This window comes from Phymastichus coffea, unplaced genomic scaffold (genome assembly GCF_024137745.1).
Source record: "Phymastichus coffea isolate CEN01 unplaced genomic scaffold, Cenicafe_Pcof_1.1 PCOF00034, whole genome shotgun sequence".
Lineage (NCBI taxonomy): Eukaryota > Metazoa > Arthropoda > Insecta > Hymenoptera > Eulophidae > Phymastichus > Phymastichus coffea.
Window position 1 is genome coordinate 3077910 of NW_026706845.1, and position 288358 is coordinate 3366267.

The following is a 288358-nucleotide window of genomic DNA, read 5'->3' on the forward strand; positions in this document are numbered from 1 at the left end:
TCTGCCAATATTTTCCCTTCCTCTTCTTTTGCTTTTCTTATTTCCTCTCTGTATTCTCTCTTTGCTTCTAAATATTTGCTTCTGTCTCCTTCCCCCTTTCTTACCTTATTTAACTCTGCCATCACCCTATCCCTTTTTGCCTTACATTCTTTTCTCCACCAGCTTTTTTTTTATCCTTTTTTTTTCCTTAACTTCTTTTTTACAACTACGTTCTTCACTCTATTTTTTATATCTTTCCATTTATCTGTTCCCTCTATTGCGTCTATCCATCTCTGATACTCCCTTATACGTTCTTCATTCGAGTCGTCTATCATTCTTTATTCCTCTTCTTTTCTTTCTTCCGCTATTTTGTCTCCCAATTCCACCTCTATTGGTAAGTGGTCCGACTTTACCCTCTCCTTTATTTAAACCTTTTTTATCGCCTCATCACCTTCCTCGTTACCTACTACATAGTCTATCGTTGACATTCCTCTCGCTCCTATATATGTTATTTCTCCTTCTTCATCTCCTTCTTTTCTCCCATTCGTTATCACTAAGCCCATTTCTCCTAGCCATTTTATCGTTTCTTCTCCCTCTACGTTTAACACTTTATCCTTGGCCTTAATTTCTTCTAGTTTTTCTTCTGTCTCCCATTCCCTTCCTTCGGTTCCTGTTCTTGCGTTGAAGTCTCCTCCTATAATTATTGTTTTTCCTCTGTTCTCTTCTATCTCTTCACTTAGGTATACATAGTTTTCCTTCTTCTCATGTTGCATATACACCGATGCTATCATGTATTCCTTCCTTCCGATCTTTATTTCTCCTACTATTACCTCACTTGTCCTTTCTTTCTTCCATTCAACCTTATTCATCCCTTTCCTCTCTCTTACCGCCATTATTCCTCCCTCTATTTCTCTCCCTCTTCTTCCTTCTCTTCTTGAATCTCTCCACTCTATACTGTACCCTTTCAGTTGTTTCTCCACACCAGTTCTTGCCACTTGCCTCTTCACCCAGGTTTCCGTTAGCCCGATTATGTCGAATTCCCTAACATATTCCCAGTCATCTTCCTCCATGCTCCTCACCCCCGCCACGTTCCAGAATAGTATTTTTACTGGGTTCCTCCCCCCTCTCTCCCTTCTCTTCTCTCTTTCTCCTTTATCCCTATTGCTTTCGAAGCCCTTCCACCCCTTTTCCTACCATTTTTCCCTCTCTCTCGCTCCACCACCATTCTTCTTCCTCTGATTTCACCCCGTTATGCCACATCTTTACCTCTTTACCTTTACTTCTTATTTCTTTCGCTTTCCTTCTTACTTCCTCTCTTATCCTTCTCTGCTTCCACGTCCAGTCCTGATCTATGTATATCTTTTTCTGTGCCAAATTGTTTTTCTTCTTCATAATTCCTTCTTTTTGTTCCCATGACGCGCATCTAATTTGCCACATGTTTTTCTTCTTTCTCTCCGCTCATCTCTCTCCGTTGTTCCTCCTATTCTTCTCAGATTCACTATCTCTCCTTTCATTTCTAGTACCTCCCTTAACCAGACCTCTGCCTCACCCTTCTTTTCCCATCTTAACTCCCCCTCTAGGTCTGTCACTATTATATTGTTTATCCTACTTTCTCTATCCATTTTTTCTCTCATATGCTCTAATTCTTCCTTATTGCCTACTTCTGTACCTCTTTGCTTCTTATTTCCTCCTTCTATGCTTTCTTTTAGTTTCACGCATTCCTCTTCCAACTGGTCCATCTTCTCTCCCCATTTTTCCTGCAGTTTCTTTTCTCTACGTTCTGCTTTTTCTCTTTCTTCTTTCATCTCTTTCTTTTTTTCTTCTCTCTCTCTCTCTTGTTCTTTCCTAACTTTTCCTATTTCCTTCTCCCACCTTTCTTCTCTTCTTTTCCCCTCTGCCTCCATTCTTTCCATTTTTCCCATTATTTCTTTAAACATTTCTGTCCATTCTTTCCTTTCCTCCTCCCATTTTTTTTGTTAATAAAGACATTAATTTTGAATAAAAAAAATATTGGGAACGACTACTAAAAAATTCGAAACTCCAAGGCTCTGTAAAGCTTGAAAATCGTAAATAAAATGAAGCGGAATTGGGGGTGCCTCATAATTTTGAGTAGCTTGTCTAACTACATTAAAATATTTTTCTTTTTATGTGGTAAATCCATTCGTCCATTTTTTTACTATAACATCTATGTCAATTCTGTGATTTTTTTTGTACGAGTAGACATAGATCTTACTATATAAATGCTTAAAATATTTACCAAGGATGACTCTTTAATAGATTTATTCACCTTTTTCTTTAAAAATTAGCAATAAATTTTTTTAATAATACGCATAATCCCATAATAAATTTTACAATTGTTTCATTTCAGTTTTTTCATAAAATATGGATAATTTTGATGCAACTGACCAATGTTGCAATTGCTCCAAAAAAAATCTAAGTAAGACAGCTACACAATTAAAAATTATTAATTTAGAAAGTGAAGTTGAAGCTGTTCTTCAACAATTAAATATAGATAATTTCAGTGTTGGATCTAAACTTTGTGATAAATGTAGAAGACTTGTTTTTTTTGGTACAAAAAAATCTAAAGTTGATGAGCAACCATCAAGTAGTGATCAAAGTCAGCCAACGAGTTCTCAGGAAGTACCTAGCTCACAGAGTTCGGGTAAAATTAAATAATCCTAAAGACATAAAACCTACTATAGAGCTACCGCTTAAAAGAACTTTTGCCTCTCATAGCGTGTGTTGTGTCTGTAAAGATACAAATAAATTGATTCTTGTGCCATTGAATGCAAGATTACAATGTTTCAATGAATTGAAAAGTTTTATTCCAGATGGCAATCGTGTTTGTTCAAAACATTTAATCAAAAAACGATTTTTTCAAGATGAATTAAAATTAATACAAGTATACTGTAACACAAATTTTTTAACTGCAGATGAAATATGTATATTTTTGTATGAAATATCAGACTTAACGTCGCAAACATTCTTAGATAAAATTAAATCATCAGAGCTTAGCGAGAAACAATTATTTTCTTTTACAAGTCTCTCTGATAATTAATTACAAGAGTTGAGTAAATTGTTAGTTTCCATGAGATCATCACATTCTAGGGACGTTACACAAGCTTTGGTCATATTTTTATTCAAACTACGGACTGGATCATCGAATAATTTTATTTCGTCTATTTTTGGAATAGATAATGAAATAAAAGTCTCAGGTTTTTGCGAATCGGTAATTAATTCATTTGAAAAATACATCTTACCCATATTCTTTGGAGTAAAAAGTATCTCAAGGGAAGAATTAATTCGTGATCATACTTCTATTTTTCTGAAAAAACTTTTTAGTTTAACGAACGTGCTTGCTTTGGTATTTGACGGTACTTATTTACGTCATCAAAAAAGTAAAAATAATGACTATCAACGGAAATCATATTCAGGTCATAAAGAATATCCTTTGATTAAGCCATTTACTATTTGCACCACAAACGGGTTCGTCGTAGATATTCCTGGTCCGTTCTTAGCTACGGAAAACGATGCAAGTATTATGAAAAAAGTGATGGAAGATCCGAATGGTGTAAGAACTATCATGAAAGAAGGTGATGTTTGTATTGTGGATAGAGGTTTTAGGGATGTGGTACCTTATTTAGAAAGTCTTGGATATAGGGTTCTTATGTCCGCCTTGAAAGGGAAAAGGCCCAACTTGACAACATCTGAATCAAATGAATCTCGTTATATTACAAAATTGAGATGGGTAGTAGAGGCCGTTCACGGTATTCTCGGGAAAAAATATAAACTTCTCCACCAGCAGTTGGATAACACGCTTCTACCAAAAGCTGGCGCATATTGTAGAATCGCTTATTTTCTCAACAACCATTTTGGAAAGCGTTTGAACAGCGATAAAGATGAAGATGGATTGCAAGACATAATTATTGAAAGAATGCTGAAATGTAATCAAGATGAAAATACTTTGGCATCAGAAGTTGCGACAGCCAGATGGTCTACACGATCTACTACTATTACTAAACTAACGTCAAATGAAATAACTGACTTCCCGGAGATGACTGAACGGGATCTTAAGATTTTTTTTCAGGTACCTATCAAATAGGTCAAGCCGTCTGTTATTTGGCTGAATTAATGGATGATAATCAAAATATCAATTTGGAGTATGTTAAGTTGAAACCAAATATTATTAAAGTATTAGTAAGATCCAGGCATATAAATAGTAAGACCTATAAGTGCTACGTTGAATACAAGCCTAATTCAATCGGCTATAGCGGTATTCTACGACACGCATGCGACTGTGCGAACGGATTACGAACTGTAGGCTCTTGCTCACCTACCGCAGCAGTTATATACTATCTCAGTAATGCTAGATATCAATCGAAAATTATTAGACCAGCAAAAATTCTTTCTGATTTGTTTTACTCCATAGATATTGATCCAGTTATAAATGAAGATAGTGATGAAGATTAAGAATAATATTGTAATTAAAATTGATAATGTTAAAGTTCTTGTAAATTTTAATTGATATAGATTTATCACATTTACATTGACAATACATTTCATGAACAAATTGAATGCACATATTTATATTTTTTATAAACATTATTCTAATTTCTACTATAATTATACACTTACTTACTCAAGGATATTATTTCATTATAATAATTAATAATTTCAAAATGATACGGAGTTTTTCTGTACTTGAAGTTGGTTGAATAGGCTCTTTGCAGTTCCAGGGAAGTAATATTTGACTTTATGAATTTTTAGGAGTTGGAAAATTTTTCTAAACTACTTTTTGGTATTCTTGCATACAGAAAAAGAGTCCTGGAGTATTTTTAGGTGTTTTAGTACCTAGTGAAGTATCTAATTTTGAGGTTATGTGCTAAAAACATGGGAAAAACGCGGAAAATAACGGTTTTTTCAGTTTTTGAGCATGTTCTGGTCAAAATATGATAATTTGAAGAAATGCATTCGAAATTACCGGAAAAAATACATAAAAAATGATTATGTAAATGTTAGCCAATGTTTACCTTCATAACCTAAAAAATCATTGAAATTTCAATAATTTTTTCCAACTTCGATTTTTATCCAATAAATCTGAAAAAAATCGGGCTATTTTGTAGTAAAAAATTTAATATCCATAAATTTTTTCAGAATGTTTGGAGCAAACAGTAAAGCAGGAGAAATTATTTTCACAAAAACCCGTTTTTTACGATTGTGGCACTCTATTGCCACCTAGGGGTCTGAAAATTTAGGTGAGAGAGCCTCCAAATATGCTCTTTCGAATGACTGATCCCCGATAACAATTCATTCTTAGGCAATTTTAATATTGTTAACCCGCTGTAGCCTTTGTCCCGTTGTCGGATTTTGCTACCTGCGGTTTGCCGCAAATACTAATAAATCGACGAAAACATGCTAAGAAGCCTTCAGTAGACAAGTCGGAAGCTACCGCAATGTGAACGGCTTTTGAAGCCATGCACACAAAAACACAACCATAAGCCTTGGTGAAACTGCGATTGCAGTTTTTCTTTTGTTTAATTAGAATTGGGCCAAAAAAATCGACTCCGGTTTGACTAAACGCAAACCCGGAAGCTACTCTAGATTCAGGTAAATCGACCATTTTCGCGTGTGAAAATTTCGGCCTTTCTCGAATATACGGCACGCATCGATATATGACGTGTCTAACCTGATTTCTTCCGTTGAGGATCCAAAATCTATTACGCACGGCGTAGAGTGTGGATTGAATTCCACCATGAAGAATTTTATGGTGAGCGTCGCGAATTATGAGATCGGAAACGGAATGATTACTCGGAAGCAATATCGGATGTCTTTGATTAAAAAGAAGATCCGACCATTTCAGGCGACCGCCTTATCTAATCAAACCGTCGTCGTCCAGAAAAGGATTAAGTTAGTCGAACTTAGTTCGACTTCTGCTCGCGCACCTAACAATCCTAGAACCCTGAGTCTGAGTAGATTTAAGAAGTTTGATTTCGAAACTAAAACTCTCGCGTTGGATCAAAAGAAGAATGAGACGTTCCACGTGACCTATTTCGATAGGAGAGAGGTAACGTACAACTTTTCCCGACCTAACCACCCCCAGGCTGTCGATCGGTGGCTCTTTCGCTTTCCAACGAAGGATATACGCAATCGACCTGACGAGGCAACCGTAATCGGAAAAACGGGCATAAATATCGCTCCCAGACAGAGTGGTAACTAGAACCATTCCTTCCTTCAAACCATGCAAGTCCTTTGGAGGGGCGTTCGAAGTCCGGGGCCAGCAGTCATCAGGCAGAGTCAACCAATGAGGGCCCGATTTCCAAAAGGTGTTGTTTAAAAGTTCTTTTGGCAGCTGTCCTCGTAACAGCGCATCTGCTGGATTGTCCTTTCAGCGGATGTGTCTCCATTCGACCTCGTCGTCCAGTTTTTGGATGTCAGCTACCCTATTGGACTCGTATGTTCGCAACATGTGAGAAGCCTTCTTCAACCAGTAGAGAACGATCATCGAGTCTGTCCAGAATATCACTCGTTTATTAGGAGAATATAGCTGAGCCTTGGATTCGTTGTACAGTAGTTTTAAGAGGGCAGCACCGGCCAAAAAATGGGGCATCGTGTGGTGTTTGAAAGAAGCAACCTTAGATTTACTGCAGGCTAATCTTACAGCGACATTTCCTGATAAATGGACGGAACAAATGAATAAACATGCACCGTATCCGTACAGCGATGCGTCGCAGAAACCGTGCATTTCAGTGGAGATTGGATCTACGCATCGTAAGTGTCTCGGTATTGCGGTTTTTTTCTAATTGAAGGAGTTGCGCAGCTAACGCAATCCATTTGGTGTGGATATCTTGAGGGAGTGTTCGTCCCACGTGAGTTTCGCTCTCCAGCATTTTTGTATTAGGGTCTTAGCGCTCAAGATGAGGGGACCTAACAAACCTAAAGGATCGAAAATCCTTGCTATCTGTGACAGAAGTTTCCTCTTTGTGGAAACGGATTGAGGATCATGACAATTCGCTGTGTACGTGAAAATGTCGAGTTGGGAGTCCCAAACGATTCCGAGCGTTTTCTTAAGACGATTCCCTTCAATCCCACAATCTAAATCGAAGATTTTCTTGTCGATGTTCTTTAATGCAAATGGATGATTGGATGTCCATTTTTGGATAACAAACCTATCAAGACTTAAGAGTTCTATCATCTCGTCGCGGATCGCGAGGATGTCTTCCAAGGTGTCTGCACCCGATAGAAAGTCATCCACGTAAAAATCACGACGGAGAAGTAGTGAAGTCTGGGGAAAGTTCGCTCTCTCGTCCATGGCTAGCTGAAATAGTGTTCGAATCGCTAGAAAGGGAGCGCATTTTATCCCAAACACTTTGAAGTTGATGAGAAAAGTTCGAACCTTACCTTCGTAATACCACAGAATCTTCTGAAACTTTCTGTCGTCTGGATGGACCCAGACCTGTCGATACATTTTTTCTATGTCCTCGGTTATGACGAAAGAATGCGTGCGAAACCGCAAGATTTGCTGTAAAAGGGTGTCCTGAATGATGGACCCGGTCAATAGGATATCATTTAATGAAATACCGGTCGATGTTTTCGCAGACGCTTCGAACACTACCCTACATTTAGTCGTTTCGCTCGATTCCTTTACAACTGCGTGATGGGGCAAATAATACCCATTCTCAACGTCGTCCTCGCACAGTGTCATGTGATCTAAATCCAGATATCCTTGACTTTCCCTTTTATACTCGGCCTGGAAGGCAGGTTTGGCGCTAAACTTTCTCTCTAACGCCCTGAGTCGCTGCAACGCTCGATGTTTACATGAGCCTATTTCGAAAGTTTCCGGTCGAAAAGGTAAACGGGCAGTGTAACGGCCTGAACTATTACGAGTGGTGGTCTTCACGTAGTATTCCTTGCAGATCACGTCGTCTCGAGCCTTGACAGGTCGATAGTCAAGATCCTCGACGGCCATGAATCGTTCCAGGAGCTGGTCCAATTTCACAACGTTGCACGAGACGGTGCTAGGAGTCTCTGTGGGCATTGAATCTCCAGCCGTTACCCAGCCGAACGATATCTTTTGGAGCGTGATCTGTGATTTCTCGTTACCCAACTTGATCTGACCTATCGCGAGGGACGACATCATAGAACCTGAAGCTAATAAGACGTCGATGGGCCTAGGCACGTGAAATTGGGGGTCTGCTAGTTTTAGGCTTTTTGGAATGTCAAATTGTTCTCGAGGAAACGCCTCATTGGGTACTCTATCAGCGATTTTGGGTACTATCAGAAAATTCAATTGGTGTTTCAAGTTGTTATACGTTGAATGGAAAGTGGCCTCGGTAAACCTTTCCGCAATCGTGCTCGCGTTGCCATCTGCTGCATTGATTAGTCGATCAACGAAGCATTGATTAGTCGGTAGCTGTAAACGGGTGAGAAACCTTTGAGTCATTAGGTTGACGTTGGAACAAGAATCTAATAGCGCGCGTGCCATGAAACTGTTTCCTTGACTTGTGAGGAATCGTAGGACTACTGTGGTCATGAGCTGCGAGTCCGGTAGACACGTGTTCGAAGCGTAAGTCTGACGCGAAGTCGGTCATAACCAAGCAATTCCGGGTGACGTAGTCTTTCGCGGGCTGATGGGGTTCCGCTTTGGATGGTTTGAATGAAGAAGCGTGTGATGGTCCCTTTGGCATTTCTTGCATCTTTTTTCGCTGGAGCAAGGAGGGGGGTAAGCGCCAAGGCAGTTTTTGCAGAGTTTATTTGTCTTCACAATGTCCCACATCTCTCCGATTCTAAGAGCGTTGAAAGCGGGACATTTGTATAGTTGATGGGATTGACCGCATTTGACGCAGGCGGTAGTCGGAGTGTTGGCGGTTGTTGCGAGTGTCCGCGCGCCTATTTTTAGGATTTTACGCTGGGGAAAGTTGTCACTGTCTCTTGTCCTCTTTTTTGTTAAACATGGGTTTTGAGACATATTATTCACTTGGCGGAGTTTGAAAATGGTGTCTTGTACGTAATCGTATAATTCGTCGAGTTTGGGAATGTAATTACTCGACAAACTGTCTAACCAACGCGACGCTGCACTCTGGGGTAAGTCTCAAGGAGACGAATAATGAATTCGTCGCCAACGGTCACCTCGAGTGATTTTAATATAGTAACGTGTTGACGAGCCAAATACATGAGATCTGCGAGAAGCTCCGGCTTTGCTTCCTTCATCTTCGGTAGATAGAATAGGAAATCAATGTGGTCGTTTACCACGATGCGCCTTTGATCGTAGGCGTCGCACAATGCTTCGCAGGCTAGGGGGCAATTTTTCTCGCTGGGCGGGAACTCCCTAATTACGACTGTGGCTAAACCTTCGACTGCACCTTCCAATTAAGTGTGCTTGGTGTACCCGTCGTATTGTGGGTGATCGTGTACGAGCGCTTGGAAGCTATTCTTCCACGTGGTCCAATTTTCATGTCGGCCGTTAAATTTCGGAATCTGAATAGGCGCGAATTTTGCTACGCGTGTCTCGAAGACCATAGACTAAGCGCCGTGTAAGATGGTTGAGCTTGCTAGAGGAGCGTGGGACACGTTCTTTAATTTTTGGACTTTACTAGCGAGGTCGTAATAAGTTGTTTCGAGATCGCTATACGCGACCGCATGGGGGTTATCTGGTTGAATTGAAAGTAATTCTTCGTAATTATACACATATTCGTTGTATATAGTCTGCGCCGATTTTAAACGCAACTCGGCGTTCGTTAAATCTGGATTTTCGCCTTGTAGGTAGTCGCTGAGAGACTTTAACGTTCTTTCGAACGAGTTGCTTTTTTGCACGATGCGCGCGACGCGTTTCTCGATCTCGTCTCCCATTTCTCTGTTTTTCAGCACTAATTTTGAAATGGATGATCAATTGGAGCTAAATTCTAGATTTAATTCGGACCGAATTGCTAAATATAAATAGAGGCTTATTTACAATCAGTTAATTTGGCCGTATTTCACCTAGCCTTATGAAGTGATAGTGCTAATATCAATAATCAATCCGGCTATTATTTATAAGTGGATGTGCAAAGAATGGACTTATCTTGCATATATCGGTGACGATATCCTGGCAATCGTGAGGTCCCCCTGGTCGGAAGCGATGGCAAAGCTCTTCAAGTGATAGCGCTGTAGGTCACGTGTCACTATGCTGCCGCGCCTTCGATGACCTTTTTGGCGCGAAGAAAGGCGATAAGGTGATAAGGTGTCATGTTGCAACCAGTCCGTGTGCGCTCTCTTCTAAGCGCCTTTGTCTTTTGTATGACACACACACACGCACACGTGTCGCGCACTATCCCCGCGACGTCACTTTCTTTTCCGAGAAACAAGAGGTAGAATTTTATACCTCACAGGAGGCACCATGAATTATCGTGGCTACTTTGGGGTTGACACCAAAGAGCCTTGTTTGAATTTTTGATTTCGCAAATTTATCTTGAGAAAATCTTCTTATCGGAATGCGTTGTGTTCTTGTAGTCCCAAACGAAGGTTCCTAGATTACTGTTTTTCTCCGTCACTGGTTGTGGGAATCATGCTCGTAATAAATTAATTTCCGTATTTTAGGGAATAAGCCGATCAACGGCATAAAACCCTTTTATTTACGGAATTCGAATGGTGCAAGTATGCACGCCGTTCGCAGAAGACGGCTGGTCGCGAAAGAGCTCTGCACGCGGGACGAAGTAGTCGACTACTGCCGACTCGGCCGGAAGAGAGCAATGTGCCTGGTGATAGCGGCGAGGCAGCGCCGTTCAGTGCTGCCACCGCGCTACGTATTGCGGGTCCTAGCACCCATTGCGCACACTCACACAACATTCAAATATGGCGCGCAAAGGCGCAATTGACAAACGAATCCGCAGTAATTGCATAAAAAAAATGTAGTGACGCTACAATACTGGTGCTGGACCATCTCTACTGAAATGGTCTAAGAAACCAGACGAAGCATATCTGAATATATTGAATATTCTAGAGTTGCGAGGTATTACACAAAACAGTATAGTAACATTATGAAAAATAAATATTATAATAAAAGATTTAGAATTCGTATTTCATATGGTACCCGATGATTTACCTATTGAAGAAGACGGACTAATCGGCAGTGAATGTTTGCGTAAATTCAACGCTAAAATAGATTATAAAAACAATATTTTAAAAATCGCTGATAAAGTATTTTGTATATCCACAAACAATGCAACTGCTGATAATCAATATACAACATCGCAAGATGATAATAGTTATTAAAAATCAATAACAAACTGTAAAACTTACGCTGGAGTAATCAGAAATCAAGTAAAAATTCGTAGCAATTTAGACATATTTGCGAGAAGAAGTCTCATTAATAAAGAAAGCAATGAAGAATCAAAGATTGATCTTGAGCCAGATAAAAACTATGTCAATAAAATTAGACAGAGTGGTTACAAAGACAATCGTTCAAATAAAATTGGAATAAAATTGCAAAAATTCGAAATCTGTAAATTGCCACACAAAAAATCTGAGAATAGTAATTCCGTAATTGGACTGGAAAAAGCTAGCGAAGTGAAAAATGAGTGAACCTGAAATCTGTACATCCGAAATTAGAAATAAATCAAAGTACGTACTCAGTTTGTAATTTAGCATTAGCTAACAAAGAATGCGGGAGTGCACTCCCAAGTTCCGCGAAAGATAATTCATGATTTATTCAGAACAATATAATAAGTAGGGCTAAGCAAAGCCATAATAACGCTCCATAAAAATTTTGTCGATGATAAAATTCACCCCACGAATTTCTCAATGACAGAAAATAAATTGAGTATACAGGCACATCATAAGTCGAAAATTAGAGAGAGTAGTAGCAACGATCGCATAAGTGTAGATTGTTACGATAATACTGACGAAATTACCCTATTGGAAAGGATTAAGAAAGGTATTAACGTATTAAATAATACGAATTCATACACAAGTAATAACCCATATTCCGTGAGCTACTTTTTATCAGTAATTAATTCTGCAACCACTCTGCTCGAAACATTGGACGAAATCAGAGATAAAGAATACATTAAAGAATGATTACAGGGAGTGGCACAAATAACCGAAAAATATAAAACTATAAGCCACCTTCAAAGGTCCAATAAATAACGAATGGTTTAACAACTTTTGGTCGCCGTAAAGTTTCTATTGAAGGGGAAGACACGAATGCCTCCTACTATCGACGAACACGTGCGGATAGCCAAAATAAGTATGAATCAGAATACGGAAGATAGGGCATCAAAAATAATCGGCATATCACAACTGGATCATTTGAGTTGAAATGAAAAGGAACATATAGTTTATATAATAAATAAATTCAACGACAGATATCACTTACCTGGAGATAAATTAGGATATACTAATCTACTCCAACACGAAATTCCATTAACGTCAAAATATCAATTCGCATAAGACCTTTCAGACAACCCCCGGAGTTAAGAAAATAAATTGATGCTCAAGTTTTAAATATGCTCGACCAAGGTATAATTGAAAGGTCTTTTAGTCCTTACTCGTCTCCAATATTTTGCGTAGACAAGAAAAGGAACGCTGAAGGCGTAATCAAGAAAAGATCAGTAATAGACTTACGTGCAGTAAATACACTGATTCCGGATTACCATTTTCCAGTGCCGAATGTAGACGATATGTTAGATGCGTTAGGAGGATCCACAATATACTTGGTCATTGACCTTTATTCAGGATATCATCAATGCCTAGTTAGAAAAGAGGATAGGCAGGTGACAGCATTTCAATGCTACCAAGACCTTTTTCAGTTTAGAAGGTCGCCTTTTGAACTGAAAACAAGCGCGCTCGTCTTTCTATTATTAATCCACCTTTTAACGACAGAAATGAAAGGAGTAGTAACCTTCTTCTATGATATTTGCGTACATAGTAAGACTATGGAGGAACATTGTGAGAGTATTATGGAATTAATGGAACGTCTAAGAAAAGCGAATTTAGTATTAAATCCGGAAAAATGCGAGTATTTTAAATCAGAGGTAGTATACTTAAGTTATGTAATCTCGAAAGAACGGTTTACTACCTCACAACGATAAAATTTTAGCGGTCCAACAATTTCCTACGCTGAGAAATCCAAGGAATATTAAACAATATATCAGCCTGTGTAGCTACTACAGACGATTCATTGACAAATTTTCTGACATCGCGCAACCTTTAAACAAACTGTTAAGAAAAGATCAGCAGTTTATATGGGAAGAAGAGCAGCAGAAATCCTTCGAACTGTTAAAACCCAAATTGTGTGAGCCACCTGTATTGTTCACCCGAACTTCGAAAAACCATTTAGTTTAACAACAGATGATAGTGGATACTGTGTAGAATGCGTTTCATTTAAAAAACAGGATGAGGACGACTTTGATAAGCCAGTAGCTTATGCATCTGTTAAATGACGCAGAAAGACGTTAAAGCACTTTCGAGAAAGAAATGTTAGCAATGGTTTTCGGAATTCTTAAATTTCGATCGTACTTATATGCAAAAAAATTTACCGTTATTACTGATCATAAACTTCTAGTTGGATAAAGATCGCACAAAGATCCTAACTCATGAGTAACTAGAATAAGACTGAAGGTGGCAGAGTTTCAATATGAAATTAAATATAAAGCAGGAGCTACCAATATAAGCGCAGATGTTTTCTCTCGTACCTCAAAAGAATTAAATACATTAGATCCGCAACTAATTGCAGAACCAGTCATTGCAATAAAAGGATTAGAAGCAAATGATGATAAAGTACCGGAACTGGAAGGGATGATCACACGATCGCGCACTGGATGAAAACCTAGAAAATTTAGAAAATTAAAAATTAGGATACCCTATACTAATAAAAGTTGGAAAAAGATATCATTTAGTGATGCCGCTAAGGTGCGAACAACGAGAAAGCACCGAGGATATAATTATTATGTTAAAAGCATTACTCATGAATTTAAGAAACATCATTGATGAAAACAAGATAGTCACTTTTAGCTTAGCCAAAAGTGAAAGTATAGAGAACGTATTATTCAGTAAAATTATTAACTGTACACGAGATAAACTTGGGAAACTAGATGTCAAGGTCATAGTATGCTCCGGGCAGGTAAAACATCCCCTACCTAACGAGAAAGCGGAGATTATACAAGAAGCACATTGTTCAGCAGTCGGGGGACACGCGGGAGTTAATAAGACATTTAATCGTATTCGACACAAATCAAACTGGGAACATCTTAAAGAAGACGTACTTAGTTTTATACAACGATGTGCTGACTGTCAAACAAAAAAATTAGTACGTGAAAAAACTAAACAGAAGATGGTCGTCACAGATTCTCCGCCAGTACCATTTTTCAAAACAGCAATGGACATTGTAGGACCGATGCCAACGACCAAACTAAATAATCGTTACTGTTTAACATTTCAGTGCATGTTTATAGGTTTCACTATAGGTATTCCAATACCTGATCAAACGGCTATTACTATAGCAGATGCTTTTATTAAACGTGTGGTCTGTGTATTCGGAGCACCAAACGGCTTGCTTACCGATTGCGGGCAAAATTTTTCGTCAAAATTAATGAAAAGAGTTGCAAAAAGATTTCATATTAAACAATTCCGCAGAAGCGCTTTTCATCCCGAATCCAATGGAATAAAAGAAAGACAACACTCCTCATTAAACGAATATTTAAAAGTTTTTAAAAATAAGTTTGAAGATTGGGATTAATTTGTAGAAATGGCAGTGTTCAATTATAACACTAGTAGACATGAGGCTACGCATTATACTCCATATGAACTCATGTTTGTAAGAGTTGCAAGAGGACCATCAGCAACTCGACCAGAATCGGAAGATCTTGTGTCTACTTATGCCGATTATATGTCACAACTAATCAACCGTTTGAATGCTTTGCACCAAATTGCTCGTGAAAAAATTACATTTGCAAAGATTAAGTCAAATATTATTACGACAAAAAAATCAATCCGAGAAAAATTAAGGTAAACGATTATGTTTGGCTTTTAAGTGGCTCCGAACCTGAAAAATTCGATGACCAATACTCTGGTCCATATCTGGTATCGGAAGTATGGCCCAATGGAAATATAAGAATTGAGATCGGCAAAAACCGTAGCAAAATTGTACATACAAACCGTTTACGCATATCGCATATAAGACCAACCGAATAATCGTTTCGCAAAATTTAATAGACAATCGCGCCGATTGTATGTTCTGATTAAGATCTATTAAGGAATATCTTAAATTTACTGTTTACAAATGATGAGTCTTCTAATTTGCGTACTGCTCTTGGAACCGGTAGAGCGCGACGGAAGATCTATGTTTATGACACCTCGCACTCACATATTGAAAATTTTCCGTACAGAAATAGCCTGTGATGAGACAGTACCAGTAATGTTTAAGGTAGGAAGTGGATGGTTTAAGATGTTACCACGACCGACCTATTTTGGCAACGGACCAGGAGTTTTAAAACCTCAGATAAAACAAACATGGAAATATCTAGCATCCATTAACATAACTAACAGCGGAATTTATATAATTCTAAAATAGCGACAATTCATACTCCCGTGCAGACAGATTTGGAAATATATATTATTAACACGTTATGTATGGTTTGCGGCGGAAGCACGCAGCATTTTGACTTGCAAATAATTTGTTTTATATATTTTAGATTCTCCAATTTAACTTGTAACCAGAATGCTACAGCAATTTGAAAAAAAAATGGATAAACTTGATGGTATGTTATATAGTTGTATGTAAAATATAAATTTTAAAATAGTACTCTCTCTCTTTCTCTCTCTCTCTCTATATATATATATATACACTGCCCGTCAATCATATTTGCCATGCTTACCTCAAAATTAGGCAAACTTGAAAGTTTTGTATCTCGGTCGGAAATCATCGTATCACAAAAAACCGCAGGGCATTTTAAAGGTAATTGCAAAAGCTTCCATTTAAGATGTGCAGAGACTTAAAAATGAAAATATGTGTTTTTTACAGTAAAGAAACTGATTAAAAAAATTTCAATTTTTTTAATCTCGACTTAAATCAATGCCAATTTAGAACCAGGCGATGGAGGGCTAATCGACCTGATGGGTTCGGAGGGTAATGTCTTTTCCCTTTATAATGAGCTCCCGCGGGGTTCTATCCGATGTTTTTTAACCGAGTTATGGCGTTTTTTGTAAAAAGCAACCTGTTTTTCCAATTCTCAATTACTTCGACTTGCGTACATTTTGGAAAAATATGCCAAAGAAAAAAAAGTTTCATTTTGTGTCCAAGAATGCGAAAATAAAGTCGAAATAAAGAAATAGAGAAAAAATTTTTTTTCGGTTTTTTAGCGCATTAAAAAAATAAAGGAATTTAACTTTTTTTTTACGCTTAGTTTTAAAATGTCTAGGGACGTAGTAAATCACAAAATGAGTAGTATAAATAAATTCTTTTTTATTTTTATTATTTTTTCAAATTACATTTAACAGAAAATATTAATTATTATATATATAAACAATTGATTATTCAATTATTAGAAATACATAAATAAAATTGTACAAATCAACGGGATCATACATATTGCGACAAACGTTGAATATTAAACATATTATTCAATAATTTTTTTAGTATTATGTATCATTAAACTCTTATAATAGTAATAATAATCACAATGACTTTATTTGTCTGAAACTCTTAGGTTTGAAAAACAGAACGTAATAGATATATACATTATTATAAAAATATTCATCAACACAAACGTCTTTGCTTCAAAAAAGAAAACATAATTTTAAACCAATTTTTCGTTGAAATGTCGGCCTTTAGCCTTTATTACAGCCTTACACAATCGCGACATTCTAAGTATCAGCTTATCTAACGTTGTTGACTTAATATTTTGCCACTCCGTTTGTAAAACATTCCAAAGTTCAGTTTTCGACGTAGGTCGAACTTTTCTCACTGCTCTATCAAGCTCTTCCCAGAGCAGCTTAATGGGATTGAGATCAGGTGATTGGGGGGGCCAGGTCATTACTTCTAATTTCTTCTTTTTTTCTAAACTATTTAAATAATTTGTACAAAGTTTAGATTTATGCTTGGGATCATTGTCTTGTTGAAATATAAATTTAGACTTAAGTAAACGTTTACCAGATGGTAGAACATTTTTTTACAAAATTTTTTTATAATCTTCTTTTTTCATTTTCCCATCGACTTTTACGAGACTACCAACTTTTGATCCGGTAAAACACCCCCACACCATCACCAAACATCCACCGTGTTTTACAGTTGGCACAATACAGTCATTGGAAAATCGTTCACCTGGTCTTCTTTTCACAAACACCTTTCTTTTTGATGCAAAAATTTCAAATTTGGATTCATCTGACCATAGAACTTTTTTGAAGTCGTTTATTGACCAATTTTTATGCTCTTTTGCCCACTTAAGTCTTTTCATTTTATTTATCGGCCTCAAGAATGGCTTTTTCACAGTACTTCGACCATGTAAATTTGCTTTTATCAGTCTTCTTCGAACCGTAGGCTCACCTACCGGATTTCTCAAAGATTTATTTACTTCCGCAGTAATGTCTGCTACTGTTAATCTTCTATTGCGTAAACTAGTATTTACAATGAATTTCTCTTCTGCCAGAGATGTCTTCTTTCGAGTTTTACCTCGTTTATTTTTTACACTATTTGTGTCACAAAATTTTTTAACATTATAATCAACTGTACACCGACTAATTTTTAGCGATTTAGCAATAGCGTTATTACTCATATTTTCTTTATGAAGAGCGATAATTCGATAACGAGTAAACACCGATAAGTTTTTCTTTTTTGCCATAATGTTCTCTGTATAATCGGTGACTATTTAGATCGACGGCTAAATATGTACATACTAAAACCAAAAATTGTATGCGCCAGTAAATAATTGGTGACAGAGGAATGGATAAACATTGTAGCAGACCTGCATATACATAGGTAAGAATAAGAAGACAAGTTTGAAGCGTTTAAGAATTTTTTGTAAACAAAAATGGTGAATACACTATCACTATGTACGTACACTTTGCATTAATACTACAATTTAATCTACTTTTATATAACTCTCACATAATACTTCATGTGTTATTTATTCTCTAATAACAATTTTGTTTATGTATTTCTAATAATTGAATAATCAATTGTTTATTTCTATAATAATTAATATTTTCTGTTAAATATAATTTGAAAAAATAATAAAAATAAAAAAGAATTTATTTATACTACTCATTTTGTGATTTACTACGTCCCTAGACATTTTAAAACTAAGCGTAAAAAGAAAGTTAAATTCCTTTATTTTTTAATGCGCTAAAAAACCGAAAAAAAATTTTTTCTCTATTTCTTTATTTTGACTTTATTTTCGCATTCTTGGACACAAAATGAAACTTTTTTTTCTTTGGCATATTTTTCCAAAATGTACGCAAGTCGAAGTAATTGAGAATTGGAAAAACAGGTTGCTTTTTACAAAAAACGCCATAACTCGGTTAAAAAACATCGGATAGAACCCCGCGGGAGCTCATTATAAAGGGAAAAGACATTACCCTCCGAACCCATCAGGTCGATTAGCCCTCCATCGCCTGGTTCTAAATTGGCATTGATTTAAGTCGAGGTTAAAAAAATTTTAATTTTTTTAATCATTTTAATATATATATATATATATATATACAGGGTGGACCATTTTAAGTGGACCAGTAGGTTTTCTCGGAAACTATGAGAGATAGCGAAATATTTTTCAGACTAAACTTGCTCAATTTCGAGGGGTCAAAATCTCATGACCTTATCTTTTACCTTGGAGATCATGTTCAAGGTCATTTAAAGGTCAACTTTGTTATCTTAAATGGGAACCCCTATTTTTGACCCTAGATTCGGAATGAGCGGGAATTTCCACCCAATTTTTTGTTCAGGCGTCATATGTGCGGTCTATTTTACCCTATTTATTCAAGGTCATAAATGAAGAAGATAAGTGATTAGAGTATTTTAGCTTTATTATTTATTTATCAAAATACATTTATTTACCAAATTAGTCAATTGTTACAGTAAGTGTTCAAAAACATTTCCATCTCCTTGAATGCATAATTCGATTCTCCGATGAAAATTATCTACTGTCCTCAGTATTACATCCTGCGGTATGCTCTGACATGTGATCCTGATCCTGTCCATCACGTCTTCTCGGGTCGTTGGTTGTTCCTGAAAAGAGAAGAATAAAGAAAAAAGAAAAGTTGAGGTTAAGAGAGATAATCAGGAAGCGGGAAAGGCAGGTAGAGAGGAGGGGCGATAAGAAGTAAAGGAGGAGACAGAAAAGGTAAGACAGGGAATAAAGGTGGGATCACAAGTAGAATTAGAGAGTCGAATTAAGATGTACGGGATAGTGATGGAAAGATTTGTGACAACAAAAAAATTAAGAGATAAAGGTGGAAGGATGGATAAGAAAGGCCCAGAGGAGGAAAAGAAGAAAAGAGTAAAGGTGGTGAGGGGGAGAGAGAGCGGAGAGGGGCTGAGGGAGAATAATAGAGGAGAAATGAGAGAGGCAAAGAGATGCAAGAGTGAAAGCGAGGGAAGCGAGACGGAAGGGGAGGGGGGAGAAGGATTGGACAACACGATAAGAGAAGTGGGAAAAAGTAGTGGTGCAGAAGATATAATGAAAAGATACGGGCAGACATAAGGGCTTTAAGAGAGGCATGGGAGGATGAGAGGAAAGAATGGACAGAAATGTTTAAAGAAATAATGGGAAAAATGGAAAGAATGGAGGCAGAGGGGAAAAGAAGAGAAGAAAGATGGGATAAAGAAATAGGAAAAGTTAGGAGAGAACAAGAGAGAGAGAGAAGAAAGAAAGAAAGAGACGAAAGAAGAAAGATAAAAAGCAGAACGTAGAGAAAAGAAACTGCAGGAAAAATGGGGAGAGAGGATGAACCAGTTGGAAGAGGAGTGCGTGAAACTAAAAGAAAGTATAGAAGGAGGAAACAAGAAGCAAAGAGGAACAGAAGTAGGCAATAAGGAAGAATTAGAGTATATCAGAGAAAAAATGGATAGAGAAAGTAGGATAAACAATATAATAGTGACAGACTTAGGAGGGTGAGTTAAGATGGGAAAAGAGGAGAGAGGCAGAGGACTGATTAAGAAAAGAACTAAAAATGAAAGGAGAGATAGTGAATCTGAGAAGAATAAGAGGGACAGCGGGGATGGATGATCGGAGAGAAAGAGGAAAAAATATGTGGCAAATTAGATGCGCTTCATGGGAACAAAAAGAAGGAATTATGAAGAAGAAAAAGATATACATAGATCTATGGGACAGAAAAAGATATACATAGATCAGGACTGGACGTGGAAGCACAGAAAGATAAGAGAGGAAGTCAGAAGGAAAGCGAGAGAAATAAAAAGTAAAGATAAAGAGGTAAAGATGTGGCATAACGGGGTGGAGTCAGAGGAAGAAGAATGGTGGTGGAGCGAGAAAGAGGGAAAAATGGTAGGAAAAAAGGCAGAAGGGTTTCGAAAACAATAGGGATAAAAGAGAGAGAGAGGAGGGAAGGGAGAGAGAGGGAAAAAAGGCAATAGATACTATTCTGGAACGTGGCGGGGATGAGGAGCATGGAGGAAGATGACTGGGAATATGTTAGGGAATTCGACATAATAAGGCTAACGGAAACCTGGGTGAAGAGGCAAGGGGCAAGAACTGGTGTGGAGAAACAACTGAAAGGGTACAACATAGAGTGGAGAGACTCAAGAAGGGAAGGAAAAAGTGGGAGAGAAATAGGGGGAGGATATGAGTAAGGTTGAATGGAAGAAAGAAAGGACAAGTGAGGTAATAGTAGGAGAAATAAAGACCGGAGGGAGGAAATACATGATAGCATCGGTGTATATGCAACATGCGAAGAAGGAAAACTATGAATACCTAAACAAAAAGATAGAGGAGAACAGAGGAAAAACAATAATTATAGGAGGAGACTTACACGTAAGAACAGGAAATGAAGGGAGAGAATGGGAGACAGAAGAAAAACTAGAAGAAATAAAGGCCAAGGATAAAGTGTTAAACGCAGAGGGAGAAGAAATGATAAAATGGCTATGAGAAAGGGGCTTAGTGATAACGAATGGGAGAAAAGAAGGAGATGAAGAGGGAGAAATAACATATATAGAAGCGAGAGGAATGTCAACGATAGACTATGTAGTAGGTAACTAGGAAGGTGATGAGGCAATAGAAAGGGTTTAAATGAAAGAGAGGGTAAAGTCGGACCACTTACCAATAGAGGTGGAATTGGGAGACAAAATAGCGGAAGAAAGAAAAGAAGAGGATGAAAGAATGATAGACGACTGGAGCGAATAAGGTATAAGGAAGTATCAGAGATGGATAGACGCAATAGAGGGAACAGAAAAATGGAAAGCGATAAAAAATAGAGTGAAGAACGTAGTTGTAAAAAAGAAGATAAGAAAAAAAAAGGATCGAAAGAAAGCTGGTGGAGAAAAGAATGTAAGATAAAAAGGGCTAGGGTAATGGCAGAGTTAAATAAAGTAAGAAAAGGGGAAGGAGACAGAGGCAAATACCTAGAAGCAAAGAGAGAATACAGAGAGGAAATAAGAAAAGTAAAAGAAGATGAGGGGAAAAGAGTGGCAGAAGAAATAAGAAAAGATAAGACGAGAAGAAAATTCTGGGATAAAGTGAATGGCAATAGGAAGAAAAGAATTGAGTTAGATGAAAATATAGGAAAAGAAGAATGGGTAAAGCACTTCAAGGAACAACTGGGAGAGAAAGAAAAGGTAGAAAGCAAAGGGGAAGAAATGAAGACAGCGAAGGAGAGGAAGGTGAAGAAATTAAAGAAAGAAAAGTAAAAGAGGTAATAAGAAAAATGAAAAAGAAAAAGGCGACAGGAGAAGATGGTATAGTAAATGAAGTGTGGATGGAAGGCACGGAAGGCTTGATAAAAGATATGACAAAATGCTTAAACGGAATATGGAACGGAGAAAGATATCCGGAAGAATGGAGGAAGGGAATAATAGTACTAATATGTAAGAAAGGGAGGAAAGAAGAAGTAGAAAACTATAGAGGAATAACGCTGATGGACACGGGATATAAAATATATGCGGAAATACTGAGGAAAAAGCTGGAAAGAGAACTAGAAGCTAAAGAAACGCTAAGCAATACGCAGATGGGATTTAGGAAGAAAAGAGGAACAATGGACGCAATATATATATTAAAAACAACAATAGGGAAGGAGATAAGGGAAAAAGGAGGAAAAAAGTTTGTATTCTTTGCCGACATGAAGGCCGCTTTTGACAAGATAAAGAGGAAGAAAATATGGGAAACAATGAAAGAGAAAGGGATAAATAGAAAAATTAGGAAAAGAATAGATGAAATATACAAGAAAACAGGAAGTAAGGTAAAACTTGGAGGAGAAATAATTGGGGAGTTGGAGACTTACAAAGGCGTAAGGCAAGGGTGCCTTGAGCACCACGCTATTTAATCTTGCCTTCACCGACCTGGAAGTGAAGATCAAGCAGGTGCAGGAAGGAGGGGTTGTGATAGGAAGGAAAAAAATATTGACAGTAGGATATGCAGATGATATAGTGATGATGGCAAAGAGTGAAAGTGGAATGAAAGCAATGCTGAAAAAATTAAAAAGATACCTGGAAGAAAGGGGATTAGATTTAAATGTAGGAAAAGCAAAGATGATGAAATGCAGGAGAGGAGTAGGAAGGGGGAAGGAAGAAGAATTCGAATGGGAAGATGAGAAGATAGAGATGGTGAAAGAGTACAACTACTTAGGATATGTGATAAGCAGAAATAACGGAAACAAAAAGCAGATAAAGAAGGTAGAAGGGAAAATAAATATGGGACTCGGAAAGTTATGGGGGCTAGGAGAAAAGCTATTTAGAGAAAACTGGGAGCTAAGGATGAACCTGTTCGATGCTCTGGCGAAAAGCGTGATTATGTATGGAGCAGAAATCTGGGGATGGAAGAGATATGATGAAATAGAAAGACTACAACTAAAATACATAAAGTGGGTTTTAGGATTAGATAGAAACACGCCAAGTTACCTAATACGATGGGAAACAGGAAGACAAGAAATGAAAGAAACAGCATTAGAAAGAGCAATGAAGTATGAAAACAAAATAAGAGAAGAAAGAGATGGCTCAATAAAAAAAGAAGAATAGAGAGAATTACAGAAAAGGGAAAGAAATGAAAAAGATAAAAAGGGTACGAAGGAGGAGAGAGAGGAAAGGCTAGAAAAAAGTAAAATATATAGAGAGAGGGAAGAGGGAGATGAAATGAGGAAAGAGTTTTGGGAAGAAATAAGAGATGAGCTAAAGAAAAAAGAAGGAAAAGAACTAGAAGAAAAATTAGAAAAGTAAAGATACATAAACGAGTGGAAAGAACTGAAAGAAGAAATGGAAAGGTATAGGTTAAAGGAAATTCAAGGAGAGGGAAGAATAAAAGGCCTACAAATAAGTGAAAGGTTTAGGTTAGGTAATGAAACGAGAGGAAGCAAGTATTGGGAAAAAGAAGAAAATAAGAGATGCAGAATGTGTATGAAAGAGGGAGAAAATTGAAAACACATAGTAGAAAAATGTGAAAAAAGCAGAAAGGAAGGGGAAGAATGGGAAAAAATAATAATAGGAAGCAAAGAAAAGATAGCGTGGATTATGGAGATAAAATGGAAAAGAAGAAGAAACGAAGAGAAGAAAGAAAAAGAAAAACAAGAGAACGAGACTGCAAGACCCTAAGGAGAGACGGAAACAGAAGACAGAGAAGCAAGACTCGCAGAAACATCTACATACACACACCTACGCACTCATACACACAAAACACGCACACACGCGCAAACATAAACATACACATGCACACACACACATAAAACACAAGTACGAGCAACTGCACAAGCGAGAGGAAGCAGGTATTGGATGATGGAGCAAAATGGAAAAGAAGAAGAATCGAAGAAGAGAAAGAAAAAGGTAAATTAGAAGACAAATTATAAGATACTAATGAAAAATAAGTGAGGTTGAGGAAAGGAAAGGCAGAGGGAGCAATTGGAAATAAGAAAAAGGTGTCAAAGCCGTAATAAGGAGAAAGATAGATGAAATGATTAGCAAGAATGAGAGCAAAAGCAAAGGAAAGGCAAAGGTGAAAAGGCAAAAGAAAGTAACAAAGGAAAAAGTTGAATAGAAAATATGCAAGAAAGAGAAAAACAGAAGAGCGGAAAAGGCATATCTTGGAAAGTGAGAGAGAGGAAGCGAAGATTAATCAACAGAAAAATGGGACGAAAAGCTGAACAAACAGAAACAGAAGACGGGAACGCAAGAGTTGCAGACACACCTACATACGTACACATATAAACAAAACACAAACACACACACACACACACACACACACACAAACACACACACACAAACACACACACACACACACACACACACACACACACACACACACACACACACACACAAAACACATACATTATCAATTACACAAACTGGATACGAGACACAATTGTAATATAAGAAATGAAAACCAAATGTAACATATAAGTTGTAAATAAATAAACTAACTATATTTTAGATTCTCCAATTTCACTTGTAACTAGAATGCTACAGCAATTTGAAAAAAAATTGGATAAACTTGATGGTATGTTATATAGTGGTATGTAAAATATAAATTCTAAAATAGTACTCTCTCTCTTTCTCTCTCTCTCTCTCTATATATATATACAAGGTGTCTCAGACCACCCGTCCACCCCCCAAAGTGTGCTGAAAAATTTTTTTTTTTCAAAATTGATAACGCAATTATATATAAATCGAGTACGCTCTATCGATTGGACGTAAAATCAACTTCCGGTTCCAACTGGAAATGGCCTATTCAGATCGGAAGTGCATGAAAATCCATTTTTTTAAATGGAACATGCATACTTTTTTTTCAGATTCAGTTTCTACGGTAAAAAATACGAAAATTTCATAAGAAGAAATTTTTAAAAAAAATTGATCTTTGACCTATAATTGACGTCTGAAGTCTGTAATCCACCAATTCGTACTCAAGCTGCGAATATGCACGTTTTAACAATGGAATAGGATAATGTGGCTCCTCTAAGAGGTTTTCGGGGTCGCTGAGTCCGAATCCAAGGTGAGTTTGATCTTATCAGGTCATTTTGAGATCAATTCAAGGTCATTTAGAGGTAAAGTAAAAAAAAATATTAGATTTATCAAGAATGAAGTACTTTTAAAATTTTAGCCTTAATAATACAAAAATATGAATCTCGTCGTTTTTTCATTTATTCTTATTATTATTAATCTATGTATTTACATAGCGTACTTTTATGAAATTAGGGGAAATGAAATTCCAAAACAAATTAGTTTAGCGAGATAAAAATCTTTATTCTCAAAACATAATAGATTTCGTTGCAGTAGCAACATTTTTTTATAATATCATAAATAATGATAATTTGTTTTATTAGAACCTAACATAATGAAAATTGTTATAACATAATTAGATTTTATCTTGTATTGTTCTGTAAATAAAATTTTTTTATGAATAACGCTGAAATAACTGTGCGAAAATAGACGGTGAAGATTTGACAATAACTTTAATGCTCAAAATGCGCTCCGCCTTGAAAAATACATGCTTGAACTCTTCTTTGGAAATTATCAACAGCTCTTCTAATTTCTGCTGCCTGCAGCGACCGAATTGCATCCGTGATTCTGCCAATCATATTGGCTCTCGTTGTCGGACGTTCTTGGTAAACTATGTCTTTTACTCTTACCCACAAATAGTAATCCAGGACAGTCAGATCTGGGGATCGAGGTGGATAATTGACAGGACCAAACCTTCCAATCCACCTATTGGGGAACATACGATTCAAATTATTTCGGCAGATATGTGCCGTATGTGCAGGACATGCATCTTGCTGAAACCACTTGTCACGCCGTAACTGCAGCAGGAGGTTTTCCAAGAGAATAGGTAACTCATTTTCAATGAGATTCACGTATCTGAATCGATTTAGATTCTCATTAAAAAAAATTGGACCTACTATTTGGTTATCAATAATTCCGCACCTTACATTAACTTTCCAAACCCGCTGGTGATCTATAGTTCTCAATCAGTGGGGATTTTGTGGTGACCAATAACGACAATTCCACGTATTAACTTCTGCATCACTCTTGAAGGTACATTCATCCGAAAATAGAACAGATCTGTGAAACTCATCTCTTTGGCGGATTGACCAGTTGCAAAACTCAAGTCGTTGGCGAATATCATTGTCGTCCAGATCCAAATCGGTTCAGATACGTGAATCTCATTGAAAATGAGTTACCTGTTCTCTTGGAAATCCTCCCGCTGCAATTACGGCGTGACATGTGGTTTCAGCAAGATGCATGTCCTGCACATACGGCACATATCAGCCGAAATAGTTTGAATCGTATGTTCCCCAATAGGTGGATTGGAAGGTTTGGTCCCGTCAATTATCCACCTCGATCCCCAGATCTGACTATCCTGGATTACTATTTGTGGGGAAGAGTAAAAGACATAGTTTACCAAGAACGTCCAACAACGAGAGCCAATATGATTGGCAGAATCACGAATGCAATACGGTCGCTGCAGGCAGCAGAAATTAGAAGAGCTGTTGATAATTTTCAAAGAAGAGTTCAAGCATGTATTTTTCAAGGCGGAGCGCATTTTGAGCATTAAAGTTTTCGTCAAATCTTCACCGTCTATTTTCGCACAGTTATTTCAGCGTTATTCATAAAAAAATTTTATTTACAGAACAATAGAAGATAAAATCTAATTATGTTATAAAAATTTTCATTATGTTAGGTTCTAATAAAACAAATTATCATTATTTATGATATTATAAACAAATGTTGCTACTGCAACGAAATCTATTATGTTTTAAGAATAAAGATTTTTATCTCGCTAAACTAATTTGTTTTGGAATTTCATTTCCCCTAATTTCATAAAAGTACGCTATGTAAATACATAGATTAATAATAATAAGAATAAATGAAAAAACGACGAGATTCATATTTTTGTAATATTAAGGCTAAAATTTTAAAAGTACTTCATTCTTGATAAATCTAATATTTTTTTTTGTTTTACCTCTAAATGACCTTGAATTGACCTCAAAATGACCTGATAAAATCAAACTCACCTTAGATTCGGACTCAGCGACCCCGAAAACCTCTTAGAGGAGCCACATTATCCTATTCCATTGTTACACCGTGCATATTCGCAGCTTGAGTACGAACTGGTGGATTACAGACTTCAGACGTCAATTAGAGGTCAAATATAAACTTTTTTCAAAAAATTTTTCTTATGAAATTTTCGTATTTTTTACCGTAGAATTTGAATCTGAAAAAAAAGTATGCATGTTCCATTTAAAAAAATGGATTTTCATGCACTTCCGGTCTGAATAAGCCATTTCCGGTTGGAACCGGAAGTTGATTTTACGTCCAATCGATAGAGCGTACTCGATTTATATATAATTGCGTTATCAATTTTTGAAAAAAAAAAAATTTTCGGCACACTTTGGGGGTGGACGGGTGGTCTGATACACCCTGTATATTATAACGGGGTTTTAGCTAACTCGTCGTTATAATCGAGAGGATAAAATGATTGACAGCTCGGCTTTACCAGTTACGAATGCCACGAGGCTAGTACGTTGGTGCACGTGTGGCCAAGCCCTTCAACTAGCCACAATGTCAAGCAGCCTCGTGGCCCGCGTAGAGCGTCGCAGGTAGCAGTGGCTGAAAAGCGCGAAAAGTAGCGACGAGCGCAGAGAATTCGCTAAGGATAGGGAATGAGAGTCGGGTGCGAAGTCAGAGAAGCCCAGAGGATAAAAAGGGTAGAAATAATTTATATAAAGCATCCAAGGGAAAGCATACAGAGCAGTAAGTCGGCAAAGAGAGAGAGAAGCGGCAAGCCAGCAAGAGAGAGCTAGACGAGTCGGTACTTACAATGCGATGGCAATGGCCAGGCCCTCTGTACAATAAATATTCGCTCGCCGAACGGCGTTCCCGGACGCCGGATGCAGTGGTGAAGAAGCGCGGGACTGCCTAGCACTAGGCTCCAGCACACGCACACCACTCTGTCAAATCGCCGCACCACTGTACGCACTCGCAAACAATCCCAGGCAAAGCCAGGCCGAAAGTCCAAGCACTCCAGTAAAGAGAACGAAGTCGAGGAATGCTAAACCGCGGCAGCTGCCCAAGCAGAAAAAAAAGGAAAAAGCCTTTGCTTCAATGCGCGTCCAGACACGTGTCGCCCGTGTTACGTTTGCCAGTCAATTGCCACGGGAGGCGTCCCCACTCTTTCATGCACGTACTCATTTCATACACGCATACACGCGGACGCGACTCTCCCTGCTTGTAGGCTCGTTAGTAGACATGCCGGGCTCTCTCTCTTACCTTACACTTCGACGTTGTCGGCTGCTGCAGGCCGCTGTACAATATAATAATATAATTCAAATATAGTATAAGTATATAAATTGTGTACATGCATGTGTGGGAAGAGAGAGACATAACGAATGAATTAAATTTGTTATAATATATATATTTGTTATATATATATAACAAATTCTCATGACCTTATCTTTGACCTTGGAGATCATGTTCAAGGACATTTGAAGGTCAACTTTTTATCTTAAATGGGAACCCCTATTTTTACCCAGAATTCAGAAAGAGCGGGAAATTCTTCGTTCAGATGATGTAACATATGTGGGGTACGATAACCACCCGAGGTCATGTGAACGTCAATTTATTTTTTTTCTTAATTTGTCCACCCGAATGATCGGGTAAGTGTAATGTTAAGTGAAAAATATTTTAGACAAAAGTAACTCAACTTCGACGGGTCCACATTCCTGTGACCTTACCTTTAACCTTAGAGGTTATGTTCAAGGATATTTGAAGGTCAACTTTGTTTTCTTAAATTGGAACTCCTATTTTTACCCTGGATTCAGAAAGAGCGGGAAATTCTACCCAATTTTTTGTTCAGGCGTCATGTGTGCGGTCTATTTTGCCCTATTTATTCAAGGTTATAAATGAAGAAGATAAGTGATTAGAGTTTTTTAGCTTTGTTATTTATTTACCAAAATAACGTTTATTACATTTATTTACCAAATTAGTCAATTGTTACAGTAAGTGTTCAAAAACATTTCCATCTCCTTGAATGCATAATTCGATTCTCCGATGAAAATTATCTACTGTCCTCAGTATTACATCCTGCGGTATGCTCTGACATGCGATCCTGATCCTGTCCATCACGTCTTCTTGGGTCGTTGGTTGTTCTTGATAAACGACATTCTTCAAGTATCTCCATAAGTAAAAGTCAAGACACGTCAAATCAGGAGATCGTGGTGGCCATGCAACTGGTCCACCACGACCGATCCATCTACCGTTGAACCTGATGTCCAGGTAAGCTCTAATATTTCTGTGGAAATGCGCAGAAGCTCCATCTAACTACATTCACATTCTCAGTCTTATTTGGAGGTCTACTTCTCCCAGTAGTCCATCTAGTTCATTTTGTAAAAATTGAGAAAAATTTGCTCCATTGACATTTCCCTAAAAAAAATAAGGTCCAATCACATGTCCATTGATAATGCCATACCACACGTTGATGCTCCAACGATTCTGATGATCTACTTGTCGCTGCCAATGAGGATTTTCAGCTGACCAGCAATGACAGTTGTGCCTGTTGAGCTCCCCATTATTTTTGAATGTAGCTTCGTAAGAGAACATGACATTATGGAAAAAAGCCCTGTTGTTTTGAATCATTTCTTTTGCCCAACGACAAAACTCCAGTCGCCTTTCCTTGTCATCTGTGTGATGGCTTGAGTAAAAGTCGAAGTTGAGCAACTGTTGTCTAAAATATTTTTCGCTTACCCAGTTATTCGGGTGGAAAAATTAAGAACAAAAATAAATTGACCTTGACATGACCTTGGGTGGTGATTCGGACCCTACATATGTTACATCATCTGAATATAGAATTTCCCGCTCTTTCTGAATCCGGAGTCAAAAATAGGGGGTTCCCATTTATGAAAATAAAATTGAACTTCAAACGACCTTGAACATGACTTCCAAGGTCAAAGGTAAGGTCATGAGAATTTGACCCCCTCGAAATTGAGTAACTTTTGTCTGAAAAATATTTCGCCATCTCTCATAGTTTCCGAGAAAACCTACTGGTCCACTTAAAATAGCCCACCCTGTACGTATATGTATGTATGTACTCGGCGAGAAATATTTTTTTTTCAATTTCCTTAAACATTTGTATTATTTTCAGCGTGCACAACTCAAATCGTTCTAGAAATGTGTATGAACGAAGTAGGTACTTCAGCATATAGCCAATCATCAGATGAGGAATGGTCAGAGGTGAAGAACCATCTGGAAGAGTTCTTCACTAAATTATAAGATCTCCAATCGTTCCAGGAATTTAATGAGAGATTGAAAGGGGAAGAAGGCAAAAATTTCAGAGTAAAAATCGTAAGAACATTCACTTAATTGTTCGTAAATTGCTGTGAGTCGAGATATTGTATGAAATATAACGTTCATAAAATACTTCTTTCTTCAGAGAAAATTTTTAGCAGAAAAATTTTTCTCCGTAGATTGGCAGCTTTCGGTAAGAATCGCTTGAAATAGCATTATGCCACTTACCATACAGCAAATGTATAGTGGCCAAGGGCAAAAATGAAAAAAATCTTTCCGTAAAACAATGATCTACGAACTCATCGAAGGTACCTTTATACACACACACACACCCACACACATACGCGTGTATGACTTGTCCTAATTCTGAAATAATTATCAATTTGTAGGAAAGATTTTGGATTCCTAAAATAAGAAAGGTGATAAAACCCATCCAAACTCTTTGGAAGTTAAAAAATACATGAGATCGTACTTGAAAATGGCAAAAGCAAGAGCCGGTGGTTGTAAGTATTGGTTATATATATATATTTAACATGTGATACAATATTTAATGATTTGTTTTTCTTTCTAGATCCTAGAAAGAAGAAAGAGCTTTCTATGGTGGACGATTTAGCAGCTGCCTTACTGGACATTAATCCAACACTTCCAAGAGAAGCTCAAACAAGAACATGTAAGAACTAATTGAAACAGCTTATTATTTATCAACTTAAATTGATGTTTTTCTTTTCAGATACAATTTAGTCCGAGAGGAGTAACGGAAGTAGCGATACTTACGAAGCAAACGCAGGCAATAAAAGTATGAATAATGCAACAATTATACCTGTATTAAATATATTAAATAAAAAAAAATATATTGGCCATGCAACAATCAATGCTAACATGTTGCAAATTTTTTAGGCTATCGTGAGCAAGAAACGCCAATGTTTAATTTGGAGAATAAAAAAAATGTTGACAATGGCTTGAGCAGAACGTTTGAAGCCAACGAAGACGACAGTGACAATTATGACATTTAAAAGGATAAATAAGTATTTATTATATTTATAATAATTAAGAATGATAATTTATAATAATATATAACTTTTGTGCAAAATAAAATGTAATTATAACAATTTAAGTAAATTATTTATAATGTAACGGGGGGGAATCCTTGCAAAAATGGGAAATTTATTTATAAGCAAACTCCCACGATGCAGAGCAAACCGCCGCTCCGTTAATCACGTATGTAAGTACGTGTATTCGCTTTAACGTCAGATGATTTCTCTTTGTTGTCTTCTATCAAACGGAGTTGAACTCACCTTAAGTCACATGTATCGTGACACTCGATGAGTTTGAAGTGTGAGCGACTTTACTCCTTCTCCGCTTAATCCCCTAGGCGTAATAGGATTAACACCTAAGCCTATTTCAATTTCTTAAACTATTAGGAAAATCATATGACGAAATCGGCGAATAAGTTAATAAAGTTTATTCATAAAAAATCTATACAGTCTTTGTCGGGCTGAAAGACTGACGCACGCGAATAGGATTTACAATTAAATAATTTTCCGGTGAGAAAGAGAGAGAGAGAAGATTCGAATATTGGCGCGATCTAACGCTCGGCGCGAATACAGAATTATCAACGCTAACGCGGCTGAGAAAAATAATAAATATATTTTGACATGCGATAATAAAGGGAGGTGCACCTACCCTGCGGTGCAATTACGGTGATCAGCCGTAATTGTTGATGTCAGCAAAATATCAACTGCCTCCGGTCCTAGGTTATCAGCTGTGCTGCCTCGTACCACCTATCAGCTGCAAATCTGCTGCTACCAAAACGCTGCAATCTGTAGGTCTCGTTGTTGCACTCACGCGCGTAATTATTATGGACCAGTAATTATTAGTCGGCGAGAAAAAACAGTGCAAATAACTTCGGCGATATCTACTTGTCACAACAGCTGAGACGTAACTGCTAATTTGAAAGATCGCGCGCCCCCTCTCTCTCTCAATACTTAGAACTAACGCGCGAAATTCAGAATCGCGAACGGTGCGATTAATTGAATCGACTACCGTTGCAATAACAAATAATCCTGTCAATAATAAATTTTACTGAAAACTCGTGGTAAAACCGTTTGAGAAACATTTTAATAACGTTGAATAATTTTTATCAGTCTGATTTTTTACCAAAAAAAATTAGTTCCAAAACGTTTAGAAAACATTTTTCAAACGTTCGGCAATTTCAGTTAACCCGAAAGCTTATTAAATTTTATTATCCAATCGTTTTGAAAACGTTTTACCAACGTTTGAGAGTAGAAATTTTTACTATTTAAACGTTTGCAAAACGTTTCACAAAAGTTTTTATTTTATTATATACTATTTGGTACAGATAACTTGCGGACATATCCGACGTTTTCAAAACGTATTAATAACGTTTTGTTAACCAAAATCTTGAAATGTTTAAAGGTTTAAGGAAAATGTTTTCAGAACGTTTTAAAAACGTTTTTGTGTTATTCTGGATAGCAACGAAGTAACTAAGCCATCCTTTGCATAATCAAAAAATAAAATATACGTATTTTTTCTTTTGACCCGAAAAATCAAATCTTGTATCTTGTCAACTTGAAGCAAGCACCAACACAGACTACTATTTTATACCGACATTACAAAATTATATTTTATTATGCTCTGTCGCATTCAACACTATTATACATATTCCCCGGTTATGCGAACTTAGAACGGACCATCATATTTATTTAGGGGCTAAGAAAATACTAAAAACAGAAAATTTTGTGATTCCGAAAGTATTACTGTCACCAACAAACGAAATAATAATGAAAAACTCAAATGTTATGAAAATAAGTAATAGTCAGAACAAGTACGAACAACCGGACCATGTAAAACTATTGCACGCGTATTTAGCGCTAGGAGTTACCATAATAATCGTCATAGCATTCATAATAGTAGTCAGTTGCATACTTTGCGCATATAGAATATGCAGTAACAACAGTTATAAGCTCAAAAATATATCGATGCAAAAGTTAAATCAGCCCTTAAACTCTCAAATAAGAATGATCTGCAAATCTACACAAACGTTACTTCATGGAAAATATTCCATGCTGCCAACTGACTACGATACTCCTCACTCTCCACCCATAACCGTACAAATAATCCTACTCCTAGAATCCGAAAGAAAAGAAATTCCATCTACACTCTCCACTTTCTAAATTTAAGAAATAAAGATCGGACAAATATACCTCCTGTCAGATATCATCTATTAGCACAATGAAACGTACCGGTGCTATCGCACTCGGCCCACCACACAAACGGGCCAAAAGGACCTGGTCGCCGGAAGAAATCCGAGTCGTCCGGACATCAATATCCAGTACGGGCGATAGGCTAACGCTGCGATGGAAAAACCGGGAGGCACAAATCCCTATGGAACATCCCGAAATCCCACAGTTCGACAACGAGGAAGGCTGGAGTCACCATCAGCTGATAGATTACATATTCAGGGAAGCCCACGACGGCGACTTGCACCTACGGTTTCTGTTCAAAGAAACCTACGGCGGCAAGGGCTTCGGGCGAGCCCCGCACCATCCATGCAGCCTCTGCGGACAAGATACAGCGCACTGACGAGAATGTTTCAACTATCGGACACGCATAACAGCTGTTGAATCCCAACAAAAAAAAAACAAAAAAATATATATATGTAATAATAACACACAAAAAACACAAAAACACATATACACACACATATCTTAATACATATCTATATAATAATAACACACACAAAAAATATATAAAATAATAATAACACAAAAAAAAAATATATATATATATTGTATATATATATGGGTGATTCCAATACTTTTTTAACTTTAGCTGAAGTTGGGGGTTGATTTTTTCTAGGGTAGGGTATGATAAATGAGGCCTTTTGCCGCCCGCAGAATTTTTTTTAAGGCCTTATATATGTATATATATTTTTTCAAAGGGTCAAAAAAATGCCTTTTTTGGCCTATTTTTGAAAAATCATAGCTCCGCAAATTTTTAATTTTTTTTTACGTGCGATATCTTGCTGGATCCCTCTACTCTTGTTCTTTAAAAAAAATAGTCCAATATCAAATATACATATATACACTTTGTTCCCATGAGGTATCGAAGTGGATATGAGGCCGATTTCATGGTCATCTTTGAAGCCATATATCTTTGTCAATTTTTGAACGGAGTTTTCGGGATTCTCTTCTTCTTTTTAAGAGCTTTAATTTGAATCCCGAAAACTCCGTTCAAAAATTGACAAAGTTATATGGCTTCAAAGATGACCATGAAATCGGCCTCATATCCACTTCGATACCTCATGGGAACAAAGTGTATATATGTATATTTGATATTGGACTATTTTTTTTAAAGAACAAGAGTAGACGGATCCAGCAAGATATCGCACGTAAAAAAAAATTAAAAATTTGCGGAGCTATGATTTTTCAAAAATAGGCCAAAAAAGGCATTTTTTTGACCCTTTGAAAAAATATATAAACATATATAAGGCCTTAAAAAAAATTCTGCGGGCGGCAAAAGGCCTCATTTATCATACCCTACTCTAGAAAAAATCGCCGCCACGATCGGCTAACCCCCAACTTCAGCTAAAGTTAAAAAAGTATTGGAATCACACACACACACACATATATATATATATATATATATATATATATATATATATATATATATATATATATACAGTGCCGCTCACGCACTTTTACCCCCCCACGGGCAAAATCAGTCTAACTTCAAATTTTTATATTTCTGGTAGAAATTAACGTACAGAGACGCGCGTGGGTGCGTTTGAAAGGTCTTTCGGAGAGCTTTCAAATGATATGACTTACGGTTGCCATCGATTGTTTTTTTTAATTTTGCAACAATTATGCAAAATTGAAAATTCTGAAATTTTTTTATTATTTTTGACAATTAGCCAATTTTGGAAAAAAAATCGTACGAAAATTTGAAGTACACCATTTTTTAGCTATTACCAAGCCCTATCTGAATCACTCATCAAAAATTTATTTTCGTCAAATATGACGCGCGCACGGGCATTTTTTCCTGGAAGTGACAGTTTTTTTCAACATTTTTTATCTCCATCAAATTGTAACAATCGAAAAAAATTTATAGGAGAAAAAATGTTTGTTGTTTCACGTAGAATACTGCAATAATTTTTTTTTTGGTTTTTCGAAAAATTTTTTTTTTCGGTTTAAATTATTTTTCAAGGTTGAAAAAAAAAAGATTTTTTTTTTGATGTAATTTACGATACTTGTTATGTAGTATTATTGAATGGGTGGAAAAAAATTTTTTTTTGTGGTTTCTCATCTTTTTAGCGTACCGACTGTGAGAAAAAAAAATTGAAAAAAACCGAAAAAAAAAATTTTTCGAAAAACCAAAAAAAAAATTATTGCAGTATTCTACGTGAAAAAACAAACATTTTTTCTCCTATAAATTTTTTTCGATTGTTACAATTTGACGGAGATAAAAAATGTTGAAAAAAACTGTCACTTCCAGGAAAAAATGCCCGTGCGCGCGTCATATTTGACGAAAATAAATTTTTGATGAGTGATTCAGATAGGGCTTGGTAATAGCTAAAAAATGGTGTACTTCAAATTTTCGTACTATTTTTTTTCCAAAATTGGCTAATTGTCAAAAATAATAAAAAAATTTCAGAATTTTCAATTTTGCATAATTGTTGCAAAATTTAAAAAAACAATCGATGGCAACCGTGAGTCATATCATTTGAAAGCTCTCCGAAAGACCTTTCAAACGCACCCACGCGCGTCTCTGTACGTTAATTTCTACCAGAGATATAAAACTTTGAAGTTAGACTGATTTTGCCCGTGGGGGGGTAAAAGTGCGTAAGCGGCACTGTACATATAATAACACACAAAAGAAAACAAGAAAAAAAAACAAAATCTATTATACACTTACGGATCAGTAGCGTTCGGAGAGCGCTAGTCCTTTGCTTTACTAGCAAAGGACTCCGAGGGGTGGGCATGTCACGTCGATACTAAAATACGCACGTGACGGGCTATGATAACTGATCATGTATCGGTAATTTAACTTCCTATTATGCCAGTTGTCAACCTTCCCGGGAAGATTTGTAAATCTATCTAGTGAGATATATTAGACTAAGCGTGTTCTGCATATTAATCCCACGAATTTTATGTACCGCATATTAATTTAGCAAAAGAAAGCAAGGAACAAGTCAGCCTATGGTATAAAAAGGCTGGATCGGATCAGTAATCGTTCAATAATTCAGTACTACATTTTTATAGTAGTATAGATCAGTAGTATAGTAGTATAGTAGTATATATTATTATATTGCAGTGTATAATTTTGAATCTTTGTTACCCGGTCACTCAGAGCTAGAATGGTACTCTGCAAAACATTGTAAGCTTGTCTTTTTCAAATAATAAATCATAATCAAGTGCAAAAACCTGAGAAACTTTCACAAAATCTCCTATAAGCCTGGTCCGCTCCAGGTAAGAAACTTAGTTATCTACCTGCACGCTCAACCGAACCATCGTTATCCCTTTAATCAACCTCTGCTTATCTCCCGACTAAGACCCAACCTTTACCTATGCGACAGTATTTTAAACGCCGTCTCATCTAACCGTAACAAAAACGACGCTCTAATTGGTCGAAATTGTTAATTTTTTTGTTGGAATTTTGGATCGAAGTGAATTAATTAAACACTAGTTTTAGGTTAAAATAGAAAATACAAAGTTTATTTTAAAAGTCCATTACAATAGTTATACTCTAATGATGTTCTAATAATAATGATAATAGTAATCCTCTAAATATTGCGAGAGCTCTAACATCAAAGGCGCTCACTGTTGGAATGCCGCGCTAGTTTCTGCGGCAGTTGAACTCAGCGAAGGTGGCGTGGTATGTGTGCGCGCACATGTGCACAAGAAGCTTAACACTTCCTCCCTTGTGTGCATATGCGCGCAATCACGAGCAGTTTAGTTAGACCCGTTGGTTTCCGCGTCTGTAAATAATTAAAAAAAAAATTATCTCGAGCATATTCAATGGTTAAATATATTATCTCTAAGAGCTCTAAAAGAATCAAAAGGAAGAGGCTTTGTAAATATATCTGCTAAGTTTTCTTTAGATGGTACCCAAATCAATTTAACTTTTCTTTCAGTTACGCACTGCTTAATATAATCTCCATGTACTTTAGGTAACTTATTTTAATTCCTGTTTTCTCTCTATTCTCTAAGTTAATAATAATTTCATCAATAGAATCATCAAAGTTCTTTAATTTATGATTTCCTTCCTTTTGTGTACAGCTGATTGAGGATTTTTTATCGCATCTTATAATTATAGGATACATAGTTATTCCTAACATGTCTCTAAGCTTTATCTAATGAAATCATTTCCTGACAAGCTTCGCTCATTGCGTAATATTCCGCATGACAGGTCGAGAGGTTGATTACACTTTGTTTGTGACATCTCCACATAATGGAGTCTCCGAATAATCGAGCAACCATTCCACTTGTCGAGGATGAGTCTGCATTGTCTCTAAAGCTTGCATCTGTAAATATTTCTAAGTTTTCAGTAACACCTCTATGTTAGTCCTAGATCAGAACTTCCTCTAAGATATCTCATGATCCTTTTTACATCGATCCAATCTTCTATAGTGGGGTTCGATTGTTTTCTGGCTAATAAATTTACAGCAAATGCAATGTCTGGTCTTGTGACATTAGCAAGATACATTAAGCTACCTATAGCTTCTCTATAAGGAACCTCTGGTTTTCCAAGTTTTTCCGCTTTCTCTATATTCTTATCATTTCTGACTTTGACTTGTCTAGTTATCATAGGTGTATTTTGTGGTTTACTTTCATCCATTTTAAATCTCTCTAGTATCTTTTCTGTATATTTGCTTTGGCTCAGCATTATTTCTTTAGCTTTTCTATCTCTAGTGATTTGAATACTTAAATATTCTTTAGGTTCTTCTAATTCTTTCATTTTAAACACTAAGCTTAAGTGTCTTTTGATTTCATTAATCTTATCAGAGTTATTTCCAGCTAGAAGTATATCATCTACATATAGAATAAGCAAAATCATTATGCCATTCTTTCTGTATGTAAATAAACAGGGCTCATTTATATCTCTTTGTAAGCCTAATTTTTCTACTTCTGTTGAGAACCTCTGATTCCATTTCTTAGGACTTATCTTCAATCCATATATAGCCTTATGTAGTTTACAAACTTTATTTTTTTTCGCGTGTTTATTTACTATTACTCCATCAGGTATTTCTATATATATTTCTTCCTCTAGTTCGCCGTTTAGGAATGCAGTTTTCACATCCAACTGACAGACTTCAAGATCTAATTTATTGATTATAGCAAATGCAGCTCAGATTATAGAAAGTCTAGATACAGGTGCATAAGTTTCTCTAAGTTCGTACTCATTAGTAACTTTAAATCCTTTAACTACTAATCTAGCTTTGAAGGTTATTTTTCCATCTGAATCAATTTTTCTTTTGAGTACCCACCTGCTATCTATTATGTTGGCTTTATTGCCTTTCTGAGTTACCGTAGGTCTATCTACTATACTCCATACGTTGTTTTCGTGCATGGACTCTAATTCATCGTTTATTGCTTTAGTCCAGCTCATTTTATCTTCAGTTTCCATAGCTTCTCTATAATTGGTTGGGTCAGAGTTTAGGGTAGTCATTAAACAAAAACCTTTTTCATCTTCTCCCAAAACTTCAATTTCGTTACATCAGGTCAAGAACGTGAAACTATTATCTACCAAGTTAGCCTTTCCTTCAGCCATCGCTTTATAATCTCGTTTTATTTTACTAACGCGCTTAGGTTATACTCTAGATTGGTTCTCTGTTTCTTTATTATTTTCTGATTTTCTTTTACTAATTTTAATTTTCTTAGTATTGTTTTCTGTAGGCTCTAATTTAGTTAATTTATCTGGTTTTTCAGAACTATCTGTATCGAATACATCTATAGTTGTCTCTAGTGTATCATTCTGGAATTCTTCGGAAGTAGAACTCGAATATTTATCATATTCTTTAGTTATTTCGTCATTTTTATCAATGTTTTTGTAAGTTAGCTTTCCTCTAAATTTTACGTGTTTACTCAGAATTAATTTTCCGGATTGAGGGTGCCATAGTATATATCCATTGCTGGTTTGTCCTACTAAGATTCCCTTTATGGCCTTTTCCGATAATTTGGTTTCAGACAATAGTTTCTTTGCATAAGCTATGCATCCAAAGCGTTTTATCTTTTCTAAATGGCTTTTCTTGTTAGGGGATATTATATTTAAAGGAGTTTTGTACTCTATGGACGAATTTGGAGTTCTGTTATACACATCTACAGCTACTTCCAGGGCTAAGTTCCATAACGATTTTGGTAATCCAAAATCTATCATTAGAGATCTTAGTTTTTCTAATATTGTTCTGTTGAATCTTTCAGCTATACCATTATGAGGTGTGTGTGTATGGATTAGAGAAATTTGAATCTAAATTTTCTTGTTTCATAACTTCTAAAAATTCTCCTCCTGTAAATTCTCTGGCGTTATCTGCTCTTACATAGCAAGCTCTAAGATTCTTCCCAATTAAGTTTCTCATGGTATTTAAATAGTTTTCTAAACAATCTCCTGCTTCGGATTTGTTGACAATAGCATATGTTTTGGCAAATTTCGAGAAGTCATCCACAAAGACTATTATGTATCTTTTCCTACCAGGATAAGTAATTGTTTTGAAGGGACCTATTATATTAGTACGAGTTAGTTGAAGTGAATGGTCGGCTCTAGTTCTAACTTCTTGAAATGATTGTTTGTTCATTTTGGACATTATACAAACTTCGCAGTTTTTGATGTTTTCATTGAATTTGACATTGCTAAGTTCTTTATTTGTCTTTTGTAACTTTATTAAATAGTTATATGATGGGTGTCCCAATCTTACATGCCACAGCATCCCTTCATCTAACTCCTCTGAGTATGTTTTCTCGAGTTCGAATGATGTAAATAAATCATCCATTGGTTTTTCGTTTTTAAGGTCATCTAGTGAGTAGTTTTCAAAGTCTCTGTATTGGCTAAGTATAGGTATAGTTTCATTCGTAATAATCCCCCTCCCAATCTCTCAGTCTATATTTTTACTGTTTTCTATCTCTATATTTTGTGAGTCTTTTGAAAAATCTTCTAATATTATTAATCGTGCTCTACAAGAATATTTATTGTATGTTTGTTTGTCCGGGTTCTCGATTCTGTTCTTTACTTCTAATTGTATTAGCCAGTTTGGTTTCTTATAGTACCCGGTTAGAAATATAGATCCATCATTTTTATCAAATATTTTTAAGTTTTTGTCATCTAAATATATACTAAATCCGGCGTCGACAAATTTCCTAAGGGACATTAGGTTTTCGGATATATCAGGGGCAGCTAGAACGTTAGATAGTCTAATGGTATGACCTTCTTTATTTAAACTTTTAAGGTACAGATTTCCTTTTCCATCTATCTCAATATCAGCCGATTTATTTTTGTTCGCACTCTTAATATAAGTTCCTGAGTTTCTCTTAAAATTTCGCAAGATGAACGCTTTATTTGTAATATGTTCCGTCGCTCCGGAATCTAACAAGAAGGTTATCTTATTGTTTACTTTATCAATGTTATTCTTACCTTCAGTATGTGCGACTGCAGCGTTCGCCAGTTTCTGTTTCTTTTTGTCTCCGCTTGGGTAATAAGTTCTGCTTGCGCCCCGTTTACCTACGCTACCATTGTTACGACCTCTAGAGTTTCGATTTTTGTTATCTCTATTGTTTTCGCAATAACCTTTGCCTCTTTTGTTATTACCATTACCTCTATTGAAATTTCCCCTGTTACCTCTATATGTACCTTTTTCTTTAGATTCTTTCAGCTCTCTATTATTATTTTTATTGGCAACGTACCCTCCACCTCGGTGGGATCCATCTCCACGAGGGCAGGTTCTGCCCGTGTGGTGCGCGAAATCTCTGCAGATATAGCAGAACCAAAACCTATACTGGATCAGCGGGCAAGAGTCCGAGATGTGATCAACATTGTGTCGATCACATCTGAAGAACTTGCCCCCATCGCTGGGACCAGTACCGGCTGCGGCCGCAGCGTCAGTTCTCGCGACATTGGCAGAGGCTCCCTCCGAGATGCCAGAGCTCCTTAAGTCAGCTTCCAGCTGTCGAATGAAATTTTTCATCTCTTCTATATTCATTTCTCTGCCTTTTGTTTATTTAGTGATTATTTCCATTTCTCTAATTGGGGGGTACGTGTCTTTCACAGCTTTCATAAAGGCAGATGTTTTCTCCGCGTCAGTGAGAGGAATAGCTGTATCACGGAGTTCATACTCTCTAATAATGGAGTCAAATTTATCCAAGAATATTGAGACTTTATCTTGCTTATTGATCTTAATGCTGTACAGCTCTTCCCTCACTTTAGCATCATCTGTGTTTGCCTCTATTCTTCTGTGCCCTCCAATCTTTGCTAATATTTCTTTGGGATCATTAATATTGAGAATTATCTTGTGACAGTTCTCATCTAGATGATTGATTATAATATCTCTAACCAGTCTATTTCTTTTATCAATTTCATTAATATTAAAAATTCTTTTAGGTCTAGCGTTTGAATCTATCACATCTAATAATTCTATTGCTGATAGTTCTGAGTTTAACCGATCTAACCATACATTCACATTAGCTTTTGATGTGAGGATATAATCCCTTTTGAAGGATGCTTTAGACGTAGAATTAGTGCTCTCTATTGTTTTAGCTAGTGCACCAAAGGTTTGATTTAATTGACTGCTAATGTCGCTGGTAAGATTATTTCGGTTAACCTCAGTATATGTAATATCAGGGTTCATTTCGTTTTCTCTAGCAGTTATATCAGGGGCTCTAGTGTTATTGGAGGTTATGTTGGTTTCAGGGTCTAAAATTCTGTCGATGGAGAATGGATGATTCCCACCGTTTTAAAGTGGCGAAGAGGTTATCACGCTAATGTTAGTGTTTGCATTTTTATAGTTCGACCCTACTTCGAGTCTTCTTATCTCGAGTCGCATTGACTTGAGAGAAGCATCCAGGATTGTCCTGGCTTGTTTTATTGCCTCATTAATTTGGGGCCACGCTTTGGCCTGAAGCTCCGCCACTTTCTCCGCAGACTCCATTATCTGTTCGAGGCGGGTGGTGTAAGGGGTGTTCAGGTCTTCCCTGGGTGGTGCGTTCATTGCACCAGTTCTCTGGGGAGGCCTGAGGGGCACTATTGTTACGTCCTGAGACGTAAATATTTCTTCATTTTGATTTCATCAGCAATCGATTAAAAACGAAATAATATATAAACGACGAACGGCATTTTTACGAAATACAAATTGAGCGAAATTAAAAGATAAGTAGTCCAAAAATTTGGGGCGCCCGACATTTTGATTTTTTGATTACTCAACACATTAATACGGGCTGAAGAGTCAATATAAAAACAGAGACTCGACTTTTCGGCAGCGGATTCGCGACGCGCGACTACTCAATAGCATTAAAATTTGTTAAAGTTCTTACGAGCTGATTCGCGAAGCGCGACGGCCGAATAACGTACAATTTACCTATTGTTATTTTTTTGAGAAATCATTTCTGTCTTTGAATAAATAAATAATTACTTGAATCGAGTGTTCGTGCATCATTACCGATCGACCTCATATATACTTCATCGAGATAGAGCTAAGCAGCCAATTTAACTCGAAATAATAACCCAGGTAAGTTCTTGTCACTATAATAATTTCTAATAAATGATCATACATATTCTAAAACTACACGTCACGGCTACGTAGTCGCGACATAACAATATAAGCTGGTTTTGAATGTTTGTTAAAAACAGTGTAAAATGGATGAACCTTTTAAAAGCATGAAGCTTTTGTTGTTAGTATTTATATAAAATGCAATTATTATGATTCTAAGTCTATATTTAAATTATACAGAAAAATTACAAAAGAAGAAGAATTACCATCACAATAGATAATAATACAATTCAACATGCGAGGGTTTCTTGCCCTTGCAATGTTGGCAGCCGTGTGTCGATCGGTGCCTGAAGGCACGACGAATTCGGGGCCCCGGTCGTCCGTAGCGGTATCGGGTGCGGATGACGCGACACTGGATATTATGGTGTCGCTGGCCATAGTTGAAGGTGCTAAGGAACAATATCTCCATATAAACATTCGGTGCTTAACTCTGATTTGTTAAAGAAAAACTCTGATTAATCGCGGATCCGCACTCTATTTCTCCATGATTGTTCGATAGCTGTTCTAAAACTCTAAGCATATAGTATTTGTTAATTTTTATATACCTCTATCATTCGCCCCTGATTCTTGATCGACGACACGGTCCCTCTCCATTGCCGCCCCCATCTCCCGATTAGCCTCGCTGTTCATCTAAAATAGAATGACCGAATGTTTCGTCTAATTGTTTGTAAAAAGCTGGCTATCAATAGGTTTCTTGCTTATATCTGTCAGGTACATCCAACAGATACAGTCCGAAAGCCGACAATTAGTTATCTGATCGGCTGATACTACTCCCGTGATCCCTCCTTTTCTAGTGGCCATACATGACCCAAATTACTGGGGAGAGGCGAGCGCTCAAGTTTGCAACATCAAACCAATCATCCAACCACCAACTGTCAAAGTCGCGAGAGGTGTTGACTGTACTTAGCGCAACAACCTGGACTTTATCAGGAGATATTAAAAAGTATATATGTATAATTTTTAGTTTAGACTCTAGGTATCTCTAAAAAATATATCGTTCTGCTAAAAGATTCAACTAGATTCATAATTATAATTATATGTACATATATGTTTATATTATTATTATATATATTAATGTTATGTTTAGAAGTATAGATATTGAGTTTATATATATTTCATTATTTAGTATCCCTTTTATTTTAATTGTAATGCATGTATGTCATACGTGCAGGCAGTCCTATACTGGGTCACTACTTTGTGTCTGACAAGTCGCTCCAGAATTGTAAGTCTTAGGTTGTGTCACAATTACCGTTGTAAACACACATTAGTAGTGCGCGCTCTCTATATTTTCTCCTTCCCTTTCTCTAACGTTTCGTTGCGCGCGCACTCTCTCTCTTTCTATTTGGCGCGTGCGCGGAATGGTATATTTGTCGCGTTCTTTCTTGTTCGCTCACGTTTAGCCGGGTGTCATGGCGTCGAATCCTTTGTTCAACTGTCACACATGACATCGACATTTGATTCACCTATAATTCGCGAAATATGTTGTGTCACTCACGAAATGCATCTAATTTTCATTTTTCTAATCTTATTTAATTGACGTATAATTTTATTCACTTTCTCTATCACTTTATTTCTTAAAAACGAACGCGACAGAAAAACCGCATTTTTCTGTTTATTCTCTAATTATTTTTATTTGTTCTGTAACGCTGACTCACTGTTACTATCTCTATCTCTATCGCGATTCCGGCAGCTTATATTCTCTTTTTCGTTGCAGTGTGAATTCTATTTTACTATTGTTTCTCTACTTTGTTTTGTTTGTAGAGCTTCCAGCTACTATACAAAGGAGAATGTTTCGTTATGTTCTTTGTCGTGAACTCATGTAGCTTAAGCGAATGATTTTCTTTATTTTGTAACACTTTAATAATTTAATTGACATACCTCTATAAGTTTTATTTGTTGCGCAGCGGAAGCGTTGCAGGGCCGATAAGCTGTTGGAATTTTGGATCGAAGTGAATTAATTATTAGTTTTAGGTTAAAATAGAAAATACAAAGTTATTTTATTTTAAAAGTCTATTACAATAGTTATACTCTAATGATGTTCTAATAATAATGATAATAGTAATCCTCTAATTATTGCGAGAGCTCTAACACCAAAGGCGCTCACTGTTGGAATGCCGCGCTAGTTTCCGCGGCAGTTGAACTCAGCGAAGGTGGCGTGGTATGCGTGCGCGCAAGAAGTTTAACATTTTTAAATTAATTTTCTTGGAAAATACCAAAGATAAAAATTTTTAGAAAACGGACTAATTCGGAAATTTTTTTTTTGTAGACCATTTTCTAGAACTATAGTATTTTTGAATCGCTCTGTATATGTATACACGACCTAGATTATTACACACACGCTTAAAGAGTAATTCGCTATAACTGAATGTTAATCAAGTTATTTCAAGTTTTTTATAACGATTATTTTATTTTTTCCATATTTTATATGAGGAAAAATAATTTGAATCGTGAACAATTTAAAAAAATTTATTTATTTAAAAACTATTCATTTTTTACAGACTTATATGGTTTAACTGAAGTTTGTACGTAACTTTTCGTCTTGCACAATTTTTGTTGTTCGTACACGAATGGAGCAAATTATTTTAAATACATAGAGCAACTGAGGAAAATTATTTCATTTAAAAACTATTTTTGTTTTTAAGTTTTGATCATTTTCCTGGGTTGATCTGGGAGTGGTGTTTTGACCATAATGTCAAAATGCTCTTGTAAACAGCCTAATATACTTTTCAATTTTCGTAAGGTTGATATATAGATGTTATTGTATATGACAGCCTTTAATTGAAAGAAAATTTGTATTTATATTACAATATTAAAAGATAAATTAATAGGTGTGTATTAATATAATTAATATAGTATAGTTACTATTCACTACAAGTTTACTTAGATGTGAAAGATATAGGTGGAACATAATGTTCATAGTAAACGTTCCTCGTAATTATTAATGTATTTTCTTACTAATGACAATTGTGAAATGAAATATTTAATATTTTTTTGTAACTATTTCATGAAAATATTTCAAATATTTTTATATCCATACATCTCTATAGAAAATGTTAATTTAATGATACACACATAATAATTTGACAGGAAAATCTCTATAAAGTAATTCTTTTAAAACAATACACTCAGCTTTCCTCAATACACTGACTGTTAACAGAAATAGATTTTACTTTTTGAAATAGATTAAATTTCCTTAAACGTCTTATTTTTTATAAACTATAAAAAGATAAACACTATGTTCAACATACAATAGAACTGATACATTAAAATTCTATTCTATCAATTAGATAAAATCTATTAAATTCATAGATCAATTGTTATGAACCTTGTTTAATATATAGCGATCAACATAGTGAATTCAATATTAAATTCAATTTACATGTAGCAAACACAAAATCAAGTTCATGGTCATTTAATTTTTAAAAGAAAAATTGTAAATACTTATATAGGTAGACTTACAATTTTATCAACCCTCCATCTAGAATTTTGTTGTAATTTGGATATGCTATAGCTTATTGAAAAATAAAAGATACGTGTTTTTTTTATTTATTGGTGGAAAAAGCTTTCTAAGGGCTAAAAACCACCCTCAAAAAACCATAAATATTGATAGAAAACTGTTCTAAGGGGTGATTTTTGAAGGTGATTTTCATCCCTTAGAAAGCTTTTTCTACCAATAAAAAAAACATGTGTCTTTTATTTTTCAATAAACTATAACATATCCAAATTACAGCAAAATCCAAGGCACAGGGGTGGGAATGTTCCCTTGTTATCACATAATCATCATAGTAATTTTATCGAGATATAAATTTTCATGTTTTCTATATTTAATATATTTTATAGTATATTCTAAAATAACATAATCAATAAATAATGTAATTGTCAATTAAAGTTGTAATTTTCATTATATAATATAACATACACACACAGTTTCAGACTGCCTTCAAACTAAAAGAGGTTTACCAGTTGTATCTAACTGTTTACCTTTTTGTACATAAATTTTAATTTTTTTATTCGATTTTGACATAGTTTAAAAATGATGACATCTTTTAATATTTTAAATTAATACATTTAAATATCCTCAATAAAGATAATAATGAAGGTTTTTAGTTAGATTTAACTGCATATGGAGTAATAGAGAGATGATAATTGAAATTGTGGCATGGATTTCAGAAATAAAACAAAACCATAGAGTTAAACTGGAATGGACCAGTGACGATGAATTTATAATTCTTTTTTTAATAATTCACTAATAAACTTCATTTTAACAAAAATATTAGACTATCTAGCCCTTTGTTTAATTTTGACTCACATTCAGCGTATCATGATAATTATTATTAGAACTTAACTAACAAAAATTGTATGAATTTCATGATAACTTTATTTGATACTTCATATGGAATTCATCTAAACTTATATGAAAATTTATTAATAATATATATGAAATCAGTATTTATAAATAATATATATGAATTTCATTTATTTGAATTATATATAAAATTTTGTAGCCATTTAAAATTTCAAGAATTATATTATGTACACCCAACGTGGATTGAATCGCAACCCCCCTAGTTAGGTTGGTATGAGAATTCCGTCGTTGCATCGGAACGAAGAAACCGCGGGAAAATTCAAAAATGAAAATTCGTTTTAAGATACGATAAAAAGCTAAAACGTTACTAATTTGTTTTTAGGTTTAAAATTAATTGTTTGCCGAACAATGAATTTAGATGAATGATTATTTGATTTTAGGTTTTAATTATATAATTTAAGAACGAGCGTTATACTATGACCGATCTGAAAACCACCGTTACGGATTGAAAGTAGCAGTCAAAATCAAAGCTCGAATAGCAGACCTGAAAAAGCCTGTTTACACGTGTATATGTCTATTTTAAATGTTTCTTCCGAGTTTCTTATGCTTTTACCTGCTTTTGCTTCAGCAAGGATTTATCGTTATGCTGGCATTTAGATAAGTTATTAGTTATTTATTTATTTACTATCTACAATAGAAAATAAAAACATGTTACTTTGTGAATGTTCTTTTTTTTGCAGGATTTTTTATTTCAGCAGGATGAAGTGAAATAGAAATGTTGGTGATGATGATGGCGATGAAGATCAATTGCAATAAATATGTGCAAATTAAAGGACTGATAATCAGGCGAATGAGAATGTGCTTTTTTTAAGATTTTTTTCCAACAAGTAAAAAATAAAACTAAAACTGTGTTAATTGGTGAATGTAAGGATTGTAAAGTGAGTGTTTGATTAAACCAAGAAGGTGTCCCAAGTGCAAAGTTATCATGGCTTACAAGTTTACAATGTGTGGAGTGAAATGAGCAAAGATCATTTATCTCAGACAGTTATTTACAGGCAAATCAAGAATCAATGTCAACCAAAGAATCGATTATTCTTCTACAATGATTGTCAGTATAAGGGTATACGTCAACGATAACCATTAGTTCACTTAACGAGTTGTCATATATCAAATCTTCTATTTATCGAGTACAAGTGCGGTTGTACCACAACTGGTTTTAAGTTGCTCGAGACTAAGATGATTGACAAAATCCTTTCCTCACTTATGAAGTACAACCACACTTGTACTCAATAAATAGAAGGTTTGATATATGACAACTGATCAAGTGAACTAATGGTTATCGTTGACGTATACCCATATCATACCCATACCCATATCATCCATGCTACGCGATTCAATTCACGTTGGGTGTACGTCCAATGGCAATTCTTGTAGATAAGAAACACGGAATTTTAAGAACCAAGTGTTTTTCTTGTCAGCTACGACCAACGCTAAAGTAATTTATGCCATTAGTGGTATTTCTCAGCGCCTACATACTCTGTCGGAAATAGTTTATGCATAAAATTATAATAAATAGAAATCGTCAATTATATATATATATATATATATATATATATATATATTATATATATATATAATATAATTCTACGCAAATCTTTTGTTTGTTTTTCTCACTAATTTGTTTTACATATTGCAATCGAACGCGATAATTCGTCATACACCTAAGTAATCTTATTTATTTCTTCCATTTATTTTAAATTACACTCAGCATCTAAAACTTAATTTAGCGCGTGAAGCTTTATTATTATTATTAAAATAATTTTATTTGGGTATTTAGATGGCGACTAGTGTAGGCGGTTTTGACGAATTATCGATTTTTAAAGAAAGCGTAGAACAACGAATTGCGGACTGGATTAAAAAGCTATCGAGCGACGAACTCGATAAAGTTTTACGAAAATTAGAACTGATCGATAAATTTTATAATGCTGGAAAGAAGGGAAATAGTGATAGATGGAAAATCACTTAATTTTAATTATATTCAGCAACGTTTCGTCAGCACATTTGCTGACTTCTTCAGGCTTTATTAATAGAAAACAACAAATTATCAACAATAGAGTTTGCAAAAGTAATTTTAATAGTATAAAATTATATGTACATGTGTATACATGATTTCTCTTGTAGTCAAATTATTATTGGCTAAAACGAATAGATCGTAGCACAGTCAAGTTACAATAAAATGAGAAATCAAGTATTTCAACCCATATATATACCCTTCATCTATTATACCTTCCTCATCGATCTTAATAAAGGCCTATAGATGTGACTAAGATGTTGTATATCTTCTTTTCTATTTAACGTGTTTTTATGTAAGCCAATGTGTAACACTTCGGATATTCTTCGTTTCTTATAATTCTTTTCACAATCCAATATCTTAACTTTTTTTCCAGTCAAATTCATGTGAGAACGTTCTTCTATGTGTAGCTACTACTGTATCTGAATCAATGTTTTTTTTGTGTTCATTTAATCTAATTTTTAAGGAACGCTTACTGCCACCTATGTAGACCGCTGAATATTGATTGCAGTTAAAACTGTAGACAATACCAGTGTTGTCTAATAAATCAGACTTGTCTTTTCCTAAACGGATAAACTCTTGTAATTGTTTTTGTAATAAAGGGATAAGCATAATATTGTTTTTTTAACACAGATGAACATTTTTTGAAGATGTTGCAATTATTAGGAATAGCGACTGTAGGTAATTTTTGATTTTCTAATTTTTTAGAATTATTCTTCCCTTTTTTGTATTTATTGATACATTTTTGTATATGTTTTTGATAAATAAAGATGGATAATTATTCTTTTTCAGGATATTAGTAATTATTTTTAAATTGTTGGTATGAAATTTTGTGTCAGCAAGTGAATACACTCGGTCAACTAAATTTGAAACTATATTAACTTTTTGATGAATTGTGTGTTCTGAGTTAAAATTCAAAATTCTGCCAGTTTGTGTTGTTTTCCTAAACCAGTCAAATTCTAATTTATTATTATTTCTGATCAATTTTAAGTCAAGAAATGGAATAAAATTATTCATTTCAATTTTAAACGTAAATTGTAGTCTATTATGATAAGAATTGAACATCTCTTATTAGACAACACTGGTATTGTCTACAGTTTTAACCGTAAACAATGTTTAGCGGTCTATATAGGTGAAAGTAAGCGTTCCTTAAAAATTAGATTAAATGAATACAATAAAACATTAATTCAGATACAGTAGTAGCTACACATAGAAGAACGTTCTCACACGAATTTGGCTGAAAAAAAGCTAAGATATTGGATTATGAAAAGAATTATAAGAAACGAAGAATATCCGAAATGTTACACATTGGCTTACATAAAAACACGTTAAATAGAAAAGAGGATATACAATATCTTAGTCACATCTATAAGCCTTTATTAACCCATTAATACCCAAGCCGAATTTGGTAGAGATAGCCTTGAAATAACTATTGAGTTCATGTTATAGCTCAAAAATAATTTACAGATATTTTTTCTTTTTGCATTTCCCATTGTTTATAAAAAGTTATTTAAACAAATTGACAAAAGTTTTAGTTTTTTGAAAAACTATTTACGGCAATCTGTTCTACGGGAAAAACCAAGGCGAAAACCTCTGTAGCGTTTTTTTGTCAGACTCGATTTTGTTGGTGTAATTTCGTTATAAACAATTTGAAACTGAGAAGTGATGCTGACCTCATTGTATCCCAAGCCGAATCTAGTCGAGATAGCCTTGAAATAACTATTGGGTTCATGTTATAGCTCAAAAATAATTTACACGTGTTTTTTCTTTTTGCATTTCCAATTGTTTATAAAAAGTTATTTAAACAAATTGACAAAAGTTTTAGTTTTTTGAAAAACTATTTACGGAAATCGGTTCTACGGGAAAAACTAAGGCGAAAACCTCTGTAGCGTTTTTTTTGTCAGACTCGATTTTGTTGGTGTAATTTCGTTATAAACAATTTGAAACTGAGAAGTGATGCAGACCTCATTGTATCCCAAGCCGAATCTAGTAGAGATAGCCTTGAAATAACTATTGGGTTCATGTTATAACTCAAAAATAATTTACACGTGTTTTTTCTTTTTGGATTTCCAATTGTTTATAAAAAGTTATTTAAACAAATTGACAAAAGTTTTAGTTTTTTGAAAAACTATTTACGGCAATCGATTCTACGGGAAAAACCAAGGCGAAAACCTCTGTAAGATTTTCTTGTCAGACTCGATTTTGTTGGTGTATATTCGTTATAAACAATTTGAAACTGAGAAGTGATGCTGACAAAAACCTCTCTAACATTATTTTTTTCAACCCAACGGTTTTTGTTAATCATTATGGGTAAAAGAACTACTTTCTTCAAAACAGATCCTTAAAAACAATTACGAATGATTTTCTCTGTGAGTTTTGCAAAAATAAATATCACAATTTGAACAACAATATTCAGTAAATACTGAACAATTTTCGTTTTCACACTTTCTACGTTTCCTAACCTTTATCTGATGTTCCTCTGTCGGAGTTTTAACTTTTTTCTGTCGTTTGGGTCGATGAGTATTTTCGAGTTTTTGAATATAATATTCACAAACTTCCTCCACAATATCTTTTGAACCTTTCTTCTCATCTGGATGGAGTTTATTGTAAATAACAGTAACATTAGCGAATGAAGCTTGTATGTCTCATGAAGAGACACCACGTCCATTTTTTGCTTCGGATTGTAGGCATAAATGCATTACAATGCTGGTCGTGTAAGTCTACTCCACCCATGTGCCTATTATACATTGAGAAAGCTTGAGTAAAGAGAATTTTTTGCTTAGTTTTATTATGCCATCTTTTTATTTCAACTTTCTGTTCATCTTCGTATTTAGTTGAGAGAACTGATACGGGTTTTGAGTCCATCACCGTTATGTAATTCAGTTTTGAATTGGCTTCATGAATTGAGATAGTGGTTCCTCTATCAGCTTTCTTTGATATATCGATTTTTGCTTTGACGCGATTTTGACGAACAGTTCCTGTAGCCGATAATCCAATATTTCTTAAGTGAATCATGAGATCTGGAGTTGTAAAGAAGTTATCAAAAAACAAATGATATTTTGCCAGATTTTCATTTTTAACAGTCTCCAGGAACCTTTGAAGTAATTTGATAACCACTCTCGATCCCAAACAAATAGAAGCTAAAGGATTTTTCATTCAGTACCAAACTTGCCCGTATATATATCTAAATCATATATGTATCCATCTGAAGAACATAGTGCCCATAGCTTTATCCCAAATCTTATAGGTTTGTTCTTAATGCATTGCTTGATGCTGAATCTTCCAAAATATTTGACCATAACTTCGTCAATTGACAAATTATCATCAAAAAATCCATATCTCATACAATTTTCCCTAAATAATTTAAATAAATATTAGACTTTTCAGACTTTATCTTTTTCATCTTTATCTTGAAGTTTATAAAACCTAACGTTTTTTTTTATTTTTACAAATTTTTCCCTTGGCATAAGTTCTTTTATTATTGGACACTGCAAAAGTCGTTTGTTGGACCAATAGTCAGACTGCTTTTTCCTAGAATTGACTATAGTAATCATAATGATCACGGTGAATCAGTCTAAATCATCATTGGTCAATTCAAAGTGGTTTTCGGAAGTAGCTTCTATAATAAAGTTTTTCATTGATTGAGAAAAAAAGAGTTCAAACAATTCCAAAGAACTTTTTGAGTAAAATGATGAAAGAGATGAAAGATCATAGTCATCATCTGGAAGATCGTCATAATTCAAAGCATTATCACGCCAATCATACTTTTGATTCGGTTCTAGTAACTTCTGGTCACTAGTATAAGAACTCTTTATATGTTCATACGATCCTGTAAGAAGCGGCCAAAGTGAAGTATGTATATTCTTCTTCTTCATTACTTGAACCTTCATCTGAGCTCTCATGCTCTGTTGGAAGAAATGCAATATCAACATGATGGTCACCATCGATATCATCACCGTCAACCATTTCATTCAAATCAGCAATTCTTCGCCTCGTCATGGTATTACAGTTTTATATTGAAGTATATAAAAAGAACAAAATTAGTAATTTATTCAATATAATAGAATGGTCTTCTATTTCACTGAGTAACTAGCTATCGTCGAAATAGTATATGATACCGAACTATTTACTCGATTTACATTTGAAATGAAGATAGGAATGAAAATTAGAAAGAATTATAAAATTATAAGGGATTTCTACTGATGGTGTGATTATTTCAGTACAACCGTAGAAAATCTTTTTCAAGTTATTTTTAGTTCACATTCGGTTCGTAAAATTCAAATGATGGAAACTGCTTTATGATTTCTAATTACAATTGTATGATAAAAGGCTAAAGAGGTTTTCGCCTTGGTTTTTCCCGTAGAATCGATTGCCGTAAATAGTTTTTCAAAAAACTAAAACTTTTGTCAATTTCTTTAAATAACTTTTTATAAACAATTGGAAATGCAAAAAGAAAAAACACGTGTAAATTACTTTTGAGCTATAACATGAACTCAATAGTTATTTCAAGCCTATCTCTACCAGATTCGGCTTGGGCATTAATGGATTAAGATCGATGAGGAAGGGATAATAGATGAATAGTATATATATGGGTTGAAATACTTGATTTCTCACTTTATTGTAACTTGACTGTGCTACGATCTATTCGTTTTAGCCTATAATTTGACTACAAGAGAAATCAGGTATACACATGTACATATAATTATATACTATTAAAATTACTTTTGCAAACTCTATTGTTGATAATTTGTTGTTTTTCTATTAATAAAGCCTGAAGAGGTCAGCAAATATGCTGACAAAACGTTGCTGAATATAATTAAAATTAAGTGATTTTCCATCTATCACTATTTCCTTTCTTTCCATTATTACAAAATTTATCATTTAAAAAATCATAAGGTAATCAAGACAGTATGTTACGATTAGAACTGATCGTTGAAGGTTGTATGAGCGCGCGAATAGATTATATAAGCGACTTCAAGACGATTACACCGCAGCTAACTTTGTAGTAACCGCGAACCCGGAAATTCGACGAAACAATAAACAGACGGAACGACTTATGCGAAACACTAATTCGTTCGAATATTTTATCGGCGGAGCTACGCGATGACTTTATTTCTGCGTTGGCAACAGATATTACAAATGATGCAGAAATTAATGCAGAAGGCGATACTTCAAGATTTTTAGCTAGTTCACCTAGCTTTGCGCAGAATGCAGCAGATATGTCGCTTACAACGCTTGCGGATACATCACTTATTGCATCGTAATACGAACCAGTGCATACGCAACTAGCGCAACACAACGATCTTCCAACGTTAACGACCGCTACGACACATACCCTCAATAGTTTTTCATTACCGCCGATCCCTAGTTTTACACCCGCGCACCATTACAACGTAAATATAACGCATACAAGCGCAACCTTAGTTACCTCTGCCGCTCCGACGTATACGGCAACAACGTTGCGGATAAGCGTTCAACAGTTTTCAGAGGCAATAAGATTATCAACAGATAATTCATCGAATAAATTAAAACGGTGCGTGCTACCGAACGGCACAATACAGCTCGTACCAGAAGCAACAGCCGTCGAGCTCAGGAGAGCTATATTGTCAGAACACAAATTGATAACGAAAAACACAGATTTAAGAAATTATATTGCAACGATTTCATCGGAAAATGACCGACTTACTCGAAATATTAACGAGTGAAAATGTGTTAATGAGGACTTGCAAAGATCGATGTAAAACGTGGTAGCTAATGCTCAAAAACAAACAGCAGAAGCTCAACGTAAGCTCAATGCGACGCATACTGCTAAAACTGTACAATTTCAAAACACGTATGATTTAATTGAAGACGATAACGACTTTGACTTATCGTGTACGCGATCGCAAAAAGCAATTTGAATCCTCACTCGTGTCTTTTCCACTCTACAACTAGACCGACAATAACTTCTGAGAAGCAATCGGCTCCATTTACGCTACTACGATCTGCGCCAGCAACCCCCACAAGCTCCGGCTGGAGAAGGGGGTAGCGATCTCGTCATTGCGGTGTGCGCATGATGCGCCAACCCTTGCACCGGTTCCTGACCCAGCATTAAGCTCAGTCTAGGAAAGGAGGATCCCTGCGAGTGCAACCTTTGTTCCGCCGTCGTTGGCTGAGGGTGCTGCGCCAAGACTGACAGCGCAAACCGGTGCGCCCTTCAGGCATAACGGAACGAGCTTGCAGCCTGATATGCGTAATTATTTTGATGCTTCTCGTCCTAGCTTTTCTAGCAAACATCTAGGAAAGACTATTAGAGAATGGAAAATTCAATTCTCGGGCGAATCCTTTATGAGCATGGATCATTTATGATCTCGTCTTTATTTAAGAAACCGGCCCTTCTCTAGTATAGGATGGTCAGCTCGACTTGGAGAACCTATGCGGAATTTAAGGAAGCAGCGTTAGGATCATATAGTAATTCGCGTAAGTTTAAGAAAAACTTGTCAGTGGAGGGGCAAGTTTAAGAGAAACTTGTCACCCAGGGCGCAGATGAATCAATATGCGACTATCAGCTCTCAATACCATTTTTAGTCGTTTCGAAACGCCCTGGAGTACGCGCGACCAGGTGATCTTAGCCATTGGTAATATGCTGCCTATATTCAAGAAAAGGCTGAAGAAGGATCAGGATACCTTTACCACGCTACAGCAGTTGCTTGAAAAGGCCCTGGAAGTCGAATCCTATGAGTCTGACGAGCAGTGGAAGTCTCCATCTACTTTAGAGTAGAGTATGCTACCCGAAGCTGCCTACAGGCCTAAAACTAAGGCTGTGAAGCCCAGGATGGCGATAGCATCAGTGACAGAAAGGCCTATTCCCACCGATGAAGCTGCATTAGAGAAAGCCTTCCAGAATTTCTCGAACAAGAAATGGAAGGACTTGACAGCCGTCAAAGTTAAGAATTTGCCCCCCGCTGAAGGTGGCAGAGGCCAGACGACCCTGTCGGCGCAAGATGCAGCTAGCGGCGGCGACTCAAGAGCAGTCTCGCGAACCTCGCGCTGGTCTAACAATAATAGAGGCCACAGAGGCAAGCCGAAGAGAGGCCGAGGAGCAAATAGCGCCCGGGTGATTACTCCGAAGTCCGACAAGAATAAGGACAACGAGCCTGGCCCGGATGTAGGCAAAGTCCTATGTTGGTCTGGTTACACCAGGACCCACTGCCCCGAATTCTCCAAGACTACTAAGTCGGAAAACGAGTTGGGCAGCATGTAAAGGAGGTCCCTACGACACAGCCCTTAAACCACGGGACTTTGGAGACGATTAGCGCTGTGGGAGTTGTGCATGCAGCGCCGAGCGTGAGAATTAACTCGATGCTAGCTACGAGCCACTCAAACGCCGCGCTTAGTCATGACGATGGAGGTATCGCATCAAGCGCTCTCGTCGAAAAGCACCCGCGTTAGTGATAGAACGTACATGTCAGCTCCTTCTCGTTCAAAGCTTTATATGATACGGGAGCATCACGAACCGTTCTTGGCCCCATCGGAGTAGAGATAGCGGCAGCCTGCAACTTAAGGGTGTCACCTAACTCTGGCCCAGGAGTAAGAGCAGTCGATGATCACTATGTTAAGTTGCCCTTTGAAATAGGAGAAATTAGGCACGATGTGGATGCGCTCATTCTGAAGGATGCAGATACTGGTTGCACCTTAGGCGGTGACTATATACGAGCTTTTTCAGCAAATCTTGACGTGAAAGCTAACACGTTGAAAGTCGAAGGTAGTACGGACATCATTCCGGTTATACTCTCTTCAATGCGAACGAAGATAATGATGTCATTCGCCTCGCTTGGTATCCAGGAGGTTACCGATAGTGAACGCCAGGAATTAGAGCTGCTTATGCATACTCTCCTACCGGAATCGGAGGAGAAGACGCTAAGCTACACAGATTGGATCCAACATGACATCGACGTTGGTGATGCTCGCCCCGTCAAACAGAAATATTATCTAGTCTCACCTAAAGTTAAGTTGGAAATGCACGAGCAGGTACATAAGATGTTTCGCATGGGAGTAATCCGCAGATCCACCATCGAATGGTCGAGTCCAGTCGTGATGATTCGAAAATCAGATGACTCGTATCGCTTTTGCATCGATTTTCGGAAAGTGAATGCGTTTACGCGTATTTGCGCTTATCCATTACCGTATATGGATGTCATTTTGCGCAAAATTCAGCACGCCCGCTACTTTAGCGCGCTATATCTGTCTGGCGCCTCTTGGCAGGTTCCTCTTACGGAGAGTCATCCCGATTACCGCATTCACTGTACCGGGAATGGGTTTATTTGAATTCATTCGGATGCCTTTTGGACTTGCAGTTGCTCCCGCTACATTTCAGATGCTGATAGTCACACCCGAAATGGAGCCTTTCGCCTTAGCGTATCTGGACGACTTGATCATTGCCACAGGAACCTTCGGCGACCATGTCAAGTGGCTCAAGTTCGTCCTTAGACGCATTAGCGAAGCATACCTGACAGTGAATCGCCTCAAATCTCGCATCTGTATGCCAGAGGTGCGCTACTTAGGCGTCTTGGTTAATCAGGATGGGATCCGTCCGGATCCAGATAAAGTGAGGTTAAAGTGAGATGAGATTCAAGAATTGGTTGAATACCCGGCGTCAGCAATTCTCAAGCAGTTGCGTAGATGTCTAGTCATGGCCTCATGGTACCGAAAGTTCGTTGGAGACTTTGCTTCTATAGTGGCTCCACTTACTACCCTTACTCGTAAAGATGCGAAGTACGAGTGGGGCGAAGAGCAACAGGCTGCTTTTGAGCAAATAAAGGCTCTACTGGCCACTGCTTCAGTCTTGGCTAGGCCGGACTTTAACGCCCCGTTTACTGTCGAGTGCGATGCGAGCGACACTGGCTAGCATCCTGCTCCAACGCGTGGAAGGCGAAGACCGAGTGCTGTGTTATGCGAGCATTTTAACTTCTGCTGAACGTCGGCTTTCGGTGACCGAGTGAGAGTACTTAGCCGTTATATGGTCTGTGGAAAAATTCCGACCATACATAGAAGGCTACCACTTCACAGTAGTCACTGACCATCATAGTCTAGTGTGACTGAAAAATCTGCAATATCCCAACGGGAAGCTAGATCTTTGGTTTCGCAAATGTAAACTTTCGCAATCCTATGACTTTGACATCGTGCATAGGAAAGGCAAGGACAACGTCGTACCCGGCGCGCTTTCGCGCATGTTTGAAACTGAAGAGGATCAGGCTGCAGCCATAGCCGCATTGAGCGTAGACAAGGATATTAAAAATCCTTGGTACCTCCGCAAGATTCGACAAGTGCTAGACGACCCACGAGCTCACTTCTACTGGAAAGTAGTGTGATATCGCCTATATATTTATCGACCTAATCCCGTAGTCGACGATTTTCTTGGATGCGACGAGGATGCATGGAAGCTCGTCGTGCCACGCGAGCAGCGTGCCCGGATTTTGTCTGAATACCATGAAGAGCCGTCAGCAAGCCATCGAGGTCGTTACAAGATGCATGAGCGTGCTGCTCTCCGCTACTACTAGCCCATGATTTATAAAGATGTCGCCCACTATATACACCATTGTCAAGTCTGCCAGCAGGTCAAAGTTGAGCAGAAAGTCCCTACCGGATTAATGGGCAAGCGAATCGTATCGCGTCCATAGGAAATTGTGTCCGGAGATACTATGGGTCCGTTCCCGAAGTCGACCCAGGGATACGAGCACCTACTCATATTCCTGGACTTGTTCACTCGATGGATCGAGTGTATACCTGTTTGTAAAAACCATTAAGCGCGCGCTGAACAAGCGGATATTTCTACGCTTCGGGGTACCGGACGTGTTTTAGTCCGACAATGACACGCCTTTCAAAAATCGGTTAGTGGAGGACTTCCTTGACGCACAGGTAGTTAAATCCGGCAACCAAAACGATGATCGCCGCGTTTATCGAGGAACGGCATACTACTTGGGATGTGCATGTAGCCAAGTTTACGAAAAGTAACCCAGCCTTCCTCAACTATGGACGCAATCCCAAGCCACCTGATTCAGCGCGTCGAGGTGAAGAACGTGCTGTTACTGATCAACTCGAGTCTGACGCACTTGACGAGTGGCGTTGTCGTATGCAAAAGCTCGAGAAATTTAGAGCTAAAGCACACCAAAACTCCCAAGCCGTACAAGCAAGGCAAGAGAACTATTATAACGCGAAGCACCGTGATATTCGTTATAATGTCGGAGATAAGGTCTGGGTTCGAAATCGCGTGCTTTCCTCTACAGCACAAGCTGTCGCAGTTAAATTAAGCCCGAAATATGCTGGACCCTTCCTTGTAACTTCGCGCCTGGATGTCAACACATACCAACTCCAAAGTGAAGATGGAGTTGATATGGGTAAAGCCGCCGTATGCGATCTCAAACTTTGCTACGCCGAGGAACAGTTTCTCGATGAAGCAGAAGACGATGATTTTCTTACTAAGGATGAGATTCATGATGCAACGGCTCTTGAGCACGACACTGAACTTGCGATTTCCCATGACCGTGCTTCGAGCCCTGCCGACGCTAGTAAAACACACGCGACAACAGCACCGAAAAGACAAGGCCGACCGGGCGACTCCAATAAAGACGTGTCAGCGATAGTTCTCATGTCGCCGCGACGTTTGCGCTCCAAAAGGTAACACTGCGGGCGTGACTAACATCTACCACCGCCTGTATTTTCCTTTATTTTAGTTTGGTTCGCTTGTTTTGCTTTTTCACTTTCGCATGCTTGCTTGACGCTTCATACACATATTTATCCTTGTTTGGATCATCTAACATCTTATATTTTCTTCAGCAGCATTGTGGCCATGAGCCCCAAGTAGTCAATCCTCCTGTGGGAGGAGGACCTTGAGATTGTCTAGTCTTTTGTAGCTGGATTATTGAATGCTCTCGGGCCCTAGTCACTATTGAATACCGGAGTGACGCTCGAAGATACCTTCGAGCTGACCGATTGAGCACCAAGAAGCCAATCGACCAGCTGGCCCGCATCCGCGAGATACTGCAGACCCAACCGGAAGGTCCAGAGGAAGAGTCCAAGAGTCCTCCCGCTGGAGGCGAAAGCCCGAGCACCTCGACGTGCCCGCATAGCGGTTGCCGCCGAAGAGGACCCGGCTTATGCCAGCGTCCTTGAATTTGCTGAACGCCACGGAGGACGCGCATGGACCCTAGCCGATGACTTTATAGACCAGATCCAGGACGCGATTGACCTCAGGAAAGTACTTGAGGCGGCCACAATCCAATGGTAGCAAGAAAGAGAGCAGCACCGTGAGGCAGAAAGGAAGAGGCAGGAGGTGGAGAAAGAAAGAGCTGCTAAAAAAGGAGCTTTTGGACTTAACGACAAACGCTTCCGTAATAGATAAAAATGATGATAAAATATATCATACTCCTGAATGTAATTCTCTAAATAAGTATTTGTCGATATTGGAAAATAATTAGATAAAATCATTAGATATAACTTATGGCGTACGCTAATTTCAAAATTAATTGGTGGTTGTCAATAAAATAAGTTTTGCAGATAATAAAATTATTATAGGCAATGATAACTATGATTAAAGCAGTGGGTTAGTAAAATTGTTATACAAGAAAAAGTATAATTCTTTTATGGTAAAGCAAAATGACATAAGCTAATATGGTCGAATTACCAAAATGTACGTTATCATGCGAGTAAAAAATGTTATGACATTATATCCATTAATAATTACATTAAAAAATTCATCGAGAAGTGGTAAAGGATTTTCTTTATCGTAACTATATAAAATAGCATGACTTAACAATCATACTAATTATATTTATTGGAATGATCGTAATGAGCTTATAGAATAGCTTAGATTATTACTTGCAGAAACATCAGCTGGTAATCAAAGTCATGAAAATGAATTTCAATCTATAATTGAGAAGCTCCTAAAAGCTGAAGTAATATATCAATAACGAAATTTTTAGCTCATTATTATCATGAGTATCGATGTTTTTGGATGTCAGCTTATTAGTACTGATGCCACTCGTGGTCTACCTGTTATAAGATTTAAATTGACAAGTGATGGTCATTTTGATCTAGAAAATAAGACAATTTGTGTGATTGCTGATGCTGCCGACTTTCAAGACGCTGTTAGTGTTAAACTTTTGCGAAAAGTTGTTAGTAAGGAGTTGGAAAAAATTTCCATCATTATTAATGTTCAGAAGCGAAAAATATATGTAATAAGTTCGACTAATAAATTAATATAAACTGATATTGAATAAGAATTAACAAGTATCAGCAATAGTATTTCAGCATCACGTTTAAAAATGGATGCCATTGAACAAGAGCTTTTGAATTTGAAAAAATAAAGAACTAGTATAAACAAGTTGCAATTGAGCATCATAAGCCAGTTTGTCGTAATTATCCATGAAGATCATTTGACATGCGTGATATAGATATAACATGGCAAATTGATCTTGTTCAAACGATACCGTATGAAAAAGAGAATAAAAATTATAAGTACATTTTGTGTTCTATTGCTTTTCTAAGTACGCTTGATGTGTTGCAGTTAAGCAGAAAACTGGTAAAGACATTGCAAAGGTTATGTAATCAATACTTGTGAAAGGATAAGTGCCAAAGAAGATTTGTCTTGACAGAGGTCGTGCATTTTAACCAAAAAGGAGACTAGCATAAACAGATCTAGGCGTCACTTATTTATAAGAGCCAGATTACACACTATATATAGACCAGGGGTTCTTAAACTGTGGTACATTACAATTTTTTTGTGGTATAATTTTTATATTATAGTATTAATTTTTATAGCGAAATATTTTTATGGTGGTACATATATTTTTGTTACAAATTTTTCAAGATTTGGAAACTCCTGCTATAGACAAAAGAAAAAGAAAATAAATAAGACCAAATAGTTACAAAATTTTTATACAAACTAAACGATGGAAACATTTAGAAATACTAACAAACAAAAATTGGCAAAAATATCATTTGCATACAAAATTAAGACAAAATTGCGACTAAATAGCAAAAAGATCAATATTTTTTATTAGAAAAATTGAAAAAGAAAATTAGTATTTACAAAATGAATGCAGAGCTATATGCCAATTTCAGTTATTTTACGTACCTGAATACACAATGTACATTAGCAAAATAGTCTTAGAGCAATCAAACGAAATATTTTATGCATATGACTGTAACGAATGACTAAATAATTTTTATATGATGCGTAGTATCAACGGATATCAAAACCATAAAATATGTTTATTTCCGCGCGCTCTTTATTATTGGCACTAGTCATTTTGACTGATTTCAGTATGAATAGCACCGAATTATTTTTCTTAAAAAGGAATTAAAAAATAATTATTTATAAAATTTATTACTATCAAAAACGTGGAAAAGTCATTGTATTAGATCCAGTAAAAGTATATTTGTAATATGTAAATTTTTAGTGAAAAAATTAAAACCAGCCATTTTCAAACTAGCCTAATAAATTTAGTCTTAAAATACTTTTGACATACCTTATAAACAAACTACAAGCGTCTTTCAAAAATGCATCAACTTTCATATGTTGAATGTCGATTACAATACTAATTTTTAATCGGTTTTTAAATGCGTTATCTAAATTAATCCATTACACACGATTTTTTTGTTACAACCTAAACTATTTTCACGAACTTTATAATTCTCTAATTTTAAATCAATATGTTCAATTTTTCCAATGGTACTGAGCAATTGTTTTTTGTGACATACCGAGTGATGACTGTCTCAAAACTTTTTTCAAAGTTTGCAAAGAAAAAATACACTGTTTTTTCCATTGATCTACAATTTGTTCGTCACATATATTTTTAGAAATAATAAGATTTGTAGCTTCTTTTAATGTACTGAAATATTAAACATAATTTTGTGAAATTTCCATTTTTACTCTTGTAATAATCAATCAGGAATAAATTGACATCCGTATCTTACACACACATATACACACGCGCGTGCGCGCACGCACAAATACATAATACTCACACACACATACGTTGATCATCTTCAGAATCTTCTTCTGACTCAGTTAAAGGATACCATATTGTAAGCTCTGCATCAGACAACATTTCTTCTTCAGACTCTTCAGATTCATCTAAACTTGAATATACTATAAAGAATGTTCCATGTTTTTCACAGTATATCTTTGACGATAATTACGATATGCTCTATTAATTAATTAATAATCATTTCTAAGCATTCCTTTATTTAATTGGGCTTCTTCTATTTCGATAATCAACTCTGCTAAAAGTCTTTCGATGTTATAATACCTGAGATCTTATTATTGAGATGTCTTGTAAATTAGATTAAAAAATACGGAAATAGACTAGTTTAGTGTTTTTGTGACCAAGTAATGTTTTTTGAGGATTTGACAAAATGTTTTAGATACGTTTAAAGCTGTAGTTATCATATATATATATATTGCAACGATCGCCGAGAATCGTTTTGACTCGCGTAGGTTACTGAGCGGCTGAGCGTAACAGCCGCGATCGGTTTGAGAGAGAGAGGGCGCGTAGGGGCAATGACCGGGAGGGGAGAGTTTGCTAGCCAGTATGACTGTGACATTCAGTCCGGTTGCATCACAGATTTCTACGAGTGAGAAACAACAGCGCATGTGACATTCTTGAGCGAGATCCAGGAGGTGAAGTGCAGCGATAGCGAGTGTGGAGCACGAGCGCGAGCACTGGGTAACGTGCGCGACCTCGACAGCTACGAGAGAAACCCCGGCAGCGTCAACAGCCGCGGCGGGAGATCAGGCGCAGAGGCAGCCCACAGACAGCCTTTTTAGACGGGTACGGTTGGCCACCGTATCCCCAACGACTCCGCGGTAGGTGCACAGTACTGCTTATTGTTATTAGCGTGCGATCCCGCACAGCGCGTGCGGCGAATTATAAAAAGCGTGCGAGCGATTAGTTCCGCGGAATCGCGATTTTCACACTCTCTCTCCCCGTTCGTATTGTCATTCGGAAGTGCGTGCGAAAGTCTCTCGGCTAATCCCCCTCTTGTATTAACTTTGAGTAAATAAAGCGGTCAGTGATTTTTACGGAACGATCGTATTGTTTTGTCTTCCCTTTGTCCGAGAACCGTGTTATTGTTTATGTTCAATTCGAACGCGCCGGTAGCAAGGCACGGATCGCGTAGGCAACTTAAGAAGCGGCTCGCCAACCGAGTTACCAGCAGCGGCTGACGGAGCGCTGCTAAGCAAGCGCGCCAGCGCCTCCAAGCGGAGAGATCGAGAACCCAACTTCGATCGGTAAAGGAACTCTGCGCAGGCGCACTCTCGGACAAGGTGAGTTAATGTGCTTATAGCACATAGATAACAAGGCGTCGTTTGACCATACAAATAGGTATATTTAAGCGGGATCGAAGGTTAAACGGCAGCCTGTTACAATATATATATCAGAATTGAGCCGTTTGGCGAATTCATCTATTTTGATAGATAGAATATATAATGTCATAGATAAATCAAAGATGATCCAAGTGTTACTGAAAATTGATTGATTTTCCTATCTATGATTTTTCAAGTGATTTATAATCATATATGTAATAGTTATTATATCATAAATAGGCAGTTTGAGGAATTTGTACTCTCAAAAAATTCAAGCTCTTATTAATTTGCGTTGCGCCCAAAAGTGTTAGTTGAAATAATTGTTCCTTATATGCTCAAATGTCTCTTAAATAATGATTGAAGTTTTAAGTGAGTCCTCATTTTATCACTTGAAATTAAAATCTAATTAGGCTAATGAAACCTAGCATTCAAATTTGTTCTGCTCATATGATCATTTATAATTTATTATGTATATTTTTTAAATATTCTAAACGCGTTTTACCAAGAAAATTTACGTGTGATATGTTAGTTACAACAAGCATTTGTTAATGGCAATAATCTTTATTGTTATATCCGAAGCTCATCAAGAAACATCTACGACCATTCTTAACATTTACTTAAATAGATCTATATATATATACCTCAAGGTAAGGAGCAAAAAAATTAATAATGCGCACGCGCAATAATTTTATTTCGTTTCTGCCATTTCTTACTTAAACTACACGTTTATGCTATATTCTATCAGTTTTAATAAACATATTTTTTTAGCAATGAATACTTTAAAAGAAAATGAAAAGTAATATTAATCACGTGACAATATTTTAAAAATTTGATGGAATGCGTAAGTGATGTATATAGATAAAAAATGTGAGGAGTATTTCCCGAGGATTAACGTTGAGTTGAGCTGACAAAGATAATAGTTAGTCAAGAGCCCACTTCAGTCAGATTTATAGAGCTTCTGAAAATTGCCACCACATATCTTACTGTTATTATAATGGCGCTTCTATCAATTTCGCAATACTAGATAGACCAGCTATGTATGTGCGATAGAGCTCTAGTTAATTTCTATAATATGTGTTCGTTCGTTTATATCAAAGTAGTGATTTTGTAAGGTGGGTTAGTTTTCGTCAATAAAATTTCATCTATAAAAGGGTTTACCTGAAATAAAAAAAAATAGTGTTTTCTCTGATGCATTTCCTGAAAAATTCGTCGTTGTATAACTTGAGATACACCCTGATATGGAGTTAAATTCTAGTCACGAGGTGGATGGTAAAATGTTTTCCCGCCTAGTCGAATCTATGCATTTACATTTGCAATCTTTAAAACTTTGAAATTAACGATATCTTTCAGGTGAAATGACTGACGATGATAATTCAATACTTGAAGAATCCGACTCGTTTTTTTTTGAAGACACGACTGAAATTGATAAGACAGAAATTGCAAAAATTAATCAAAGTAAACCAAACAGTCATAATATAAATTCCCCTATTAGTACGCCTGAACAGCTAGATTATTCTAATTTAGATAATCAATCTTCATATAAAAAAAATAATATCAAAAAGCTTGCTCCTCACAGTGATTCAGAATCAGTCACATTTGGTTCAGAATATGTACCACATGAATCTGAAGAATCAGCAGAATCATCTGATGAAAGCATAAGTGTAAAAAATAATCAAAGTAAATCAAACAACCGTAAAATAAATTCTCTTATTAGTACAGCTGAAAAGCTAGATAATTCTAATTTAAATAATAAATCTTTGTATGAGAAAAATCATATTAAAAATCTTGCTTCTCACAGTGATTCAGAGTCAATAACGTCTGGTTAAGAATACTATATGTACCACATGAATCTGAGGAATCAGCAGATCATCTGATGAAAGCATAAGTGTGAAAAATAATCAAAGTCAATCAAACAATTGTAAAACAAATTCTCTTATTAGTACACCTGAAAAGCTAGATGATTCTAATTTAAATAATCAATCTTTGTATGAGAAACATCGTATTGGAAAGCTTGCTCGTCACAGTGATTTAGAATCATTAGATGAAAGTATATATGAACTAGAACATAAATCTACAAAAAATTCTGATACAAGTTACTCAGATGTAGAATTAGAAGGGCTCAATGTTTCATTTAACGTTTCAAGAAAATCATCAGATAAGAGAGAACAAATTGAAAATACTAGTGGTGTTAATAATAGCACATTCAATAAATCTTCAGATGTGAGTGGACTTAGTATTTTAGATAACTCATTAGTTAATATCAATTTAAATTCAGTTGGAACTGCATTACGTAACAAAGCCACTGAAACAGTTGTAACAAGTTCTGATGGATGTAAAAAAAATTGTTGCTATTTTTGTATAAAGAAAAGAATTAAAAACAAGGATCCTAATAAAAAAATTCTGTATACGAAATTGCCTAATCATTATGAAAAGATTCATGGAAAAGAAAAATTAGTTAAAAAACTAAAAAACTAAAGAAGAAGATTGTTCCAGGAAAAAGAAATTGTACTGCTGCTTTAAAAAGAAAACTTATTTTTAACCAATTGAAAATAAAAGCTAATCATATAAATAATTTGAATGCAACTGATGGAAGTCAATATGTTTTACGTCGAAGACCTAAAATACCAGGTAAAACTATTTCATCTTATTTGCCTTGTTACAATTGCACTCAATCATTTTCATTGACATCTTTACGTAAACACGTAAGATAGTGCACTAAATTATCATTCATAAAAAAGCATGTAATTCAAGCTAGAGGTAGAGTAGCAAATGGCGAATATCACGAAATAGCCAATGAAGTTGCTATAAATATTATTTCTAAAATGCGCGAGTCTGACGCTCTGCAGCAAATTAGGTATGACGAGGCGGTTTCCGTATGGTTAAATGGAGAGTCGTCAAAGTATGAAACAACTCCTCATAATCATAAGCGAGTTAGAGCAGATTTGAGTCGTATTGGAACATTATTGATGGAGATGAAAAAGCTTTGTTACATTATATATACTAGATACTTGTTTGATTAGATTAAACATTGCGTTGGCAGTAGCTGGAGATTCCATAAATTTTGTGTCCAGATTTGGTTTATCCATAATCTTGACAGCCTTTATAAAGTCCTCATACATATCTTCATGTAAAATATCTTTGACCTCCTTGACATCTTCATTAACCCATTAACGACCAAGACGATCGATTTTAGACTAACTTTTCGTAGCTGAATTTCAGGTACTCAACGAAGTAATAACTGGGTCCGACATATCAATCTTTATGTATTTTTGTCTGCTGAATCAGAATCTGGGCTCGAAATTCGAAAATTTCTATTGCAAAAAAAGATATGGCGATTTTTTTGCAAAAAAATCTGAAAAAAAATCGCATTTTCAAACTTTATGATTTTTTTTCAGGCAGAAATCGCATGAATTCATGGTGAAATCATTAACCATCGGTGCATAAATTTGTTGAAGTTTAACGATAAATTTTTACATATACGTATTTTTCGCCAAAATGGCGGCCAAAATGCAAAAAATTGCATAAAATCGCATTTTTTGTTCATTATTTTTTTTCTCGAAAACTAAAGAATTAAACAAAAATTGTCTAAGAATAAAAATGTCTTAGAATTGATCAAGGAATACTCTCAAATTTTTTCAGATTTTTTTGAGACAATTTTTTATTTTTTGAAAAATGCTAAAACCTAATTTTTAAAAAATGTCTGCAAAAAATCTGAAAAAATTTGAGAGTATTTTTGGATCAATTCTAAGACATTTTTATTCTTAGACAATTTTTGTTTAATCCTTTAGTTTTCGAGAAAAAAAATAATGAACTGCAACGGTAGTCGATTCAATTAATCGAACCGTTCGCGATTCTGATTTACGCGCGTTAGTTCTAAATATTGAGAGAGAGAGGGGGCGCGCGATCTTTTAAATTAGCAGTTACATCTCAGCTGTTACGTGTGTAGTACCGCCAAAATAGTTTCGCACAGTGTTACAACTATTTGCCAATAAAAAAGTTTACTGGGATTTTGGATACTTGTGCAAGGGTGAGCGAGGAAGCAGCAACAGTAACAGCATCACAGAGGTAGCAGCAAAAGTGACAGCTATTAAAACAGCAGATTAGCGATCGAGGCAGCACAGCTGATTTGGATCGGAGTAGCACCTTTAATTTGCTTCTACAATTACGGCTGATCACCGTAATTGCACCGCAGGGTAGGTGCACCTCCCTTAATTATCGCGTGACAAAATACATTTATTATTTTATTCAACCGCGTTAGCGTTGATAATTTTGTATTCGCGCCGAGCGTTAGATCGCGCCAATTTTCGTATCTTCTCTCTCTCTCTTTCTCACCGAAAGTTATTCGATTGTAAATCCCATTCGCGTGCGTCAGTCTTTCGGCCCGACAAAGACTGTAGTAATTTTTATTAATAAAATCTATTAAAATTATTCGCCGATTTCGTCATATGATTTTTCCTAGTAGTTTAAACAATTAGAAAAAGCCTAGGTTTTAATCCTATTATAGCTAGGGGATTAAGTGGATTTGGAGTAAAGTCGCTTACACTTGAAACTCATCGTGTGTCACAAGGCACGTGACTTAAGGTGAGTTCAACTCTGCTTGATTGAAGACAACTAAGTTAAGTCAGCCGACGTTAAGGCGAATACACATATTAACATACGTGTTAACGGAGCGGAGGTTTGCTCTGCATCGTGGGAGTTTGCTCTTAAATAAATTTCTCATTTTGCAGGTTTATCCCCCCGTTACAGAACAAAAAATACGATTTTTTGCAATTTTTACATTTTGACCGCCATTTTGTCGATAAATTCAGATATGTAACAAATATCTATATTGACTCTACAGTGATTTTTTACTCTTTGCATAACCCAGAGACAACGGCGTGGACGTGGTAAAAAAATGTCTTCTTCGGGGTGCTTTTTTACCGTCAGTCCTCTTGCCTCTCACTAGTCGGGGTGCTTTTTTACCGTGAGTCTCCTTGCCTCTCACTAGTCGGGGTGCTTTTTTATCGTGAGTCCCCTTGCCTCTCACAAGCACCTATATTTTAGTGCCTTTTTTTCATACACGAACTGCAAAAATATAATTGGCAATCACTACATAAAAGGTATGTTCTTACAGGACAATTAGAACAACTTTTTTGCTTGCTTTCTCTGATCGTTTGATGTTTACTTTGCTTTATTTTACCATCATAAATATAACTTTTAGCTATCGATATAGCGAAGTCTTTTGTTCCAACTTTATTTTCATTATTCTTAGCAGCATTGAATATAACCAGAGATTAGTAGGGAGATTGCCAGTCCTTATGGCCGGGAGTGTGCTGTCGAGTTAGCATTGATCAGAGCGCCCCGTCACGGTCAACCAACTGAACTATACACAAATTTTTGAGCCGTCCAGAGAATGTGTGTATGAGTAGTGGGGCGATCTGGGCGGAGCAACGGCGTGAATCGTACATGCTCGCTTGGAAGCAATTTTGACTTTCCGCATCCGCGAGATCACTGGCAGACGGTCCTGTTTCAATCGTTTGAGATTCTTATTTTAAGGCGAATGAGACGTTTTTCATTATATAGTTAAGGAAATAACAACAAACTAAGCTCTGATAATGAACCTAAGCCCCGATGTTTTTTTATGAACATATGTAACTTCCAATCTGTTACAGCCTATTGCATCGATAGTCATGGTAACTAAAGCTCATGCCGCTTTATGTTTGCTTTCCCAGGTTCAAATATCGCTTGCCTCAAAATTTTTTTTCAATTTTTGAGTAATATACTCTTACAACATACATAATATTTTTTCTCTGCATTAAAAAGATATGTAGTTCGATTATATTTATTGATAAACTTTGATAATAAAAAAATACTTTAAGTTATGAAATAATACAAATTTCCATGTAATTGAGGGACTGGTTGCAATAAGGGGTGTAGCGCGTGACCTTTCCAAATTGTGACTCATAATGATCGATTTTCAAAATTCCAAAAACTGAGTTAAAAAAAAAATACTATCATATTTGTCGTGAAAAATGCCAACTTTTTTGCATTTATCATTTTGTTGTACAATGTCAAGTTTCGGAGAAAAAAATTAAAAACAGCAAAATTTCAAAATTATTTTTCAATTTTTTTTTCAAATAAATCGCTCTATTTTCGTCAAATATCATCCGAATTCTCTGATTCTTGTTTTAAACAACGTGTAATTATCTAGGGTATGCGATAAATCTATGAAAAAGTCAATATGGAATAATAGTAATTGTTTATTTAATTATAAGTAAACAATATCCGGTTATACGGTTTTAATACGTTCACCGACGAAAAGTATGCGGGGAAGTTTGAGTCTAGAATAACTTCCAGCGAGACATTTGTTCGTTAACAATTAACGAAGATTTCTACAAAGTTTCAGATCGATTCGATAAATAATCTCTATAATAGAGCAGTTTTACCGAAGCCGCGCGCTCCCAGCAGAAGCTGCGCCGAGCCGACGAAAAATAGTAGCGGCGGGCCACTCGCTGCATACACAGCATATAGTCTTGTAATGATCAATGCTTTGTGATAAAAGAACGATATCCTAATAACATTCAACGTCGAGGTCAATGAAAGATTTATAGTTATTCAAATTGAGAATAAGGCAATTTTAATAGAACATATTTGTATTGTGTATTTGACGTACAATGTAAACCATTTGCTACGAGCAAACTACACGCTTATAAAACTTTTCGGATTTCACAAAATATTTTTTCATTTTCAATATATACTCATAAGACTAAATATTTAAAAAAATAAACTTCGCATCATCACAGAATATTGTGTTTTCAGTGCAAATTCACAGCATATACTAAACGTTAATCAAGCTACAGACTTCATATCATTTTCTCATAAATTCTCATAAATTTTTTCTTATTTCCTCTTTGGCTTCTTTATCGCCGTTGCAGCTTTTTTGACATGTTTTGTTTTTTAAGAGTTTTTGGGTTAAAAAGAATAAAGCGGGAAAAGTAATTTGATTTGTAGTACGAAGTTCAAATTTTGAAATTGAGAGGTTTGCATTGTACGTTAAATACACAATAAAAATATGTTCTATTAAAATTGCCTTATTCTCAATTTGAGTAACTATCAATTTTTCAATGACCTTGACGTTGAATGTTATTAGGATATCGTTCTTTTATCACGAAGCATTGATCATTAAAAGCCTATATGTTGTGTGTATGCAGCGAGACGCCCGCTGCTACTCTTTTTCGTCGGCTCGGCGCGGCTATTGCTGGGAACGCGCGGTTTCGGTAAAACTGCTCTATTATAGAGACTATTTATCGAATCGATCTGAAACTTTATAGAAATCTTCCTTAATAATTAACGAACAAATGTCTCGCTGGACGTTATTCGAGATTCAAACTTCCCCGCATACTTTTTGTCGTTGAACGTATTAAAACCGTATGACACTGTACTGTATTACCCAATATCATACAATTAAAGAAATTCATATAGTTAAAACAAAGGTAATTTCCCGCTCAGATATCGATCGATAGATAAATTGTTTTTTATCGAACAAAAAGGTTTTCGAACTTTGAAAAATGCGCTATACGAGTACAATCACTCAAAAAAATTCATTCAAATTGAAAGCACAGAAAAATGAAAAACATTTCGAATACATGGCAGCTCTTTTATTAAGCTTATATTTTCTCATTTTTCTATTTTCTCATCCGGAAAAATGATTTTATTGCAATACAACATTAAGAATTCTACTAAAGTATCAAGTGAACGCAGATGAAGAGTGTCCGAGCAAAAATGCGGGATTAATATCATCAATGTCATCATGTTTTCATTTATTAATACATAATTATGAGTGAAATTGTCAATGTCTTTAAATTCTCTTTAAAAAGAGCTTTGATTCAGTATGCAATTGATAATTTCAAAATCAGGTTAAGTAGTTTATTAGTTTATACTCATACAAATTCTACGAGGTTTTTCAGATAATGTAGTAAATCATTCGATAAACAAACTATTTAAAATATTCGTAGGAAGAGGTCGAATAATGAGACGACCTTATTGATCTGACGAGGGCAAAGTTTTTCAGGTGGAAGAAAAATAAGCAAATAATTCTTTTTGCGTCGTTTCGTCGGCTAGGTTTCGCCGATCTTTTCAAGCTTTATTATAAAAGACATACGTTTTCTAGCCTACATTTGAACATTATTTCTAAAAAGATATTTACATTCCAACTAGTTATACAACGAAATTTCTGCTTAAGACCTCAACAAACAATTATAATTAACAAATATACAACAATCACCACGCTCAAATGTTATTGATACAAAACTTAATCATGGAAACAAACAATCAAACAAACAACGCTCATATTGCAAACAGAATGTGAACAATAGAAATTATCAAATTGGTTTATTAAATTTTTATGACCAAATGAAAATGAATAATATCTAACTAACGTGTAATGCAAAATAACTGTCTACCTATTTTTTACATTTTTTAATTTATTATTTTTTGAAACCAAAGTATTGTCTACCATATGCCAAATACCGTGATTATAGTCACTTGTTTTTCGATAAATTTTAACTAATAATATCCTGTCTAAAGCAAACAATCTGTGTTCGTAACATTTATTATTTTTATCAAACCACTCTGGAAACTTTTGATTCGTGTGTTTTACTATGATTTCATTTAAAGTGAATCGTAGTTTTCTTTGATGTTGCATACTTTCATAATGATTTTGAAAAACGTGTAATTGCCTACAAACTATTTTGGCAAAGTATTCGCTAGTTCTTTTCAAATAGCTTATTACAGGAAGTGTTGGATCTGAATGAGGATATTCTCTTTTTTCTAAATATATCTCAAAATCACTTAGTTCTTCTGTCATTTTTTTTGACATAATTGTCTCGCAACTTGAACACTTGAATTTTTTGCAAACCGCTTGATACGCATAACCAGCTAAAAAGGCAATTGCATTCTTTTCCTGTAAGTTTTTCTGTTCGAAATCTGGCGTTGTTGTAGAATCAATTGGTACAAATGATGGCATCGTATTAGCATACTCCATAAGTTCATTAATTTCTTCAGAACCAGCTAAGTCATATTCAGGCTGCATGATATCATCAATATCATTGTTTACGTTATCAGGAGATACGTTTTGAGGCTTTTCATTTGTACCAGTCGATTTTGTCAAACTTGTATCTAGAGAATTTCCACTCGAACCTACCAAGGAGTGAGTCTCATCTAAAGTGACATTACCTAATTTACTTGTTCCGATAGCATCGGTTGAAAAAATGTGTCTGTAACACAAACGGTACGCGTGACAAGAAGGATTGTTACAAAAACCACATCTTCCTCGTAGCTCCGAGTTCGTATGCTCTACGCTATCCTGATTGCAAAGTCCCGTCGTTAAAGCAATCTCTGATCCTAATTCATTAATCAAATCATGATAAAGCATAACTAAAGCCCTGACTGTTTGCGGTAATCCTTTAAAACAAGGTGGCCTCTGATGATTCAGAACAATTGTTTCACCTTTGTTATTTTTAGTAATAACTCTTGTATACCACTGCTCGGACCAAACAATAAATTCATTCATACGATCAAGAATCTCTGAATTGTTTTTTGATAGTGGGCGCTTCTGTCTATCCTGAGTACGTAAAGAATAAGAATTGCAAGCATCAATGATAGCATCTAGTTTTTCAATAAATTCAACAGAAGCTGGTGCAGTATCAGAAACCAACCCATGAGGATCTTGAGATGCCGTGTGAACGGCAGCAGCCACTCGACGGCTCAAAAGTTGCATCGCTAATTTCACATTCATAACTTCGAAATTGTTCGGGGAAAAATGCTTCTGATATAAGTGACCTAATACTTGTGACGTAGGATTTTGAGAGTCAAGTTTCCAAGTGTAAAGAATGTCCATAAAGTTCATAATAATATTTTCAGCAACATAAATGTATTTGTGGGATCTCAATTGCGCAAGTAATCGTTTAATCAAATGAGGCCAATCAAACACTGCATAAATTTTTTTATGATCATGTTCAAAAAAAGGTTTTTCAACACTTACACGCAATAGATTCCAAAATAGTTTTTGATTATTTAGACCTTGATCACAAACAATTAATTTCACATTTGCTCCTATCTTAAATAGCGCAGTTAAGGTTTCTTTCACAATATCCTCAAGTTCTTGGGGGGTCGCACCGTTTTCGTTGAAGCCGTAAGACAATAGTTGCCGCCAAGGATTTTTCGCATTTATACTATCTACCATAAATAATAAAGCATGCTTAGCTATTGTATCTTTTCTACGATTTTCACCCATATCGGTAAACCCCTCGATTAAATCTTGAGCTTTTGAATATTCTAGGCCGGCTTTTATGCTCATCTCATCGAATTTTAAAGCGCACACGCGTTCCTCCGGTGGCAATGACATTAACTTTTTTTGAAGTATTTCTAAAACTAACTTGTTCAATCCCGGCAAAATATTATATAGAGCAACCCATCTTCTAAGGGTTGATTCCCCAGCTAATCGCACTTTCAAATCACGTAATCGGCTATAACAAGAGGCAGAATGGTAATAAATTATTTTACATAGATTTTTTTCCTCTTGATTATACTCGGTTTTTTCAGGTTTGAATTGCATTTTAACGAGAGTAGCAGCAGCTTTAGAAAAACCTTTACCTTGTATAAGATCGTCAATAGTCTTAACTTGTCTTGAACGTAGTACCTTAATTCTCTTATTTGTACGGCCAATTATTTGCTGTAAACATTTAACTTTTTTCTGATACAAGGCTTTATCGCTTTCCAAAACTTTGACTCTGTCCCTAAGCTTAACAATTGTCTGTCGGCATTTGATAAGCAGATCTTTACTTTTTGAATTTCCAGAAGTTATACTAGGTTCACTTGTTTTTTTCTCTACGCTTTTAACGATACTACTATTGGAATTTGCAGTTTCTGTTGATCTGCTGTCTCTTTCAAAGCTCAAATACCGTTCATCAATCTCAACTTCTGCAATATCAAAAAAAATCTGTTTACCGGAAGGATAAGTTGCATCAGTCGCTCGCTTTTTAACTCTCGGCAAGTCTTCTGCTAGTGAATTTTCGCTACAATCCGCACAACTGAGTTCTATCAAATTACCTAGCACTCTTTCTTCACTGGATTTGGCGACAGTTTCTTGAATGTCGAAAGCTTCTTGTAATTGTGCTTGTCGTTCTAATACTCGTTGTTGTTGTTGTTGTTGTTGTTGTTGTTGTTGTGATTGTTCTACACCTGAAGCATCCAAGCCATTACAAGAGTCAACAGGCAAACCTTCAACGCAAGAAACAACGGGCGCATCGATGTTCATCGATGTGACATCAGATTCACCAACTGCTGTTGCTGCTGTGACATTGGCGACTGAAGTCGCCGTTACTTCTTGCTGCTGGTTTTGAGTTTGCACGTGTGTTGGCTCAGCTTCTTCTTGTTGCTGCTGTTCTATCTGATGTCGTCTTTGATGTCGTCGCATGTAATCTTCGTAAACGACTTTAGCTTCAGGTGCTTGCCAATGAATTGGAGTGACTTCGGACTTCAGATATACTTCTCCCTTAGTATTCTTGGCAAAATCTTTCCGATGGAAATGACCAAGGCATAGCTTTGCTGACTTTTTCGAATTTGCTGTCCAGTGGCTGATTCTGTTGCCTATCATCATAAATTCGAATAATTGCTATCTATTTTTTTTTAATTGAACAGTAGTTTTAATTTTTCTTAAAGGGGCAGCGTTTGAGTCAGTCTTTCAAAATTTACAAACGCGTTTTTTTTTTCAGTTTCTTAAATTTGGTCTATTCTATTATTTTCAATGTTATATGATAATTTTATAATATGTTATTTCATATTTAAAGACAAGTTCTTCTATCTCGGAAAATTTACAATGATATTGATATACTCAAAACTACATGAAGTGAGTGTCACCCTCAGTTGTATATGTTCAAAAAATCGACTCATAAGACAACTTGTTGATCTGATGAAGGCAAAGTTTTTCAAAGCGGAAGAAAAACATGCAAAAAATTATTTTTTGCGACGTTTCGTCGGCTACATACAATGTTACTATATATTTTTTTATCAAAATTTGTTACAAAGTACTAAAAATTATAATATATATTTACCAATAGAATGTGTCGGAAAAACGAAAAAACCGTTACATTTTAGTACGTAGAGGAGAGATACTGCTTTTAAGGGAGCAGTCCTCTCGGTGTAGTGTCAAAATGTCGAATGCGCCAGGTAATGGAAAATTACGAGGGTCTGTGCGTGGGCGCAACGGAGAGAGATACCAGAGGAGATATAAAACTTTCATAGTAGATAGTAATGTAATAATAAAACAGTATGCTGATCAGCAACCAAATAGTATGAATTTTTGTACTTTATGAGCGGTAACCGTAATCGAACTGTTTTTGCTTCCAGTACGAGAGCATAGAAGGGGGGGGGGGCAGATAACAAGCGTATTTAAGGAAAATATATATTCGGCGGTCATTCAGGGAATTCATTAAAGAAAGTTTTGTAAATGAGACTTACATTTTTAACATCTTTCCTTTTGTTCAAATGGTTTTCTATAGAGACTGTATGTAGCATTTCTGAAAATTTGCGCTTTGTATAATTTGGTTCTTTATCTACAATAGTGATGCTTTTGAAATCAAACTTTCGTGTACTATTTTTGTGTTCTTTAATAACCGGTTCGCGGTCTGTAAACTTCTCATGTTCACTCATTCTAATTCCAACGGGTCTTTTCAATTGACCGACGTAATTACATTGTTTATTTTCACACGAAATCTCATAGACAGTGCCAGCTATATCGTTTTTTGCTAGCGGGTCTTCACCTATCTAATTATATTTTTAAATTCATGCTTCACTAATGGAATTGTTCTGATATAATGTTGTTTTAAAAAACCCGTAATTTTGTTGAAGAATTTTCGATTATTCGGCAAAGCTACAGTAAAAATATGATCGTCGTATCTTTTAAGTGTTCGTTTATTTTTTACATATCTAATTTTTCGTAACCTAGTTTTAATACATTTATCTATAAAACCGGGTGGATAGTTATTCAGTAGTTGATTTTTTACTTTTCTTATGTTGACGCGGGTAAATTTTTTTTGCGAAAGTAGGGTAGCTCTATCTATGAAATCATAAATATGTAGCAACATTGTATGTCTTTTTTCCAATAAAAGCTTGAAAAGATCAGCAGATCAGCCGATGAAACGTCGCAAAAAAGAATCTTTGCATGTTTTTCTTCCACCTTGAAAAAATTTGCCCTCATTAGATCAACAAGTCGTCTTATGAGTCGATTTTTTCAACATTTACAATGATATTTTTCAAAATTGCAACTGAAACTCTATTATACAATGAGTAAAATTTCGAGCAAAGTTCTAATCAATATGTTTTATAGTTATCGAAAAAATTAAATTACCATACAACAATAAGTCATCCTCGTTTTGCTTCTTTGAAAAGAAAGCTTCGTTTTCGTGAAATTTGTCATACTTTTTTTGCGGGACTCCAGCGGAGGTGACCTAACTGGGAAAAAGTGAAACATCACGGACGAACCGTCACGAATGAACCGCCACGAAAATGCGTGTTTTAATACCTTGTGTGTGCCTGCAGCCGCGAGCTTGCGGTCATGAGTATAGATCTCCCCCCACTATTTCCTCAACAAGCCTCTCTCTCTCTCTCTCTTTCTGTAGCGTAATAGGTCAAACGCAGTGTGTTTTAATACGCACGGTCGGATTAGATGTAGACGAGACAGTGAATTGTTGAATTGGTAAATAACTAAATAAATTAGGTAAATTACATTTAAACTATTGCTTAACTATTGCAAGCACAATAATATTCCTAATTTTTCTTCCTCGAAATTATACAATAAAATTCATTTTTCATCATAAACGTGGAATTATTTACTATCGTTGTAAATTACCAAGATTTACAATAAAATCATGATATTGGGTAGTCATAATTGATAAATTTTAGTAAACTTTGAAAAAAAAATCATATTTATTTGATTCGTGCTTTATCGATTCGGACTTTGCAGTCTGTATATTATATGTCTTTATATAATATACCTTGTCATCTTTGTCTGGTAATTTGAATTTTCTGTGTATTTAGGCATTTTTTGTCGATTACTTAACTCGGTTCTTGCACATTGACACCAGTCATGAGGGGTAACAAGCAGAGAATACATTACATAAAAAAACTAATTTCATAGCAAATAAAAAAAAGACACCATTTTTTTACGCTTTTTAAGGAAGTACTCCGCAAGTTTAGTTGGCAGCACGTTTTTATGATAACTTGAGTAGTTTTGAATCAAATTGACTTTGGTAACTTTTTCAAACTATAAATCAGATTCATTGTACAGATCATTAGGTTGATCATTACAGCTGAAATATCGTAAATAAAATGTATATATCAAATATAGGATATCTCGACGAAAACATGCACATCTTTTTATTGAATTAGAATTGGCTGTCGCCCAAGATATGAGTTTGAAGCTTTTAGTAACAACTTCAAAACAAACCCTTACATTTTTCACTGGATAAAAAAAAGGAATCTCGTCAGACCTTACAGTCGTAACTATTAACCAAAATAAAATTTTGTATTGCACAAGGGACTATTTCAATCTTATAACAGTACCATAAAAGAGGGCCTTCACGCGATTAATCTAATTCTGCTTATTCATATTTGTCGCATTTACCAGTCAAACGTAAAACCGCACTAAGCAAAAAAGCATGCAATATGACAATTTCATAAAACCATACCCAATTTCATGTAATTCGTCATCAAAATTTGAAAATTTGATCAATATTTATGAAAGATAAATGAAACTGCCAATGGATTAGCAGAGCTTTCTTATTTGCAAAGAAGATTTTTTCAATGGGAATGTCAGATAAACAAAGCTGATACATTTAGATTAGATCGCAGTATTTTTGCAACAGTACAAGCACCTCAATTTCAAGCAAAAAAAAAAAAAACAAAAAAAAAAACCAGGACACCCAGCAATTTGACGCGCAGAGTCTGAATATGTTTTAAATTAATCGTGTTATTTTTATGGCTCGTCGTTAAATAAGAACTATAAAAAACGTTGTCACAAGAAAACATGCACTGTGTACGTATAAAATTGAGAGTGCGCGTAGTTTGAGTAATTGAAAAATGCTGTTGAATAAATGTCTTCATTTCATAGAATCAGTTATTATTTATAATAAAAATTCAACTTTACAACCTAGAGAATTTTCTAAATTTCCTTAGCTTCAAAATGGAATATTTATTACATTTTAATGCTTATACCAGATTTTCGTAAGTACTACATTGATAGAGATTACAAACCTTTCATTTAAAAAATAAATTGTCAACAGTCATTCATAAACAATGGAGCTACGGATCGCCAAAGTTGATGGTCTATTATTTAACGAAATATATGAGCGGCGAAAAAAAAACCATGACCACTATAGGAAGACGGAGTCGAGAGTGCTATTTAGTACGGAGGACCGCTACAACTCACAATCAGTCAAGAAACAAAACGTGGATCAGTCTCGCGCAACGGCGGAGTGCGGGAATCTATCGATACGTCATCTCTGCTCGAAAAATGTCGCGCGTCTTCAAAATCAACGGCGCGACTACTATCTCGCTTTTATCGGAAACTATTTATAATAAAATCTGCGCGCGGAGATTGTATATATACATATATATTTATATATATGTATATAATTTCATAAAAGTCGACAATTTAATTTTTTTTACAACTTTGAATGTTGATAATTTTTTAAATATATATATATATATATATATATATATATATATATATATATATATATATATATATATATATATATATATATATATCTGTGTGTGTGTGTGTGTGTGTGTGTGTGTGTGTGTGTGTGTGTGTGTGTGTGTGTGTAGTTCAAAGTTGGAAAAAAAGTTAAATTGTCGACTTATTTTATGGAATTACAACTTTTACAATACACATTTCGCAACAAAATTTCTAGAACCTTTTCGCTGAAAATGAGCCATATTTACATAAAAAATAATCATTCTGACACGAAACAACCACATTCTATTAATTTATTTAAACAATTTGCACCAACTTTATCGAAAATGACGTAGTACCTTCGAATTCAGCTGCTCAACAGATATAAAAATCATGTATTGCTTTTCGGCGACATATCAATACAGATACGAAAATCTAACCCGTTCCTTGCATTCACATAGACGGAAGCTTCGTAATTCGATGCGCGAGTCAGAGCCCATTGCGCGCGTAAGACATTTTGGGTGACGAGGGACGATCGCTTCTACACATGTGCATTAACGCACATCTTGAACGATGCATTGACTACGCAAACCGATGTTTTTTTCACTTATGCACGCTATCGAGTATATCAATTATAATGCATTGCACAATACCTGAATTAGTAGTCCATTCTTCTTGGCGCTGAGCGTCTTCTGGAAATCGACGCATTTTATGCCCTTTGTGTGGTCCATTATTGCAGTTGATGTATTGACATCTATCGTAAACACTATACTTGTGCCTATCCCCCATTGTAGTCGAATTTACTGCGAAACAAGTACAAAAAAAGAGCAGAAACTTATACGAGTAAGAGTTCAGGAAACGAAAGAATCAACGAAAGTATGTTAAAAAAACCATGCCGTATCATTATTCGCGTAGCAAATTTTCAACGCCGAAAAAAAAGAAAGAAATATCGAAATTAAACTTTCGTGAATTTATTACATATTATTATTATAAGTTGTATTCAAAGAAAGTGAAAACCGCGAGCAAAATCGAAGAAAAAGAAACCGAAAGAATGCTGACCACGTAACCTATAATAACAATACTCCCTTTTTCCGATGTATGTACAGATGTCTTGAAGCTTCGATGATACCAGCAACGTTGAAATTATGACTTGTAAACTCACCACTTATCAATAAAGAAATCACAAAACAATAACACTGTATGCAGATAGCTGAATCGCATCAAAGCTCTGCCGTATACACGGTCTGATATGGTAGCACTGATGGCGCGAGCCGGCACTGTCTCGCGAGCTCGCGACAATTAAAACAAACGACACTCTAGAAGTGAAGCAAAGGCGTCAAGTGGCGGGAACGCACACACATATTCATCCTTATTTCTTGGAAAAGCGCCGACAATTTTTTTTCACGTAGTTTGAACTAGTGTATATATCAATAACGTTCCTATTATCAATCATACATGTTTTATTATTTTAATATTTTAAATTGCATAAAATACAGTCGTTGCGTTCAAACAAACTGACGTCTTTTATTTTGAGTAAAAAAAATGAAGCTAACATTGAACTAAATCCAAGAAAAAAAGTACATTTTTCCAAAATCTTCTATTTCTTGAAGATATGTTTGACAGACAATAGTTTTCGGTTGTTTATACTTTTCTTATTTGCGGATAATATTGATGTAAAATACTCACAAACATAGGACACATGGGAGAAGGTAATCTCCCATTACAGTTTGTGCGCGTGTTTATAATAAACATATCTTTTTTTTCTACATAATCACGAGAATGATAATACAAATTCAAGCTCTCTGCTGTGCTCGTATTCGTATATAAAAAAGTCGGCGAAATGTACGGAACAAAATTAACTTATTTAAAGCCAAAAATCGCAAAAAAAATTATTTCTACCGCGGCTTCCGGGCCGTTTCCTTTTCTTTTTTAAAATATATTATCATGAATAATGCTCATGAACATCAAGAAAGTTCGCGGGAGCTACTTTTTTTCGTCACTGTTACGTAATTCTGAACTGTTTTTTTTTCCACTGAAAATCGGCAATAAGTGTTTACTGGAAACACCTTTCAGGTGGTTTCTGGAATACAATCAATAATACCATCGTATTCTGTGTAAGAAAATACATCGAAAATATGTATCGTAATACTGACAATAATTTTTAGCAGCCCTCTAAAAATGCAGGAAATAAACTGCTTTTTTACGACGATCGCCTGGACTGATTACACACATGCGACATTCGTACTTCTTTCAAGTTCAAGTGCAATCGAGCATCATTTTCCATGATGCGACATGTGTTTTCGATGTATTTTTTCCTGTGAAATACGATGGTGCCATTGTTTTTACTGTGCGAACCGTCTTAAGGGCGGTATAAGCGATACAATTTATAGTTTATTTTCACTAAAAAATCAGTTGATTAAATATTATGTAAAAGTGACGGAAAAATTAATTCCTCCGAAGTTTTCTAATGTTCACGAATATTCACTGTCACTACATACCTTGAAAAAGAAGAGGAAAACGGTCTGAAAGCAGTAGTGCAAAATATTTTTTTTCGCGATTCTATGTTTTATAAAAAGTGCATTTTGTTCGTGGGTTTTGACCCATAATTCCATTATACATTGCCAGAGATGGGCATTTGATGATGTTTTTTTATCTTTTTTCCAACCGAAGAATGTCATGTAACACACTACTGCTGCAGCTTATGTACGTTACGTAGAATCACGCGTTGATTTTTCAAATTTATTGTTATTCGCTTGTTTGTAGAATTAGTTGTTAAGGTTTTCTTATAAATTGTATAACTTCATCATTGTTTATCGCGAGAACAGCAACGTAAGATAATAAAGAAATGCAGACTGTGTAAAAAATAATAATAAAATAGGAGTCATGTGAAAGTAACAAAAAATATTCGTTCAAATTCAGTTACAAAGTACCTTCTGATGCTTTTTTCTAATGATAAGTTATTTTAATTTGATAGTATGTATAGTTGATGCTCGACTCTTCGTTTGCACGGGTTATGAGTGTGTCTTTGTAATAATCGGCAAACGCCAAAAAAGCGAACGTACTAATTTGTTTTTCTCTATCGTTGAGGCAAAATAGCTCATTCAAAATGTGACTAACAGAGATATCAAATCTTTTCGTACGAATATTGAAGCAGAAGTAGTTATTATGCGATTCTTTCAATAGCCACAAATATTAATAATGAGAGATCAATCAACAGCGCCCTAAAATTATTTTTACTGCCGTTTCTATTAAGTGAAAACAAATGATATATGCGTGGGGTGAACGAGATTTCATAAAAATAAAAACATAATTTGCATAATTTGACACGGGCTGCTGAAGCGATAAACAAGATAATTTTTTTATGATAAAATAAGAAACCGACGTCGTAACGAATAAAAAACGTGTTCTTTCCCCTAAGCGACAAAAAACACACCAGATATATTCTAGCAGCTCAAACGTATTTGGAGATTTCATCAATTAACAATACGTCGTGTACTCATATTAGGTCAGAAAAAACGTGCATGAAAAAAAAAAACAAAAATGAATCAATAAAAACATAATACGGAAAGCTTCATGATCAAAGTTCACGCTCACATATAACTTTTACTGGTTTTGTATCTCGAATTATCGATTATTTTTTCATCGTTCATTCATTTATTATGCAAAATGAATAAACCACTCTTCATTGAAAATTGTAAACATATGGTTCATACAACTACAAAAAACGTCAAATTATGGCGCGCGCATGACATGCTTCACAATATAGGTCTTTTTTTTAACAGTGGAAAAAAGCGAAAAATATTCAATTTTCAAGAAACAGTAAACGACCAATATGGGATTGAAAAAAATCATAATATTTTGAACCCTTGATAAAAATGGTATGCAAATTAGTAGAATGATTATGAAAACAGTCATGTGGTTAGCCGAAACCGTTGAATTTATGGATTTTTATAGGAAGTTAATAAATCATCACGTAAAATAAAAAGTACCAGAAGGTAAGAATGTGATACATAAATATCAGGACAGAATAATAAAAAAAACCTATTTTTGGGGTCCTTCATTTCTTTCAGTTACAGTTTTCTGATTTTTTCAAATAATTTTTTGTATATTTAGCCACGCAGAATGATCATTAACATTAGAAAAAATGTCTGAAAGTCTTTTTTTACGTTCTTTAAAATTATTGACGATGGAATTTTCTCTTCGGTATAAATAGGCATTAAATTTTTGTTTCTACCTGTTTTTATGTAGTTCCTAGTACCAATAGTACTGTCGTACTCTACCTTAAAAAAATATATCCGAAACATGTATCACACTATCAAAATATTTTTTTTATAAGCCATGAAAAATGCAGTAAATAAATTGCTTTCGCACATGAATCCTCCGACCTAATAATGCAGCGTTTTCAACATAGCATCAATCTCAATAATGCGACACATGCTTTCGATATATTTTTTAAGTAGAATACTAACACTACATCGTCCAGAAGCAAAGTGAAGAAAAATGATTTCAAATTCGAAACCCATGAAAGTATTTTCTTCAATTTTCTCATGTTTCAGATAATTTCGAACAGCCAAACATAAATTCGACTTAAGCACATCATCCTCTATTGTTTTCTTCTATCGCCATGACGTTATGATTGAAACCAAAATTTTTCAACTATTTATTGTTTGCAGTGAAGAAGCTTTCGCGATCTATAAAAAAAAATCATAGAGCGATTTTGGCAACAGATAAATATTGAGGGGGTTTATAAAATGAACCTACGTCAAGTAAACCATCGATTCATTTTTATAAATTTATAATAGGGACGAGGGCGTTCGACGATTTTCGCGCATCGCTTTATAGTAGTAATAAAAAATTTTAAAAATGTTTATTTAAATTAAAAAAAAAGGTGTGAGTGGCCATTGCACTCATGATAGGAGCTAGCTCTATACCCTCCCTGGCGTCAGTTTATTAGGTTTGCGGAAAAATTGGTAGGAGTGAGAGTGAGAGAGAGAGAAAGAGAGAGAGAGGAAGAGAGAGCACACTCGATTCGAGAGCCAAGCAGAGCCAAGTGCGCGCGAGACAAAAGCAAATAATAATTGCCAATACATATTCACAATGAAATCATTTTACTTACAATTAATATGCTACTTCAATTTCAATTTCTACATCAAGTATGTACAGATATACCCATAACATAAAATAAAACGTTATATACACTTTAATATGAAATTACTTGTCGGTTTCGTGGATAGAAGCATTATTTTGTATGAGAGTAACAATCGGTTTGTAATGAATAAAAGGCAATGACTCATCATTAGTAAAATGCACATTGAAATCCCCTGTAATAATCATTGGAATTTCATGATAATTTTTTTTAATAACTTTGAACCACCTTCTGTGTACGGCAAAAGTACATGATGTATGAAGTCCGTAATATGTGTAATGGATTTTCCCGATGAAATGTAAACCGATTTTAAATTTAGAAATAGTCACAGATAGAAATACAAGTACAACTCGATATAGTACAACTATAGATGCCGTTTTTTCACGATTCATTGAAAATTTGAGTACTGACATTTATGTATTGCATTTCAGTTATCGCAAACCGATTGTTACTCTCATACAAAATAATGCTTCTATCCACGAAAGCGACAAGTAATTTCATATTAAAGTGTATATAACATTTACTTTATATGTCTATGGTTGCTTTGAGGAAAGAGAAGGGGAGCGCGCGAGAGAGGGAAAGTCTATTTTTAACTCATTCAGTTTCACTCCAGTAAATTCTCGTAGTAGGCGGATGCATATAGTATGTATATAAGATATTCTGCTGCCACCTGCGGCGGCAGCCTACCGAGTAGACAGGAGCTAGCTCCAAACAATTATCTAAACATCTTCTGCAATTCTCAAAGTAATATTGTTGTCTTATTTTAGTACGGTTTTTATGTAAATTTATTGACTCTACAAAAATCGAATACTATATATATTATACTATCTGATTTAACTTTAACTTTGGTTTGAAAAATATAGGTACATTGATTTCCAAGCATATAACTTTCTGGGAAAAAATCGCATGAAAATAAGACGTATATGGCTACGAAGCCTAAGGTTTTGCGCGTCTATAGGTTCATTAGCGGTCGTCGAGAGTAATTAGCAAAGTGACAACGATGGAAAGGAAAATAAACACGGATTTTCGAGATATTTTTTGGACGAGCAACTTCGCACATCTGGTGTTTCATCGAAAACGTTTTGAAAACCAGGAAAAAACATTCAGCTTGTAGCTTAATGCCTTCCTGATACAATTGCAGTGCATTATTTTGAAAAAGTTCATTATTTTATTTGTAAAGAAATGACAGTCTACGTAAAACAATTATCTGATTAATGGCTTGTCCGAGTATAACGTACAGGCTAGATGCAAATATAGACAAATATATTTGTTAAATATTAAAACGGCAGAGTAATATAATTAAGAGTAAATATCAATAGAAGCCGAAAATGTTCTATGTTTTAAGTTATACACTTGGAAAGTAATGTGCCTATCTTTTTCAAACCGAAGTATATAAGTTAAATTAGATAGTATAATATATAGTATTCGATGTTTGTAGAGTTGATTTTAGATAAAAACAGTACTAACAATAAGATAAGGAAATAATACTACTTTGAGGATTGCAGAAAATGTTTTGATAATGTTTTTTTTGTCTTAAATAAATATTTGAGCATTTTTTAATACTACATAAAGCGATATGCGAAAATCCCTATTATAAACTGTTCTCATCCCTATTATAAATTTATAAAAATGAATCGATGGTTTGGTTGACGTAGGTTCATTTCACAAACAGCATATCTGTTGCCAGAATCGCTCTATGATTTTTTCTAAGTTCGCTAAGAAAAAAAAGTTTTTGATAAAGCAAAAAAATTTTCAATAAATGTTTTACATTTAAGGAGGCTATGAAAAACGATCAGCTATTATTGAAAAAATACCATCTGCTACTTATTTTATTACAAATACAATTTACACAAACTACAAAAATGTTCTCTCTTTCAGTAAATAGTTCTGTGTAGCCAGTAAAATTGTTTGAATTTTTTATATAAAACTGTATTTATAATATAAGCATGAAGTGAATCCGTTACATCAATGAATATAGACGCTTAGTTGGTCATATCAACGCACTGCATGATATAATGTTGAAGGATGCACGTATTCATAAAAAAGCACGGAAAGGTCAGTTAAATATTCAGGTTTCTTGATTTATGACATGCTTACGTTGAACTAAATTTGAATCATTTCGTAATTAGACGTTTATTTTATTTTTTCTTTATTTTAAAATTTTATTAATGCATCGATCATAGAGCCAGAGAAATCATTAATAGTAGATAAAAAGTAGCCTATCAAAAAGTAAGTTGTTACATATTATTAGTCATAATTCACTAGCTTCGAGGCATTCCATTATTTGTAATTTAAAAGTATTTATTTAGCTAAGATTCACATTTACATTGATCACAATAGTGACGCTCTGATGAATAAATTGTCGAATTTTGAATTTTCTCAAAGAGAAAAAGTATCTAAACTGTAATATAATTAATTTCAATTTAAAAAAAATTGAAAAAAAAAAGTTGAGGCAAGTGAGATTTGAACCCGGCATGGAAAAAACAAAATTACATAGTGCGAGCGTCAACTAACATGGCTATCGACGCATCGGAATATAATTGATTGAAAGTTACTTATGTTCATGAAAAAGTACCGGGGCTTAACCCAAGTATTTAAGCGTAAGTTTTAGTTGTTTACTTATCTATCATGTGTAAAGCAACCAAAGCAGCTATTTTTCTTCAATCGTGATTGAAAACAAATGTAAAAAATAAAACGAAATATCTCATCGATTGCCCCTTCGCTCGCTTACACGCATGTATCTGCATGTATGCTTCGGTTTCTACCAGCTTCTTTTGTCGAGCTCCTCCTACCTTCACTCTTCTATACGCCACGTTGCCCCCTCCACATGCAGTATATAAAATTTATGTATTGTTCGGCCGCTGACCACGCCGCGGCGCTTTTCAGCTTTCAGCTCGACTATTTAACGTAGGACTGGCAATCTCCCTACTAATCTCTGATATAACAACAGAATTTGTAATGGCAACCTGGATGAGCCTGATGAAGACTACCCAAGTCCATTTCTTTAACCGAATACTAGGCAATAAATTATTACAGTGTCCATCATGAACATCGACCCCACCCATGTACTAATTGTAAAGGTGAAACGCTTGTGGGATTGGTATCTCAATTTTTGCCTTTTCGTTCGAACTATATCTCCTTAGTGGTTCTAATGGAGTGACCCCTGCTGATGTTGATAATATTGACACTAATTTTGAATCCATTACAGTAATATAGTTGATCCCACTGTTTTTTTCATGTTTTACTGCATATGTACCACGTGGAGATTTTTTATTGACGACATTTTTTCATTGATACGATTTTCTCTAACAGTTCTAGTGCATCTCAATTGTAATTTTTTCAAATGTATAACAATATCTAAAATTGTAAAAAAGTTGTCAAAATATACGTGGTACAGGGGAATTTTTCCAGGAGCTGTCATTTCGAAAAAAGGTTTCAATAAATTCATAATTACACGAGAACCCAATGCACATTTCGCTAATTTTTCTCCTACTACAGAATTTTTTCCGCAGTATAAATAGAAATTTAATAAATATCCATCAGCAGTGCAAAGACCCCAAAATTTAAGTCCAAATCGCGTAGGTTTTCCGCGTATGAATTGCTTCAATGACGTTTTAGCATATGATTTGGTCATCATTTTATCTATTGACAGAGCAGTTCTCCAGAAACCAAACTTCAGAATATTTCTTTGAAAAATTTTCATCAATTCACGAACACGCCACGCCTTATCGTTTGGATTGTTATCTTTAGCCTTCGAGTACTTCAATTTTAATTTTATATTTTCAAACTTAGATCGTGACATTGCGGAAGAAATTATTTGACAAGACAAGAAAGGGTCTGTCGACCAATAATCTCGCTAACTTTTTCTTTTATTGAAAGAAGTGATTATAATAATTCCAATGAATGTATTCAACTCAGCCAACGATAAATTTAAACCATTTTCTTTGCATGCATCGATAATATACTCCTTCATTTCAATTGAAAAAAAACATCAAAGAGTTCCCTTGGCTCACTCTTTCGTATATTATTTTTTGCACTTTCTGTCAATAAAATTTTATCGGTACATTTATCGGAATATGTCCTTTCACCAATTACCCAATCAAATACATGTTCATTTTCTAGCTTCGCTTGATCTTCTTGATAATTTTTTGAAACTTTCTGGTAAATAATTCTCGGTAATTTTGCGTCAGAATAATTTTCAGAATCAAAATCAGAGTCACCTGATGAACCGGAATCATCTGCATTTGGTATCAAAACCGTTTCATCATCCTCTGAGGTTTCAACCTCAGAATCAGAAGAAACAGATTGTCTCGTACGCTTTTTTGACATTATTATGAATGTTATTGTGACGAACTATTCAATTGAAGTATTTTACTTGTACTATGGATAATAACTTTTTTTGCCCAATATGACAAATCGTATCTGAGGACTACAATGAATACATAACAAATATTGAAATTTCGAATGTACATTGACGAAAAAACATTTCAAGATGGTTGACTAATTTTACTAACACATAAAAGCAGACCAATTCGAAACGTTATTATCTAATGCCAGCAACAAGTGTCCACCATTGGAAAATGCATGTAATCAAGTTCAACAATGTTTTTCTTAAAAACTAAAGGCTTACATGAAAATTGCCTAAGAATAAAAATGTCTTAGAATTGATCAAAGAATACTCTCAAATTTTTTCAGATTTTTTGCAGACGTTTTTCAAAAAATAAAATATTATCTCAAAAAAATCTGAAAAAATTTGAGAGTATTCCTTGATCAATTCTAAGACATTTTTATTCTTAGACAATTTTTGTTTAATCCTTTAGTTTTCGAGAAAAAAAATAATGAACATAAAATGCGATTTTATGCAATTTTTTGCATTTTGGTCGCCATTTTGGCGAAAAATACATATATGTAAAAATTTATCGTTAAACTTCAACAAATTTGTGCACCGATGGTTGATAATTTCACCATGAATTCATGCGATTTCTGCCTGAAAAAAAATCATAAAGTTTGAAAATGCGATTTTTTTTCAGATATTTTTGCAAAAAAATCGCCATATCTTTTTTTGCAATAGAAATTTTCGAATTTCGAGCCCAGATTCTGATTCAGCAGACAAAAATACATAAAGATTGATATGTCGGACCCAGTTATTACTTCGTTAAGTACCTGAAATTCAGCTACGAAAAGTTAGTCTAAAATCGACCGTCTTGGTTGTTAATGGGTTAATGAAGATGTCAAGGAGGTCAAAGATATTTTACATGAAGATATGTATGAGGACTTTATAAAGGCTGTCAAGATTATGGATAAACCAAATCTGGACACAAAATTTATGGAATCTCCAGCTACTGCCAACGCAATGTTTAATCTAATCAAACAAGTATCTAGTATATATAATGTAACAAAGTGTTCTAATAATAATGCAAAAAGAAATGAAATAAAAAATTTCGAAAAAAAATTATGCAGATTATGGCACATAAGTATAGGCAATACGATTGCTGAAACGCAAGCACGGGCACGTAGACAGTAATTTATTGAATTATTCAAAAACGAGGACACAGTGAAACTTAATACTTGTCTGAAACAAGAAATGAGTGATGCATACTTAAATTTAAAACAAAAGTATTCAGACACTAGCTATGAGAAACTAAGAAATGCAATTTTATGTTTTGTACAATCTACAAATGCAAGACGACCTGGAGAAGTAGAAAGAATTGAATTGAAAGACTATAAGATGACGTCGACAGACGAAAATAATTGTGTAATGCTATTGCGAGGAAAGAGAGGAAGAACCGTTCCTTTGGTTTTTAATTACACCATAAAAAAATACTTTGAACTTCTTGTATCGTGTAGGTCTCAAGCAAAAATTTCAGATAAAAATCCATATCTATTTTCAAATATTCATGATGTATCGGATAAACATTTTTCTTTTGTATCAGCTTGTATAGTTATGAAAAAGTATGCTGAAACATGCAATGCGGAAAACCCTAAAACCCTTAGAGGAACGAGAATACGAATGAGAGTTGCTACAGACGGCATGGAAAGAAATATAAATGAAAATGAAGTTCAGAAATTATCAGAATATTTGGGACATACTCCTGCTATCTACAAGCAGAATTATCGACAAAGAGTTTTCAACAGAGATGTTGCTATTTCTAAAACTGTCAGAAAGGCTCAAGGACTAAATGATGACACATTTGTAGATGCAGATAATATAAATATTTATATCGAAGATGTACATATTAATGATGGAAATCTAGAAAATAACAGTAATCAAGAAGTAGAAATAAATCAAAGCTTTAACTGTATTACTCCAGTGCAAAAGAAAAAACTAAAAGAAATATCAACAGATCCTGTTTCAAAGCCAATTATTTTAGAACGTCCTCAGAGACTGTCATGGACAAACTCATCAATTAAAGTATTGTTATCAGAGTTTCCAAATGCACTACATAACAGATATCCTGTTCCAGATGCAGCAGCTATTAAAAACTTTTTACGTAAAACCAATGACCCCACCTTAAAATTGAGGACAGAGCCTCAGGTGAGATCCTGGATACATATCCAGAGAAAAAAAACAACAGTAACACTGAGGTATCCCAAAGAAATAACATACCAAGCTTTGTTTATTCTAGTTTTAAAAACTACATTGATGCTCAAAAAATCCCTTCATTTGAAAAATGTATTAAATTCATAGCTACTTCTCCATCTAAATCTAATTTAACAGTAAAAGGTATCCAAGATTGGATAAAGTCTGCCATAAAAAGAAATTCTATTTGATAGTATTTGCAATTTATTAAATTGTAGATAATATTTGCTTTTTTTTAGGTTTAGGTATGTTGAGATTTAAGTTACTAATATTTTTAATGAGCTGTTAGTTCTTCAAATGATTTATGAGAGATCATATTTATAAAATCATATTTATAAAATAGCTATAAATATTATAGTGCTTTTAGTTTATGTATTTTATAACATATAATCAAGTGAATTCTAATTAAAAAACAAATTTAAGTTCAATTCTTGATACAATTCTTGTTATTCGACAGAAAAATGACTTAAGTAATTTATTTAAAATATAAAACTTATTGATCACCACAGAATTATTTATTGAGTTATTATATCAGCTATAAATATTATATTGCTTTTACTTTATGTATTTTATAACAAATGCAAGCGAATTAAGTTTAATTCTTGATACAATTCTTGTTAATCGACAGAAAAATGATCAAAATAATTTATTTAAAATATAAAACTCATTGATTACCACACAAATTATTTATTGAGTTATTATATCAGCTATAAATATTATATTGTTTTTACTTTATGTATTTTATAACATATGCAAGTGAATTAAGTTTAATTCTTCATACAACTCTTGTCAATCGACAGAAAAATGATCAAAATAATTTATTTAAAATATAAAACTCATTGATTACCACACAAATTATTTATTAAGTTATTATATTAGCTGTAAAAATTATATTGCTTCTACTTTATGTATTAGATACAGAATAATATGATTTAAAGTTTATCATCATTAAGAAATCAAAAATACATATAATATGTATGGATAAAAGAGATAATAAAGTAATAATATATTTATATATCAAGAAAATTACTGCTTTATTGGAAATACACTGTAATGAGTTGACATTGTAAAACTTATTGAACATTATTGTAGAATATGCATTGCATATATTATTAATGTAAAAAATTGGATTGTAGAATTATTTATCTATTTGTAAATCAATAAACCTTTCAATAAACTCAACTGCTTCAATTTTTGTCACTAATAAAATAATACCTTTGTATGCATGTGAGAAGTAAGCAACAAATGCATGTGCGCTTAAGATATACCAATGGACTTAATAAGTTCAGCACCTACCATTTCTTTTATTTAATAAATAAGAAATAAATGAGACAGCAAGATTGTTCTTTGTATGAAAATGGAAAATGATGATATTTGTTTGTTCGTTTATAAGTAACGTCTTATAAAAATTATTTATGGGCAGAGCCTCATTATTCAAAGTTGATTCCGTAGAAATAATTCAACAGATAATTGAAAAGAAATTTTTATTTATAGATTAATTTTTCGTATTTGATTAAGACAGTTTCCACAATAATATCACGTTTGTATTTTCAATAATAAAATTACATCCACTACCATGTATAATGCACATACTCACTACTGTGATAAAAAGTGCCTCAAAAATCAAAATTACCACAACGCTGTATATTATGTTACTCACATGTTAGGTATATTTTTAATGACTATATATTAGTGATGTTTGAAATCGGGCAACCCGGAGGCCGATGCTCGTCGACTCCGGGTCCGTGGTCTCGCTCCTGCCTCGCTCCGGCGTTCCCGGACGGCACGAGCGATAGCCGCTGACTCTCATAGCGGCCAACGGCTCGCCCCTGCGGACTTACGGGCGACGCATGGTGCGCCTCGACCTGGGCATGCCCCGGGCGTACTCTTAGCCCTTTATCATCGCCGATGTGCCTCAGGCCATACTAGGGACCGACTTTTTGGCGCACTCGGGGCTGGTGGTCGATCTGCAACACCGACGGTTGATCGATCGGACCACCTGCTGCTCCACGACGGCGCGGGCGCGTCGCACCGCGATCCACGGAATCGCGCTCATTGCCGACTCCACAGACAGCACCGATCGGCGCCGTTTCGACCAGCTGCTCGCCGATTTTGCGGACCTGTCCGAGCCCAGTGGCCGAGGCGCCACCTTGCACGGCGCGGAAGTGGCCCATCACATTCATGTGACGGGACCACCTGTGCACGAGCGCCCGCGCCGTCTCGCCGGCGATCGATTCACCGCAGCCAGAGCAGCGTTTGACCGCCTCCTTCAGTTGGGTGTCGTGCGCCCATCGTCCAGCCAGTGAGCCAGCCCGCTGCATGTCGTGCCCAGGCCCAACGGAGGCTGCCGGGTGACTGGCGACTACCGGCGGCTCAATGCCGTCACGTTACCCGACCGCTACCCGCTCCCGGTCATCGAGGACCTGCTGGAGGACACGCGCGGCTGCTCGATTTTTTCGGTCGTCGACCTACAGGAGGCCTACTACCAGGTGCCCATGGCATCGGAGGACGTGGCGAAAACAGCGGTGGTCACGCCCTTCGGGCTCTTCGAGTTCATGCGGATGCCGTTGGGACTACGTAACACATCCCAAACGTTCCAGCGCTATCTGGATAGCTTCTTGCGTGACCTGCCGTTCGTCCGCAATTACCTCGACGACATACTGGTCAAGTCCTCTTCGCCGGAGCAGCATCTGCTGCATCTGCGCGCCCTTCTGGAACGCCTTCGGGAGGCTGGTCTCGCGATCAAGCTCCCTAAATGCCAAATCGCTCAGCGGCGCGTCACCGTCCTCGGCTACGACGTCTCGGAGGAAAGTTTCCGGCCGCCCGCTCGGAGGATTGCGGCGATTATGGACTTCCCGCGGCCCAATACGGTGCGCGGCCTGCGGCGCTTCCACGGCATGGTGAACTTCTACCGGCGCTGTTTGCCCCATGCCGCGGAGGTTCAAGCGCCGCTCAACGAGATGCTGAAGGGCCGGACGCGGAGGAATTGTCAGCCGCTCCCGTGGTCGGCGCGGTCCGACGCGGCGTTTCGGGCGGTTCGCGAGAGTCTGGCCGAAGCTGTGGGAGCCTCCTTTGTTGACCCGACAGCACCGTTGGCCCTGGCCACCGACGCATCCGACTTGGCCGTGGCGGCCGCCCTGCAGCAGCAGATCGACGGTGTCTGGCGGCCCGTGGGTTTCCACTCACGGAAACTCTCGCCGACAGAACAGCGCTACAGCACCTACGATCGGGAGCTCCTCGCGGTCTACGAGGCCATCCGCCATTTCCGTCGCATCTTGGAGGGGCGCGCGTTCACGGTGTTGACCGACCATCGACCGCTGGACTACGCGGCTCACCAGCCGTCGGATAAGGCCTCACCAAGGCAGCAACGGCACCTGGATTTCATCCTTCAGCACAACGTGGAGTTCCGGCATATCAAGGGCACCGATAACATTGTCGCTGACGCTCTCTCCAGGACCGACAATTCCGCAGTCGCTGGAACACCGCCGGTCCACGTAGCGGCACTGCCCTGCGCCACTGTGAGCATGCCGGCTCCGCTGGGGTCGGCGACATCAGCGAGGCTCAGTCGGCCGACGGGGAGCTTCCGAAGCTTCTGGAGGTCGGCGCCATGGATCTCCACCACTACAACCTGGACGGACATCAAGTGGCCTGCGGCATCGCCAACCGAGTCGTGCGGCCCTATCTGCCACAACCACTGCGACAAGCGGCGTTCGACGCAGTTCATGGCCCAGCACATCCCAGCATACGCGCGACCATCCGCGCCGTCACGGAGCGATACGTCTGGCCAGGCGTACGCAAGGACGTTGGACGCTGGGCGCGAGGCTGTGAGGCGGGTCAGCGAGCTAAGGTTCACCGCTACAACCGTGCCGCGTTGGCACGTTTCCAGGAGCCGGACAGCCGGTTCGAGCACCTGCATGTCGACATAGTGATAATGCCGCAGGTCGGAGTCTGGCGCTACTGCTTGACCATATTGGACCGCTTCACCAGGTGGCCGGTGGCGGTACCTTTGGCCGACATAAGGGCCTCCACGGTGGCGAGGGCGCTCTTCGACCACTGGATCGCTGACCGGGGCTGTCCGCTCACCATCACGTCCGACCAGGGCACTCAATTCGAGTCGGCCCTCTTCGCGGCACTGGCGCGACTCATCGAGGCGCAGAGGGTGCGAACCACGCCGTACCATCCCCAGGCGAATGGCATGGCCGAGCGTTTCCACAGGCCGCTAAAAGCGGCACTGATGTGCCACGCGCGGACGCCCTGGCCTGAGAGCTTACCGCTGGTGCTCCTCGGCCTGCGGAACCTCTTCAAGGAGGATCTGCAGGCCTCCCCGGCTGAAATGGTCTACGGCACATCTCTGCGCATACCCGGGGAGTTCTTCGTTGCCTCTAGTCTCCCTGCAGATCCCGTCTCGTTCGTGTCCAAGCTCCGAGGCCTCATGGGAGCCATCAGACCGATACCAGCGGCGGACCATTCAGCGCGTCGGCCTTTCTACTTAAAGGACCTGGCCACCTGCACGCATGTCTTTCGGCGGGTGGAAACCGTCCGGAAACCGCTCGAGCAGCCGTACTCTGGCCCTCACGAAGACGTCAGGCGAGTCAGCGAGAAGGTGTACGTCATTCGGGTTGACGGCCACGATAAATCGGTCACGACGAACGCCTTGAAACCGGCTTATCTCGCCTCGTCTGACCGCGACGAGGCGAGATAAGCCTCCTGCGACCACCTGGAGTGGCGGCTCACGAGCCACCTGCGACCGCAACGCCGTCTGCACCGACGTCCCTGCCTTCGACACCGGAGCCGGTCGGGGGCGAGCTTTCGCCTTCGGCGGTTCCATCGCCATCATCCGTTCCAGCCGTGCGTCCACCGCTCGCGAACCGAGCGACGGGCGCGGAGCGCACAGGCCCTGCGATGCGGAGGAGGAGGCACGTGCCCAGCATCCTGCGACGAGCTGTATCGAGCCATTCACCCCCTGCGAACGCCTCTGGGGGGGGGGGGAGTGGCTGTGGCGGTTGGTGCGCAACCAGTGCCGCCATCACCTGGGCACGACCGGAGGCTACATCAACGCCTGCGCTATGGGTTACAGGCTTAGGGAGCCAGGTTTAGGGGGGAGAACAGGATTGGCGCGAAGAGCGAGGCGGCTCAAGTCATGTTGATGCTGCTAATCCCGCTAAGCCGATCAGCACCCCTAAGCGGCCTAAGCGGCCTAAGCCTTTTCTCGCCGACCAGAGCGACGAGAGGCAGTGGCGTTCAACCGTCGCGCTGCTAGTATATAAGGGCGACGTGCCCTGCAGCGAACAAGTAGTAGGAGTGGTACCGTCGGGCTGGCCGTGCGTGCTGTTCCCTGGCCATCGCTTTGTTCAGCAAGACCCTTGCTTGCGCCGGGTGCGGCGTGCACTTCATCTGCGACACCTTTGTCACTGGCCGTTCGAGCCAGCCATTTGTACTCTTCTGCGAGGAATAAAGCACTGTCTACATCGTAATTCTCTCTCACTCTCTCATCGTCCCCTGGCGCCTGCGAGTGCGGCCACACTCCTTAAGCTTGGCCAAAAGTATATATAGTACTATTAGGTTTATCTTAAATGATGCATATTTATTTTATTAAAAATATGCATATTAAGTTTTAATTATTTATATTCATATTAACTGTTAATTAATATAAACCTAATTTATATTTATTTAAATTTAATAAATTGTTATAATTTATTATTAAAATTATAATTATATATTTATAATTATTAAAATTAGCATAAAATAATTAATATAAGCAGAACAAAATAATAATTATTATTGAAGTGTGCTAATTTAAGTAGTTGTAGGGGTTCCAAAAAATGAAACTTGGCTAGCATATTTGTATCAGCAATAACTTTGATACAAATCACTTTTTGTTACATAATGTATGAGTGATAACAAACGCCAACAATATAATCCCATGAATATATAGCCTAGCGAGTAATCGGATATTATCCGATTAATTTCAATGGTTACATTTAGATCTAGATAAATAATGTTATTGCATCCATTACAAATGATAAATTACAGTAAATATTAAATAAATACATTAATTATTTAACCGATTAATTTTATCATTATCGAATACTGTTACAAACTTCAAACGCATAAAACTCATAAACGAATTCTATTTATCAATTATAGAGACCACATTTATGAAAATATTTGCAAAACACTAGGAAAAAGTAGAACTATTGAATCGATTGTAAGATTTGTATACGCAATTACCGAAACTCAAAAACTTGAGAAATGAAATATTCTGATAATCAAATGCAATCGACTCTAACGCGGTTTCAACAAAAAAAATAGTTTAAAGATTGATATGCAATTAAAGTTTGAAAATTTGATGTTTTCCGAGGAGTTGCAGAACAAAAGGAAAAAACTCTGAAGACTTAACGATACAACAAAAAAAGAAAACTAGAAATAATATCAATTTCGATTTTATTCCGACAGCCCCATTCCGACAGAATATAAAATGCATCGATGTGAATGAAAATATGTTTGCCGGATTTGGGCGAAACGACGATTTCTACCAATTACCAATATACACAGTAGAATACGTTGTTATCAAAATCATACTATCGGCATTGTGAGTGCTAAGCAGCATCAGTCATTCAAACGCGACTTATTCCGACAGTAGTGTGTATCGTTACAGGAATAGGGGGCCATAAAAATTTCCTTTATTTGAGGTTTATGATTTCATGTTCAAATGTCGTCTCTGCATGTTAAGCTCGAAATAACGTTACTCTATCAAAAGAGAATAATATCGACAGTAGTATTGTGGTTAGGGGAGTGGGAGGTCATGACAAACTGGAAGCTTTACTGTATTTATTATGAGTCTCAAGCAGCATCATTCTTTCAAACGAGACCAATTCCGAAAGTAGTGTGTATCGTTACAGGATTGAAATACCGACGATTTCCACACTTTACTGTTCATTCTTTGAGGTACAAAATGCGTCTCTGCAATCTTAACCATAAACAATATTATGCTTTCAAAGCATACAAATATACAAAGTAGTATACGTTATTATAAAATTCGTGGTTATGATAAACTGGAAGACATACAATCAGCATTGTAAGTGCTAAGCAGAATCTATCATTCAAACGAGACCAATTCCGACAGTATTATGTATGGTTACCGGATTAGGGGGACACGACATTTTCGTTTATCTATGGTTTATGATTTACCGTTCAAATATCGTCTCTACATTATAAGCTCGTAATAACGTTACTATATCAAACGCGACAAATTCCGACAGTAGTGTGTATCGTTACAGGAATAAGGGGACACCAAAATTTCCTTTATTTGAGGTTTATGAATTGTAATGCGGTACATTACAAGGCCTTTCCTGTGTGCTACATTATTTGCAACACCTCGGAAAGGCCATCCCCGTCCCTTGCCGCCCCGTAACCGGTTAAATAAAATAAAGATAAATGCACTCTATATAAAACAATTACCCCTTTTTATGTCCGAACAACCACGCCGGAGATATGGGCAAAACAAACTCGTCAAACGCGATCCGACGGACACTCAAAGAGCAGACAGAAAAAAGGAGCGCACCACGGAAAAAGAGAGCGCACGCACACACTCACTCACACACACTCCCGACCACGTGTTGCTGACCGCCGAAAGAAAAATGGAAAACTTGACTGGGAAATGCAACGGAAATGCATGTTGATGACACATGCAGATCCGTTACACTCCCAGACACCAACACTAACACTCACGAGGCACTGACACTCCTGGGGCGAGCAGAAAATCGCCGATGAAGTGGCAGCCGGCAATCAGCTGTGTCGGGCTGCCGAACACCATCGGCGATATCCTGAGCGCCACACACAAGAATAACAGCAACCACACACACAAGCACCCGGGAGAACATCACTGAACCGACACGAGAGCGCCCCAGGAGGCGCTCCAACAACCGACACAAGGACACGAGACGTACGCGCTAGAAACTGAGCGGCCATCTTGAAGCGCCGAGATAGACTGAGAGCGAGCGAGCGAGACAGACGATACGAAATGATAGATAGAATAATATGCAAATGCGAAGGTGAGGGCGCTACAAATGAAACGACGTATATTATATACGTATTTATGACACATTAAAATTTAAATTATAATTGGAAAAGAATGAGCGGGGAATAAATACCGAATTGTAAAATTCGCACGCGACCGACACCTCTATTATGATAGCGAGCGACAACTACCCCCTTTAGGTTTAAATAATAATTTAACTGACCGAATTCGAACCTCTGACAAAATTCGCTAGTGACGTTACGACCAATGAGCAAATTAGAATAAAATTTGATTTCCGTCCGGATAGATAAATAGATAAGAGTAGGGGTAGATCTTTTCCAACAACTAATGATAGCTACCTTAGTGGGGGGTGAGAGAGGGTAAATAACGACGAAAGTAGGAGAGTTAAGGAGGGCGCTGTATCCTTCTAATTTACATACGGACCAATAATAAAATATTCGGAGGGCGCTACCGATATCCGAATTAGCATACCAACCAATAATAACATTTCTTCTCGGAAAGAGGAGAAGAAAAGCGATCTTTGACCGCGAGAAGCCGATTCTCGTCCATTTTGCCACTGGATCTCTAGATAGAAGGAGCCTCTATCAGCTAATCTCGCTGCAGAATTACTAGCGCTAGACGCCTTCCATTTTCTTTTGCCAATTTTGTTCGCCAAAACCGCAAGGAAAGATTGTAAGTAGGCAAAGTGCTATTCACTTTTATTTAATCGGGGAGTGCGGGAATAAATCTCTCAGTGCTGTAGGTCGTCGCGACGCGTGGATCCGTCGACGCCGGTGCCTATCGAATCGCGCTGACCTGTCCGCCATTCCGTAGATCTAAAGTGAGTGTTAGGTTTTACGAAAGAAAGATTGTGATTTAGGATTCGCGCTGACCTTTCGTTAACTATTTATTACGAACGTAGGTTTAACCGAATAAAATTATCTTGATTATTTAGTTGTGTTGATCTTCCCGCCATTTAGCAAACCGGACGTGAGCGTTAGGATTAACCAATGAAAATTGTGATTTAGGATATTCGCGCTGACCTTTCGCTGACAAATTGCCGCGAACGTAGAATTAGCCAAATAAACTCACCCTGCCTATTTAATCGTGCTGACCTTTCCGCCATTTCCTAGATCTAACGTACGTGTTAGTTTTATACGAATTAGAAGCAGTGGTTGAATTATTTGCGCTGACCTTTCGCTGACAAGTTATTACAAGAGTAGGATTAGCCGAATAGGATTACCGTGCTGACCTTTCCGCCATTTCATAAACCGAGCGTGAGCGGTAAGATCAGACAAAGGAAATTCGCGATTGAGTTATTTGCGCTGACCCTCCCTCCATCTTTGTTCATCGAAGACCGACCGGAAAATTATTAACATTTCGATTAATTTGTATCCTTACTAATTTATGATTATTCAGAATTTTACCGACCATATTCACTCCGATCTTTTATGTATGAATTATTAATACGTCAATAAAGTGATTAATTATTTATATACGATTTACTGTGTTATCCTACCTCTATTGCATGCTAGTGATTTTCAGCCGCGAGCGGTTACATACGGGTACCACTAATTCGCTGTATTTTCGGGTCACTCGATAGGTAACATACGCGCGAATTCTAACGTCCTCACGACCTGAATTAAGGAGCCATCACCTGAGCTGCCGGCATACCATAATTAAGGAGGAAAAATTGGAAACGAGAGTTGGACACCAAGGCCTGAAGTGAGGATACCACGCGTATCCCCCGTGCGCCCACCCTGCGCAGTCGCCGTTAAGCAGACCGGGATAGGCGACAACCCTACCGGCCTTACCCCCGACGATCGCCGTAATTAGCCGACGGTCTGGCGCCCTAAATAATCGGGGGTAGAGCCAAACAGGCCTTGTGGCGGAAGAAACTCGGAGCGCGGTTAAAACCCCCGAAATTCCCTGCCACAGATTTCCTGTTCAAATATCATCTCTGCATGTTAAGCTCGAAATAGCGTTACTCTATCAAAAGAGAATAATATCGACAGTAGTATTATGGTTACGGTAGTTGGAGGTCATGACAAACTGGAAGCTTTACTGTATTTCTTATGAGTCCCAAGCAGCATCATTCTTTCAAACGAGACCAATTCCAAAAGTAGTTTGTATCGTTACAGGATTGAAATACGGACGATTTCCACACTTTACTGATCATTCTTTGAGGTACAAAATGCGTCTCTGCAATCTTAGCCATAAACAATATTATGCTTTCAAAGCATACAAATATACAAAGTAGTATACGTTATTATAAAATTCGTGGTTATGATAGACTGGAAGACATACTATCAGCATTGTGAGTGCTAAGCAGAATCTATCATTCAAACGAGACCAATTCCGACAGTATTATGTATGGTTACCGGATTAGGGGGACACGACATTTTCGTTTATCTATGGTTTATGATTTCCTGTTCAAATATCGTCTCTGCATGTTAAGCTCGAAATAACGTTACTCTATCAAAAGAGAATAATATCGATAGTAGTATTGTGATTAGGGGAGTGGGAGATCATGACAAACTGGAAGCTTTACTGTATTTATTATGAGTCCCAAGCAGCATCATTCTTTCAAACGAGACAAATTCCGAAAGTAGTGTGTATGGTTATCGGATTTGGGGGACACGACGATTTCTATCTTTTACTCTTTTTACTTTGCAAATTTTTACAGTTGTATATATTGTTATCAAGTATGTGGACATGACAATCTAGATGATATAGTGTCTGCATTATGAGTTAAGCATCCACTTACTTTCACGCGAGACGAATTTCGAGTGTAGTATTTATGTTTACCTGATTTGAGATCACCATGGATTTCATATTCTATTGTTTATATTTTGTCGGTCAGAGGCCAGTTCAGAAGTCTAAGCTGTAAACAGCATCATCCATTTTAAATGAGACTAATTCCGACAGAAGTATGGATTGGTATCTGATTTGGGGGACATCACGATTTTCATGGGTGATTTTTTATATTTTGATATTCAAAGACTGTCTCTTACTGTTGAGCAGCTCAATCCTACGACGTAATTTTTATATTTTTCGGTTTAACTTCTGTATGTAAAAACTGAGGATCATGCAATTGTTCTACAAATTTTCGTATTTGCTATATACCCATTCACCGCACGATGATTCACCATGATGAATATCATTATGCATAGTCAAATATATTATTCAAGTGATTTGTTATCTATTTTTTAAGACCAAATTTTCTCTTTATATTTCCACATCTAATTCTAAGATTTTTGCGTTAGAAGTTATCAATTTATTGTTCAAAAATAATAAATTATCAGAACTATCCAACCTTAATATTTTACTGAACATGCTCACCGTGTTTCCTTCATTTCAATCACGAATGTGCATGTGCATGCGCTATCTTGCCAGTGACCAGGTCTCAGATAATCGGACAACGAACTCTCTATCTTTACTTCAAAAGTTCATTAATTGTTTATTTGACTATGATTAGATTTATAAAAAGAAGGTATTTTTATCTATGAAGGGTTTAATATTCCAATCTAAAAAAGTATTAATCAAAATTAATTGGAGACGCCTAGTTGGTGGAAGAAGACAGAATAGAATAATAAATTTGAATGGTGATAATATGTATAGAAGTTCACATTCGAGGAGATCTACAATCTGTTCCCGAAACGAAAATCATTCTAAAAGATTGCGTTTACGCTTACGTCAAGTGCATGCGCGAATATTTCAGAGGGATGTGCTGTGCGCTCATGTCAGTGTTTGTTTCACTATTTTTGATCTACCAGCCTTCGTTCGTAATTCTTTAATTTTTTTCTTCAAATTTCGTTAAAATCAAATATTACTGTGATTCTTCTATGAGCATCTCTAATTCTAATGATTCCTGAGCTGTTGTTCTATTTTAAAAATACAATATATAAACAAAAGAAATTATAAATAAATACGTAAAAATAATGAATTTTAATACAAATTCCCGTACAAATAAGTCTTTCGGGCGAAGCGATGTTCCCGGAGAGGTGTTCAACCGTTGTGAAGCAGCAGTCTTGCACGACAGGTAACGATGAGCCTCTCCGGGAGACTCGAACAAACAAAGATCACTCAAGATCGCACAGCGATTGTAATTCTGCGCACCGCGGAGCACCAAATTATCAGGAGTCCACGACACTAGGACTATCATGCGTGTACTGGAGCTGATTCTTAAGGAGCGGAAAGAAAGAGAAGAGAACTCACACTGTGTCAGTTGCTCCAGCTGCCACACCTTTCCTTCCAATGGGCTCGGGCGTCGGAGGTGATGGAGCAAACACCGACGGTTGTGCTGCAAAAGCTGGGGACATTCCGGTTCACCAAATCACCAACTAACGAAACCTAAACAATAATTCCTGCAGCAATCCGCAGCACACATCGAATTCACACCAAAGTCCTCCGTGCTGCTACTAACGGTATCACCTCGAGCCGAATCATCACGTACAATCACCCGAATCACCGTTCCTGATCCTTCGCTCTCTTATATATTCTCTCTCCTTCCCTCCCGTTCGCCTTTTCGTCTCCACGGCCTGCCGGAAGCTATGCAGCTCTAATCTCTTAAGCTGTTAATCCGCCACCTTAAATTATATAAACCGAGCATTAGTAATGCGCTAACGCAATTACATCATTTCCTAGCTTAACGACAGTGTACGCAGATAGCGAGAGGCCAGGAAAAACAAAAAAATCACTACTAAATAGGGAACCACTCCAACCCTCCGCCTCCGATTTTCCTGCAATTAAGATATGTTATAGTTCGTCAAAAAATAAAATAAATACGCGTATTTTTTTTATCGGCGGAAAAAGCTATCTAAGGGATGAAACCCACCCCCAAAAAACAGCCTCAAAAGCAGTTCTATAGCAATATCTTTAGTTGTAATGAATATTTTTTTATGAAACAAAAAAACACAAGATACTTATAAAAAAGTAACAGACACACATCAATTTGGTCCCTGGGGGTTGCAACCCCTACGTTGTATAGAGGAAAAACTGTATTTTTAAGTGTATTTTTACTTTACAAAACCAAAAAATCATGTTAAAAAAATTTACATATAATATTCTAGTAGAAAATGATAAAACAAAATTGATGTATTGTGGGGTTTTCCTATTATCTATTATTTCGAGGGTGAACTACCCTTTAATGTTATTAATACAATATAAGCAGTTGTTAATCGCAGATTATGCTGATTATTTCATGTTCTATGACGCTCAAAAAAGCCAAACACATGTACACGTATACTTTTGTTCTGCCGAATAAAATATTTAGAGGGTGAAAGCTACTCCCGAAAGTTACCCCTCAACAACATTTTATAGCGAAATTTTCGTATTTTATCCACAGTTTTCGACGAAACAAACTCTAAAAAACTTTTTTAAAAAATTTTAACTAAATATATGGATTTCGTCTACAGGGGTTGCAACCCAACCCAACACCCTAAGTCGCCTGAAAGAAAAGCTATGTTTTCAAATATTTTCTTGCAAAATTTTTTCAGAAGAAATGAAGTTTATGAAATTTCGTTTAAAGTCTAACACAAAAGTACGAGGGTCGTATGAAAAGTCCGTGCAAAAATAAAAACTGCTTGATTTTTTTTAATAAATCTTTTATATTTTTCAACATAGTTTCCTTTTAGGCTTATACACTACATCCAACTACGCTCTAGTTTTGTTAGTCCCTTCCAAATAATAGGATTTGTCCAAGTCTGTATAATAGGCATTCGTTTCTGCAATCACTTCCTTGTTTGAATAAAATCTTTTCCCCGCCAGCCATTTTTTCATATTAGGGAACAATAGTAGTCCGACGGAGCCAAATCTGGAGAATAGGGGGGATGTGAAACGAGTTGGAACCCTATTTCCATCAGTTTTGCGGCCACAACTGCTGAGGCGTGAGCTGGCGTATTGTCGTGGTGGAAGAGGACTTTTTTGTGGGCCAATCGTGGACGTTTCTCTAGCAACTCTGTTTTCAAACGATCCAATAACAATGAATAATATTTGCCTGTAATGCTTTTACCCTTTTCCAGATAGTCGATGAAGATTATTCCTTGCGAATCCCAAAAGACAGTCGCCCTAACCTTCCTGGCCGAAGGAATTGTCATCGCCTTTTTTGGAGCAGATTCCCCCTTGGTAACCCATTGTTTAGACTATTCTTTGGTCTCAGTAGTGTAGTGACGTATCCATGTTTCATCTACAGTGATGAAACGACGCTTAAAGTCTTGCGGATTTTGCTGCAACAGCTGCCAACCATTCTTGCAACACTTCGCACGATCTCGTTTTTGGTCAATCGTGAGCAATCGTGGCACCCATCTAGCGGATAGCTTTTTCATGTCCAAATGTTGGTGCAAAATATTATGTACCCGTTCGCTCGAGATGCCTACAGTACTAGCAATGTTACGCACCTTCATTCTTTTGTCAGCCATCACCATATTATGGATTTTATCAATGATTTCTGAAGTGGTAACCTCAACAGGGCGTATAGAACGTTCAGCGTCTTTTGTGCTCATATGGCCACTCCGAAAATTTTAAAACCACTTATAAACCATTCTAATCGAAGGTGCACAATAACCATAATGTTTATCAAGCTTCTGTTTAATCTTCTGAGGCGTTTTGCCTTTGAAAAAGTAATATTTAATCAATAAACGAAATTCTTTTTCGTCCATTTTTTTACAACCACTCGATTTCTTTGATTGAAACGAATGTAAAACGCAAAGTAATTGACCGATCTAGCTGAAACTTGGTGTGTGCTCTTCCAAGATATGTACTAACTAAAAATAGCCTTGATACGCACTAGTAGCGCCATGTCTCTGACTTTGCACGGACTTTTCAAACGACCCTCGTATACAGTATCCATCACCAAGGACCGCTACCCCTTCATTGGAGAGTGAACAGAGCATTCATTTGTTACCCTGATCCCCTACCACCCCGAACCCAATTTCCTTAAACCTCGAGCTAGTTACCCTGCCACGCTATAACCCGTAACTCCTACACCCCAATTTCATCAACCCTCGAGCTGGTTACCCTGCCACGCTGTAACCCCAAATTCTTAGCACCAATTTCCTTAACCCTTGAGCTGGTTACCCTGCCACGCTCCAACCCCGAATTCCTACACACGAATTTCATCAATCCTCGAGCTGATTACCCTGCCACGCTCTAACCCCGAACTGCTACACCCCAATTTCATCAACCCTCGAGCTGGTTACCCTGCCACGCTGTAACCCCAAACTCTTAACCCCAATTTCCTTAACCCTCGAGCTGGTTACCCTGCCACGCTCTAACCACAAACTCCTACATCCGAATTTCATCAACCCTCGAGCTGGTTACCCTACCCTTTTCCAATTTTCTAGTCCGAAACCCGGTTCTCTGTTATTCATAATACCAATTTCGACATATTTATAATATCTCTGAAGAAAAGGACATAGGCGAAATGATTGTAGAAGTTAACGTTAAATTTATTTTATGTTATATTTACGTTATATTAATTCGTTCATTTCATCTGATATTGAGGTTACATTTTTTTAATATAAAAATCAACCCTCGAGCTGGTTACCCTGCCACGCTGTAACACCGAACTCCTACACCCCTATTTCTTCAATCCTCGAGCTGGTTACCCTGCCACGCTGTAACCCCGAACTCCTGCATTCCAATTTTCTGAAATCCGGAACCCAGCTCCCTGTCTTTCATAATCCCGATTTCGAAATATTTATAGTATCTTCAAATAAAAGGACACATGCACATTTTTTTTAGAAGATAACGTTTAATTAATTACGTATATTTATGTATAGGTAGGAAATAGCAAATGCAACTACGAAATCATGGAAATTTTTGAAGTTCGAAATACCTATGAGGAATTTCATTCTTAAATCATGATGTTCAACAAATATTACTACTATCCCTGAGGAAATTCGATTATTATGTTATTACGAAAAAATTCTTTAGACAAACTGATTTTACCATACTAATAGGTATTTGTACGTATTTGGCGAGGCGGTTTTAGCCAATATAAAAATGCTTACATGAGATAATGTTACTCTTATTTTCCACGTTAAACACACTCGAGTATGTGCATGGCAAAATAAAATCAAACTGTGGCATGACGTGGAAACCACAATCAACGAATGCGGTTCATGTAGTTCAAATAGCAAGATTGGAAATGCAACTGTTTTTTTCCTTGATAGAAACCACAATCAACGAATGCGGTTCATGTGGTTCAAATAGCAAGATTGGAACTGCAACTGTTTTTTTCCTTGATAGAAATCGCAATCCTTGACATATATGATAAGCCAAGATCTAACAGTGGAGGAACCTCGGGCTCCTTGATTTGATATCGGTTTGTGTGGTGCCAACTTCAAAACATGTTTTGTTCACTTACAGTATATACAAGCATATTCGATCAGCATACTTCAGTAAATTAGTAATAGAACTTTGCTTTACATCTACGTTTTTGAATATCAAAATTGTGTTAGAATGGCAACTGAAATTCACAACGTCATTCAAAAATTACTGAAAACATTCCTCATAAGTGCGGTTGTAGAGAGCATACCTATATTAAACGATGCAGAGAAGCAGCTACACGATTATGTTGAAGATATATTAAGAAAAAGCATTGCAACGAATTCAGGTATTGAACGTGATACAAGTGAGAACTTATATTATTGCGAGCAAGTGCATCAGGAAAGCTGTCGAGTGAATTACTTCAAACATGGTTGCAACATGTATTTTTTCCTAACTATGCGAAAACAACAGTTTTATTACTAGACTCATGGAAAGTGTGAACGAACTGTAAGAGAAGTGACAACAGCAGATACAAATTTTCGATTGATGACAATTCCTAAGGGTATGACAGGTAAAATTCAACCACTGGATGTATTCGGTTTTCGATTTTGGAAAAACTTTGTAAGAAAAATATCTGATGCCATTATTTTATTCGGATCAGATATCACTTTACATGAGAGGAATAATATTATAAAATTACAGTCTATCACACATAATCAGTTATCTTTACCTAGATTCAAAAGCGTATTTAAATATGCTTGGTACAAAAGTGGGTACTTGGCTAAAAAACCTAATTCGTTCGACAATCCTGTCGAATATTGCTTCGAAATTTTAGAACAGCCTATCTGCGAGATTTGTGAGAAAATAGCAATTATAAAATGTGCATGGTGCAAGAAACTAATATGTCTACAGCATTTATTTATAGAGTATCATTATTGTTCACAATATGTACAGTGATAATGAGCGCGGATCGTCTTTTTATATTCAAAAAATGTAATCTCAATATCAGATGAAATAACAAATTAATATAACGTAAATATAACATAAAAATAAAATAAATTTAACGTTATCTTCTACAATTATTTCGCCTGTGACCTTTTCTTCAGAGATGTAAAATATGTTGTCAAATATGTATGTCAAATATGTTAAAATTGGGATTATGAATAACAGAGAACCGGGTTTCGGACTAGAAAATTGGAAAGGGCAGGGTAACCAGCTTGAGGGTAGATAAAATTGGGGTGTAAGAGTTACGGGTTATAGCGTGACAGGGTAACTAGCTCGAGGTTTAAGGAAATTGGGTTCGGGGTTGTAGGGGATCAGGGTAACAAATGAATGCTCTGTTCACTCTCCAATGAAGGGGTAGCAGCCCCTGGTGACGGATACTGTATACTTTTGTGTTAGATTTTAAACGGAATTTCATAAACTTTATTTCTTTTGAAAAAATTTTGCAAGAAAATATTTGAAAACATAGATTTTCTTTCAGGCGATTTAGCGGGTTGGGTTGGGTTGCAACCCCTGTAGACGAAATCCATATATTTAGCTGGAATTTTTTAAAAGAGTTTTTTAGAGTTTTTTTCGTCGAAAACTGTGCATAAAATACGATAATTTCGCTATAAAATGGTGTTGAGTGGTAACTTCCGGGGGTAGCTTTCACCCTCTAAATATTTTATTCGGCAGAACAAAAGTATACATGTGTTTGGCTTCTTTGAGCGTCGTGGAACATGAAATAACCATCATAATCTGCGATTAACAACTGCTTATATTGTATTAATATCATTAACCTTTAGACGGCCGGAAAATCAATATTTTGACGCAACAAAAAAACTTCTTCAATCTTCATTTTTAGACTAAAATATCCGTAACCTTAATAGAATTTTCACTTTTTACAACCATTTAAGATAAATTTACCCCTTTACACTCCTTTTCATATACCCGACATCCCTTTAAACTATCATTTTTACTTTGCACAAGCGGTTCTTTCTTTTTTTGATCTGACCATAATTGCAACGAAATATACTTTCAAAATAGTTTTTGTTACTACAATCGAATACAATTTAATATAAATTTATCCCTTCCCACCCCTTTCAACCCTTCTTTACCCTTATTTACCCGTTCTATGCCTTGTACTAGCATTTGTATTGTTTTTTTTTCAAAAAAATGCGTTTGCAAATATCTAAAATTATCAATGTAATATATTTTATTATTTTGATAAAAATTTTAGTTACTGAATTTGCTTCCTTTACTTCGATTCCCCCCCCCCTCTTTCGCTCTCATATTTATAATGCTTTCATGTTAGGTTTTTTTGGAAAAATATGTTGCTTTGTTTGCATATGGCTTATGAATAGATTTATTTTCATAAAATAATTTTTATGAAAAATTAACATAGTGAATTAGAAATAAATTTATGAATTATTTTCTTATATAAGAAAACTGGGAGATTGAACACCAAGTTTATTGAATTTAGATATTTTTTATTGGAAGTATTTTTTTCGTTTTATTTCTTATGATACAAACTGCGTAATACAATTAATGTAGAAAACAATGTTTGGAGTAGTGGAGAATCAGAACCTGAAGAAGATGTTAGAGATAGAAACATTGGGAGTGATATTGATTCAAATGATATCACAAATGATGAAGACTACAAAGCACCTGACGTATACTTTGATCCTTATTTTTATCCGTCCATAAAAGATTTTCCTGACAAAGCTCAACTACGTCTTGAAGTGTCAATAAATAAAATAACACAATTAGAATGTTTTAATTATATTTTATACCCATTTCTCGTAAACCTTATTGTAGAACAAACAAACCTATTTCAAGAGCAAAATCCTGAGCCAACTCGAAAAAACATGAAACCATGGACTGATTTGACTGAAGATGAATTATGGATATTTATTGCTTTATCAATAAATATGGGCCATGTTTTAAAAGAACAATTGAATGACTATTGGAGCCAGGATCCATTATTGTGTACTCCAATATTGGCGAAACTATACCTCGAAACCGATATCTTCAAATTTTAAGATATCTTCATTTTTCTAATAATTTAGAGGTTTCTAACCACCCTTTGAAAAAAATTAAACCAGTAATTGACTATTTGATAAATAAATTTTCTAGTACAATTATTCCAGGTAAGTAACTTTGTATAGACGAAAGCTTAGTCTTGTGGAAAGGAAGACTTAAGTTCAAACAGTTCTTACTTTTGAAAAGAAAACGATTTGGACTGAAGTTATTTGAATTAGTAGATTGTGACACATGTTTTCTTTTAGATTTTATTGTATATACTGGTGCAGACACTAATTATGATAAATTTTATTTAGGCGTTGCTGGAGATATTGTTGCACATCTTATGCAACCTTATTGTAATGTAGGACGTCAATTATTCACTGATAATTGGTACACTTCACCACAACTTGCGGAATATCTCCACCATAAAGAAACTAGCCTTTGTGGAACTGTGAAAAAGAATCGTAAAGGAATACCTACTCTTGACTCGAAGCTAAATCGTGGTGAAACACAAGTTGCTCACACCGATAGTTGGATGGTTATCAAATGGATGGATAAAAAAGATGTTTATGTCTTGACAAGTATTCACGAATTTGAGTACTGTGCCACTGCTTAAAAGCATTATAAAACTAATGAAGATATTGTAAAATCAAGTTATATTCATGACTATAACAAAAATATGGGTAAAGTTGATGATATCGACAGACAGTTATCAATGACAGAGACAATCCGAAAATGTGTGAAATGGTATAGAAAACTATTTTTTCATCTTCTTGACTTGATATTGACGAATTCTCATAAATTATTTGAGATGCTGACTACAACTGAAATTTCGTTCCCCGATTTTCGATTGAGCGTAGTAAGAGAAATTCTAAAACTAGACATTGAAAAAGTTCCAACTCAATCTCTTACATCTGGTATTTGACTAAAGGGTCGCCATTTTCTTAGAAAAATTAAATCTGAAAAGAGTGATAAACCATTACCAAGTCAATGTGCTTTATGTCATATGCTCAATAAAAAGTCCCGATCTACATATGAGTATTCAATATATTCTAAAGCTCTATGTATTGAACCTTGTTTTGAAATTTATCACACAAAAGAATCTTTACCATAAGTTAGAATTCTTACACCAAAGTATTTAAAATCTCTATAATATTACCAAAAAAATATAAAAAAAAAACAAAAAAAAGAGCAAAAAATAAAAAATAAAAAAAAGTACAAAAAATTAAAAAAAACAAAAAGAAGAAACATTACTCTGCCACAGTCGGTCCCAAGCCCGCGTTCATAAGAGGAGGGTGTTTCGTAATCGTTGACGCGAGACAAAAGGGATAGTTTGTGATGAATACCGTACTTTAGGGATGGTTTTTGAACTTATTATAATTTTGATATTAGATTTGGATTCAGCGTCAAAAAATACCCCGAAAAAGTGTATTTGCATTACAAAGTAGATAAAACTTGAATACCGTGTCTAAAGGGGTGAAATACCTTTAAAACAACTCCTAAAATTTGACTAACAACCCTTTAAAATACTTTAAATAGTTCATTAAATCGATAAACCTAATTTATATAATATTCTTATGAAGAAAGAAGCACTTTTTACCATTAAAAAATAATATTTTTAAAATTCGAAATTTTTAACATTAGCAGTTCCGTTCCCTGCCGGAAAATCAATATTTTGACGCCCCCCCTGATCGACACTTTGTATATGATCAATCGTTGATATAAGATACCTTATATACCAGTTTTCTGAGGGCGATATGCACTTTCAAATCCCGGCAGTCTAAAGGTTAAGGGGTAGTTCACCCTCGAAATAATAGATAATAGGAAAACCCCGAAATACGTCAATTTTGTTTTATCATTGTCTACTAGAATATTATATTTAAATTTTTTTAACATAATCTTTTGATTTTGTACAGTAAAAATACACTTAAAAATACAGTTTTTCCTCTATACAACGTAGGGGTTGCAACCCCCAGGGACCAAATTGATGTGTGTCTGTTACTTTTTTTATAAGTATCTTGTGTTTTTTTGTTTCATAAAAAAATATTCATTACAACTAAAGATATTGCTATAGAATTGCTTTTGAGGCTGTTTTTTGGGGGTGGGTTTCATCCCTTAGATAGCTTTTTCCGCCGATAAAAAGAAAACAAGAGACTTTTATTTTTTTACGAACTATAAAATCTCTTAATTGCAGGAAAATCGGAGGCGGAGGGTTGGGGTGGTTCCCTAGTAAACGTTTTTTCCTTTCACAAAGTAAATACATTTTATCAATGGAAATTATACTCAAAATATTTTTCCATCAACACAAAATCGATACCAAAATCAAATGGTTATAAAAGGTTTTAAAAGTATAATATTGAAAAATGTATTTTATTTACTTGTTTCGACTATTAGATTACCTTCAATAAACAGAAAAAAATTTTTATATAATACATATTTGATTGTTCAGTAACCTTATCCCGTTGGACACGGGGCATACCATGTACACGATCAGATGGTTACAACGTACACAATATGGGTAATAGAGTGTTACACGATATTGATAAAATGTGCCGGTAAATTGACAATTCACGACTTACCGACTGTCAGTATAGTAACAATTAAATACTCGCATGATAAGTATGTCAGAACCCCCTTAGCTTCTACTACACAAGTATAAATTTTCGGTCTTTTTCAAATTTTGTAGACTTATTTAGTATTGAAAAATAATAGACATAGCTTAGAAATGGTACTTTAATGTTTACATTCGTATAACGTTCTTTATGCACGCAGTCTAGAATCTGTTGATGTTTAACAGCCCAGACCAGTATGTCTATACATTGTTTGAACCTCTGAAATAAAATTCGATATTCCTTTGCGTCTATCTGATTAGGTTGAAGGTTATTTCAAGGTCAACGCCAGAAGAAAAAGCCTATACGGTTCAAAATATCATTTATAAATGTTTTGGATTCTGATATAGGTTTGATTTCTCTTGATCGGTTGTATTATATAACTGGGCGTTGTGTTAAGATTATGAAAATCTATTTACAAAAATCTATTTCAAAAAATGTTTTCACTTTGCTATTTTTACATTATAAAATTATGTTCGGGAAGCGGCCCTTAGATTTGTCAACAACAAAAAATCAGAGGTGCAAAGCTGTTGGAATAGAAGTTTGTCTAGGACCCATGTAAAAAAACAAATCAGCTAGCTTCGTAAAATTGAAGATAAAGAGAAAAAAGAAAATATAATCATACATTTCTGTATTTAATTATTTATATACAAATAAATATAAATTTATATTTTTACGACCTAAATTTTTATGTGTACGCATATGAATTTCAGAGGAGCATCGGAAGACAAGACGTATTATAAACAAAACATGGATTTTCTCAATTCAATTCTGGATTCCATGGAAAAGCCACCAGCAAAAAGTGATAAAGAAAGAGCATTAATGAAAAGTAAAATTCAATATTTATTATATTCGAAGAAAATGTTAATTAATCAGTCATTCTTTTTCCAGAGCAACAAGAAGTTATGAAGAAGAATCAGGTTTTAGAAGCTAATAATTTAAAAATTTTTAGAGAACAGGTAATTTATGATTTATTTTGATTTCACCTTCCATATCTTTCTGCTTTCCTGGTATTTAAAAAAAAATTCGAATGAACAAAATAACACTGCAATTTATCTCATGTTAATATTTTCTTAGTTATGGTATACTAAATACTTTAAAAACTTCATTTTATGTAAAACCAGTTAGAAAAAATTAATTTTGATACATCAAATAATGTATTTAGTATGTATAGTCATCAGCATTATTGCTTAAGGCATTGAATTATTTTCAAATATATCAAATATAAGTAGTATAAGTCTTTAGAAGTATAATATAAGTCTTTAGAAAATCTAAGAGATGGCGCGCAATGTATTACAACTTATCTTGCTACGGGAAGCGTCATATCTAGCTAGAGTGCTATCAAAGTTTCAGCCAGCTCCATCATGTGGTTCCATTTTAATTGTCGATCGAAATGAAAAACTTTTGCTTGTCCTTCAACAATGAAAAAAGTGATAAATCATTTCTATTTAAAAGGGCTTACACCGAAATAAATTAAAACTGAGCTAGATGGAGTTCATGGTGTATCTGCTCTTGTATTTGCAACTATTAACAATTGGATAAATGAATTTAAACGTGGTCGTACATCAACTGCAGATAAATATCGTTCATTTGGTCCGGTAGATGTGAGTACTCCGGAAATTCAGGCCAGATAGCACCAAATTAATGATTGAATCGCTATCGAAACGAAAAATTATCACCTGTATTTTTTTTACAATTCTAATTGTGTAGGTGAAATTGTTGACTCAAAATAAAAAAATTTTTTTCTACACTGCCGTCCATATTTATTTGCCCACCCAGAGAAAAAATTACATAAAATTAAAAGTTTTGTTACTAAGGAAGTATTCACCCTATCGAAGCCTCCGGGAGCTCATTTTGTAGGTTCTGGCGAGTACTTTAAGATACATGTCCTCCCGAATCGATTAATAATTTTTTTCCATGTTTTATCAAGACATAAAGGTAAGTAAAAAATCAAAAATTTTTTGCCCACTTTTAAGTCCGAACATTTTTATGGGAAAAATTTCCACGATAAATCTAAAAGGAGTATTTCGAAGCTTGTTCGAAGAGCTTTCGAATGCGAGGTAGCAGGATGTTTTTTCATAATTAGCTTAAAAGTTACAGACGTTTGAAAGAAAAAAAAACACTTTTTTTCGAGAATTATTATTTTGGTACCATCTACTCGCATGGAAAAACTTTACTCGGAAAAAACGTGTAATTTGTAGCGTAGAATCAACCTAAATTTTCTCAGATTTATTTCGTAAAATTTTTTTTTCTACATTTTGGAGTCGATTATTGTACGACTTTGTGGTATTCTGTAATAACTGGAATACTTTATTATAGATTGAAATGATCATTTTCTTAACAAGGAACAATAAAAAAATCAATAGTATAGAAAATATCAAATATTCAGTTTTTATTAGTCCATTATCGAAATAAATATAATAAATAAATAAATTATCAATCCATACGTTTTGATAGCTTTAGAAATTCATGTTTCTTGGTAGTAATAATAATAATAGTAATAATAATAATATATATAAGTATATATAAATATTAAGAGAAACATCTAAACAGTCAAGTCACTCCTAATAACATAACAGTATGAGAATCTCACAAAAAATTATCTATTTGAATTTGATTGAACTATAAAATTATAATACTGTAATTAAATGTTTTTTTCATCAAAATGCCAACCTTTGTTCTTGATAACTGCTTTGCAGATTCTTGGCATTCTCAGGATCAAATTTTCCAAGGTGGAAGCTGGAATCTTTTTCCATTCTTCTTGCAGGATCGTCCATAAATGTTCTCTAGACGTAGGGCAAATTTTCCGTACTGCTCGGTCGAGTTCTTCCCATAATAATTCAATAGGATTCAGATCAGGTGATTGAGGAGGCCATGTCATGACTTGTAGTATTTGCCGGTTCTGCAAGCTCTCCAAATAATTTTTACAAATGTTCGAGGTATGTTTCGGATCATTGTCCTGTTGGAAAATAAAATTGGGACCGAGCAGACGTCTTCCAGAAGGCACTACGTTCCTTTGAAGTATACTTTTGTATTTTTCTTTATTTAATATTCCTTCAATTCGGATGCAATTCCCTACTCTGGACCCTCCAAAACATCCCCAAACCATCACAGATCCTCCACCGTGTTTGACAGAAGGTACAATGCACTCCCGAGAATGACTCTCATTCTTGCGCCTCCTAACATAAACTTTTCTTTTTGAACCAAAAACTTCAAATTTCGATTCGTCACTCCACAATACTTTCCTCCAATCGTTCACAGTCCAATCCTTATGCTCTTTGGCCCATTTCAATCTCTTAGCCACATTTACTTTTCTTAAAAGTGGTTTTTTGACTGCTATTCTTCCATGAAGCCCTTTTTCTGCGAGCCTTCGTTTGACTGTAGTGACACTAATCGATTTACCAATACTTTTACTTACTTCTGATGATAATTCTACAGCTGTTAGGCGGCGATTTCGAGTACTCAAGTGAACTATATTATCATCTTGTTTCTTCGTCGTTTTCCTCGGTCTGCCTGCATTTTTTCTTGTGGTCACTGTGCCAAATTTTAAAAACTTTTTTACGTTATAATCAACCGTACGCCGTGATAACTTGAGCGTTTTAGCTATATCCCTATTGCTCTTTCCGATTTTGTGAAGAGCCACGATCTCACTACGGCTCTCTATTGATAAATTCGCAGTTTTTCCCATGCTGGCGACTAAAGAGATTGTATGAATGAACTGGCAGTTTATTAACTGAGTTTACCTAGAGTATCACGGTGTCATCATATGTTTATAAACAAAGCTGAATTACGCTTGAAGTGAAGTGACCAATTCTTAGAGTCTATCTTATTTTTATGATTCCGAAAGAATTCAACGTTGTTGATTCATTGGATATGATTTTATATTACTTATACTTTGTAATTTAGAGATGATAAAAACCTTTTGTGATAATTTTCTTGCTGTATTTATGAAAATTCCTAGATTGCTTTCGGCTTCAAAGAATTGAAAAACCGTAGAAAATAAAAATAACGATTTTTTCATTCATGGAATACCACAAAGTCGTACAATAATCGACTCCAAAATGTAGGAAAAAAAATTTTACGAAATAAATCTGAGAAAATTTAGGTTGATTCTACGCTACAAATTACACGTTTTTTCCGAGTAAAGTTTTTCCATGCGAGTAGATGGTACCAAAATAATAATTCTCGAAAAAAAGTGTTTTTTTTTCTTTCAAACGTCTGTAACTTTTAAGCTAATTATGAAAAAACATCCTGCTACCTCGCATTCGAAAGCTCTTCGAACAAGCTTCGAAATACTTCTTTTAGATTTATCGTGGAAATTTTTCCCATAAAAATGTTCGGACTTAAAAATGGGCAAAAAATTTTTGATTTTTTACTTACCTTTATGTCTTGATAAAACATGGAAAAAAATTATTAATCGATTCAGGAGGACATGTATCTTAAAGTACTCGCCAGAACCTACAAAATGAGCTCCCGGAGGCTTCGATAGGGTGAATACTTCCTTAGTAACAAAACTTTTAATTTTATGTAATTTTTTCTCTGGGTGGGCAAATAAATATGGACGGCAGTGTATTTCAGAAATCTAATCATCCCAACCCAATCGATTTTATAAGAAACAACACGTCGAAAACCTCTATGCCATGTTTTTGTCCGATTCCATTTTGTTAGTATATTACCGTTAAAAAATAGAAACATTCAGCTAAATTCTGAAATCAAGTTTTTACTCTAACCGATTCACAAGACGTTTAGGAGGCATGGTTTGTTTTTAACCGATCGTTCGGGCTAGGGTTTAGATAACCGATTATATGTGTCCAAGAAAGTAATAAAAAATATTTTCTACTTATTTTTTCCGGGTAGGATGAATTAGCATGATCAATTTTTTGAAATTACAAAATTTTTTATAATTTATTTTCACATAAACAATTAGAATCATAAAAAGGAAAATACGAACAAATATTTTTTCTAGTTTGATAGTGAACCAATATAGCTGTTGCTATCTCGCCTGGATTTTACTTGGGTACTAATGGGTTAATACACATCGTTTGTTATTTAAAGATGAGATAATAGATTCACCGAAGCGATTTTATTATTTGTCCTATTTCTTGGATGATATTAGTTTGACCTTTTCTAGTTTTATTTCAATTCGATGAATTCATGTCCATATAGTCAGTATCGCTATTTGCTATTTCTAATTATATATGCATAATGTACACTACCGTCCAAAAAGATTTGCCATCCCCTTGCTGAAATCATCAAAACTTTAGAGTTTTATGGCTCAGTTTCTATAAGAGCTAGAAAATCCTGCAGGATCTCATTTGAAAGGTCTTGCCAAGATCTTTCAAATGTTGTTAAACATAATTGATTTTATTTGTTTTTTGTACAACTTATGACGTCATAAACCAATTGTTTTTTTTTAATTTTTTCACATCAACTTCGACCCCGATATATTTATATAACGGATTCTACAATGGAAAAACTGTATAAGCCATTCGATAGAGCTTTCAAAAAGTTACAAAATCCATATCCGGAAAATTTTTTTACCTTTATTTTTTATGAGCTATATGGTGTTTTATACAAAAACAAAGATTTTCAAAAAATGGGCTGTATTTTTTTTATTTTCAACTCTAAAGAAAAAAATTCTCAGAAGAAAAAATGTAGTATTTAGCAAGAGCTATCAAATGCGCCACTCAGAATTTAAAACAAAAAAATTTTTTTTTTCTCGTTTTTTAGAATTAAAATTTTTCTAAAAAAAAACTGAAATTACATATATTTAATAAAATTAGTAAGTAACTAGTATTTATAACTGAATGGGCTTACAAACAATGATAACAAGATACATTTGTTGAACCATAATTTATTACTTACTCAGAATAGATTAACATAATTTGGTTAGAATTTTTCTACAAAATTTATTTATTACAACGTTTCAATAATAACATAACAATAATAATTTCATTTTTTATAATACTAATAACGCCTGTAATTAATATATTATCACAATCTGAATATAAATTTCAGTTGTAAACAAAAACGAAACAATACTAATTATTTAAACGTTTTTTTCATCGAAATGTCCACCTTTGTTTGCTATAACTACTTTACAAATTCGAGGCATTCGTGCTACCAGTTTCTCTAAAGTTTCTGCACTTATTTTTTTCCACTTATTTTCTAAGATATTCCAAAGATCCTTCTGGGAAGTAGGTCCTACCTTCCTTACAGCTCTATCTAGATCATCCCACAACAGTTCGATAGGGTCAAGATCAGGAGAGTACGGTGGCCATTCCATCACAACTAATTTTTTTTCTTCTCCAATTGAGCAAGATAACTTTTACATAACTTTGAAGTATGCTTTGGGTCGTTATCTTGTTGGAACGTAAATTTCCGACCAATTATTCTTGTTCCGGAAGATACAACATTTTTTTCAAGAATTTTTTCGTAACCTTTTTTCAACTTGCCATTAATTTTAAGAAGGTCACCAACCTTAGAACCACCAAAATAACCCCATACCATTACTGAGCCGCCACCATGTTTAACCGAAACACACATATTTTTCTCTAAATGTTTTTGCTTATTTTTTCTCCGCACAAAACATCTGCGTTTACTACCAAAAACCTCGAATTTGCTCTCATCAGACCACAAAACTTTTTTCCAATCATCAATGGTCCAAATTTTATGTTTTCTGGCCCAAGCCGATCATTTCTTTTTATTAGTCGGTTTTAGTAAAGGCTTTTTAATTGCTATTCGACAGTATAATCCATCTTCATGAAGTCGTCTCTTTATCGTAGTAATACTAAGTTTAACATCATACGCTTTTTGAGTTTCAACAACAAGTTCGGGTACCTTGAGTCATGGATTGCCGGATCCGCAATCAACATTGTATCCGGAGTTAGCGTACTACCCACGCACCGATGGAAGCAAGGGCCGCAAAGGTAAAGTGGCATCTATGTCCGGTGACAAACCAGAAGTCAGTGACAGGTTGGACCGCATGGAGAAGGTACTCGAGAAGGTGACGCACCAGGTCGTCTACACGCCGACACCCTCGGGGGCGACACCTAATCCGAGCCTGGAGTCGGTCGATGGCGAAAAGAAAGTCCTACCCACCGATATAATGAACCAAATGCTGCTGTCTCTCAGGGAGATATCAGAGGGGATAAAGGATATTCGCGCTAACAAAAACCTGACCTCCGAGGACCGAGTTAGCAAGCCGGAGACTCCTCACAGGCGAGAGAGGGATTTCACTAAGCCACTCAAATGCATCTAGTGTGGTTTACTGGGGTACAGCAGGAAGTACTGTCCCCAATGCAATAAGGGAAACGAGGAAAGGAGTGGTTAGTTGGAGTTGACCCCACTCCTTCATCCCGTAACCCAAACCCCGTTAATGAGATCTCGCGGCCTTCGTCAGCACAGCCCGCACCGTTAGTAGCGAGCGTGTTGAGCGACGAGAGCGAGAATTCCCTTGGTGATGGCAATGATGAACGTGGCGGTAGAGTGCACGCGGAGAAGAAGGGTAATGACGTTAGTAAAGCCCGAGACCCTGGACCAGCCGAGGTGGTGGCGTACGGATCGCACACGCCCTCGGGGGCGCGGGTAAAGGCAAATAAACCGTCGAAACGTAATCCCATGGAAACTCCGATAGTCCGAATCGAGGTGGTTCGGACGACAAGTGACGTCACTCTACCACGCGAGAGCACAGTGGCTAGCGCTATGGTGTACAAGGAGCAAAGCTGTGGAGCCGTCGAAACTGTTTCCCGATATTCCCCGGAACAGGAGACGCGTTGGTGGCTACCGGTGAAAATAGGGGACTTCCAGATACGGGCCCTCTATGATCCGGGAGCTTCCACCACAGCCATGGGTAGTAATGTTCTTCAGATAGCGTCTGTGTTAGGCGTCAGATTGGATACCACCCACGCGGGTACAGCAGGACTACCAGACGGTCGTAAGTTAACGATCGTTGGTCACGCCATGCTGCCGTTTACCGTGGGGGAAATGACGATGCCGACGAGAGTAGCTATCCTCCCTACCCTCGTCGATGAATGTATCTTAGGAGTGAACTTTATTAGGTTGTTTAGAGCAGTACTGGATCCGGATGATGATACATTACTGCTCAAGAAATCACAAACCAAGATGAAACTAGAAGTAGCTAGTTTGGAGGCTGGTCCGAGATTAGCTACTATCGGACTAGCCGAGGTAACCGCCTCTCAACAGGCGATATTGCAGAGGACCATCGGCGAGGCCTTACCGCAGGCCCCCGTGGTACTGGAACGAGCAACAGGCATTGGACACGAGATTCGGGTCGATGAGACGAGACCGTTCAAGACCGAACATCGACATTTCACTGCCTTCACCGTACCCGGACTGGGACACCTCCGGTTCGTAAGAGTACCATTCGGTCCCTCGTGCGCCAACCACACCTTCCAACGGTTAATAGATAGCGTGATCGGACCCGAGGCTAGCAGTTTCTCCTTCACCTGTTTGGACGATATCGTAGTAGTATCGCCCAAATTCGGAGATCACCCACAACATCTTAAAACCGAGTTGGATAGGTTGTATAGGGCTGGCCTCTCGATTGATCGAGAGAAGAGTGTCTTCTGTAAGCCTGAGGCCACACACCTTGGTTTGTTGATTACCCACAACGGTACCAGACGACAAGATGGCGACGGGATCTCTACCATCGAGGGAACTGAGGCGACGTGCGTCTCGCCTAATGCGAGCGACGCGCCGATGCGCGGAAACGGGCGCGCCGACATTGCGGACAACACATTCCGAATTAACGACGCAACAACTCCGAGCTCGCCTTGTCACACCCGTCTTAATCTCCCCAACCAAGTCCTGCTAAACACCTCTTCTACTAACGCGGTGAAGCACCCACGAGGGAGACCTCGCAAGTACGCGCTAACCACACATACTACACAACATCGACAAACTACTTGAGCCCCTCCTCCCATCGTCGGGAAAAGGAAGAGGGGCAGACCACCGAGAACGCTGACCGTGGATGCATGAGACCCAGCGATCGAAGGATTTGGGAGACCGACACCAAGGACCCCACCTTCGACCTCGGCGACGAAGGCCCTGGGCAGCCGAAAAGGCGCCTACCTTCGATATCCGAGAAAAATATTCGGGATACTAACGTGCTGGATTATTACAGGATGCAGTTCACGCTCGAGCAATTCCAACAGGCGGCGGCCGCCCTCATCGGGTTGGATTTGGGCCCCGCCGTTGAAGGCGTCATACACGCCGCCCTGCACCTACTGGGACAGAAGAGGCACGAAGAGGAGCAAGCACGGGCGCGAGCTCACGAGAGCTTGACGTCCGTACTAATCGAAGAGTTCCACTATGAAGAAGCCGCCTCAAACCCGTCGACGACGCCCGGGATCACGCGCGCCGAGACACTCCACTTACCGAGAACCACAACAGCTACGATCCCGATGCGAGCTCCACCAATCTCCATCGGGACGCAGACCGAGGAGACGGCCTTCAGCGATGCGACCTGGCGCCCCAGGTTCACCAGCCAGGCGTCCACACCTGGCGAAAGGACCTGGGAAGAAATCGTGAAGGGTTTGAGAGAAGTCGAGCAAGGCTGGGCCACCCTCAACACTCTCCAGCGAACCGTATACGCAGAATACGACGCGTATACGGCCGCGGGACATTGCCCCAGTAACTTAGGATACTGGAGTCAGGTGGTGTCCCGCCGGCGCCAGTTCGCGCTCGCGCTGAAGGAAGTCCTGCGCCGTCACCGCCAGGCCCTCGAGGGCCCGGTGAGTGACACAGCCATGGGCCTCTCCCAGCCTCCGATCGTCGGAGCCAGATCAGCGGCTCCGGAGGTCAGGTCGGGGGCCACGCCACGCCAGGGCTCGCAAACGTGCGGGGTAAATCTGGTGGTCAACGTGGACGGCAGCCAGGGGGGTCATGCAACAGGGCACATCCACATCAATGTGGTAGTAGGGCCCGCGGGAGAGGAACCCACGGTCGAAAGGCCGCTGTGGTCCGCCCCGAACCGTAGGGACGGGTTGCCATTGACCCCCAGGGAACGAGGCCTCCCACGGGGCACCCTATCCCGCGCTCAGTGGGAGGGGTGCAACGTGTGCCACTACCCCGGAGTGACCCGTACGGACCGTTGCCCCCGCGTGAGGCAACATGCCGACCTGGTTCAAGAGAGGCTGGGATGGGAGGCACGCGGACGCCCCCCGTTGGACAACGAAGGCCAGGAGAAACCACCCGGACCAGCCAGGTGATCGTTCCCTACCCCCGTGGGCAGGGCCACACGCACACACCGTCATCGAATAAAGGTTGCTCTAAATACCACATGGACTATGACCTTTATTATCCTTTCACCTCTCCACCTCTGAAGGGACAGCGCTAATACGGTTGTCGTCGAGGACCCCATAGGTCCAGACTGGAAGGGGGCTGTGACGGTAAATGTCAAATGAGCGCTAATAATATAACCTAATTGCTGCCTGCGGGGGCAGCACCTACCGGGGAGACAAAAAATGTAATGAAGGAATTCGGCACGCGAGCAGACGGAACGCGCGCGATTGAAATTGAAGCAGTGAAGCATTGACCATCAACGAGTTCGCCCGTGTATAGTATACGAGATCAGCTGTCGCTACCCGAGTTACCGGAGCCGAATTCCGTTCGCAAAGCATCCAGGCCAGAATTCCAGAGACCGTCGCAGCCGAGGTACTGTGTAGTTCTCAAGGGCGAAGGTTTGAGCCAGCAGACAAAAGCACCGTGCGCTGTGATAACGCTAGTGCGTGCGTGAGGTTTCGCCATCGAGGGCGAAGCCATGTGCTTGTAAGTTCGCGACCCGCGACACAAACAAACAATAGCCCTTTTCTCGAGTGCGACTTATTGGTGTCATCTTCGAGCGTCCGCAAATCAAAGGTAAGCTGGCCAGCTTAATCTCGCGATCGTGATTGCATGCATAACAATTAATTTCTCGTGTTCGAAGCGTGCATGTAATAGCTCTGTTAACAAAGAGCAGCGAGCGTCCCGATACGGTGTGTTGTCGATGAGCGAGCGCCGATGTCAACATAAACACGCGAGCCGATCCAATGTAACATTTGATAGACAATAAAAGGTTCTGTTCGTGTTATTAACAAGTGCTTTCGACTCGCTTATTCCATATTGCTTCCACTCATTTTCGTAGATTAGTAGATCTATCGGTTGACTGACACCTGTTTCCTCATGCTCTCCGGATTATGTATTGAGCATAGATGATTACATTCGCCCTTCAATGAATTCGCGCGAATAAATATAATTAAACGGTTGCAAAGGGGGGGAATTTATCCTCGGAACATAGCGAAGTGCGCCACTGCTATGCCCCCTGCGAGTTATTAGGGGTCCTTTTCCGGTGAAGGAAGCCGGCGCTGACTTCCACAGGAGCAAACCTACCGCGATGACGGGGAAGGTGAACAGACAGAATCGAAATGAGTACAAAGAGGCGATCCCTTTTATTTACGCCAATAAAAGTTACAGCTACGGTTTCTTACAAACGCAATGGTGAGCGCGCTCGCTCAATCCCCAGAACGCGACAACAAACGGCGATTAGGAGCGTGATCGCTCAACTATTATACGCGACTAATGTACAATGATTAGGAGCGGATTCGCTCAACTAATAATCGCGACAACTCAATTCGCGGCGTTGTACCGGGCGAGAGCTGGTACGTGAGAGAGAGATCCGCAAAATAATGAGGGAACAAACCCACCGGGTGGCTCCTCCCGCGGCTCGCTGGTGGAAAGCCGACGACGGCGAAACCGCAGTCCGGCTGGCAGTGGGGCTCGCTGGATCACCGGCGGCGGCTGGTTGTCAGCTAGCGGCCGGGATCGACTCCTCGATTGCCTTATGATGATCGCCGGGGGCTGCCCAAACAGCAGCCGGAAACTTGCCACACAAAGCCTTCTCTCGTCCTCGGGATTCCTCTCCCCTGGCGCGTCGTCTCTGACTTCTCTCGCGCCGTGACCTCCTTAACGTACGGTCACTCTCCAACTGTCCTCAATTTCTCCCGCTCTCATAATTCTCGCGGCGCGAGCCGCGCTTTCCGCGTTTTCGCCTATTCTTCTTCCTCTCTCGCTCTCTCTCACGCTCTTCGCGCTCTCGCTTCTTCTCGCACCGTATTCTCCGCCAGTCGCACTCTCCCCTCTCCAGGCCCTGCAACGACACGAGCGCGTGAATGCTATGTCAACCATAGCCACGCTCGGCCGCTACATCCATGCGAGGAGAGTGCCGCACACAGGGTTAGCGAGCATCGCTATCAGCCCTGTCACAGCCCCCCGCTAAGCCACGGGAGCCGGAGGCACCCGAGGGTTACCCCACGCAACTCCCCTCGCCCGGACACAAGGCCGAGGTTTTGACTAAAACACATATATCAGTACGAGAACATAAAACAAAATAAAACCAAATAAAACAAACAACGGTTCGCCAGTGCTAAAAAAAAGAAACCAAATATAGCACAATCACGAAAATAAAATCAAAATAGCTAAAAAAAATAAAATGAACATAATTATTAGTGTCATCCATGCTGGTACCTTAATCACCCTGCGCGTCTTCCTGAGCTGCGCTACGGCTTAACGCCCAGGCGGCGAGCTCGCGCGCCTGGCGTTCTGCCCTCGTAACTTCTTCGCGCTGGGATGGTGTGAGTCTCGCCATCTCAGCCAGAATTGCCACGACAGGATCACGTTCTCGAGTACCATGCTCAACCTGACGCTGCCGATGCGTCGGCTCGCTTGCGCGACGATCGACGCTCTGAGGCCGCGGCTGCGATCTCGCTGACGCTGCCTCAGCCCCTCTCGCCTCTCGCATCTCGCGGCGACGGCGCACCCTGACTCCTGCTCGCGGAGCAGGCACGCATGTTCCATCAGGGAACACACGATACCTGTCCTTGCCCTTTCCCACGTTATATGGCTTAGCCGGCCGCTCAGCCACCACTTCCGAAGGTCCTAGAGTCAGCGATTGCTCCGCTACCTGCGAGTCCGCCGACACCGCATCCTCCACGGTCGTCCCGCCATCTTCGCTCTGCGAACCGGCAACCGAATCCGACGCGTTGTGACTATCAGTCACCTCCGCTATCGGAGACAGATTTTGGAGCTCCCGCGGTAGCACTGGTAACTCCCACGTCACGTCCCGCTCCATAGGGGTACTATGAGCCACCGGAGCAACGGTTAGAAACCCGGGCTCATAACCCCCGAAATCCGGCGTCTTCTTATTGCGACGTCGCTTTTTGGAAGTACCATAGCGTTCCGTCGCTTCCTCCTTCCGGAGCTCCTGCAGGTACTCCGGCGGCGGCGCCCCGCTCGAGCCAGCGCGAGCCGCTGTACTCGGCGGCATCCGGGCCCCCGAATCCTGGCGATCAGATGTGGACGAGGTCTCCGCTACCCCGAATCGCAGCGGACGCTGCGGCAGCAGGTCTCGCGGCGTTATGAGCTCGTCCACCACCGACCCGAATCGTCCGCGCAGCTTATCTCGCCGTTCCCGAGTTGGGACTCCGCGTCGGACCTCTGCGATAACCAACGGTGAAATCGTCTCGCGACCCTCCCACACACTCGGCGAACTCGCCCCTGTGGTAAGTGGTCGCGTATCCACCGGCAGGATCTGGCCCCGCGGCTCCGCCATCGCGACTTCATTGCTAAATCCGCGCCTCACCGACGGCTTTACCATATTGACACGGGGATCCAGCGCATGCTCCGCATCTCTCGCCCTTGCATCGGCGGCCGCGGCGGCAGCAGCGACAGCGACACTACGACCCGGTACACGGACAGCGCTGTCCGTGTTCGATTGCCCCACCGCGATTCGCGTATCCGCGACGACCTCTACCTTGGTCCCCGTGTCGGGCAGGAGTTCGGCGACTTCACCCTCGCTCCGCCTCGACGTATCCTCATTCGCGGTTCTACCAGCGTCTACCAACGCGATCTCTGGCCGAGCCATTTCCTCCGATTCCGGCGCCACACCTTCCAGCGTATGCATCGCTGTGTCCTCTGTAATAACATTCCATATAAAATTAGCAAATAATTCCGGAAACGCATGACTATTGTTTCGTATCGCCATGATAGTCCCGTCATCAATAGTCCTGTCTTCAGCTAATTACACTCACACACAACAATCACTCCACACAGTAACATCTACTTCCGGCTGTTCCTACCCGCATTACGCGGAGGTATGTACCTCTTAAGTTCGGACACGTGAACCATTGGTACCTGCTTCTTATTGTCCGTGGTTAAAATATACACTCCTGGTGAAACCACACGCAAGATTTTATACGGGCCTATGAACTTCGGATCTAACTTAGCATTTCTCCCCGCGCTTGCACTTGATAACGTATGCGCGCGTCTCAAAACCAAGTCCCCGACCGAAAATACCGCTTCACGCCGTTTCCTATCATAATGCTTCTTCTGCCGGGTCTGCGCTTCCTCAATATGCTTGATAACCAAGTCGCGCAGCGCGTCGAGCCTCACCATTCGCTCGCTCCGATCTTTGATTGACGAGCGGATGATCGGCGCTCGCGCTTCCACTTCGCGTCGCAGACTCTTAGCTTGCTGCGGCTCACGCCCGAAGTTTAGGAACGCCGGCGAAGCTTTCGTACTCGCCTGGATTGTTGTGTTCATTGCTTGTCTGAATTCATGCAAATATTTATCCCAATTTCTGTGGTCCTGATCCACGAAAATCGCCACCATCAGCTTCAGCGTCTTAATCGCTCGTTCGGCAAAGTTCGCCTGCTGATGGTATGGCGGACAGAGTACCTGTTCGATTTTGTACTCATCTAACGTCGCTCGAAATTCGTTTCCACAGAAATTCTTTCCATTATCCGTGACTAAGTAGTTCGGAACCTCCCATCTAAATAAAATCAGTTCCTCAAGAGCTTGCGCAAGAGCTTTCCCCGTAGCCGACACGAGAGGTTTAAACTCCACGTATTTCGTAAATAAGTCCTGAAATACGACTAGATACTTAAACCTATTCTTACTTCTTGGCAGTTCAATTACATCCACCGCTACCACTAGCCATAGTCGTTCGACTACACGTCTGCTCATCAATCCCATCGGTAGCTTCTGTTCAATCTTGTACTTCTGGCATTCCTCACACGAACGCACGAACTCCGTGATATCGTGATACATCCCATGCCAGGAGTACTCCTTCGCAACCCTATCATACGTGTTATCCCTACCGAAATGTCCTGCCGATGGCTCGCAGTGTGCGTCTCGCATCACTCGAGCCCTATGCTCTAGCGGTACTACTAAGCGCCAACATTGCTCGCGATTTGTGACTGGATCGAGTAGTTTATCGGAAGAGAATCTATACAACATTCCGTCCTCTACTCGCCAATTTCGGAATTTATCCGGTCTCGCAAGAACATCTCTCATGTGCTGTAAGTAGTCTGGGTCCGTAATGGTTGCGAATGACGCTATCTCCTCGCCGTCCTCATACGCGCGCGACAATGCGTCCGGCGTATGATGTAGGCGACCCTTCCTATACACGATCTTAAAATCGTATTGCTGAAGCTCTAGAATCCATCTCGCGAGTCTACCTGCGGGCTCTTTCTTATTCCGCAGCCACGTGAGCGCTGTGTGATCAGTAACCACCACGAAATGCGTTCCCTCAACGTACGGGCGGAATTTCTTTATACCCATTATTACTGCCGCGCACTCCAGTTCTGATACCGAGTAATTTCGCTCATTCGTATTGAGCATCCTGCTCGCGTAGCAGATGGGGTGCTCGAAACCGTCCGCATCCTTCTGCATCAAACACGCTCCCAGCGCATATGACGACGCATCGCAATGGATATAGAACGTTTTCGCAAAGTCGGGTCTCGCCAGCACTGGCGCTTCCGTTAGCGCCTTCTTCAGTTTTTCGAATGCTTCGGCCTGCTCCGATCCCCAATGCCAGCGTTCGCTTTTGCGCGTGAGCTTCGTTAGCGGCACCTTCATTTCGCTCTCGTGCTCAATAAATCGCGCATACCATCCGCACATGCCGAGGAAGCGTCGCAGTTGTTTGACATTTCTGGGCTGAGGAAACTCAACTACCGGCTGAATCCGGTTTGCGTCAGGTCGCAGCCCCTGGCTATCCAGACGGTATCCCAAAAATGTCACCTCCGAGCATCCGAATTCACATTTCCCTACGTTTACCTCGAGTCCCGCGTTAACCAGTCTTTCCAATGCCCGCTCAAGCCACACCAGATGATCGCTAAAGGTCTCGATCACGACTATCACGTCGTCGAGATATTTAAATACAAACGGCTCAAATTCCGGACCGACTAACGCATCCATCAGACGCATGAATGTTGCCGGCGCGTTTATCAACCCGAAGATCATATAATTGCATTCAAACAGGCCCATCCCTGGAACCGCAAATGCCGTATACTTCTTGCTTTCCTCGCTCAACGGTACCTGCAGATATGCATTTTTCAAATCGATCTTCGAAATAAATCGCGCCCCTCGCAAACGATCAAGGATCGCATCGATACTCGGCATCGGGTATGCGTCTGCCCTTGTCGCTTTATTCACCGGTCTCAGATCGATACACATTCGATTTGTGCCGTCCTGCTTCTTCACGATCACCGGCGCGCTGCTCCAATCGCTAGTCGACCTTCGAATCAACCCGGATTCTAACCACCTTTTCGTTTCGCAGCGCATGAAGTCCATTACCTGCGGCGAGTATCGCCTCAAAGGGGTCTTCACCGGCCGCGCGCCCTGCACGTCTATTTCGTGCCGAACTAAATGCGTGCATGCCGGCGATTTCTCGGGCACAATCCGCCGCACTAGCTGCTCTATCACCTCGCGCTGCGAAGGTCGCAACTCAGAAAGTCCAGCGACCTCGGCCCTGACGCGAGCACGCGTGAATCCCGAGTCGCTCGGAAATTCCACCCTCTCGCGCTTCAACTCTGCAAACAAGTGCCACGGGCCATTCCTTATATGCCAACGCCTTTCCGCATGCTCCGTGCCAGTACCGAAGCCCTCAATGATGTCCATCCCGACTATCATATCATACTGCATTGGCGCGTCCACGACTCGCGTTTCTACCTCGCGCACTACTCCGTCAATTTCAATTCTAAGACGAAGTTTTCCTATAATTTTCGCTTTTGCTCCCGCGAAACCACAAACTCTCTTCGTACGCGCGATCCTACGATGGTCAGCATCGCACCAGAATCGTAAAGCGCACTATACGGTCTCCCCGCGATGTGCACTACCAAAAGCGCGCGGTTTTCCACGGCGTTCGCCTTCGGTTCACCCATGCATACGCGCACGCATAAGCGCGAGACTTCCTCGCTGGCTCCAGTATACGCGTTTCCCACCGATTCCTTACTCATCGGTTCACGCCCTGGTCCGCCTAACGCTCCCGGCAAAGATGCTTTCACCGCAACCGTACCGCTCAGCACCATGAATTCGTTCGACGAGGTGACAGATCGCGACGACGTCTCGTCTACACTGCCAGGGTCGTCTACCTCTCGTCTCATGTCGTGCTGACCCGGTTCCGCGGCCTGAGCCTGCTCCGGGGCCTGTAGTACGCGCTTCGCACCTACTCCCGGACTGCTCAAAGACCGCGTGGTTTCTACGGTTTCCCCCGAGTTTCGAATACCATCGTCCGATACTGGCGCTCCCGTCAAATCCTTCCCGGGTGACCCGCGCCCATCCCTCTGACACCCTTGGATATTCCCTCGGTCTGCATTCAGCGTTTGCGCAGCCTGTCTGAACTTCTTCCTTACACTCTCCGTTTCGTGTCTTGTGTACTCGCGATATTCTGGAGTATTTGGCCGCGCGCCGCTCGCGTCCTCACCTCCCGGATGCTCTGATGACGATACTCCGCGAGTCCGCCCTCTAACAATCTATTAAACGCGATCTCACCCGGATGAAGTGCCCTATCATGCGACACTACGTGGGGCCCGCTGGGCGCGCGGAGCCCGCGTTGGAGTTTTCCATCGCCCTGATCCATCCTCGGCATTCTGGGCATATTTCAAGGGTTCCACTATCCGAACCGCAACCCTGGCACCTTCGCGAGGCTCGCGCCCCCAACGTACACTTGTTGGCATAGTGACCAAGCCGTTGGCATTTATAGCAGCGCACTGGGCCCTTATCCTCGCCGCGTCTCGCAGCTTGGTTAACACCCGCGCTACCGCCTGCCTCAGCGGTTGCTGGCCCACCCGCGGCCTGTTGCGGAATCCGCGCATCCTGCGGGCTCGCGCACTCAGATTTACGGTGTCCGCGCCCCCCGCATTTATAGCATACGCCCTGGAACGCTGCTCCGCCAGCTGCGTTACTCGCCGCCGGGGCTGCGCTTCCCGATGACGTCCCGCCGCGCGTCCGCAGCAGCCGCGACAACGCAGCCACTACATCTGTCCGCAACATGTCTGGTGAAGCCGCCGGATCCTGTTGTGACGGGCTTTCCTTGCTCGGACCTCCGTTGTCGCTTCCAGCCTTCGACGCCGGCCTTGCCGTCCTGCCGCGTTGACCTTTCCCACTCGCAGACTGGACAGACGCGACAGACTCTCTTACCACAGGGCCCGCGTTTCTGATACCCGGTTTCGCATTCTCGTTCGCCGTATTTCGTTGGTAAGCTACTTCCGGCATCAATGATTCTTGCGGCGTAGGAGGCGGCCGATACACATCATCAATATCGCGCCGACGTTCAAATTTTTCTCCCCACGCACGCAGCTCTGCCAACGTTTTAACCTTCTTCGACCTGATAAACTTCCGCAGCGTCGAATATAGATTAATTTTTATCAGCTCGAGCTGTCGCCGCTCCGACAGTCCCGGCTCCAGCCTACCCGCGATATACAGAAAATCCGTAAGATACTGGCCCAGCGGCTCCCCGTCACCTTGAGTACGGCGGCGCAGCGCGTCATATACGTCCTCGCGCGAGCGTCACGGGCAAAACTGACGTCGAAACTCATCCTTGAATTCGCGCAGCGTTCGCCAACTCCGACGATTTGTCTCCCACCAGAGCATCATTTCCGAGCTTACGAACGCGGTCATCAAAGCCGACAACATCTCCGCGTCGCGAAATCTATAAAAAGCTTGCACTTCGTGCAGTCGCTGGAGGAATTGTTCCGCCGTCAGCCCGCCCTTTTTAGTGAATACCTCCGACCAGTTTTTCAACGCTATAACGGCCGGCCATCGATATAACGAGCTTTTTGCCTTCCTACGCACCTATCGTCATCGGAGTCACACTTCCACGCCTCATCGTCCTCGAGCGCTGAGTCATAACTCGCTTCGTCGGACTCTGAGTGCTCTGACTCCTCCTCTTCGTCTTTGTACTGACGCATTTTCATCGCGGCATTTCTCATCGGTGCCGGGCGCTCATTCTCGCGCGCCCGGGCGGTCAGCCGCGCAAACTCGCGCCTCGCCACGCGCCTCGCGTTGAGCGTTCCACGCGCCGGAGTACTGGTGTCTTTTGGGCCGCGCGCCCCCTCATACTCTAGTGCGTTATTCATCTCGCCCTGGCCCACGATGTTTCGCGCTTCGCGCGCCGGCAATGTCTCTCGCACTGGCCAAATTAGGCTAACCGCGCGCCGCCAGATCGACGGCTCCTGCCCATGAAATCTCGTAGGTCGCTGCTGTCCGCGCACCTGCGCCGCCTCGGTTTGTCCGTCGGCGAGACCCTCTGGTCGCGCGTGGCCCACCGGTGCCGACCGATTCAGCGCCGACCTCACATTTGTTCCCAGCGGCTTCTCATTCGCAGTGATACCGACGGCTCCGCGTCGCCGCGTTGTGAGTGCTCGCCCATCGTCCGCCGCGCGATCACCGCTGCGCGCACCACCGCCTCCCAAGCTTCTAACAACGCGCCATCCCGCGCCGCTGACGCGAGCGTCGCGTCAACGGTAGTCGGGATTTCACCCGCTACGTAGTCCTCTGCTTTTACCGGGGGCTCCGATTCGTGGCGCGCGCTAAATAAAAATACGCGAAATGCCCTATCCTGCACGGTCGCTGTTGTCCCCTCCGTCGCGAGACTCTGAGCCGCCATCCATGCTAGCAGGTCGCTTAAACGTATCTCGCGCACGCGCTCCCATAGTTCCTTTATCTCCGGCGTTCTCATAACTCGTCGCCTAAAGGTTTCCGGCCGCGCGCGCGACTCGCCTGGCTTCGGCCGTTTCGGCGACCTTGCCAGAGGCATCGTCTTCCACGCCTAGTCCGGCGTAAACAGACAGACCCGCTAAGAATTGCTCTGCGACTCGCAACAGTTATCCGTGCGCGCGCTAAGTCTCTTAACAGCGATGACTTTGGTGCGAACACGCAACACAAAGTCTTAATCGCTTAATCCCTACAAACTTAAATTCAAACAGCCAGAAGTGATGATACCACAATGATATCACACAACACACATTACAAACCAATCACGCACATTGGCCAAAACACCAGGCTCGCCTCGTCGTCCCGAACTCCAGGCTATATTCCAAATTATCAACGCTAATCGCGCAATGTAAACAAAGCGACACTTGCTGTTGCCCTTCTTGGAACGTTCGGACTCTGGCGTAACTCGAACCTAGCGTGTTGACGACATAGCAACAAAGAAATTTTAATTTCAAAATACAATTCTGGCCTCTCTCAGCGTCTCACCGGTACTTACCCGCAACTCAGCGAACTCGCCGAAAACGCACAAGTCGACCAAAATACCGCACTGCCTCTGACACAATGAAAACGCGATTTTCCAACCGCACTCGCTATCACCTTCACCTCCCGTCAAACAAAGCGATGCGAAAGATTCTCCCGCCGAAAGAACACAAGGGATGCCATGCAAAGAGGGGGAATTTATCCTCGGAACATAGCGAAGTGCGCCACTGCTATGCCCCCTGCGAGTTATTAGGGGTCCTTTTCCGGTGAAGGAAGCCGGCGCTGACTTCCACAGGAGCAAACCTACCGCGATGACGGGGAAGGTGAACAGACAGAATCGAAATGAGTACAAAGAGGCGATCCCTTTTATTTACGCCAATAAAAGTTACAGCTACGGTTTCTTACAAACGCAATGGTGAGCGCGCTCGCTCAATCCCCAGAACGCGACAACAAACGGCGATTAGGAGCGTGATCGCTCAACTATTATACGCAACAAATGTACAATGATTAGGAGCGGATTCGCTCAACTAATAATCGCGACAACTCAATTCGCGGCGTTGTACCGGGCGAGAGCTGGTACGTGAAAGAGAGATCCGCAAAATAATGAGGGAACAAACCTACCGGGTGGCTCCTCCCGCGGCTCGCTGGTGGAAAGCCGACGACGGCGAAATCGCAGTCCGGCTGGCAGCGGGGCTCGCTGAATCACCGGCGGCGGCTGGTTGTCAGCTAGCGGCCGGGATCGGCTCCTCGATCGCCTTATGATGATCGCCGGGGGCTGCCCAAACAGCAGCCGGAGACTTGCCACACAAAGCCTTCTCTCGTCCTCGGGATTCCTCTCCCCTGGCGCTTCGTCTCTGACTTCTCTCGCGCCGTGACCTCCTTAACGTACGGTCACTCTCCAACTGTCCTCAATTTCTCCCGCACTCATAATTCTCGCGGCGCGAGCCGCGCTTTCCGCGTTCTCACCTATTCTTCTTCCTCTCTCGCTCTCTCTCACGTTCTTCGCGCTCTCGCTTCTTCTCGCACCGTCTTCTCCGCCAGTCGCGCTCTCCCCTCTCCAGGCCCTGCAACGATACGAGTGCGTGAATGGCTATGTCAACCATAGCCATGCTCGGCCGCTATATCCGTGCGAGGAGAGTGCCGCACACAGGGTTAGCGAGCATCGCTATCAGCCCTGTCACACGGTAAGCAACCCCCTTACACAATATAGAATCCCATACTTATATATTTTGCATAATTAATAAAAAAAAGTTTAGATTTAATATAAGTTACGTAAACAATTTATGATGAGAAATGTTCAGCTGCTTCTGTTGAAAATAAATATCTTCGAGTAGAAGCCCGGGTTGTAAAAGAAGCAACTCATTAATTCTATAATTTAAGTGATGATTTCATTTCTAATACGAAAACTTTGAAATACGGCATTTGAACATTTGAACGTCTCCTTAACATTCTTACAAAATGTCACTTAAATTTTAGAATATTCAAAAATCATGAAGGTAAATACAATTATGTTTAGGTATATCAATATTTATGTTATATTTGTATAAAAATGAAATGTACTAATGAAATAATGTTACACGTTTAACAATTTTTAGAGCTATACAAAATCAGAAAAGCACGGTGCATAAGAATATTTTTAGATACTTTGGAGTTAAGGTGGACTAAATATTGCAGGACCATAGGATATCAAATACCGGGAATTCGGCTTGTAGGCATTCTGAAGATCCAAAGAAGTTTGCACAGTTATTTGAAATTTATGAAAAATTAGTTGACAATCTTGCCACTATAATAGCTATATTCAAATATATAGAGAAACTTAAATTAAATTAAATAGAAATGTTTTGTAAAGATACATAACAACGTTACTACAAAACTTGTTCATGGTATCAAATGAATTCAATGGCCCATAAATTATTAATACACGAATACCAAATCACGGGGGTACTTCCTTTACCTTTGGCATATTACGCTGAAAATGATAATGAATCGTGATACACGTTTTATCGTAAAAATATCGTAAAAACCTAATTTTATAGGGGGAAGGCGGATGTGTAATTTATAAAAATGTAGTTTTCACGTTTCTCTTCAAATGTTATTGTTTCCGCGAATACCTCAATCCATCATCTCTAAATTCATTTTTCTAAAAAATTTTCTTTTATCCTTGATAATAAGATCTTGAATTGGAACAAAATTTTCATTACTCTATTTTTTTTCTGAGAAAACTTCAAATTTGATTTTCAAAATGAATTTTTCTAGATGTCTCTTAGTGTCACAGTACTATGGACACATTTTATACAAATATAGTGTTATTTCTTACGTGCACGTATCAATGTCTTTTGTATGAGGCTGGTCAGTTCACTTGATATTTCTGTGATCGTTGATGCCTGTTCATTATCCGTACCTTAAAAACGTATGACTGCGCTGCTTCCTTTAGGGATATTGGAGTTGCGGTTAGCTATGATGGTAACGTATATGCTTGAGAATGATCCTTAATATTCCTTGTCATTGAATTCTTAATAACTTTTCGAACATCACGACAAGCGAATTTCTATTAGCCTACACACATGTTGCTTTTCATCAAGATAGAACTTCGGATGGATCTACGTTCTCTTTCTCCTCTCTATCAACTGCCCTCGTGACGGTTTTGATGCGACTGTCGACGGATACTACTCCCTTGTGCTTGTATATGTTGATTCCATAGCCGCAAAATAGCGATTCAGTTGTTACAATCTTTTTCAGTCTGGCGTTAGACTGACGATCCTTCTTTGCGTTCGATTTCACTAATTGTATGAAACAGGTATTGGTAACATCGAGAGCTTGTTTTAGAGGATAGTAAATTTTTATTCCAAATTCATGTACTTGTTCACAATACTATACAAAGGGTGAAAAGATTCGGAGAGAGCGAAGCTCCTGAGAGCCAGCACTCTAATGCTCTTGGCCAGCATTACTGCGGGTTCTACGTTTAGAGACATTCTGTTTTAGTTTAGAACATAAGTAAAACGGGCCAATGTAAAGACTAAGTCCCGAGTGCGATTTTGGCAATGTTTGTTTATTTACGCATACCGTCCCGGGTGCATTCGAAGCAAGAACGTATTCCTTATCATCTAAATTGATGATTTCCATCTGTTCACAGTCAAATCAAACTTAGTAAGGCTCACTTTCTTCTTATTCTTCATGATCTTTTCTACCATGTAGAAGTTTATCCAAGCTATTCAGTGAACATTGGTGCATAGATTTAGGTCAAGCAATGCAGTCGTAGCTAATTTGAATAGATCGAACGTGAAGTGCATTCTGAAAAATCATTGAGTAGTTGAATGTTGTGCGAGTATAGGCTATATTGAAAATGGGCATATTTCTACAGTACAGGATTTTCGTTTCTGAGATTGAAAGTAAGGTCCTTCTTTAAGGTCCAACCTGCAGTAGAGGCTCGTACATGTAAGGGCAGCTATTTTTGAAATCACTCATTGGTCTTTTCTTTGATAGATCCAATGGAGTTTATTACTCGTGAATGAACTTTGTAACTCGGGATTACAAATTCTAAATAATCTCGACCTTTTTACGATTTCGCAAGACGTTTCGTTGAGATTTCTATAGACAGAAGAATCGTCTTTTGCGAGATTAATTGGCCAATTCTTATCGCGCATGATAAATCTCACATACCCTGGTAGGATTGCGCTACCATTTTATGCGGCTTATGCGCGCGCATTATATTTACACCGCGATTTATGCCGCCTCGAACAATTCCGTAAAGTAGGATTTCTTTTTTTCAATGCTGACGTTAAAAAGGTATTTGGAATTTCTTTTTTCAATTGGAGATACGAGTATATCGAGTTATCCTATGGTTGCGATACTTCTTAGTATGTGGGCTTAGTACTCTTCATTTTTTTTTTTGGCCGAGATAACGAAATGTGTTTTACTAGCGGTCATTTTTTCTTACATCTTTGTTATACCAATATTTGTCTACACTGCCGTTACCAGGACAGTCATCGTCTTTATTCACCGTTGTTATCATGACCAGAGCTCTATTAGGTAGTGGGAAGAGATGACAGAGATCATTAACGACTACCGGATCAATAATTGTTGCATTCAATAATCTGAAGTCCGTGCATTTTAAGATCAGCACTCTCAGCTCAGTAATCTAAAGTTTGTTCGTTTTAAACTCAGCATTCTCAGATCACACGCGATCTGAAGCTAGTGCGTTTTGAGTACTTTCTGACCAAGCGTGATCTGAACTTTTCACCCTATACTAGGGATACGTTGAATAATAAATATTTTTTGTATTAAATAAAATATTCTTTTATTGATATAAAAACGTCTTATTCTACAATACATTTGCTTGAATATGCATCTTATTCTACAAGTTATTTACTGAAAAATACGTCTTATTCTACATGCTATTTACTTAAAAATCATTATAGAAACCTTTCAACGACTTTATTTCTCTCCTCCTAATTCATGCAGCAACCATCCATGTAAAACATTTTCAATAATTTGATGTTTTGACATGTGGTTATAAATTTACTATTATGATTAGGGCACACAGTAACTGATTTTAAATTTTTGAAAGGAGAATAGCCCTAATGATTTATGTCGATATTAAGATTACCATATGGATAATACTGAGAGTGAAGAAGAAGTTTTATATTACTGATGTTGTAATGATCGAATAAGATAGCAATAGTCGTTAGAATGTTTTCATTTAATTTGATAAGCGAAGGTGATAAAACGTGGTTTTTCCAATTGATTGATAGTTTTGACTATCAATACACAACTTATATTTACAAGTAACGTTGGATACTAATGTTACGTCTTGGGCGTTAGCTACTCGTTAAACCTAACTTCTAAGACGTACCAACATGAAATTTAGTAGGCAAGGCTCACTTATATTTTCTATATATGTTTTACATATGGTGTAGAAGTATGAACAAAAGAAAGCAGAGAAATGAATGAATGAGTGTTATAATACATCGAATCTTATCGTAGAGATATCTCAGAGATCAGGCTTAAAAATGCAGAAAATGACTAGTTAAATATTTTCTAACCAAGTAGTGTTTATTTAAAATTTAACAAAATGTGGTAGGCACGTTACAGCTCCAGTTACCAAATACATTAGATTTACGTATAGATGTGGAACAGAGGTCTGAGATGCAGGTTTTAACTTGAACACTTACGAACTGCTCGCTACGATGCTTTGCGGGCTTTTATAGCTGTCAAATTTCGTTAAATTTGCGATATTTGTAAGTGACGGTTTAAGAGCACTTTTCAATGTTTTTTTTCATGTGCTGATTACAATAAAAATAGTGAAACAAATATATTCATATTTGACTTTGAACTTTGAAGGTCAAATAATGAAAATGCGTATTTGAGCTTGAAAATTGATATACCTAAGTTTTATGAACTTCTAAATACGATAGAAATTAAAAAAAAAGTTCTAGTCATCTCTTTCATCTTAAACTTTATTTGATTGTTACGTCTTACGACGCATCCTTTTTGTAACAAATGCGCATTCATGAAATTCAAAGCTGCTAACCTACTCGCACGTCAGCTGACGAAACGCGAGGTGAATGACACTCCGAAATAAAGTGTTACGGCTTACGACGCATCCTTTTTTGTAACAAATGCACATTCATGAAATTCAAAGCTGTTAAAATACTCGCACGTCAGCAAAAAGCTGACGAAACACGAGGTAAATGACACGCCTAAATAAAGTCACCAAACGCAAAATTTATATTCAGCAAAAACAAAATGTCACACCATATCGCAATACTGACCTGAAAAGAGCTATAAAAGATATAAAAAGGAATGAACAAATTACTCAGGCAGTTGATCAGTAGTCCGTCAGTCAATCAATAAGTACCTGTAAGACTCAACTCCGTAGACACCGGTCCGACAATTGGTGGTTACTATACTTAATAAACTCGCGACTGTTACAAAGTAATATCGTGCAAGTAATTATTCAACAACCTACCGAAAACAATTCAACAAGCAGTTAGAGCCTGCTGCATTTTTGTCAACAATTAAAAACTACGATTATCAAGATAGTGCAATTATCAGACATATATTTCCACATACATTTATTATAAGTGAGACATATCCAACCACTAGTCAACATATTGGAACGTCTCATTCATTAGCTATTCGTAGTTGATGCACGAGACGTAACATGATCTTCAAATTTCAAGGTCAAAGAAGTCACTCATAAAACGTAGGTATATCAATTTTCAAGCACAAATACGCATTTTCATTGTTTAACTTGCAATTTTGAGGGTCAAAGAAGTAACCAGGATTTTTTTTCAATATTTTCCCTAAATGTAGTGCATTAAATTGAGCTTATAAACATCTATTACATTCGCTTTTCTTGTTGGTCCATAGATGGACTAGTCCCGGAGCGAAAAGGTTAAGAGCTTAAGTTTTGGAATTTTATAAAGGAATTTAGGAGGCGACGTAAGACGTAATACTAATATATTTCCCAATTATGAAAATTCATTGAAATGCTTTTCTGTCTTTGTTTCAGAAAAGTAGACGAATTTTTTAGTAGTAGATGCAGTGACGTACAACATAGGTAATTGTATACGCATCTTGAAAATTTCTATGATTATTTTGAGATTCACTTTTTTGCTTTTTGGAAGAGTATTTAAATTACTGTTCGGGTCGTGTTAGAATTCGTTCATGTCTCATATTCATCAATACTTTGTGATAATCTTCAGAAAATCCGAGAATTAAACTCAAAGGAATAGTGACGTTAAAGTATGCATCCTCGTTGATTTTATTCTGTATTATATTATGCTCTTAATAACTAACGGTTGGCTTTCAATTTTCAGTAATTATGTAGTCCCTATCAATCTTTGAATTGGAAATGATTTCCATCATATTCTTTTAAGATTAGTCTGATTGTTATTTCTTCACTGCGATAATTTTTAAAATTTCCGTCTTTATCAACGACCTCCGATTGCAAATGATCTATACACTTTGCGGTAACTGGAAGATAAATTATGGGTGAAGGAACTTCGATAATTTTATAACAAGGCAACACTGCAGGAAAAACTTCGTGAATATCGTGAACCTTGTTCCCCTCCACATATGTATCAGTAATAATGTTGCACCGAATTCCTAAAGCGTTGAGTTTGAGAATCGCAACTGAAATATAAGAGTTGTAATCGATGTTTTCTTTTAACTTATATGATATAAAGCATAGTACTTGATCTATGGAGTCTTCTGACTAGAAATCGATAATTTCCGAACATTTGATTATACTATGTAACGTGTTGTTTAAGGCCTCACAAAGGAATTTTTCAATGTCATCGATTTCTTAGCTACCCATAGAATATTGATAACTTTCTCACGAACGTAATATTTATTGTTATTTACATCTCTATTGGGTATTGAGTTGAATGTCAAAAACTTGATTAAACCTAGCAAGTAATTTTGATATGGTGATAGTTTGATTGATGAAAAATATTGTGCTTCAAATAGCGAAGAATTACTTGAGAGGATTATGGTTAATGAATCTTTTATGACTGTTTAATTGCGAAAATATATAACGTTGTTTCTGATTATCTGACAAGCGATCCAGTTCGTTCCAGGATCCGTTAGTATTATTAAGATTCATTAATGCTGATTCACGATGATGCGATCCAGAACTTGGTAAGTCATTTCTCACAAACACTCCTCCCAAATATGGTTTATTTAAAATTTTTGCATACTTCATCAAGCCAATGTTTATGAGAGCTCTATCTTGTAAATTTACTTCAAATTTTTTTTTATTTAAACTAAATCCTGAGTAAAGTTTGAGATAAAGCCCATAACCTGTTTTATAAGATTTCAAACGTAAGCATTTTTTTAGTGCAATAACACTATATCTTATTGCTTGTAAGCAGTGTAAAAAAAATTGATTCCCGGATCACCACAACCTAGGCGTTTCTGTAATTTATGTTGGTTTTTGATCCATAATATTGATAGCCTTGAATATAAAGCTTATTTGAAAGTTTATTGATGATATTATTAACCAATTCTTTATGTTTCTTTGATCTTTGTCGCTTATATGTGATCATCACTCTATGAAGTTTATCTCACAACTAACGCTTAAAACTATAGAAGCGGATATATATAGCCATTGGGCTAGTTATCGTTTAAATGTTGTTATGTAGAAAAATTTGACATCACCATACATAAATACATAAGCAACTAAAGTATCGTAGTGATTTACTTCTTCATAGCATTAGAACTATTTTTGTAGTACATTCAACTGTGGTTAAAACTAGCAGTCTTTTGGCGCTTATCACTTATGCCAATGTTGTTAGATGCGAAATGTTATCATATATAAAATATATAGCAGTAGGAGTGCAACATACAATCTATCGACATCGTTAAAGCGTCAACATGGATGATCATCAACGAGAAAATAATTTGCTTTCTCAAATCGTGAAAGAACAACACTATTACAAAACTATTAGGATGCTTGGGGTTATAGTAAGCGAAGTGTAACCAATAAAAAACTTATTGGAGACAATAAAAACTTTAGTGAGTAAGAGGGATATTCCATTCGGATAAAAAACTGAAGTTTTTGAAGAAAAGATTGTCGTGAAATGAGCTATCTTGTTACTACTTCTACTGCGTCTAATAATAGTTTTGAGTATGTTTTAATTTTCAAGTTGATCCGTTCAAACTCAGCCCAAAACCTTACGGTAAAAGTCCCAACTTTCTTGAAAATAACTAATAGCTATATTTCAATTTAAAGTGTTCATTCACATAATTAGCTGTTGAGTCACTGAAACTAAATTTAAAAAACATAACTTTGACATCAATCAAAAATGACCGAAACAATTCATAGCACAAGAAATTTTCCAAAGACTCACAGATAAAGAAACAATTGACCTGTTTATGACTTCAGGAAAATGTTCAAACTAAAACTTCAATAAAAACACTTATCTGTTACCAGTCATAACAGCAACACTGAACATCTGATTGTTTTCCCCATCTGATTTCTGAATGACCTACATATTACTACATAGTAGTGTATATTCTGCTACTGTCCTACATAACCTTCCGGTTTGTTATCTAAAAGTAAACACATGTCTGCACATGGCTATGAATGAATTTAATTATTGATGAATTATAGTAATTAAAAATGCGTAATCTTAATCTTGTGTTCTTCTCTCTGCAAAAAGTAGTCTCTGAACATTGCTAGTTTTCATGCAGTCCAGTGCAGTCTTTCTAGGATCGATATCGAACCCTTCCGTAATTAAAAAAAATCCCATTCTTCCATCATTGAACGTGATTACAGCTATACTCAAATCAATTTTTAAAATAGTCAGGTTACTGAATGAAATCTGTGAAACAATTTCCAGATACAATTATACAAGCTCTCATTGTTGTTTTGGGTGAAGTTATAACGAGTACGACTGCTGTTCGTTATGTCTTTCTCTCCCATGTCCTAATATATTTTTGTAAATTAAATGTATATTAATATGTATCATTTAAGTTTTAGCGAACTAAAGTAAGGTAGGTGAGAGAGAGAGAGAGTCGGACATAGAGAGAGACAGGTTCGATTATTGAACGCGCGGACCGTAAGGAGGGCGCTCGATTTCTCGGCGCGAGAGATTTGGCTGTAAGGTTTCGACGCGAACACACGTGCCCGGCTAGCAATCCGATCCCTTTGTTCTCGATACTCAGGTTTGCGGCGACATATTCGACGACGATATCCAGGAGAGAAAAGTTTGGATAGACTAGGGATCAAGGAAGATAGCGAGAGTGTTTTGTGTGTGTGACGGCCTTTTGCTACCGACGTCTGCCTCTTTTCGACCTTTTCTTTGTCGATTGAACGTCTACTGCGAAGCAACTTCTACGGGGCAGCGATTTGTAAGTACCGTCGCGCACTTCGTCTCTCTTAAATTGGCTTCTTGCTTTCTCTCTCTCTCTCTCTCTCCCTCTCTCTCTCTCCCTCTCTCTCTCTCTCTCCCTCTCTCCCTCTCTCTCCCTCTCTCCCTCTCTCTCTCTCTCTCTCTGCTTGGCCGCACTTGTATATATTGCCTTCTTGTTTATTGTAATACCCGTGTATCGCTAATAAATACTACGTCTACTGTTCTCGCGCGATTTGTCTTAATTCGTTATTACGCCTATCCTGTTGATCCCTCGATTTTCGTGTTTAGGCGTGCGGGTCTAGCGCCCCGACCTGGCATTTGAACCACGACGCCCCGACAACACCTGGTGGACGGGAGTCCCAGGTAAGAGACAAGCCGAGGCATTCAGCCTAACTGAGCTCGGATTCTTCTCAATCCCCCTATTATTATTTATTCTTCATGTCAACGGGAAAAATCCCCGTTACAAAGTCTCCCAAGCATTTTTTTCCAATAGATCATTAGATAATAAATCTTCATAAATACTTTTACTAGAATTTATTACTGCACTGGGAAGTCCACATTGATGCTTATAACTGTCTTCAGTCCTTCGAGCCTTAGCTTACTGGTATAAACACCAACTCTCTTTTCTTCAGGATAAAACTGATGCAGTAAATATTCTGTTGGAATAAAAACATTTAAATCATATATATTATCATATGAAGTTGCATACAAGATTATTTTTTGTTTTATAATAAAAAACATCTTGCTAATCCTATTATTATTCTTATTTCGCTCGCTATTGAATAAACATCACTTTTATAAATAATTTATGTATACAATTTAACATATTCAACTGTTCAAATTACGTGGTAGAATGTTGCCTAGATGGCATTTTTCTTGCATCAAGGATAAACTATAAGCACGTATAGCATTTCCATAATATTTAGTGAGTTAGTCTATCACTTATGTAGTAAGCCTTCCTCTCCCATTGATACTTTTTCTATCAGACAGTTTATTACTTCCTAAATTTTTCTTAAGGTTATTTGGTCGACTGTCCATTCTTATTTTACTTAGCAAACACACTGTTTCTTCTGTATTGTCAAATTACCTCTATAAAAATTTCTGTTCAACATAGCTGAAACAACTTTGTTATCTCTATCATCAATATAATATTCTACAATAATATCTTCTTTGTACAACTCTTTAAGCATTTCTACAACACCATCAACTTTCATTCTGTATGCACAACTTGTATGATTCGTTGGAAAAGTATTTTGATGCTCTTCATACAATTCTTCAGACTCATCAGTCCCTTTCTGACTTTTCCACTTATTCAATTCTCTGCAATAACTATTTTTTACATATGTGACCACTACTTTACCATTTTCTGTTCCAATAAAATCTAATAAAATTTGTAATTCCTTGAAGAAAGGAAAGACCTTATCTTCGCCAAGTACCATCACTAAAAACAAGCAGTTTCTTCTTCGATAAGTTTCCTTCTAACTTTTAGTTACTCTTTCGCATGTTTTCAACAGTTGATTATTGAGTGCGTCATGTGCATTATGATCAACAGGTTTTGGTAAATTCATTAGACCACAAAAAGTTTCACAGCCAGCCTGATGTTATCATCAGTCCACGCATTGCAAGTACTAATCTTCTATTGACTTCGTACCTTTTTTTCTGTTTGCCAACGTTTTTGTTGAATTCTATCACATCTTTCATTTCACATCTAGTACAAGTAATTACAATTTAAAAAACTAGTCCTCGAAAATTTTCACCAGAAAAATTTACTTTTCCATGACATTTTGTACAACAAACATTATCTTATAAAGCTTCATAAAGAATATTAAAACCAATAAGCCTAAATCCAGTGTCTCAAATATCTACTTCTACTTTTGACTGTATTTTTTTGCTGATGTTCCATCATTCATACTTCAAAAAAAAAATTCTTTCTCTTTTTGGTTCTTGCAAATCTTCTCTTTTGATAATTACTTGAACTTCTAAGGTATATTTCTACGAGAATCTGGTGTTTCATCATTTTGATCTGCCATGTGCTAATTTTATTTGATAAACAACTCAATTTCACTTGTTAAACTCAAAAATTAACCTTTCCACAAATTAAAATAAATAAATTATTATAAACTCATCAATAATTTATGATCTCGTAAAACTTGAAAAAAAAGTTTTGCTGCTTATTTGTAATGAAAATTGCAGATTTTATTCATGGATAGTATAAAATGAGTATTGACATGTGCAAAGGTATATTTTCAAATATTTTGCAAATACTTACAAATACAAAGTACACTTTAAAATATTTTTTTAATAGAGCTTGTACTCATCAAACATGAACAGGTAATCACTATTCACCAACGGTGAAGTATTAGAAATGTCTTTTTTTCAACAAAATAACTATTTTCAACGTCATAATACAAACTATTATTAAACTTGATGATATAGCTTATGAACTAAACATTTAAACATGATGACTTGAATTGGTATTAATAAATATTGTAGTATTTAATAGTCATAAATATAGTTATATGCCAGAAAATCGTAATTCTCGAATTTATAAAAAATGGTGAAAAAATTTTATTTGCGAAGTTGTGTATTTTTACAACTTTTGAAAAAAAGTAAATCGGAAAACGAAATTCTCTTACGAAAAATTCCTTTAAAAAAATCCTCGAAAAATTCTCTTACTCTTACGAAAAATTCCATTTAAAAAAAGTAAAAATCGATTATTTGACCCGAAATATTAGTTGGCCTCCTTAACATCTGCTTCTCATTAATAATTATGCTCAATTTTGTACCTGTATGATTTAATAAGTTTATGTTCAATTAAGTAAGTACTTGAGGTATTATTACATAGTACTTAATTAAGATTATGTTAAAAATATCGTTCAAAAAATCACTCCAATTCTTAAATACGAGCAAAAGACGCTCACGTAATTATATTATAAAATGACCTAATTACTCTCACTCCCCTCCTCCCCCCACCCCAAAAAAAAAGAAATAAATAATGAAACTCCAAAGATAATGACAGACAAGTATTGCGTAGGAGCCGAGAGAGGCGAGAGCCAGCGCTGAAGTTTCAAACATTGAAATATATGTAGCGATATCTAGCGGGTTTAGCGGTACTACGTAGTGATTCTTTGAACCATAGCTTTAGTATAATATCAATCAGTTTTTGGCAGCTCGCTCGATCAGACTATTCTACGGAAAATATGCAAGATATAAAAGATGTTTAGATTTCAATTTCCTATTACCTCATTTTTTTTATGAGCATTAATAAAAAAAATTCAAAATTTACAGTAAAAGCCGCATCACAGATTTCACTATGATAACACAGGTCTGCAAAATATGAGGTTGTGATTGTTATGGAGTAGTTGATAGTCATTTCCAAAATCATTTTCGGCATAGAACTCAAATCCGGGCTCAGAATTACTCGTTCACGTCAGTTTTTGAGCAATCCTAAACTAAAAGTACAAAAAACGCGGTTATTCGCCATATTTGGGCATAATAACTTCACCATTTTTTATTATTTTTCAAATCTAAAATAACCATCAGAAAGGACTACTCTCCAGCTTTTCATATCATTATTTATATTTATGATTATAATTTTTTTAACCGGAGATATAGTCGATTGAAAAGAACTAAATTACAGTTTTCGCAATGACCAATATATGAACGGCAAAAATGAAAGCATACTTGAATTTGAAACAGCAGAGCCCTACCTATCGTGGGTTATTACCTTTTTGAGTTACAACTTATTTCGGTTTAATATAGCAGAACCCTACCTGTCCTGGGCTTCGAAAGAAACAACTTAAAATAGAAACAAGGATTAATCACCCAGTGGTGAAATTCACTTTTCTGAAAACCTTACATTCAAAAATGTAAGTAGAAAAAAAAATAGAAGAAGATACTATCTTTTTTATCAGAAAATATATCACGTATGTATAAATATCAGATTTTACGTACAATGTAAATCACGCAGAAATATCTGATATTCGATTAATTAATATAAGCCAGCCTCAAAATATTATCAGATATTACAGACCTCCCGCTCTAACTTTTACTCAACGGCAATAGCACCACATTTAATCAATCGCGAAAATTGTCTACTTGTAGGCGATTTCAATTCTCACATTATTGTTGAAACTGTAACTACAAAGATACTGTGTACCAGCTGTGAAAAAAAAATTTTTTTTCGAAAAAATTATAAAAAGTGTAGTACAGTATTCCACTTGCAAAAGCAAACATTTTTTTCCTATACATTTTTTTGAATTTTTAGAATTCACGGAGATAAAAAATGTTTAAAACAACTGTCATTTCCCGGAGAAAATGCCCATGCGCTCGTCGGTTTTGACGAAAATAATTTTTTGACCAGTAATTCAGATAGAGCTTGATAAAATGTAAAAAATGCTCTAACATAAATTTTTGTAAGATTTTTTTCCAGATTTGGCAAATTTTCAAAGTTAGCAACAAATTTTCCGAATTTACAATGTTGAATTATTGATTGCAAAAGATTAAAAAACAATTAATTGCATTCATGAGTCATACTATTTGAAAGCTCTTGAAAAAGTAAAGGGTCTAAAGTAGGTGACCGGCAGTATACATAAAAAATAATTTATATTTTTTTTCTCAGAAATATGATCAACACAAACGTGGCATAAAATATAACAATTCCATCGATCTAGTCTCTGAAGCCATCGATTCTAGTTCTAGAAGGAAAAAAATTTACAAACAAAAACAAGAATATGCATCGTAACCCACTAGCTTAATGGGATGTTGAATTGCCGCATTTTAAACTATGATTTGATTTAATAGTATATAATAAACTGTAACGGGGTGGATTAGCTCGTACAATAAGAATTTATTAAGGCAGAAACTCCCACGATGCAGATCTAACCGCCGCTCCGTTAAACACGTATAAGTATTCTTCAGTGTCTTCTTTCCAACAGAGTTGAACTCACCTTAAGTCACCTAAGATGTGACACTCGATCTACTTAGATGTGAGTGACCTAATGCTTATTCCACCTAATCCCCTAGATGAAATCGGTTTAAAATTTAATCCGTAATAGATCCGTTAAACTAATTGGAAACGAAATGAAGTAATGCGACGAATAAAATTAATGTCGTTTATAACTAGAAAAATTACAGTCTTTGATGGGCCGAAAGATTAACGCACGCGAATAGGATTTACAATTATTAACAATAATACGGAGAGAGAGAGCGAATTCGAAACTTTGCCGCGTACACTAACGGTCAGCGAGAATACAAAAAGTAACAGTCGCGATAGACAAAATACTCTCGATAGTATTTTGTCGCGCAATAAAAGGGCGGTACACCTACCCTACAGTGCAATTACGGTGATCAGCCGTAATTGTTTATCCAGCAAAATCAAAGGTGCTCCTGTGGTAACAAGCTGCGCTGCCTCGCTCACGAACAATTGTTGCTCCAACAAATTCTGCTGCTCGCTTGCTGCTGTGATGCTGCTGCTTTTGATTACTTCCTCGGTGACACACAGTGAAATCTATTTGGCAGTACTATCTAAGTAACAGCTGAGGCTTAACTGAATATTTGAACTCTCGCGCGCCCTCTTTTTCTCTTAGTCGTTCGCTCTAGCATCGCGAGTGTACCGAATCGCGAACGGATCGATTAATCGAATCGACTACCATTGCAAAACATACTACTCTCAAGTTAAAAAAATGATGGCTTTGAAGAATTTGCAACTAGTCTAAATGTTTATACCAATTTTAGTTATGCCTGAAAGAAACAACATTTTTAAAAAACTATTAGGCTCAAACCTCTAGTGGAAATCTTCAAAATGACTGCAAAGTTAAATATATGAGCATATCCACAGAACTTTTTAATTTTGACATTTACAAATAAATTTTGGAAAGTTGAAGGCACACCTTTTGAAATAGTTTTATCTGTATTATTACGTCTTAAAGTACATAAGAAAAATCGCGTTATCTATTTTCAGGCCTCGGTAAAATTGTTATCGTAAAAGTAAGGATTTATTTTTTCTACAATAACAGCTTAAAAAAAAAATTGTATAAATTTGAGAAAAAGTTTCTATGGTTTTTGAGGATCGCTGAGTCTGAGTCTAAGGTTTATTTAACTCAATTAGGTTAGAATCAAGGACATTTCAAGGTAAAATAGGTAAATTCAAGGTCATTCTGATCTCAAATTCAGCAAAAAATGTTCAGTTGAAAAAAATTATTTTTCCATCAATTTTCATGAATCATAGACTTTATAAAGTAAAATTTTTCCAGTCAAAAACTTACGAAATTTATTTACATACTACATTATTTACATACATGATCAAACATAACTGAACACAGTTTTACGAAAATATAAAGTATCACAGATAAACAATAACTTATTTGAATAAAGTAGGTATAACACAAACATACATTTTTGTTGTATAACTCAACAAATATTTATACCACTATAACTAATTTTTCTTGGTTCGAAAAGTACGAACAGATCGACGAGATTGCACATTTTTTACATTATTCGGAACTTGACAAGTTATATCATTACGTCTTCTCTTGTTTCCTTTACTTACAATTCTTTCTTTTGCTATCATTTTTTTTGCAGGTTATTTTTTATTTTTAATGCTGTCCTGCTCATCTATTTTTTGTTTCTTTCTTGTATTATTATGTTGATTTTCAGAATTAATTGTTCTTTCTTCTTTTAATTTCCGTTTCTTTGCTCGAGATTCCGATAATGACTGTAAGGTCCATCCACCAGGAATTAAGGAAAAGTGATTGCATAGTGGATTTGTAAAACAATTAGGATCGTTGTAAGAAAGATTATTGAGAAATAAAAGGTCACGTTTTTCTTGAGTCCACAGAATTTGATAGATTTGTTGAGATTTGGGGGCTGACGAAGTGTTAGACCGCACTAATTCATCAATCACTTCTATATCTGCTAAGGTAACATGAAAGATATGAATTTTAGATGACTTACTAACAACATCAATTATATCTTGAACGGTAATTACATCGCGTCCAGATTGTACTGCTCGATCGCATGAAGTTTTTGTTGTTCCGCCCGAACCATCAGCACTACTTTTTCCATGTCCAGCTGTTATGAAGTTCCAAGATGCAATTCGAAGTCCCAATTTGTTGCAGTAATGTTGAAAAAGATCAAAATTAGTTTTATTTTTTTATTGAGTCGAAGGTCCGTCGCTTTGAAAATGAATAGTGTCACAGTTCGGTACTTTTCTCTTGATGAGCGAGATAATTGGTTGTAAATGTGCCCAAACAGCCACAGCATTATGTCTGAGACTTTCAGAGACAGTCCAAAATGAAACACATTTAATTTTCTGATCCGTATCATCTCTGTAACGAAATACACCAGAATGCAACGTAGTTTGTGATTTTGAAGCGCCAAAATGAACGCTCTGTATTTTTGAAGTATATTTAGAAACATAATTCTGGGAAAAATCAATCACCAATTGAACTTCATTCGATTTCAAACTATCTTCTATTTTTTTCATAGCTCTATATTGATGGCCAGTGTTAAAAGAATGTTTGACAAAAATTGGTACATTTGAATTAAATTCCTGTACCATTTCTGATATTGTACAATCTATTCTTTTTTTTTTTTGAAGTGATTGTAAAATTGAATTAAAATTTACCTCCTTTGCCTACTCTGCTCTCTTTTAAAGTGAGCCATTGAAAATAATGTGTTGGTTCTCTACTAGTATTGGCAGGGATGAATTCGTGTTTACATTCAGTACATTTATTGTACATGCATTTTTTACTTAAGAAGTCACACTTGAATTTTTCAATCAGTCTTTGCGTATTACTTGTAGGTAATAACTTGAGTAGCGCTAGTTTTTGACAAAAAGGTCGAAATTAGCGTGCGCTTTACATAAACAAGTATCGCGATTTGAAGTTTTTTTGGTTCGAATCCAGAATGGGGCTAGATTGAAAAACATGGATCTGCTAACTTTAAACAACCCTTCTTTACAATATTTTTTATACAAATTAGACTTGGTGTCAGAGAAAAATCATTTTCTTTTAACAACGCCTTTTTTGATAATAATGTCTTTGGAACTTGGAGCCATACTACTATTCTCATCTCTTTCTAAAAACTCTCTGATACTTTTTCTTGCCAATTTTCGACGCTCATCCAATCTATTCCTGTTTCGTTTCCAACACGGGTCTGCTATTGCGGTGTTTTTACGCTGCATGTATTCACTTATGAGACCGTTATTTTTTTTCATCAATTTATATTTCTTTACAATTTTACCTGACACAACTTTTGCATAAAGTAATTTCATTTGTTCTCCCTTAAAATTGTTTTTGTTGCTTAGCAATTGCTGTCGCATCACTTCACCTTGAATTAAACTCTCTCTAACAGCTTTTTTTCCTTTAGCTTCTATTTTATTAACACTTTCTATCATAGGGTCTGCTTCCGACTTCTCAATTTTTTTTTTCAATCGATAGAAAGGTGCCGCGCGCTTGCGTCCTCAACACTGGCCACCTGCATCTTTTTCTACTTTAACTCGATAGAGAAAATTTCACAATAATCTTCTCCTTACTCTTCAAAAAAAAGTAGAAAGAGTGTTTTGGGGAATCTCGAACTGCTTAACGATTTCCGATTTTTTCTTTATGCCTTTCTCAACTTCTCTGATTGCAGCAACCTTCTGTTCGAGAGTGAGAGTTTTGTAGGTTTTACGTGAATCTGACATCATAGACACTCGAAGAATGATATCAAACCAAAAATATGTATATATATAAAACCTTCAGAAAGATTAGAAGTACATACATACACTGAAAATAAGTTGAGTCACTAAGCAAAATTTGAAAACGTAATCTACAGAGATCAATCGAGACTGTTGTCTCTATACATTTTCTAGTTCCTTTTAAAGATGTCTTATACCTATCAATAGAGTTTATATAAGGGCTTTGTTCCAGGGCTCATCGATACTCTATGATATGTACATATGTATGTATGTAGTCTCGCCTAAATTCATATACGTTGTTTTATGAGCGATGGCAGGGACAGTCTGCTTCTGGAGAAATCTCAGTCAAGATGAACAGTAAGATTTTTGGGGAAAATTTTTGGAGAATTTTTCGACTATTCGGACTAAAAAAGTTCGAATTATCGAGGTTTTTCTTACATATTAGTATAGGAATTTCAAGAAACTGGCGCATAAATTCGAATTATCGAGGTTCGACTGTATTAAAGAATAAGCAAAAGTTGTTCGCTTTGATTAAGGATAAAAATGAAACAACTTGATGGATCTGGTTGAAACTTAGAAAGTATACTAGTTAAAAGTGACGCTTGCTGTAACAATATAAGTTATGCTATCTTGCGCGCAATCTCTTGGATTTTTTAAGAACTTACTAACGCTCTTTCGTAACAAATAATCATGATTTTTGCTCTTTTACATTAGGACATCTCGAGAACCTTAAGTAATAGATCGATTGTGAAGTTGGATTTGGAAATAGCACTTCGAAAACCTACGACGATATACTATCGTGTTTCTGTGCTTTTTCCATTTCTAAATTTTATCGGTCTGTGTTATTCATTAAAATAGTTTAGGCTATTTTTCAATTATTATCATGAAACAATTTGTACGAATGTCAGAATGCAAAATGTGATTGGCATTAAAATTCAAAAATCTACCAAATTATTGATAGCAATTAATGATAAATATATTCCATATTTTGATCAGTAATAAGTCCAGAGAAGAAATGGCATTATCACACTCAACTTCATGGGTAAAATAAAAATGGCTATTGTCACTATTAAAAGTATCTAAAACCACATGTACTACTCGTATATATACATTTTCAATACATTAGAGTATCGGTAAATAAAAAAGAAATAATCCCATAGGCTTTCCGAAAATTTGTTGATATGTTTTATTACCAAATTGAAAAAATATATGGTAAAATAAAAATTTTACAATATCAAGAATGGCTGTGAAGAAAATTTTAGAGAAATCATGAATATAGTGAAAATATTTATCTAAACTGCAAATAAACAATTATTCGGGAATATTTGTCAACAAAGGAGTAACATCTAACGAAATTTTTAGATGATCTGGAGGAATTATTTAGTCTTGTATTTTTTTTTGATTGGAAACTGTTAATAACCTGAAAAGTCGGTTTATGAAGACATTCTTTAAGCTCTGTACCTTTTATTTTTGCCAGCGTATTAGTAGGCTACTTTCACTCGAAATGATTGATTTAAGCGAATTATTAACCTTATATATTTTTGGTAAGCATAAGCTTTGGATAATGGGATGAATCAACTATTTTTTTATCTATTCTAATGTAACATTTGTTTATATATATTTATGGGTCAAACGAAAATATATAAGGAATAAGATGCCTTCAAAAATGAATTGATGAACTGTAACGATGAATGTTACATCCGCGCTCTCACCTCGTCAGGACGATTGCCCGCGAGAGCCAGCACCTGCCGGACATGATTTGAGGGCGCGCACTGCGCGGAAAGAGAGAGATAGATAGAAAAAACAAAAGAGTCTAGGATAGCTGCTCGCGGTATGCGGACGTAGCCCTTATAGAGGGCGAATAAGTTCTTGTGTTTAAAGAAGAGTGCCGCAACTTGTGTGAAGGACATTAGCTGAGAGGAGAAGGGCATCCTAGGAGGTTGTGCGAAAACAATTTGTCGGACACCCAACTCGATACTGGCGACGTCTGGAGCGTGACCAAAAGATAAAGCGAGGTTAACCTGAGTGACGACTCGGTTAAGAGCTGTTCTCGTAAGGTAAGCTGGCCAGCTTCGCGTTAATAGTTTCGTGCGTTTAGATGAAGTCGCCGGCGATCTTACGTGAAATCGCAAAAAGAGAAAAGGCGATCGCGCGTGTAATGCAATTGTAGCGAAAGTGATTGAGCGTGGTTCTTACACGGCAGCGGATAAGATGGCGGCGCCCGTATATACCACGTGTAGCAAATTGTAATAGCAGCACAGGCTCAAAGCTTATACATCAATAACAAAACAATAAAGGACGCCTTAGTGATAAGTAAATTTTGTATGTAATATAATCATTGGTATCATCCATTAGTAGGATCCCGTTCCCTCATCGGTACGTTCATAGTAACAAAACGACTTCGTATTTTCGCGCCTGTTTCCAGCTAGCTGAGTTTTCCCAAATACCTCCAAGCGAGGCTGAGGCTACCGAATAAAGTAACGGTAGTAACCAACGGGGAGTTTGCCCAGAGACAAGTGTATACGCCCTAGGTAAGGATGCAGCAGAAGAATTGCCGCAGAAAAGGCGTTCGCGATTGCCCGCGAGGCAATCTTTTAGAAATTTCAGAACGCCGCTGAAGTATACGCCATTGTATGGCGCAGCGGCAGCGTTCACGCAGCCAGCGCTCACAGGGAAAGATACCCAACCCGAATTCACCGATTTTGATGATTTTGATACATACGAGGTGTGTTCAAAAAGTAAGGTGACTTTGTATTTTTAAGAAAAAATATTCATTTATTTATCAATATTTATGTTGTCCCCTTCAAAGTAATCCCCCTCAGATACAATACACTTATGCCAACAGTTTTTCCAATCCTCAAAGCACTTCTCATAAGCACTTTTCGGTATAGCCTTGAGCTCTTCCAGCGATGCAGTCTTTATCTCTTCAATCGTTCAAATCTCCATCCTTTCATAGGTCTCTTTAGTTTTGGGAACAAGAAAAAGTCACATGGTGCCAAATCCGGTGAATATGGTGGCTGAGGCATGATTGTGGTGTTGTTTTTGGCCAAAAAATCTCTCACAAGCAAAGATGAGTGAGCAGGGGCATTATCGTGATGCAAAAGCCATGAATTGTTTTTCCACAATTCTGGGCGTTTTCTTCGTATTGCTTCTCGCAAACGGCGCATAACTTCAAGATAATACTGTTTATTGACCGTACGTCCATATAGTAAGAACTCCTGATGCACCATGCCATGGTAATCGAAGAAAACAGTGAGCAAAACTTTGACATTTGATCGAACTTGGCGTGCTTTTTTCGGTCTTGGCTCATCTGGGCTCTTCCATTGGGACGATTGGACTTTGGTTTCGATATCATAACCATATACCCATGATTCGTCACCAGTTATGACTCTTTTGAGTAAATCTGGGTCGTCGTTGACGTCATTCAACAGTTCTTGAGCGTTGCTCATGCGACGGTTCTTCTGGTCAAAATTTAGCAGTTTCGGAACAAACTTCGCTAACACACGTCTCATACCCAAAACGTTAGAAAAAATTTCATGGCATGAGCCATGAAATCGATGAAGCGATATATCAACATCCTCAGCAACTTCTCTGATAGTGATTCGATGATTTTCCAGAACAATTTTCTTCACTGCTTGAACATTTTCATCAGTTGTTGACGTGCTTGGGCGTCCAGAGCGAGGCTCGTCATTGGCATCTTCCTAGCCATCTTGGAAGAGTTTGTACCACTTGTAAAAATTTTTTTTACTCAGAACAGTTTCACCGTATGCCAACGTCGACATTTCAAGTGTTTCGGAGCACTTTGTTTTATTTTTTACACAAAATTTGATGCAAATCCTTTGATCCATATTTTTCGATAGCAAGAAATCGCCGAGCACGCAAAACACTTATAACCTTAACGCCTCTCACAACCAAACAAAAAATGCTATACACTTCAAACTTGGTACAGATGTTCGGGAAGAGTGTACCAACATAGCAAAACAAAAAAATCGATAATCGAAAGTACGTTGCCCGTGAAATTTGAAAAGTCACCGTACTTTTTGAACACACCTCGTATAGTAGAACATAAAAAAATAAGAGACAGGTATTTTTTTATCGGCTAATTTTCACTTTTAAGGGGTAAAAACCTTCCCTAAAGTTAACCTCCAAAAAGCGTTTTTTTTAATATCTCGGCTTAAAATTAATATTTTTCAGTGAAACAAATTGGAGGTTATTTCTTACAAAAGGAGCAAGTATTTCATGGTGATTTGAAGAGTAAGGGTAACATCCCTTACTTTTTAGGGGTTGAAAACATATATTTTTTGGCATAATTTTAGAATAAAAAAGTTTAAACATCCATAATAACATAATTTAGTTGACGTCTTTCGGTGTTTTAATAAATAGTACCCCTAAGGGAGATAAACCATCCCTAACACAAAATAACTGTAAATATGTAATTCAATACATAATATTTCGTAAAGCGTTTGTATATAGAGGTTTTCGAGGTCGCTCTTTGCAAATCTGATATCAGATTTTCAAAACTTAAAATGGCGAAACCAATGTGGTGGACGAAAATGTTGAAAAAAAATTTTAACTTTCATAAAAACTTGTTTACAAATGTGTGATCTTTGTAGCCTGTACATGTGAACTAAAGAGCCTTAAGCCCTAAACCCCTAAACAACAAATAGGCTAGATGCGTGCTTTTTAACGAAACCACCTCAAATTCCTAAATTTGTAAACAAGAAAGTTCTGTGTGTGAAGAAGTTTTATAATTTCCGTAGAAATTGTTATCAGAATATTATTGAAATTCCTTTATTGTAAATTTAACTTATAATGTATTTTTGTTTATAATATTAGAGTATAATAATAATAATCTACAATCTTTTATCTTTTGCCATAGTGCATTTGTTGTATTGAACATAAAATGTATTATTTTACGAAGTTTTTACAATAATGGTAGTCCTCATAAAAGTGTTTAAAGCACAATGCTTTTTTGCACCAACCACATCGTACAATTGCAATGTTTGTGTACCATTCTATTTCACAATGTGTTGCACAAGACTTTCCAAAACTGAAATCTATAGGATTATCAAATTTATCTGGTTTTTCATTGACGTAACCGCTTTTATACCAGGAATATTTAAACAAATCTATATATCTCGGTGAAGACAGTTGGTTGTGAACCAATGATTGAAGTTTAATTATATTCTTTCTCACCTGTAAATTCATATCATGATCCATTAACATTACATTATCAAAAAATGTTCGGATAAAGTTTTTCCAAATACGGAATTCATAGACATCAAGTGGTTGTATTTTTCCTGTGGTTCCAGTTGGAATTTTTTTTATGTTAATAATTTTATTTTGTGGCATCGTATCTTCTATAACTTTGTCACAATAACCACTCCAAGAATCAAGTAATAATATTAAGTGATGGTCTACGTGGGGATAAAATATTTTTTCCAATCAGATTTTGAAGTGATCTGCAATTAAACGATTTACTAATTAACTGATCAACGATATTACAATCTAAAAATTGTTATTAGTTCCCTTAGTTGTTGTTAATTTTCCAGATTTGGATGCTTCCACGTACAAGTTTTCTGGTCTAAATATGTTTTGTTCTACAATACGGCCAAACTTGCTACTTGTTTCCTTTAAAACTAGAAATAGCGGTGACAACAGTTCTCCAGTAGCTGATATTAGTGGGTGTATAGTAGAACTATGCCTTGTTGCTGAAATTGACTGTACCGGACATTGCACTTCCTTTTCCCCTTCTACTGCTAATGTTTTTCGAGAATGCATTGCTAGCTGAAATCCGCTCTGATCTAAATTATACAAGATCTCGAGTCTAATCCTTGGTATACACGATTTAACGTCATCGATAAATGCTTCAGCTTTAGCCGTAAGTTCTGCACTAATTTCTAGCGTTTTTCTTGTTATGAACTTATTTATTTTCCTCGAAACTATTCTGTGTGCTTGCTAAATTTGAGTAACCAATGTTTAGAAGCTTTGAATCTAATATCATCAAACCCAATTTCTTTTTTAGCTTGTAAGGCCCATCGAATTATATCTACATCATGGATAATTGAACCACTGTCGACAGCTGCTTTAAAATTATCCAGGGTATACTAACAAATTTGTACTACTTTTTCTCTATACGTGCCACCTTTATTAATTTAATGAGCCGAACGACGTAGCTGACTAATAGATGATACTTTCTTGAATCTCTTTTGCACTGTTTTGAGACTTAAATTTTGCTTCGTTTTGCTACTTCTCCAAAAATCAACAGCTCTTTTTTTGTGTTCAAAATCTAGTTCTTCATTATCTGCTGAACATTGATTTGTTGGTGCTACACTACCGTCCATAAAGATTTGCCATCCCCTTGCTGAAATCATCAAAACTTTAGAGTTTTATGGCTCAGTTTCTATAATAGCTAGAAAATCCTGCAGAGTCTCATTTGAAAGGTCTTGCCAAGACCTTTCAAATGTTGTAGAACATAATTGATTTTATTTGTTTTTTGTACAACTTGTGACGTCATAAACAAATTGTGTTTTTTTAATTTTTTCACATCAACTTCGACCCCGATTTATTTATATAACAGATTCTACAATGGAAAAACTGTATAAGCCATTCGATAGAGCTTTCAAAAAGCTACAAAATCCATATGCGGAAAATTTTTTTACCTTTATTTTTTATGAGCTACATGGTGTTTTATACAAAAACAAAGATTTTCAAAAAATGGGCTGTATTTTTTTTATTTTCAACTCTAAAGAAAAAAATTCTCAGAAGAAAAAATGTAGTATTTTGCAAGAGCTATCAAATGCGCTACTCAGAATTTAAAAAAAAAATTTTTTTTTTTCACGTTTTTTAGAATTGAAATTTTTCTAGAAAAAAAAATGAAATTACATATATTTAATAAAATTATTAAGTAACTAGTATTTATAACTGAATGGGCTTACAAAAAATGATAACAAGATACATTTATTGTATTCGACGTTTGTAACAGAGGAATTTGCATTGTTTTCATTTTTAATGACTTTCTACAGTATTGTGCTCACCGATAATCACTGTGATAATCACTGAGTGTTTACTTGGTTTGATTTACTTGACTTTCATGAATGTATACATATAGCAGAGAATACGTATGGAAATTCAGTCTCTTATCAGCTTTAATGAGTGAAATATCAATGTGTCCAATCTAGTCAGTAAATTATGCATGTATTTTTTGTTCATTAAAAATGACGAAAAAAAGAAACTTAAGCATTGAAGAGTGATCTGAGATAGTGGCCTTGCATAAAGTGAATAAAAGTAATAATGAAATTTCCAAAATTTTGAATATTCCAAGAAGAACAGTTGATTATAACATTAAAAAATTCATAACTCAAGGAAATATCAAAAACAAAAAAATTTCAGGAAGGCCTAGGAAAACTACGAGCGCTACTGATAAACACATTTGTAGTACAAGTACACATAATCCAAGACTCAAGGTACCCGAACTTGCTGTTGAAACTCAAAAAGCGTATGATGTTAAACTTAGTGTTACTATGATAAAGAGACGACTTCATGAAGATGGTCTATACTGTCGAATAGCAATTAAAAAGCCTTTACTAAAACCGATTAATAAAAAGAAATGATTGGCTTGGGCCAGAAAACATAAAATTTGGACCATTGATGATTGGAAAAAAGTTTTGTGGTCTGATGAGAGCAAATTCGAGGTTTTTGGTAGTAAACGCAGATGTTTTGTGCGGAGAAAAAATAAGCAAAAACATTTAGAAAAAAATATGTGTGCTTCGGTTAAACATGGTGGCGGCTTAGTAATGGTATGGGGTTATTTTGGTGGTTCTAAGGTTGGTGACCTTAAAATTAATGGCAAGTTGAAAAAAGAAGGTTACAAAAAAATTCTTGAAAAAAATGTTGTATCTTCCGGAACAAGAATACTTGGTCGCAAATTTACGTTCCAACAAGATAAAGACCCAAAGCATACTTCAAAGTTATGTAAAAGTTATCTTGCTCAATTGGAGAAGAAAAAAAAATTAGTTGTGATGGAATGGCCACCGTACTCTCCTGATCTTAACCCTATCGAACTATTGTGGAATGATCTAGATAGAGCTGTAAGGAAGGTAGGACCTACTTCCCAGAAGGATCTTTGGAATGTCTTAGAAAATGAGTGGAAAAAAATAAGTGCAGAAACTCTAGAGAAACTTGTAGCACGAATGCCTCGAATTTGTAAAGTAGTTATAGTAAACAAAGGTGGACATTTCGATGAAAAAAACGTTTAAATAATTAGTATTGTTTCGTTTTTGTTTACAACTGAAATTTATATTCAGATTGTGATAATATATTAATTACAAGCGTTATTAGTATTATAAAAAATGAAATTATTATTGTTATGTTATTATTGAAATGTTGTAATAAATAAATTTTGTAGAAAAATTGTAACCAAATTATGTTAATCTATTCTGAGTAAGTAATAAATTATGGTTCAACAAATGTATCTTGTTATCATTGTTTGTAAACCCATTCAGTTATAAATACTAGTTACTTACTAATTTTATTAAATATATGTAATTTCATTTTTTTTTCTAGAAAAATTTCAATTCTAAAAAACGTGAAAAAAAAAATTTTTTTTTAAATTCTGAGTGGCGCATTTGATAGCTCTTGCAAAATACTACATTTTTTCTTCTAAGAGTTTTTTCTTTAGAGTTAAAAATAAAAAAAATACAGCCCATTTTTTTAAACTCTTTGTTTTTGTATAAAACACCATATAGCTCATAAAAAATAAAGGTAAAAAAATTTTCCGGATATGGATTTTGTAGCTTTTTGAAAGCTCTATCGAATGGACTATACAGTTTTTCCATTGTAGAATCCGTTATATAAATAAATCGGGGTCGAAGTTGATGTGAAAAAATTAAAAAAAAACAATTTGTTTATGACGTCACAAGTTGTACAAAAAACAAATAAAATCAATTATGTTCTACAACATTTGAAAGGTCTTGGCAAGACCTTTCAAATGAGACTCTGCAGGATTTTCTAGCTATTATAGAAACTGAGCCATAAAACTCTAAAGTTTTGATGATTTCAGCAAGGGGATGGCAAATCTTTATGGGCGGTAGTGTATATCCGGATCAGGAAAATGATGTTGCACTTCATCTTCAATTATTTCCGCATTATGGTCTTTATACTCTTCTTGAAAATCCAAAGAGTCATCAGTAATTATTTCTACATCGTTGAAATCATGTGTTGCATCTATTAAAATTTCTTTTATTTTTCGGCCAACTCTGTTTCATGATAATTCGTGACACTATCTGGCATGTTTAACGCTGGAAAGTATTCTAATAATGAGTTTAGAACGTTAACGGATCAATTTTCATTTTGCAATCTGAAATAAAAACAAGCGGTAAAATTTATACAAGCTGTATTTTTGCATGTAAGACATGACTGCTACATTTCTACCAAAATAAAACGAGTGAATGTAAATTGTATTAAATCATTAATTTATGCATTGTGGAAGAATTCTCGTTTCACTTTGTGATGTTCCGGAAACTCTATTTTTGATTCACTTTATAGGCGCCGAAAATTGTAATTTTTATTTATAAGTTATAAAAAATCTCTTTGAGTTTCTTAAAAAACTTTATTACATGCATGTACCATGGTTACATACATGTTGAAAGTATCTTTTTGCCTTGCCTCCACCGAAAGTATGCTGTTATTTACATGTAAATCGAGCGGAAAATAGCACTTTGCCACTCAAGGGCGGAGGAATGAACCCTTGGGCGGAAAATAAACTTACGGGCGAAAAAGTGCAGAAAAGGAAAAAATTTCCGTCGTAGGGCTTACATTCCACCCTAGGGCTCTCTTTTCCGCTCTAGAGCGGAAAATAGTGCTATAATTTCCACTCGCATTTACATGTATGAAATAACACACTTACGGTGCAGATTAGAGAAAAACTGTGGTGTGCATAATGGGTATAAAGAAGACGACCATAATGAGTAATTGCCACCTTCACTTCGCTAGGGTGACAACTGTCACTCTTGTCTGTAATCTCCTTCTTTCCGCCCTTAATGCGCAACATATTAATGATGGCTTATTCCTAGTCGCAAGGCGAAAAAAAACGCGATTTTCGTGGATCTTTTTGAGAAATTAAAATTGTCTTTTTGCTTACAGCAAATTGTTGTTTCCAAAGTAGATATATTGAAAAACTTTCATGAATTTTGGTATTAAAAAATATTGTAAATTAAGGGAATTATAGCCATGTTAAGGATACCTGTCTTTTTCAGAGTTGTTTTTCGGTGACCAAGATATCTTGAAAATCGTAAAAGCAATTGTCTTAAAATTTTGCTTCCTCTTCAAAGTAGCTTTGTAATAGTAAAATTTTCAGCTTCATAAAAAAACTTCGTTTGAAGTTCAAAAAACGTGTTTTTAGAAAATGTCCGTATGGATGTGTGTGTGTGTGCGTGCGTGCGTGCGTGCGTGCGTGCGTGCGTGCGTGCGTGTGTGTGTATGTACGTATACCATTTTTGAACTGTCCATCGGATATCGATAAAATTTGGTATCCATTTTTGTTTTTCTATCCCGAATGCATGAAAAGAATCAATTTTGATTTTATCAACACGTTTTTGATTTATAGTGAATTTTTGATTTTTAAAAAACGGTTTTTCCATTCTTCAGATGAAATAAATTAAGATATTTTAATTGTACAAATTGTTTTCGAAAGAATACAAAATACTTATGTTTTCACTAAAAGAAAATTTACTTACAATTAGTTATAACCATAACTTTGTTATTCACAAAAAGGGGATTTTATTTAAACGTTATATCTTTTAAATTACGTCCGACTAAGCTGAAACATTTTCTAAAAATACGTGATTCGACCTCCAAACACCTTCAAACTTACTTCTATGAAGTTTTAACTTTATTATAAAGTTATATATATAATATTATATATATATATATGTTATATATATAAACTTTATTATAAAGTTAATATAAAGTTTTAATTTAAAATAATTTTCTTTCAAATAATTTTTCGAAAAACCCTTTTGAACCAACAATTTTCTATAATAAAATAGAGTTTTTAACTTCTTTTAAAAAAATCACCGAAAATCGTGTGGTTTTTCGCTTTGAAAACAGACATGGCACCTTCAGCGAACTCATATTAGTTCAAAGTTTATTTCACACTTTAAATAATAATTCTTTAATCGGTTACACTTTTTGTTCTGGTCAAAATATAAGGCATATTGTGTAGAAGTCGTGCCCAAAATGAATGATAATTAACTACTATGATAGGATTCTTACACTCGAAATCGCTAAACAAGAGACTGTACTGGTCTATACATTTTTATTTTTGAAGGAATTTTGAAAAAAAAATAAATAAGTTTTTTTCGTTACAATAAATTTTCGAAACAAGACGAAACAAAACAGTATCTTTTCTAGACGAGCCCCTCGAGCGGTATCGAGGTTAATTTGAAGAAGCAAAAATACAAAAGTTTATTTATTCATTTTATATGAAACGTAATAATTACTGAAAAGATGTTCAAAAAGTGAAGAAAATACTTCCGTATTTTTAAAATAATCACATTTAAACTAATTATTTTTTACTTTTAAAATTTATAGAAACTTTTATTCACTTTGAAATTGAATAATGTAAATCTATATAAATTCACTAAAGAAAATTTTCTGCAACTGTATGATACCACTGACAAACAAAAAGACGTACTATTCGTACTTTCCGGCATCGAACTAGAATATCCACAAAACTCTCTCACTTTCGAAAAAATAACACAGGCAGCTGAGGTAAACACTCGATGAAAACAATCTAAAAAAAGAATATACTGATTCGCACATATTGTCAACAACTTTTATTAGTGAAAGACATTTATCTGTGGAATTATCATTGAATGTATGATAACATTCATTAAACTAATGAGTGTATATACAATTCCTTTTCAATAATAACGTGTTCTTTAATTGCAAATGAAGTTCGAGTATTAATATTCTTTTATGTATTTTTACCAATAGCAAAAATTATCATAGTAATATAATAATAATAATAATAATAATAACGATAATAATAATTACAACACGTGCTTGACGACAGGAACGTTCAGCGACCGGTGGAAGGTGGCAAAGCTCGTTCTTATCCCAAAAGGTAGGAGCGATCCTGGCACGCCTTTGGCTTACCGACCGTTGAGTTTACTTGACACGACTGGTAAACTCTTTGAACTACTGAGACCAAGACTGATGGATGCGATACAGACCGGAGGGAGTTTATCGGATTTGCAGTTCGGTTTCGACGATTGGAGCGGGCCAAAAGGTGGTCGACTCTTTCCTGGAACTAGACAGACACTGCCACGCAGTGCGACCTATAGTGTTGCTGGCGACGCTCGACATTAGGAATGCTTTCAATTCGGCCAGATGGAAGGATATCTTGGAGGCGCTGAAAAGCATCTTCGGGATCCCGCCATACCTGCTTCGAGTTGTGGAGAATTACTTAAAAAACAGACGGATAACGTACGAGGCGATCGAAGGACAAGTAACGAGACAGGTCACTACTGGGGGGGCACAGGGGTCGATACTGGGACCTGACTTCTGGAATAGCTTATACGATAGCTTGCTTTGGCTTGGGATGCTGCTCAGAGTATCCCTCGTCACCTACGCTGATGACGTGACGGCGGTGATTACGAAGAGGTCCCCCGAGCTGGCGCAGCTGAACCAGACCATGAGACGAGTCGGACGATGGATGACAGACCACGGACTACAACTCGCAACAGAAAAAACGGAACTAATGTTTATCACGAGAAGACGCATACAGACGATACTGCACATGAGGGTGGGGACATGCGAGATGGAGATCAAGAGGGAATACAAGTACCTTGGGGTAACCCTTGATACGAAGATGACCTTCTGGCCTCATATACAGAAAACAACCCGGAAAGCGGCAGACAGGATAGCATCCTTGAGTCGTTTGTAATCCAAATACGACGAGACCAAGATCGGGAAAATGACGACTGTTAATGGCAACAGCTCACTCGATCCTTCTATACGGCGCGGAAATACGGGCAGACTCCCTGAAGACAAAGAAATACTGTAAGTCGATGATGATGGTACAGAGACAGGGCATACTGTGAATCGCTTGCTCCTGCCGAACAGTCTCTGCGCAGGCTGTTTTGGTGGTGGCTGGTGTAATACCCGTGTATCTTCTGGCTTTTAACGCAAAAGGATCTACGGGAGCAGCGCAGACATAGGACGATAGAACGGAGCAATCGCCGAGCGCGGCAGGACAATTGACATTTGGCAATGCTTGATGGACAGAGGAATGAGGTGGTAACTGAACGAGACGATTGATACGGGACTTGAGGTTGTGGCTCGGAAGGAAATTTGGTGATGTAAATTTCTACGTCACCCAGCTCTTGACAGGCCACGGATACGTCCTACGGTACCTATACAATATGAATAGACTACGAACACCTGACTGTAAGTACTGTGGACACAAACGAGACGACGCGGAACATACGTTTTTCGCATGTGACCGCTGGACAAGACTCAGACAGGAACTGGAAGAAACGGTCGGCAGCATTTCCCTCGATAACATCGTGGCTGTGATGCTGCATGAACCCGAATGGTAGCGCTTAGTCGCTACCTATACGGAAACTATACTGAGACGTAAGAACGCGGACGGCTGCCTGACAGATGACTCAACAGACGAAGTGACGTGACGTAACGAGATACGGAGGAACGACACGAACGGACGAACACAGACAAAACCTCCAGTCAGAAGTAATATCAACATAGTCCCTGGCTAGGGGAAGGACACCAGGAGATGGTGATTTAGTGGGTAGGCCTATTTTTTTTTCGGGGAGTCCCACATAACCCCTTAGTTAGTAAGACTAAGGGGAATCCGCAAAAAGGATTTCGCAACTCCTTGTAAAAAAAAAATAACAGTAATACTTATAATAGCAATGATAATGAAAAATAATAATAATAATGAAAATAATATTTATTATTCAATTTAGATTTTTTGATAAATTCATTAAATCATATCAAATAGTATTATTATGGAATTCCAGACTGTAAATACTTCAAGAATTCATCTAAAAAACTTTTGGCTTACGACATAATTGCAACAATGAAAAACTCCTAAGTTTGACAACATTAAAATTTATTACAAAGCGCAAAAAAGGTTGATAAAATAATTTTATTAACCTATGTTTTTTCATTTGCAAAAAAGTGTGGACTTTTTGAATTTATAAAATTATATAATTATGAAATTTACGAAATACTTTATAATTAATGAAATTACTTTTGAAATTATGCTAATTTATAAAAGCAGAAAAATAAATAATCTTTGATTAAAGCATAAAACCAGACGTTATTTGTTACATACAAAATGATTGAATAAAATATTGGTAATATGTCTATACTCATGACTACGGTAAAGTATAGGCCTTCGGCCTGTCTGGAGGTTAGGGGTTTGGAGTCGTTTGGTTTGTGACGGCCAGCCGTAACTTAGTTTTTTTTTAGGTTAATTTAATTATTAAATATGACGAACGGAGTGGGAACCTTCCTAATTTCTCACGATGAAAACGCATTCGAAATAAAGTGTTTATATAAACTTTGATAGTGGCCCGAGCCTGCGTACTCGGCCTTACAATCGACGCTCTATCCTGCTTTGTCCCATGCGTATCTGTTGATAAGAGCCTACGATCATCGTATACATCGTGAAGCGTTATCATGCCGATGAGAGAAGAGGGCCGTGGGATCGCGTCTGCATCCTATTCACATCATAACTAATGAATTTTTCCCTTTCCAATTAAATTAGGCATTAGAAATTATGAAATAATATTTTTTGAACTTGAATATTATAATTTCAACAATATATCAAAACTAATTTTGGCCTCTCAAAACCTCCTATCGAGTTTTCGCTCCGGAGCTTAGTTTAAGCAGAAAGTAGAAAAGAATAAAAAAATATGTTAATTTTAATGAATACATATTATTTAGCGAACTTTTATTATAAGAAATTAATCTACGAATTTATACAACTTGCCGTGCGAGATAACAAGCATCGCTCTATTTTTATTATATTTTATTATTATATAATTATTGATAACTGTATTTTGCGGCGAATTTAATTATAATATTGATTGTTAATATAAGTAGTGTATAAGTTATGTATTGGTCGATTATGGTTGTTCCAACTTCAATTAATTAATAATTACGAAATTTTTAATTCATCTTGGCTCCGAATGATACTTGAAGAGCCATCTTATGAGCTAAGGCCTGTACCCTTACGTCCGCGCTCTCGATTTTCTCCACGCCCCCGCTCCAATCAGGGCCCGAAAATTTAACTAGGAAAATCAGAAGAAACAAACGGACCAATTAACACATCATTGCCTGCTCCACTCCTCCTAAAACCGAGAGGCTGAGAGAGGGACTTATCACCCAAACACCCACCTAATATAAAAAGGGTTGCACAAGACCCAGAGAGCAAGTTCAAGTCCTAAAGGTTATTAGAGAAAGTTCAAGTTATTAGAGAAGTGCTAGAAAAGTAGTTGGAGTTGCAGTTGCAGTTGTTCCCGTAGAGGTCAGTTATAGTGGAGTGAGTACAAGCAAGTGCCTAACAAGAAGTGATTACCAGTGAGTGAGTGCTGGAGGAATCATCTGTGACGGGCGAATCGATCGTTGAGTTCGATCGCCCTGTTTGCCTCTCTCTCTCTCTCTTCCGCGTGCCTCCCCCTGAGCCGCTGCCCAATCGGTCATGGTTGATTAAAACCGAGTATCGACGCACGATGTGGCTTTGTTGCAGGTTTGATTCCTGATCGGCGGAGATGCCTGGCGTTGGAAGGATAGGGCAAGAGCGGAGAGCAGAGGAGGAGAGAGAGAAGTAGTGTCGCCGGCATGAGTCGCACATGTGTGCGTAGCCGGCGGCGCTCGGCCGTTTTGGGTGCCTGTAGGGAGGGGCGCGTAAGATGTCGCGGAAGGCGCGAGATCGGACAGTAGTAGGGTTTTGACCGGCAACTAATTACTAGCTAATTAAGCCTCGCGACAAAAACGAGTGTGTGTAGTTGATTGCTATCAAGCGACCAGCATCAAGGAGGAAGACTAGCTGCATCCATCTAAATCCGCCTTTGAGGACGACATCGTTGGCCCAGTGGACTCGGACTTCCGCAGTAGCGCTTCCTCCCAAGGTCAGGTACCCTTTTTGTTTTTCGGTGCGCGCCTCGATTTCTCTCGCTCCAAGCATCGTATCGGCCGGACGCGGATGAGTGGCTGTATGCGTGAATCCGCATCACCCTCGTGGAATTCGCGGGATAGCTGTAAGGCGACGGTCTGTTTCCTGTGCGTTAATTCGCACGGAATGGACTTGGCCGACGCACACGTCAACGCCATATGTATATTGTTATTTTAATAAAGTGTAAAATATCCGAACCGATAAGTTTATTTATGCAACCTGTCTCTCTCGTAACTAGTCAAACCGCGATTATCGATATTACTGGACGACATAGCCCTCGTTAATTTTCCGCGACGAAGCGAGTTCGCCTTCCGAGCTTTTCCCCTTAAATAATTTGTGATGCAACGTTGTTAGGGCTTAAATTATTAAGGTACGTGTTACATGGCATCCCTTGTGGGGTAAGTGCGGAAATCGGGATTGAGATGATCGCGAGAAAGAGAGACAGGACGTGAATTTATAAAGTAGAAAAGTAATTCGCGCAGACAAAGGAATTTGAAAAGGTCGGTTGAGGCCGAGAGGAGAGGTGACCGAACGATCGGCCGAGCTGCGTTGAGTCGCGGCTCGACCGGTGCTTGTTTACATTCCCTATCTCGGGTTCACAGAGAGCGTCGATCGAGAGAGAGATACGAGGTCGAAATTGTAGCATGGTTGTGTTGTCGTCGCTACACTCAGGCACGGGCGAGTGAGTCATCGACCTAACGTGTCGAAGGCCACTATTCATTATACCCATAGTATACGGCCAGTAAAAGGACGGATAGACGAGTCCATTTAAGAAGCGGTTGTTGTCAGCGCGGTTAGTTAGATACTTGAACGGTATGGCCATTGGGTACTAATCTGTTTTGATTAGCGGATTATAAAAGGTGCGCCCTTGCCTGGGAGCCGCGGTGAGAGAGAGTAGTTAGTATTTGTGTTTTTATTTTGAGATTAAGGACGCAGAGCAGTGCGTATAATTCGCACTGCCTGAAAAATTATTTTATATTATTGATCGAGTGTAACGGACAAACGAGAGAAAGCGAATGCGTAGAAGTCGCATCCGCCGTTGATGAGAGTAGGCCGGACGGTCGATTTGGGGTAAGTTAGTGTTAGTTATTAGTGTTTCTTTTTGTTTCATTCCATTTTTATAATTGGACAGTTACGCGACGCAGTCGTCGGTTGTGCCTACATCGCGAGCATGATAGTGGATCGGGTGTTCGGGCGGTGCGAGAAGCGGGGGGCTTGTCAGGATGCCGCCAAGCGGGACGGCGGGCGCGATTATGCGCGAAATATTAAAGGATAGATCGGTACGGGCTCTTAAGCGGCGAATCAATGAAACGCCGCCCGCGGAGTTACTGAGTCTCCTTAAGAGCTATGGCCTTAGCGTGACGGGTGGCTTCGGGGAAATTCAGGAGCGCATGCTGCGCTACATGATTTTACGTGAACGGACGGAGTTTAATCCGCCCCTGAGTCCTTGACTTCGAGTTGGGCGTTATGCCGGGCCCGCCGGAGGCCATTCTGCGGGAGGAATCGCGTGAGGTCAACATGGACCTGCAGCTTGATAGAGGCGAGGGGAGTAACGGACGTCTGGAAAGCCAGATCGAGCCTGCGTTAATTCGCAGGCGAGAGAGCTTGGCATCCTCCGACGAGTGGCCGCCGCCGGTAGCGGCGCAGAGAAGTGGGCCAGAGTATAGGAGCGAGAACGGGCAGATTAATGCCCAAATTGCGTCACATGATGGGGCGACGGCTCTCGCCGATGCGAGGAAAGAGTTGGCGTCTCACGGAGAGGTGGCGTTTCAGGGTGTCGCGAGAGGGCCGAACGTTTTCGGACAGGCGTGGAACATCTTCGCGAGCCTGCCTGGCTTAGTTATGCGAAGGGAAGTGCGTGCAGCATTATCGGAGAGCGCGAATAATTTATATCGCATAGAAGAGGCCGCGTTGGGGATGCAGGCGGGTAGGCGGGATGCGCCGCGCGCCGAGGATATGATATCGACTCGGACGCCACGTAGACGGGCGAAAGAAAATTTCCGAAGTGGAAAGCGACGCCACCGAGGAGGGAGTATTGGGGTCGTTCGACCGGAGAACGAGCACCCCGGCATTGCCACGCGAGGTTGTGGAGGCCATGAAGAATTGGGAAGACTTAGTTAGGAAACTGTTGAAGGGCGGCGCGCGAGAGAATCACGCTGTGAAAACCGAGGGAGCGTCGCCGCGGGCCAGGCTACGGTTTGCCGACCCAGGAGAATCTACGGAGAGGTACAGGCCGAGGTGCCCATCGGCAAGCGAATGGGAGATAGTTGGAGCGAGTCCCCGAGTTCGGATGAGGACGGGCCGGATGAGGCGGGGTTGATCAGTCGCAGACCGAAGCGCCGGAGTACTTGCAGGCGCTCAGGCCTGCGTCAGCCCCGACGTTATAAACCGGTGGACGCGGTGAAGGCCTTTCGCTCTTAGGCGCTGAAGTTTTCGGGCGACGGGGGAGCGGATGTGGACGGTTTCGCAAGCGATATTAGGAAATGTCAGAATTTTTACAGGTTGAGAAATGAGGAAGTACTCCGGGCGGTGGGTATAATATTAACGGGAAAGGCGGCTCTCTGGTACCGGAATAATGAAAATACTTGGCGAACCCTCAGGGAGTTTCTCGCCGATTTAAAGGAGGAATTCGGAAGGCATTATAAGCGGGAGGATTTATACCAGGAGTTACGGTTAAGGACACAGGTAGAGGGAAAGACGCTGGGTGATTACCTGACCGCCTTCCAATGTATCGTTCGCCATTTTGATAAGCCTCCTTCGGAGAGAAGGCAGGTGGCGATTTACAAAGAAGGTTTGCATCCCACCTTCGCGAGGTACTTGTACGGGAAGTCGTTCGCTACGCTCAAGGAACTGAAAAGGATAGGCTGCGAATTCGAGCGTCAGCGGGCAAGGGAGAAGAGGTAGCGGCCACCTCCGGCGGCCAACAGCATGCTGGTTCAGGACGCGGCGTATCGAAGCTCGGCGGGACCAGCGAGAAAGGTGGCAAGGACCGCTGTGTTAGAAGCGGTAAAGGGCGCCGAGGTGACACCGGAGGACGGATCGGGTGCGCGACGTTCTAGGAGGCGGTTAAAAGGGAAGAGTAGCGACGCGTCCAAGAGCGAGGTGCTCACGGCTACAGCGCAGCCCGGCGAAGGTGGGGGGCCGACCTCGGGTTCCGGAGCCGGCGGGGGACTCAGTGCGAATAATTCCGCACCCTCGGCCGTTCCAGTGGATCCAGGTGCAGCGGGACACAAACCTCGGTTCCGCCAAGTTTAGTTCCCCAGCAGAGGGGCGCGCAGCGAGGCAGTGAGGGCGCTGGCGTGAGTTCGCGCGCGTTCGGAGGTAATTGTTTCTCGTGTGGAGGCAGGGGACATAGGAGCTCGCAGTGTCCGAATCGCGTTAATCGAGAGGGAGGTAGGCCGCCCCCACCTGTTATCGGTGTAGGCAGGCCGGACACTTTGCTAATGCGTGTCCGGGGGCCGTGGTTAGCTGCCAGGTTTGCGGGACCGCGGGGGTGGTCTTCCAGAACTGCCCCACGTGTACGGATGGTCTGACGCAACAGGAAAACTCGCAGGCGGGGGCCGAAACTCGCTCGTCGACCCCTGCTTGAGTCTGCTCGGGCGAGCGCGGTTGGAGTTTGAGTTGCACCGGAACAGGGTGGCTCGCGCAACGAGAACCGGTAACGGGGAAATCAATGGTAGTGAGGAGGTCGAGCCCGGGGAGGCTGCGTTGTTCTTCGCGGCCGGGGCGCCGGACCAGAATAAGAATGGCGTGATTGAGAGGCCGGCGCGCGGAGCTGGAGGCGCACATCCAGAAATAGCTAAGGGTAGGTCAGAGGAATTTTGGGATAATCTGTCGCGCCGTTATGAGCGGTTGAACGTGTCGGATCTCGAGGATGTTCAGTTCAGGAAAGCGGTAGGAAGCGAAGGAGGGGAAGATCGCACTGTCGGAAAAGGGAAGTTCGGAGTAGAGAGTGAGCGATCCGATGGAGCGCAGGTTGAGTGCGTGGCTGAGGAGTCACCACGACGCTTCCCAGCGGCTCTCGGATGCGCTAGAAGTGAGAGAGAAATCCGATCGAGCGCAGATTGAGCACGTGGCTGAGGAGTCACCACGACGCTCCCCGCTGCTCTCGAATGCGCTAAAAGTGAGAGAGCGATCCGATCGGGCGCAGGTTGAGCACGTGGCTGAGGAGTCACCACGACGCTCCCTGGGACCCTCGGGTGCGCCTCAGGTAAAGGATGGGTTCGATGGAGCGCGAGGGGGCGCAAAAAAGGATAAATCGGGAAATTTTGCTCAAAATAAAATATCTCGCGAACGAATAAAGATAAAAAGATGCGCCGGGCGGCATTTGAAACATGAAAAGATGTTGAATAAGGGAAAAATAGTCCGAATTCCGGGAATTGTTTATAGGACCTTCAATTTCAAGGTCAAAGTTTCAATTTTTGAATTTTTGAGCACTTTTCTTCAAAATGCGTCTAGTTACGGAAATATTTTTTGACAAGTAATATTTTTTTGCAAAAGTAGACCAAAAAACAAAAAAAATGAGAGCCCGCGCGTCAATAAAGATTAAAAATTCGCGGAGATATAGGCTTTTGAAAACATGATGTTTTATTGAACTTTCAGGCAAAAAATTTATAGATATATATAAAGTTTGCAGAGCTGAATTTGCAGAGCTGAATTTGCACAGCTTTTTACTATGTTTTTTAGATCAGTACCCATATAAAACACTACGTTACCATTTGCGGGTACTGTTTATATTGAGGATGGTTAGGAAGGTTACTCTAATGAGGCTCATTTATAGAATATTATGCCTGCTTTCTAGACTAATGAACAGGCCTTTCCTGAGGGTACTTCTCTTAGTGCGGATCGGTTCATGTGTACATTTTCGTACATTAATATATATATATATATATATATATATATATATATATATATATATATATATATATATATATATATATATATATATATATATATTGTGTATTTGCATATTTACGATCCAACTGTAATATCGTTGCAAACATATTTTCATTTATTACTAATAGAATTTGAAAAATCAAAACACCAATCCGTATACGAAGGTTACACTGTTTATAAATAATTATATACAATTACTGCTGAAACAAATCATTAATGAATCTAAAGAAAATATTTACCTAAATTTCGTTTTGATCAGTTCGTAGGATCCTTGCATTTAGTTTTAATGTTAGATATACAGACAAAAATTGATACATGCAAATTAGATTTTGATAATCAGATTATTGGCACGATATTCAATTTAAGAATCGCAAATCTAATTTCTATAATAATTCATCACTCATCACTTAGCTCGTTTTCTTCTATATCACTTGGCCCATCGATTTCCATTTCATCAGATACTGACTGAAGAAGACTGAAAAGTCACATTTTATTATTTTTTATGATGGAAGTCACGGGCATAAAATATTTAGTTATGATACCTACTTTTCTTGTATATATTTTTCAACTTCGACTGTAATGGATTGCTTACGCAAAAGTGCTATTCTTTTCTTTATGCCTATTAATGATATTAAAGGATCACTCATCTCAATAGCCCTATTATATAGATCTTTTATACGATTCAGTCGCGAACTTTGACGACAATGATCATTTTTATTCGATCTATAATATTTATGCGATCATTCTAAGCCATCTTCAGCAAAGTATGCGATAGGAAGAGGAAAATTTTCAGCAATTTGGCAACCATGTATCAGAAGCTTATGTGTAGTTGAGTTCATCTTAGCCCATTTGTATAAGGTATAATATAGTTTATAAGTATCCCAACAAAATGCTCTCATTTTTCGTAAATTTAATAGTTTTTTGCACCTGAATGCTGCAAGAATGATGGCAATATTTGTAACTAATTCTTTATCAAGCTCTAACGCTTCTGCAAAAGCTGATGGATTTCTAAAACAAGTTCTAGCTAAATTTCCGGTGTTAGTTGTCCCTGTACCTTGCAATAATTGATCTGCTCTAATTTTGAATTTATCATATAATTTCTCTTTAACAAAATCTTCTCTTTCTTTATATTTTTCTGCAAAATGATTACATTTTAAGTGATATGTCAATTTGATAAAATAATGAATTTTCGTCCAGGCATTCTATCGTCCTACATGGACATTATTATAAAATGCTGCCTATTGTACGGGTAGCTTTTTTGAAGATTAAAGCATTCATAAAAGTTTTTATGAGTTTTGCTATTAGATGATATGAAGGGTCCAGTGGAAAAAAGGGGGATTGTCGTAAAAAAAATTTTTTTGTTTTGCATGTGAAAATCGTAGTTCCCTGGTATTTTCATCTTTTGATACATTAAAAAACATTCTTAAATAGTTACATAACAACTTAATTCTAATCTTAATCAGTTTGGTAATAATTGTCACGCTTAAAAATCGACTACAAATAGAAAACATTGACGTAATTTCAAACTGACAATTCCTCTTTTTCCCCTGGACCCTTCATATATTTCCATTTGTACTTGAAAAAGAGGGATATTTTATACGCAATACATTTTTGTATGTTAATATATATAATTAAAATACACACCTTTATCTGGGTCAGTTCTTTCCCACTGTTCGAAGGGCTTGCGATAACTTAAGTTCATTAAATGTTCCAAGGCCTTAATTTCGCAATGCAAAATACCTAACCCGTATTTCAACGATGCAGGTTTTGGTATGAATTCATTTTCCAAATCACAAAATGCAGAAGTTGTGAGATTACAGCATAGACACCTTGACGAAGAACGGTTACCAGTGATGGTATTTAAGCACTTTCCATCAAATAAGGTTTTGAAAACTTCGTATTTCAAACGTACCGATTTCCTATTTGACAAAGTAAAGGAATGAGAAGAAAGACTAGTAATTTCTTTTTCTATTCGTGCGTATTCTTTTTTTGTATTTTCCGGAGTTTCCTTCTCAAAACATATTCTCACAGGTCTGAAAAATCTAACACTCTTGGGAGTAGGGTTTATCCAACTATATTCATCACTTCTTGAATGAAAAAGCTGAATAACTCCAATACAGGTAACAAAAAGTGATACTTGAGTATTTTTTTCTTCATACTCTTCGTTTTCGAACTTTTGCTGAGGATTCTTATGGCCCGAAGAACTGTCAAATCCTATGGATACGCGCATCTGTAAGTTACGATTTATACTTTCAGGCCATTCAAGAACTATCGCTTCACATAAACGCTCACCAGTAATGTTGAGTAGCTCTTGCAAAGAAACACAGATTTCAATTTCATTGAGTGTTTCATATTTACGTGGATAACATTTTTGTTTCTCTGCAATTATAGTTTTATAGTTTGGATAAATTTTACAATCTAAATTTTTTGTATCATTCACTATTGCTTCGTATTGACTTTTAGTTAAACTATTTTCTATAATAAATGCTAAGGCTGAACTAGGCGTATGAGTTTTTGGAAGATTATCTTTTTTTTGCACTTCAGGATGTGGAGTAGAACTATTCTTGCCTATTATTTTGTTTGCAATATTTATGATTGTAGAATTGTAGTTTGGATCGCTGAGCAAACTTTGAGCTCGTCGGTACAAAGTCATTTGAGATACAGTATTCAACGGCTTTTTTTTCGGCCACCCTTTATGCTAGAGTGCTGTTTCTTTTTTGGCCTGCCTATTCCTTTCGATCTTTTATTCTTATTACTTCGACTCATTTTCAATTACTGTCTGATACATACAAATTTTTAATTCATTAATATCAAAAAGTCATTGATAATAGAAAAGTATATTTCTTGACTAAAAAACATCGCGCACAACTTCGATTAAATAAATTAAAATTCTTTTTAATCTTAAGTTTTTCAAAATTATTTAAAAATCAGTCTATCTGACAAATGCCTTTTTTCTGAAAAACTCTATTTTCACAAAATACATCGAAAACTATCGAAAAAGTATTAAAATATGAATTGACACGAAACAGAAATTATTTGTATTCTGTATATACACGCAATTTGAAAAAAAAAACTATATATCCTTTCAGGGTAATATTTGATACCCAAAGATTTTTTTACCATTCATGTAATCTTAGGTACTTCCTTATTTTACTGTTACAAATTAATTTTTCATGTTTACATATGTAAATACAAATAATCGTATAATAAAATCTAGTTTTTAAAATACAATGATATTGCGTAAGAAATATTTAAATAAAATACCTGGTTTGTCTTCCTTTGTTCATGTCAAAATTGATGTTTCCTAATGTGAGGTTCAAATTCAAACAGTGATCATTGCTTTCTAAGAAATAATCGTTAGATCTTTTCATTTCAGAGCCGAAAACAATAAAACAATAACAAAAATAAATCATAAGCAGTTGAAAAAGACAGGATATATATATATATATATGTGTGTGTGTGTGTACGCAAATGTACATGTGTACCGATCCGTACTAAGGGAAGTACCCTCAGGAAAGGCCTGCTCATTAGTTGACTCTAGAAAGCAGGCGTAATATTCTATAAATGAGCCTCATTACAGTAACCTTCCTAACCATCCTCAATATAAACAGTACCCGCAAATGGTAACGTAGTGTTTTATATGGGTACTGATCTAAAAAACATAGTAAAAAGCTGTGCAAATTCAGCTCTGCAAACTTTATATATATCTATAAATTTTTTGCCTGAAAGTTCAATAAAACATCATGTTTTCAAAAGCCTATATCTCCGCGAATTTTTAATCTTTATTGACGCGCGAGCTCTCATTTTTTTTGTTTTTTGGTCTACTTTTGCAAAAAAATATTACTTGTCAAAAAATATTTCCGTAACTAGACGCATTTTGAAGAAAAGTGCTCAAAAATTCAAAAATTGAAACTTTGACCTTGAAATTGAAGGTCCTATAAACAATTCCCGGAATTTGGACTATTTTTCCCTTATTCAACATCTTTTCATGTTTCAAATGCCGCCCGCCGCATCTTTTTATCTTTATTCGTTCGCGAGATATTTTATTTTGAGCAAAATTTCCCGATTTATCCTATAGTGGGGCGCGGGGGAATGGAATAACCGCGAGCCTTGCCAAGGCTCTCGGACACCGGTGAGCGGGGCAGTGGAGCGACGCGATGGGGATCGGTGGGCGAGGATCCGGCGAGCTGTGCGAGGGTGGCGGAGACGCCTTCCGTCGTAGCGGAGGGAAGAGCCGAGGCAGGCTCGGATGATCGGTTCGCGAGCCCGCGTGAGATGATGACGTAGCCCAGATGGCCGTAGTGGAGAATAGATTTTTTCTAGCCATCAAGATAAATGGGAACAGTTAGTGTTTGTGTGTTGTCATACTTTTCCGATTTGAGGGAGGCACAGCGTAATCAAACATTACCACCCTTCTCACTGGGCACCAACAGGTTGGCATAGCCCACTGTCTTTCACCCCTTCGCTTTCAAATACATTGGGGATCCGGAAGTCAAGTTTGCTGCGACATCCCTGGCGCACACAGCGAGTCGGAACCTTATTCATCTAAGGCGGCGACCTCCTCGAGAGGAGTACCGATCTTTTCAAAGTTCAACGCTCAAGGAGAGCGGAACTAAAGGCTTGACCCTCGGTTTGGTCGCGACGGGACTCTAGTTGCCCCAACGTCTACTGCGTCGGAAGCACGCAGCATACAAATCTTACGAGATTTGCTTGACCTGGTACCACTACCCCGCAGAGGCCAACCCAATTTGGGATGTCAGAAGAGAGACTCAGCCAGGACAGCCAAAGGAAATTCCTAAGACGATCAACCAACTAAGCCTCCCCTCCTGGGCTCGCGTTCGAAAAACATCCCACCCTGCGTACCTGTATTAAGGGATTTCTCCCACGACTCACAGGTCCATCGTTTCGACATACCGAGGTACGTCTCCCCATTGTGTTTCGGTCATCCCCGCTCACGCTGGTGGGTATCCGTCATTCGAAAGGTTGTTGTTACCCCGTTTTGTCCCAAAGTCAGGTCTCGCTTTCTAAAGAATGGTTTTATGGCTTGGCTGATACTGATGTTTGCTCTTTCGATTTGGTTTTTGACTGTTATGTCAGGACGGGGTCTCGTCTAGCCGACAAGGCGACTCCCCAGGCAGTTTTCAGTATTCTTGCCTGTTATGCCACGCATTCGGTTCAAATCTCTGTCGTTGGGTCATAACGGGGTTCATCGTGTTCAAGTATTCAAACTTCAGAATTTGGTTCTGAAGTTGATGTTCAAAAATTATCGTTCAAAATTTTCAAGCTTTATGAGCTTGTCTGCGTTCAAAGTTTCAAAAATTAGGTTGTTGTGGGAGTTTTTGTCCTTTGGTCAGGGACCTTGTAAGAGGCGGCGTCTTTCTACCATAGTTCGTGACTATTTTTCTGCGCTTTCTCTTTGTTATAGGTGCTCCATCTCTGGGCTCTATGACTTTTCTAGCAAAGTCTTCAAAGGCTTTGTAGATTTTCCTGCTGGATACTAGGGCCGTTTCCGGGCAAGGCCATGTATGACCCTCCCTTTTAACAGCCTCTATTAATGGCTTCCTTAGTTCCCTTATATCTTCGCAGTTAAAGAGAATATGACTTTCGCTTTCTATTTCCCCACAGTTACACAGTTGGTCTTCGCATAGTCCTCTTTTGTGGAGGTATGACTTAAAAACGCCATATCCGGTCATAAACTGGACTGTGTAGTGATTGGGATTTAGCCACCTCTTCTTTAATCTGTCCTTGATTGCTAGGAAGTAGCAGTACGTTCTCCTGCCATTTGTGGCTGACTGCCATCTCTCCTGCCATACCCTTTCGATTTCATCGTTGATGCGTTGTATGGCTTTCGAGATTTTTAGTCTGCCCGATCGAAGTTCTTCGGATTCAATTTCGATGCCGTGCAGTTTAATCGATTTCCCTTTCCTGACGCAGTACTTTGCAACTCTCGCGTCGAGCTCTAGAGCTATTGGTCGGGAGGCTGCCAGCACATGCGCCGCTTCGTGAGAGATCGATTTGTAGGCTTTGAGTGTTCTGCAATGAACTGATCGTTGCAATCTTTCTAAAGCAGATTGTTGTTTGATGTTAGTTCTTTGCCACCAGCCTGCAGCGGCATATGTAACTTTCGATAGTAGGAAGCCATTATATATCTTTTTCATGGAATTGAATTTTAGGCCCCAGTTCGCTTTTGCTATTTTGCTTAGCTTGAAGTAGGTGTTATTACAGTCTTGAACCACGTTTCGAGTATGTTCTTCCAATCGGAAGCCCTTCGAGATCGTGATTCCTAGGTACTTGACTGATTTGTGCGTTCTAATGTTGTCTTTCCCAATTTTGACTGTAGGGTTCCTATTCTCGCTTAGCTGGCCTTTAAGCCATATTAGTGCTGACTTTTCCACTGCCAACTTCATTTTGTCAGACTTGCACCAGTTCATCATTATATTAATGATTTCTTGGGCTTGTCTTTCAAGATCAATGCGTGTTTTTGCCTTAATGATAGGAAGTACATCGTCTGCGTAGGCTAGTACCTCGTATCCTGCATCCCTGATTGCCCGAAGTGGTTTGTCAAAGACGACATTCCAGCCGACCGGTCCAAATACTGAACCCTGTGGGCACCCCTTCGTCACTGTTTTCAGTGTTTCTTCGAAGTGAGCATATATGCCCACCTCTTGATCACTGAAGTAGCTCTGAAGGAGCTTGTAGACGTTCTTCAGGCAATTTCTTTCTTTCAATTGGGAAAGCAGGCTTGGCCACCATAAGGCGTCGAATGCTCCTGAGACGTCCAGTGGAATAGCGTCTACGTTCTTGATCGACGGATCAGATTCTGCCTCTTCTACTATTTCATGTAGTCTTCTAATGGCGTCCTCTGAAGATCTATTTGCTTTAAAGCCAAATTGATCTTCCGAAGACCAGTCCGAGCTGTTAAGAATGTTGGATATTCTTTGAATCACAAGCCTCTCAAGAGTCTTCCCCGCAATAGGGAGTAAACATACGGGTCTATATGATTTAATCTCGTTCTCGGGTTTTTCAACCCCTTTGAGTAACGTGATTAGCATTCCACTTTTCCATCTTCTGGGGAACACTCCGCATTTTAAGCAGGCGTTGAAAAGTCGCGTCAGTTCCTGGTGTAATGGTTTTGCGTTTACAAGCATCTCGGACTCTATTTTATCTTTGCCTGGTGATTTCCCTGCCTTGTTCGCTCTAAGGGCCATTTCGACTTCCCTTGTTAGGAAAGGCATTGCGTCGCCGGTTGTTGGAACCTCCCGCATATATTTGCGAATCTCTGCATGTGCATTGTTTTCGCAGCTTGGGTCGTCATCAGGCATTAATCCTTGTAGTAGAGCCATGCTTGTTTCTTTCCAGTCTTTTGTAACTGAACCATTACGGTTAACCGTGCACATTGCTTTTGAGATTCTTACTTTGTTGGATGCTTGTTTGTATGGATACGCCCAAGCGTTCTTTTCGCTTTCAATAGTGCAGAAGTCTCGCCAGCTATTGCTTTTGGCTCTTTTAATAGCCGTTGCATATTGGGAATTCATTTGACTTAATTTTTCAAGTGATCTCTGGAGGGGTTTCCTTTGTTTTATATTCGGTCCTTCCTTGTTTTTCAGAGCAGCGATTTTTTGTTGTCTTTGTATCGCTCGCTTCTTACTTCGCAAGTCAGGATTCCACCAGGGTTGAGAGCGCGTTCTTCTCATTTTTGATGGAATAGAGTCCTTTGCTGCCCTTATCAGAACCTCTTCAAATTTTGAAACATAAGTTTCAATGTCTTCAGCGGTTCTTAAAGGGAGTTTAGCTAGGTTCTCTTTCTCGAATTTACAAAGTCTCCCGAATTTCTCCCAATCAGCTTTTCTCATGTTAAACCTTGGTTCTAATCTTTTTTCGGTTTGTATGAGTCTGGCTGGTTGTGAGGCAAAATCCAGTTCAATCACTATGGGCCTGTGGTCACTGGTGGCCCATTCTTTCACCGCCCAGCTAGCTAAGAGGTTTGACAGGTTCGACGTGTGTAAAGTTACGTCGATATCCGTCTCGCCCCTCGTGCTACGGCACGTTGGAAGTTGGTCCCTTCTATTGGCCACTATTAGCCCAAATTGGTCTATGAATTCTTCAATGATTGTTCCATTCTTGTCCTGTGTGTTAGACCAGATCTTTGACTTGGCATTTGCATCCATTCCAACTAAGACTCTTTTGCTTTTCAATTGCTTCAGAGTCTCAGCTAGTTTGTCAAGATAGGTCTTCCTGCTGTGGCTGAACTGGCAGTAGATGCTTACGAGGTAAATTTCGCCAAAGGCTCCGACCACTTGTGCGCAAACACAATGGGAGTCACACAGATTAGAAATCTTGGTAGCGGTGACTTTGTGCGGATTGTAAAGTATCGCAGCTTGAATCTTTTCACCCTTTTTGGATCCATGAATAGCTGCGATGCTGCCCATACCTGAAATCGCGTTATTCCAGTGATATGGTTCTTGCACCAGTGCCACCTGTATGTCAAGATTTCTGTCTGTCATGATTTTTCCCAGCTCATCGTTGGCTACTTGCCTTTTCTTGAGGTTCAATTGTATGATCCTCAACTTCTGGCCCAGTTCGGGGTTTTGTTATGCGTTCAAACTAACCCTCTTAACTGGTGGGCAATCGTCTTTGCTTTCGTCAGGTTTGATTGGTTGCGAAGGAAACTGAGTTGATACCGGAGTGTTAGAGCAGTGCTCTGGTTTTTCAACGGTCATCTCCTGCTTACGTTTCCTCGCCTTTTTATACCTAGAATGGTTGACCATTTCGCTTTCGAGGTACAACACAATGTCTAGTTATATCTCCTCCTTGGAATGGCTAGTGGCGTTTCCGGAGTATGGCTTTCGATCGTTCGTTTTAGCGTTAACGTGCGCGTTCAAGATTAAGCGAGTGGCGTTCGAGCGGCGTTCAAGTGCGAGCAGTGAGTATGTTTGTGTGTGTTGACTTTGAGCTTTGATTGTTACCTTGGCGGGTTTCTCCATGGTTTTCCATGGCTCTGGTATATTTACAGTTGATTGAGCTAGTTATTTTTCTAGCTTTCTAACTTGTTGTTAATTCTTTTGTATGTTTTGATTTTTGTTTGATTTAATTTATTTGATTTCATTTTATTTCGATTTTAATTTTAATCTTTAATTTTGATTCTTATTTTGATTTTGATTTTTAATTTTTGATTTTTGATTTATCGGTAACTTTCTTATTCTTATACTACTGCTTAAGATTACTGCTTAATTTATAGTTAACGGCTTAGAACTAATTTAATTATGATATAACTTAGAACTACTTACGAATGTACAGGCGTGTTTAATTCCACGCTAGGTTTGATATTGCTCAAACCTTGTCTTGGTCAGGATTAGGTATTTGACGAGATGCAACCAAAGTAGCATTTGAGTGAGCATGTCGGGTTTCCGCCTTTACTATCATCTTAGCCTGTGTTCGCCATTAGCAGCACTGGATCTGATGGACTTTCAGTGCATGGTTTTCGCTTTCAAAAGGAGCTGACAGCCACTAATTTTGCTTTCAATTGCAAAATTGCTTTAGTTATTAGGGCTCGAAACAATTCCTTAGCAGGAAGGATGCTGCCCTTCTGTGGAAACATTTTTCCTAAGGGTTTTGGCATCCGTAGTGCGTTCTAGTCATCGAGAGTTACTCGGCCCAATGGACTGTTCTCTCGCACAATTGGTGTCGGGCCTTACTCCGGGAGCTCGAGGCAAAGAACTTTGGGTGGCTGCTATGACCACGGCCGCGACTCTTTACCCACAGTAGTGGCACCTACCGATTGCCAGTCGATAGGGGGAAATTTGTTATCTACCCGAATTAAATTCGGATTGCCGGGACCATTGGCCCTCTGCAACTAGCTCCCGGAGCGGTCTCCCGTCCTCTAAGAGGGCGCGCGGTACCACAATCCCAAGAGATTTCCCCTCAAGTGACTCCCGGATTTTGGCTTTTCTGGACTCGAGTTGAGCTCTTGAGGTTAGTAGACTCCGCGTTGAATGTTTGGGCGTTTACAGGCCGCACCTCACCACGTATTGTTATGGTCCGTGTTGTTTTGTTTTGTTTGGCCGGTTGGCCTGTAGCCCTGAGGGCGAGCGTTGTGTGTTTTGCCTACTGTTTCTTTACAGAGACAGCGTTTTCAGCCCCACCGCGTGAAAGTACACACATCCGCACTTGTGATTGCAAGTCTGCGTTCAAATATACTTTGCATTCACTTCGGGTCGACTAGCATTAGTTGCTTGTCGAGGGCAATCGGTGACGCATTTTGTACTTCAGCATTTGTATATGCCCGTACACAAAAGAGAGAAGATTCGACGTCCTCGCCTAAAACAACGAGTTGTTTGTTTGAGGAGTCTCCGTTCTCTGCTAAGGAAGACAATTACCGTCCACCGCTTTGACAAAAGATTTTTGAACAAAGTGACTTGGCCAGCCTCGCGGCTGGCCATATGGTGCACTATATGCATCATCCATGTTTTTGCTAAGCAGATTATAATCGAGCTTCCTGAGAGCGTCGTGATTGCAACCGCCATAAATGGGAACAATTATCTTGCGTTGTTGGATTCAGGTGCGCAGGTTACGGTTGTGGGCCCAGGATTGGCAAATAGGTTTAGGTCGTGGTTGAGGCCGCCAACAATATTTGTAAGAAGAGTGTCCGGTGAGGAACCGGACCCATTGGGCGATATGAAATTGTACCTCGAGATAGGGGGAAAGAGCGGGACGTTGATCGCGTGTGCCGTGGCGCAGTGTGCGCATGATCTAATCTTGGGCGCGGATTTTTGGAATGCGTGGATGCAGAATATCAGCATCGAGAGACGGTAATGGCGACCTAGGGGCTCGCGAGAATGGGTTCTCTTCGCAAATAATGAAGACGGGACGGCGCACGTATTCGCTGAGTGTGCGGGACTCGTGAGTTACGTAAGCGCGCAACTTGAGCGGGTGTTGGCGTTGGTGCACCGCATCGTGCCGGAACCCGGAATTGCTCCGGCTGTGACGAATTTGATTAAACACGTGACAGATGTGGGGGATGCGAGACCGATTAAAACGCCTATACGCCGGATGTCGCCATCGATCTTAAAGTTTACCCAGGAAGAGACGACAAGAATGTGGCGTGCAGGGATAATCCGGCCGTCAGATAGTCAGTGGAGTAGCGCGCCGGTCGTGGTGAAAAAGGCAGACGGGACGTATCGATTTTGTCTGGACTTCCGTTCGGTGAATAAAGTTACGAAGATCGATGCGTACCCGATGCCTAGTCTCGACTCGATTCTGGATCGATTGCGCGGCGCCGTATTTTTGTCGAAGGTTGATCTTAGGTCGGCGTTTTGGCAGATCCCTTTGGACGAAAAAAGTAAACAATTTACGGCATTTGCGGTTCCCGGGTTGGGGCTGTGGGAGTTCGAAAGAATGCCCTTCGGCCTGGTAAACGCGCCCGCGACGTTTATGCGCTTCATAGACGCTCTATTCGGACCGGAGATTGCGCATAACGTTTTCTGGTATATGGATGACTTATTGGTGGTGAGCGCGAATTTCGAGGACCACATGCAGTGGTTAGAAAGATTACTGCGGCGTTTAGTTGAGGTAGGTTTGGAAATCAACCTCGAAAAGTAGGACTTCTTTTGTACGCAGGTGACCTATCTTGGCTATAGGTTGGACGGTGAGGGCCTGCGCTCGGACCCGGATCGGATTCAGCCGATTATGGACTACCCGGCGCCTCGTTCGATAGAGCAGCTTCGTAGATTCCTGGGTATGGTGGGTTGGTACGCGCGATTTATCGAAAACGAAAGCGATATAAAGGTACCGTTCACGAAGTTATTAAGGAAAGATTAGTCGTAGGTTTGGGGCGAGGAGCAACGGGAGGCCTTTGAGCGACTGAAAAGAGCGCTCACTGAGGCTCCTGTGCAGGCGAGACCGGACTTTGAGCGGACGTTTTATCTACATTGCGATGGTTCGTCATATGCGGTGGGAGCGTGTTTGGTGCAGATTTTTGAGGATGGGGAGCACCCGATTTGCTATGCGAGTCGTATGTTAAACGCGCATTCTTCTTGGCGGTTCGATTCGCAGTTAAGAAGTTTAAGCCGTATATCGAGGGATTTCATTTTGTAGTAGTAACGGATCATAGCGCGTTGACGAGGCTGTTAAGCAAGCGAGATTTGACCGGCCGACTCGAGCGTTGGGTGCTGGATTTTCAACAGCTCGATTGCGAGATAGTGCATAGGAAGGGTCCTTGCACCATGTCCCGGATGCACTCTCGCGCGAGTTTGAGGACGAGGCACAGGTCGACGAATTTACGACAATCGAGGACTCTTGGTACCAGCGAAGATGCCAAGAAGTCCAGGAGTGGCCGGAGAAATATAAAAATTGGAAGGTAGAGGACGGCCTGTTGTATCGCTATATGACAGACTATCTGCTTGATCCGGTTACCAATCGTGAGGAGTGCTGGCGAATGGTTGTTCCGCTCGAGTATCGGGAAAGGGTTTTGCAGGATGCCCATTGTGCGCCTTCGGCCAGACATTTTGGACAGGACAAGACGTGCGATCGGGTAATAAGGGAATATTATTGGCCAGGGGTGCGATATGACGTGCGGACGTTCGTAAATCAGTGTCAGGTTTGCCAAAAATATAAAGTCGAGTAGTAAGTACCGAAGGGGTTGATGGGAAGACGGATGATTAAGCGCCCGTGGGTGGTAGTTGCGACGGACGTGATAGAGTTGCCGCGAAGTAAAAACCGATTTCGGTACATGGTAGTATTCCAGGATCACTTTACTCAATGGGTTGAGCTCAAACCGTTGAGCTCTGCGGACGGAAAGTCGCTCTCGCACGCGTTTGTGGAAATGATCCTGTTCCGATGGGAAACGCCCGAGTACTTGGTTAGTTATAACGCGAAAGCTTATCAGATCAAGGCGTTTCAGGATACGCTCCGAGAATACGGCGTTGAACATGTGTTCTGCCCCCCTTACCATCAGCAGAGTGATCCAGTAGACAGAGTTAATCAGACGCTGAAGACTATGATAGCTATGTTCGTGGACAACGATCACCGGACTTGGGACCGCTACCTGCACGAATTCAGGCACGCGATTAACACTGCAACCCAGTCTTCTACGAGGGTTACGCCGGCGTTCCTGAACTTCGGTCGGAATCCTCGGCCGGTGAAAATTTTAAGGAGGTAAATAGAGCGGCGTTCTCCCGTGATGAGGATCAAACCCGAAATTTGGCAGGACCGATTAGAAAGACTCAATGCTTTGCGAGACTTGGTGGGACGTCATATCGAGAAAGCGCAGGAAAAACAGAAGAGAATACGACAAGAGGCGAAGGGACGTAGTATTTGGCGTAAGTGATTTAGTTTGGCGGAGGAACTACTCGTTGTCGTGTGCTGCGATGGGCAGGAATGCGAAACTGGACCCCGAATACACCGGACCGTTTAAAATAGTAAGGAAAGTCTCGAACGTAATATACGAGTTGGAGACTGATAATAACTATCGGATCCCGATGGTCCATGTGAAGGACTTGAAGCGTTACGTTCCGCCGCGCGGTGTGGGGAACGAACGGCGAGCGACCGCCATCGGGTAATGAAGTGGACGGGTTAGATTGTATTTTCGTTTTTTTTCTTTTAATTGTTTTTTTTATTACTGATTTTGACCGAAGAAGAGAAACGAAGAAAGACCAAATAACTAATAAGCCTTAAATTTACAGGATGGAGAATGAAATCACGGCGTTGGCCGCTCTGACGTCCGAAATAGGCGTCGGGAGCGAGCCTTCCCTCCGGACGGGACAGGACGGCGGACCCGGAGCCCGAGAATACGGAGGCAAGCGTGGCCGAGTCTTCGTTGCCTTTGGCTCGGCCCGAGCAGTCGCTTGCCGGTCCCACGGACGGTGGCGAAGAAGAAGTGCTCCCGGGTCCGTGCGACTTGGAGCCCACGACCGAAGAGGTGGCTCCCAGGACCCGAGAAACGCGGGGTACGCGGGTGCTGAAGCGGGCCGTGGCCATGGTCGCGGAGCTCTCGGCCTATCGCGTCCTGAGCGTGGGTCCGGGGTTGCCTGAGAAACCGGATACCGAGAGAGGAGAGGCGACCGGCTTGATCGTCGATAGCAACGCGGCGGAATTCGAAATAGAGGAGCTGCTGCTAAGGAGCCCTCCGGCGCAGCCGCAGGAGCTGGGGGGCGAGACGCCTGTGTGTGAATTCGCACGTCCGTCGAGCCCCGGAGGCTCTGCAGACCTGCCTGGCCTACCATAGGCCACAGCGACGGACCGGCCCCAGGAGTGGGGTTTCACCAACGGACGGCTGCAGTTGGCGGGGGAGACGGCTCCGGGAATTAGAGCAAACTCGGCAACGGCGACGGCGGTGGTGCGGCCGGAGAAGCATGTCCATGAGCCTATGGAGTGGGTGCCGGTGCACCAGCAACGGCTGGACCCTAGATTCGGCTTCCGCCGGCAAGGGCCGCCGTCGAACATCCCGCCTGGCGGGTACCTGGAGGACGAGCGGAGGAGGACCGCGGAGGAGCAACGAGGCAGCAGTAAGAAAAAGAAGAAGAAGAGTAAGGGCCCGGATTTCTCGGCGAGCAACTGCGTCTCGCCTCTGACTGAGGCCGACGTGCAGGGATCGGAGCGGCCGTTGACAAGTAGCCCGGAGGCTAGGATCGGCCACCACCGTACCGAGGACGCTAGGCCGGGAGATGTGTGCGTAAATTCGCATCGTTTCCATGGCGAGGCGTCCGCGGAAGCGATGGCGTTGAGAAGGCGCCCGCGTCGGCTGGAGATAGGACGAGCCCGTGGACTGCCCTACCCCCGTCGCCCCAGGGAGGTGCGCGTTTCGCCTCCACGTTCCGTTGAGACGCCGGTGGCGAATGGCCGTGGTGGTCGTGATGGAGGGGTCTCCGCGGAGCCTGCCCTGGAGCCTCGCGGATTGGCCGGTCAGGTGTCAGTGGCCGAGCCGCCGCGTCTGGTGTTCCGGGCTGGACGGTGGATCCGAGAGACGGATGGGGCCTAGCCGATGTTGGGGGTTTTTCCCCATCACCGCCGACTGATTTGAGAGACGCATGAGGAGAGGTCGCCTCCGCCGGGGACTCCGTGTTTGACCGCTGCTGTCCGGCCCGAGCCTGGGCGAGGCGGGGAAGAGAGGCCGATTGCTTCGGGGGAGAGCTCGCGGCCCCCATTGCTGGACGCCTTTTCCGTCGGAACTCCAGCTGTAAGGACCGGGGAAGAGGACGTGGTGATGGGCCGATTGACGGGCACTTTTCTGGCCGGCCTGAGCTCGGTGCCGTTCGACCGGGAGCTGGACGTGCGACCGTTCACCTGCTTCAACTGCAGGACTGGGGAGCATCGCCGCTCGAGGTGCCCGGAGCCGCCGAGCCCAAGAGATTGCTGTCGGAATTGTGGGCGCATGGACGTGACGGTCGCCTATTGCGTGCGATGCGCTACCGCTTACGCCAAGTATTTGCGGACTCAGGCGGGGGCCGACGGTGTAGCGAGGGCGTCTGGGAAGCAGCAGCCCAGGGAGGCGGATGGACCTCGACCGCCGAGTGAGAAGAGTGGAGGGATTCGTGGGGAGGAGGCCGAAGATGGGACTGCAACCGAGCCGCGTAGGAAGAAGCAGCGGCGTGGTGGCCGTCTCCGACGAGAGAGAATAGAGAGGAAACGAGCTCTCGAAGCTGAGCAGGCCGGTCCGGACGCTGCAGTCTTAAGGCTGCGAGAGGACGCGCGGCAAGAACACCAGGCTGCGAGTTCTCTTCAGCGAGACGCCGAGATTGCCCTGCGGCGCACTCCGCCAGGATCCGGCGATGATGCGGAGAGGGCTGATCCTGCCCCTGGTCCCTCTGAGGAGCCTTTTCAACCCCGAGCGGAGGTAGTAGGATCGACGCTTGGGGAGCCATGGACGGACGAACAGGCCGAAGAGTTAGGTAGACTGGCTGGGGCGTTTAATCCTAGCCACCCCACCACGGCCGAGTACATCAGCATGGTGCGGCTGCGACGCTTTGCGTTGCAAGCCAGCACACCTAATGCCCGGAGTACCGACTAAGGCAAATGGGGTGAGTAGTGGTGAAAGTTAATTTTAATTAGAGTAAATCTTGAGTCTGATGGTTGACGTGTGCGAGTGTTACTCTTTCGTTATACTTCCGTTATATGTCACTCTGAGTTCCCGGGACCGGTGGCGGTGGTGCTGGGAAGGTCGAGGTGGTTGTCCACCGATGATCGGGGGTATCGTTGGACTTGGGAGGGGGTGTGACGGGCGAATCGATCGTTGAGTTCGATCGCCCTGTTCGCCTCTCTCTCTCTTCCGCGTGCCTCCCCCTGAGCTTCCGCTACCACATCGGTCTTGGTTGATTAAAACCGAGTATCGACGCACGATGTGGCTTTGTTGCAGGTTTGATTCCTGATCGGCGGAGATGCCTGGCGTTGGAGGGATAGGGCAAGAGCGGAGAGCAGAGGAGAGAGAGAAGTAGTGTCGCCGGCATGAGTCGCACATGTGTGCGTAGCCGGCGGCGCTCGGCCGTTTTGGGTGCCTGTGGGGAGGGGCGCGTAAGACGTCGCGGAAGGCGCGAGATCGGACAGTAGTAGGGTTTTGACCGGCAACTAATTACTAGCTAGTTGAGCCTCGCGACAAAAACGAGTGTGTGTAGTTGATTGCTATCGAGCGACCAGCATCAAGGAGGAAGATCAACTGCATCCATCTAAATCCGCCTTTGAGGACGACATCGTTGGCCCAGTGGACGCAGACTTCCGTAGTAGCGCTCCCTCCCAAGGTCAGGTACCCTTTTTGTTTTTCAGTGCCCGCCTCGATTTCTCTCTCTCCAAGCATCGTATCGGCCGGACGCGGATGAGTGGCTGTATGCGTGAATCCGCATCACCCTCGTGGAATTCGCGGGATAGTTGTAAGGTGACGGTCTGTTTCCTGTGCGTTAATTCGCACGGAATGGACTTAGCCCGGACTTGGCCGACGCACACGTCAACGCCTTATGTATTTGTTATTTTAATAAAGTGCAAAATATCCGAACCGATAAGTTTATTTATGCAACCTGTCTCTCTCGTAACTAGTCAAACCGCGGTTATCGATATTACTGGACGACATAGCCCTCGTTAATTTTCCGCGACAAAGCGAGTGCGCCTTCCGAGCCTTTCCCCTTAAATAATTTGTGACGCAACGTTGTTCGGGCTTAAATTATTAACGTACGTGTTACACATCAAAGAAGAAAATTTTGAAGAAGTCTGCGAAAATTCAATTAAGAAGTCACCCAACTACATCCAGAAGAGAGAGAAAGAGATCAAAGAGCAGAGAGAGCGCAGCCTTAATAATAAGTAATTAAATAAAATAAAAGTAAGTAAAACCTTACATCTGGCTATCCTTTTCTTTCTTTAAGCAATCCGTTTTTTGGAAATTCATTAAGCGTGAGTCTGGTGAATTTTCATTTAAGTCCCTTCAGAACACATTAAGCGTGAATCTGGTGTGTTCGTAATAACATTTGGTTATTACATACTGCGCTATCATACAGTTTTCTCCACGCAACAATATTGCTCGTCCCGGCTTATATGTTACACGATAGCCAAATCAGAGCAACCCTGAGTTTACGCTTACTCCAAGCGTACCTGAGAGTGACCCCGACGTCACAGGTTAAAAAGAACAACCATTTAGCCTATTTGTTGTTTAGGGGTTTAGGGCTTAAGGCTCTTTAGTTCACATGTACAGGCTACAAAGATCACACATTTGTAAACAAGTTTTTATGAAAGTTAAAATTTTTTTTCGACATTTTTGTCCACCACATTGGTTCCGCCATTTTAAGTTTTGAAAATCTGATATCAGATTTGTAAAGAGCGACCTCGAAAACCTCTATATACAAACTCTTTACGAAATATTACGTACTGAATTACATATTTACAGTTATTTTGTGTTAGGGATGGTTTACCTCCTTTAGGAGTAATATTTATTAAAACACCGAAAGACGTCAACTAAATTTTGTTATTATGGATGTTTAATCTTTTTTATTCTAAAATTATGCCAAAAAATATATGTTTTCAACCCCTAAAAAGTAAGGGATGCTACCCTTACTCTTCAGATCACCATGAAATACTTGCTCCTTTTGTAAGAAACAACCTCCAATTTGTTTCACTGAAAAATATTAATTTTAAGCCAAGATATTAAAAAAAACGCTTTTTGGAGGTTAACTTTAGGGGAGGTTTTGACCCCTTAAAAGTGAAAATTAGCCGATAAAAAAATACCTGTCTCTTATTTTTTTATGTTCTACTATGTGTATCAAAATCATCAAAATCGGTGAGTTCGGGTTGGGTACCTTTCCGTGTTAATTGCGCACATACACAAGGCGATCCTACAACCCGTGCCCGGCGTAGCCTACACTAAAATCATACTCCGTTATAAAACATGATAATTTGTTAACTAAACCAATACATTTAAAGAAATCCTAATCAGAGTTTTTGATTCCTATCAAGACAAGATTTTGATAAAGTAATCTATAAGCAAAATTGGTTTTTTTAATAAAAATTTGCAAATTAATTTTAAACCGCAGTAAGTTCTGGAAGTAGTTTAAAGTTATTTTCTTAAAGTTATAATATTATTTACAATATTTTTCAAAAATACTATGATATTTCAACAATTTATCCTTCTATTTTTATATTTAAGTTTATTTGGATTATTTACTTTGATTTATAAACTTATGTTTTGGTCGATATATTATAGAGTATGTATAATCGCATATTTCAAATGACTATATTTCCATAGTTTTAAATTTTTATGATTTAATCAAAGATCTGAAGAGGTCAGTAATGATTGGCGCAACGTTACACAGCTATACAAAAAAAAGTGATTAGTCCAGAAGATCAGACTCCCCTACTCTTATGTTTTCGGGGTCGCTGGCTGAATCTGAATCCGGGGTCAGCGTACCAGAATTAGCTCATTTTCAATGTCATTTCAAGGTCAAATAGCGATAAAGATGTGTAATAGCGTCGGCGTGCAACGCCGATATATTCACTTCTATTACAAATTATTTATAAAGGGGGAAGGCAAGGGAGGCGGTGTATCGCTCCAAGCAAAGCAGGAAGGAGAACAACGGGCAAATGATTTCACACACACAACTCGTTGACAAACCGTTTATTACAAATACACTACCTCGAGTGCCGGCGAAAGTACAAACACTTATTAACAATAACGCGCAAACTTAAACTAAACGAGATGACCGGCACGTTAGCGCCATGTCATCTCGTCAACCGGCTCAAACAATTACTTAAATTACACACTGCCGAAAGCTACGCCGGCTCGGAAAAGCCTGGAGTAGCAACGCGAACCGTGAGAATCGCCGAGGAAAGGAAGAGATACAAAGAGAGAGAGAAATCGGTGACCTGACCAAGTTCTGGTGGGCGTCGCTGTTGCTGGCAGCCTTGAAGGTGTCCCACCGGCGGCTAGGCTGGAAAACCCCTCGCTGCTGCGTGGCCGGCGACCTGGCAGAAAAGGCTGTCGGGTTCTGCCTCGATGACGGCTTCTTGTAGGGCAACTGCTGCGTCGCTGGCAGAGGAAGTCCCGTCCGGCCGATCTGCTGAGGAATGCTGACTTCTCCCGGACAAAGGGCAGGCAGCGATGGTCACTAGCTCTCGTCGACTGATTGCTGTCGCGCGCGTCGCGTCACTCTCTCTAGCGAGTGCATGAGAGCCGGCTTCTCACGCTTTCTCCCACCACTCGCCTAATCGGCGGCACGCGGCAATGCCCGTCGCGACAAGTGCCGCGCGCCAAGCCCAATACTCAAACTATTGCTTTTCTCTCTCTCTCTCTCTCTCTCGCACTCTCAATACTCGAGCGCGTCGTCGCGTCCACGGCTTCTCCTTCCACTCTCGTGCGTTGCTGAAAAATAAAAGGGCAGGCATCAGGCACGTGATAACAACGTGCGCTTGATGCCGGCCGTCCGCCTTTGCCTAGGAAGGAGAGGGAGGCAAGCACACGGTGCAGGCCATGACGGGCCTACACCGTCACAGCCCCTCCGAAGGCCGAAGCTCTCCCTTGGAGACAAGGCCTTACCTCTCTTTAATCTCTCTTTAAGCTCTCTCTCTCTTTCCGGCAAATGGCTCACGGCTCGGTCAAACGCTACAAACTAAAAATAGCTTATACATAAACTTATAACACTTAAACTAGCTTAATCTAAGTTTCATTATTTCAACGAAGATTCGAATTAATGACTGATCTATACGCGCTAAGTCTTACAACACCAAACACAAGAGCAAAACGATTATTCCAAAAGAAAAGAAATCCAAAAAAAAAGAACTTATAATTAACGCAAAACTCGATCGAATCAACGGCGCACCAGGACGTCACACGCACGTATCTGCCTCTTAAAGAACACCATACCTTTAGTTTGGAGACTAATCTCTCCTCTCCAAATACTTAAGACGGAGGGCTCTTAATTCCTCCGCCACCGGGGTAAGGGAGCCAGCACCACTGAGCCGTCGACCGCTCGCCACAGCTGCTACCGGCGGGCTCGCCTCCGATGTTTCCATCGGGGCAACTTCCGCCGGGAGCGAGCTCGACCCGTTGGGCGACCGAGACTCAACGTCGCTCGTCTGCTGCCGAGCGCTTTTTCGGGCCAGCCTTTCGCGGTATGCCTTTCCCGAACGATGGCGTTTCTTCCTAGCCACTCCCGAGGTGGCCGTCGCGACTGTCGATGGAACCGAAACCTGGGGCTCCGGTTCTCGAGGAGCCTGCTGTGGCGTGGGCCGGTCTGGTGGGACAGACACCACTCTCGCCAGCGGCTCACTCGAGACCGAGGCCGGAGCGTCCCGAATCGCTCGCAACTGCGCTTGCTCCCGTGAATACGCTTGGCTACAACGCGGACAGTTGTCGACAATTGTGTCCAAACGGCCACAATTCCGACAAAAGTCGCGTCTGAGTGGCGGCCTCGTGCAGTCAGTCCTGCGGTGGGAGCCCGTCCGACAGTTGAAACACCGGTACGGTGGGAGATCTAGTTGATCATCCCACGGCACCGAAGACAACCCGCAGAGGAAGACTCCCCTCGCAAGCCTGACCTCAGGGTTCGAGGCGCCTACTCTAGCCGGCGTATTCATCGGCAACGACCTTTCCGCGCGTGCACCCTCGCGCCTTACTGGTGGGCACGCCTCTGATGATGTCGAGGCGCGCTCAACAGTCGGCACGGGGAGTACCGGCAGCGGTGACAGAGGAGACGGCGAGGGCACCGACGGTCCGTCCACCTCCATAGCGTCGACACTACTCCCGCAGGGCCCAAGCCTTCGAGCCACAATGTGACTCGCCGCTCGACTCGCCGAAGCCCCGGTACGTTGGTCGGGGTCAATTGACGCAACGTCCGCGACCAGGCGAGCCGAAGACGGCGGCATTGGGTCCCGCGAGTGCAGCGGCGACTCTATGTTGCACGAGGATAGGTTGAGCCGACCTCGATTTCGCCTCCGTCCCGCGTTCACGCGCTCCTCGTGTTCGCGCCTTCTCTCGTCGGCCGAATAACCCGCCGGTGCGAAGCCACCCGGGCCACCAGTTCTTACGAACTGGTAGGCCGGGTCGAGCCTCTGAAGCTCGAGAGGCTTCCACGGCAGAGGTTTGTGTACGTGCTTCTGAGGCGCCACCTTAGACGCATCAGCGGCCCGCGCACTCTTTTCGGCCGAACTACCGTCCTCGTCGAGCATTTCGAGTACCCCGTTCGTGCCCGTGGAACGTGCCGTCGGAGATGGCAACGGCGTACGGCCAACTCGTCTTCGCGAATTCGCGCGCGTCTTAGCGGTTCTCTCTATTACCGGTCTAACGGCGCAACTGGCCGCGGGGAGTCGGTCCGGCGACGAATCACTCCGGGAGTCCTCTCCAACCGGTGGCTGGAACAAACCTGCCGAGGCGGACATCACGCGAGATTTCTCCGCGGCTTCGCGTATCGCGAGAGTTGTGAGTCGGAAGGAAGCGCACTTCCTCACTGCCTCCGACCAGGTCTGCACCGGCTTAGCTAAACGGAGCACCGTTTGCGGAGCCTTGCCTTTCCTAGCGAGGTGTACCTGGCTACCCACTTCGGCCGGGACTGGTCCCGCCAGCAACGGGGGAGGAATCGGCACGTCGCGGCCCGAACCGGCACTGCCAAGCTGGACACTCGAGGCACTAGGAGGCAGTGGTTGAGCCTCGGCCTGAGAGGAAGAGCGGCAGGTTTCTCAGCCTGGCTCAATTCCACCTGCTCCAGCGCCATCGGCTGTTCTACGCGAAGCGCGGCGCTCAACTCGATCGCGGCAACGGATTGCGCAGAGCGATCAGGTTCGACGGGTGCGGCTGCTCCTGACTCCATCGGCGTACCTTCCATAGCACTAATAATATAAAACCTACAAACAAAATAAAACAGCACACACGTTAAACAATTAAAATAAACAGATATACAGTCTACTCACAACCTTTAACGCTACGAGGTGGTATGTATCGCTTCAGTTCCGATACATGTACTCTCGTGCTATGGTGTTTGCTATCTGTTTGCAACTCATAAATCTCGGGTGAAACTACGCTAATAATCTTAAACGGACCGTCGTACTTCGGATCTAATTTCGCGTTCTTACCCGCGGCAGCGTTAGAAAGCGTATGGACTTTCCGCCAGACTAGATCGCCTACTTGGAAAAGTACTTGCTTTCTACCTTTATCATATTGACGCTTCTGCCTTTCTTGAGCTTCTTCAATATGTTTCGCCACTAGGTCTCGAAGCGCATTCAATCGCGTTAACCGATCCGTCCACGCTTGCGTATCAATCTTCGTGATAGGCAACTTCTTTTCCAACTCTCTTCTAAGACTTTTAACCGGCCGAGGATCTCTACCAAAGTTTAAGAACGCCGATGATACCTTAGTCGACGACTGCGTCGCGGTATTTAGAGCGTGCCTAAACTCGTGCAAATAACGGTCCCAGCTTCTGTGGTCTTTATCAACAAACATAGCAATCATAGTTTTCAGCGTCTTATTGACGCGTTCAACCGGATCGCTCTGCTGATGATATGCGGGGCACAACACGTGCTCGATGCCGTGCTCTCGCAACATACCTTGGAAGATCACGCTCTTGTATGCTTTCGCATTGTCGCTTATCAAATACTCTGGCGTTTCCCATCTAAATAGAATTAATTCTTCCAAGGCAGCGGTGAGGGCAGGCCCGTCTGCCGACCTAAGCGGTTTCAGTTCTATCCACTTGGTGAACAGATCTTGAAGCACGACCATATACCGAAACCTGTTCTTGCTACGCGGTAGCTCGACTACGTCCGTGGCTACTACGGCCCAGGGGCGTTCTACTGCACGCTTTCCCATTAAGCCGAGCGGCGCCTGTTGTACTGTTTTGTACTCCTGGCACTTTTTACATTCGGCAAGAAAGGTACTAACGTCGTACTAAACGCCCGGCCAGTAGTACTCACGTGCTAACCTATCGTAAGTCTTTTCCCGGCCTAAATGTCCAGAGGAGGGCTCGCAATGAGCATCGCGCAACACGCGTTCTCTATGCTCAACCGGCACTACCATGCGCCAACACTGTTCTCTATTAGTGATCGGATCGAGCAAGTGATTCTGCATGAATTTATAGAGCGTGCTACCCTCTACCCTCCAAGTTCTATACTTTTTCGACCTAGATAACACGTCCTGTATCCGTTGCAAATACCACTTATCGCTCGTGTCCTCAAACGCGCATACCTCATATTCGCCTTCGAATTCTCTAGATAGCGCGTCTGGCACATGGTGTAATGCCCCTTTCCTATGTACTATCTCACAGCCGTGCTGCTGAAACTCAAGTACCCACCTCTCTAACCGACCTGTAAGTTCTCTCTTATTCAAAATTTTCGTAAGCGCGCTATGATCAGTAACTACTATAAAGTGTGACCCTTCTATGTACGGTCTGAATTTCTTTTCCGCGAATAGAACGGCTAAAAACTCTATCTCACTAACCGTGTAGTTACGCTCATGAGTGTTAAGCATTCGGCTGGCGTAGCATATCGGATGCTCGCCATCGTCGAATATTTGAACTAGACACGCGCCTACCGCAAAAGATGAACCGTCGCAGTGCAAGTAGAAAGGGCGCGCGAAGTCCGGGCGTGCAAGAACAGGCGCCTCAGTCAACGCGCGCTTCAACCTCTCAAATGCGACTTGCTGAGCTTCACCCCAGTCCCACGGTTGATCTTTACGAATCAATTTTGTTAGAGGAACTTTAATATCACTTTCGTGCTCAATAAACCTAGCGTACCAGCCTACCATCCCGAGAAAGCGACGCAACTGAGCTACATTGCTCGGAGCCGGATAGCCTACAATCGGTTGCACCTTATTGTCGTCCGGACGCAAACCCTCACTGTCTAAGCGATAGCCCAAATACGTCACTTCTGTACAGAAGAAATCCGACTTCTCGAGATTAATTTCTAGACCTACGCTACCTAACCTCTTTAATACCTTTTCTAGCCAAAAGACATGACTTTCAAAGTCCGCGCTAATCACTAGTAAATCATCAAGGTACCAGAAAACGTGCGGTTCGTATTCAGGCCCGAAAAGTGTGTCCATGACTCTCATGAACGTTGCCGGCGCGTTTACCAAACCGAACGGCATCCTTTCAAACTCCCAGAGACCTAACCCCGGAACTGCAAAAGCTGTATACTGCTTGCTCGGTTCCGAGAGCGGAATCTGCCAGAATGCTGACTTTAAGTCGATTTTCGAAAGATGGACCGCGCCGCGCAACCTATCTAAGATTGAGTCCATGCTTGGCATTGGATAAGCGTCAATCTTTGTCACTTTATTAACCGGCCTAAAATCTAGACAAAATCTATAACCGCCGTCTTGCTTACGTACGACTACCGGCGCGCTACACCATTGACTGTTCGACGGCCTGATTATCTTTGCCTTCCACAGGCACATCGTTTCTTCCTGCAGGAAGGCCAAGATTTTCGGCGACATTCGACGCATTGGCGTTTTAATCGGGCGCGCGTCACCTACATCGATAATATGTTCGATAACGTTAGTGACTGCCGGTGAATCGCCAGACTCGGGGACGATCCGGCGAACAAGCGCCATGATCGTCTCGCGCTGAGTCTCTTCGTACCTATTCAAACCTGCGCATTCCACAAACACGTCAACTGCTTCACTACCTTCGTCGGCAAATTGACACCAATCACTCTGATCACCTGACCGCCAAGCACGATTCCCGAAATCAATGTTAATTTGCCAGTTCTTACAGAAATCCGCGCCTAATATCAGGTCGTGTTTTAAAGTTGACACGGCCGTCACGGTCAGCCAGGCGATTCTACCACCTATCTCAATACACAGTCTGAGATCGCCCAATGTTCGCGCCTTTTCGCCTGAAATACCTTGCACGAATATAGTTGGCGGCCTCAAACATTCCTCGTATCTTTGTGCGAGTCTCGGTCCTACAACTGACACCTGAGCACCTGAGTCCAGCAGCGCGTTATAGACTTCATTGCCTATCTTCACCTTCAAGAAAAACCTATTTTCTGTCACGACTACTAACGCTTGATCCGACTCTTCCGTTCTTAGTAAAGGTACTGAGCTATCCTCAGTCTCCTCCCTCACCGAAACGGACGGTGCGTCTGTACAGACAACCGGACGCTTGCCCAAAGCTACGGAGTTGGCGTGTTCGTCAAATATGTGCGCATTATCTATGCGCGAATTTGTTGAACCGGCCGTGTCGTCAGATGTGGAAGAGTCCACGTTCAGCTGAGTTTTGTTCTTTCCGACCGCATCCCACGCATCGTACTTAAACAAAGTTCCGCTTGTCGCCTCGTCCCGTTGTTCATGACCGGCCCTAGCACTAACGCGTTGAATCGAGGCTTTTCCGCCGCGCGAAATGCTCGATTTTTGGTTCTCTGGCTTTAGGGGCCCGTCCAACGCCGAGGAAATAGACTCTCCATTAACTACGAGATCTGGTTTCTCCAGCTTCTCGTCAGCTACATCGTGAACGACCTCACTACCCGGCCTACAAACGACTTGCTTACTTTCGTTTGCATCCGACTCTAATTTCTCATCTACACCAAATACTACCGGCCTGCAAACGACTTGCTTTCTTTCGTTTGCATCCGACTCTAACTTCTCACCTACATCTAAAACTACCGGTCTACAGACGACTTGCTTTCTTTCGCCTGTATCCGATTCTATTTCGAACCTTACATTAATGATGCGATCGGAATTCCTTATTTCCGACGCAACAACCGAGTTGCTCTTCCTTTTTAGCAGCTCGTCTATCCAAACCGCCCGTTCGATTTGCTTTAAGCAGGAGTCGCTGAGCGGTCGGCGGCTCCTGCACCCGAGTTTCCCTGTCTTACTTGACTATAAGTCGGACAATTTCGGAAGACAAATCCAAGGGTCCCACAAACTTGACACTCTGGCTTGGCCTCCGTCGGTCTCGGTGGGCAATTATTTGCATAATGCCCTGGTTGTCTGCACTTGTAGCAGACAATCGGCTGCGCATTTTGCGCGGCCGGACACTGAGACCTTTGATGGCCAACCAGACCACACGCGAAACACGCGCCTGCAAAAGGACGTGGTCCTCTCGCGGCACCTGTTTGAGCGCCATTAGCTTGTCCACGCTGTTGTGGAATCAAACACGGCGCGGAGAACATTGGCACCTGGGCGGCCGGCGGCTGCGCCGCAACGTTCTGCTGAGCTGCAACATTCGGTTGCGCTGCAACGTTCTGTTGCGCAGCCTGCTGCGAAGAGCGGTTCGTCGCCTGCGGCTTCGTGCCTTGGGCATTAGCCGCGGCAACTTCGCTCTTCGGCCCTTTGCCCTTGGCCTTTGCCTTCTTTCTGCTAGCGCGCGTTTCTTTAGCTGGTTCTACTGTTAAAACCTCATCTAATTCGCTCGCGACCTGTTCTACCGCGACGACTGCTTTCTTTCCGGCCAGTTTCTTAGGCTCGGTGTAAGCAGACTCTGGTACGAGCGTAACGTCCGCGCTCGGTGGACGTTGCCACCTTCTCCAGCCCGCCATACGGTCTTCTAGAGCTAATCCTGCCTCTTTAAATTGACTTAAATTTTTAAAGCTTTTTGTCTCTAGAAAGCGCTTGTACTGGGGGTGTAGCCCTTCCACGATTATAGATACCTGTCTTTTATCGGATACCGGAGGATCGAAGCATCTTAAAATTGATTGGAAAGCAGCTACATAATCCGAAATACGTTCGCGCTCTCTTTGCGATCTCTGTCTCAGCTCTCGGTACAGCTGTTCGCGAGTAAGCCGGCGACAAAAGTTAGCCGAAAAACTCTTTCTAAATCCTAAGAAACTTGCCCACTGTTTACGGTTAAATTCGTACCATGAACGCGCCTTGCCCCGGAAGGTAGTGCCAATGGCATTTAGCATTTCTTCGTCCGAAATACCGTAATAACGCTGGCAGTCTTCTAACCCTGATAAATAACTCATCGCGTTCATGTCATCATCGCCCGAGAAACGAAGCGACCATGCTGTCAACGCACTAACGCCATCGGCCGGCACGCCATTTATATACTTAACGCGTTTCGGGCTTTTTTCTCTAGTTTTAGTTTTAATCGGCCTATCGCTATGCTGCGATACGCTTTCCTTGCGGTCCCCGATCTCTGACTCGGAGGAGCTCGAGAGGTCAACCGTGCTGCCATGGTCCGGCAAAATTTTTGTTTTCGCCTTGACCGGCCTGCTCTTTGACACTCTCGTGGAAGCTCTAGACTCCGAGCCCGAGCCTACTTTGTCTAAACCTGATGCGCGCGCGTATTCACTACAGGGTGCGCGTACAGCCCTTTCCCATTCACGAACCCAGGTCTCTGTGTCAGGTTGCAGGGGCGATCTATAGATAGTTTCGAGAGAGCTGTTTGGGAATAATATCTGATTCATCGGCCTTTCTCCACGCGGAGGAACGCCTGGGTGAATCTGATAGACGGGGCCGTCGGCCGCTGGCACGTTCAGCGCCGCGCGGCCGGCCGACGGATCGGCCTGCAACGGCCGTTGAGCCTGTTGCAAGGCCTGATCCACTCCTCCTTGCACAGCTTCTCTCTCTACCCTATATAATGCCTTAGTACCGTCAGTGATACCTTGCTGCACCTCCCGCCGGTAAATCCATCGTGGGACTGCTGTTATCGCGTCCCAAACCTGACTAAAAGTACCGTTGCTGCGTCTTTCTAACTCGGGCGCAGTCGCAGCGCGTACGCCTACCTCTGGTGTTATCGCACTAGCGGTAGCGGTAGCGGATAAAATTTCTTCCTCTGGGATGGGAGTGATAACCCTTTCGCCCGGCGGCCGAATTGGCTGAGGCAGAACGGCAACGCGGTCGGGTGATCGCGTCTCCTGTCCTGGTGATCGCCATTCTGCCGCCTTTGGCGGCGCAACCTTAGCCGATTCGACCGTCCTATTCTCGCTCTCGTCGCTATTAATTACCCTATGCATTGACTCGTCGCGCGTTACATCAGGCACGCGACCCGACGCAAAATCGCCCGGCTGTAAAGGCGACCCAAGCTCTGGCATCTCCGACGCGATCGTGAAGCGCAAGTACCTTTCCCTAAGTTCGTCCATGTCGCCGTGCAACGCTAAACCACGGTAACGCATTAACTCAAGTAGGGCAACCGGCTCCGTCGAGTCGATACGGCGCTTGACTTCCTTGACGCGGGCATCGCGGAGAATTCTACGCATGGTTACGCGATCCTTACATGCAAGCGGCATGGTGCGATCGAATCGTTAACTTAAAAAAATTCAAATGAAATAAATACTTAAAAAAAACTATTTTCAAATCCAACGACGCGCGCCAGTTGCCAACAGACAGCTAACACATTAAAAAGAAAAATATAAACGGAAAAACTACACTATGTAACCAACCAAAAAAGAGATAAATAATAAACGAATACAAAAAAACTATGTTCCTTCAGTGTGCTAGGCCGGCAAGTTATCGCCTTGCCTAGAACGAGAAAGGAATGCAGCGTTCGAACGTAAACACACTCGGACGCTCAAATTCTCAGAAGCGAACACGTGTTGGCGCGAGCGACCTTTGCGCGTCGCGACCTGATACACTGATGCTTCAAATTTCTACGTTTTCTCTCAAACAAAGGCGCGTTGTTTTTAACACGCTTTGCCCTTGCTAACAAAACGCGACAAAATCACTTTCACAAACCACACTCGAATTAACCGTAAAAATAAAAATGTAATTACTAATGCTACTTATTAACTATTCGCGCACACACATACAAACACCGTTCTCAATTCTGCTTTTGCCCTTCCCCACAAGGGATGCCATGTAATAGCGTCGGCGTGCAACGCCGATATATTCACTACTATTACCAATTATTTATAAAGGGGGAAGGCAAGGGAGGCGGTGTATCGCTCCAAGCAAAGCAGGAAGGAGAACAACGGGCAAATGATTTTACACACACAACTCGTTGACAAACCGTTTATTACAAATACACTACCTCGAGTGCCGGCGAAAGTACAAACACTTATTCACAATAACGCGCAAACTTAAACTAAACGAGATGACCGGCACGTTAGCGCCATGTCACCTCGTCAATCGGCTCAAACAATTACTTAAATTACACACTGCCGAAAGCTACGCCGGCTCGGAAAAGCCTGGCGTAGCAACGCGAACCGTGGGAATCGCCGAGGAAAGGAAGAGATACAATGAGAGAGAGAAATCGGTGACCTGACCAAGTTCTGGTGGGCGTCGCTGTTGCTGGCAGCCTTGAAGGTGTTCCACCGGCGGCTAGGCTGGAAAACCCCTCGCTGCTGCGTGGCCGGCGACCTGGCAGAAAAGGCTGTCGGGTTCTGCCTTGATGACGGCTTCTTGTAGGGCAACTGCTGCGTCGCTGGCAGAGGAAGTCCCGTCCGGCCGATCTGCTGAGGAATGCTGACTTCTCCCGGACAAAGGGCAGGCAGCAATGGTCACTAGCTCTCGTCGACTGATTGCTGTCGCGCGCGTCGCGTCACTCTCTCTAGCGAGTGCATGAGAGCCGGCTTCTCACGCTTTCTCCCATCACTCGCCTAATCGGCGGCACGCGGCTGTTATGTCGCGACTCCGTAGCCGTGACATGTATTAGTTTAGTATGAGTAAAATTTATTTTATCACGGTATGATTATAGTATAATATGTGTAATGGCAGGACTTACCTGGGTTATATATATATATTGTTGAAGATGTTGATAAATTATTATCTTACTCCTTGTTCCTTTATATTATTTTCTTCTTAAATTGGTTTCTTTATTATTGAGAATATTTCGTATGGAAATTATAGAAATGAATTTGATACACTTTATTTAATAATATTTAATAACACTTTATTTAATAATTGGATTTCACTCAATGAGTGGCAGAGTCAAGTGGTACAGTAGAATTGTCGCGAGTCGCGAATCAACTAACTGAAAAATTGAGACGCTGTTTTATATATTGGCTTACGTGACTTACATTTAGTTGTCGAGTAATCAAGTTGATGTTTCAATTTCTTAATTGAGTTTTCTGCTGAATTTGATTTATTAATTTTTGCGTTTCGTAAAATAAAAAAAGTAGGTGAAATACATTTTGTGCTTGTTTTGCTACTTTCAATTCGCATGATTCCCGTTGACCTCAAAATGATTTAATTTTACGTCTCAGGACGTAACACCTCCGTGGCTAGATAGTTGCATATCGATGCGATATCAACGTAAAAGAAAGAAATAGTTAAGTTTATATCAATTTGAGGTCTTACTTGGTTATAAATTTTATCTTAAAACTAATAGTAATTATATTCTGAAAATGATAATTTTTTGTATAACGGTGCAGTAGAGTTCCATTTTAAGGTCTTTATTTATATAAATTTGTGATTATTATTAATGCAAGTCTAATGTGAAGATTGGAGTATCATATTTGTTTGTTTTGGAAATTTTGTTTGGAATTGGTGCTGCAGGTACGATTTTTGGTGGTTCTTTGTGTATGGTTTGGAGATATAGGGGTGGTGATTTTTGTATGGTGGTTTCTGGGTGGTCAATCACTATTTGCTGCAATTCATATTCATTACTTTTCGTTGTGTCTTTGTATTTTTGTTTGGCGAGTGGTTTGTTTAACGCTATCAGTAAGTGTGTGATAGAGCTGAACACTGCTGCTAGCAAATATGTTGAAAATCCATATATTGAATGCAACGTATATCCTCTGATTATCACGTTAAACACGCTTTTGACGCATTGAAATATGATAATACTCATTATAATGGCGGAACTTATAGAGCCGAATTTAGTGAGTTTATTGATGGTTTTGGTCCAGAGGTTTTCTGCTAGATCGGTTAGAGTTTTTTCAGTGAATATCAAGTTTGATATTAGTCCTGTTATAATGTGTACGTTATCGTATTTGAAAATACCCGTTTGGTGTATGTTATTACAATTATCGTGTGATATATCGTAAACGTATTCTTGAAGTGCGTTTTCTGTTGGGCCTAAATGGCTAAACATGCCGCAATGAAAAACTGTACGTTGTATTACTATTTTACATTGGATGATTTTTATCGATTTAAATTCGGTTTTTTGTAGTAATTCTATTGTAGATTGTGTTGAATTTATTTTTGTTTCGTGGTAGTCACATTCTCCGGTGTCCACGAGGGAGTATGTTGTAATGGTTGGGTTGGTTGAAGCGCAGTTAAATCCGATGAGCCCTTTGCTTGTTTGAATGAGAGTGATTAGTATTAATATAACTAGTGAATATTGTTCCATTGTATTTTCTGAAATAAAAAGAATATTAATTTATTTGTTTAACTAGACTTAATTTATTCGCATGAATTGTTTTTGGTTTCCCGTTGTAATTTATTACAACGCTGCCTTTTTCTGTTATTTTTAGTATTTCAAACGGTCCTAAGTATTTATTTTTCTCCAATTTCCCCGGGTTTGGTTCTTTCATGAACCAGACTTTGTCTCCGATTTTGAATTCTATAGGGTTCATAAATCGGTCATAGTATTGTTTTGATTTTTGTTTTGAAATTATTAAGTTTTCTCTAGCCATGTGTGCTAGTTCGTTCATGTTTTTTATTAAATTTTCTAAGTATCCGTTAAATGTTGGTAATTGTTCGGATTTTTTCAGCGGTATGCTAGATGGTAATTTGGCTGGAAAGGCAAAAACAAGTTCATGTGGCGTGAAATTATGACCAGTGTGAATGCTGGTGTTATAATTAAATTGTGCCAATTCTAAAAGTTCATCCCATTCACATTTTTTTGATGTGAATTGTTTGATGAATTCACAGAGAGGATGGTTAGCTCTCTCGACAGAGCCGTTGGATTGTGGTGAGAATGATGTTGTTTCGATTTTTTCGAATTGAAATCGTTTTGCTATTTGTTTTAGCAGTTTACTTTTAAAATTCTGAGCTTTGTCGGTTAATACTACTTTTGGTGTTCCGAAAATACAAATGAATCTTTTTATAAAAGCTTCGCTTACCGATTCCGCGGTTTGATCTTTTAACGCTGTGAGAGTAATAAATTTTGAAAGTTGGTCTTGAATTGAGAGTATGTATCGATTATTATTTTTTGTAATCTCGAATGGTCCCATTATGTCCATGGCAACTTTATCGAATGGTTTGAAAGGTGTATCTGTTAAAGTCATCGGTTGTCTTGTTGGTTTTCGTTTTAGTTTGTTTCTTTGGCATTCTTGGCACATTGAAATTCTTTTTTGTATGTCTTTCTTTAAATTTTCCCAGCAATATTTTTCTTTAATTTTATTGTAGGTTCGGTTTATTCCTGAATGACCTCCGAGTTTAGAAGTGTGATATATTTTAAATAGTTCGTTTCTTTGATCTAGATCGCTTATGTATTCGATGTGGTTCATGCAAACTATGATTTTAATGTTGCTTTCTTTGAAGATTGTTTTGATTATGTCTTCTATTTCCGACCACCATATGTTTATTATGTTGATATTTTTTGAAATACTTATTGTTGAAATGTTATTTTGTATTAAAAGGTGTTTTAAATTTTCGAACAGTTCGGTTAGATTTTGCTTTTTTGTTTCTGCTGATGTAGCAGTGTTTAGACATAAAATAAATATTTTCTTTTTTCCATAGTTTAATGTATCTATTTCGTTTATAGATAAGTTTTCGTTGATTTTTAGGTTCTTTTTTATTAGTATACTGTTAGTGTTTTCATCTAATTCTTTGTGTTTTTCGGATATTATGTGAATTATGTTGTCGTTTCGAAATTGTATTGAATTTTTACTGTAAACGATGTTATCACTATTCGTGTCATTATTTTTGTTTTTGTTAGTGTGTTTATTTTTTTCGTTTTGATTATTATTCGTGTTGCTGAACTTGCGTGTACGTTTTCTTTTGTTCTTTTCTTGAATTCTTTTGTTATTCATAATTTTTATTTTCTCGTTGTTATTTAATGTTTGAGTTGGTATTATTCCATTTTTTGATTTTGCTTTCTGTGCTCGCGTTGTGACATATATTTTAGCTTCTATAGGGTTTCTTGATAAACAGTCAGCTGGGCCGTTTTCTTTGCCCGGGCGGTAAATTATGTCGAAATCGTAATCGACTAATTTTAATCGCCATTTTTGTACTCTGCTATTGTTATCGGCTGATTTTAATGATAGTAGGGGTTTGTGATCCGTTACAACAGTAAATTTGTTACCGAATAAGTAAGTTCGGAATGTTTTGATTGCGAAAATTATTCCCAGAGCTTCTCTTTCGTAAGTCATATAATTTTGTTCTGTTTTACTTAGAACTCTTGATGCGTATGCGATGGGTCTATCGTGTCCCAATTCTCCTTGAGATAGTACTGCGCCTAAGCTATGGTTTGATGCATCTGTTCTAACGATGTAGGGTTTGTTAAATTTTGGATATTGTAGAATAGGAGCTTCACATAGTAATTTCTTTAATTTGTCTAATGCTTGTTGTTGTTCTATTTTCCAGAAAAATTTTACATTTTTGTGTAAGAGTATAGTTAATGGTTTTGTTATTTCAGCGAAATTCGGAACAAAACGTCTATAGTAATTGCAGAGTCCGAGGAATTCTCTTACGTTTTTTGTAGTTTTTGGTGTTGGGAAAGCTTCGACGGCTTGTATTTTTTTTTTGTCTGGTTTGATACCCGATTCGCTTATAATGTGTCCTAAAAATGATACTTCTGTTTTTAACCAGTCACATTTTTGAGGTTCGAGTTTTAGACCAGCTTCTCTTAGATTTTGGGCTACTGTATAAAATCTTTCGTTGACTTCGTCTACTGTTTCTCCGAAAACAATTATATCGTCAATAAAGACAAAACATGTATTGGCAATTAGGTCGCCTAGAACTGTGTTTAGTATTCTTTGAAATGTTCTAGGTGAATTTATTAGGCCAAATGGTAAAACAAGGAATTCAAATCGTCCTAAAGGATGTATACTGAATACTGTTTTAAAAATATCTTTTGGATGCATTTTTACTTGATGAAAGCCTGATTTTAGGTCAACGACGTGATAATATTTTGCTTTACCTAGTTGGTCAAACATTTCGGTTATATTTGGAATTAAATATGGATCGGGAACAGTTTTTTCATTTAATTTTCTGTAGTCGATAACTAATCGCCATCTGGTTTTTCCATCTGCCAAGCTTTTCTTCTTAACTATCCATGTTGGTGCATTAAAAGCACTTTTTGATTTTTGGATTAGTTTTTGAGATATTAGTTTTTTCACTTCTTCTATTGCGATGTCTCGTAATTTATGTGGTAAGGGGAATTGTTTCACATAGACTGGTTTATCGTCAATTAAATTTATTTCATGTTGTTCTATGTTGCAGGTACCTAATTTATCGCCTTCAACCTAAAATATGTCTTCAATTTTTTCAATCAATTTTTTCATTTTTTTATAATCATTTCCTTGTAGGTCAGTTAAATTTATTTTTTCGAAGACTTTTTCTTTGTGGTTTAATTGATTATTTTCTAATTCTTCTTGTTCTTCTCCTAGGAAGTTTATACTGCCTGCATGAAAAATTTCATTTTCATTGACATTGAAATCTGTATTTTCCGTTAGGTCGATATTGTCTGGAAAATTGTCTAAATCGAAAGAAATATATTGGTATGTTTGAGTTTCTTCTAGTATGTTGTTTTCAGGAGAGAATTCTATTTCAGTATTTTCTTTTATGACAGACATAAATTGTTTATAGTTATAATTTTCGATAAATTCGTCATTTGTGTTGGATATATTGTCATTATTCATTGTCATATTTATATGGTTAATCAAAAGTTTTATTTGTAAAGGATTTTTTTCTAATTCTAATTTTAAATTTGTAAGTCCTTTTGAAGGGAAGAATGTTTTGGTTGACTCTTTACAAGTTTCTATATCCTGTTTCGTATTGTCTGATGAAATTATTTCATTGTTTAATTTATTTGCTGTTGCAGTGTTCGTTTGTTCGGTGATTGTGGGGTATATTATTTTTGTATCATTTTGTTGTAAATTATAATTGTTTTCAGGTACTGTATAATTTTTGTCTTTTTCTTTTTCACATTCTTTTTTATTTTCTTTATTAATGTTTTGTAGAGTTATACTTAGAAAAGTTTTTTGTTCTTCTGTTATTCTTGTTGCTGTCCTTTCTTTTTTTTCGTTAATAGCAATTGAATTGTTTGTATTTAAAGGGACTGATATGAGTTGTATTTTCCGATTATTTATTTCCAAGTAACCTTCGTCTAGTCTTAATTTGTGTTCTTTCAGAATAGGTATTCCTAGTATTCCATCGTAAGGAATTGAAAATTCTTTTGGAGCAACGTGGAAATCGACTAATAATCCATTGATGATTATTTTTACTAGTCCTAATGTTTCTATTGTTTTGTCAGTAATTCCTGATAGTGCAATTTTCTCTGAATCTAGTATGGCGTTTGCTGGTATTTGGTTACTTTTTATAATGTTTATTTGAGCTCCACTATCAACCAGTAAGTTGAAATTAATGCTTGAAAATGGATTTGGTATTTGTATATATTGTAATAAATTTTCTAATTTTAAAAGATACATTGATACTTTAGTTTTGAATGTGTTTTTGAATTCTACGTTTTCTTTACATTCGAAACATAATTTTTCTTCTGTTATTATTTTCGCGTTATTTTGGTTTGCTGAGTTAATTGTGTCAAGTTCGTTTGTGTCAGCAGTTTCAGCGTTTAGTGTTGTCATTATATTGCTTTTTGCTTCCGTAGTAAGTGACTCACTATGTTGTTCTTCCGTCGTTTCCCTGATTATTTCGTCTAAAGCATTGTGAGTCTGTATGGTCCGTTCGTTTGCAAATTGAGCAGAATTTTTCTTGACTGCTCTCTAGTGATTTTATAATTGGACATGCTTCGATTTTATGACCTGTTTCTTTGCAATAAGAACATACAATGCTTTTTTTTGCATTTTTCTCAAGTGCTTTTATTTTTAAGCAATTTTCGATTGTGTGATTTCGCATGTGACAATAGTCGCATTTTGTATCGTTGTTTCTTCCAAAATTATTATATCGTGTAGGTCTACTGTTGTAATCGTTGTTTCCATTTCTACGTGTATCGTTATTAAAATTTGAGTTTGTATTCTCTCTGTTATCATTGCTTCTATTGTTTTTAGTGTAGGTGTTCAAAATTTTTACCAATTTGCAGTCGTTTGTTTCATGACTTTCTTCGTTGCAAATTGCACACGCTGCGATTCTGTAATTTCTCATTTCGTCTGAGTTTGGACAAAATTTTACCGAGTGGCCGATTTTATTACAACGTTTACATGTTACATTTGGACAATTCACTACTGTGTGTCCTGTACTGTCACAAGCCGCACAAGGATCTGGTGTTTTAAGAAGTTTTAAACAGGTGTATGGGCTGTGTCCACTTTCTTTACATTTCCAACATACTTCGTATTCTGTAATGAATGGACATTGTATGACAGAATGTCCCATCGCTTGACAGTATTGGCAATGGTTTCCTTTTATTTTGTTAAATTTGCAGCCGTCTATTGAGTGTCCTTTAGCATTGCAAAATTTGCATATGAGTTCGATTTTTGATTTTGCCACTTTACAATTGTTTGATAGGTGGTCGTTAGATTTGCAGTATACGCATGACCCGTTGTGACAAAATAAAGCTTCATGATTGTAGCTTTCGCAAATTTGACAATTGTAAATATTATTAACATTTGCCGAAACAGTAGTTGAATCAGGTGTGTTTTGGGTAATGTCGGTAATTCCACCTACTAATATTTTATGTTTTTTGAATTTTGTTTCGATTTGTATGGCTTCTTGTACAGCAGTGCTTAAATTGTTATAATCTTTTAATTCTATTCGAATATTTTGTTGTAAGCCATTTTTAAAATTTATTAATGCGTCTTCATTTATTGTTTTTTCAAATGCCTTAAAGGTTTCATCAGTATCTACTTGTAGTTTTTTTAATTCTTTGATCTGTACAACTAGATCTTTCAACCGATTTGCATATGTAAGAACTGATTCGTTTGGTTTTTGAATAATATCCGTAAGTTTCCCGTATAAACTATGAATATTATCTAAAGAAGGAAATAATTGTTTTATAGCTTTAATATAATCGTCTATTTTATTGATTTTTATATTAGCTAGTGCTTTATAAATTTCTCCACTTAGCTTGCATTTTAAAATTGGTATTAAATTTGATTCATCTATTTCAGAAACTATTGACTTTGCAGTTTTTAATTTGTCGATATATTCGCTGAGTGTTATGTTTTTGCCGTCGAACTGTGGGACTAAATCCGCGACATACTTGAGTGGTAATCTCAGCGGTTGCGACATTTCGCTGACGTTTGCTTTCGTATTAATATTTTCGATTTGTTCAGTTTTCTGTAATTGGATGTTTGAATTATAAGGCACTAATTGTCCGAAATTTTCGTTTTTGTTTATTAAGTTTTTTGACTCACTACAAATACTTTGTTCGTTTAAAATACCACCGATGTCCGTGTATTCGTTATTATTAAATGAAGAATCGTAATTTTGATCGAAAGTGAAGTCTAAATTCGACGGTGAATTCGGATATTCAAAATTTAATGTTAATTTTTGTTGTGAGTTTTCTTCTGGAATATCGGTGTCTAATATATCAATTAATTTTTCTTGTGTTATTTGTTTATTTAACTTCTCTAGATTTTCTGAAATTTTTATTTTATTGTTCTCGCTATTTGTTCTAGGAGGAGAACGCGCGAGTTTATTTGATTTTTTAAAAGGATTTGTAATAGATGTGCTTGGTTTAATTATACCGCTTTTTAATTCTGGTTTAGTTTTTACTTGCAGTCGCGTAAGTCTTTTCGCGTTGTCAGAACTAGAAGAATCTTTATTGTTCATTAAAATTTAATTTTTTTTTTTTTTTTAAGTTTTACTTGATGCAAAGTAAACACCCTTTTTGTACCGGAACCAATTTGTTATGTCGCGGCTCCGTAGCCGTGACATGTATTAGTTTAGTATGAGTAAAATTTATTTTATCACGGTATGATTATAGTATAATATGTGTAATGGCAGGACTTACCTGGGTTATATATATATTGTTGAAGATGTTGATAAATTATTATCTTACTCCTTGTTCCTTTATATTATTTTCTTCTTAAATTGGTTTCTTTATTATTGAGAATATTTCGTATGGAAATTATAGAAATGAATTTGATACACTTTATTTAATAATATTTAATAACACTTTATTTAATAATTGGATTTCACTCAATGAGTGGCAGAGTCAAGTGGTACAGTAGAATTGTCGCGAGTCGCGAATCAACTAACTGAAAAATTGAGACGCTGTTTTATATATTGGCTTACGTGACTTACATTTGGTTGTCGAGTAATCAAGTTGATGTTTCAATTTCTCAATTGAGTTTTCTGCTGAATTTGATTTATTAATTTTTGCGTTTCGTAAAATAAAAAAAGTAGGTGAAATACATTTTGTGCTTGTTTTGCTACTTTCAATTCGCATGATTCCCGTTGACCTCAAAATGATTTAATTTTACGTCTCAGGACGTAACACGGCAATGCCCGTCGCGACAAGTGCCGCGCGCCAAGCCTAATACTCAAACTATTGCTTTTCTCTCTCTCTCTCTCTCTCGCACTCTCAATACTCGAGCGCGTCGTCGCGTCCACGGCTTCTCCTTCCACTCTCGTGCGTTGCTGAAAAATAAAAGGGCAGGCATCAGGCACGTGATAACAACGTGCGCTTGATGCCGGCCGTGCGCCTTTGCCTAGGAAGGAGAGGGAGGTAAGCACACGGTGCAGGCCATGACGGGCCTACACCGTCACAGACGTGTAAGTGGATTGAACTATCATTCCTATATGTTTTTGGGGTTCCTGAATCTGAATTCGGAGTCGTTTTAGCTCCATATCAGGTTCACACTCACTTAAAGATTAAATTAGGATATGAACGAGGAAAAGGAGCTGATAATATGTTGAACGTAAAGATTTACATAATATTGCACTTAATCCAAACTATTAATTGTACTTTGAATAGTACATATCTATATATCTTGAAACCTACAATTCTTAATTTCTAAATTTCAAATGAACATAATAGGTGCTTAGACTATCAAACCTTAAACTTGTAAATCACAAAGTTACAAAGGAACTTAAACTTTATTATTTATTATTATGTTGTCAAATCTTCTTATCCTCAAAAGATATGTGCAGTTTGTTCCTGTTACATTTTTTTGCTTTTCGAGGTAAATCTCTCTTCAGTGTCTAGCAGTAATCAGCCATCCTGTTAACCCTTTCAGTCATAACAGCCACTATAGTGGCTACATATTTTATTTCCCTTTTTCCTCGTTTATTTTTTAAAATCATCGATAAATCTGAAACTTTTTACATTTTTTTGTTGATTAACATCTCAAATTTTGAAGTCTTTGGAAAATTTTACGAATTCATACATAATTATTATTGTTATAAATAAATATATACAAAAAAGGGTGTGTTCAGAAATCTAATTCGTTAGCGACTGAACTAAATCGTGAACGCATGCTAAAAATTATCTATCTTAAGATTTATGTGGTCTGTGATGACAAAAATGAAGTCAGATTTAAAAAATTCAACATGTCGGATCCAATATGACTGACGGAAAATATCATATTTGGCAAAATGAGAACCGAAAACTGGATCTGTGGATTTGTGCATTTTTGGGATCGCTGGTACAACAAATATATGTCAGTAAGAAATATGATGCCAGATTCTAAAAGTTCTACAAATTAAAAATGTCAGATCCAATAAAGCCGGCTAAAAATTTTTGATTTTATTGAATGCGAACTAAGAAGAATATACATGAATTTTGAGGACGTTTATTACGAATTTTAAAATGAATCGAGTGTTTTTCGAGCTTTAACGCTCATCGGATCTATAATTTTCTATAACACAAATAAATATTTTCCGTGCTACTCAATATCAGTGCTCTAGGATTCTCGAAATTCAATCGCACGGATCTAATTTGACATCTATAATCATAGAAAAAGCACTACTCCCCCTGGAAATTTATAACTCAAATGATTGATAAAATTTTTTTCGAACACTTTATAATTTTTTTCTAGTGTTGAAAATCGTCTAATCGGCATAAACATAGTAAGAAAAATCAAAGTTCATCGCTGCTTGCTTTTTATGATAAGGTGAAAATCTAAAATACAGAAAAATGAAATATCAATATTTTTCTTCAATAAATGGGTGATCTACTATTGATACAAATCAATAAATACTCAGCAGAATATTCTTTACTAAATTTCATAATTTCTTCATTTTCGTTCTGTACTATGTAATAATTTACTAAATCATAATATAATATAAGTACGATAAAATATTCTACAATCTACATAAAATAAATTGCATTATACAAAAATAACATTCATCATGGATCCTTGTGAAATTCCAAGTGGTGATAAAAGTGAAGACGATGAATATGAAAATGATAGTGATTTGGAAAGAAACCCACGAGATATTGGTAAAATTCAGATAATGACTCAGTTGATGAAATACATATGAAATATAAATATTCCATTATCTACAAGATTAGCTGCTCTAGATAGCATTTGGGATAAGAAAATAAGACAATTTGATAACAAGACTTTTTCTGAAGATTGGGGTCCAAAACTTCCTCCCAATATTGATTTACCTTCACAAATTTTTCTTTGCTTATTTTCTGAAAGTTTGATAGATAAAATAGTAGAATAAACCAATTTGTATGGACATCAATCACATAAATCTTATCAAGAAACAAACAAAGAAGAAATACTCAAATTTCTTGATATCAACATCATGATGGGAGTGGATAAATTACCTTCTGTTCGGGACTATTGGTCTTTGAATTGACAATTGCATAATACTTATATAAGCTCTATAATGCCTCTGAATAGGTTTTTTACCATGCTATCGATCATACATTTGAACGATAACTCGAAAATGCCAGCAAGAGGTGAATCTACTCATGATAAACTCTACAAAACAAAACTCTTACTAGACACTCTCTCAGAAAACTATTTGAGATACTACAAACCTTCTGAAAAACAAAGTGTTGTTGAAAGCATCATACAATTCAAGGGCAAAAGTACCCTGAAACAGTACTGTCCAGCTAAACCTATAAAGAGAGGTTTCAAAGTTTGGGTTAGAGCTGATGAACATGGTTTTGTCTGTGAATTTCAAATTTATACAGGAAAAATTGATGGTAGAGTAGAAAAATATTTAGACGAGAGAGTTGTACAGGATTTAACATCCGAAATTGCTTTCAATAATTATCAAATTTATTTTGATAATTTTTTTACCAGTATTAATTTGATTGACCTGAAAGCATGTGAGATTTTAACATGTGGAACGGTCAGAAGTAATTGCAAAGGCTTGCCTAGAAATCAAATAGTTGAGAAGAATATGGAAAGAGAAAATTATGAATTCCAAACGTCATGCAAAGGTATTACTCGGGTGAAATGGCAATACAATAAACTCATCCAATTTTTGTCTAATTTCCACAATCCTTGCATAAATACTACTGTGGGTAGACGCCAAAAAGATGGTAGCCTCCTTCGATTTACTTGTCCACAACTTCTTCGAGACTACAATAATTATATAGGTTGTGTAAACAAAGCAGACCAGTTGAAATCTACGTATGAGATCATTTGTAAAAGTAAAAAGTAGTGGCATCGAATATTCTGGCATTTTATTAATGTGACAATAGTGAATTCATTCCTTCTTTACAAACAAAATAATCCAGCTACAAAAATATCTTTGAAGAATTTTCGATTGAATGTTCTCAAGGAACTTGTTGGCTTTTCCTTCTAAGAGAGGTAAAAAACCAAAGCAATATGTTCCGAACAATCACAAACGAGAAGTTCTCGATGAAATAAGATTTTGCCAAGTACCACATATTCCAACTAAATTAGAAACTGTAAGAAATTGTGTTTGTTGCAGTTCTACACAAAAGTGAGTAAGAACTTCATACCTATGTACCATTTGTAATGTTTCACTATGCATTTGAGCAAAAAATAATTGCTACGAAGTATATCATCGGAAATCATGAATTATAAAAAGTGAGAAAAAAAATTAAAAAAGCAATAAAAAACAAAAAAAACGCAAGAACGCAAAAAAAAAACCAAAAAAAAAAAAACAAAACTCTGCCATAGTCGGTCCCAAGCCCGTGTATCAGAAGAGGAGGGTGTTTCGTAATGAGTTTCAAATTGATGAATTGAAATGACACACTATGGCCTGAAAATCAAAGTAAAAAGAATTATTGGTGCAGATTTATTAAACGTAACATTTTTCGACGAACATATTGGATAAGCTATTTTCAATTTTCACAATCTGATTCGTAATAAGTGTCCACAAAAATTCATGTATATATTTTTAAGTTCTGCAACGGTAGTCGATTCGATTAATCGATCCGTTCGCGATTCGTAACACTCACGATGCTAGTTCGAACGACTAAGAGAGAGAAAGGGCGCACGAGAGTTTGAAAATAGTCAGTTAAGCCTCAGCTGTTACGTGTGTAGTACCGTCAGTTATTTTGCATGGTGTTTCGCCGTTTTTTTTTATAGTTTTCCTGGACCGTTTGATACGTGCAAATGTAGCGAGAAAGCCTGACAGCAGCAATAAAAGCAGCAGCAGATTTGTGAGCGAGGCAGCGTAGCTGATCTATTTGAGGAGCACCTTTGATTCTCTTCAACAATTACGGCTGATCACAGTAATTGCACCGCAGGGTAGATGCACCTCCCTTTTATTGCTCGACAAAATACTATGGAAAGTATTTTGTCAATCGCGAGTGTTATTTTTTGTATTCGTGCCGAGCGTTAGATTTCACGGTAAATTTCTAATTCTCTCTATCTTTCTCTCTCTCACCGAATTATTATCAATAATTGTAAATCCTATTCACTTGCGTTAGTCTTTCGGCCCGTAAAAGACTGTAGTTTTTTATTAATTAAACATTATTAATTTTATTCGCCGTGTTCTCAGCAGATCAAACTCAGCAGATTTTCATTTTTCTGCGACGCTCTCATAATCGGAATCAGATCCCTCACTTATCGGATTGGTTTTTGTTTCCTTACGTTCCCATATTTTCTGCCTGCTTGGCTGAAAGTGAACTAGGCAATGCGACCTTAGGCAATTCAAAACTAAATCAGATCCGATAGAAAGAAATTAAGTCTTATTTTGCGTATGATGCGCGTATTTGAAATTTGATGTGGGTGCTTAGAGACTTTCTTTCGCGTGGAAGTACAGATATTCTTTTTCCCCTTTCCTCATATGTGTGATTATTAAATAATAAATATTCCTAATTTTGTATTTGTTATCCTGTTGAATTTTTTTTAATTATTTTATTTTATTATGAATGCATTTTATTTAGTGTTATGGTTACCGAATTATATTTTTAAAACTTATAGAAGTATAAAAATAGAAAGCTCAAAACGAGTGTTTACCGATTATAAACCTTTATATTGTATGCGTCCCTTCGCTTTCATTTTCTGAGCATAATAAGCTGTCAAGGACCCTGAGCCGTAAATTTTCTGTAAACTAGAAATTAGAGAGACGTAGCAGGACTTATTATTTTTTTTTTAAACGAATAAACGATAAGTAAGATGGCAACTGAAGCGGCCACCCTACAGCCGCTGACTAGCATTTCGGCCAGCTTTACCTTTCAGAACATTGTACAAGAAATCACAGAATTTAATGGAAAGAGTGTGCCTTTAAAATATTTTATCCAAAATATCCGTAATGGAAATGCGCTGATATCGGACGGACAAAAACAAAACATTGTTCACCTAATTATTGCTAAGCTACGAGGACCAGCGCGAGACTGTATATACAGCAAATTAATCACGGCTGTTGATGACCTAATTGAAACTCTAAAGGAGCAATTTGCACCATGCAAAGACTTTGTGTACTATCATGATAAAATTCATAGGTTATGCATGAAGCAAGGAGACTTGGTCGAAGATTTCCATTACAGGATAAACATCTTGTCTAATTATGCACAGAATGCTCTGAAAGAAGAGCTTGGCAAAAATTACACCGATTCGATGATGACCCCTATACAGAACTCAGCTATAAAAACTTTTATCGATGGTTTACAAAAGGAAATCGGGGATTTAGTAGATATTAAGCGAGCCGAGACCCTAGAAGAAGCGTATAAAGAAGCACTTCACATAGAGACCAGAAATAAATCAAATGCGAAATACGCTGAGCCGAATACTAATAACCCTCCTGCGTGGACTAAATGTAAATTATGTACAAGATCAATAAAATGACCCAGAGGAGCAGTACAAAGACGAATGGGACGAATTACCCGCGGAGATTCAGCAACTGTTTGTCCAGCGAAACAACGGACAATAACCTTACCCGAGTAACCAAAATAATCAAGGACAACAAAATCAACCCCTAAGCCAAAGACAAACTTAGAATAGGAACTGGAAATCTTGCTATAGGAATTATTAGGACAATGGACCACATGCAGGGTGCTTATATAACCCTAATACGATTTCATACCATCATCTAACTGGAAAGCGTTACGGAACGTTAAGATACGACCATAAAAAAGAATTTAGACCAAACCTGAGATACTTGCAACGGAGGAATGCAGGTAATTTAAACTCAGAAGGGGCTCGCTACGAATGGAGTGGGCGCATGTCAGACGTGCCGACAGAATCAGGATAAGACTTAACCTCAGCTATACCTCACCATACCGACGACAGAGAAGCCGGGAGTGCCACCAGCAAAATTGATGACGATGCTGAAGAATCCACAAACTCTGTTAAACCAGTATAAAATATATATATATTTCGTCGCAGTTGCCTCGAATTGGGGACCTAGCGTAGGAAATAATCAAATCCATGCTCCAACAAGAGTAAGGTTTCGGATACTTGAGACCAGTAAAAAATGGACTGTGTTCATGGTCGATAATAGATCAGCCGTGAACCTAATTAAATTCAATGCATTAAAAATTTGATTACGAGGTTTGATCCCAGAGAAGTTACTACTTTAAGTGGCATAACAGCACATACCGTTCCGACCATAGGTACAGCGATACAGACCATAAATGGAAAGGTTTCAAAATTTCACATAGTATGGAATAATTTTCCTATTGAGGAGGACTGAATGTTGGGCAAAGAGTACCTAATGGATACCAACGCGGTAATTTCATACTATCATAGTATTCTAATGGTGAATAGGAATGCAATGAATCCAGTACCATTTTTACCGAATGATGTATCTATTGACCGATTACAAGACGACCTGATACAGACAATGAGTATCAATGTTGCTGAAGACGACGTATCGGACTCTGATACTGCAGCGGACTTAGATCAAAGAATAGAATAACTTGTTACTGAAGAAAACGAGAACAGTGAGGCTAGAGATAGTGAGAAAGAACCGCCGGTCAGTATAGTAAGATACGCCTTAGCGCCGAGGACTCGACAAGTCATACAGATTAACTTGGTGAAGAGTACACTCACGGAGAGAAATAACGATAAAAGTGGCCTCGAAGGGAATTGTACTATTTGAACACTATAAATCAGAATTTTTCAGCGACGCCAATTCATACTAGAAAAATAGCCTCCAGAGATCGGTACAAGCTATTGATCAACTTAAGAAACGACATAATAAGTTGTTACAATTAATAAGAACAGCACACCTTTGCCCGATTGAACTACAAAGTGTGAAACGCTTACTGAAAAGGTATCCGAATGTGTTTTTACTTCTCAGAGAGCCCCTGCCATGTACTAACTTAATAGAACACGAAATACTTCTAGAAAATCGAAATCCGGTCAATATAAAGCAATATAGGCCGTGCACAGAGATTTTATATTGGACCAAATCAAGAAACGATTAAAGAATGGAATAATCGAAGAGAGTAACTCGCCTTATAATTCACCACTCTGGATCGTTCCCAAGAACTCAGTGAGCGACGGTACGCCGGGATGGGGAATGGCTATTGATTTCAGAGAGTTGAATAAAAAGGCCATCGGCGATGCCTACCCCTTACTTAATATTGCTGATATTTTAGATCAGTTTGGAGGCTCAATGTACTTCTCAACGTTCGACTAAATTAACGGATTTCAACAAATACCATTGAGGGTAAAGGACAGAGAGAAGACGGCTTTCTCGACTTTTGAAGGACACTTTCATTATATCAGAATGACGAAAGTTTTAATGAACGCAACAGCGACCTTTAAATGAATAATGAAAGCGTTGCTGCGGGGACTATTAAATGAAAGTGTATTTTGATGATATAATAGTCTACGCTAAAAATTTACATGACCATGAATTTAAAGTAGGGAAATTATTTAAAAGACTTTCTAATGCAGGGTTAGTACTGCAATCGGATAAGGTAAATTTTCTTCGTAGAGAAGTGAAATTCTTGGGACACATTATCAGTGCTAATTAAGAGTGGAGCCGGATCCTAAATTGATTGAGGCTGTAATGAAGTTTCCGACGCCTTAAGAAGTAAAAAGCGTCAGATAATTTCTTGAACTCTTTGGATATGACCAACATTTTTTTCATGACTATTCGAGGATAGCCAAACCTCTCAGTGATTGAACAAGGCAAGACCAGGGCTATAACTAGAGACCGCCGTAAGAGGAGACTTTTGAAAAGCTTAAACGAAAGCTTTATGAAGCCCCTATTCTAGCCTTTCCAGATTTCGAGAAGACCTTTATCTTGAACACGGATGCTTCGGACTATGCAATAGAAGCAGTTCTATCACAAGAGGTGGATGATGTTGAAAGGCCAGTGCTTATCTCTCAAGCTTACTAAACAAAGCAGAAAGAAATTATACTACGACAGAAAAAAAGTGTTAATCAGACTTACCAAAAGATTAGAGCACGGTATTATTGGCCGGAAATGCCCAAATTGCCTCAAGAAGAAAATTGTCCGACATAAAATTGAGGAACCAATGCTGATCACGGACACGCCGATCGAGGCGTTCGACAAAGTATCGATAGACAACGTAGGGAAATTACGGACCACGCCTAGTGGAAATTGTCATCTGCTGATCATGCAATGTAATTTGACCAAATACCTAATTGTTGTATCACTAAAAGATCTTAGGGCGACCACTATTATTGATGCGTTGGCTAGACATTTAATATGCCAATTCGGCGCTCCGAGAGCAATACTATCAGATCGCGAAGCAAGTTTTCTTTCGGAAATTGTGGAGTCATTACTACACTTATTAAAACTTTATCATTTAACGGCTTTCGGATATAGACGTCAGACCAATCACTTTCTCGAGAAAAGCCATGCACCTTTAGTTTTTACGAGAGTATTTAGAACGATTTGATGACTGGGATCGATTAATGCCCTTCGCTGTTTTCACCTATAATTCGAGCATACATAAGAAATCGGTCACAACCCCTTTGAGTTAATTTACGGACGAATTGCCCAAAAAGCTAGGCACCTATAACCAATACCTCCGTGAAGTAATTTTACGTCTGACGGAACTAAGAATAGCGGGGGGTGGGAACCAAATCCGTGGAAAAGAAAAATTCAAACATCGACACGATGAGAGCACTAGACTCTTTAAGGTCATTGCTTTTGCTTGGATATTGAATGAGCCCTGGCTAGGGAAAGCCGACAGTTATTATAAGAAACCCTTAAAAATTATTGAAACCCTAAATCATAAAAACGTTTTATTGGAACTACCTAACGGAAAGAGAATACGCAAACACGTGGATAAACTCAAGCTTCAAGCATAATTATACGAATTTAAATATACAGGGTGTCAAAAAAGTTCCGGGACACCTCAGTAAGTCCTGAGATATAACTATTTCCGAGGAGATTAAGGTCATTCCTGTAGTAACTTTGAACGAGGAATCCAGCGGTGACCTTGGTTTTGACCTTGAGCTTGACCTTCAAGGTCATTTCAAGGTCAACTTTTTTTTTCAAATGTGAACCCCTATTTTTAACAACGGTAATCGAAAGAGCGGGAAATTTTACGTCCGAAACGGTATTTTTAAATTTTTTTTTCATGGCCTTGAGAAGGTCGATTTAAGGTCAAATGCTTGAAAAACTGCCTAAAAGCGTTTTTTTAATTTTTAACATATCGAAAAATGACCTCTACAAAATTTGTTCAGAACAGAGTAGGCCACTCAATGCACCAAAAACCTTTGACCTTTAACCTCATTTTGAAGGTCATTTCAAGGTCTAAGTGTTTTTTGTAATGGAAACCCCTCTTTTTGACCCCGGATTAGCACATAGCGCGAAATCCGACGTTTGGATAAAGTATTATGTTGAGTTTCGATTGATCCACGACGTTCATCGCTAAGGTCATGTGAAAGTTAGATCCAATATTATTCGCGAAACATTTACAAAATGTTTCGGGCTAAATTTATTAAATTCTACTGAGAGCATGTTAAAGTGACCTTATCTTTGACCTTTGATTGTTTGAATAATAAGGTAACGGGTTATCCAAACCGAAAGTCAAGTTGTTTTAAATGAGGAGCAAGCAGAGACATAGGTACAGTTTTTTTGCCGGATAAGTTTTTTCCACTCACTGCGTTTTGAATGTTTCTTTCTGATTTCGCGCTATATGCGAATCCGGGGTCAAAAAGAGGGGTTTCCATTACAAAAAACACTTCGACTTTGAAATGACCTTCAAAATGAGGTTAAAGGTCAAAGGTTTTTGGTGCATTGGGTGGCCCACTCTGTTCTGAACAAATTTTGTAGAGGTCATTTTTCGATATCTTAAAAATTAAAAAAACGCTTTTAGGCAGTTTTTCAAGCATTTGACCTTAAATCGACCTTCTCAAGGCCATGAAAAAAAAATTTAAAAATACCGTTTTGGACGTAAAATTTCCCGCTCTTTCGATTACCGTTGTCAAAAATAGGGGTTCACATTTGAAAAAAAAAGTTGACCTTGAAATGACCTTGAAGGTCAAGCTCAAGGTCAAAACCAAGGTCACCACTGGATTCCTCGTTCAAAGTTACTACAGGAATGACCTTAATCTGCTCGGAAATAGTTATATCTCAGGACTTACTGGGATGTCCCGGAACTTTTTGGACACCCTGTATATTTTTATCTATTCTTACACTTTTTTTATATATACTATTTACTTTATTCTACTGTTTTATATGCTATTCTTTCTTTCATTTAATATGTATCTGACTTTATTTTCCTTTCTCTCTGTATTTGCCTCGTCTATTACGGATCCCCAAGCTTACATTATATAAAAGCTAGACAGAAATCCAGGACTATATTATGAAAGAATGGATCCAATAAGAATAAAGAGGGCAGATTGGAAAATATACATATCTATTGATACGAACTTATTCTTGGTGAGGACTACTGATATAGTTGATCTTCGCTCGTTATTACAAAATTGCACTGGCCATCTTGATGAACAAATGTGTAATAATATGATTGGCAAAGACTATCTTAATCTGAAAACAATCACTGTCGAACAAATAAAAGCAGACATCAAATAGACGAAGAGCTGGTGACATAAAAATGCTTGGTATAAGGTAAACGCAATATTATTACGTAAAGAGATCACATTAGTGCTACCGAAGGTAGAGTCATCAGTCTGTCTGCGCGCTCAGGAAGATTAAAGCGGGAGCGAACCACCAAAAATGCGATATTTTGTCGAAAAAAAAATGACCGGACTCATGGATAAAAGCTACGAATATTAATAGTACTAATGATTATAAAACTAGGAAAATTAATGCCAGACGATTTACCGGAGGAAAAAGTACTGACAGACGACCATAAAGATGAATAAAATCAAGTGAAAAAAAATGATATGACTCACGCTTAAAATTACTTGGTAACAATAAATTAATAATTAATGAACTTAAATGACAAATGACAGATGAAAATTCGGAAGATAACATCGAGACAGACTGTATCAAAGAACGCGGTTTCGAAGTGATTGAATACGATATATATGCGGTCAAAATACGAACGTAACGACAGTTTATACACGAACGTAATACATTATTTTTAGTTTTTTGCATGAAAAAGGAAATAACATGTCATAATTGAAAAATAACATATGTTTTTCGGATAAATATTGATCATTTAATACATGGCATGAATTAAAAAAGATGAACATCTTCGGCATCGCTATTAACGTCGGAATCATCGTATTCCAAATCGTCTTCTGTCTCGCAATCACTTTCTTCGTCTGATTCGACTTCATTGGCATCTCCTGCAAAAACAAATATAAAATATTATAAATTAATATTTATTGACGGAATAATAATAAGAGCCAATATTAAGATGTGTAGCTTCAATCTCTGGTTCATCAATTATAATGTCTTGAACAGTAGATGGCATTTGAGGTCCATCAAACCATTGAAAATCTAATTTAGAATCGATCAAGATCCATCCGTAGTCTTCTGGTAATGAAGTCATTGGAATTTTCTTGTATGCATTGCTCCATATTCTTGCAATATACATTGATCTTAAAAAATGCGGTCTCAAATCAGCTGCATAAGGAGGTATCGACGAAGCATCAAAATTACGAAGCATTTTTTTTTAAATGCTTCTTGACGATTTGAAACTTTATAGTTCTTTAAGAAAAGTAAGAAACGATCATTATTTACAGAATCAAGCGACTTACAAGCGTACATCATACAGACAAATTTTTCGACAATTTTAAAAGCATCTTCTCTATCGCAATCTTCACTACCTAATTCAACGAAAACTCGTTTGAACTGTTCGCCTTTTTCTAAAATTTGCAAAGGACGTGCTTTGCCTCTTTTGAAAAATGCTGGGTTATAATCGCATCCAGTGAAGGCATGAAAGCCAGCTAATGATTTACAAAACAAATCTCCTTATTTATCATAGATTGCTGACAATTCAATTACGTTCTGCTTATTTACAATCCCCGTTTGAATCCAAACTTTGTTATTGTTTTTCAAGTTACACATGTTAGCCAACATTATTATGAGAATGTCAGTGTCGGAACATTTTATAATGATGTTAGCTGGTTTTTCAATATTACACGCATGAAAAACAATTTTTGTGTCTGCTTCTTCATGATTTTCCAGCGTAAAATTATCATTTATTGAAAATACAATAGTCTCATTTTCTACTTCATACTCGTAACAACTATCAAAATTCAGCAAGACTGTTTTATTTCCAAAAAATGGCTTTAATTCTGGACTTTGCCAATGTAATATAAAAAATTGAACAAGAGCTTCTTTAAATTTCTTATTTTTAAGTTCTTTGCCAAATTCTGATGGTCTCGTTTGATCAGGTCCAGAAATCACATACGCATGCTCATCACAGTCACTACCTCGGAGAGATCTTTCGTAATCTTTAATCGAAGGCGTAAAATATCTATCAAAAATTAAATGTATTTCTTGAGCTTTATTGTATGTCACCATTTGCAAAACTTTTTTTGAAATATTCCCGAATGTTTTTGGCACATCTTTTATGCAATGAATTAAAGAAAAGCCATCTATCAAACAAACATCCGTCTGTGCTGGAGCTTCACTTACTACATTTTTTTGTAATAATTTTATCAGACTTGCTTTAACAGTTTTGAATATAGACCCATCTAAATGACACAATGACATCGGGACGGGAGTTAATGGGAAACTCAGAACTTTTTCTACATCAGTAGTTTCATTCATTGAAATAGCTAATAAACGGTCAAATAAATCACGTTGTAATCTCACTTCTTGTACTTTGTTGTTAATAGTTACGCGTTTCTTGGCAGTTGAATTTTTAAAATTAATTATTTTGTTTAGTTTAATAGTCTGTTCAAATCTAAGTGGCGATGTTGCGCATTCTGAAATAAATTTGTCTTTCAATATTTTGATTGGCATTATTTTCAACGTTCAATAAAAAATTACAAACTTCTTCAGACGCTGCTTGACCAGTACCAATATTATATAAAAATTCACGGTTCATATTTTCATTATCAAACGGATTGAAATTTTGCTTTAATAAATTAATAAAATTTTGTAACTGAATAGAATCTTTTTGTACTTGATGTTTCTCCAAATCGCCTCTGACATCTTGAGTTCTTTTTAAACCAATTTTTTCGTACGTATGGGATATTATTGTTGAGCGTATGCTGTGACTTTTGGACCATCTTTGACGAGCATTAATCGAATTCGTGAAATGAGTTATTCCGGTTAACCGTCTCGCAGCATCCGCATTGATTGTTTGTTCCAGTGTTAAATCTACTGGACTTCTAGAAAACGCTTTATTTGTTCTTTTTACTCCGAAAAATCCATTTTGAAATTGAACTTCTAAACCTGGATGTGTTTCATGAACTTTTAAAAGATTGTCAAGATATTTTAATAACCATCGAGCATAATTTACTTGATTGAAAATAAAGAATAAACCGACCATTTTTGAAATAGCTTCTTTAAAAAGTTCAAAGTTTCCAATGTGGATGCTACGTGTAAACATCAAATAATAGTCAACAAAATTAATATACATGGCATAATACTGCGGTGTTTTTCCGAGCTCTCCATCTAATGCGGCTTTTTTGTAACTAATAAAATCTGACAACAATTTATCGAGAGTTGTGTTTTCAATTGTAGGACCAGAAAGATTATTCGTTGAAAATTGTTTCACGATGTTGAGTAAGTCAACGTCTAAATTAATATTGTTTTTAGTTAGGAAATCTTCAAATAATAAAATTTCCAGTCCTAGCCTCGCTAGAGGATGTAAGCGCTTGCATCTATTAAAATGTTTCCCGCTAATGAAACCATTGACTAATCCAGAAGCTAATAACCCACATTCAACCATAATATGTGTCAATCCACACTCATCTATAAATTTTCCTAAAACTTTGAAAAACGCCATCATTATAAGGAATGCACCGAGATGAATGAATAAATTATCAAATAGTGGACTCTCCGATGACTGAATTTGAAAAGCCATTTTAGCTATCGCTAAATCGTAAGTTACTTGCATGAATATTTGTTGTAACTCTTCAGCAATTTGTAGACTTTGACGCATCGTTTCATATACTACAGAAATATTTGTGGGTGAAAAGTTGATCGGTGTAAGGTACGATATTTTTTGCTTGATTGAATTGTCTACTATGATTTTACTATTAAAGCCAACCCACATGGGCGTTTTTGGAATTTTGAGATAGTGTGATAACACCCATATAATATCAAGCTTTTCAAAGAAATTATGATTGCTATTATTAATTATACGCAGTTCGCTGTCAATAGGCAGTAAAATTTCCACAAGTTTTGGTTTTCTCACGTAAGTTATTAGCTCTGGACATATAGCGTCAAAAGTGCGTCTCCTTTTAGCAGGAGTTTCGTTAACACTAAATCTTCCATGTGTAGGCAAATCGGAATCATCTTCGGGAATATTTTGATATATAATACTGACAGTATCGTGTAAAGTGTCTTTACCACTGCAAGTTTCTACAAACCGATCGTAATTGTCGAAAGCTACGCCAGTACAATAATCAGGCGATAAACGAATGTCTTCCGGACAAATCAGAGATTTACTACAAGAAGCAAACGTAGCTTCAGTTTCTAATTCCTCAATCGTACTATAACTACAACAATGCCCATATTAATTGATGATGTCAATTACTTTTCTACTACTAGTTATGCTTTTCAATGTCATTCCAAGCGTTATGTGTTTAGAAGTTTTAATTTTAACTGAATTGACAGCATAAATAAGATCTTGGCCATTGAATTAATTTTACGCAAGCAGTTACAACTTCGAACGGTTCTTGGATTATTACCGCAAATTAACGATTTTAAAAATAGAGACAGATCATCCGGAATCTCGCATTCCCCATCAATAAAATCTTGCGATGTTAAATTGTTAGGCAAAGGTTTAGGTTTTATCGATAACAATTTTTTTCTTAATATTGACGCAGCACGCTCTAAAACTTCTAGTTCCTCGCATTTACTGAAAGTTTGATCTGTGATAACACAGCCATCTTTTGGTGCAATAATTTTTTTGCCATGCAATGTGATGACTTGTAAGTCATCACCGAATTTTTTTTTTTTTTTTTCTAAAAGATAAGTTGATGTTAACGATGATTCATAAAGATCCGAATTTTTTACATTCAATTAATTTATTAATTTATTAATTTATTAATTCACATTTACTTTAAATTTGCTGATCGATCAATGCGTGAACTTCTCTTGTAGAGTGCCATTCTGATTTTTGAGTGGTCGGAGCATTGTTAGATTTTTTTAAATAATTTAATTTGCACACATTATGGTAACGAATGATTATTTCTGACATTGTTAACTTCTGCTTATCTAAATTATCGATTTATTTTAACATTTCGCTATCATTTGAAGCCTTGGCATTACTAAGAACTTGCTCGATGAATATTGTATAATTAGAAATTGAACATAATTTTACTACTTTATAATTCGCAATTTTACGTGGCTTGTCGCAAAAGAAGCAAACTATATTATCGCTTTCTATTTCATCCGACGACTTTGCAGTGTTCTTGTCCGATTCTTTGACATTTTCTGTAAAATGATATAATATTTATTATGATTTTGAAAATTAACCTGCAAACTTTACTTGTAAATTTTCGTAAATAAAAAGAAGCGAAGTTTTTAGTTATTCAAAAGAAGAGAAACTAAACTGTTATTTCTCGCCGTTTTTTCAACACCGACTTCTACGCGATTTAAATATAAATAAATTGTAATTAATAACCTGCTGAACTCGTGGATGGTTCACAAGACAACACGCGTTCACTCTCTGAAGATACAGCAGTCGAAGTTGATTCGTTATTACCTAGGTGAAAAATATATTATTATTTATAGTCTACACTATGACAAAGTAAGAAAATTATCTAACATTCAAATGAAATAAAACGTACGAAAAGTTACACTGAGTTTTGAAATGTTTTGAAAACAACAATTATTCATTGCATAATAATTAATAAAAAATATATCTGTAAGGTTTTTAAAACTTTGTTTCTGTTATTGAGGTACGTATCATAAACGGTAGAATTAAAATTCGTGTACTTACTAAGATTAAACTTTTCAATTGTTTCTGCAGACTGCCGGGCCTTAACTAATTCAGAAAATTTATCAATATATTGTTTTTTTATCGCCGTAAAATTTCTGTAACATGTTGTATGATATCCATTGATTTCATCTGGAGACACTGGTAAAATGCATTCGTTATGTTTTAACTGGAAGGCCACACGAATTTCCAAACTGTTTATGCATTTTTTCAGAGTTTCACCATTAAAAAGTATGATTTTACTTCCACTAGACTCATCACAAAATACACACTTTTGCTCGGAACCCATTTTCATTAACTGTCATTTAAATAATATTTTTAAAATGTTTGGAAAACATAAATAACGAATAAATATATATATATATATTACGTGGTACACAAGAAAACTACTAACTCGTGGAACAACGTCTCTTCACTACTAAATTCTAGAAAAGACTAACTACATTTGCTGTAAAGGAACCCCTCCTCGCCCCCTCTACTCTTGTACATCTGCCATATACATCTGTCTTGCCGAGTCTCGGTCCCCTCGGACCAATTCAAGGCCAGGTATAAACTCTGAGTTTCTCGGTTCACTCGTACCAATTTAAGGTCAGGTAGAAAATCCGTTACAAAAGATGATCATATCTTGCTAAAATTCTGTTCTAATCTCGTAGTGAAAATTTTCTTGATTTTATTGCTACAACAGTCCATGTAAATATTTATGGAGAGAAATAGACAATGGAGCTGGGATAGAAGATATACAGAATAATAACTCAAGCATCAACAGAAGGATTACATCCAAAATGATTTATAGTGTGTACGCGATCATAACAAAGCAAAACTTATACTATAATAACAGTTCAATTGTTATTAATTTTATTGTATCAACCTTTTATAGCAAGCAACAAATTAATATTTTATTTTTCAAGATAAAATCGAAACGAAAATTTAATGTCCGTATACAAAACATACTATAATAGCGTATATATCGTATTCAATCACTTCGAAACCGCGTTCTTTGATACAGTCTGTCTCGATGTTATCTTCCGAATTTTCATCTGTCATTTGTCATTTAGGTTCATTAATTATTAATTTATTGTTACCAAGTAATTTTAAGCGTGAGTCATAACATTTTTTTTTCACTTGATTTTACTCATCTTTATGGTCTTCTGTCAGTACTTTTTCCTCCAGTAAATCGTCTGGCATTAATTTTCCGAGTTTTATAATCAACAGTACTATTAATATTCGTAGCTTTTATCCATGAGTCCGATCATTTTTTTTTTCGACAAAATATCGCATTTTTGGTGGTTCGCCCCCGCTTTAATCTTCCTGGGCGCGCAGACAGACTGATGACTCAATCTTCGGTAGCACTAATGTGATCTCTTTACGTAATAATATTGCGTTTACCTTATACCAAGCATTTTTATGTCACCAGCTCTTAGACTAAAAGAAGCTATTAGGAAGATAAGACATACCCAACCTCCCGATGTTCAAGGACCTAAAGATATTAGAACAAAGAGATTGCTACCTTTTGGAGGTATAGGCAGGTTATGTCATAGTTTATTTGGATCAGTAACCATTGACAAAACCAATAAAATAGAAACCAATATTAATCAATAATACGCGGACCAAAAGAATATCCTTAAATTCTCCAATGATAGGACTCATATAATCATCACCGTAACAGACAAACTCTACAAAATGATGGATATACAAATTAAGCATTCAAATGCGGCAGAAATTCAAGAAATTGAAAAATGAAAGTATTTGACTGGAATATATGATTTCAGTACAATCACTTGGAAGAATAATAGAGGCCAAATTGGACCATTATATCAAAGGTTCGGAAATACTGGTTGAAATCATTCGTGCTTTAAAAAAAGGCAAAATACGAGGTGTGTTCAAAAAGTAAGGTGACTTTTCAAATTTCACGGGCAACGTACTTTCGATTATCGATTTTTTTGTTTTGTTATGTTGGTACACTCTTCCCTAACATCTGTACCAAGTTTCAAGTGTATAGCATTTTTTGTTTGGTTGTGAGAGGCGTAAAGGTTATAAGTGTTTTGCGTGCTCGGCGATTTATTGCTATCGAAAAATATGGATCAAAGGATTTGCATCAAATTTTGTGTAAAAAATTAAATAAAGTACTCCGAAACACTTGAAATGTTGACGGTGGAATACGGTGAAACTGTTCTAAGTAAAAAAAATGTTTACAAGTGGTACAAACTCTTCCAAGATGGCCGGGAAGATGCCAATGACGAGCCTCGCTCTGGACGCCCAAGCATGTCAACAACTGATGAAAACGTTCAAGCAGTGAAGAAAATTGTTCTGGAAAATCGTCGAATCACTATTAGAGAAGTTGCTGAGGATGTTGGTATATCGCTTGGCTCGTGCCATGAAATTTTTCCTAACGTTTTGGGCATGAGACGTGTGTCAGCGAAGTTTGTTCCGAAATTGCTAAATTTTGACCAAAAGAACCGTCGAATGAGCATCGCTCAAGAACTGTTGAATGACGTCAACGACGACCCAGATTTATTCAAAAAGGTCATAACTGGTGACGAATCATGGGTACATGGTTATGATATCGAAACCAAAGTCCAATCGTCCCAATGGAAGAGCCCAGATGAGCCAAGACCGAAAAAAGCACGCCAAATTCGGTCAAATGTCAAAGTTTTGCTCACTGTTTTCTTCGATTACCATGGCGTGGTGCATGAGGAGTTCTTACCATATGGACGTACGGTCAATAAACAGTATTATCTTGAAGTTATGCGCCGTTTGCGAGAAGCAATACGAAGAAAACGCCCAGAATTGTGGAAAAACAATTCATGGCTTTTGCATCACGATAATGCCCCTGCTCACTCATCTTTGCTTGTGAGAGATTGTTTGGACAAAAACAACACCACAATCATGCCTCAGCCACCATATTCACCGGATTTGGCCCCATGTGACTTTTTCTTGTTCCCAAAACTAAAGAGACCTATGAAAAGACGGAGATTTGCAACGATTGAAGAGATAAAGACTGCATCGCTGGAAGAGCTCAAGGCTATACCGAAAAGTGCTTATGAGAAGTGCTTTGAGGATTGGAAAAACCGTTGGCATAAGTGTATTGTATCTAAGGGGGATTACTTTGAAGGGGACAACATAAATATTGATAAATAAATAAATATTTTTTCTTAAAAATACAAAGTCACCTTACTTTTTGAACACACCTCGTACATCCGGATCTTATAGACTCCAACAAGCTGCACCAAATAGCTAATGATATAAAACATACTGTGACGGACTTTGATTTTCCGATTCCAACAGAACCCCTCAGAGTCGAGGAAATTGCTAGAATTTCGAACATTGACGCAATACATCAAGAAGGAAGGACGTACATTGTTGTCCACTTGCTAGTAGTCGATAAAAACTATTATAATTTTTACCGTCTGTACTCTGAGCTGGTACCGCAATTGCCGAAAATAATTGGAAAGTCAACATACGTAAAACACAAATACCCATACCAAGCATTAAGCTTGGACCATAAACAATACATACAAATGAATCACTATTCATTAGAAAACTGTCGGCGAACATATTATACCTCCATATTTCCAGTAGGAGATCCCCTATTAGATACTCATCTTAATAGAAACTATGAATTGAGAATGTTATTACAATCATCTAGTCACGAATTATATTATTGCGATATAGTACTAAAAATACAATGAATAACCAATTGGAATTACATATCGATGGATGGTTCATGGATATTTTCAGCTCAGCGACAAGATACGATTTGAATCGTTTGCCCGTACCAAAAGTACCAAATGATTTATATACAAGATGTAGGAATTCTGAGAATTGGCCCGGGTTGCATCGAATATACTAAAGATGCATTCTTGATTACAGAAACAAATAAGAATAGTACAAATATTTACCTGTACAAACCAAACTTGACCCTTAACCTAACAAATCTTTACTCGACGTCAACCTATTTGTCTGGAACGGATATAAAATTAGAGATGTGGACCCCATAAACTGAAACTTAGGCCATTCAAGAGAAGGCATTGAATAATATTAAGGAAACAATAATCATGATAAGACAACATAAGAAAATTACAACGTACCATTCTGGACTAATTTATGGAGGACTGAGTATTAATATTATAGAAACAATAATCATCGGTACAATTTATAAATACTGTATCACACACACGAAGACCTCATCTAATGCATTAATGCACGAATTATTCCATATGCTCGCGTCAGAGCCGTATCAAAACAATTTATCGAATCTTAGAAACAGATCAGTTTTCCATAGCTTTCGACTGAGCACAAGTAAACAAAGGCCTTCCCGGATGTCCGGAGAACAATCTGCGAAACAAGTTCAAACTGAAGTTTCACTTGATCGGTCTTCCAAAAAACGAAATCCTTCGTGACCAAACTTAACTTGTAAATCCCACGCGCTTACAAACCCAAACGGCGGAGTCCGTATGAAATAAACCAATAAATTATTAGCCGTTTGTTTCAGTACTCAGTAACATCATGTGTTGAGAATTGAGCAGAAATAATAATTTAATCAAAGATCAGGTTATGTTTCAGTTTTATTATTACTACTAAGATGTCAAAGAAAGAATATGCGACGTAAAAATAAAAAGAAAACCCCGTCCTTGAACCGGGAAAAGCCTGATTAAATCTAATGGCCAAATATAAATCGCAGGTCACAAATTTTCAAAAAGAACAACGCACGCTATGAACGATAATTTGAAACAGAGAGTTAAATACAGTTTTTTAAACTAGTGTTCGCTCGAGTACAGATAGAGTGAGAGTAAGTGAAGGAAAATTTCGCCGTCGAGCGACAACTCAACAGTTCCCTTTCCCTACAGACGCTCCTCTACCTTTCAAAATCGATGCGCACGCATTTACCCTGTTGTCAGACTAAGATGCCCTCCCTTCGTTTTGCTCTTTTGCTCTGCAGCCTACCGGCCCAAAGACAGCTTATCCGCTGCTTTTCCGTATCATGTGACCTTCAATACCCAGAAGCGGCGCTTCTCACGAGGTCTTCACGGCCATGGTGACGCTTTTACATCCATGCTCGTTTTCTCGAGCTTCAAAGTAGTTGCGAGCTACTCGTTATAGTATAATGTGACGTAGATTACTAGCAGATATTCCGACTGGTCCATTACTTCAAAATTTTATTCAAATTATATTTAATTGTATTAAATAACAATTTTTAGTATTAGATCCATATTTCACTGTGCAAATTATTGCGTTTAATGTAATGCAATTATAAATAAATAGAGATATAGTGGTATTATTTTCGAAAAAAATTACATTCCTTTAGCTGGCTCCCTTTTCCGCTATCTACTCACAGACGAGTGATCATTTGTCTCAACCCAGTCTAATGTTGTTTGGCCCTCATTTATTATTAATTATCTAATCACTTTGTTATTATGAAAGTTTTCCAATAATTACATTTTATATAACTTTTCGAGATGAGTCCAATGGTACCGGAGTTTATAATATATTTTTGAATCATCTTGTTCAAAGGAGTATCCAAACCTAATTATACGAACTAATTCGCAACGAATTCACTAGTCCAAAAAATATTTTTTCGTGAGATAAGGGTAACCGTATCAATTACTAATTACTTAGATGAATGTCTTAGTCAAGAAATATTATTATGTACATATCTCTTATATCTATGATGTCTATTCTCGGTTTGTTCAAAAAATTATACAATAAAATTATACAATTGCTAATTTATTATTTCTTTTATTTTTTCATTTCTAGATTGAGGAACAAGTAAATAATTTTTTGAAGGACGATTTTTTAGGACAATATAGTTTTCCGCCAATGAATCAAATATGTAGGAGTATAATGTATGAAATTATATTATTTTAATTCATGTAATTGAATATATTTATCAATCATTAAAAAATATATCGTCTTATCGGTTGCAGACACGACGTTTGTGAAATTGCCAATATATTAGCATATTCTTTTGGTGATGAAGAAATTGATAGACACATTGTTATTTTTAAAAAAGAGCATGCGCCATCAGAAGAGCATCTGAATGCTTTACGAAAAGGGGAAGAATGGAATGAAGGACAAGACAAACAATTACGAGAAAAGGAAATGTATTTAAAAAAAGAATCAGAAAAAATTGACTCTAACAAAATTAACGAAAACTTTGTTCCAAACACGAATTACCAAGATAAATATGAACACTTGATTGGTAAAAGAAGTGCTCTCGTAGCTGCTCGAAAAACGAAAACAAATTGTAACTACGGATGTGGTAAGATTATATGAAAGAATATCTCGTTTATTTTTGATAATACATAAATTTTATTACAGTTTCAAGCGAAAACAAGAGAGATCAAAGAAGCATCGAACAAACTTTAGCTGATATAAGAAAAAAGCGGCGAAAAATCTAATTCTAAAAGAAGATATACGAAACAATTCTTGGTTATAAATGATTATGTTCAGAAATAAGAAATTCCAAACAATAAAATTAGTGGTCATTTTAATTACGAAATTAAATACTATATTATATCATTATAATTTATAAGAATTCATCTCATATAAAGTTATCTTGATAATTTCTTTTGAATTTGAACATCATATTTGTAGCGGTAAGAGAAAAGGTCACAAGTCACTTGAACATTTCTTTTTAATTAATTGGCTTCAATTACTATAAAATGACCAATATAGTATGTAGAATACATTGGCCAATCATTACACGTTATTTTGGTAGTAAATAACTTACTTGATGATAGCTATGAAAAAATCTCGCGTAAATATTTGACAATTTCGAAAAAGGGCTTAAATTTGTAACGGGGACAGCGTTATCTCTCGCACGCACAACGAACTCGCTAGAATAATAACAACGACAATAACACTTGCAGGACGCAAAAACACGTCTGCTTGCTAGCCTTATCGAGAACGTTCTGAGTACTCTCCGCCCTAACTCCTATGCGAGCTACGTCAATTAGTTAAGATTTTTGCCCTCACGCTTGCCGCAACCTGTCCTTTATCTCTCTCGATCTCTCTCTGTTCTTTACAAAAAGCTACCATATTCTGCTACCTCTCTCACGCCGTTACAAGTTTTATATAAATTATAACATAGTTTGAATATCATTAATAAATTAAATACAACATATCGAAGTGCTGGGAGAGAGAGACATTCCTAGAAGGTCAATCACTCTTGTTATAAGTTCATACGGTCCTTTTCCAAAACAATATCTAAATATAACATCACCAAATTTAACGATGCACAATTTATCTTCTTGTAATCCTAAATATATACTCAAACTTACCCTTCCCTCTTCACACACATACACACACACACACACGCGTACATAATGTTTAAAATAATGAAATATTGAAAAAATTTATATGTATACATATGTTTTTTCTTCAATTAATAAATATGAAAGATTCTTCATTAGTTAATATCTTTAAACTTGTTTGTTTTGGTTTGGTGTTAATAATATAACGGGGTTTTGACCCAGCGCGGGTCACTCGTTATATAAATTACGAGGGGAATAAACAGCTCGGTGTGGGCCTCGTAATAGGCTGCGCAAAGCTTAGCCCAGCGGCAACAGGAACGTTGTGGTGCAGCGTCTGTTACCTTGGCCCGCGGAGAGCGTCGTGTAGTCCTATGGGCGCTTTGGAATAATCACGAAATTTAGGTGCGAAAGCCGGACGGAACGGGATTGATTACGATAGGTAAAAGGAAGCGCAAAAGAAGAAAACAGATATACAAATAGCATCGAGTTTACTACGGAAAGTAATACAAAATTAATACGCAGCGTAAGCGGGAGAGAGAGTGGCGAAAAGCTAGCGAGAGAGACATGTATTCGAGAAGGTACTTACAATAATATCTCGGCGTTAGCCCTGCAGGCGATGTCCTCAGCCTCGTACGTGGCTCGCGATGACGCGCAGTGTGCAGCTCGGGTGTAATCAAGAAGCGGGCGGCCTTAAAGACTCGCACGCGTGGTCGCAGGAACTAGCCCGCCAAAGGCACTAGGGGCAATCTCAGCACCGGTATCTTACACCGAGTAGACAATCGCGTATTCGCAGGCAACCGAAGTGTCAGTCACAAAAGTTAGTCGCGAAAAGTCGGTCAGCAAAAGATCGCAAGCACGAGTATAGCCGCTCGTCACACGTCCACGTGCTTCGAAGTCGCCGGTACAAGAGCAAGTCTTTATCGCGCGCCTCTCCGAACTCTTCTACTCGCGTGCGTCGCGCCGGCCTCCCGAATTCTCTCTCTCTAGCTCGCCCTCTATTAGCGCTCTCTCTGACTTACCTTTGGCTGCCATACATGAGGGATAAATATAAGACAATTATATACATAAGAATAATTATAATTATGTATGGGGAGAGAGAGACATAACGAGGGTCTGGCCGCTCGTTATATGCCCCTTCCCCAGACTGGGTAGCAGGGCGTACCAGGTCGAAAAACCTGTCTCTCTCCACCAAGCAAGGAAAATTAATTGATAAAGAAAAATCAAGACATCGTAGTGGTAAAAAAATATGTTTTATTTACTTATCTATACACTAGAAGCTCTAGGTGGAATGTAGCTTACCGCGACTCTCTCTACTCGCGCGGATCGCAAATCTAATAACGCGTGATAAGAAAAAGAAAACAAGAAGAGAAAAGAAAAACATGGGCGTCAATGCCTGATTCTTGGGGGAAAACTTCGAGGGCGAGGTCGCGAGGATGGTCGTAGCACTTAGGTTTAGGTCTAGTGTCCGGATACAACTCGTCTGTCGCCGTCGTCCGCGTGGGTGACCGACGACTCCTCTCGAACTCGAAGGAAGGCTTCCCTGCGTTGACGCGTTTCGACCGTGCTGTACGAGTACGGTTGCTGTCCGCCGCTCCTCCAAAGCTCGTGCCTCGACCAATTCGGGCAGTCGGAGGTTCGAGGTACTCCTGTGATGCCGCAAGTGGAGCAAGCCCGCTTGCCGAAGAGGTCGGGACGGGGACCAGCCCAGCGGTTGCACGGCTCGTCTCCTGCGGCTCCTTGCAGGGCAAAGTAGCCTGGCGTGCGGCGCGTCCGGTCGTTCGGGATGGCCTGGTTGGATGCTCGACGGGAGTGTGACGTCGGTGGGTCGCCCAAGGCTGCGAGCTGCCGTTTCACCGTCTCGAGGTGCTCTTGGGCTCGACGTTGCTCCTCTCGTAAGCGTTGTCGCGTCTCCTCGCGTTGTTTGCGAGCCTCGCGTTCCTTTCGCCATTCTGCGGTCGCCTCCTGGGTGTAGGCCTTGAGCTCTATTGCCTCCCGCAGCCGGGTCGCGTAGGTTCCCGCGATAGCGAGACCACGGGGCCCATGACGGTCGATGAAGGCGAGTCCGTCTCGGTAGGCCTTCTCCTCCTCCTTTTCCACGGCTAGCCGCGCCTTTCTGCAGGCGGTGAAGTGAGCCTGGAGGACCTTCCACTCCTCTTCGAGGGTAGGTGGCTCTTTCGTCGCAGGGGCTGGGTCTACCTTGGCCTTGAGGCTCGTAGCGACGTTGCGTTCCTCGGGGCCGTAGCCGCGCTGTCGCTCACGCGAGTAAAGCTATTCACCTTCCGGTAATCCACACAAAATCGGTATTCGCCGTCGGGTTTCCGAATCATCACCACCGGGCTAGACCACTTGCTGCGGGACTTACGAATAATTCCCATTTGCAGCATTTTATGCACTTGCACGTGCATCTCCTCTTCGATCTTATGCGACACCGGATAGTATTTCTGTTTAATTGGGCGCGCGCTGCCGATGTCGATGTCGTGCTCGATCCATCCGGTACAGCCGAGCTGCTCGCAGGAAGGTTCGGGCAGGAGGTCATCCATCACTCGATCGATTTCTTGTCGCTGCTCCGACTTGGGAGTGATGACTTGGGCCCGGCCGTTTCTTGCCGGGCGGCCACGGCCGCTTGCCCCGCTCCGTCTTCCCACGCGTTGACGCGGGTAGGCCGGAGGTTTGCCATCTTTCGGAGAGCCGACGGTGGTCGGTTCCTGTGCTACGTCCTTAAGGGGAACGGGAAGCCCTTTCTTAGCCGCCGCAAGTTGCTGCCACTTTTTATCGAAAAACTTTTGGAAAGATTTTTCGAAGTCGGCCTCGGAGAAAGGAGACTTTTCTACCACAGACGCGATGCTCGCTTTGGCCCTCGCCGGCGCTTTGACTCTAGGCTGGTATGCCGCGTCTGGCAGCATGCTCTGTTCTGCGGAGGGGGGAGCTTTCCAGTGTTCGTCGGACTCCGCGATCTCCACTTCCATTGCTTTGGCTAACAACTGCGGTAACGACGCGAAGTAGTTCTGAGTCTTTTTCAACTCTTTCTTCAGTTTAGGCAACATATTATCGATTGCCAAGTTGACCTGGTCTGCGACGCTCCACGGCCTTTTGAAGCGGCTAAAAATAGTATTCAGCGCTGCAAGGTAATCGCGGACCGGTTCATCGGGGCCCTGTGTCCGCAGGTGTGCTTCAACCGATAGGTTACGGTTGTACTTCCTGGATTTACTATAGGCGGATAGCGCGGCATCTCTGAACTGCTCATACGACGACCATGTGGGCCGTAGCAAGCGATACCATCGAAGCGCAGATCCGCGAAACAGGGTGGACAACGAGTCTAAAAGCTCGTCTTCCGCTATTCGGTCTAGGCAGCAGTTTTCTTCAACACGCTCCAAAAATTCCTCGATGCTGATGGTGCCGTCTCCCGCAAAAGAAATCTTCCATTCCCTGATGGTTTTACCTAAATTCCTGGTTGAACTCATCGAACGGGAGGTTGCGAGAAGTGGGCTTGATCGCCAATTGGGGACACCGAAGCTCGAAGGGATTTGGGCTTGCGCAGCGGCCGTTTATTGCGCGCCCGTCGCTTGCGAGAGCGGACGACTTGAAGATGTGACCCCCCTTCCCTAGCTCGAGCTTGCGGGGATGTGAGGGATCGCGTTGGGAAACTCAGCTTCCCTTAATCGCGTGGCCGCTTGCATCCTGTCGACCGGTCTAACTGGTGCGGCTGAATCAATTGTTGGCCCTGTCGCGTATTGTGTTGTCTGCTGCTTCGTTGTCGAGCAGAAGATTCGTGCATGGGGATTTACGTTCGGGCTGGTTATAGTTAGATCGAAGTCCGGATTGATGAGGCTGTATGTATCGCGAAAGTTGACAGCTTTATCTGCGCGCGTCGCGTTAAACCGTGTGCGCTCGTTTTGTTGTTGAACTCTTGCTTCAGCTGCTTGTAGTCTGGTGAGGAGGTTATTGTTCGTGGTCTTCAGATCTTCATTTTGTCTTATAAGTTTGTCGTGTTCGTTTGACATAGCTTCTAAACAGTTTTGAAGATCGAGAATTTGTTGAGCCTGTGAACGTTCCGCTATCACTGCTCGTTTTAGCTCCTCGGCTGCTAAACGTGGCATTTGTTTAGGTTCACCGCAAGGCAGATTAACCCATATGAGGTCTTCCCGATAATTTATCGTACTTGGGGTGCCTATTGTCGGTATCGATGCCTCGTGCGCACATGTTGTGTTCGTGTTGGCATGACGTTGTTCACTTGAGCCTACGTTTGCTGCTGATACTGTGCACGGCGGTGTTGACTGCGATGTCGGCACGTGGGCGCTCGTAATTACCGCGAACGTCGGTGTGTGTGTGCGTACCGCGTCTCGCATAAGTGTCTCGTGTGTATTAGCTGTTGTTGTGAGTGACATGTCGCCGTTATTCGTTTCTTCTATTTCTTGGCTATTTATCATGTCTTCTTCTATGTCTTGATTATCGGCATTAACGAGATCTTCACGCAATTCTCGCGGTAGCGCGTCTGATTTTATAAAAGTGAGACAGAGGTTGTTGCGCCGCGTTATCGTTTCGTGGTCTCACGCGTCTATGGTTTGTATGAAGTCTTTTTCTTCATAGTCACCTTGCAGTCGTCTATATAAGCGGTTCGCGCGTTCGTACATTGTGCCGTCTACCACGAGTTCAAGATTTTCCAAAACGTTATCTATTCTATCACTTGGCAAACTTTTAATCCATTCTTTAATGTGATTGTCAATTTTTTCTTTTATAATTGTTAAGTCAGTTATATCTTTTTCGGCCATTTTTAATTTTATAAAACTGATAACGAAAAACAATGGTTTTGGAATATCCTGAGATAGTGGATTTTATTTGTAGGTCGCGTAACAAAGTTTAAGCGGATACGCCCGATTGTTGCCAGCACGCACAGCGGAAGATAAAAGTTGTTACGCTTGTACGCATACGTTTCTAAATACGAAGAATTACGACTCTCGCTCGCACGCTATGATAAAATTTTAAGGTGCTGAAAACCGAGCGCCTTGTTTTGGTTGTGCGCTGTGGCTAGCTTCTCAACGTAAACAATTCTTCTCTCGTCGCGTGCGTCGCATTCCTCGGTGGATTCTACGAACACGCGCTTTCGCTATACAATTATAATTCGAATTTCGGAATTTTCACAAAGCTATTAAACCCATGTGTTGTTGGGCGCCATAATATAACGGGGTTTTGACCCAGCGCGGGTCACTCGTTATATAAATTACGAGGGGAATAAACAGCTCGGTGTGGGCCTCGTAATAGGCTGCGCAAAGCCTAGCCCAGCGGCAACAGGAACGTTGTGGTGCAGCGTCTGTTACCTTGGCCCGCGGAGAGCGTCGTGTAGTCCTATGGGCGCTTTGGAATAATCACGAAATTTAGGTGCGAAAGCCGGACGGAACGGGATTGATTACGATAGGTAAAAGGAAGCGCAAAAGAAGAAAACAGATATACAAATAGCATCGAGTTTACTACGGAAAGTAATACAAAATTAATACGCAGCGTAAGCGGGAGAGAGAGTGGCGAAAAGCTAGCGAGAGAGACATGTATTCGAGAAGGTACTTACAATAATATCTCGGCGTTAGCCCTGCAGGCGATGTCCTCGGCCTCGTACGTGGCTCGCGATGACGCGCAGTGTGCAGCTCGGGTGTAATCAAGAAGCGGGCGGCCTTAAAGACTCGCACGCGTGGTCGCAGGAACTAGCCCGCCAAAGGCACTAGGGGCAATCTCAGCACCGGCATCTTACACCGAGTAGACAATCGCGTATTCGCAGGCAACCGAAGTGTCAGTCACAAAAGTTAGTCGCGAAAAGTCGGTCAGCAAAAGATCGCAAGCACGAGTATAGCCGCTCGTCACACGTCCACGTGCTTCGAAGTCGCCGGTACAAGAGCAAGTCTTTATCGCGCGCCTCTCCGAACTCTTCTACTCGCGTGCGTCGCGCCGGCCTCCCGAATTCTCTCTCTCTAGCTCGCCCTCTATTAGCGCTCTCTCTGACTTACCTTTGGCTGCCATACATGAGGGATAAATATAAGACAATTATATACATAAGAATAATTATAATTATGTATGGGGAGAGAGAGACATAACGAGGGTCTGGCCGCTCGTTATAATAATTATACTAATGTTCGAACTGAATTTTCTTAAGTTCAAACTAATTATATTCAAAAGTGAAATACACCGCATGATACAAAATACTAAAAAACAAAAAAAGTAAAAAGAGCAAACAATAAATGATAAATTATGTGGACTTTCCAACAAATTTTCCAAAGTTTGACGCACTTACTTATTCACTGCTTGATAACGGCTTCTTATGGTTGTTATCGTTGTAGTTGTTTATTCTTATGATTCTAAGATGGAACATAAATTTATTCTATTAAAAAAATGTACATGTTTATACATAGCTATATGCTTATACATATAATATAATTGTATATTTGTCGTTATTCAAATATCAAAGTATGGGCAATTGTTTATATAGTGTGTGTCAATTTTGATTACACTAGTAAAAAATTGTGTCAAAATACAACGCTGAAAATCCATTTCAGATCTTTTAAGTTTTGCCAAGATCATCCGAATTATTTATCAACCTTAAACCTACCACATGGAGAACTGACAAAGAACAAAAGATCACACCCCTCCCCAACTCGACGTCACCGATTTCAATATTCTTTTAATATATTGTGGATATTTTCGGAGTAATACACAAAGTACATCATATAATCCGGGAAAGTAAGGTCGAAAAATCTGTTAACTATCAAAACTTTCCCATAACTGATTTTTCATTTTTAAATAAAAATATATTGACCCAGCATCACTCTCCTAGATTGTCTAATAATTTCCACTGGAGCTTGCGACGCAGCTTGCAAGCACAGCTCAGAACACCTAAAATTCAAGTGATTTATGCTCGTGTCATTTCTGGATGTGTTCTTACAAAAAAATGGTAGAGATGAAAATTGAAGCAAATCTTATGCTCTTGAAGATAACGTAAATAGTTTTTTCAGAAAAAAATTTTCCGAACTTAAATTTTCCAAAAATTGAAAAAATTTTCGAAAATTATATTTTTGGCTGGTACTTATAAATAAAATATTAATATCGAGGTCAAAACATAGATAAACATAGAGGGAAAACTTCTAAAAATTTACATTTTTTCAGATTTGGAAAATTCAATATGGCGGCTGCGCAAATTGGAAACAAATTTTTTTTTTTCAATCGCGTTAAAATTTATGAACATTAACGATATTGAGAAATGGTTTGTTGCAATCGGCAGAGTAAAAGTTATATTTTTATAAATAACATAAACAAAATTATAAAAATTTTTTTTACACAATTTTTTAAAACATTTACCGAAAATAAAAATTTTTCCATCTAGTTTTTTCTCATTTTGGCGTTGAAAAATTTGTTTAAAATATGTTTTCACATTATAAATATGTTTGTCTTCGAAAGACGAGTATTTTGAAAAAAAATTTTGTTAGATGCGACTTTTACAAGCTGAGATAAACAAATTCAAAGTCTGTTAGATACTGTGATAATATTGATTGAAATTTTCAAATTTTGAACACTTCGCTAGGTTGTCGATTCTCAACTCAACGTAAACACTATTTTTAATTTTTCTCCCGTCAATGGGTCCATTCAAAAGAGAACAGTAATCCTATAGCTCGCCCGGCCAAACGGTGCGGCGGCAGTTGCTTGGCGTTGTGTCCTTCTACGTCGACACAAGAAATTATGTGTATAAGCACTGGCTTGACCGCAGATAAAGAACAAGTGAATTGCCACATTGCAATTGAAATAGGCTCCGAATTAATGAAAGAAACATACGGCAACAATTGGAAAGATATTAAATTAGAACGGAAAATTCGAATCCTGACTTTGCAAGGCTACAACATTGACAAGAAGAAAGATGAGCTTGTGATAGATCCTGCTTTACTATTCCAAAGAATTTGCGTGTGGAAAAGAAATGACGAAGATGTGCAAAAGTATTTAGAACACAAGTTGGCCCCATACCCACTGTCGATTTTTGATGAAACTGGTATCCGTAAAAACAAGAAATCAGATTTTTATGATTGTTTTACGCCAGAAGTCAAACCTCCGACATTCAAAGACTCAGCATTTGTTATAGATGGTGGTTTTTTGTTACATCGAGTGGTTTGGAATAGGAATTCGACGTATGGAAAAGTAGGTGATCAGTACGTTAATTATATCCAGAAAAATTATACTAAAAATGGTAACACTTGCATGATATATTTTGATGGTTATCCTGAAAGTGTAAATGACCGGGGAACGAAAAATGTAGAACGAATCCAGCGAAAAAAAAAGTGTACATCACCTGCGTATGCTGTTACTGATGATAGTCCAACAATCAACCAACGCAACTTTTTAAGCAATGATACAAATAAGAACAATTTTATTCAGTTATTGAAAAGAAAACTTGCCAATGCTGGATTTTTGGCAAACCAAGCAGAAGAAGATGTCGATGCAGAGCTTGTTCGGTCGGCTATAAACTATTCCAATAACTATCCATTTGCTTGCATCGTTGCTGAGGATGTAGACGTTATAGTTATATTAAGTCAGCTGGCTCATGAAAAAACTAATATTTAATTTCTACAACTAGGCAAAGGTAAAGACGCGAAAAAATTTTATCGATGCGACAGCTTCAAATACCCAATGCTTCAAAATTACGTTTCACTATTACATGCCTTTAGCGGCTGCGATACCACGTCTGCTTTTTATACCCAAGGTAAACTCAAATTCGTAGATCTTCTTAGGAACAACATGCAATTGCTCGATCAACTAAAAATATTTTACAACAGTACAGCAACGAAAGCTGAAGTTGAAAAAGCTGGCACAGAATTTATAAAATATGCATATGTGTCGAAACCAAATCACAATGAATTGTTAAACATGCTACGATTTACATGTTTTTTAAAATCTTCAGCTAAAAAAACTTTTAATTTAGCAACTTTGCTACCAAACGGAAGCTGCAATGAAATTTCATTCTTTTAGAGGGCTTTATTAACTCCGGTTGTGGGATAAGGATAAAACCATTATTGACAAAATGAAGCCTACCGACTGGGGTTGGAAATTCATTGATAATTATGGCCTCGCACCAGAAATGACTGACGACGTACTTGTACCCGACGAATTATTGAAAATTATTTCGTGTTTTTGTGCTACAGGGTGCTCTACTTCCAGGTGTGGTTGTAAAAAAGTTGGCATACATTGCACGATATTATGTAAAAATTGCGAAGGCAAAAACTCTTGTAACATCGAAATTGTAAGTACGGTACTTGACAATGACAAGGATGATAATGAAACTGAGTGATGAGCCGAATTTTGATACGAGTCAATTACTCGATTGTGAACTTGCTATTGATAGTAGCAGTAATATCGATGAGGATTTGTTTGCTAATAATAATGAAGAGGAAAATTGTACAGAGCCACTTCCTCAGAGACCAAAAAAGGCGAGAATTTGTAGAAAATAGATGTAAATTTATAAATAAATATTATTCTTAGTATCTACATTTCGAATTATGTATACAATATATAATAAATGGATTTATAGATATAAATTATAAATATCATTGTACCTTATTTCTAGCAATATGTAATGGTTGATAATAACCATACTATTAGCAAACCACAAATGCAAAATTTTTACAAAGAAAACCAAAATAAAAGCTTGAGCTTCGTTCAACTACGAACGAGCGCAGACCCCCCACCACAACGCCAAGCAGCTGCCGCCGCACCGTTTGGCCGAGCGGGCTAGGATTACTATTCTCTTTTGAATGGACCAATTGACGATAGAAAAATGAAAATTTGTGTTTAAGTTGAGTTGGGATTCGAAAACCTAGCGAAGTGATCAAAATTTGAAAATTTCAATCGATATTATCACAGAATCTAACAGACTTTGAATTTGTTTAACTCAGCTTGTAAATGTCGCATCTAAAAAAATTTTTTTTCAAAATACTCGTCTTTCAAAGGCACACATATTTATAATGTGAAAACATATTTTAAACAAATTTTTCAACGCCAAAATGAGAAAAAACTAGATGGAAAAATTTTTATTTTCGGTAAATGTTTTAAAAAATTATGTAAAAAAAATTTTTATAATTTTGTTTATGTTATTTATAAAAATATAACTTTTACTCTGCCGATTGCAACAAACCGTTTCTCAATATCGTTAATGTTCATAAATTTTGACGCGATTGAAAAAAAAAAATTTGTTTCCAATTTGCGCAGCCGCCATTTTAAATTTTCCAAATCTGAAAAAATGTAAATTTTTAGAAGTTTTCCCTCTATGTTTATCTATGTTTTGACCTCGATATTAATATTTTATTTATAATTACCAGACAAAAATATAATTTTCGAAAACTTTTTCAATTTTTGGAAAATTTAAGATCGGAAAATTTTTTTTTGAAAAAACTATTTACGTTATCTTCAAGAGCATAAGATTTGCTTCAATTTTCATCTCTACGATTTTTTTGTAAGAACATATCCAGAAATGACACGAGCATAAATCTCTTGAATTTTAGGTGGTCTGAGCTGTGCTTGCAAGCTGCGTCGCAAGCTCCAGCGGAAATTATTAGACAATCTAGGAGAGTGATGCTGGGTTCATTTAAAAATGAAAAATCAATTATGGGAATCTTTTGAATTTTATTTCCTTACTTTCCCGGACTAATAGTAAATCATCAATTAAAACTTGTGGAATATTGAAAAACATTTATTGGTGTGCTCTCTTCATTTTAAGAGTATTTCAAATATAATTTGAACTATATTATGCAACGGTAGTCGATTCAATTAATCGATCCGTTCGCGATTCTGCTTCTCATGCATTAGTTCGAACTATGAAGAGAGAGAGGGGGCGCGCGATCTTTTGAATAAGCAGTTACGCCTCAGCTGTTTACGTATTGATACCGCCGATTTTGTTTTGCACCTGGTTTCGCCGAGTGATTATAAGTTTTACTGGGACAATTATATGCGTGTGTGCAACGACGGTATTGCAGCAGCAAGCAGTGGTACGGAGGCAGCGGATTGCAACGGATAAAGGCAGATCTAGGCAGCGCAGCTGATAATTTGGAGGGCAGCGGGAGTTGATTCAGTATCTTCAACAATTACGACTGACCACCGTAGTTGCACCGCAGACTAGGTACACCTCCCTTCATTATCGCGTGACAAAATACATTTAGTATTTTGTCAATGATAATAGCGATATTTTTTTTGTATTCGCGCCGAGCATTAGTTAGCCACCCGAACCCACCGACTTCCCCGCGTGAGTAGTGCGCCGAGCGCGCATTCGACGAAGCAGCCGGTACAACAGCCGGGAGGTAAGTCTTCCTTCGACGAAGCGGCGGTTAGCTTCGCAACGTGGGAGCGACGATAATTTATTTGCTAACGGATATCAATTTATCACTGTACCGGTTGTGATTTATCCGAGTGATAAATTGATATCCGTTAGCAAATAAATTATCTTCGCTCCCACGTTGCGAAGCTAACCGCCGCTTCGTCGAAGGAAGACTTACCTCCCGGCTGTTGTGCCGGCTGCTTCGTCGAATGCGCGCTCGGCGCACTACTCACGCGGGGAAGTCGGTGGGTTCGGGTGGCTGGGCAGAGGAGGCACGTGTGCTTCTGCCCACGTCAATAAACAAGGCGGCCGATCAACTACAGACACCCTTTATTCACTTAACGATTAATACACATTCCATGAAGAAAGAGGCCGAGAGCTTTTCTGAATGACGCACTGCTCAGTCGCGCATTTACAACGCGCGATGTTTTGCCGTAAGAGAGAGAGAGAGAGAGAGAGAGAGAGAGAGAGAGAGAGAGAGAGAGAGAGAGAGAGAGAGAGAGAGAGAGAGAGAGAGAGATACGGACCTACTCTCGCACGCCTAATCTAACGTGACCTTTTCGCGGTTAATTACGTGTCGGGGAGGTTACTCACTTCTCTTCGCTGTAATTCCGCGCAAAATTTAGCTGCCAACTCTTCAATTGTCGAGCTCACGTGACGGTTCTCGTTGCCCAGGAGGCGTTTCCTCCTCTTGATCCTCTCGACACTCGTTAAATCCGGTGTCACTTGGGCGACGGCACTCACTCCTCGCGTACTTGCTTCGGTACTCCTATTCGATCTCATCTCATTATTATTAAAATCCTGTTCGCGTGCGTTAATCTTTCGGACCAACAAAGACTGTAGTCTTTTTTATGAATTAAAGTCAGTTGAATTTATTCGTTGATTGCGTCTTTTAATTTTCCAATTAGCTCAAGTAATTGTAAAAGGCTTAGGTTTTAATCCGATTACATCTAGGGGATTAAGCGGATTAGGCATAAAGACGAGCACACTTAAAATTCATCGAGTGTCACAAGGCACGTGACTTAAGGTGAGTTTAACTCCGTTCAATAGAAGAGAATTAAGCAAAATCATCCGACGTAAAGGCGAATACTCGTACAATCATACGTGTTTAACGGAGCGGCAGTTTGCTCTGCATCGTGGGAGTTTGTTCTTAAATAAATTTCTCATTTTTTTAGATAACCGCCCCCGTTACAATTATTATAATATAATATAATATAATAATAAAGTCGAAATTATAAAATAATTAGTTCTTATAATTATTATTATAGTTACTTAGTTATCATAAACTAACTTTATTATTGTAATCAACCCACGATAATATTTTTCCAATTTTTTGATCATTTGAAATTTAAAAAAATAAGGGTTGCATCTCTTATCGTCGAAACACTAGTTCAGCATTTACAAAAAACGTAAAATAGAATTCATTTCATAGTAAAACATTGATTAGAATTTGAGGTGAATCGCAAACTGCATTTTTAACGATAGACTTTGAGGGTGGATTTCACTAACTTAAAGTGTTTTTCCGCCGATAAAAAAAACACGTCTTACTTATTTTTCTTTGATCTATAACATATCAAAAGAATATTCAAATCGATAAAGTCGACTTTCCTTGTGGACCTTGATGACCTTAGATGAATTTGAATTAAACTCGATGGTCCTTCTAAGATCAACGGTCAACTTTTTTTTAAAGGAAACGGATATTTTTAACAACAACAATCAATAGAACGGAAAATTTTACTCAAATCTGTTATAAATTAACTCTAATCTATGTGAAGTTTAAACCTTCAAGGTTACCTAGAAACAACCATGTTCGCATCTCACTAATCTTAAAATTTTAACTCTTATAAAAAACTAATACTTTATCAGCTAATGAATAATAATTTGTAAACTAATACTTAAACAAGTTTTAAATTCCGAATTATTGAGTACAATATCCAAAGTTATAAAAAACTGTTAAGCTTCTTGTGCGCATGTGCGCCCACGCATACCACGCCACCTTCGCTGAGCTCAACTGCCGTGGAAACTAGCGCGGTTTCCAACCGTGATAGCCTTTGGTTTTAGAGCTCCCGAAATTATTATTAGAGTATTATTATTAGAGTATTATTATTATTATTATTATTATTGTAATTAGAGTATCATTAGAGTATTATTATTGTAAGAGAGATTTAAATAAAATAACTTTGTACTTTCCATTTTTAACTAAAAGTTAGTGTGTGAATTAATTTACTTCGATCCAAAATTCCAACAGGTTATGGGCCCAGCACGCTAACACTGCGCAACAAATAAAACTTATAGAGGTATGTCAATTGAATTATTAAAGTGTTAAAAAATAAAGAAAATCACTCGCTTAAGCTACATGAGCTCGCGACAAAGAACAACGAAACATTCTCCTTTGTGTAGTAGCTGGAAGCTCTATAAACAAAACAAAATAGAGAAACAATAGTGAAACACTAACACAGAATTAACACACTTTATATATATAAACTCAATATCTATACTTCTAAACATAACATTAATATATATAATAATGATATAAACATATATGTACATATAATTATAATTATGAATCTAGTTAAATCTTTTAGCAGAACGATATATTTTTTAGAGATACCTAGAGTCTAAACTAAAAATTATATATATATACTTAATAATATCTCCTGATAAAGTCGAGGTTGTTGCGCTAAGTACAGTCAACACCTCTCGCGACTTTGACAGTTGGTTGGATGATTGGTTTGATGTTGCAAACGTGAGCGATTGCCTCTCCCTAGTAATTTGCGTCATGTATGACCACTAGAAAAGGAGGGATCACGGGAGTAGTATCAGCCGATCAGATAACTAATTGTCGGCTTTCGAACCGTATCTGTTGGATGTACCTGACAGATATAAGGAAGAAACCTATTGATAGCCAGCTTTTTACAAACAATTAGACGAAACATTCGGTCATTTCATTTTAGATGAACAGCGAGGCTAATCGGGAGATGGGGGCGGCAATGGAAGGGGACCGTGTCGTCGATCAAGAATCAGAGGCGAATGATACAGGTAACAAATACTATATGTTTAGAGTTTTAGAACAGCTATCGAACAATCATGGAGAAATAGAGTGCGGATCCGCGATTAATCAGAGTTTTGCTTTAACAAATCAGAGTTAAGCACCGAATGTTTATATGGAGATATTGTTCCTTAGCACCTTCAACTATGGCCAGCGACACCACAATATCCAGTGTTGCGTCATCCGCACCCGATACCGCTACGGACGACCGGGGCCCCGAATTCGTCGTGCCTTCAGGCCCCAATCGACACACGGCTGCCAACAATGCAAGGGCAAGAAACCCTCGCATGATAGTGCCCCTCAGGCCTCCCCAGAGAACTGGTGCAATGAACGCACCACCTAGGGAAGACCTGAACACCCCTTACACCAACCGCCTCGAACAGATAATGGAGTCTGCGGAGAAAGTGGTGGAGCTTCAGGTCAAAGCGTGGCCCCAAATTAATGAGGCAATAAAACAAGCCAGGGCAATCCTGGATGCTTCTCTCGAGTCAAAGTGACTCGAGATAAGAAGACTCGAGGTAGGGTCGAACTATAAAAATGCAAACACTAACACTGGCGTGATAACCTCTTCGCCACTTTAAAACGGTGGGAATCATCCATTCTCCATCGACAGAATTTTAGACCCTGAAATCAACATAACCTCCAATAACACTAGAGCCCCTGATATAACTGCTAGAGAAAACGAAATTAACCCTGATATTACATATACTGAGGTTAACCGAAATAATCTTACCAGCGACATTAGCAGTCAATTAAATCAAACCTTTGGTGCACTAGCTAAAACAATAGAGAGCACTAATTCTACGTCTAAAGCATCCTTCAAAAGAGATTATACCCTCACATCAAAAGCTAATGTCAATGTATGGTTAGATCGGTTAAACTCAGAACTATCAGCAAAAGAATTATTAGATGTGATAGATTCAAACACTAGACCTAAAAGAATTTTTGATATTAATGAAATTGATAAAAGAAATAGACTGGTTAGAGATATTATAATCAATCATCTAGATGAGAACTATCACAAGATAATTCTCAATATTAATGATCCCAAAGAAATATTAGCAAAGATTAGAGAGCACAGAAGAATAGAGGCAAACACAGATGATGCTAAAATGAGGGAAGACCTGTACAACATTAAGATCAATAAGAAAGATAAAGTCTCAGTATTCTTGGATAAATTTGACTCCATTATTAGAGAGTATGAACTCTGTGATACAGCTATTCCTCTCACTGACGCGGAGAAAACGTCTGCCTTTATGAAAGCTATGAAAGACACGTACCCCCCAATTAGAGAAATGGAAATAATCACTAAATAAACAAAAGGCAGAGGAATGAATATCGAAGAGATGAAAAATTTCATTCGACAGCTGGAAGCTGACTTAAGGAGCTCTGGCATCTTGGAGGGAGCCTCTGCCAATGTCGCGAGAACTGACGCTGCGGCCGCAGCCGGTACTGGTCCCAGCGGTGGGGACAAGTTCTTCAGATGTGATCGACACAATGTTGATCACATCTCGGACTCTTGCCCACTGATCCAGTATAGGTTGTGGTTCTGCTATATCTGCAGAGATTTCGCGCACCACACGGGCAGAACTTGCCCTCGTGGAGATGGATCCCACCGAGGTGGAGGGTACGTTGCCAATAAAAATAATAATAGAGAGCTGAAAGAATCTAAAGAAAAAGGTACATATAGAGGTAACGGTAATAACAAAAGAGGCAAAGGTTATTGCGAAAACAATAGAGATAACAAAAATCGAAACTCTAGGGTCGCAACAATGGTAGAGTAGGTAAACGGGGCGCAAGCAGAATTTATTACCCAAGCGAAGACAAAAAGAAACAGGAACTGGCGAACGCTGCAGTCGCACATACTGAAGGTAAGAATAACATTGATAAAGTAAACAATAAGATAACCTTCTTCTTAGATTCCGGAGCGACGGAACATATTACAAATAAAGCGTTCATCTTGCGCAATTTTAAGAGAAGCTCAGGAACTTATATTAAGAATGCGAACAAAAATAAATCGGCTGATATTGAGATAGATGGAAAAGGAGATCTGTACCTTAAAAGTTTAAATAAAGAAGGTCATACCATTAGACTATCTAACGTTCTAGCTGCCCCTGATATATCAGAAAACCTAATGTCCCTTAGGAAATTTGTCGACGCCAGATTTAGTATATACTTAGATGACAAAAACTTAAAAATATTGGATAAAAATGATGGATCTATATTTCTAACCGGGTACTATAAGAAACCAAACTGGCTAATTCAATTAGAAGTAAAGAACAGAATCGAGAACCCGGATAAACAAACATACAATAAATATTCTTGTAGAGCACGATTAATAACATTAGAATATTTTTCAAAAGACTCACAAAATATAGAGATAGAAAACAGTAAAAATATAGATTGATAGATTGGGAGGGAGATTATTACGAATGAATCTATACCTATACTTAGCCAATACAGAGACTTTGAAAACTACTCACTAGATAACCTTAAAAACGAAAAACCAATGGATGATTTATTTACATCATTCGAACTCGAGAAAAGATACTCAGAGGAGTTAGATGAAGGGATGCTGTGGCATGTAAGATTGGGACACCCATCATATGACTATTAAATAAAGTTACAAAAGACAAATAAAGATCTTCGCAATGTCAAATTCAATGAAAACATCAAAAACTGCGAAGTTTGTATAATGTCCAAAATGAGCAAACAATCATTTAAAGAAGTTAGAACTAGAGACGACCATCCACTTCAACTAACTCATACTGATATAACAGGTCCCTTCAAAACAACTACTTATCCTGGTAGGAAAAGATACATAATAGTCTTTGTGGATGACTTCTCGAAATTTGCCAAAACATATGCTACTGTCAACAAATCCGAAGCAAGAGATTGTTTAGAAAACTATTTAAACACAATAAGAAACTTAATTGGGAAGAATCTTAGAGCTTGCTATGTAAGAGCAGATAACGCCAGAGAATTTACAGGAGGAGAATTTTTAGAAGTTATGAAACGAGAAAACTTAGAGTCAAATTTCTCTAATCCATACACACCACCTCATAATGGTACTGCTGAAAGATTCAACAGAACAATATTAGAAAAACTAAGATCTCTAATGATAGATTCTGGATTACCAAAATCGTTATGGAACTTAGCCCTGGAAGTAGCTGTAGATGTGTACAACAGAACTCCAAATTCGTCCATAGAGTACAAAACTCCTTTAAATATAATATCCCCTAACAAGAAAAGCCATTTAGAAAAGATCAGACGCTTTGGATGCATAGCTTATGCAAAGAAACCATTATCTGAAACCAAATTATCGGAAAAGGCCATAAAGGGAATTTTAGTAGGACAAACCAGCAATGGATATATACTATGGCACCCTCAATCCGGAAAATTAATTCTGACTCAACACGTAAAATTTAGGGAAAAGCTAACTTACAAAAACATGGATAAAAATGACGAAATAACTAAAGAATATAATCAATATTCGAGTTCTACTTCCGAAGAATACCAGAATGATACACTAGAGACAACTATACGAGGTGTGTTCAAAAAGTAAGGTGACTTTTCAAATTTCACTGGCAACGTAATTTATTTAATTTGTTATGTTGGTACACTCTTCCCGAACATCTGTACCAAGTTTCAAGTGTATAGCATTTTTTGTTTGGTTGTGAGAGGCGTAAAGGTTATAAGTGTTTTGCGTGCTCGGCGATTTCCTGCTATCGAAAAATATGGATCAAAGGATTTACATCAAATTTTGTGTAAAAAATAAAATAAAGTGCTCTGAAACACTTGAATTGTTGACGGTGGCATACGGTGAAACTGTTCTGAGTAAAGAAAATGTTTACAAGTGGTACAATCTTCCAAGATGGCCGGGAAGATGCCAATGACGAGCCTCGCTCTGGACGCCCAAGCATGTCAACAACTGATGAAAACGTTCAAGCAGTGAAGAAAATTGTTCTGGAAAATCGTCGAATCACTATTAGAGAAGTTGCTGAGGATGTTGGTATATCGCTTGGCTCGTGCCATGAAATTTTTCCTAACGTTTTGGGCATGAGACGTGTGTCAGCGAAGTTTGTTCCGAAATTACTAAATTATGACCAAAAGAACCGTTGCATGAGCATCGCTCAAGAACTGTTGAATGACGTGAACGACGACTCAATTTTACTCAAAAGGGTCATAACTGGTGACGAATCATAGGTATATGGTTATGATATCGAAACCAAAGTCCAATCGTCCCAATGGAAGAGTCCAGATGAGCCAAGACCGAAAAAAGCACGACAAGTTCGATCAAATGTCAAAGTTTTGCTCACTGTTTTCTTCGATTACTATGGCGTGGTGCATCAGGAGTTCTTACCATATGGACGTACGGTCAATAAACAGTATTATCTTAAAGTTATGTGCCGTTTGCGAAAAGCAGTACGAAGAAAACGCCCAGAATTGTGGAAAAATAATTCATGGCTTTTGCATCACGATAATGCCCCTGCTCACTTATCTTTGCTTCTGAGAGATTTTTTGGCCAAAAACAACACCATAATCATGCCTCAGCCACCATATTCAGCGGATTTGGCCCCATGTGACTTTTTCTTGTTCCCAAAACTAAAGAGACCTATGAAAGGACGGAGATTTGCAACGATTGAAGAGATAAAGACTGCATCGCTGGAAGAGCTCAAGGCTATACCGAAAAGTGATTATGAGGAGTGCTTTGAGGATTAGAAAAACCGTTGGCATAAGTGTATTGTATCTGAGGGGGATTACTTTGAAGGGGAGAACATAATAATTGATAAATAAATAAATATTTTTTCTTAAAAATACAAAGTCACCTTACTTTTTGAACATACCTCGTAGATGTATTCGATACAGTTAGTTCTGAAAAACTAGATAAATTAACCGAATTAGAGCCTACAAAAAACAATACAAAGAAAATTAAAATTAGTAAAAGAAAATCAGAAAATAATAAAGAAACAGAGAGCCAATCTAGAGTACAACCTAAGCGCGTTAGTAAAATAAAACGAGATTATAAAGCGATGGCTGAAGGAAAGGCTAACTTGGTAGATAATATTTTCGCGTTCTTGACCCGATGTAACGAAATTAAAGTTTTAGGAGAAGATGAAAAAGATTTTTGTTTAATTGCTACCCTAAACTCAGACCCAACCAATTATAGAGAAGCTATGGAACCTAAAGATAAAATGAGCTGGACTAAAGCAATAAACGATGAATTAGAGTCCATGCACGAAATCAACGTATGGAGTATCGTAGATAGACCTACGGTAATTCAGAAAGGCAATAAAGCCAACATAATAGATAGCAGGTGGGTATTCAAAAGAAAAATTGATTCAGACGAAAAAACAACCTTCAAAGCTAGACTAGTAGTTAAAGGATTTAAGGATACTAATGAGTACGAACTTAGAGAAACTTATGCACCCGTATCTAGACTTTCCATAATCAGAGCTGCATTTGCTATAATCAATAAATTAGAACTTGAAGTCTGTCAGTTGGATGTGAAAACTGCATTCCTAAACGGCGAACTAGAGGAAGAAATATATATAGAAATACCTGATGGAGTAATAATAAATAAATACGCGAAAGAAAATAAAGTTTGTTAACTACATAAGGCTATATATGGATTGAAGATAAGTCCTAAGAAATGAAATCAAAGGTTCTCAACAGAAGTAGAAAAATTAGGTTTACAGAGAGACATAAATGAACCCTGTTTATTTACGTACAGAAAGAATGGCATAATGATCTTGCTTATTCTATATGTAGATGATATACTTCGAGCTGAAAATAACTCTGATAAGATTAATGAAATCAAAAGAGACCTAAGCTTAGTGTTTAAAATGAAAGAATTAGGAGAACCTAAAGAATATTTAAGTATTTAAATCACTAGAGATAGAAAAGCTAAAGAAATAATGCTGAGCCAAAGCAAATATACAGAAATGATACTAGAGAGATTTAAAATGGATGAAAGTAAACCACAAAATACACCTATGATAACTAAACAAGTCAAAGTCAAAAATGATAAGAATATAGAGAAAGCGGAAAAACTTGGAAAACCAGAGATTCCTTATAGAGAAGCTATAGGTAGCTTAATGTAATGCTTAATGTAAGCTTAATGTAATGTAAGCTTGTTAATGTCACAAAACCAGACATTGCATTTGCTGTAAATTTATTAGCCAGAAAACAATCGAACCCCACTATAGAAGATTAGATTGATGTAAAAAGGATCATGAGATATCTTAGAGGAAGTTCTGATTTAGGACTAACATATAGAGGTGTTACTGAAAACTTAGAAATATTTACAGATGCAAGCTTTAGAGACAATGCAGACTCATCCTTGACAAGTGTAATGGTTGCTCGATTATTCGGAGACTCCATTATGTGGAGAAGCCACAAACAAAGTGTAATCAACCTCTCGACCTGTCATGCGGAATATTACGCAATGAGCGAAGCATGTCAGGAAATGATTTCATTAGATAAAACTCTTAGAGACATGTTAGGAATAACTATGTATCCTATAATTATAAGATGCGATAATAAATCTTCAATCAGCTTTACACAAAAGGAAGGAAATCATAAATTAAAGAACTTTGATGATTCTATTGACGAAATTATTATTAACTTAGAGAATAGAGAGAAAACAGGAATTAAAAATAAATTATCTAAAGTACACGGAAATTATATTAAGCAGTGCGTAACTGAAAGAAAAGTTAAATTGATTTGGGTACCGTCTAAAGAAAACCTAGCAGATATATTTACAAAGCCTCTTCCTTTCGATTCTTTTGGAGCTCTTAGAGATAATATATTTAACCATTGAATATGCTCGAGATAATTTTTGATTATTTATAGACGCGGAAATCAACGGGTCTAGCTGAACTGCTCGTGATTTCGCGCATATGCACACAAGGGAGGGAGTGTTAAGCTTCTTGTGCGCATGTGCGCGCACGCATACCACGCCACCTTCGCTGACTTCAACTGCCGCGGAAATTAGCGCGGCATTCCAACCGTGATGGCCTTTGGTTTTAGAGCTCCCGAAATTATTATTAGAGTATTATTATTATTATTATTATTATTATTATTATTATTATTATTATTATTATTATTTTTTTTTTTTTTTTTTTTTTTTTTTTTTTTTTACAAGGAGTTGCGGAATCCTTTTTGCGGATTCCCCTTAGTCTTGATCTAAGGAGGTATGTGGGACTCCCCAAAAAAAAAAAAAGACAGGCCTACCCACTAAACCGCCATCTCCTTGTTGTCCTTCCCCCAGCCAGGGACTATGTTGATATTACTTCTGACTGGGGGTTCTGTCTGTGTTCCTTCGTTCGTATCGTTTTACCGTGCGTCGTTACGTCGCGTCAATCCGTCTGCTCAGTCTTCCTTCAGACAGTCGTCCGCGTTCTTACGTCTTAGTATGGTTTCCGTATAGGTAGCGACTAAACGCCACCATTCGGGTTTATGCAGCATCACCTCTACAATGTTATCGGGGGTGATGTTGCCAACTGTTGTCTCTAGTTCTCGTCTGAGTCTTGTCCAGCGGTCGCACCCGAAAAACGTGTGTTCCGCGTCGTCTCGTTCGTGTCCACAATACTTGCAGTCGGGTGTTCGTACTCGGTTCATATTGTGGAGGTACCGTCGAAAGTACCCGTGGCCCGTCAAGAGCTGGGTGACGTGAAAATTCACATCACCAAAATTCCTTCCAAGCCACGGTCTCACGTCCCGTATCAGTCGTCTCGTCCATTTGCTACCTCGTTCTTCTGTCCATCGGTCTTGCCACATTCGATCGTCCTTTCGCGTTCAACGATTGCCGCGTTCTTTCGTCCTATGTCTGCGCTGCTCCCATAGATCCTTTTGCGTTCCGAGGCAAGAAGATCCACGGGTATTACGCTCGCCACCACCAGGACAGCCTGCGCAGAGACTGTTCGGTAGGAGCAAGCGATTCGCAGAGCGCCCTGTCTCTGTACCATCGTCATTATCTTACAGTACTTCTTTGTCTTCAAGGAATCTGCCCATATTTCCGCGCCGTATAAGAGGATCGAGTGAGCTGTCGCCATTAGCAGTCGCCGCTTTTCTGGTCTCGGTCCCGTCGTGTTTGCCATCAGGCGGCTCAAGGATGTTATCCTCTCTGCCGCTTTTCGGGCTGTCTTCTGTATGTGAGGCCAGAAGGTCATCTTCGTATCGAGGGTTACCCCAAGGTACTTGACTTCCCCTTTGGTCTCCGTTTCGTATGTACCCACTCTCATGGGTAGTATCGTCTGTATGCGTCTTTTCGTGAGAAGCATAAGTTCCGTCTTTTCTGTTGCGAGTTGCAGTCCGTGTTCTGTCATCCATCGTCCAACTCGTCTCATGGTCTGGTTCAACGTCAGCTGCGCCAGCTCGGGAGATCTCTCCGTGATCACCGCCGCCACGTCATCAGCGTAGGCGACGAGGGTCACTCCGAATGGCATCCCAAGCCGAAGCAGACTATCGTATAGACCATTCCAAAAGTCGGGTCCCAGTATCGACCCCTGAGCCACCCCAGCGGTGACCTGTCTCGTTACCTGTCCTTCGATCGTCTCGTACGTTATTCGTCTGTTTCTCAGATAATCCTCCACAACCCGAACCAGGTACGGTGGAATCCGAAAGTTGCTTTTCAGCGCCTCCAAGATATCCACCCACCTGGCCGAGTTAAAAGCATTTCTGATGTCGAGCGTCGCTAGCAGCACAATGGGTCGCGCCGCATGGCAGTGTCTGTCTAGTTCCAGGAAAGAATCAATCACCTTTTGGATCGCTCCAATCGTCGACCGACCCTTCCTGAAGCCGAATTGCAAATTTGAGAGACCCCCTCCGGCCTGTATCGCGTCCGTCAGTCTCGGTCTGAGTAATTGTTCAAAGAGTTTACCAGTAGTGTCAAGTAAACTCAACGGCCGGTAGGCCGAAGGAGTGCCAGGGTCGCCCCTACCTTTTGGAATAAGAACGAGCCTCGCCTCCTTCCACCGATCGCTGAACGTTCCTGTCGTCAAGCACGTATTGTACAGGTCGAGAAGTATCTCCGGCCGTAGACGAGCCACGAGCCGAAGGATCTCGGATGATACTCCGTCCGGTCCCGGTGCCTTACCCGTCTTCATCGCATTCGTTGCTCTGATGAGCTCCTCAGCGGTAAAAGCGGGGGGCATTTGTGCGTCCACGTCATCCATCACGTTTGTCCTAATCGAGTGCGTCGGGAACAATCCGTCAACAATCCGTCCTGCTGTTTCGGCATCTTTAAGTTCCGGTGAGACTCGGGCCCCTAGTTTCCCGGTCACAATCTTGTAGCCGGTTCCCCAGGGATCCTCGTTCACCTCCTCGCAGAGCTTCCTCCAGCATCGCGTCTTGCTGTCCCGTATTGCTTTCGTCAGTGTCTTCCGTGCTGTTTTGTATATGGCCTGAAGGTTTTCCCTTTCGGGTCCACCTCCAGCCCTCGTCGCACGTCGCCGATTTGCCAGGCATATCTTGCGTAGCTCGGCTATTTCGTCCGTCCACCAGTATTGTGGTCGTCTTTTTTGTATCTGTCGTCGTTTCGTCATTGTGCTGGTGCACAAGTTGTTTATTAATTTCGCCGTCTCGTCTGTCAGTCTTTCCGTTCTTCGCCGGCCCGTTAGCTCAGGAGGAATCTTCGACCCCGGGGCTGATGCCGCCGTCAACTCCTCCGAAAATTTTTGTCGGTCAAGTTTGTTAAGGTTCCACCGCGGGGGTTGGTGGATTCTCGTTTGTCTCGTTTCTGTTCGTCCCGCCACTTCGAAGACGATGTATTGATGGTCGCTGGCTGTATAGTCCTCGACCACCCGCCACCCCCTCAGCCGTGACAGGATTCTGTCCGACGTCATCGTCACGTCAGGGATGGAGTCTCCAATCCCTGGTCGTCTGTACGTCGGCGTGTGTCCCGTATTTACTACTGCTAGGTCCAACCTTGCGGCCATTTCCAGCAGCAGTCGTCCACGTCGGTTCGTTTCGTTCATTCCCCACTCGATCGCCCTCGCATTAAGATCCCCCGCAACGATGACATCTCCGGGCAGGTCCCTGATCCCGTCCTCTAACAGCGTCGCCTTCCTTTCGAACTCCGCCGCGGTGCAGTTGGGTGTCAAGTAGACGCTGACATAAGTGACAGCGCCGACTGTAGCCCAGACGTAGTCGTCCCCGACTCCGCGGTTGGAGACTCTAAATTGAGCGGCGCCCCTTACCCAGATAGCAGTGGTCTCTGTCCTGTTTGTAATGTATGTCTGGGACATCCTTTTCCTGTATGGTTCACACAGGATCAGAATATCCGCGTCATGTTCGTCGGCTATCTGCGGTAGGAGCATGTCTGCAGTCCTACTTCTATTCAAGTTTCCTTGTACTACTCTGCCCGTCTTCCGGCACGCCTCCTGCACTCCTCCAGCGCGGCCCGGAACACGGCACACCTGCCGTTTCCGGCGAGGTGGGCGACGTCCCCATGCCCGGCCTCGGAGCACAGTGGGCAGACCGGTTCTCCTTTGCATTCCGTCGCGTAATCTCCGGATGCGCCGCATTTGCGGCAGCATTTTGTCCTGTCCTTGCCCGTACATTCGGCCTTCACGTGGCCGAAGCCCAGGCACCTGTAACATTTCGTCACCGTCAGTCTTTTTCGGACGCGGCAGTGCACCCAGCCAATTCCGATCCGACCGCGCCGCAGCAGCGCCTCGGCTTCTCGCGATTCCATTTCGCAGACCGCCATATACTGCTCAGCGCGGTTAGGACCGAAAATGTGGACCCGAAAGTCTGTGTCTCGCCCAGACTCTCGTCTGAGCGCGTCCGTCACGTCTTCCGGAGTCGCAACGCAGTCCAGATCCATGATCTCCAATTGTACCTTGGAAGTCATAGCCCTGACACTGCCCGCTTCCCCGATGGCCTCCTGGATCTGTCGCTCAAACACGTCGCGTCCGTCTGGTTTGTCTGCGTCTACCTGCAGCTTCAATAGGCACAGACCATTCTTAGTCTTCCTCAGGGTCGTCACCTGTACGTGACTCTCCTTCGGATTGATCGTTGTCCGGATTTTTCGGTCGATATCGGAGTACGACGCGTGTGTCCCCGGTTTAACGAGGACAGCGAGTCCCCTTTTCTGGTGGGCCGGTCTGTCCTTGTCAGGTCGATTCCTTGCGTCCGTTTTCTTTTTTGTTTTTTTCCGTGTAACGGTCTGCCAGTCTTTGGTCGAATCTGTCGTCGGTGGCCTCTTTTGTGAGGGCTCCGGCGTGGTTCCGGTCAGCGAACGTTTCCGTTTCGTCTGTGGCGTCTCTGCGTTGTTGTTCGTCGTCGTGCTTGTCTTGTTGCTGTCTCGTCGGTGTCCTTCCGGAGCTGTGTCCATCCGCTTGTGCAGCGCAATGTCCACAGTCTCGAGAATTGTCTTGATTCCAGTCTTCACTGTCATATTCATGTTTTTTTGTATGTTTGCTGCTTCGGCCATTTTTGTCGCCGTCTCTTGTATTAGCCTTAGCAGTTCAGCCATGTCTCGTGTTTTGTTTATCGTGGGTGTTCGTCCTGACGTCTGTTCTTGGTTGTCTGTGGCGGAGGCGTAACTCACCCCGCTGCCGCCACTTGATACACTGTCTGTCCTCTGTCGTTCTGGTATGTTCAGTGTATTTTTGTTCGTATCGTTTCGTTTGGTCCTCCTCTTCGCCATGCACAAGGTGCGGCCCTCAAAATCCTTGCCGCTGCCCGTGGCCACCGGGGCTTTCACCCGATCGGAACCCGGGGTAGATTCTCCCTGAGAAGGGATTACCACTTGAGGTAAATCAATGTTTTCTTTGTGCATTTTCCATAGTTTTCTGTCCCGTTATGCTAGAGGTCCCTCGTGGTCGCGACTCCACGAACCGCGCTGGGACAACGCACGGCCCCTGAGGTCCCCCCCCCTGTGTGTTTACCCTGTGTGTTCAGTATTCCCCCCTGTGATGTGTGCGTGTATGTAAGTGCCCGTGGGCAAAACCGGGCTTCGTTCACGGGGAGAGCCCGTTTAGAGAGATCCCCTTCACTCGCTTTCGGGCGGCTCCGTTTATAGGAGTCCCCTACCATTCGCTTTTCGGTAAGGCCCGTTTATAGGGTCGCCGAGCATTCACTTCCCCGGTTAGCCAGAAGGCGTGTGTGTGTGAGTGTTTGCGTCGTGTGTGAGTGTGTATGTGTATAAGTGATTAATGGTTGGACACATCGGCAGAATACCATTATCTTTTGCGTCATTTGTGAGCCATATCTTCCTCTTGGCCGTGTCCGTTATGGCGTTGCTGCTCAGAGCATTGACGCGACGGACATCGTTTCCACCGGGCACGTCGTGGACGTTGGAAGCTAGCATTTGCCCAGTGAGGTGTTACCACTCACTAGACCAGCCCGGCATTATTATTATTATTATTATTATTATTATTATTATTATTATTTTTTTTTTTTTTTTTTTTTTTTTTTTTTTTATGGTGGTAAAAAAAACAGGATAAATCCTCATGGACCATAACGGTTGGAGTGTGACGGCAGTTCACCGAAGCTACCCACCTACACTCTCCCACCTGCCGTGTGACGTGACTCGCTGATCCTCTCAGATCGGGCTGTTTCAAGCGATCTATCAATCGAACGCAAGGAGCCTCCGGGTCGTCGAAGACCAGCTGACCGCCCAAATCCCGCTTCTCTTCAACCGGAGGGTAAACCATCCGGGGAAGAGTAGTAAAGTCCACCTACACCATTCTCCAGCGGGGAACCGCGTAAGCATTACTTCCCGCTGGAGAACCGCGTCAAGTCCTCTCGTTGTCCACGGGTCCTGTATCGTTTCGTTACGTCCGTTTATTCACATTCATCCATTTGTTCATACCATTTACTCCCGCATTCTTCTCGTCTAACACTCGACTTCCAGGCAACCGTCCGCCTTTTTCCCTCGTAGGATAGTCTCAACGTACGTTGCCGTTACCGTCCAGTAGTCTTTGTCTTGTAGCATCTTTGCCACAATGTTGTTGGGCGTGATGTTTCCAAGCGTCGTCTCCAGTCTTTGCCTTTCGTCGTTCCAGTGTGAGCATTTGAAAAATGTATGCTCTGCGTCATCACATTTGTATCCACAGTATTTACAGTCGGCGCTGTTAACTTTGTTTCTGTCAAACAGATATTTCCTGAAGTACCCGTGGCCGGTAAGAAACTGGGTCAGGTAAAAATTCACTTCCCCAAATTGCCTCTCCGTCCACGGTCTCAGGTCGTCAATGAGTCGTCTAGTCCATGCTCCGTTCGTGCTCATCCTCCATTGTTTGTTCCAGTCCGTCATCGTCCTAGTTCTTTCGTCCTGGGCAGCTTCCGTTCTGGTCATGTCGCTGTTTCGTTCGTACACGCGTTTCCGCTCTCTGGCGAGCATGTTTATCGGGATAACCCCCGCCACCACCAGGACAGCCTCAGCCGAGACTGTCCTGTAGGCGCAGGCTATCCTCAGTGCTCCCTGTCTTTGTACGTTTGTCAGTCGTTTGCAGTATTTCTTGACCCCCAACGCGTCGGCCCACACCTCCGCCCCGTAGAGCATGATCGAGTGGGTCGTTGTCATCAGTAGTCGTCTCTTCCATTGTCTCGGTCCAAATGTATTTGCCATAAGACGACTGAGAGCGGAAGTCCTCTCTGCCGCCTTCCTCGCTGTCTGTTGTATGTGCGGCCAGAAGGTCATCTTCGTATCTAGGGTCACCCCCAGATACTCGATCGCCCCACTGGTCCGCAGCGATACCTCTCCGACTGTCATGGGAATCAGGGTATTAATCCTGCTTCCCGTCAGAAGGATGAGTTCTGTCTTGGCCAGGGCAAGGCTAAGTCCGCGTTCAGTCATCCATCTATTGATTCGTAACATCGCGCGGTTCAGAAGCATTTGCGCCAGCTCCGGGGTACGGGCTATTATCACCACAGCCACATCATCGGCGTAGGCAACCAGCTCCACCCCCGGTGGCATCGGTAGTCTTAGTAGTGCGTCGTACAGTATGTTCCAGAAGTCGGGTCCAAGGATTGAGCCTTGGGCGACTCCTGCTGTGATTCGTCTGGTCACTGTTCTGTCGGTCGTCTCGTATCGAATCCATCTGTCGTGTAGGTACTTCCTCATCACCCGCATCAGGTATTCGGGAACCCTGAAAGTTTGTAGGGCCTCCAGAATATCCCCCCACCGAGCGGAGTTGAAGGCATTCCTGACATCAAGAGTCGCGAGAAGTACTATTGGCCTCGCTCCGTAGCACACGAGCCTCGTCCGCCGAAAGGCGTCGGTCACTTGTCGAATCGCCCCTATAGTTGAGTAGCCCCGTCTGAATCCGTACTGGTTTCCTGCAAGTCCTCCGTTTGCAGTTACCGCGTTCGTCAGTCTTGGTTTCAATAACGCTTCGTAGAGTTTACCCGCTGTGTCTAGAAGACTCAGGGGCCTATAGGAAGACGGACTATTCGGCTCTCCTTTTCCTTTATGCAGGAGAACCAGTCTAGCAGTCTTCCATCGTCTGGGAAAGATGCCCGCACGTAAGACCGCGTTATACTTATCCAGGAGGAGTCCTGGACGTACGCTCACGATCTGCTGGAGGATCTCTCCCGGTATACCGTCTGGTCCGGGTGCCTTACCAGGCTTGATCGTGGACACAGCCTTAATAAGCTCTGCCCCGACAAACTCTGGCACTGTCGTCTCTTGTTCGTTCGTCATTTCTTCCGTCTCTGGTTGGTTTGGGAAAAGTCCATCTACTATTGCTTTCATGGTGTCTTTGTCTTTTGGTTCAGAAGGGCCAAGGGCCCCCAATTTCTTGGTCACAATCTTGTAGCCAAGTCCCCAGGGGTCCCGCTCCACTTCTTCACACAACTGTCTAGCGCATCGGTTTTTACTGTCCTTTATTTTAGTAGTCAGTCTCTTACGTGCCATCTTGTACGCTGTCGATAGTTCGTCCGCGTCTGGTCTGCTCTTTTTCCGTGCGCGGTTCATCCTCCGGCGGCAGGCAATGCATTCCCCACGGAGGAGGCCAATCTCGTCCGTCCACCAGTACATTGCTCGTTTGTGTGTTCGGCCCTTGCGTCGAGTCATCGTGGCGTCGCACAGTTCCGTTATCAGTTCCGTTGTCTTGTCCGTTATCCATTCGGCACGCTCCCGCAGACCAAGCTCTGCCGGGACAGACTCGGCGGGTAACGGTGCCTCCCTTAGCAGTTTGTCAAACAGCTCTCTATCTTGTCGTCGTAAGTTCCAATACGTTGAAGTCCTGTCTCTATTATTATTATTATTATTATTATTATTATTATTATTATTATTATTATTATTATTATTATTATTGTAATTAAAGTATCATTAGAGTATTATTATTGTAAGAGAGATTTAAATAAAATAACTTTGTACTTTCCATTTTTAACTAAAAGCTAGTGTGTGAATTAATTTACTTCGATTCAAAATTCCAACAAAAACAAAGTTTTAAAAGGAAACATTATGTCCTATATTGGTAACGTAATACGCGCACTTGACAACGAAAGACAAGAAACGGTAAGTTGACTAAAAATAAATGCATTTGTGGAAGGAACAATATTATCCAATTGAAAGATTAAATATCCTGAAACCGTTTGTAATTCAGATTTAAATGAAATATAAAACAGAAAATCATCTGCAGATGTGAAGGTACCAAATGCAAAGAAAGAAAAGTAAAGTCATTTTAAGGCATTGACCATTTGTAATGGAGATCTGTAATGTTAAAAATCACATGAAACAACAATATCTAAAAAGTCAACGAATGCATTGAAAGAATATAAGTTACAGAGTAATCATCGTAAAATATGAAACGGTTTTAATAATCTAAAAGATACCAAAGCAGATCCTGTTCTCATGACTAATGAAACAAAAAAGTAGATAGAAAAAAAGAATGTTCAACAAAGGAAAGTAAATTCGACGATAACCAACATATTAAAGATATTGTTAACAGTAGTAACGAAATAACATTAATTAAATGTAGAAATTAAATAAATCATGATTATTGACAAAATCTATAATGAACTAGAATAAGAAATAAAAGCCCACCCACAAACAAGGACATTCGACTCGATTCATAATTTAATCCACTTTGAGTCTATTTCTCAATTCTACAAATGATAATTGAAATTCATTAAAGTTGAATGAATCTTAATCTACATTAATTTTTTTTTATTCCCAAATTAATTTTGCATATTATAATAATTAATTTCAGAATAAAAAAGTATTGTTCGTTTCTAAGAATCATCAATGCATCGTCTAGATTTTAATCTTGACCAATTGAGTGACATAACTGATCTAGCTCGTATAAATAGTCTGTCATGGTATGCATTCACAAATATAAGTTGAGTAAAACTGTGTTAGACGACGTCGGAAGCGAATTCTACCTTTTTAACTCAGAGATATGAATCATCATTATTATCAGTTTCAAGCTCGTAGACTTCTTAGAAAAGAACTTTCTGAACACGATAAAGATCACTTAGGATTGAGTAACGCATTCTACCCCGAAGCTGCGTTTGAGAGCGAATACACCTTTCATCACACGAGATCACCGACATTATGCGTTGCACTTCATCGATCTTTATCGTATTGGCGTTTCTGTTTACGGGGGATCATTTAGTAAATCGGTGACTTTAAATAAAAACCAATATTTATTTAAATTGTTCTAATTTATTTTCAACATAGTCTCTTTTTACTTCTATACATTTATTATATCGGTACTCTTGTTTATGCCTTCTGAAAAGTAATTTTTATGAAACTCCTCAAAATGCTCATTTGTCGCTGCAACCGCCTCTTCGTTGAATGAAAATCTTTTACCCACAAGTTGATTCTCCTCTAATAATTCTTCCACTCTAGAGGTGATCGATTGATATTATACTACTTAAGTCTTAAAAAATTGTAGCCATGCATTTTTCGTACAATTTACGCTTTTTTCGGCACAGATTGACCTAGCCCAGTCCACATTTTTAAATAATTTTTCGTTTCTGGTGGACAATAATGAATTCATGTTTCATCAACAGTAACGTAGCGTCGCAAACACTCCTTTGGATTATGATGAAACATGTTCAAACATTGCTCGGACGTAACCACACGAACTCGCTTGTTATCAGCTATGAGTAAGCGCGGCAACCATTTTGTAGACAACTTTCACATGATCAAACATTCACGTAAAATGTTCCATGTGCATCCTACTGAAATGTTAAGAGCCTTACTAATCTCACATATTTTTATTTTATCTTTATTGATCACATATTTTCACTTTATTTAAACTTTATCAATAGTATCTTGAGTAGTCTCTTCTTTTGGACGGCCAGGACGCTCTGCATCACTTGTGCTCTTACGGCCACATCGAATTTAAGTAAACCACTTTTGAACCATGCTATATGATGGAACAGAGTCTCCGTAATATTTCTTGAACTTTTCTTCAGTTTCTTTGATTTTCCCCGCAGGAAATAATTTTTAGTAAGCACATAAAACTAATTTTTTTCCATGATTTTGTATATATAACGAAAAAGTAAATTAAAATGACTGTAAAAATTTTCTAAACCAACATACTGATTTGAAACTTTGTGTACTTGTACTAGATGGGACTCTTTCACAGCGTAAAATACGTTACGATAATTTCAATATCTTCCGAAAAGTTACAGTCTTATTGAGCTACCCTCGTATCCTGCGTCGTCTCAATATGCTTCGCGATCAAGTTGCGCAACGCGTTCAACCGTAGCAACCAGTCCTTTCAGATCTGCCGATCTATCTTTAAGATTGTCCCACGCTTTTCTACTTCGCGACGCAAGTTTTTAACCGATCTTAGGTGCTGCTCGAAATTCAAAAACACCGACGAAATCTTTATTGATAACCGAATCGCTGTATTAATCACGTGCCTGAATTCGTGTAGGTATTGGTCATTGTCGCCAACGTTCCGTTTACGCGGTCTACTGGGTCGCTCTGCTGATAGTAACCAGGGTAAAACATGTGTTCTACGTCATGAACCTGTAATGTTTTCTGAAAAACCTTACTTTTATAACCCTGTGTATTATCGCTCACGAGATAGTCCGACATCTTCCATCTAAACAAAATTAATTCTTCCAGAGCGCCAGCGAGAGATCTTCCGTCGGCCAAACATTTGGTTTCAGTTCAATCCATTTGGTAAATAAGACCTGAAAGACCACCATATAACGAAATCGATTATTACTTTAGGGTAGCTTCATGAAGTCAGTGGCGACGACCACCCCAGGACGTCCCAGAACGTGTTTTCCCTTAACCTTTTGGCGCTTGTTTTTTGACTTTATACTTCCGACATTTTAACCATTCCACTATGAAATTCTTAACGTCGTACCAAACGATCGTACGTCTTTTCCTGTTCGTAGAAGTAAAGAATAGCTTTATTTTTGCCTAGATAGTTGATATCGCCATATGTCATTCAAGCGCAATTTGGTTCTTCTATTGCCTTGCCTTGGGCTGACTTAACTTCGTTTGTTATTACTTTAATATTGTTAACTTCAGTCATTTGATCTATTATATCAAAAACTGTTTCTATGGGATTATATTTTGTAATGTTTTTATCAGGTGATCATTCCGGTTCTGAGTGTAATGCTTTTACAAAAGTTATTAATTTAAAACTCTTGATGTAGGGTCTATAGGAGTCGTCATTGTTTATATCTAGTATAGAATTATTGATTTTTGTATTATGTTATTTAGTGAATTTGTTGGCTAGTTTAATTATGTTGTCTATTTCTTCGGTGGGTCTGTTTAGCATTTTTTTATAATTGTAAATGGTCATTCTAGCATGTGATTTATTATTGTATCGTATAGGTTACAATTATCTTGAGCATATATGTATGTTCTAATTAATATGTATGTTCTAATCAACAAATGTAGTATGTTGTTTGGGAAAATTGTATTCTCATGGACTTCCGATGTCAGATATTCAATTCCATTTTGCCATTTTTCTAATGATATGAGTAAATTCTTGCAGTTGTATTTATCTTTCATAGTTTTCTTACTCACATGTAATAACTTTTATTATTCTGTTGTATCCATAATTTGAGTTTTGTTTTCCTAGTATGCAAATTGTCTATTAATTTAAGTTCTTTAGGTAGTTTGTTAAATATTGTAATAGCCCTGATATAACTGTTTTTGAAACTGATTTGTCTCAATCTTCTTGGTACTTGTAGACTGTTGTTTCTTGTTTTTATTGTTGTATCTTATGGAAAGTTCATCGTAATAGTACAGTATATTCAACCATTTTAAATAATCTATTTTGTAAGTTTTGTAGTCCTTTAATTCTTCCAGAATAAGCTCCTCCATATGCAATAATTCCGTAAAATGCAATCCTGTGGAATAGGGCAAAATAGATCATCCTAAGCACTTCCGTGATCATTATTCTCGATAATTTGTAAAAAATAAAAGTTAAATACTTGGTTTTTTTGCATAAATTTTGTAAGTGTAGGTCCCATCTCATCAAAAGTTACACTAGGTAGTTTATGTAGTCTTCTCTGTGAATTATTTTACCTTGTATAGAGATATTCAAGTTTTTGTGTGTGCTATTACAGTTATTTCCAAATTCAAGATGGGCTGTGTTATAAATGTTTAGTGATAATCTATTTAAGGTTAACCAGTCACCTTCTTTTTGGAGTTGATTATTCATCTTTCTTTCAACTTCTATTCAACTCCTACCAAATGTGATAACTGCTTTATCAACTGCAAAAGATAGGATTGAATTTCCTGACATATTCGAAAGAATATCATTTATGTAAAGTAGGAAAAGTAGGGTTCCCAGGATTGTTCCTTGTGGTACTCCCATGTATACTGTTTCTGGTTTACTAAGGTGGTTATTTATTTTCACAATTTGTTTTCTGTTGGTCAAGTAACTTTTAATAAGTTTATAAGCTTTTCCTCGTATTCCATAATAATATAATTTATTTAGCACTATGGTATGATTCATTATGATTATTAGGTTAGCTGAAAGAAAAAATCAGAGAAAAACGTTCTCACTTGTATAAAAAAAAATGCCTCTTTCTTTAAGACAATGTTCGAGTTCACACGTAAGCAGTTTCGATGGCAAAAATTACCGATTTAAATTTCGAATTAATTGACCATCCACCATATTCGCCTGATTTGGCCCCCAGTGACTTTTTCTTATTTCCTAACTTCAAAAAATGGTTTGCCGGACAACGATTCACGTCGATTAAAGAAATCATCGCCGAAACAAATGCATATTTTGAGGGTTTTCAGAAATCATATTTTTCTGATGACTTAAAAACTGGAAGGCCGTTTAATAAAATGTATCGACCTTCAAGGAGATTATGTTGAAAAATAAAAAACAATTAAATAGGCAAAACTTTTTTTCCTTCTTTTTGTAAAGACTTATTGACCCCCCTTCGTATTATTATCTATAGATTTAGTGGGTTGTTGGCATTGCAGTTTATTTTTATTCTATCAAAATTTTCTTTTGCTTTACTAATTATCTGGTCTAACGTTTTAACATATTTCTTATAATTTCCTTTTTTTACTAGATTATTGGGATCTTTTCTCCAGATGCCACAGAGTTTTTCTTTTATTTTACATGAATGAATGGTTGCATTATTTATCGAGTCTTTTCTTGGTTGGCTATTATTATTATTGTTTTTGATACTATAATATGCTGCATTAATACATAATTGAATGTTTCTTATTAGTTTCGTGATAGCTTGGTGAAGATTTTTTATAGTTATTATCTCTGACTAATTTATTGTTTTCGCAAAATTTATTAATTTGTGGTAATTTATTTTTGGACTGTTATTTATCAGCTTTAATTTTTTTTTAATGGATTTTAATGTCATTAAAATTAGATAATGATCATTAAAAGGTATGTTAAGTAGTGTAACGGAGGAGATAAATCTGAAAAATGAGAAATTTATTTAAGAACAAATTCCCACGATGCAGAGCAAACCGCCGCTCCGTTAAGCACGTATGATAGTACATTTATTCGCCTTAACGTCAGATGATTTATCCTATTTCTTTTCTACCAAACGGAGTTGAATTCACCTTAAGTCACGTGTCATGTGACACTCGACGAGTTTTAAGTGTGAGCGACTTTGCTCTTAATCTTCTTAATCTCCTAGAGTTAATCAGATTAAAACCTAAGCCTTTTCCAATTACTTTAGCTACTAGGAAAATCAAATGAAGTAAACGGCGAATAAATTTAATAAACTTTAATTAACAAAAATCACTACAGTCTTTGTAGGGCCGAAAAACTAACGCTCGCGAATAGGATTTTACAATTAACTATTTTCCGTAGGAAAGAGAGAGAGAGAAGATTCGAATATTACCGCGAACTAACGCTCGGCGCGAATACAAAAAATAACAATATCACGAATATACAAAATATCGAAAGTATTTTATATCGCTTAATATGACGGGAGGTGCACCTACCATGCGGTGCAATTACGGTGATCAGCCGTAATTGTTGTTGTAAAAATTTCAACTGCCGCTGCCCCTCTATTATCAGCTGCGCTGCCTCGATCTGCCTCAATATATCTTTGTTGCTGCTTCTGTACTGCTGCTATTATCTGTCACGAAAATGCCGTTGCACTCACGCACGTAATTGATCCAAAGAAAACTTTACTTTTTGCGAAACAAAGTGCAAAACACAAAACGGCAGTAAACTCTCGTGAACAGCTGAGACGAAACTGCCTATTCAAAAGATTGCGCGCCCCCTCTCTTTCTCAATAGTTCTATCTGATTTATTCAATTTACTATTATTATAGTGTATAACATAACCATTTATATTGAAAAACTGATGATAATCAAGATTCCATGATTCTGTGCATACTATAATATTAGATATTTTTTCTAAACTATTAATAAAAGTTAATAATTTATGGTAATTAGCGTTTAAGTTTTGTATGTTTACGCAAAGTATAACATCATTTTCTGTTTTTAACAATTTATTTTAAGTAACTGTACTGTTAGCATTTATTTCATTCGTGATAATTACATTGTCGGTCTTTATTATTTCGTTTTGATTGTTTTATTATTAACTGTTGAGCTTGGTGTAGATAAAGAGGCGATTGTCACACTGAACGGAGTGAGCCGTCTGGCGGCTCCGTTCTGCTCAGCGTCATGATCTGCTATAATTTAAAGAAATAGAAAAAATAAAAGTTGCTTACAATGATTGCCTTTAAATTGAGCCATTTTCAAGTTATAGCTAAAGTAGCTCTGTACAGTTTTATCGCTAGCAAGTTGGCTTCTGCTATTTTTCTTCATGCCTACCCTTACAGTTGCTATAATAAATGTTATTATTACTGATCAATCAGAAAAGTAAATTTTAAAAAATAACAGGAAATAACAATATCAATACCTGATAAAAGTTGATACACATTAGTATTAGCGATTTTAGCGATTTTTACCCTACTGTTCTTTGAAGGTTCCGTTATTTAATGATGCGCGAACTTTTTTTAAAAATTCCTGGAATATCGATAACGCACGCAATGACCTCTAGTAGTTACTGCTATTACGGTATTGAAAGTGCGTTAATCGCTTTTTTAGTAGCTTATAAAAAGGAAAATATCGAGGTAGATAGTGTTTCATTCTTTGCTAATATCGATGGCGCGAAACTTTATAATTCTCTAGAGTAGGGCTCCTGGATTTTACCAAAACCAGACACTGTTTTAAGTCTTATAAAAGTCACTAGTATATATGATAGTTAGCAAAAACCGAAAGATAGCAACGATTTATTTTGATTGTTTGCTAAGGAACTAACGCACCTTATTAATAATGGTATAGTTTCGGGTGGGAAGAAGTTTAATGTTCAATTCAATTATCTGATTTGTGATGCGCCAGTGAAGACGTATATTTCAAAATTAAACATTTTAGTGGTTACTATAGCTACTCTAAGTGCACTATTAAGAAAGATTATACGAATAAGGTCTTTTTTCCTAGTTGGGTACAAAAAGAGGCAGTTTTCAGAAAAGATGAAGCATTTCGTAATCAAGTATACGAGCAAAAAAAATTCAGTTTTTGATAATTATCAGATGGAAAAAACAATTATGAAAAAAATTCCTATATTTCATCCAATAACCGACGTTGTCTTAGACTACATGCATAAAATTGCTTTGGAGTGATATTCAAGTTAATAGAGTTGTGAATTCCAAATCTGAAAGTCGTATTATCTTATTATCTGAGATTGAACGCGAACAAGTTTCTTAAGTACTATTAAGTTTTAAAAAATATATGCCTTCTGACTTCAGTAGAACACCTCGACAATTCAAAAATGTTAAAGGTTTATTGAAAGCCTACGAATTACGTTCGTTTTTACTGTATACGGGACCGATCGCTTTATTCAATATTCTACCAAAAGATTATTACAACAACTTTTATATTTACATGTAGCGATTAGTACATTAGTATCCAATTTTATGTGAATCTGTGAAATATCTTGATTATACTGAAACGCTATTAATTAAGTTTGTATAAACATATGAAAATCTGTATGGTGAATCTAATATGGTATTTAATGTTCATAATGTTATAAATTTGGTTAAAGATGTAAGAGTCTTTATATAAGTAGACAATTTTTGTGCATTCGAGTTTGAAAATCATATTGGAACAGTCAAAAAAGTCAATTAGAAAAGGACATAAAAAACCGTAACAAATAGGTAATTGTCTTATGGAGATTAGAGAAGCTAAATAATGTGATATTGAATATGGTTCTAAAAATGCTGAATTTCTACAACAACCTAAAAACAAAAAATTTCAAGTTGTCCAAAAAAACTTTACTAAATTAGACTATCGCAACGAGAAAGATAAATATGTGTTTCTTGACGATGGCTTGTATTTAGATTGAATTTATTATAAAAAGGAATGATAAACAAGTACGCATTATTGGCCGTCCATTTGAGACAGTCGAACCATTTTACGAACTTTCAATAAGTTCTGATTATTTAATTTGTAACGGAGTGGATTAGCGCGTACAAAATGGGTTTATTAAAGAACAAAATCCCACGATGCAGAGCTAACCGCCCCTCCGTTAAACACGTATGAGTATACGTGTATTAGCCTTTACGTTTGATACTTTCGTTCAGATGTCTCCTTTCTAACAGAGTTGAACTCACTTTAAGTCACCTGACTTGTGACACTCGATTTATCTCAGGTGTGAGTAACCTAATGTTTACTCCAATTATCTCCTAGATGAAATCGGTTTAAAATTCAACTAGTGTCGGAGCCGTTAAACAAAAAGGGAACAAAATAACGTAATGCGGTGAATAAAATTGATATCGTTTATCTCTAATAAACTACAGTTTTCGATGGGCCGAAAGACTTACGCACGCAAATAGGATTAACAACTTGTTACAATAATACGGAGAGAGAGAGAGAGAGAGAGAGAGAGAGAGAGAGAGAGAGAGAGAGAGAGAGAGAGAGATTAGATTAGATTAGATTAGATTATTTCTTTATTGCGGCTTAGGGTAGAAACCCTGTCTGGCAAAGTGAATACACGGTGAAAACTTGATATGTACATGTGGAGATATAAACAAATGATAGTTAAAGAGTATCTTAGTAGTAGTAAAGATATACAGGTAGATAACAAGAGATGTAAAATTATGATAAAATAGATAGATAACGAATAATAACAAATAACACAGTATAACAAAGGTAAAAGCTTAAAACTTATATATGAACGATACGTGCCGTGCTATACTAGCAAGTGCCAACTTATAACTAACTTAAAACTATACAAAAAAATGCTGTGATAACAAGGTAAATTAGACTTACAATAGTAGATGCGCATGCCCTTAGAACTATCCGTACGCAATAGGGAATCGCAAGGGAGAATAGTAGGGGAAGAAACACTGGGACACTCAGCCAATGAACCATAGTCGTAGTTGTAGAACAGATCCGGCAGGGAAGTCATGACCGCTGAAACGGGCTCTGTCAAGTGTTTGAGGGACAAGAGAATACGAAGAAAGATCAGGTAGCGGTAGGAATCCCTCGACTGAGGTGACACCAAGCCAGTTTATAGTCTCCAGATGAAGAAATACTGAGCGGATCCAGGTCTTAAAGTCGTCGATGCGATCAGGGTCGAAGGATGTTACACTGAGAGCATTAAGGAGACGCTGGCCAAGAATTGTGAAGGAATTGTTGTAAGTTTCAGTGCGTGGCGCTCTATACTCGAAGGCCATTGGTGGTAGACGACGAGAACGTCGAACAATCACTTTATCTGAGAGAAGAGAAATAGGTTCAAGCAAATAAGACGGTGATCTCCTGGCGATGGTGGAATACATGAGGACAGCGAGGGCCCGGTGTCACATAGAAATAAAAGAGATCCAGCCAAGCATAAGCCTGTGGTGTGTGACATGAGAAGAGATAAGGTTATTGTAGTATTTGCAGCTTTGAAATTCTCTCTTTATCGAGGTGCATATAGACCACTGGAATATATGCTACGTGTGGGAAGACTAACTGCTCAACAAGATTCTTCGTAAAACCTTAAGGAGGCGAGAATTCCATAGGATTTCCTAGTGATGGATTTAACGTGATCCTGCTAGTTAAGTGTAGGAGTGATAATTGCTCCTAGATTCCTTGTTGACGTGGTGTACTTGATAGGTGTGCCATTAATGAAAATTTTTGGAAGCAGATCAAGGTCGATATTGCGTAGGTACTTATCAGTGCCAAGGATCATGACCTTGGTTTTTAAGAGGTTAAGGGGCATACCATTTGCCAGGGCCCAATCGGCAATAGCTTGACCCCCCCCCCCCCCTTGAGCACGCCGGATATTGTCCAATAAATCACTTGGAGCACAATGTAAGTAGGCCTGAATGTCGTCAGCAAAGCACATATAGCTAAGGTCAAGGGTAAGAGAGGACAAGTCACTGATATAGATACTAAAGAGGAAAGGACCAAGGATACTGCCTTGAGGGACGCCGGTACCAACGTGAAGCCAGTCGGAGATCTTGCCACCACTATCAATCACAGCTTGTAGACGATCCGCGAGATAACCAAAAAACCAGTTAAGAACAGAGTCAGAGAGATGAAGTTTCCTGAGCTTGGATATCAATTTGTCGTGAGGAATAACATCGAAGGCCTTTGAAAAATCAAATAGTAGAAGTATGGTGATTTCATAATTGTCGGAGGCTCGTCTGATGTCGCCGAGAACTTTGAGAAGAGCCGTTTGTGTGCTTGATGAGGATCTCGTAACCCATGTAAGTCGAGATACTCACAGAGTTGCGTGTGAACTATACGCTCCAGCACCTTAGAAAGCTCAGATAGCCTGGCGATGGGTCGAGTATCGGAGACTACCTTGGGTGAAGAGTTTTTGGAAAGAGGAGTGATGAGTGTTCGACGCCATGCTGATGGAAAAACACCGTTGGTCAGACAGTAGTTAACAACATGAGTGATTTGTGGGAGACATGTAGTGGAAGAAAGTTTAATCATCCTGCTAGAAATACCATCGTAACCAACACTCTTAGATGAAGAGGCATTGATGGCGTCGAGAACCTCTTTGGTGGAGAGAGAGAGAGAGAGAGAGAGAGAATTCGAAATTCAACCGCGAAAACTAAAGCTCCGCGCGAACACACAAACGGTCGCGATAGACAAAATAATCTCGTAAATATTTTGTCACACAGAAAATGGGAGGTGCCCCTACCCTGCGGTGCAATTATGGTGATCAGCCGTAATCGTTGAAGAAAATGAAATATTGGTGCTCCTCTGGAACCAGCTGCGCTGCCTCGGTCACGAATATTGGTGACTGCTGCTGTTTTGCTGCTGCTTTAATTGCTGCTGCTGTGATGCTTCTGCTTTTACTCAGCTACCTCGCTATCACTCGCGCACGTATTCAAAATCAAGAGAAACTTTCGATTGAGAATCGGCAAAACACAGTGCAAACTTTTGGCGGTTCTATCTACAACAGCTGAGGCTTAACTGAAACTTTAAACTCTCGCGCACCCTTTCCCTCTCTTAGACGTTCGCTCTAGCATTGCGAGTGCTACCTAATCGCGAACGTATCGATTGATCGAATCGACTACCGTTGCAAATTATAAATATAATATCTTATAAAAATCGTAAAAACAATAATGAAATATTTCCGTATGTGTCAAAAGTATGTATATTTCAAACAAAAATTGAAAATGAATTTATGGCTGCACCACTTACAAGGAAGGTACCCGAGGTGTACCTCACCGATTTTCTTGAAATTGTGATATGTTGTAGAATATCAAAAAATATTCGACGCGTATTTTTTTATACGTGCCCATAAGCCTATATAAGGGGTGAAACCCACCCTTGAAGTTCACCCCTAAAAACAAATTTTTTTAATTTCTCGAATACAATTCGTAATTTTTTACTGAAACAAAGTGGGTAACACTTGTTATTGAAAAGCACATATTTATGCATTGTTTTTAGTCATCAGACTCGTAACCTCCGTTTTTTATTAATGAAAAACTATATTTGATGACCATTTTTTTCACTATACACATTCCAAAATCTGTTAAATCTTGACAAAATTAATTGTTTTATGCACAATAATCAAAAATAAAGTTGACCTGTTCCGGCATTTTCAAAAAAAAAATCCCTTGAGGGGGTGAGCTACCCCTAACATTTATACTATTATATTTCATTATTCCATTACGATATCATGGTGTAAATCTCTTGGATACTATTAAAATTGTTAAGTAGTTGATGTAGTTTGAAATTTTCTGAAATCAGCCCTTACAAATGAATTCATCCCTAAAACTCAATCTCAAGTATTATTTTTTCATTACTTGAAAATACCCTAGGACTATTCAGTGGCGTAAAACGTGTAATAATATTAGTTCACATCCTTGGTATTGAATTAGAATTCTTCACCCCACTAATGTATCAACCCCTATTTTTCAATAAAAAAATGACACCCTTTTCCATATGAAAATACTAGTTTCTTGAGTTTGACGAAAAAAATTTTGGCAGTATGCACAATATTCAAATACGAAATCGACTGTTCTCACCTTAATAAAAATAACCTATAATAAGGGGTGTAACAGCCCCACAGGAGATATTGTCGTATCTCTATGATTTTATTCTTTTTCTATGGGACTTTCAAAAGTAATAAAAAATTAATGATTCAAAGTACAAAAAAATTTTAAATTTAATATTTCAATAGTTTCGAGTTTTAATGTTACTTTTTATAATCCTGGCAATAATGATAATCATTAAAAAAATGTTTCAAGCATAATGATTTCTTACACCAAGAGCATCTTACAATTGCTGAGTTAGAGCAACCAGGAACTTCACAACGCTCATTACAATCATTACCAAAACTAAAATCTACGGGGTTATCAAATTTATCTGGCTTTGATTCAACGTAGCCACTTTTATACCATGAATATTTGAATAGGTTATTGTATCGAGGAGATGACAATCGATTATGTACCAAGGATTGGAGTTTTATAATGTTATTTCTTTTATGAAGTTCTATATCCTCATTCATTAATGTTACACTGTCCTCGAAGCGACGGACGTAATTTTTCCACACTCGGAAGCCGAAAGCATCTAGTGGCTGAATTTTGCCTGTTATTCCTTTTGGAATTATTTTTACATCAACAATTTTGTTTGGAGGTGCTGCTTCCTTTACAGCATCAGGGCAATGCCCACTCCACGAATCAATTAATAAGACACTTGAATGCCCAACATTGGGAAAATACACATCCTTCAGCCATGTTTTGAAATGTTCTGTAACCATTGAAAAAACTCATTTTTATTCACATCACATAAGTTAAAAACTGTAATCATCAATAATAAATATCATACCTGAAGTCAGTTTGCCAGAAGCGGAAGGCATCACGTAAATATTTGATGGCTTGAATAATTTGGATTCTACTACCGGTCCAAAGGTTCCTTTACTTTCTTTTAAAACAATGAATAATGGGGAAAGCAGTCTCCCATCACCTGAAATGAGTGGTTGAATTGTGTAACTGTGAGTCGTCGAACTTACAGATTTTACAAGACATTCAATTTGCTTTTCGCCTTCAATAGCTAGTGTTCTTCCCGAGTGCATTTCAATTTGAAATCCACTCTGATCTGAATTGTAAATTGATTCCAAACCTTTGCTTTTAATTATTTTTTTCACATCTGAAACAAAATCATCAGCTGTTTTTTGTAAATATTCTCTCCCTTCAACAGTCTTTTTTGTTACGAATTTATTTATCTTTCTGCTGACTATTCTGTGAGCCTTTTTAAAATTTTGTAGCCAATGACGTGACGCTTTAAACCTTATATCTTCATGTCCAACGATTTTCTGAGGTTGTAATGCCCATTTTTGTAAATCTCTATCGTGAATTATATAACCGGCATCGGAAGCCGACTGAAAATTATCTAATACAAATTTATTGATTCTTCCAATTTTTTCTTTATATGTGCCTCCTTTATTCAAAGTATGCGCCCATCGTTTCAACTGTGTAATTGATTGGACTTTTCGAAATCTATGCTGCACAGTTTGCAGAGCGAGATTTTTCGTAACTCCGCTTCTCCAATAGTCCACAGCTTTTCGTTTGTAATCCCAAGATAGATCTTCTGTATCCGCTGTACATACTAGTGAGTGTTCATCAACATCCGCTGACCAGATTTTATCAATATCTTCAACAATATGCATTTCAGTATCCTTAAATGGTTCTTGAAAAGCTAATGTAGATTCCACAATGAATTCTGGATCCTCAAAGTTATTTATACAATCAAGTAATAGTTTTTCTATATTATCCTTCAAAGCAATTTCATCTTTAGTAATGGGACTTTCTTGTATATTCATAGCTTGAAAAGATAATAATAATAATTGTATAATATTTATAGGATTAATAGTCATTTTTCCAATACCTAGAAATAATAATAATTATTTGTTTTTTATATGATGAAATCCGAAGCGCATTAATTTGAATATTTTTTTACAAAGTCAGGCAATAATTTTTAATATCATTTAAATCAACATTACACTGACAATTACGTATCAATTTCATTTCTAATTTCTTCGAACGATAATTGAATATTGAAAATTCCAAAATTTCTTGTCCATCTTTGATCCCTCACCAATTCTGGAAAAAGACCACATAAAAATATGAAGTATTGCATTTTATAACTATTTATAAGCTATATCTAAATCACTAATTAAAAAATTATTTTCGTCAAATACGATGTGAGTATGAAAATTTTTGAGCTTTTTTCTTCGGAAAAATATTTAATTCAAAAATGTAGAGTAAAAAAAATGATGAAAATAATTTTTTATGGTTTCTTTAGATAGGGCTTGTAAAGAGCTGTAAAATAGAGTACTTTCAATTTCTGTGCGTTTTTTGAAAAATGGCGAGGGCATGTATACAATATCTATCAATTACCGCGTTAAGAAATTTTACGCAAAAGAAAATTTTACGCAAAAGGAAATTTTACTTACAATCAGGAAATAAGTATTGACCAAAAATTATATGGTAGAATTAATATGTACGAATTCCAAAATACTATGTTATACTTTGATGAAATTTGAAGTTTGAAATTTAGTTGCACATTTATTGGATTCCAATGTAATTTCTTGTAAATTCAACAAACACTGCACTCACAATTAATATACTGATTCAAACGAGCTCGATGAAGCTCTGACTAAAGACTGATGATGAGAGGTAATATCGAGTATTCGAGTGTTGTTTTGGCGAGCTGATTGTGAGTTCAAGAGTGTGATCGCATCGTCGAAAAAGGTCTTATCTATCCAAAACATAGCAAGACGATAATTTAACCGTTGAGGTTTTTCGCACCGTCCGATCTCGACAACAACAACAAGAAAATGATAAATTTAATCTTATCTTGTTATTTTAAGCTGTTCACTTCTCTTAATTTGTTTTCCAAGCGTTTATACGTTTATTCTTCGTATGCATTTATTCGATAATTAGTTAGTTCTTCTTGCTTTGAATCATTAATTTTTTATTACTTTTGAAAGTCCCATAGAAAAAGAATAAAATCATAGAGATACGACAATATCTCCTGTGGGGCTGTTACACCCCTTATTATAGGTTATTTTTATTAAGGTGAGAACAGTCGATTTCGTATTTGAATATTGTGCATACTGCCAAAATTTTTTTCGTCAAACTCAAGAAACTAGTATTTTCATATGGAAAAGGGTGTCATTTTTTTATTGAAAAATAGGGGTTGATACATTAGTGGGGTGAAGAATTCTAATTCAATACCAAGGATGTGAACTAATATTATTACACGTTTTACGCCACTGAATAGTCCTAGGGTATTTTCAAGTAATGAAAAAATAATACTTGAGATTGAGTTTTAGGGATGAATTCATTTGTAAGGGCTGATTTCAGAAAATTTCAAACTACATCAACTACTTAACAATTTTAATAGTATCCAAGAGATTTACACCATGATATCGTAATGGAATAATGAAATATAATAGTATAAATGTTAGGGGTAGCTCACCCCCTCAAGGGATTTTTTTTTTTGAAAATGCCGGAACAGGTCAACTTTATTTTTGATTATTGTGCATAAAACAATTAATTTTGTCAAGATTTAACAGATTTTGGAATGTGTATAGTGAAAAAAATGGTCATCAAATATAGTTTTTCATTAATAAAAAACGGAGGTTACGAGTCTGATGACTAAAAACAATGCATAAATATGTGCTTTTCAATAACAAGTGTTACCCACTTTGTTTCAGTAAAAAATTACGAATTGTATTCGAGAAATTAAAAAAATTTGTTTTTAGGGGTGAACTTCAAGGGTGGGTTTCACCCCTTAAATGGGCTTATGGGCACGTATAAAAAAATACGCGTCGAATATTTTTTGATGTTCTACAACATATCACAATTTCAAGAAAATCGGTGAGGTACACCTCGGGTACCTTCCTTGTTAGTCATACATACAAACAAAATTAGATTATTAAAGAGTTGTATATTTTTATACCTAATTGTAAATATATTCAACTTTATATATCGTACTATCGTAATTGTATTACATGATAATTTATACAGTTTAATTGTGATTCAATCATGTGCATTTAACTTTCAGAGTTGGTTTATTAAAAGAATAAATTATAAAGCTAAGAAAAATATGGAATTCTTTTTACAACATTTTAAACATTTTGAAACAGATAAGCAAATGTTTGAAATATGTTTTCCACCAGTTTGGAAAAGGTTTCAAAACGTATTCAAAACGTTAGAGAAAGCTTATTTAAATTTTGGAAAACGTTTAAAAAACGATTACAATCGCCAATTCGCAATGTCATTTAATAAACTGTGAACATATTTGACATTTTCAAATGTTTGAATAATGATTGTACAATCTAAAGTTCAAAACGGTGGTAGATTTTCCAGAAAACCTTTTGAAAAAGTTTTTAAAATGTTTGTATGTTATTCTAGTAATAATGCTTTTATTGATATCCAAAATTAAGCAATCAATACTCAAGAATATTATTATAAATTTCAAAAAATTTCAAAAAGAGTTCGAAAGTACTTCATTTAATCAAGAAAATGGTTAAGAATATTGCAACGATCTTCTTCAAGCTAAACAAGTTATTAAAGATATCCAAAATATAATGAAAAAATGTCTGCAAGTCAAATCAATATTGATGAATCGATTTCCAAATTGAACGAGGATCAATTAATGGTATTCAATGAAATTACATCTATCATGGTATCTAGTGTAAAAATTTTAAGAATGTTTATTAGTGGTGTTACATCTTACGACGTCTCTTAACTTTCAATATAAAGTTCCAAAACTCAAACTCTTAAAGCAAGAAATTATTGCACAAACAGTTACGTAGCAACCTAATGTCTTATTCTTCAAATTCCGATATAGCAAACAAGACCTACTCAAAACTACATATCGAAAAATTAACGAAATTCGGCAGGTATATAAGCCTCGCAAGCTCTGTATGTACGTGGTGTGATCAAAAAGTAAGGTGAATTTTGAAATTTAGCGGGCTACGTCCGTTCGATCTTCGACTTTTTTATTTGGTTATGTCGGTACACTCGTCTAGAACATACGTTCCAAATTTCAGCTTTGTAGTATTTTTGGTTTGTTGGTGAGAGGCATCAAGGTTAGAAGTGTTTTGCGTGCTCCACGATTTGCTGCTGTCTAAAAACATGGATCAAAGAGTTTGCATTAAATTTTGTGTGAAAAACGGAATCAAATGTTCCAAAACACTTGAAATGCTGAAAGTGGCATACGGTGAGTCTACTTTAAGCCAAAAAAATGTTTATAAGTGGTATAAACTCTTCCAAGAAGGCCGAGAAGACACCGACGACGAACCTCGTTCTGGACGCCCCAGCACATCAACAACTGATGAGAATGTTGAAGAAGTGAAGAAAATAGTGTTGGGAAATCGTCGAATTACCATTAGAGAAATTGCTGATGATATTGGCATCTCATTTGGTTCGTGCCAATCAATTTTGACGAGTGTTTTAGACATGAGACGTGTGTCAGCGAAGTTTGTTCCGAAATTGCTCAATTTCGACCAAAAGAAACGTCGCATGAGCATCGCCCAAGAGCTACTGAATGACGTCAACGATGATCCAGATTTACTCAACAGGGTTATAACAGGTGACGAAACATGGGTATACGGTTATGACGTCGAGACTAAGACTCAATCGTCCCAGTGGAGGCATTCTGGATCACCAAGACCAAAAAAAGCACGCCAAGTTCGATCAAATGTAAAGGTTTTGCTTACAGTTTTCTTTGACTGCAGGGGCGTGATGCATCATGAGTTCTTGCCACAGGATAGAACAGTAAATAAGGAATATTACCTGCAAGTTATGCGCAATTTGCGCGAAGCAATCCGCCAGAAACGTCCGAATTTGTGGAAAAATAAAAATTGGCTTTTGCACCATGATAACGCCCCTGCTCACACATCGTTGCTTGTGCGCGAGTTTTTGGCTAAAACCAACACAGTAACGATGCCACAGGTACCGTATTCCCCAGATCTGGCCCCCTGTGACTTCTTCTTGTTCCCAAAACTGAAGAGGCCCATGAAAGGACGGCGTTTTGCCACGATTGAGGAGATAAAGACGGCATCGAAGGATGAACTAAACAAGATCACAAAAAATGATTTTTTGAAATGCTTTGAGGATTGGAAAAAGCGTTGGCACAAGTGCATTATATTCGAGGGGGATTACTTTGAAGGAGATAAAATAAAAATTGATGAATAAATAAATATTTTTTGAGAAAAATAAAAATTCACCTAACTTTTTGATCACACCTCGTATGTGTATTTATATATATGTCAGTACATGCTTTTTACGACTTTTATACTAAGCATATACTAAGCTATATTAGACCACCAGAACCCAAAATATATCAAAATAAATTTTCTAGCGATCTTATAACCATTAATATATATCCTATATATTTATGATGGCACTAGGCGATTTCAAATTTTAGCATGCATATTATTCAAATCAATAAAAACAAACAAAATCGTAAACCAAATCAATTTGATGACTATTTCTTCAATTGAGAACAATTTAATGCTTCATATTATAATGTATTATTATTGCTATTATTAACTGTTGTAACTAATTAACGGCAATCTCATAACTCAAGAAGTCGCTGAATGCATACAATCGTATTACATACTAAGGAGGTACATTAACTTAAAAGTTACTAAGTCACTAAAAAAAATCTCTAATTATTTTCCAATAGTAAGAATGTTATCATGCCCCGTAAACAAAGTCGAGTTCCTTAAAAGTCTTGTGAAAAGACAACAGTCGTCTAAGAAGCCCCTCACAATAACGGAAAACTAATTATAATAAAAATCATTCACATTAAATAATAATGGAGTAAGATAGTCCTGAGTTTTGCGAGTGTTATAGTCAGGTTCTATCGGAAACGCTAGGGTCAGGTATTTACATTTTTACAAATAACATATATATTGGATAAAAGGTGAAGGATGCAATCATCTAGAAACGACAGAACAGTATCACAGTCGATGAAGTCGCTGAATGCATTTCATGGTGTGATGTGCTGACATGGTATGCATGCGAAATACCCTTAAGGATATTGACACTTGGAGAAAATCTATTATTAACCATTGTATTATCTTATCATCTGTGAATTTCGTACTAAAGGAAATGCTATGAATCCCATCCATTAGCAAATCCGAAAAAGGTGCTGAATGTACATAGTGGTATTTTATATTAAGGTAGTACGTCGTATTTACATTATATTGAACCTGTTGTTATATAACGAATGAAGCAGTGTTTGGGCAGTTATTCAGAGGAAGAACTGAATCTCGTGAAACGATTCTGCATTATAAAATGGTCAAAAGAGGCACACTATGAATATGTAACTGGCCTATGAGTGACTTCCATCTGAATTTGACGACATTACATTTTCGAATTGCAAATTCAGGAAAACATTACACTCAGTTAAACACTTCATAGTATTATTCTCGACGATAGCTATACGGTCAGTGACGCAAATAGATCTAAAATGTCCAAGTCTATCACTTGGTCAGGAATCATCTCCCTCTGTTTCTCATAACAAAAATTATCTGCTCACCGAGAACCATTACAGTGAGGTTAAATCATAATCTACCTCAGTGCCGATATAGCATTAATGACTGGTGCATCTGAAAATTAGCCGTGTTGAGAATCATATGGATAAACAAACGTTTTCATTCATACATCTTTAGTATGTGTCTTCATGGCATACTTTTCACGATATTTTATTAATGGGTTAATCGCGAAATACGGTAAAGCCAAATGTCATGAAACTAATGAAACAGTGTTTGGGCATTGTTTCTGAGGAAGAAGAGAATTCCGTGAAATGATTCTGCATTTTAAAATTGCCGGAGCAGTCAAACAATTCCTGTATAACCGGCCTATGTGTGATTTGCATCTACATTTGACGAAGATACATTTATGAATTGCAAATTCATGAAAATATTACGCTGAGATGAAACACTTCATATTTATTCTCAAGGATAGGTATGCTGTCAATGACGTGAATAAATCTAATATATTTATGACTATGACTTGGTCAGAAATCGATTCTCTCCGTTTCTCGTGATAGAAAATATTTTTTACCGAGGGTGTCTAACGTTTGGGGGATCATGATCTACCTGGATACAGTAATAAGAGTAATGGCTGCTGGGATTTTAATTAATTGCCTTTGACAATTATATCGAATGATAAAGGTTTTTATTAATATACCTTTAGTATGTGTCCTTAAGTCCTGCTTTTCTCGATATTTCTATTAATTCGTTTATCGAAAAATTTCATTGAACCTGATTGTTCTATGACGAATGGAACCATTTTTGTTAATGAAAACATTGGAACAACTGAATTTTGGGCAACCACTCTATTTTTTAATATATTTGGAACCGTCGCACGTTGTTAATATTATTGTTAATATTATTGTCGTATGAGTTATTTTAATCTCCATTTGACGATACTATTGATGCCAATTTCTAATTTAGAAAAGTATTTCATTAAGAGAACGATGCTCAAACTGTTATTTTCGGTGATTGGTATGCGGTCGATGACTTGAGTAAATCGAATATACGTATAACTGTTCATACGCTTTTCTTGGTCAGTAATGAATTTTCGTCGATATTCATGACAGAAAATAACTATCGATTGAATTCTACTAACATTCAGGCTCTTCAAGTTCTATCTCGATTGTCACTGAAAAGTGAAGATTTATAATTTGTAGAGAAATCAGCTTTGAAATATCGACTTGCTTTTTGATACCGAATTTCGATAATGCTTATGTTTCAGGTATAACGCATTTTCTAAAAACTTAATGATGTGGTTGTTATTAATAAATTGTATTTCTCATTGTTTCGGGTTTTCGTAACGTATATATGACATCCAATCTTCCTGTTATGAATCTATATATCAATGCTTCTTAGGAAGAAATAATATATTTTTATTTGTGACAACACATAAACGCTTAAATTTCCAGAAGAAGTTTGATCTATAAACTTTAAAATATTAGGTTTAAAACATTATTTCTGATTATACGCCACTATGAGATGCTCGTTTTGATTGGTACGGTTTTGATAATGCTTGTTATTAATTATATTATTATCAAACTTTAATTTAAATGTAAATATCAATACCATTATCTCTACCATTAATGTATACCAAAAAGTTTTTCTTAAAAAGTACTACTGTGTATTAGTCCGGTCGTTAATTTTTTGTT

General features: G+C 38.6%; 2 protein-coding genes across 7 annotated transcripts; one reads left to right on the top strand and one right to left on the bottom strand.

The window, feature by feature from the left end:
* Window positions 1-6364: 6364 nt before the first annotated feature.
* LOC131663394 (uncharacterized) lies at window positions 6365-8419 on the bottom strand. Its single transcript, XM_058933784.1, has 3 exons — window positions 7378-8419; window positions 6802-7314; window positions 6365-6738 (listed from the first exon to the last, which is right to left on the bottom strand). The coding sequence occupies exons 1-3, from the start codon at window positions 8417-8419 to the stop codon at window positions 6365-6367; spliced, it is 1929 nt and encodes a 642-aa protein (XP_058789767.1).
* Window positions 8420-45846: 37427 nt separating this feature from the next.
* Window positions 45847-236238, top strand: LOC131663382 (sperm-associated antigen 7 homolog). Of its 6 annotated transcripts, none has more exons than XM_058933765.1 (6): window positions 45847-45976; window positions 114935-115050; window positions 115098-115180; window positions 235392-235480; window positions 235562-235896; window positions 235956-236237. In XM_058933765.1, the coding sequence occupies exons 2-6, from the start codon at window positions 114972-114974 to the stop codon at window positions 236033-236035; spliced, it is 666 nt and encodes a 221-aa protein (XP_058789748.1). In that variant the 5' UTR covers window positions 45847-45976; window positions 114935-114971; the 3' UTR covers window positions 236036-236237. The 6 variants fall into 6 exon arrangements, with proteins under 6 accessions (XP_058789748.1, XP_058789753.1, XP_058789751.1 ...); XM_058933770.1 differs by having other exon boundaries at window positions 114935-115023; window positions 115113-115180; window positions 235956-236236; XM_058933768.1 differs by having other exon boundaries at window positions 115113-115180; window positions 235956-236231.
* The last annotated feature ends 52120 nt before the right edge of the window (window positions 236239-288358 follow it).

What these genes read in the sequence shown, in the direction of transcription:
- LOC131663394 (XM_058933784.1), bottom strand. Translation starts at nt 8,419, where the DNA reads ATGACTCAAAGGTTTCTCACCCGTTTACAGCTACCGACTAATCAATGC. An exon ending in GATTCTGTGGTATTACGAAG is followed by an intron (nt 7,315 to 7,377) that starts GTAAGGTTCGAA and finishes CTCCCTTTCTAG; the next exon opens with CGATTCGAACACTATTTCAG. An exon ending in ATCCACACCAAATGGATTGC is followed by an intron (nt 6,739 to 6,801) that starts GTTAGCTGCGCA and finishes TACGATGCGTAG; the next exon opens with ATCCAATCTCCACTGAAATG.
- LOC131663382 (XM_058933765.1), top strand. Translation starts at nt 114,972, where the DNA reads ATGGATTTTCTCAATTCAATTCTGGATTCCATGGAAAAGCCACCAGCA. An exon ending in CAAATATGTAGGAGTATAAT is followed by an intron (nt 235,481 to 235,561) that starts GTATGAAATTAT and finishes TATCGGTTGCAG; the next exon opens with ACACGACGTTTGTGAAATTG. An exon ending in AAATTGTAACTACGGATGTG is followed by an intron (nt 235,897 to 235,955) that starts GTAAGATTATAT and finishes ATTTTATTACAG; the next exon opens with TTTCAAGCGAAAACAAGAGA.